Below are 276,430 nucleotides of genomic sequence, written 5' to 3'. Positions count from 1 at the left end.
GTGTGTGTGTGTGTGTGTGTGTGTGTGTGTGTGTGTGTGTGTGTGTGTGTGTGTGTGTGTCTAATGCCGATTTTATAGTGCTAGCCACTGATCATGAGATACCATGCCGCCTTCTAACGTGAATACCCCCACTCAGACACAGTATACTGACCCCGAGCCGACCAGTCCTTGTTTAAGCCCCTTAATGCCGATCACATTAACACATTAACAACAAGTACAATTGTGTCACGTAGAAAAGGTCATATTACAGAGGTTGTACTAACCAGACCCGTATCACATCCCCTGTCGTTTTAAGAATTGTAAGTGTTACGTCCCTAAATGCGTGGCCTACTCGCCTGGTTGGTTAGCTTTCCCGTGATAATGTCTTCCAAACAAAATTAAAATATAATGCGTTCCTTTGCACATAGATACATGTTTTCAATTTGATGTTATGGTAGATGATAAGAAAGGTTACTACATATCAACCCTTGACCCTCGGTCTGATGTTGGGTCTCGGGTTGCTTTAGGGAAAGATATGAAAACTGCCATATAATAACCTTTAACTCCTCCAGAAAAAACCCTGTTCTGTTGCAAAAAAAACACGGAACGTTTATTACAAGTCAAAATATGGACGAGTATCGGACATCATTTCGGTCATTCATGTGTCAAATTTGGAAATGTCCTCTACCATGAAACCTTTGAACAGTTTACTACGGCTTTGAATATTGTAACCCTGATCAAACAACGTTTGAGCAAGAATCATATAACGCTATGTGAAATCCTAGCATACTCGATTGAATCTAACTCTCTAAAGTTGTGAATTGTAGACACCAAAGGCTGAAGCTGCTGGAATAATGATCGACATAACGTGAAAGTTGACTGTTGGAGAGTTGAGACCACCTCCCTTATCATACAGTCATGTGGATAGGTTTTTGTCACCCTGGCGTTTTAATCATAGATGTATAACTATGAAACAGATAAGGCGGTTTCACTGGCCTCTTTGATCACTAGTTCAGGTGGGTAGCTCAATCGAAGAGAATTACCTATTTGACCATTATTGACATAAATCAGAACAAAATATACCTGAGGATTCGTTTAAACTACCCGTTAAGGTCAAATTCCTTTGTGTTATTTTGAACTGGAACGACGTTATCAATTGGGAATCTCATAAATATTATTTGGTTGACAGTTTGTGTGTCTGCACCAGACAATCCAGGGACTGATATCCACGCAATTGGGATACGATAACATGCATCAACCAAGTCAATGACCCCGACCACCTGATCCCATTGTTGACAGATATCAGGTCAAAATATACCCGAGGTTTACGTTAAACTTCTTGGCCAAATACCTTTCTTTTAATTTGAACTGAAACGACGTTTTCAAATGGAATTTCATAAATATTTTCTCATTGTCAAAACTAACCAGTGTGGGACCTTCTGAGGGCCTGTCGTAATTCTGCCTAATTAAACCACCTCGTGTGCCCAACTAGTGCAGCTTTACATGGGCGATGACCCAACTCACTCGTAACATACTATGTGCGCTCATCTTCTCATGATATTTGATGCATCCTCGCTTCACAGTGAAATCTAGCCTGCTACGCGGCTTGCATATAGTGATTCATTATACATGCACAAGACCGTATGTGCAAGATATTTGATACACTCTTGTTTCTCATTAAAGCTGCCTGTCAACAGTCTAGCAAGTTGTAATAAATGATTCATTATGCAAGCAGAAGAGCGTATCCGATCGAGCTTGGGGAGATATTTGATACGTCCTCGTTTCTCAACCTCGGCGTGACAATGCCCCAGTGACATCAAGCAGGTCCCGTGGCTAGCAAACAGTAATACAACGCTTTTTGGTCCACATGTGTTACGCTTTGCTGCAGGCAATTATAGCGAGATCTGTAACATTTTTTTGATAATAGTGTCTAAAGACACCTTATGCTTCCCAGCAATATAATTCAAGGTGTCTAGCGCCTCTCGTACGGTCAACTAAGTATATGCATCATTTGCTGTATACATATGTATATGTATACATCTCTGATTATCTTTGAGCGTAAACGTAATCCTTATAAGTGTATATGAAATTGCATTGTACATAAGCAGATAATACATATTTCAGATATGCTTTATATATATTTATATATAATAATTTATGTATTTCAATTATGTTGTGCAAAAAGTATCTTGAACACTAATCAACCAACATTTACTACAATATTCATGATTGAAGGCAGTAAAATTTCGACGACAAATGGAGGTCGCCTTGTTGTCTCACGTCGTATTCGTGTGTATTCGCACATGTTTGGCTTTTTCTGAATGCAATTTTATATAATTAGTTTTAAGGTGAACAACATTGCAATCAAGATCGCCAGTATTAGTGTTTACCATTCAAAAATATTGATTAAAGAACCAATAAATGGTCTTTAAAAAATGTCAGAAAAAGCAACTGCTCAATTAAGATGAGGAACAAATTATAGTCTTAAGTTTGATAAATGACATTATCATAAACACTGTAATATTCGTCACATGCAAATGCATTAGCTAAATTAATATCAATAGCACATTCGTTGCCTTAGCATGTGCACTTTCATTTGGACAAGAAGTAGGTATACACATAGCACCAAGTTTGGTCCCCTTCTTCCTGATGTTTCTTTATGCATATGAATCAGATTTTCTGCTCGGATTGGCAAAGTCAAAACAAGGTAATTTGGCCAAGAAGTTTAACTTAGGCTTCAAGTATATAGATGACCTGATGTCGTTTAATATACATCGAATTAGCAACCCCTTCCACTGATTTACCCACCTGAACAAAGGAGACCAGTGAGACCTCATCATTTGTCTCATATTTTGATCTATGCATAAAGATTCGGAGGGGCAAAACACTCTCAACAAGACTGTATGACAGGTGGGATGACTTCAATTTCCCATTTATGTCGAGCAAGATTTCCCATTTATGTCGGCTGCAGCTCCAGCCTTTGGTGACTATTACTAATGTATATTCCTACTCAAGATGCTGACGGTGCTTAATTTATGTACAGTGTTGTGAGACATATAATGAGAAATAGAAAAAACTGACACCAGAGACTTGATTTGGTATGCGGGGGGCACGGGTGGCCGAGTCGTCTAAGGCGCCGCGATTGACTGTGCAAAGTTGCGTCCCTTGGGCACGACAGAAACCTATGATTGTGGGTTCGAGTCCCGGTTCGCCCCGATTATGTTTCTAGGTTTGTCAGCACCATACCCGTGCTCGTGGGTTTCACCGAAGTGGTAAACGTCTAATACCTGCATCACTTCGGGCTGTCCTCCCACATTAAGCTGACACGCCGCGATATTACTGGAATACTGTTAAAAGTGGCGTTAAACCCAACTCACTCACTCACTCACTCATTTGGTATGCCACCAGTCGAACCTCGCTTATCTGGACACTTGTGTTTTTCAAATATTGTCCGGATAAATGTTTAATTAGGCTCTACTACACGAAATCAGAACCAGTGGTGACTGTGACGTTTTCGTTTTCTTCAGTGTAAATCGAGATATATCTGCAGGGTGTGATTGTATGATATTGTGTAAGATGTTTATGTCTTTTAAATGTACATCTTCTCAGTAATTAAAACTGACCATATTTATCAATATTTGGCGCTGACCTTTTTAACAAGATGACCGAATGTGAGCACAGCTGTTTTCAGTGAGTGAGTGAGTGAGTGAGTGAGTATTTATAGTCACATCGGCAATATTTCAGCCATATCGTGACTAAAGCAATTTATACGTTAAGAAAACATCAGTTTAGACTATATTAAAACCTGTCATCAAAGGACAGTATAATTACTAGACCTATCACAGATATCATTTTTTTAAAACTAGTACATGGTCATAAAATGTTATTATAAAACAGAACAATACATTGTAAAAATGGGCTATAGATCGCCAACAAGTAAAGGTAGATCACCATACTAGGGACCATTGGGACTTATAGTACCTTTGCTACCTGCATTGACTCCAGCAGGATTTACATCCTACCTTCAGCCACTGGCGATTATATGCAAGTTTAGCCGTCAATTAAATCTAACGAAAATACTACGATTAAAATCGTGGTAGGCTTAAATTTACTTTGAACGATGTGGATCTTATGTATCCTCTCGGGGGGACAATAATTTGACAGTACTTTAACCCCCTTCAAGGATACTACCACAAACAATCTCAGTTGCTAATTTAATCTACCAATTTTAAAACATTCATATTTTAATACACATATCAATCAAATTTTCTCAATCAACTCTATTTCCTTTAAAAAAACAATAATTAAACGAGAATCAATACTATTAAAAAGATCCTTTATGGATGATACTTTGAAATATTTATCCCTTGTGATGGAAAAATCAATACAGTCAAGCAGGACATGCTTGACTGTGATTCCTTCATCACAAGGGATACAGAATGGAGGATCCTCACCTTTCAATATATATTCATTTGTATATCTAGAATGGCCAATACGACATCGTCGCATAATGACCTCATCAAATCTGGACTGACAACCCAAGTAGGTATAACCGATATGTGGTTTAATTTCATGTAATTTATTGATACCTACTTGGGTGTCCCACTTCTTTTGCATCAGATTTTGGATGTAACATCTGATCACTGGTTTATAATCACTGTATGAAATTTGAAGTAGTGTCACAGATTTGTTGAGTGCTGCTTTAGCAGCAGCATCGGCCATCGTGTTACCAGTTATGCCAACATGACTGGGTAACCAACAGAAAACGATGTCGTATTGGCCAGTAGCAAGATCATTATATAATTCGACAATTTCAAATAAAAGTGGATGATGACATGCATTATTTTGAATGGCCTGAAGACATAAAAAGGGAATCAAAAAATATGACAAATTGTTTATATTGGGATTGTTGATTTATGTATGCAAGAGCTGTTAAAATAGCTTTAGATTCTGCTGTAAAAATGGAACAAACATCTGGTAATCTTGACGAGATTGTTTTCAATCCAATGTCTGTGGCACAAGCCACTGAACCACCATCCTTGGATCCATCAGTAAATATTGATTGATAAGTATTGTAGGTATGACGTAACTGATTATATTCCTATTGATACTGTAATTGATTAGTTTCTGATTTCTTTAGTTTTGTTATTCAAGATCTACCTGTGGCTTTACCAGTTGCCACGGGGTTGGAGATATGTTAGAAAGTTCAATTGCTGCAGCAGAAACGTCAGGCTTTATCCTTTTGCCAAGAGGTGGAATAATGGATTGTTTCTTGAGATAGAGATCCTCATACAGTGGATTAAATACGCAGTGATAAGCTGGATTAGATGGATTAGAGAACAGTTTAGTAACGTATTGTAAGGATAGTTTTAAGCGACGGTGTTTGAGGGATGGTTCATCAGCCTCAACATACAAGCTATTCATAGGAGAGGTTCTGAAAGCACCAAGACAGAGTCTCAGACCTTGATGGTGGATGGTATCCAATATTTTTAAATTACTTTTACAGGCCCCCAGCTGTTTTCAAGCAGGTGACATTTGGTGCGAAACTGTGTTGGTGTGTTCAGCCTCCTGTACTCGGAAAAGGAGCTGGCTTACCTAGCCAAAATTCGTGTTTTTATTGCAGCCTTTTTAAGTCTATGGGAAAACAGTTGGTTGTGAGTAACCCGAAGAGCCATACTTTTTTTTGAAAAAACAAAAAACATTTCATGAATTGGACAAGGTCTGTACAAACCTGGTGTTTGAAACTGTGTTTGCCAGTTTTTGATACACACGTATTCGGCCTTTTCAAATTCAGTTTCAAACGCCGTATTAGTGTGACACAAACTCTCTTGTTTAAATCCAATGAAAAGCCATATGAACAGGAGCACATTTACGAGACACAATATCACCACCTGTTACACAATAGCGGAAGCAGGTCAAATTACGACCACGGCCCTTTCTAGGCTTTCTAACAGCTTAAACATAGACACCAGATTATATCTAGACTGACGAGTTGGGCCGGGTCTAGGAGCTTGGAGGTATTTACACGCTAAAGGTACGTTGTCTGAAGCATGTAATCTCTCTCTCGTTCATTATTGTTGTTTTTGTTTAACGCCGCACTCAGCAATATTCCAGCAAAGTTCCCCACTTTTACTATGAGTAAAAATTAGACAATTAAAATAAACTTGTGGTAATTTCTTTTGGTTGAGTAACATGGATACTTAGTCCTGTTGTTTGCTTGTATTTAATTACTCATCTGTGTATATGTGCGTCTGGTTAAGCGATTTTTGCTGATTTTTCTGCTTTCGTAAGTTTTAAATGTAGTTGGAATTTTAGTGTTTAAGGATGTGTCTGTGTCAGGTGGAGGTTTGTCTCGTATGTATTTGTCTGGTAGTGGTGTTTGTGGTATATGTTTTATGTATGAGTTTAAGCAAATGTTTTAGGTAAGAGGCTTGTGTGGTGTTTACCTTTAGTTTTTCTGCGTATTGTTTTAGGTTTTTTTTGTATGGTCATATTTTGTTATGATTGTTGGATATATATATATATATATATATATATATATATATATATATATATATATATATATGATGTTGTGCCCCAGCCAAGTTCTTGAGGCTAATCTGTTGTCTTCGGGGGAGTATTGATGTAGTGCCAGATAATAAGAGAAATGTAAATATGGAGATACCAGGTCCGGTTCCCATGGCTATTTTTATGGCTTTGTATTGTATGGAGTTTGGTATATTATAATTAGTAATATGGAGTTTCTAATTTTCAACTTTCCCTTTATGTCGAGCAATATTCCATCAGCTTAAAACCTTAGAGATACAACCTTTCCACTAAGATTTCAAAGAGCGTCATACGACTCTTGCTCAGAAGTTGTTAGATCAAGGATACGACATTCAAGGCCCCAGTAGAACTTTCAAAATGTCTTATGGTAAGCATGTGGAGGTCATTTCCAATTTTGACTTGTACCATATGATCCCGTGGTTTGTTTTCAGGTGAATAATTTACTTGCCTTTGCATGTGTTTGTGACAGGAGCCACCACTGGGCCAGGAAACGCTCGACTTTTCGCGAACACTTGGCATCACCACCATTTGATAGTGATTCATGAAACACACTTTTGAATATGGAAAGGGTCTTATCGCTTTTAGTTTTGGTTGGTTGGTGGAGCTACTGGTCTTCGAAAAATGGGCAGTTGGCTTTATTCGTTGATTCAAAATATTTCGTGAGACAGTTGTTTTAGAATTCCCCTTGATTCTTTCCACAAGATTCTAGTATTTTAGGGTAATACACAAAGTTTTTGAATGTTTTTCATTTGCTGCCCTAATAATTTCTTTATTTTTATTTCTTAAGTGTTTGGCCAATTGTAATTTTGAATGGTCTCTCTCTGATTTTTTGAGAGACTTTTTTCTTAAGTTTGCTTTTCGAGCATTCTTAATTTCTGTGCTCCATCATTGAAGTGGGTGGTGTGCATGGCATGCCCTGGCATAGACGGCATGGCATGATATAGTCGGAATCGTAAAATAGAGATGTTATAAGTTTTTTCGAAAGAGTTTTGTCGCTTATATGTAGATGTTGGGATACATTTGGAGGCTATTTAATGTATTATGTTGGTAAAGCTTGCATTACAGGTATCCGTGTCAATATTTTGTATGGTTGTCATGTCAATGTTGTGAGATAGTTTTGTTAAAGTTCTTCCAATTTTTTTTGAAGTTGTATTTTATTAGCTGGATGTTTAGGTCCAATGATGAGTCTAAAGCCGGAGATGGTATGATTACTGTATTAAAAGAAATTGTGATGGGACAATGGTCATTTGTCTTAGGTGTCATTATGAACGTCCAAGCACAATTTTTGGGGTAATTAAGGAAAGATCCACTGTTATTGGATTTTGCAATTCACTATAGGGAAACCGAGTGGATTGGTTGTCATTAAGACAAATTAAATTATTGCTATCTATCCAGTCTATTAGCATTTTACCGTATTTATCTGTGTACTTTTTTTTTGCCCTACAGTGGGTGGTGAACACTGGGGTCTCTTATAAAAAGATTCACTGGGTTTCGTGCTTGGAGAGGATATCCAAGTCAGCTATTGTAAATGATTGGTATAAGTATGGTATATATTTATTATTGTTAATCTTGGTTTTTAGATAGTATCATCATTATATAAGTTCTCATAGTTTTCTCTCCAACAATTCTATAGAAATCGAAAGTTGAACCTGGCCATATTATCACTGAAGTAACAAAGGACTCAAAGTTATGCCAAAATTCGTGTTTTTATTGCAGCCTTTTTAAGTCTATGGGAAAACAGTTGGTTGTGAGTAACCCGAAGAGCCATACTTTTTTTTAAAAAAACAAAAAACATTTCATGAATTGGACAAGGTCTGTACAAACCTGGTGTTTGAAACTGTGTTTGCCAGTTTTTGATACACACGTATTCGGCCTTTTCAAATTCAGTTTCAAACGCCGTATTAGTGTGACACAAACTCTCTTGTTTAAATCCAATGAAAAGCCATATGAACAGGAGCACATTTACGAGACACAATATCACCACCTGTTACACAATAGCGGAAGCAGGTCAAATTACGACCACGGCCCTTTCTAGGCTTTCTAACAGCTTAAACATAGACACCAGATTATATCTAGACTGACGAGTTGGGCCGGGTCTAGGAGCTTGGAGGTATTTACACGCTAAAGGTACGTTGTCTGAAGCATGTAATCTCTCTCTCGTTAAACCTGGCCATATTATCACTGAAGTAACAAAGGACTCAAAGTTATGTATAACTTGTTATCCAAGGCTAGAAATCTAAATCTACCTCCAGATTGAGCTTTTATTGCTTTTGATAATATGGTTGTCCCGATTCTCCGGTCCCGATAATCCTATACTACTGTGAAGTCTTGGGTTTTACTGATCATGATTTCTCTATCCTTGAAACTGTTCATAAGGTGTTCTTAAAATTGTGTCTTAAATTACGTAAGAGTTTGCCGACTTATATGCTGTATGATGAAACGGTTGATATCATTGTCAAGAAACGGATGTTGGGCTCTTTTGCTATATCCTAACATTGCCACAAAACGTTGATACACTTTCAGTGATTATTGACAGTCAAATTTTCATTTATGGGTGGAGTATCATATCATCCAATTCCGATAGGAATTGGAGCACCCCTTCACACAAACATAGCCAGTATACATGGTTTAACACATTCAATATAAGGTTCTACTCCTCACAACTCCAGTGTGGTTGGAGTTTGTTATCGCCTGTTACGTATTGCCTGTGTACAAATTGCTCCGCCACAATGAAGACATAAGATATAATGACGCAGACAGTGGCATATGATGATCAAACGTTAACATAAAATATTTAAGTTGCATGACAACAGGACAAAGTATAGACAATTTACAACAATACAGTGCATATATGATTTACTCAGAGGACTTACATGTTTGCTTCTAAGTTTTGTCTACTATTACAACTACTACCACAGTGACTCCGACAACATACGACTACTACAACAACGACAACATCTACAACACAACAAACTAATCACCGACAACCACTACAACTGTTACCACTACCACTACTACTACTACTACTACTACTACTACTACTACTACTACTACTACAAAAATGCAACTGGTTAATGTCTTGAACTACGACTACTATTGCTACAACTACTATAACTGGTAATAATATAATAATAATAATACTGTTAAAAGAGATCAACTTGGCACGTCTGTATGGTTTTACGCAATATCGTGCACAGCACGTCAAAGGACAGCCAGTATTCGTATATTCCGACAATTTCTGGTCATATTCAAATATAATCATAAAGGAAAAAACGTGGAGACATGTCGATCTCACTCAAGTATCAGCACGCACGCACGCACACAGCGTACAGAAAGGTATGTTTTCATGGGAGATGTAGGGTTGGTTGGTGTTGTCACAGCACATGTAAACAGAGAGAGTTCGAAACAAATAATCAATAGATTAAATAACATAGTCAAGGTTCCACGTTAAGCCGGTATTCTTTATCATTGTTAACATGCTATTTTTTTATATTAAAGAGTGAACATTCTAAGAAATTCCATATTCGTCAACTCAAATAATGCTTGTGTCACCGCCGGGCGTGTGACACGAATTGACTGAATAATAAATTAGCTCAGCGTTTCAAAAGGTAGCGTGTTAATGACTGAAATAGGAATTTTATATGACTCGTTTCAATTCCACCTGAAATGGTTCGTCCTGTGTGAAAAGCTCCTCAATTTTATTGTATACTTTTTATCCACCTAACAGTAAGAACGCACATCGAAATACCTGAACACTGCGAGTACACAGAATCACATGTGTATTGACATTTAAATTCACCCAGAGAGTTTCTCCCATGATAAGCTAAATACATACAGCTTGCCGGTTTGAGTGCGTATTAGTATATAGATATTGGAATAAAAAATAATAAAAATATAGTATGATGTTCATCAATGTATACGCTGTATATGTAGGCTATGTAATATCGCATCTAATTATTTACCATTTGCTTTGGAGACGACCCCCTCTTAATCTGGTTTCGAGAACAATTCGCACAACATCACAGTTGGGGATAAGTGTGATAATCAGTTGGTCACCGACCTGTGAATAAACCGAGGGGCATTTTCAATAGGAGATAATAGGACATGAGTAGTTATAACTGCTCTATCATAATAGTACCATCTAAAGCACACATTTGGCGAACGAACATCGTTATGTTTGCAATCACCTGGAATGACTCAAAACACAGCTAATAATTTTGTGTAAATAAATAAATAAAAAATTTAGCCTCCATCTGCTTGATTAAAATAACTACTCCCCATAAATACCCTCTAATCAAGACAGAGTACTTAGTGAGCAAAGCCGTAATCTTTGACACCATTATACTAAATAATCATTTCAAATCTTCCATTTCAAGAAGTCATATCATGCAAGTGACTGTGTTGTAGCCTTGGACAAGGTTATGGACTCTGCTTGTCTCACTGTGATATGACTGAAACAGTTGTTGACTGTGATGTGAAATGACCATCAAGCATCATTTACCGTCTGTACATTTATGTTTTAGTGAACAGTGAGAAAATTATATGATTATTTACATAGGATTAATTTCAAATAAGCCATAAAAAATATAAGCCCTTAATATAAGACACTCCCCCCAAAACCCGAGCCCCCTCTGAATATCAAATGGTCCGTCCCTAAGTGGTTTCATTTTATTTAGGGCAATGAGTGCCTTAAGCTCATGACCATTTGAAACAAGACCACTGGAATTCGACTGTAAAATCACCATGATGAGGGTCTGTAAAAGAAGGACCAAGGAAAAAATCATTGTGAAGGGGATTGAATGCCATTTGTGTTGTGTTCATTTTATTTGGATGATTAAGGGTAGTTTTGAAGTGGTCAAATGTGTTTTGGTATAGTCTGGAGATTAGGGCAGGGTTAAGTGGAGTGTTTTCGCACAGGGATGTTTGAACAGAATGGCAGCTGCTACAAATTCTATGAGTTTGTTCATGTTGCTGTATTGTTTTTTTGTGGTGTAATGATAGATGATGATTTTGTTTTGAAGGTTTGTATTTTTTGTACAAGGAAAGTTTTCCTTGATATTGTAGTTTTGTAGGTTGCATGGCGTGGCCAGGTTTACAGGTATTTTGTATTGAAGCGACTGGGTTGGTTGAGCTAATTGGTATTAGAGTGTGAGTATTTGAGGGGATAGGGGTGGGGGGGGGGTCCTTTTGCTTTTGTTGCTGGTTATGCTATTTATTGGTTCAGTTTGACCCTGACAAAGAGACTAGAAGGAACACTGAAACGTTCTTACAAATAAAGAAAAGGAATAAATAAAGAAAAGTTGTTATCCACAACAAGTGTCAAATATTCATGCCCTTCCAACTTTTATACAAAAGTATCAGTATAACAAAAGTTCCTATGACATTGAATAACATTTAATGCAAAGTTATGTATTTTACCAAATCTGAAACAATTTCGGTTTGCAACAGATAAAAGACTCCTGTAAATTTAATTTGCCATACTGACTTCAGAAAATGCGTGATTTCATTAAAAAAACATGAACATGCCAATATGTCAATTTACAAATCAATAGTGTGTGTGTCCACCTCTGGTTGCGATGCAAGCAACACATCTTCGTCTTATGGAATGGACCAGGCGTCGCACAAAGTCCTGTGGGATATCTGTCAATATCTGCTGGAGCATGTTTCGAAGTTCCTGGAGTGTCTGTGGAACACGTGGTTGACGTCGAGGGCGCCGATCCATCTCATCCCACATGTGCTCGATTGGTGAGAGATCGGAGGGGCGAGCCGGCCAGGGGATGACATTTACTTTGTTTTGTTGAAGAGAATCCTGACCAAGTCCAGCAATATGAGGCCGGGCGTTGTCATGTTGAAAGGTTATGCCTGGGCCATGACGACGCAAAAACGATAGAACAACAGGGCCGATGATCTCGTCGCAGTAGCGCTGCCAATTGAGATTTCCCTCTACCACTATCAAACGGGTCCTATGTCTTGCAGTAATCCCACCCCATACCATAACGCTGCTGCCCCAGAACCGATCTTCTCCCATGACACAATGATTGACATAACGTTCACCTCGACGTCGGTACACTCGAATCCGTCCATCGCTGTGGCTGAGGTGAAAACGAGACTCGTCAGTGAATAGAACTTGTCTCCACTGCATGGCCGCCTAGCGTAGTCGCTGTCTGCACCACTGTAGACGTACTTGACGGTGGTTTCCTGTCAAAATGGGACGTCTGGCGGGTCTTCTGGCGACAATCCCTGCACATCTGAGGCGGCGACGTACGGTTTGTGAAGATATTCGTCGAAGGCAAGGGGTGCTTCTTGCTGTCACTGGTGCTAGCTTGAATCGATTTCGTAGGTGTTGTTCGAATCCAGTTGTCTTGTCGATTATTGGTTACGCGTGGCCTGCCACTCCGATGATGGACTGCATTCGTCTGTTGCCAACGTTGCCATAAACACCAAATGGTGTTTCTGTTGACGTTAAATTGTCTTGCAACATCACGTTGACTCGATCCTGCTTCAAGCATACCAATGGCTCGCAGACGCTCATTTTCGGACAGGCGTGGCATTTCGTAATGTTGAATAATTGCGTAATTTTGTTGTTTTTCTGAGTGGTTGTTGTCAGCACGATTGTTAACAATGCTAATGGTATCCCGTTAACGCACATGTATTTATACCCATTCTTGGGTAGTGAAATGCATGGGGCTTGCATAAAAATCAACCTTTGCATGGAATGCATGCTTTTCTGTAGCAGTTGCGTTTTTGTGACTTGATTCCATACATGTACTACAATATTGAAAACCAAACTTTACTTGTCTGAAAAATACACTAAAATAGCGGTGTCACAGGAACTTTTGTTGTTGAGTATATATACCTGTTAAAGGCTTCAATAAGTAAACTAAACTAGATGTGTTACGGTTAGGCTTACATCATCCTTCTTTTTATAGATTTTTTTCATTTTTTTATATTTCAATACCCATACAAATACAGACTCAAACCGGTAGGGTGTATCTATACTTACACGCAAAAGAAACGCAAATCGGGTATGCAGTATACATGTTATTTATTTTCAACAGTAAAGACAAGAAATACTAATAGGGCAAGATTGACAAAAATTTGACCGAAGACAGTTTAATGGATTCAAAGGCGGATGACATAATTGTTTTTTTCAAATGTTAAGGGCTTACACAGTTTCGGGTCAATACCCCAAATGTCAGTCAATACCTGGTGTGACCACCATAAGCATTGATCACTGCCACACATCTCCTGTACATTGAGTTGATCAGACGATTTGTGAAGGCCCTAGGGATCCTTCTGCACACACCCAGAACAGCTGTGCGTAGTGCATCGGCAGTTGTAGGGACTGGGCGCACATTGTGCAGACGCCTTTGAACCTCATCCCACAGGTGTTCGATGGGGTTCAGATCAGGGCTGATCTTGAGGGCTGGCCACGGTAAAACACGGATGTTGTGTTGTTGCAGAAAGGCCATGGTAGCTCTGGCAACATGGGGGCGAGCGTTGTCCTGCTGGAAAATGTGTTGTTGATGTTGTGCAAAAAATGGAACAACGTGGGGTCTGATCACTTGGTCGATATACCGCTGAGCAGTGACGCCGTGTCTCCGACCTTGACCAACATTCAGAAAGCACATGGGTCCGAGTCTCGCATTAAGTCCAATCCCTGCCCATATCATGACGCTAGGTCCACCCCATGGGTCCCTTTCCACAACGTTTCTGTCAGCGAAACGATCACCTCGACGACGCCAAATTCTGACTCTCCGTCTGCATGGGAGACACAAAAGCGACCTTCATCAGAGAAGATGACACGCCTCCACTCACGATGACGCTAATTGCGATGACCCTGTGCCCACTGAAGTCGTGCTTGTCGATGCCGTGGTTTGAGAACAGGACGACGTGCTGGTCGGCGACATCTGAGGTCTGAGACGTCGGATCACAGTGTCCCGGCTAATGTGTCGATTATGTGTTCCTATGGTTCCTAAACCACTTGCGTTTCTTTTGCGTGTGAGTATATTTTGCTAGTCCGAGATGGGAGAAACTTTCTATGTTAATTAAAACGTCTAGTTTGATATGCGTTCTTTCTTTTGGACAGGCACACAACAACATTGAGGGGGGTATTCACATAAGACGAACCATTTCAAGTGTAATTGAAAAGACATTAGTATCAGTCGTATTTATAACCTTTTGAAACGCAGACAGTATTCCGAGCTGAATTGTATTCAGCCTTCGCGTCCCACGCCCGGCGATTGCACCGCCTTTATTTGTGTTGACAAAAGAGAACATAGCGACATTGTTGTGAATTTTCACTCTTTGAAATGTAGCATGTTTACAACTGTACACATGCTTACAAAATTTAACATATTGATAATAGCGGATAAGGGTGTGTCCTTGACTATTTTATTTAAATCTGTTAATAAATTGTTTCGAAAGCTCACCATGTACATGCTGTGCTGTGCCAACACTTACTAATTCAAGTAGTCGTATATATCACACAATGACAGACATTACTGTTCATCTGTGTTTGTGCGTGCTGATACTTGTGAGAGAACGAAAACCCTACACGGTTTTCCTTTCGTGAGTGAGTTAAAATTTAACGTCGCATCGGCATTACTTTAGCCATATAGCGACGAGACCATGTTAATATATTTACAATTTAGTCATGCAAAGTTATATTTAAAAACAAGTTGTGAAACATATTTGAGCATACTATATTTAAAAACAATTTATGAAACACATTTGAGCATAACAATATGATGTATACAGTTTTAAAACACAGGCTATAGGCCACCAGTAACCACAGCTAGGCTAGGGGAACATAGGGACTTACATTACCTCTGCCTCCTGCATGATACCCCAGCAGGATTTACGTCATCACTTTAGCTACTAGTGGTAGTGCACAATACTAGCCAATATTAAAAAATTATGATAGTAATTTAGGGTTACATTTACATATGACAAGAATTATCTTCTGAAGAACCCTGGCTGGCTTCTTTTTCGTGTTGTGCATGACTAGGATATTGCGTGAAGCTAATATACTCACTCTCCCATTGACGCCCTGACTGACTTGACAACTGAACTCTCTATATGAAGTAGTAATTTTGTAAAATCGGCAGTAGTAGTAGTAGTAGCAACAGTAGTCGAAGTTCTAGACTAATATCAATGTTTGCTGTTGTTGTGGTTGTCATTATTGTTGATAATTAGTTTGTCGTCGAGTAGATGTTGTCGTTGTTGTAGTTGCAATTATTTTAGTACCTGTTGAGATTTAGGCGCATCAGTAATTCAAACGGTCCATACGACAATTTGACAATAATTGATATTAGTAACATAACCACTAACACTGCTTACTTGATGTGATTTCGTACATATGCTTTTATTTCATACATTGCTTGCTTTCTCATTATTGATATTATATGCAGTACACGAACTATAAGTTATAATTTATACATAGATATCACAATCACGATGAGCTTACAAAAGATCAGAGTCACATAAAGTAGGACACAACATCTGTATACACGATCGGGTCTTAACTCCAATGAATGTCTTTTCTCCTTGTCCAGTTGGTTATCTAGGGTGTTATATTTTTTCTATCTTGGTGACTGTCTTTGTCTAGCTTTTAACTGGAACATTAGAATTTCACTGTGACTTCGTTCCTGAATTGCTTGATAGGCATTACTTAGAAGTTGAAGAATGACAAAGTAGACACAATTTATGAAAACAGACGCATAACAACGGTTTTAGGATCTAAACCGAAAAGTCGCCTTTACAGTAAATAAAAAGGTTGTTATCCATAAATTGTGTTACTTTTACTTCGTCCCTTATTCACGATGTCAATAAATTTGCAGAGGTTGGGGTACGAGTGTCCAATCCGTTCATGTATGAATGCCATCCGCCTACGTGGTTTCTGGTACGGGACCCCTGGGTATGGACATGGATCCTGATGCCTCTTACAGGATTTTCGACCCATTATAAATATGTACCTGTTAGGTCTTCTTCGTGGATTGAACAGATGGATCCGCTGTCATTCTTCGCCTTGTCCCTGAGACTGGCCTGGTTTCGGCTGATGGTTTGTGTCTCTCTGTGGACATGGACATGTAGGAAACACAGTTCACAACTTTTGGGATATAATCGTGCATGCTTTCTCAGCTAAGATTTCAAACAGCATAATTGACTCGCAGTCAAAACCTATTTGATCAAGGTTACAACATTCAAGGACTCGGTAAAGCTTTCCATAGGTTTTATGGTAGACATGAAGAGGACATTTCCAAATTTAAGGCATCAGTGACAAAAATGATGTTCGATGCAATATCCCTATTTTGACATGTACGCGTGTTTTCTAAGGTGAACAATTGACTTGCCTTTGAATGTGTTTGTGACGGGTGCCACCGGTGGGGCAGGATACGCTCACCTTTTCGCGAACGTAATTTTTTGGTGGTGATTCATAAACACATGCTCATAATATAGTTGGAATCATACTATCGACTCTGCTTTTATGATTTCTTATGAATATGGAAAGGGTTTTGTCGCTTTTATTAACTAAATATACGCATGATCTATAACACGACTCGGGTTGGAATCTCACTACATTACCTCATAACCTGTGCCATGTTCCAGATTGTTGGAGCGCCCCCTTGTGTGTTATTGCTTATGTAATTTATGTGAATTTCCCTCGGGTTCTTTGTTAAATTTTCGGCTGTAACCACTTACATGCTGCACATTTTGGTCAGTCCTCGGGTTTCGCGACGAAGCTGCGCCTTCAGCCAACTGATTAGCACATTATAAAACTATTAGTTGATTTATGATTGTTAATGAGCCTAAATGCAATCGGTCTGTCTATTTATTTACTTTTTATTCACGTGCGTTATCTAAAACCTTTTTACAATGACGAGTGTGCTCCTCCCTGGGTGAGTCGTTACTCTAGCTTTGACGGCGGAATGGTTAGTTAAGCATCGTGACAATCCCCAAAATCTAAGCATCTTTACCTTTCGCGAACACCTGGTATCATCACTATTTGATAGTGATTCAAAATACATAATCACGATACAGTGAGAATCGTACAATTTAGCAGCGATTTCTTGTGTTTATTGAAAAGGGTTTTGCCACTTTTATTAACCGTAAACATGTTCACAGGACTTGGAATACAGTTAATAGTGGCATTCCCGAGTTACTTAATTACCGTCCCTTTCGCGAATCAATAAGATGAATATACGTGTCCAGCAGACCTACAGTTGTAACAATAGCTTTACCAAAACTGCAAAGAGTCTTTTATCGTAGGGCAATGAAATCATGTATTATTCAAAAGACATATGTCGGTTTTTATGTGATACCACATCAGGTAAACCTCTCAGACAAAACTGACAATTTCAAACATGTTACTCAATATATATATATATATATAAAAGAATGTTTAGAATCTGACACGTTTGCATTCTAAGCAATTGGTTAAAATTAAGGATTAAACACTTTTTTCAGCATAGTGACCGATTGGGCGTCTTCTAGTGGGGAGCGAGTACCAAAAACTGTTGAGAGGGATCTTATAAGATGACTAATTTTGAGATGAGCTAACAATAAAGCTCAGGTTACCTGTATTGATAACAGATGATGTCAAACATTGCCTGTTGACAAATACCCAAAGAACCTTTTTTTGCTTCATGTTGTATTGAATTGCTACAATATATCCTAAGGACGGCTTTTGTGCCGTTTAAAAATGTTTATTGTGTTAACTCACTCACCCTTGTCTTTAGTTGGCTGAAAATTATGCCAATCTGACCTTATAAGTTTTGTAATCAAGGAATCTTTTTTTGTCAACATTTTCTTTCTATCAAACGCCACAGGTCATGGATCATGTACACAAAGACGAAACAACATCATTTATTAATGAAATCTCTGGTGATTATGTGAAACCTACACCAGAAGACGAGACAGAATATAAACACGAACGAGGCCAGTGGGACCGGAAGTTGGACTTCATCTTGTCCCTCATTGGATATTCAGTGGGAGTGTCTAATCTATGGCGGTTTCCCTATCTTTGCCTGCGCAATGGAGGAGGTAATGTCTTGTTGATGACCTATTTTGTCCTACTGTTTCATGTGTAAAGGACTGTCAGACATTAATTACGTTACGTACTGTATTTCCCCTAAACAAAAGCATATGCACCACACCGATTGTTCCTGCTTTGCCTCAATAGTGAAGTTCAATATTACTAAACGAACAGTATTCACAAAATGAAGATCTACATAACTGAAGGATATTTTTTCATTAATTGTAGGGGCTTTCCTCATCCCTTTTTTCTTCTTCCTGCTTGCAATTGGAATTCCAATGTTTTACTTGGAGGTCTGTTTGGGTCAGTTCTCGGGAACAAGTCCGCTGTTTGTCTGGAAACTTTGCCCTCTCTTCAAAGGTTGGTCACATGTTTGATGTCGCTATTTTATATACATTTTAGCAATAGTACTTTCATTATATACATGACCACTCTTACCTAGATATCCAAAATATTACACCAGCCATGTAAAATGTTCACCTGAATCAATAAGAATTGAATAGAACAGGTTTTGGTCAATGATGTGTCAAATTTGGAAATGTGTTCTACGTGTATACAAACATTTTTTTAACAAGTCTCTTTGCTTCTCTTCATAGAAACAGCATTCTCCATTGTACCTCAAAAGTTGTAATTATGTAGACACCAAAGTCTGTAGCTGCTAGAATTTTGTTCGACATAAAAGAAAAGTTGACTGTTGGAAAGTTGAAGTCATCCCTCTTGTATAACAGCCTTGTGAACAGTTATTGTCACTCTTAATCTTTATGTAAACATCAAAGTATGAAACAGTTCATGTGGGTAAATAAGTGAAGGGGAACTGACTATTTGACCAACACTGAACCATATCATATCATAGATATAACTGAAGCTTAAGTTAAACGTCTTTGCCCAATTCCCTTGTGTTGACATTACGATTCATATGCATAAAGAAACAGATCAACAAAGAGGGGATGACAACTTCTTGCCTAAATCTCTTACCTCTAAGTGTCTTATGTTATCTATAAGGAAGTCAAGCATATATTGTTTGCTAAGTAAAGTTCGGATGAAATATGCTTTCATTTTCTCATAAATTGTCCTGAACAATCCCAAGGAATATATGTAAGCGCACACATATGTCTTGAATTTAAAATGAAAAGCCATACTAAGTTGGATGTCTTTTGATGGTATCAACAATAAATAGTACATTCTCACGACCCCGCCCCTAAACCCAACTAAACACAGACTGGAGCATTCAAGTAAAGCCCTGGCTTTTCCGATTCTATCATTCAGAAACATGATCATACGAATGATTATATGTATGCTGTTTGTGTGTGACGCTCCAAAGGATTTTATTCTAACTAACACAGTTCAACTTTTATGATTACAGACATTATAACACTCACTCGCAACCGGCGTAAAACCATTTTCATTCACTCAATACAAGAATATATAAGAGATAACATACATCAATACATGGTATGAGTGTGCCATTTAATCGCAAGAGAATGAAATAGTCGGGCCATTAATTCCCTAACACAGAATGTAATGCCACTGAACAACAACGACGACCGCTGAGCAGTGTCTGAAATAAAGCCTGAGAGTAGAGAGGTCAGATGACCGGGGCATTAGCAGATTCGTGACACCTAGCCATACGAAAGGTCAAGTTTATGGATTTGATTCTCTTCAAAAGTGATCTGATGACATGGATCTTTAGTCACAGATTGTGAAACAAATGTGGCAAGTATAATATTTTTATAAACATGTTATCCATCTATGGTCAACCCCGACTGGTAACTAAACTAATTATTTCACCAAAACATTTTTAGTTAACTTTAAACATTTCAGGGATAGGATGGGGATGTTGTATTGTCTCTGGGATCACAAGTATCTACTACGTGGCCGTACTAGCCTGGGTCATGTTCTACTTCATCAACTCCTTCTATCCAACACTACCCTGGTTCACGTGCGACAACTGGTGGAACACGGACACATGTATCGGCCCTGTGCATGATAATGGCACTGAGCTGAACTCAACAGTTCCAGTATCAACCTCCGACGTTGGTTATAACTACGATAATGCAACGGTCTTTCTGAGGTCTTCCATGGGCAACATAACTCTTAGAAATGTATCCAGGACTGGATTTGGTGACAAAACAGCAGCCGAGGAATTTTGGCAGTACGTACACTATTTGTTAACTTCCTTTTGATAAGGGTACACATCTGAAAACCACTATGGCATTTGCGTTTTCAAGATATTGTAATGTTCTCTGTTGCGATCGAATGGAAGCTTTGTCAGCAACTAGAGGTTGGAAATGAAAATCAGTCTTTTGCATATATCACCGGTAAGAGCCATAGCTAGTTAAAAGTTAGTTATCTTTTAGAATTATAGTTTATCACTATATCAGTGAGATGAACATCACCTAAAAAGACATGCTAACAGAAGCATTGTGGTAAATGGAGAAATAATGTTTGTTTTCATTCTTATCCCTGACTGCCTTGCAACTACTGAATATTTAGAATCACTGATTTCGAATGGCAGCTTATCTAGTTTATCCAAACATGGAACGGAATGATTTCCTGGTACATATTTGTTTTTAAATGAATGGCACACACCAACTTACACACTTAATTTGTGGGTGACGAAATTATAAAATTAACTCGTGTTGCTTATACACACATATCATAGGTACTACGTGTTACGGAAGTCTGATGGTTTGGACGACATGGGAACCTTACAACCTCATCTCGTGGGATGTCTCTTTGTGTCCTGGCTGTTCATTTTCCTGTGCCTAATCAAGGGTATCAAATCTCTCGGCAAGGTACTGTCATCATCTAGAGTACGGTCAAGTGTGACAATCGGGATCAGTCCTTCCAAAAGGAACTGCAAAGAAACCCAAACGCTGCAATTCAACAATTGCCTGCAAGCTTATGTTCCAATACATGTTGCAGGTGGTGTATGTCACAGCACTGCTTCCATACATCCTGCTGACGATTCTGCTGATCCGAGGCTTGCTTCTACCAGGTGCTGCAGATGGCATCAAGTTTTACATATACCCAGACTTTTCAAAGCTTGCAAATTATTCTGTAAGTCATATCTGTAGTTATGAAGTTTAAAAACCTTTTCATGTGTACCCCTTCATGTATGTTATGTTAGCACGGAAATTGATTTGAATAGCTTATCAAATATGGCACCTAGAATTTTTAGCAATAGAAAGAGACTTGACAAAAGACGTTGGGAGCAATGATTTTAAAATACCACACAAAAAATGATGATATCATATGAAGAAACACACATGCCGAAGTTCAGCTTCCTCAGTCTGGTAATTTCAGAGGAAAATATTTTCATAGAGGCAAAAATGAGAGAAACGAAGAGAACGATCAAAACATGAAAACATGTGTTTAGTTCCACTGCTAACTAAACGTATACCAAATTACATTACAGTTTGCCATGACAACTGCGAAGGCAGTTATAATCATGCAAAACCTCAAAGAATCTCCATTTACATATCGGTTGCCCTAATAAACATAAAACGACAATGCCAGAGAATAACCAGTCCCGATTATCCGCCGCAAAAGACGGAATTATTGTTTATGTAAAAAAGCAAAACAGCTATGAAAATTATATGAATGGGTCACTAAAAATAAGTGAAGACACCAGGTGTTCGCGAAAATCAATTTCGAGTAAAAGGCAAAATAGCGGTTACAATGTTCTGAATGGATCATTGAAAATCAGTGATGACACCAGGTGTTTGCGAAAAAGATAAGCATGTCCTGCCCTACCGGTAGCACTTGCCACTCGCACAATTTGCATACAAAATTACGTGTTTGTTTCTTGCCTGACACCGCACAGACAGCAGGCTCTGTCTGTTCATAATGAATAACTTGAACAGCTGAAACTTCAGTTTCTTTGCATCCGATGTTTATAGTGCAACCACATGCATTTTGTGAGAGATCAGCAAGAAGTCAAGTTCAAAACATACAATACACAAAAATCGAAAAACAGGACATATCCACAACTAACCAATCATATACCAAATTATATTACAGTGTTAACAAAAATGGCTAAGCAATGGCCATAAATATAGTAACAAATTTTGCAATTGCTTGCCAAAACAGAAGGAGACCCAGAAAACCACCATGCGTTGTTTGGTGAAATGCATACCTACTGTCACAAGATTAAAGTATCTAGCCTCTTCCACAGAATTGGCTATTCAATTTAATTGTTTCAGTTCCGTGTTGGTAAAACACAAGTGTAATGCGAAACTTAATACACAGAAAGCCTCATTTCCCTAGTACACATCTTGGAGAAGTTTAATGAATTATGTGAATAAAAAATAACTCCAGCTTGACCTTGAACGCACTTCATGTGATTAGCGACCTCATCACCCCGTGAGTAAAAAAAACATAGGAATCACCCATACAATTGAAATGTAATAAAAATAAATGTTAACATGCAACGCATGCACAATGATCATGTCCGCCTTACTTGATGTATCTTGCAGGTGTGGATTGAGGCAGCCCTGCAGGTATTCTTCTCCCTTGGAGCAGCCTGGGGGTCAGTCATCACCATGGCCAGCTACAATAAATTCCACAACAACTGCTTCAGGTGGTTCGAGTGTTATTATTGTCATTATTACAAACCACTTTTGCACACTTCATGAAATGACAAAAAGCATGAAATATTATATTTACAATATTCATTTTGATACTAAAATGCCCCATTTTCCAAGCCTACCTATGAAAACCAGCACAGAGCAAACAAAATATAGAATATGTACATTCTTTATATACAACTGGCCAAGTTACATTCTCAGTCACTACACTAATCGACAGCGTGTGCACAAAATAGTTTCTCATTACAACTTAACAAACAAAATAATTAATATAAATAAAGCGACAAAACCCTTTCCGTATCAAATACACCAAAGGCTAGAGCTGCTGGAATATTGCTCGACATGAAGGGAAAGTTGAAGTCTGAATCTTTATGCATAGATCTAAATATGAAACAAATGATGTGTTCTCCCTGGTCCCCTTTCTTTCTAGTTTGGATGGGTAAATCAGTGGAAGGGAATTGGCTATTTGATTGTTATTGAACGATATCAGATCATCAATATACCTAAATCATAAGTTAAACTTCTTGGCCAAATTATCTTGTTTGACTTTGCCTATCCGAGCTGAAATTCCGATTTTTATGCATAAAGAAACAGAACCGCGGGAAGGGGGCCACAATTGGTGCCCATGGGGATGCCTACTTCCTGCCTAAATGTCTTATCCCCAAATTTTACGTACATGTTATCAATGAGGAAGTCAAGCATTTCACATATTACTTTCTCAGTAGACTTCAGATGGCATTTGCTTTCATTTTTCACGAATTGTCCTGAACCTCTGAATATAGATACGTACATTGTCACCAAAAGCCTCATGAATCAAGGAATGAATGTTTCCTTAAGTTTGCCACATGATCATATTGTGGTCGGAATCGTACAATCGACTCGAGAATTCTATTGGATATGGAAAGGGTTTTGTCGCTTTATTTTCATATAACGATTTCATTTTATTTGAGGCCTTGTCAGTGGGATACAAACTTTTCATGTAGGGTAACCAGACAGCTGACAGCTGGCTTGAACAGAATGAGTTTATTCAAATTCCGTTTCCTATTTTCAAGTTTGTGCATTCTACCAATGGCAACATCACGCATCCACTCTGAAAGACACTCACAGGCTCCTCTTCTCTTTTGGCCCAATATTTTGGCATTTTCTTCGACAACATTCATAATGATTGTAATGCTGAAATCCAAATTGGTATGACGTTTCTCGCGGTATTCTGGTCCATATTCTAATAACTGACGAAGGTTCTCATTGTCAACAATAGATAAGTCCTGATAATATGGCCGAGGGTTGATAGCATTATGATGAGTCTTGGCATACACAAGTAGTGGAATTTACATCATGAGCAAGTCCAGGTTCTGCGGCACATTCCTACAAGTGAACATCCTGGATGAAATAGTGTTCGTATAGGAACATGAAATTGTTGGTGTTCCTGAAATTTGAAATATTGTTGGACATTTTGAGAATTTAAGGCACCAATTCCCTTGTTTGCAAAATTTAAATTAAAGAACGCGATTCTTTTCATCCAATTATTTTCTCTAAATATACAATAAGGTCGACTGCATGTTACAGTATTATAATTAGGGCTATATTTGAATTCAGGATCACTTATCAAAATAGGATGCGATTGGCTTTTTTTGTGCAACATGAAGAAATACTGCATGGGGATGGGTTCGAAAGAAAAATGTCCTCCAACTTCAATGGACATATTTTAATGTTATCTGTAAATTAATCTTCGTTTTTGAAATAGAAGTTGCCTTCATGTTGAACATATGTCGATTTCATACCAATACTTAGATAGGAAGGGCCAACCGAGGACTGCAATCAAAACCATATTATGCAGCTATCCCGTCTGCAGCACTGTGTGTGTGTGTGTGTGTGTGTGTGTGTGTGTGTGTGTGTGTGTGTGTGTGAGAGAGAGAGAGAGAGAGAGAGAGAGAATCGGCTTTGTTCATGTCAATAAAGCTTCAAAACACTTTCCATATCCAGTAGAAATCGATAGTACGATTCAGACTATATAATAAGTGTTTATGAATACATACATAATTCTGTGGGTTTTTTTATCATTTTCTATATTTATTGTCAATTCTCCATATTTGGAAAAACATGAATCCTTTAAAAATTATATTCAGATGTTTTGTGACGCACAAGTGGGAAAGTGCATTAATACATATATAAAATGAAGCGACAATCATGGAAAAGATAAGTGGTCCGCCTCATCGCAAGTTTGGGTACTCAAGTCAAACAAGAACACATCGGACAGCATGGTGTTACTCTTCTGTAATTAAGTAGTCAGTATCACAAGGTGAAACGTTGTTACTCATCTTGTTTTGTTTCGGTTTTACGCCAGCAGACGATCCAAGGGAGTCAACTTTCAAGGGCGGTAACAGTGCATGAAACTTGCTTCGTCATCCCAGGCAATGAAAATACTGGTTTTTATTTTAATGACTGTGAAATATGACCTTTAATGAAATATGACTCATATTTTTTTTATATTACTACAAATGACACACTCATGTATACAATAAAAGACAATATATAATATCTGAATATTAAATAAAACAAAAAAATATACTGGGATGGGTGTGAGTTAATTATCATTTATCTTTATGCCGTAGTCATCAGTAATCCGATAGGGGCAGGCATACCAGTGTTTGATGTTGTCAATGCCTAACTCCAAGCTCTACTTTAATTCGGCTATTATAAGGCGATAGACTGCTGTCATGACACTTTGTTAGGGCGTAGATCCTGTTTTGTTATAACTGTGACATGTTCATATTTTTCACGGTCTCCTTCCCTGGTACAACTTGGAAACAAGTAGTTTGGGAAATCAATTAATAAATATGTCATTATATCAGTTCTCAGTCAGTTGCCCCGGGCAAAAGATACAGTCAAACTGACTGACCATAATGACGTTTAAATAATAACCAATTGAACTAAATAAAGTGCACACAAATGTGATACTTCCATGGAAATAGTAACACAATACCCTTCCGTATGCTGATTATGTGCAATAGAGCTAGCTAGATCTGGCTTTTGTATACGTTTCTTGATTGTGGAATATGTTTATTTTATGACCAAAAAAAAACAGTCATGGTGCAGGACTATGGAAATAGTAACACAAATAATTAGTAAAATATTAACGTGTCATCTAAAAGTCATCAGGTGAGAGGTTTTAAGAAGTAAACAACAATTGTAAAATACAAGATATCAAAATGAGTATAAATTGTACGAAAGAAATATATAAATCAAATCATTTGTTTACATTATATATTAATATATGTATTAATGATCAAGTAAACGTTACCACACACAGTATATTGTAGATGCAAATATAAATCTTCCCAGGGACGCCATCATAGTTACTCTTGCTGACGGTCTGACCAGTTTCTACAGTGGCTTCGTCATCTTCTCCGTGGTTGGATTTATGGCCAAAGAGGCCAACCTCAGCATCACTGAGGTGGCTACAGAAGGTTAGTAAATAACCATTTGTCAGTTACATCAAAAATTCTAATGTTACGAGTGAGTGTGAGTGAGTTGGGTTTAACGCCGCCTTTAACAGTATTCCAGTTATATCACGGCGTGACAGCTTAACTGTGGGAGGAAAGCCCGAAGAGATGGAGGTCTTAGACGTTTACCACTTCGGTGAAACCCACGAGCACGGGTATGGTGCTGACAAACCTAGAAACATAATCGGGGCGAACCGGGATTCGAACCCACAATCATAGGTTTCTGTCGTGCCCAAGGGACGCAACTCTGCACAGCGAATCGCGACTGGGCCACCCGTGCCCTCCTAATGTTACGAAGATGGGACACATCTGATGCTATTTCAATGGGTAAAAATGTTAATACCCGGGGGTAGTGATTTTGTAACAGTGTGACACTTACACCTTTTATTATTTGTTTTGTATACTGTAATAAGGATCATGTCACCGATAATCTAACATGTGCCTCCTTCTTAAGCAGTGCATTGTTTCCCCAACCTTTACTTTTTAGTATCTAAAGTCAATAAAGTCCCCTCCTCATCGTTTGTTGTGCTTAATCAGCATCTAATATATTTTAAATCCTCAACAGAGCAATTACAATATTTATATCTAGATGTAACTGTTTAGAATGGCCTTTCGTCTGCAAGGGTACAAACGGCCCCGAGCAGGGTGTTTCGCACGAAGGAACGCAGCTCACCTCATCTATGCCTGAGCTGAACACTACGCTCATTGTTGTGTTTATTATCTCAAGCATGCATTCTGCTCATAGTATATTTGTTGTTTGTTTTGTTTATATGTTGTGTATTAAATGTGCCCCTTCAATAAAATGATAATATATGACCAAATTGCAAATATGTATATTGGGGGTATTATTGGACGTAATTAATATTCAGTGAATACCCAACTGATTATTGAGACAACACATTAAAGTATTGCCCGAAATGCTAGAAAAATGCTTTTATATGATAATAGTTACGAATTCTATGAAAATAGCATATATCAAAATAACGCAAATCATCATGTGATTAGTCTGAAAAGGTACTTTTACAGGTAAGATGATGATAAACTTAGAAAATATTCGTGTATGGTCATGCATGTGTGAAACGTCCTATAACCTAACACCTGTCCCTAGGTTTTGACCTCACACCGGCCGTGCATTTTCACAGGTGCAAATGTCACCTGATTTGGGGGTGGTCTCAAAATATTTGCTGTTATTGTACTTTACTGAGGTATACGTTGATGGGGTAGCAATTTATAATATGTACTGCATTATATTTGCTTGTAAAAATGATAGCTGTGCAACGGGATGAGTATTGGAAGGTTGTGGTGTTTTGAATCAAGAAGTATATGATGTTCTAAAAGATGATTTCTTCAGGTATAGCATCTGACTCCACTGGTGATGAATATAAATCTGCACTATCACCCAAAGGTATGATAACTGGTTCAACAAAGCTGATATCTAGCAAAGACTACGTTGACCCTCCCTTTGACATGCGCGAGTTTGAATGTTGTGTTATGTCTTGCCACGAACCTTTAATAATTAGCCAAGACAGGCTCTTTAGGGTTGAGCTCACAACGTCTGACTGGCGTAGGTAAGACATCGTGACCGTATTGTGCCACCAGGACATATGTCCTGTACTTTACTGGTTTTTTATTCAGGCGAATTTTCTCCATGAGTTGAACTTGCGTTTCAGATGGTCTGAAGTCGACATTGCAAGATGTTATATAGTCGCCTTCTGACTACTCATGGTTGGCGCGACAGAGTCTGGTTCCCAACGTTATATGAACTGTTTGTTTGTTGCTTAACGCCGTATATTCCAGCGATATGACGGCGGTCTGTATATAATCGAGTCTTGACCAGACAAGCCAGTGACTGACAACATGAGCATCGATCCCCGCAATTGGGATCGATGACATGCATCAGCCAAGTCAGCGAGCCTGACCACCTCATCCCGTTAGTAGCCTCATACGACAAACATATATAGTCGCCTTTTACGACAAGCATTGGTTGCTGAAGATCTATTCTACCCGAGATCTTCACGGGCCGTTATATTAACTGACGTTATCCAGTGACAGTGACACTGGGGTTGTTAAGATTTAGCGGTAACTGATGTTTACATCATGAACACATCATCTCCAAACAAGTCCTTGTGATACTCACCAGTTTTCTTTTTCGCCTCGAAAACTAGCTCATATCCATCAAAAAGCCAAAAATCAAAAGGTTCCAGCGTGGAAAACAATGAGACGATTACCTTTTATCTGATGGCTCCATGGTGTTTTTCGTCCATCTGACGGTAGCCACATGTAGTTAGTGGAACAATTCTTATTCACTCAGGTTCCATCTAGGCCAATGACCTGGAAGCCCTGACTGCGATAGTTATGAATGGTGAGGAGATAATGTGACCTCAGACAGGATGGAATATTTTCCCCTGAAAACTGCTCGGTCATCGCCATACTCAGTGTATCGAAAATCTCGTGGAGAACAATATTTAATGCAGTCCGGGAAACATTAATTGTTTTCAATTTCCTCCCAAATTTTACTACAAGTCGGAGGTACCTTCTGCTCAGAAAGCTTGAAAACTATACGCCTAATCACTCTGTATCAAAGCTGTCTAATATCCTTTCACATCCCGGTTTTATTTTTGAGACCACCCATATACGTTCTCTGTTTTGTTAATCATACCGTAGACTTGTTGGTATGAATTGAAATCCCCACAGCTTGGGCAGTTCGGTAATACACCCTATCTAAACTAATAATTGTTTCCCTCTATCTCTCTAAACTTTTCTAGTACAGATGCAATGTCGAGGACCATGGCTATGGCTGTGCAAATGTAATGTAACATGCATAATGGGAGCAGTGTTGACAAAACAAATGCAGCATCATTTTGTTATTTTAGAAGACGCACATCTAGAATTTTCTCCAATGATATTTTTTGGTGCGGGTTAGATGTTTTATGTGGACTACTTTATTATCATTATAACGGAGTCACGTGCGCATTTTGCTATAGTCCGTTTTGGACAACTTTCATTCTTTCATCTGCTTTCGTTCGGATTTTTCTCCTGTAAAATTGTCGATAGGACTCCTTGTGACAGAAATACTTCAAATCACAGGTAGGTCGATCGATATTTCAATAGCAACAGTCTGTGAAAGAGTCTATCCTTTTACAACGGGCAAAAAGCATTTTTCTAGATTTCCGACAGTACTTTAGTGTTATGAACATTCCATAAGGACAGCTAACATAAACATCATCTAGTCATCTAGTCATATACATGTAGCAATAGTACTTTGAAGTAATTATTGGTTTTAACAGGTGTATGCGGTTTGCCAACGAGAATAATTTCGAGTGAAAGACACATTAGCTTTCTAAAAATTATGTTTCAATGTTTCAGGCCCGGGTCTAGCATTAGTAGCCTACCCAGAAGCCATCACCAAGATGCCTCTTCCCCAGCTATGGGCCGTGCTCTTTTTCCTCATGCTCTTCACGCTTGGCCTGGACAGTCAGGTAACAGATTTTGTTCACATTATGTCAAACAATAAGAAAGTGCCAATCATATATTCAATGTTAATGCCTACCTTTTTAATCACTTATTCTTCCACTGATGAATTACGAATTATCTCTGTATTGTTACAATAAAATGTATGTCAAATAATAGCAATACCTACAAATGTCGTATCCTTCTGCAATGAGATAAAATGACTGGCATTGCATGCTGTACTGCTGGCAGCAGGTACACGTTCCTTTGTAAATATATTAATGATAATACGAACGACATAACAATTTCATAATCATAAGACATGTCACCTGAAGAGCACGTGGTTCAATTGTGACAATATCATAAACATGCGTCTACGAATCACTATCAATTAGTGATGGTTCAAGGTGTTCAACGTAATGTCTTAATTCTGTAATTCCAGTTTGGGATGTTTGAAAACCTTGTGGCAGGAATTATCGACGCCTTCCCACACAAGTTACAGCGTTACAGGACCTTCGTAACTGGAGGAATGGCCATTCTCTTCTTCCTGGTTTCGCTGCCATTAACGCTAAATGTATGTCCCCAATATGAAATATTACGCATTACAAAGATCAGAAATGATTATTGAATGCATCCTTATAACCACGTTTCAGCTTGGCTTAACCAAAAACACATACACATTTCCACACAATAGTAACAAACAAAAGTGTTGTGTGTAAAAGTTATTGTTCAATATCAAAATAAACTTACCAATACATTGAAACGCTGTTCGATTATAACCGATTACCATGGAACAGAATGAAAAAGTATCACATGGAAAGAGTATTACTCGGTTGCGTAATGAAACAAAAAGCGACAAAATATAAACACTTCCATAATTGTAAGAAATTTGGACATCAACCAATGTACCTAAAAAAATTGAAATGCAGACACCAAAGGCTGGAGCTACTGGATAATTGCTCGACGTTAATGGAAAGTTGAAACTATTTGAAAGTTGAGGTCATCACTTTTGTCGTACAGTCTTGTGGATAGCTTTTGTCACTCTGAATTTTTATGCATAGATCTAAATATGAAATAGATCAGGCGGTTTCACTGGTCTCTTTTATTTCTAATTCAGGTGGTGTAAATTAATACCATTAATCATGAACACAACAAAAGCAATGTAAACTGTTGCCGCACTCAGAAAAGAAATGCCACTGCTCTGAGTAGTGAGTGTGCCTCCGTTAGCAGTCACAACCTCTCTGCTACGACTGGGCATGTTTCTGACCAAATATAATGCTGCAAGTATAGATCCACACACAAACTTGTTACATGCAAAAGGGTACTGTTTCTCTTAGCATTTGAATCTCAACAAACCTTCCAGTTTCACATTACTCACATAGTTGTATTAAAACAAAATGCATTCCAGGGAGGTATCTACATCTTCCAGTTAATGGATTGGTTTACTTCCGCCTTTTGTTTGGTCATCACCGGGCTTCTCGAATCTGTCATCATTGGTTGGATATATGGTAAGGTTCATGAACCGCGAACTGATTTCAACTAAGAGGATATTGTGTCCTGTAAATACTGTTATTCTACGTATTCTTTGGCGCCGCACACTAAGAACAGAACCAATACAATGACCTATCAGAAATATATCTCAGTTACACCATGTAAACATGTCTTTAAATCATTAATCCCAAACGTCAAATGAAGAAATTGTCTCGTAGGATTTGTTTCATGTATGCTTTTTTCTAAAAGTTGATTTGTGCCTTTACATGACAAGCTATAGAAACTCAAGTTACATGTACATGTGCATGACTGGATATTTTGCGTGAACATGGTAGCTGACATTGAGTTTGTTTCCCAGGCGTACATCGTTTTGGCCGTGACATAGAGCTGATGCTGGGAAGACGACCGGGTGTCATTATGCGTTTCTGCTGGTGTATCTCTAACCCTATCATCCTGTTGGTAAGACTTTAAGATGGTATTCCTCCCTCATAAGGGAAAACAGATTACCACAATTATGGATATCAGTAAACTAATCTTGTTTTCTAATCCACAGATGGTATTTTTTGTGACTGTGACTGGTTACCAGATGCCCACATACGACGGGTACACGTACCCTACTGCAGCGCGGGGCATGGGGTTCCTGTTCTCCATGCTACCTATCTTCCCTATACCTATAGTTATGGTATGGGAGCTCAGCAGGGCCAAAGGGACATTATGGCAGGTCAGTTAATATTGTACCATTACTTGTGCCGCACAATCTAATAAACTGTTATTAGAATGCGATCCTACCTACAATCGACCTTGCTCATAGTTAAGAATGAAAATATTTATGATTAAAATATGTGTTGAATACCATGCATTTGTAGTTGGAGGAAAATAACTGTACTTCATTTGTCAAGCATCATGTAGTTTGACAGTTGGCTTGGATTAAAAACTTCTTACATCATGTTCAGAACTAGTGACTATAAAATGTTGAACTTTAGCTAGTGCAAAGTACAAGTATGACTATTTTTTTAAAGTGTTATATTGCTCTCTGCAGATACATCGTTTTTGTTTCTTTGATTGCAGAGGTTCTACCAGACACTACGGCCTTCAAAGGATTGGAAACCTGCTCTGAAAGATTACCAGCCCGATTACCAGACGGACAATCACGAGTTTGTGTTGCCGTTGACGTCTCTCATGCCTTGTAGGGAGACCAAATAGAATCCTGTCAGTTATCGAAGCTTGACTTATTTTTGCATGATACATCTTTGTAGTAACCATGTTGTATCCTAATGTTTTGTTAGTAAACATGGGCGGTAATGTTAGTACAAGCATGTGAAGGAACGTTCATTGTTTCATGTTATGCTGGCCGTCATATTGGTCAACCACATGTACCTGGTTATCAAGGCAAAGTAGCTCATATTCCAGGCCGTCACTTAACTTGGGTCTCTGAAAATATAATAACACAAGACATCTCTTTTAAATATGATAGAAGCAAGGAATTTGAATGACTTAACTGTAGACATCTGGATTTGCTAAACTAATAAAGACTTGCACATAGGTTCTTTTCCTAATTTTGTTTCAAGGTCTGTATAACAGACTAGTCAGGTTGGGTTACCGGGTAGTGCTATTTGTGACCATAAGGTTATTGAAATAAAGAGCATAGATGATTATTGAACAATACCTGTGTAAAAGTGAGCTTTATTACCTGCAAAATCCGTGATTGAAATTGAATATATAGATATGTTTGTATTAACATTCAAATAAAGTATATTTATATCACCAACATTGTTTACTTTGTACCGGTGAGTTAGTGTTAGCGTTTCTAAATATATCAGATTCTGCAAGAAAATGTGTCTTTGACGTTATCACGATACAGTTGCTTGATAACAGCTTTGTGCTTGGGTGTTTTTACAGTGTAAACTGCGCCTCTTGACATTATTGATTCAAATTTGACACATGTACAACGACAATATACAGGTCATATACATTTATGATTTTAAAAACGGTAACAGGCATAATATAGACCCAAGACGACATAAATAGAACAATGAGCCGAAAATGCATATCTTATATGTAAGGGAAACATTTAAGAATTAAATTCAACAATTCTCCATTTGCGGCATTGTTGCTGACTTGACACAAAATGTAAGGACACAACGGTGCGGAATCCAAAGGCAAATACTGCTATGCCTATTTGGCATACAAATAGCATTAAAAGGTGATACTGAAAAAGTGCGTGATTCAGTTTGTTCAAAATCAGGTATCTAATTCCATTTCATACCTCAAAACTAACATGCCTTTGCACACAAAAATTAAAACATCGGTCTATCGGGAGCCTAATCATCGCAACCCGTGTGACACACTCATTTCAGAGGGAACAAACTTTTGACGAAATAAGGACCCAGGTAAAGCTGAAATTCGAGGTATTTACAAGGAGAGCAACTTTTGATATCCTGACAAAAATAATATAACACAATTAGGTATGTACTTGCAAACGTCTCGTTTTTAGACGTGATTTAGTAGGAGAATTTGAGTTTTGTTGTGATCAATTAGATCCATCTTATTTATACGACCATTGGCTTCTAAATGATCTTTTGGGGTGGTTTTAAGAGAATACATGATCCTAGAAAATGTTATTGTCATTGAAACATTTGTGTGATTTGACATTAAACGTCTGTAGTATGACTTCCAGTGATAATATTTATGAGGTTTGTTTATATTGGACCTTAATTACTTTATGGTGGTTGGTCTCTTTGTCTCAGCTCGGTAGCAAAGACGCTGAGAAAGAGTAGAATTTACTTAACGAGAGTAGGTTATGTCATGGAGGATACATGGTAACCCGATGCACGTGAGTTCCATGCAAATGGAAATGCACATGCGTTCCCCTATTTCTTGCCCTATAAAAATCCACCCAGATCTGGTAACATTCATTCGTTATAGAATTGCTACCACATGCCAAGATTGACAAGAAATCAGCGACACCAGGCCCTTGGACGATTGCAAGCTGGACAAACCACCCGGCAAGTAGCCAATGCATTTCAAGCCCACGTAAGGACCATATACAGGACCACCAACACTACAGATGGCCGACCATGTTGTGGAAGACCAAGGGTCACCACCCGACGCCAGGATCGTAGGATTGTGCGACAGTATTTTCAAGATCGCTTTGTTACTGCTGCGGAAACTGCTCGATAGACCATGGAGACACACCAGCGACACATTAGTGCGGACACCGTGCGACGACGATTGACGAGCAGACACTGTCACAGGCCACACCCAGGACCTATTCTGACACCACGGGACCGTCTTCAGTAGGCAACACAGCACCAGCATTGGCGCCACCAGCAGTTGAGAAGACTCCTCTTCTCAGACAAGAGCCGTTACTGTATCTCAACAGCAGATTGGAAGAGAGAGAGTCTGGCGCCGCCGTGGGGCACATTATTCGGATGCTTGTAGTGTTGAGAGAGACTCGTTGGGTGGTCCGAGCATCATGGTGTGGGGTGGAATTGGTCTTGCACAGAGGGTCGGCCCTGTGGTCTTACAGAACATCGGTCCTGGGAGAGGTTATGGTGTCAAAGCCGCTCGGGACATTGATCAAGTCTTGAGACCACACGCCGTACCTCATTTGGCACGTCGTCGCAACCACGAGTTTCGGCATGATAACGCTCGTGCCCACACTGCGAGAGCAACAAGAGACTTCCTCCAGCAGAATGGCATCAGAACCATGCAGTGGCCTGCCCTCAGTCCCGATTTAAATACAATGGATGAGCATCTATCACTGCAAAAAAAATCCATATATACAAGCTTGTATATCCTTTGGAAAGATGATATTTCCAAAGGATATACAAGATTGGAAAGATGATATATACAAAATATACAAGTTTGTATATATGACATATACAAAATATACAAATTTGTATATATGGTGTATCCAAATTTGTTTTGTTTGTATATATTGGTAAAGGGAGATAATTATTATGTATTTGTGTATAATTATGATATATGTGCAAATTGAAGTGTTTTAAGTTGAGCACTGTGTTTCTTTGTATATGTTGGTAAAGGAGGATAATTGCTATGTATTGCTCTATAAATGTTTTGTATGTGCAAAATAGTATCAGCAAGTTACAAAAAACTGATTTAGTGGCGGGTAACATTACTGGAAGGTTTAATTAGTACTCCACACTGTTAGCGGGAGTACATACTGTCCTTGCAATGATATTGACGGGTGGGCGGTTGAGGCGTCTGGTACTTTTCCTGGCGCGGTGCTTGGTTTGTGAGTAGACTTTATGGTCAAATGCACAGAGGGGATTAGCTGTCGGGGGCGATTGCTTTGGCGGTAACTTCTGTATTGAAAGTGTTTGAGCTTGGATTTGTTTTACGGGGAGGCCGCGATGTGTTTTGTAACATGCTCTCGTGCACATATGCCAACAGAGTGGATTGCACAGAGGATGAAAACTATTTTATCACTACTTAAAAGTGTTGAATTTGGTTTGTTCTGAGCTGTCGGTTTCATTGTAGATATACATTGTTATAATGTGAAATCTCGGCGGAAACGCGGAAAATCGCGTTTTGTAAAACGGTAGTCCTTGGGGAAAATTGTATTATGAGCAACCGGATGCGTAAATAACGTGTGTAATATATTCCCGTATTATATTTTATAATACTTGTTCTTTAAATATTGTTATCAATGCGAGAACGAAGATTACCTTGAAAAAACACAACACCATGCATATGTTCTAGCAAAAGGAAACTTGATATATATTCATTTGGCTTAATTTCTACTTTGGAAAACTTAGTTGGCGCTCTAAAAGCTTGACGCTGTATAATTTGGCACGCGCATGGTTGGGTGCAAACCATATGTACATCAATAATAATAGTAAAAATAATAATAATGATACATCATGATGGCAGTTTCAATGTAAAGATTAAGTATTTTTAAAGATATGGAAAATAAATCTTGATAACTGCTTTAATCTTTGATCTTTGGGAAAATAATAATGGAATTGGTTGAGTGACTAACGTATTCTACTTTAAAAGTGACAGGAACGTGATTTACATAATTAAAATATAGAATAATATACAAATTATAAGAGAGGGTTTGTGATTTATTTTGGGATGAAGTCAGTATTTAACTTGCGCTTTCCGACATTATGCGTATTTCGCACACGGTTAAGAAAGAAAATGCAATTCATTTATTTATAAAAAGTACGAATGCATCAATCCTACATCACAGGACCATGTACATAATTTGTTGAATGTTATTTCGTGAATACACAAATTGCATAACACATTCCCTGAGGACAAACCCAAATTACCCGTCCCTTTGTGACAGGTGTTAATTAGAGAATGTATTGCCACCATATTATGTCCCGGCACTTTTATGACATGTAATGAACCTAGTCAATCCCTGGGTCTGTAACAACAACATGGGTCTAATAAAATCAAAGTAACATAAATGTTACGTCATTCGAATTAAAAAAGAGACTGAAAAAATGTAACATGAATATAATTGCCCTTTTGAGGGTAATATAATTTTGGGAAAATATACGTTTTCTTGTATTTATGGACGACTTCACACAAGCTGAAAAGTTAAACATATGTTTATATAGCTATATTTACATACATGGCATTAACATGTAATAATAATATTGATCATGTTTGTTAATTTGTACATTTCGTTGTTATTGGTATCCTGAGTATGTTGTAATAATGCATGTGTTCTGATCTTATTTGACGTAGATTACATGAACTAGTAGAGTGACTTTCTTTCATCAGCGTGGAAGGATTACCCACACATATACCCTTAATCCTTTGTCAAACAGAAAGAAGTCATATAGATATCATATCTAACTGGTACTAAAAGTTCACTATCAATCTCCTCTGATAACAAACTTACATTTAATATCCCCCAGCTACAATACCAAGCATGCTCATGGAGTAATTATGAGAAACCCGAATGATATCCTGTCTACGTGGTCATACCCGGTGATTGTTAAGACATTCAGACAATATGGCAGTCTGTATTCATTTCTTATATCCCAAAAGTCCCCACCAAGCTTCCTTTTATTAACATTGGGATGAGGGGAGATATACATATTGTATTAAATAATACATCAATACATCAAAACAGAACAAAAAAGATAGGTCAACAGTGCGGTTGATGGAAAGGGGTTTCCTAAGAAAAGTTATTTAACTCTTTAATACTTAATACGTGTCTCAAAGTATGTATTAAGTCTTACTACTAGTTATTATATATGTGCAAATCCACCCGAACGTCGGATGTACATGGCCGATTTCAAAATAGCTAAATTAGGCACTGTTCAAATTGTTTCCAATAAACCACTGATTAGAAACTCACTTAACCTTTAGAATAGAATCGTTTCTAAATATATTGTAGTTGGGGCATGTGTAAAAATTAATGCAGTGTACCATTGTGACAGCCACAAGAGCATGCATGATGTGTTATCTGAGATGTGTTTTTTAAGCCGATGGAAGTTTAAAGTGACAAAATCTGGTATCATGGCTTAACTGAATATAACATTGTCTAAGTTTAATAATCCTCTTTTTCCGGTGACTATTCCAATTATTAATGGTATCAGGTAGGAATGACTTGCATTCAGTTCTACAACGTATAGCCTGTGAATTGGTTAGATTTCTTTATATGTAATCACTAACAGCAAAGATGTTTTCCATCTTGTAAAAAGGTGTAATGGCTACGTTGGTCTCACTCTACATTTTCACGTGGCTTGTACCTCTTATTGGCCCACAAATAGTCCGTAATCAGTGAGTGGGCGAGGTAAAAATTAACGTCTCATCGGCATTATTTCAGCGTCCGTAATGAATTAATGTGTAGACATTCTAGGATTAATTCTTTTTCTTTGGTACAATTATCCAAAACATGGGAGCAAAATATTGGCAATATATATATGCTTGTTCATGACTTATGTAAAAGGGGTTATTTATTTGAGTGATTGAGTATGGTTCACGGCGGTGGACACCAGAAAGGTATTTAAGACAATTAATCATAGGGCTTACCTCGTTAACTCGCCAATATCATAATCTGACTGAAATATTAATACCAAAGTCCTTTCATTAGGTTTAGGTTTTGCACTTGGGCACACTTTGACGTGATATTGAACAGTTTTCTTTTTCCCTGGATTAAGTTTTACTTGCATTCATTCATTTGGTAATTTTCTCCAAATTGGCATTAATATTTTATGCAGTAGTATTTGGAACTGTCCATTTTGGGAATAGGGTTGACCCCACCGCAAGCACAGTAAACAGAAATTCCAAGGTGAATAATATGTACTATAGTTTGTTGGCTCGACATGCAAGACTCCATAATTTTAGCTTTAAATTCATAGTAATATTAATTTTTTTTTTTTTTATAAAGAATTCATTGATGTATTTGACATGAGACGTAGCGACACTCATGTATTTTATAATAATGTACAATTTCAATGCCTTAAATCTGTTGCATTAAACAAATTCTTTGATTTGATGTTGTCATATTGTGACTCAATTTGTGTCTAGTCTTCCAAATGTTCTATTGCGAATACATATAGTGTCAGCGCTCATGATCGCCATATCTATGAATGGATGAAAATATCATCATTAATAAACTTACCTGAGCTCAATATGTGTTCTGAAGACAAATCGCTGTAAAGCATCTTGCACGGCTTCGTTCACGTTCACCCTCAAATGTACGAAAGGAAAATCTGCAACTGTGCGTGTTCAATGTTCGTTTGCATTTTTGTGACAGGCGGTCGTTATTTTCATTAAGATTCCACAAATTCATAAATCACAACTGATGTAGCTGCCTTGGTTAACTGGAGTCAGGATATAACTAATTACAAACTCTGTTCTAATTATGCTAATCGAGGAAGTGCATTATACTGGATGACAAACTTAGTAATCCTTTCACACTAATCCTTGTTTACAATGAACGCATGTCAAATGACTAAATAAACATCCTTTTTTATTTTCTTAAGTAGAAGTATCACAATGGGCGGTGAACACAACTGTTTGTAGAATGATAGTTTCAGAAAGGAATACAAATACAAATATACAGAAAGGGGTTTAAAATGGTTTCTTTCTTTGCATCCACGCATTGTTGTTGTGGATGCGGTTATTTGCTGTCGGAATTGTTTTTGCAATTCAATTAGTTAATTACATGTCACATGACAACTGCATGTCACGGGGGCCTGGACATAAATCATGTGGTGCACTATTAGGCCTATAATAACCCCCAACCTTGATTCTGCATCAATTCAAAAACTCCTGAATCCACATCGACTCCTGAACACTTAGATTTTGACGTTGTCATCTTGATCATCAGAACCATCAAAGGCGGCAAAATACAGTAAGCAACTTTTCTCCCACTTTTCAATTCAGATGTAGACAAGTACAACACGTTTAGTAATGATTTAAAAAATTGTACGAGTTTCATAGTGTCAATAATTAGTAGAACAGACATACGAATGGACACGTTATAGACAACAATCCTATATATTTTAGTAACAATGATTAGTTGGAGTGACCAGTGTATATTTGCAAAAAATAGATTTATAAAAGTTCAGCTTATTAAGTACAATACACCCATCAAATAGAGCTGCATGTGTCAGGGACCCAATCTAGATAGCGCCAACATCTAGAACCGCTGCGCCGGAAGTAGGTAACGTTTCTAGCTCTTACGTCGAGTAAAATCAGAAATGATTCGCGTGATACATATATGATGTACATATATGTGAACAGCCTCTCGTTATTAATGCCCTTTAATTGTAGTCATCTTACTATTTGATCGTTTGTGCCACACAAAGCTATAAGTTCCGTAATAAAAATACGGAAAAATGAACAGATTAATCTCATGGACATATATTCAAAAATGGTAGCATAACGAATGAAGTAATGTTTTAATTTCCGTTCCCATAATACTGTTTAGATGAAACACCGTTAGCAACTTGAATGGGAATAAACAGTGGTAGCTGTCACTAGCCAAAGGATACTAGACTATACAAGAACAGTTTTAGCATCTCACACCGTCCCGACAGGCGCCAACCTCTCAAATATTGCACAACATATATTGATGGCGTAGTATGATATTAATATTACATTGTTTCTTGAATACTGTGCGAAGAATATTTTGTACGATGGCAAGATTCAAAACAAGTATCATTATCTTCTTTGCGAGGAATTTAGAAGTTGGAGTATTGAGAGAGGATAAGATCTGTGGATGAACAACATCACTTGCTTGATAATGGTGTTACAACATACACCTAAGCGTCGCTCCTAACTGTAATAAAGACGTTGTTCATCAATATATCTTATCTCTACTCAGTTTTCATTATCGCTAAAATTAGACAAAACTGTAAAAATGGTTTAACATGTGTGGTAGCACAGCTAGTCCCTGTAAAATTTTCATTTTAAAAAATAAATAAAAAATCACAGCGCACAGGGAAATTGAGCGAGGCTCAATTCGAACGGTATTCCCATGTTATGTTATGTTTTTCTGAAAATGTACATGAAGCGGATTGGTCAAGAAGTTTATACGAAGACCACTCCGGAATACAATGATTCAAAAATGCATACATGATATTGTAAATATATCTAGATTTTTAGACAGGATAATGCATAGATAATATTCCAACAGTCAGATTAACCAGATTAAACAGATTCCTCTACGCTGGGCAAACACTGGTCTATGTAGAATCATATCGTTATCTGGGACTACGGGTTGACGAGCATCTAGATATGTGAAACTGTGAAAGAGTTGTACAATTCTGCCAGCCATGCTTTGTCTTATTCTGTTGGGTGTATGTCTTATGATGTTTCTATGAAACTGTATGAAAGTCTTGTTGAGCCGGTAATGATCTATGGCTCTGGTATATGAGGATAAAACATTAATCTAATCCAAAATAGAGCCTGTAAATTATTTCTTGGTGTTAGTAACGGTACCTCCATGTATAGCCACTTAGGGAGACATGGGTCTCTCCTCCCCGTTTGTTACATTACATGCTAATGTTTTTAGACTCCCCCAAGATTTAATAACAGTACTTGTAACGCTTTGATGAAGAAAATGGTTACTATGTAAAAGTTCATGGAGTACTAAAGTTGTTAAAATTGCCTGTAATCTTAATATTTATGATGTTATGAATATTATGACTGCTCCAATGTCCCGAAAGAAGAAAATTGCCCATATTAGAAACGTTCTCGTAAACAAAGATGAACTGAGCTGGAGAACAGAGCTTTGGAACGATAAACATAACGTTAAGGGCAATACATTAAGAACTTTCATGATCGTAACGTTGTTGCTCCTTATGTTTTAAATACAGGGACCACCGTCGCATTTTAGCTAGTTTTAGATCTGGATCGAAACAGGACGATTTACAACCCCCCAAACCTTTTAGAAAATAGAATTTGCCCGCACTGTTTTAAAATTGTTCATTAAAGTTTGTCGAAAATGAATTTCACTTTATTAAATGTTATGTCCTTTATGATCTTAGAAGTATTTTACTTAGATAATGGTCATCTCTTTTGAAACACGTGACGCATTCATAAAATAACTTCCTCTGTAAGGTTCACACCCAATTGTCAGACATCCCATTTGGCAGGTGACCGAATCATCAGACAGACCAGTCAAGTGTGACCAGTGTATTCGCCTGGTCTAAACTACTAATTACTGTGCTGCTCTCGACTGTGGGCAGAGTAAGCTATTCACCACTCGTTAAGTGATACAGATTAACCAGATTCCTCTTCGCTGGGCAAACACTGGTCTATGTAGAATCATATCGTTATCTGGGACTACGGGTTGACGAGCATCTAGATATGTGAAACTGTGAAAGAGTTGTACAATTCTGCCAGCCATGCTTTGTCTTATTCTGTTGGGTGTATGTCTTATGATGTTTTTTATGAAACTGTATGAAAGTCTTGTTGAGCCGGTAATGTTCTATGGCTCTGGTATATGAGGATAAAACGTTAATCTAATCCAAAATAGAGCCGGTAAATTATTTCTTGGTGTTAGTAACGGTACCTCCATGTATAGCCACTAATGGAGACATGGGTCTCTCCTCCCCGTTTGTTACATTACATGCTAATGTTTTTAGACTACCCCAAGATTTAATAACAGTACTTGTAACGCTTTGATGAAGAAAATGGTTACTATGTAAAAGTTCATGGAGTACTAAAGTTGTTAAAATTGCCTGTAATCTTAATATTTATGATGTTATGAATATTATGACTGCTCCAATGTCCCGAAAGAAGAAAATTGCCCATATCAAAAACGTTCTCGTAAACAAAGATGAACTGAGCTGGAGAACAGAGCTTTGGAACGATAAACATCAATGTTTAAAACTACTTTCAACTACTTGTTGCCGGCGTACGCATTTTATATTGATCAAACTGTTATTAAGATCTGTAAAACATAACGAAATACAAATTATTTCATAACATCATATAGTTGTCATAATGAAAATAGTATTAAAGCATTATTGTCACATGCAATAATTATACTGTTCGGTATCATAAGTAAACTTTGCAACCACATATTATGTGAAACATTCTATAAGAGGTGAGGAAATTGAATGAAGCAGTGGTAAAATCTAACCATATATACAAAATTGTATATTTTGGAAATACCAACTATACAAAATTGTATATTTTGGAAATATCAAATATACAAAATTGTATATTTTGTATATATGGGTATTTTTTCTTGTGTATGGGACGAGATTCAAAGACACCCGAATGACGTCCGACCAAGGCCGACAACTGCAGCTGAACCGCGTCAGGCGTTCCTCACACTGCAAACACGAAAACGTCGTTTTTTTCCGTATATGGTCATTCGACGGAAAAACGACGTTATTTGGACGTTTTCAAACCATCGTTTTTCCGTCCAAATAACGTCGTTATTTGACATCGGAATTTACTGGGAGAGAACGATAGCGTTAAGCTCCTCCCTTTCTTGATTGACATTGTCAATCAAGCAACAGCGTCTACCGGTATTTCTACTTCTCAGATTTCATTGGTCAGTCCCCGCGTGTTAGATTACAGGCCCGCGTTTGACGCTGCACTCGAAGCGCTTAGCGGAAGTACTGAAATCAATCGTTCTGCGCATGCGGATTACTTAATGCCTTGACCAAATTTTTCGTTCTGTGCATGCGCGATTTCGCGTATTGTTTCCTAGATTTAATGTCACCACTATTTGACAATGGTTCATAAACACAGTCACGTGAAGGTTCGGATTCGTAACGAGTAACTCCATTTAAATTGAAGAGGATCCCCAGTGATATGTAAGATTCCAAGATGAAACTATTCTATGGCTATCTATGCTGCCACCCAAACCGATCTAAACGGGACCCGATAGCTTATTGTATGCTATATAGTCATATGGAAGTGGACAAGAACTATACATTGTATTCCGGCCGATTGTTCTTGTATTTACTTATTAGTCAGGAAAATGGACTTAAAAGGGGAGTTGTTGAATGTACACACACACACACACAACTGACCTAAATAACCTGGACAGGAAATACTGCTGATAGCCTCTGGTCAACTCATCCGCGCCACTGCAGAATGTTCGTCCAACTCTGCAGGGGGCATTCTCAGTGGCTTCAAACGCGCTGAAATGTTTTCGCCTTGCATCCAAGATGGTGGACAAGTGAAATCGTATGAAATTTGGCTATTTTAGGTCCTATCTCTTTTTTGATTACCCAATAAAGTCAGTTCATAGTTACACGGTTGTGAAGAAGCTTACAACTTTATGAGACTTATTCATCTCATTCCAAAAAAGCTACTCGCGCTCACATAAAGTTGTAGTTATTATGTCACTTTTTTATTTCTTTAAAAATATATTACATGTTCAACAATAACAATTAAGATGAACATTCAGTTTCCGATATAAGTAAATGAATAAGTGTGTTTTACGCCACAATCAGTCAAAGACCAACGTTGTCCGGTCTGATGACACACAATCTACCAGGTAGCACATTGTGTACACCCTATCCTCATTGAAGTCTCCACTGTGGGTATTCCTGGGGACGAAAAGGCCCCATGTACCTAGGAATTTCATCAATACATTCATGCGCGGCATTCTCTGCCTAAAGAAGATCATATAGTTAACATGCTAATCCAACTCGAACTACCATCCCGCTCAAGATGAATGTTTTATGTAACATCCAACAGGCCCACATTTACGCACGCACGCACGCGCACACACATATTTGGATTTACCAATCCCTGACTTGAGAAGACGTGCGTTACGAAGCTCATCCAAGTCATCATCAATATCCGTAGATATCTGTGATATCATTACCCATCCAAAGCCGAATATACATTTATTGTGTTTTCTTGACAACAAATGTTATAATTGGGATAACACTTTCTGAGTAAAGTACAGATTCTCGTACTTTCTTGGGTTGAGTCCCGTCCGGGATTTGAACCCACACTGTGAGTGAGGCACCCAATCGCCAGAACACAAATTTGGCGATCTAACCCAGCCACTGAACCAAAAATGTTAGTCCAGATGACGTATACTTTGTGTACTCCTCTGACAAGAGAAAAATGGCACGGCTTCTATGACCGAAAGCTTTGAACCAACAATGCCTTTAAGAAAGTGGTCAACAGTAACACACATTATATTTGGATACCACTTTCTCAGTAAACTACATATTTTTAGGATGGAGATAATAGACGTTGATGGTTGATTATCAATGGACAAATTAAAGCCAAAACTTAACTTATGAATGATTGGTAATGGGAAATGGACAATGGGCAAACGGGAGGCGGGGTAATCAGCGCCATGCCAGTTATCTGTTGGCTTCCCTTGTTGCGTTCCCTTCTTTGCTATCTTTTTGCTTTTGTTGTTCTTACAGGTACAAATATATGTTCTCTGCCTCATAGCATTTAATAATATGCACCTGATGAAGGAGAAAGTATATATTCCGAAACGCAGTGTTCCTCCGTTGACATCCATAAATATTTTTCCTTGTGTATATCAGTTCTTAATGCCCTTCAAAGACTCAATCTAGCTTTGTTTTTAAATGTGGTGATATTTGCGTAGACTATAACATGGTCATGCCTATATACATTTGGGTCTTTGTCTACATAAGCATTTAGACATACAATTTAGAGCTAAGGACATTGCTAATTCTGCAGGCATGAAGTACACGTCATAGCAAGCTGTGATCTTTATTCATACTTTAGATATTCGTAATGGAGATCTGTAACTGAAGTTTACCGTAATCTTCCGCAACTCTCACCTCCTGACCAGTTGAACGTCTTAGTGCATTCAGATGCCATTGTAAAATTCCAGGCTGCCCCTCTTTCTGTGATGTTTTGACGGATGAAATCTATTGCGTTATAATAATCTCTGTTTGCTGATATATAATATGTACATGTTGTAAAATATTTACGATATTTTAAATATGTGTGTGTGTGTGTGTGTGTGTGTGTGTGTGTGTGTGTGTGTGTGTGTGTGTGTGTGTGCGTGCGTGCGTGCTTGCGTGCATGCGTGCATGCGTTGTGATACGAGGGTTGGCGAACATGTTGTCAGATGATTGTGTGAGTAAGTTAAGTGGTTGAGGATGTGGCAGGTATGAGTATTGGTACATGAAGACTTAGGGTTCGGGGACTGGGTGTGCCTGTACTGAGGTCTTTTGTTTCACTCACTTATAGTGTTTTCTTTCACTCAAATACTGTTTTACGCATTTTAATGACTGAAACTGTAGTGACTCAAAGGTCATACTGGCCGGGCATTCAACATATCTACCCCAACTACATACGTAGCCACTTTTATGGTGTACAATTCTTCTTCTACCTCACACACACACGCACGCACGCACGCACGCACGCACGCACGCGCGCGCATTAATTGTTTTATTAAATGTATCTTCGAGAGTCAGTAATAAACTAGAAATAACTGCCTTTGTTCTGTAAACCTCACCAAGTTTCAGCTTTCGCCTCTTCCTTTGTGGACTGAGGTTTCACATTTGTAAAATGATCTCTCTTATCTGTCTGTACCATCAACTTAACTGCCCTCACCCCGGCCCCTGCAGTTTTCCCGTCCCATATTGCCAAGCAGGTGACCCACAAGGAGGAATACCGCCCTCCCTCAGTCCAGTGATACTGGGCCTAGCACAATATGTTGGGGATACGTAGCCTTGCTGTGGGCAAACATTTTGTAACAATTTGGCAAACTTTGATATGTAAACAGCAAATATTATTCAGTTTTATTTCAACAAAAACGGAAAAAATCGGATCCTACTTATTTTGTGGATACCATAACAATAAATCAAGCCAATAGATCGTTTGAGCTGGCATGAATATAAAAAATAATTAGCAAGTCGATAGTCATAATTCCCTCTGTTGGTCCCACGTGAAATGTTCTTCATGAATAGAATAGATGGCTGATAGACGTTCGACCGAATAATATCATTTGCTAACTTCAACTGTTCATCTAATTTCCATGAATGTATGTTACATAGTTCATATGTTCATGGGCTTCTTCACTAAATGTATAGTGTGGAGGACTACTTCACTTGAGGATAAGTAACATAAATACTGATAATAATTATGATAATATTGCCATTATTATTCCTTCAGATTATTAAAAAAAGTTATTATGTTTTGATAGAGAGAAAGAGTTATGGAGATTGTGAGATTATTTTTAGCATCGGAATTGTTAACATAATTCTTAAAGATATTATGTTTTGTTTGTTTGTTGTTAAATGCTGCACTCAGCAACGTAAGGATATTAAAACATTACATTAAGGTTCAGTTGTATTTTTATATTTGTATCATTTTGCAAATGTTACAGAGACCTGATAAGGGATATATAATAATGTATAGTCGCTATTCTTAAAGTAAGAATATGTTAGATTTATCAACCAGAAATATTGCACACAAGAGGATAATTGTATTTCATGACACTATTCAACGTCGAAGTCAACGATATTTGTGTATGTTATTGCTACATGACACGGATACGTCATGATAAAGCAATTAGAAATTGGCATTTGATGATATAAGATAGCTACGCGATAAATCACAAAGAACAAAGAAGGAAGCGATATTTATTTCACGATAAAACATTGTTCTATCATGACGTCATTTATTGAGATTTGAACATGCACTCGCAACTTGAAAAGTAAAATTTGTAAATGTGACCTTATTTTTGAGAGGTATGTGTCTAGTGAGTTGTTCCCAATAAATGTTGCTGGGGAATCCGAAAGTGAGAGTGATATGACAATCGGTATTGGGAGAAAAGGTACAGATGATTGACGAGAAAATTGTGAGAATATGCGGGACCAAACTCAAATCCTAAAATGGATTTATCTAGCATGGCCGCTGTCGGATTCTATTCAAGGAATCATCATTATTTAAGTACGGGTAAATATTGTAAAGCGTGTATTTTTTCCTAATTTAACACCCTAAAAGAGGCTGTACGTAATGTTGATATCTCATATAGAAATAAACGAGTCTCGGTCGTTCTTTATCGTACAATAAACAACTCCCACTCGTCATTTGTTTCTCAATTATATGACCATATACCATATACACTAACATTATACCTTTTCATGTTTATCGGTCAACAAAAGCGACATAAGCATTTCCATTATCATGAGAAACCCTTGCCAAAAGTAGCGCCAAATGCACCATTGCGACAACATCAGGAGCATGTTTCATGATTCATCATAATAAATGATGACATTGGATGCTCGCAAAAACGCGAGCTCATTCCGATCCACTAGTGGCACCCGCCACAAACACATCCAAAGGCAAGCCAATTGTTCACCCGAAAAGGCAGAGAAGTGCCTCTGACATCATTTTTGTCATTGATACGTCAAACCTGGAAATGCCGTCTACACGTCCAACACAAAGCCCAAGCCAGGACCCAAATCCTTCAAACCCGGCCAAAGTTCTGTTAATTACATACATTTCCCCCTAACCTTAAATAATCTATACTAGTTCTGAAGTATATCGTATTTACCCGTATGAATCGTCTGATGTTATTTATTGCCGATAAACAGCATATGCACACTTTCTGAAAGTACTGTGTGATAAGTCACGCACCAAACCTATACTCTCGATATACACGTACATGCTGCTCTTACTTAAAAAAGAATATTGGGTTAACAAGATACGTTTATTAAAGTACCATGCTTTCCCGATGTGCTCTCATTCTAATTTGAAGTAATGGCATAAATAGTTACCACTCGTCTTTCAATATTTTTCAAGGTTGGGTTAATCACGAACATATTTGAATATGTACAACATCTATACTTACTTATCTTTATACTTAAAGGCATCAGGTTTGTCTGTCATAAGACCCCGAAACAAATCTGTCCAACACATCCCAATATTTGGCTCTTGGCTCCTTGTTCTTATGTTTTATAAGTATTGTTTAAACAACTGTTGTTTTTTTCTGCAAAATATGTTCATTTCAGAAATGAGATGTTATTCTAGCATTAGGTCTGTGGTACGTTTACTGCATCAGCATTACATTCAAACGATATTACATTATATAAATCCATACAGAGGAAATGCTTAACATTTATCTTTTAAGGAAGAGTGCAGGACGACTTGCTTTATACATATAAATGTGGACATATATGTATGGACATTTGGATGATACAGATATACCTCCTTAAAGATAGTGTTCGTAGATGACTGTAGAAAATGGAATAATTATGTGAGTAATCGGGTTAATACCACGTTCAGCAATATTTAGCCATATTGCGATATTGGTTTCCAACATACAAGACGGACCATGAAATTATGACTTGAATTTGGACCTGGCTTTCTGGTGTGATGTAACACCCCAGAATCTCCGGCAGAAAAAGGGCTCAAAGCACGAATTAAGATCACGAGATGATACTGATGTATGCATCTGGACATATATTTGCGTAGTATTACTACCTTAATTCATCAGTATATATGTATTTTGCATAAAAGGATATTATAGGATCGACGCTGACATGCGCATATAACCTATTCACCAGTGCTGTAATATTTCATTTCTTCAGACACATATCGACACGAGAAATTATATTTAAATTTAAAAAGAGCCCAAGTGGGATAGAAATTTGAGTCTGAACCTGTTGAACAAGACTTGTTTCATTTTGGGCTATAGCATTGCCGCAAGGCCTGGGCGGAAGGGAACACCTGTTTGCACCCATCAGATACCAATCACAACTTCTCTCTCCAAACGAAAACAAAATACGAAAAATGTCGGAAGTGTATCCTTCTAATTTTCTATTTAGATACATGTTTTAACTTTAAAGTAATTATATGTATCTCATGTATTATTGGTATCTGTGATGCTGGTACCGTTTTGTTGCCATTGTGTAGCTTTTGTGGAGTTATTATGAATATCAAATACATGCCTTGAAATATGGACTTGTGAAAGAACTCATCATTGAATCATTTGCATTTAAATTAATGCATATACCATTTACTTGGCGTGTATGGACATATTATCCATCTACTTATACACACTTATTATGGACATATACAGAACTTCATTGCACCTTATTATTTAAAAAAATACCCGTGAAGATCCGGGTTAGAATAGGCATTCAACAACCCATGCTTGTACGAAGGCGACTTGGCTCGCTGACTTGGTTGATGCATGTCATCGTATCCCAAATGCGTAGATCGGTGCTCTTGATGATAATGACTAAATTGTTTGGTCCAGACTGGATTATTTACGAACCACCGTCATATAGCTGGTATATTGCTGAGTGCGGCGTCAAACAACAAACAATCAAACAAAATCTATATAATTATAAACACCTTCCAACAATGAGAAATTAAACTTATATTTTCTAAATATTCTGTTATATATATAACATAATTTGATTCATAATTTAATTATTGCGTTGCTTTCTTCCCTGTCATTCAATGTGCATGTTCAAACCCCTAAACTTTTAATATTTCATTTTTCATAAATGGCTACGTTAGTGCGTTGCCTAGATCTCTCGTTACCTATTCACAAGAATAGATTAAAATAATTTGTTTTACTATCATATTTCTGTTTATCTAATTCATAATACGAAATTGATAATTCATTTATAATAGTATAGATCATATTCGTGTATATCACTATCTGATGCTAAGGTTTTATTTCAGAAAATATAATTAATTCAAAATGTAGAAAGATATACAATTTGCCATTATTTGACTTTTAAACTGTACAAAGTATGATATAATGATCAGAATGCCTGTAACGGGTAGTATTTGAGAAAGAAATATTTGTCGAGAAGTCCCATTTTTCAGATATGCCCTTCAGTAGTATTATTGCATATCTCCAGAGAGAGGTTTACATTGTAGTTCTCATTATTCGTGGATAATTCAAAAAGCAACATAGAAAATATATATGCTACCATGACGAAATACAGAGTATACATAACTCGCAATTCTATATATTCAGCAAACAGCCCAAAACCGAAACTCCACAACATATCCGATTACACTCATTAAGGCTGTCCCAGTTCTCAATGCGATACTGACGCCCGTTCGTCTCCCAGACCATACAGAATAGATTTAAAAGGAATCCAGCTCAAGTCTAGAACGATTTGGCAAGCCTAGATTGCGTTAATTCTATCCATGAAAGTAAGCATTAATATAAAAATATTGTTCTTGTCTGCTTCAGATTATATTTTGTAGATACTTATTTTAACTAGGAAAATTGTACTGACACCGGCGCTGTCCCTATTGAAGCTATCCATAAGAATTTCGAATTGCCGTCCATTGTTCGATGTCAATACATCGATGACAAGTGAGGATATCATAAAGTAATCGTTGATGCCGCGCTACACTTTGATAAAAATTATAATCAAGTTGACTGGTGTGTACATTACTACAGTGAACATGTACATGATCATGCCCTAATAATCAAATGCCGTAATGTCAAATACTAATTTATTATTGTGTGATGAATTTAACTGGATCAGTGGTAACATGTGATATTAATATTCCATCAATTTCTTTCCTGGTTGGTCCATCCATGTCTACACAATTAAAATGAAGCATAGAACAATTCTTAATTTCAGGCTAGAGCTGTGGAAATCTAGACTTTCCCAATCATTATAGACTTGAGTTGGTCTCATGTTTTACATTATTCTCTTGGGTCAACGTCACAGCTCATACCATACACTAACAAGACCAGCTTGCCCCCAGCCGGAGCTCCCGGATTTTGGTTATATCATCTAACATGGCCAACTCTGCTCTTAAGTAAACAAGAACCTAATCAGCGAGGGGTCCTTTATCATCCCTATGTGGCTGCTTATAAAAATCTGATATCTTTTCCCAAAGACCTGGTTAATAATATATTTTCTGCTGAATATTCGAAACAAATAGAGTGAGTTGGTACTACATGTACATATGTATACGGTTCTATTTTAAATGACTGCAGCGCTCCATTATGAAAACAATTTGTTTTAACGCCGCTCTCAGCAGTATTCCAGTGATATATGACGGCGGTCTGTTGTATATGAAATATCGGATTTTTATCCCACATCAGTCTGATACACCATGATATAACTGAAATACTGAAATACTGTACAGTTGAAAATGATGTTTAATGCGATTACCGTAGTGTGTTACTGCAACTGTTAATATTTTGCGCAGTGATGTTATGTAATATGTAAAAGAAAGCATATTCAATTATCCAATTGATTTGAATAGAATATACTTGCGTCAGCGTATTTTATTAACTCCCCCAAATCGTAATTTAAACACATAAAATAACAGATCACGCATGGTGCCTTGACTTACTACTAGATTTAATTGGCCACCCCGGAATAAAATAGTTCCCCCCAAAGCGAGGAACATATGTTTTAGTATGTTTACAAGAAATATATTCCAAACAATATCCTCATTAGATAAGAAGATCTTTTACAGAATTACCTCAGTAAGTCAATTACAATGACAGAGCGTCGTAATACATTTACATCAAGTACAATACGTCAAAATGGCCGACACGATAAACGTGACGGGAGATATTTTCGAAGTTGTTAATTAACCTGTGGCTATTTCAAGCCTTTGGCATCACTGATCAATTGGCCGATCATTGAAAGGTGATTGTGAAGATGTGTCAAATAGATACTAAGGTAAATTCATAGATTTCTGTAAATTGTCACTGCGACAGTTTGGATTTTTTTTCGTGTTTTTCTCTCTTGGAGTGGTTGTAGCGAGGGTATACTTAAATGGGCTTGCAACCACGCTTCTGTATGAATTCGTACCAGGGAATTCCAAGGGTTTTCCCCAGGAATGTGGAAGTAGTCAGTGTTTACGCCTTTTCAAGAATACAGTCACGTGAAGAACGTCATGTGACCGATCTCGCGTCCAAGTCGTAAATCTTGTAAACTTCACATTAAAAAATTAGTTATTGTTATAACCAAATGAAACACAACCCATTATCCGATAGGGGTAACTGTACATAGCCGTTACCACAATAAACTTAGTAACATTGTTTGGTTTGACTTCTTGGCGCGTGTCTGAATTCCATTAACATGTAACATATCCTAAAACTAGCTTATCAGCAAATCTCGCTGCACTGCGCGCGACAGATACTAGAGCAAGGCATGCCATAAATACGAAACCTAAAGCTTCCGAAAGGAAGCCTTGGACATCACGTGCGTCGGGGGACCAGCGCCATCTGATTGGCCGTTAACAGTTGTACAAGGCGGAGCAAAAAGCATCGTTTTTCCGTCCATTTTACGCTTGAAAAACTCGACCCTTTTCTGGACACTTTCTAGACGCTGACCAATTAATCAATTTTAATGAATTTTTAGTCGTTTTTCCGTCCAATGACCATATACGGAAAAAAACGACGTTTTCGTGTTTGCAGTGTCAGAGTGTGAGCTCATGTGCCTATGGCCTTCATCAACCGCCTCATCCATTCCATGTATCGACGTTGCACGGCAGTCATCAATGCACATGGCGGACACATGTACACGAGATACTGACTTGTGATGACATTTTCACAGAGACTAGTGTTGTGTTTAACTTTAAGAACATTTGACACTTTAATTTCAACCTTGATGATCAGTTTTGCCAAGTTTCATCTTTTTAATATGTCTCAAAGTATGTTTACAGTGTTTGGACAAATAAGGTTTCTTATAAAAAATCCATGGTGTCGTTTCTTTTGCGGTTCAGTATATATTCTTTTCAACGTACATTAATAGTTTACAATCATGTGTTTCAGAGAATTTGTCAGATGTGTTGAGCTTACAGACAGTAATTGTAATTTATGGTGACATAAATGTCTCATGTAAAGCATATAGTAAGATGGTGAAGAATAATATTCAAATCACATTAAAATACTATGATACATCTGTAATCCTAAAGCTGATGTTCCACATGCCCAGAATAGCCAGGAGGAAAATTGATTAAATTCGAGAAGTTTTCCATTACATACATGCAGAGACATCACCTGAATATGACTATATATATAAATGTTATGATACCTATCTACATGAACAATTCAAAAATGGAGACAAATGCTAAAGACCGTCAGGAACAATTCATGTGGCCAGTACTGCTTCATTTTATCGATGAGGGTCCCCTGAAAACACTAAACATTGAGTAATTAACATGGGAAAACAGGAAAACTTGTAGAAATTGTTCCATTTTATAAATACTTAGCTGTGTCTTTTACAAGTAGATTAACTTGGTCAAATATTGCACATAACATTGCTTTGCAAGCCAAGAATACCTGTGGAGTCATATTAAAAAGTCTTAGAGTTTTGGACAATATTACATTTAACGTTTACTTTAAAATATTTCATACAAAAAGCATCCCGATTTTATTGTAAGGATCGGAAATTAAGGGCCTAGAACATTTGGATGTTATTGAAAAGAGACATTTATATGCATGTTAAAAGTTCTTGGGTGTAAAATCTAGCACAGAAAACGCAAGAATATATGCTGAATGCGGAATGAATATCTATAGTTATTAAAACATTATGAAATACTGGGTCAAGGTATTAAATATTCAATCTTCAAGATACCCTAGAAAATGTTATAATATGATGCCATGGTAAAAAAACAATTGGGCATCAAAGTTAAAAACATGATATCCGAATGTGGTCACATGGTTATATTTTCTTTCAGCCATTTGTCACAGGCCTTAAAAGATATGAACATCCCCAAATGGCATGGTTCCTAGTCCAGTTCTACAAAAGCAAATTACGACACTACATTTAAGACTACTATAATGCTAGAACCTTATCTATTAAGTGTAAAGTTTAGAACAGCTCTTTCTCGATCTTGATGTAGCTGACATGATCTCTCGAAACAGGCAGATATCGGTATTTCAAGGGAACATAGACTTAGTAGGATTTGTAAAACTGATTGTATTAACTATTCTACCACAACCCAAATGGAAAGAAATTTTGTAAATCAATGACATGTGATTTTTCAGAAACTATGAGAAATTTATCTGTGATCATTTATCATGCTGTGAACTAAGAAATGTATGAATTTGTAACACGCCCCAGGCAATGTACTATAGTCCTTTGGCCTCATCAGTACCATGAATAAAGATTGATTGGGTAACAAAAATGCACCCAGTTGAGTAGGAGACGTGCAAATAATTGTGTGTCTATCGATACGTTGGAACCCATTGACAAAACACTCAAGCAGATATAATTCTCACAATTTGTTATATCAAAAACTACTTTTGATTTTTCAAATATCACAAATTTGATTGTTTATATGATAAAATACATTATTTGATATTATAAATTCTTTTACTGATATCTTAAATATTTCATGACATCATAAAATCAAAATCAAATTCATTCTTTGGAATCAATAAATGAATTACTGATATAATAAAATAAGGAATGAATAGCTAAATCGGCGCCTTATATATTGTCCCTTTTGGGTTGTATAAAGTAACGCGATTGCATCACGGTTTTCATGTTCATTGCTAGGTTCTGCACCAATATTTCTTTCATCTTATGAACAAATGTTAAAAAAATATCAACTTATAATTAACTATTAACTGTAACCAAGGAAGTAAATTATAATACTAACCCAACCTGCGTTTTGTATCTCTCTGTCGTTACCATAGTTACCACCTGTCAATTCTAAGGGTATATACTTATACTGGAACATCGTAAGGAATACTAAAGGCAAAGTGCCTGAAGGCTCTCGACTTGCTAAAAGTCGTTTCAAATTCCGAGTGGGGCGGAGATCACAAAAGCCTCCTTCACTTTAACAGAACGGTAATGCGCTCTAAACTAGACTATGGTTCCATTGTCTATGGTAGAGCCTGCAAAAGCAATTTTGCAAAATTAGACACAACAGACCACGAAGGCCTAAGGCTCTGTCTTTGAGGGTTTAGGACATCTCATGTGGACAGTTTGTATGTGGAAGCTGATGAACCTTCCCTCGAACAATGCTGCATTAATTTATCACTGCAATACATCACTAAATTGCATTCCAGTCGGTCAAACCCGGCGAGCAATTGTGTTTTCAACCCTCTGTATGAAAACCAGTTTCGAAATGTGTCTAACCTGATACCACCACATGGAATCAGACCTCACTCTCACCCACCCTAAAGAGTCTGAAGCAAATTCTTTGGTTTATCAACAAGCATATAACGAATTACGAACAAAAAATAATTCTCACAGATCCATTTTTACAGACTTGTCCAAGGATGGTGGAAAAGTGCCACCATCACTTGATCCAGAGCTCTCTCCTCACGAATCTCTGATAATAGTTCGATCTTTACTGCTGAGGTCAAATCTATCTTAACAGCTTCGACCAATATTAAACAACAAAACAAATCTTTAAAAAATCCTCATCGTTTCAGATTCATTGTCTTGCCTTTAGGCACTTAAAAGTATCTCCTCAATTCATCCCATAATCCTTAACATTTTAGAACATTTAAATGATCTCTACTGGCCAATGTGAGATCGTCTTTTGTTGGTTCTAAGTCATGTAGACATAGCAGGTAACTCAAAAGCCAATGCTGTAGCTGAAGCAGCTCTTGACAAACCGTCAAAAATAGGTTGGACACCCAGGTAGGAGTCAATAAACTTCATGAATTCAAACCAACAATCGGTCATGCCTACTTGGGTTGTCAATCAAGACATAATGAGGTCGTTTTAAGACGATGTATTGGCCACAGTCGGTTTACCCGCGAATATCTGCTTTAAACAGATGAGGACAAACCCCCTAAGTGTATCCCTTGTGATGAATGGTTAACCGTTAAGTCCATATTAATTGACTGTGTTGACTTTAAAATCATTGCCTATTTGCTAGTCTATGAAATGAACAAAGCAATATATTTTTAATTCAATGCCTTTGTCATTCAGAATGAATGAAGGGTCGGTCCCTCCCCACACTTACCTACCAATGGGTGTTAGTTTCCCAAACCCATCAATATTTTTTTGAATGAATATTTATTTATTGTATGGATTACATACAGTTTTCACATCATTTTGCGTGCATGGAGGATGGAATCAAGAATGTTCTGCTAACCGTTTCTAATAACTAGTGGAGGATATTGGAAATGGTAGAACATGGAGAAAGCATCAAATTTGTGATAGATGTGACAGCTCAACAGCTAAACAGGCTCATTACCTTCTCAACATTTTCGAAGAACTGACAACATTGGAAATGAATTAAATTGGAAAGTGAGAAAAGAAATTAGTAGTCGATGTTTTTTTCTCATGAAAACCTCTCCATTAAATAAACAACAGTTGTTATTTTGGTACTTATCAAGGGGATTCCTATTTCCCAGACCTTCTCTTACTTTGTTACAGTATATACTGTAAAAATGGAAACAAAACCAAAACGTGCAACACAGCATTATCCATGGACTTATTAATAAGCCTATTCTTGATATAAATGTGTTGAAGTTAAACAAAAAATGGATGAATTATATATCATGTGTTCACTTGTTCTTTTGTAACATACACTAGAATGAGAAAAGCCTCCGCAGAAACTACATGTGAACGCAGCAGAGAGTTTGTAACGTTTCAAGTTTCATTCATTACTATATCTACTATAACTTGCTTCCCTGTGTGAATGCGAGTAATATTTATCTCCTCAGTTCTCAGCTTTATAATGTTTTACACAGGTAGTATATTTACAATTGTTGTACGTATATATGAAGGCATACGCATAGGATGAAAATATTTGTTATTCGTCAGTCAACAACTCAAATAAGTCAAACAACTTGGTAGTGTCTATGCAATTTCATATTTTGGGACACTGCATGTGCACTGGAAAGCTGTAGAGTACAATCAGTACTGATTAAAAGCTAATTCAATTTGTGTCATCATTCAATCTGTAAGGTATTTAGGCATTATAATGTTGCTTATTTACCTAATTTCTCTAATTCGCCAAATGTCAGTATCAAACCGCATGTTTTGGTGTAACCCAGCCAGTGTCCCCACTCCTCGTGTATCATAAGACACTTTAATGTTTCGCCCTCAAGATCCAACGTTATAACATTTCAGTGCACAACCATCATCTATTTATGAGATATTTCCTAGGTATATTATATTTCGGTTCCAGTACCTTATACTGTCTTATACATGTTTCTAATACATATTTCCACAAACAGTGCCGCTTAGCCTACATAAGGAACGCAGCAGTCAGTGTATCTTCTAGCTACCTAACTTACTGTCGGTAATATCAGCAAATAACAGGACTGTTAATAACAGAAATGTACGATATACAACAAAATTGTCCCCATCTATAAAAAAAACATTCGACACAAACGCTGCGGTAGGCTTGACACAGTTATTTGCGCACCGCTTAGTTTACTCTTACCGACATAGCGGGGTGGTGGTTCAAAGCGAAATGGAGGTCACTGTCGTTTGCCTAATAAATGCTAGGCGGCGTCTTTGATCTAGCCTCCAAGCATGCATGCAGTAGAAGTAAACGATGATCAGGATGGCCTGGAAATAAACAAGATTCTTTCTTGTTGCATATCAAGGCACCAATTCATCTGTCATGAGATGTTTATGTATGTGTGCACAATTAACTAGAATGTTTCATATTGTTACACGTCGATTCCCAAATTGAAACAATATGTTAACCCAGAAATCCGCAAGGCGCCGCAATTCGCTGTGCAGAGTTATATCTAATTTTATGTTATTTCGGAGTATCCCCTACTTTGTTTTAATGGTATATATCACATTATCATAATCACATGATATAATAATACTCTCTCTCACTCCTTTTGTGATCATGATCGTAACCGGATGTCGTCTGAAAACAGTGTGACTTTTGAAAGTGGTTTAAAACCTGACACCAGAGGATATATGTTTAATACAACATTCATCCCCCACTCCACTGTCACTGCTATCATTTTGCAGGCATTGTCCATTCCCTTTTCAGCTCTAAATTTAAGGGCCTTGAGGGTTCTTTTATATACTTTTTCTAACTTCATTATATACAGAACCATATACAGAACCTTATTTCAGGGACTGTATGTTAGTCTAAGCGACGAGATAAGCAAACTGCTTAATTGTGTATTTTGCTAACAGCTGCCATGACACATATGTGCCGACGGGTTTGTAACGCACCAGCATAGGACAATCTATTTCCTCAGTATCGAGTGATTGAGTTGGGCTTAACTGTGGGAACTTTGGTGCTGACAAACCTAGAAACATAATCGGGGCGAACCGGGATTCATAGGTGTTTGGTGTGACCAAGGGACGCAGCAAAATGTGGTGCCTTAGACGACTGGGCCACCCGTACCCTCTATTTTCTCATTGAATGCTCATGGAAATATGTCTTAATTCTTGCAATTCAAACACGACACAGATCAACAGAGGTAAACACGCGAGTGTGTTTTCGGAAGGTAATGAGGAATAAACATTGTATTAACGAGCCGACTGGCAAGGGCGACGCCATGTTTGTTTGTAAACACTGAAAGTAGTACCTACCTGACCTTTTATACTTGCATCTTTATCCGTACATGACCCAAACGGATAACGTTTATTTCCGTTGGCTTTATCCTGTCTGGAAACTTACCCATAATATGAGAAATTATTTTAACTTTATACATACCCGTGGTATTTCTTTTTTTATAAACCGGGCGGTCGGGTAGCCTAGTGGTTAAAGCGTTCGCTCGTCACGCCGAAGACCCGGGTTCGATTCCCGACATTGGTACAATGTGTGAAGCCGAATTTCTGGTGTCCCCCGCCGTGATATTGATAGAATATTGCTAAAAGCGGCGTAAAACCATGTTCACTCACTCACTTACTCTTTTAATAAACAGAACTAATGCTTTTTATATCCAAATCCTTCACAATAAGGATACGTGACAGGGATAACATGTATACCAGAAACACGTAGTTAGTAGATCCCACGTGGATTCCGAATCCGGAATACGACAGGGACGTGCCCTCCCTGTAGCATGAGCTGACAGAAAAACCACGTGAATGTAATCAGCAGTGTGCGAGCTACATCACGGGGAACTGCACAAATTTTAGGCTACCACACACACTATCAGGGTACTTGAGCATGCTCGGTCAGTCCTAAAACCGAGATTGATCGCCTCATTATGATTTCCACCGGTCTGTGGACAAGCGTTAGGAACTAGGGACCTTTTCGTTAACTGATTTGATAACGGTCAGGCCACCTTGAGACAGCTTACTCCTGATTGCGTCTTCACGAGGCCAAGCTATCCTCTAGCCTATGCCCAAGTTTAGTTTTCACCCTTGCCATTTGAAGCCTACGTTTCTGAGAAATGCTATGAGAGGACTGGTCGCCTGTCGAATTTGCGCTAAAAATATTCGAAAATTTTAGCAAAGACAATATTTTCGAAGTCGTTCAAAGTCTTCAATCAACTCGCCCAAGTGTTTTTTTTATATATTGGAGAGCAAACTTCGTTATTTTCTGTTAACACAAACAACAGGAACGCTTACCACAGTGTCTGAGAAGAAGTGCTAGTTTAACACTATCCCTGCTGAACGTTTCCTGTCATTGCAATAGCAGTGCCTCAATTATTGTAAGAGCGAAATACGACAGTAAGAAGTTTCTTCACCGAGCAGTCTTGTTTTGTTTGTCTGTCAGGGTTGAGATCTCAAACCGTTTCTTTATTTGCTCGACCAGGTCCTATGCTCTGCTAGTCTTTGTGAAGCCATTCCAAAGAAGGATATCGATCTGATTAGATGTCGAGTTTCCATCACACAGCTTGAGCCAAGAAAATTAGCCTCGAAATGGCAAGGGTGGATACTTGGATTTGATATGGGCTAGTGTACACTCTTGCCTCGAGAGGATGTGCTGATTGTGGCGTAAATAAAAGCGACAACCGCATGTCCCTAATCATATAAATTCTCTGGAAATAACCTCTATCGCTGACCTAATGGTATGGAAAAATGAAATGTCATCTAAGTTTTTATTGTTGTTTTTGGCAAACATGTTATCAAGGAATCAAAACAGTGATTGGGGTGAGATAAATTACAGCTTGATATGGGGAATTCTATTTGTGTACTATTCAAGTTGTAGTTGAACTAATTTCGATGTGATAAGTATTACCAATGTTCACCAAAGAACCAAGGACGGTATATTTTTTGTTGCTATATTGCATGAGCAGGTTACCTTTCCAACATTTTATTTGAAAGCTATTTACCCATTCCCATTAAATCAACTTTAATGTCATGGAGTGACATAGTCGCAAACGCATATCAAAACAAGTCGACCGTGTGCACGTGGTTATTGAATTGTAATATACAGGTGTGCTTGACTTTATTATTAACATTCCAATCGATAGCATTTGTATCTGCGATCTGTCAGCGTTAACGTTTACTGATTGTGCAGTTAACTGTTATTCTGAAGCGTGGTTTTGTGAAAGAAATGCCATCCATTTCAAAGTACATGGCAACAAATATATAGTGTGGTATAATACATTTACATTCAAGGCAGTTGGCATGAAAAATCTAATGGCGGAGGGCTTGTTTACAACATTTGAAGTAGACAGTAGACAGTCCTGAGACTAAGACAGAAACAAAATATTCTATGAATGCTTCGCTAGTTTTGTGCAGAGGTGGAAGTCAGTTGCTTGGGTTTCTTGTGATAACAATGGACTCTGTTGATTTGTGGGCAATATGTTTTTCAATTTGACAAACTTTACTCAATATTTTAATGAATACATCGCGGGCAAAAAAGTTATATGCCACCTGGGCATCAGAGGCATGTCTGTAAACATGATGTAATAGCTTTGGCGCACAACCCACCACTGGCCATTTCGTCAGTTCATCGAGATACTGTCTCGGGGGTATTTTGAAGCGTGAAACTAGTTCAAATGCATTAGTGATTGTTGGTTCTTCTATAGCCACATACAGTTTAGCTTCTGTGTGCACGTGTAACACGTGCTGTTCATGCATGATGTGAAATTCCATTGTGATTAGATGTTGCATTCAAATGCAACGCCACGGTATTATGTAAACCTCAACGATAGCTACATGTACATTCGAATCAGTACATGTAGTTCCTTTTTTTGTTGGTATTATATACTCATAAAGCTGTAGCTATTGGAATAGTGATATTCTCATACCAAAATCTCCTTTGTCTAGTACCATGAGAGTCCAGTATCCCTTTGTGTATTGACGGCTTTAGATTCTTTATCCATTGTATTTTAAATTTTAATTTTTGTTGACCAATATTCAGTCAATATGTAAGTAGATATAAAAAAACGCAACAAAGTCACATTCAACTAAACGACTTTAATTAATAGATTTACATAATTCACCTGTCGCAGGCAACAGATGAAAGCCATTAATGTATCAAATTACAAGCATATTCCAAATAGTGATAGTGAATTCCTCATTAAAGATATGCGCATCAATGGAATGCTCACTTTTGGCGAACTTGTTTTCGACGTGGTAATAGAGACGTCAGTGGCAGAACAAATTCATGACCTTCAGTTTTATAACCATGCTGGTACTCCTTCTTTGATGGTTTTCAGTCAGAAGCAGGTCGCAATGTGAAGAGGAATATCTGAAATGACAGAAAATTAGAAATATAGTTGGTAAAACAGAAGAAGTTCGAGAAACTGAAGAATTCAATGATTGCAGTGGCAAAACAATGATCAGATAGAATTTAGCATCTTAGAAGAAATATGACTTTACCCAGCGTCGAGAGTAAGTGCATTTTTATATTTCACAAAAGTTATCAATTATTCTCAATTATTCTAATTAATATTTTAATTTGTGTAATCAATGCGATTAATCAAAATTGGACACTGTTGACGAACACTTATTTCTGATGTCAGAGTTTTATGTCAATCAGAAAGGTGAAGAAACTTTAGGCCAGTACAATTCAACCAGGCACCACATTTCATACCCTCAATATATACTTTGCTATGATTGATGCTGATTTTCTTGAAAATATTTGTTTTTTAAGAAATGATCTGGAATATGTTAACGTTCTAAAGGTATTTTTACTGTGAAATATTTGTGCAGGCTCTCCTATTTTGGCACCTGGTAACAACTATTTGTGTGCATGCAAGCATAATTAATCAACAGTATTTAGTATTTTACTGCGAATATTACAGATATGCAAGGAAGTCCTTGGTGACCGATTATCAGAAGGTCTCAGAAGGTGATTGAAAAAACGTCCTTCATACTGTTGAACATACTGTACAAATGATCTGAAACAATAATGATATTGTTGCAAGGTGTTTTTATTTGATGTTTTTGCATTTTTTGCATTTTTGTCTCCCCCTGGTACCTGGTGCTCCGCATTAAGGGGAGTCAGTATACAGTGTATGTGTGGGATATTCATGGTAATATATAAACTGCAGCATGGTACCTCAGTGGGCTAGCAATATAAAGTCGGCATTAGTCTGGAATAGTACATGCAGCCAAACACACACACACACACACACACACACACACACACACACACACACACACACACACACACACACACACACACACACACACACATACGCACACACTATATAAGTTTAACCCCATTTGACCTCATCTCATCCCACATAAGTTACAATTCTAATATAAAGTCATGCGTCTGTAAGGCGGTCTTTGTAGGAGCAAGACAAACGATCAGAACAAGATACATCAGGTTACAGCCAGGCCAAGTTGCAAATCTGGCTGGCTTTGGGAAGCTCACCTCCCACAACGTGCCCTTGGCTTTGCTCAGCTCCAGCACCATGATGAAAGGCAAAGGGATGATAGGCAGCATAGCGAATACAAAGCCGATGGCACGAGCTATCACTGGATATGTGTACCCATCGTAGGTTGGCATCTGATAGGCACTCAACGTGACGATAAAGATGGTCTGCAACATGCATAACATGATAGACATTAAGTCAAGATAGACGCCTACGTTGACGACAGAAATATCAAACACACTGTCATTGTCGTGTTGCAAAGGATACTTAATATGGCAATAGATAAAGTTTTTCTTTTCTTTTTATAAATATAGTCTAAACATGAACTACTGTCACATCAGGCAACACACTCAAGGTCACGATATTGCCAATCCTTCTATGATCTTGACAGAGATGCTTCCAACTACCACATCGCAGGACTGCACAAGTAAAGGTACGGCAGTAATTAGTAATGAATGCTTTTCACAAAAACGTTAACCTTGACATGCCTTCTGTATGTGAAGGAGCAGGATTTGTTATGTTCCATGAAAGTTGCAAGCCTGTAGAAGAAAACATGACTCTGACATTGGCTGTATTGATATGAACAAAACATACTGGTCATAAAATTCGTTGCGAGAGTTTATTAAAAGATGAACTTCAGAAAAAACACATGCAGATGAGTGAAGCATTGTTCTGTTTGTATGGGACTGTAATGCACACATGGCGACTGATATAACAAATAATCCTTGGAAGTGAGTTTGTATTCAAAAACTTCCCCTAAATCCAGCCAATTACAATATATTCCAGGAAGGAGCAGACAAACAAACAGAATGCTGTCGTGAACCAGTCCATCAACTGGAAGATGTAGATTCCTCCCTGGAAATACAGGTCTCAAATATGGTGAAGAGACTCAAATTATATAGAATAAGGATTATTCCGAGTGAAAGTTCAAACAAATGTACCCTTAATTTTGATATTCTACGACAACATTTTGCCGGATTTTCAATCATACAGGACAGGTAAACTCCATTATTTCTGAGAGTGATTATCCAAGGGCGATAATCTAGGGATCAGTTTCCCGAACTGTAGTCACACTATTAAATTTATGGGGTATTTTGAGATGGAAACATCTCATCGACAAACATAATTGTGTTTCTTTCTAAAGTTTGCCTCTAAAAAACATCCTCATGTCAATAACTGTTCCGACACGGGTCAAAAACTCTACTCTCATAGTCGTTCATGTTATCCTTCCTAATCAGTCACACTGACTTGACTAATCTGAATTACATTTAAATTGGACTGTCAGAAACTATCCTTAACTTGCCCAGATCCGTCAAGATCACTTATGAATCGATCGCCGATCAAGATCATGTTTGTATGTAAACACTGAAAGGTACATATCTGACCTTAAACTTGCATCTATATCCGTACATTTCCTCAACGACTTCTGTATTCCTCCATTGGCTTTATCATACCCAGAATGTGATAATTAGAGATCTAGAATAATGTACTATTGTCTCGCTTTGGAGTAAGTTTCCAAGTTGTTAATCACGCCCTTCAGTTGACTCACATTCATTGTGATCGGAAGGCCAAGTAGGAAAAGGTCCTAGACACGCCTGCCGTGACTAAAGTCCTGTATTTGCTAAGGCGTCGTGGGAAGGCGTCTATGATGCCGGCTACAAGATTCTCAACCATCCCAAACTGCAAACACAAAGACCATATTTCTTGTTCATTATGTAACAAACAATAGCGGTTTCCCCCTGCCACTGAACATACGTCACAATCGTATGTGGTGGTGTCAGGAGATGATAAACGTTATGTGTTTTTCAGATAAGCGAGTGCTATTGAACGATTTAGGACCGGAAGTTTCATTTGTAATCAAAAGACGGACCTTTCCTGTGTAGAAGACAACGGCGTGTGCCACTACATACATGATTAATTTTGACGAAAAGAGCAATTTGGATTGTATCAATGTTATATGTTTGAGTTTTGAATTTGGGGTTTTGTTATATTCATGGAGTAGTGGTCGCATGTCATGCACATAACATACTTGTACCATGTTATATCCAGGGAATGCAGGCACTGCTAGATGGAACCCATAGGGATTCCTGGTCCGAATGTATGTCCCCAACAAACTATTCTTGTCGCAAGGGACGACTAAACGGATCAGTTTCGGTGACTAGGTTGATTGCTAATTTCCTAACTGAATGGGCCTATTCTCATGATGTCATTCACTGGATTGTCTGGTCCAGACTGATTATTTACAGACCATCGCCATGACATTTAAAAAATATCTATCAACCTCATCTATTTAAATTTCTATTTTCATGAAGAGAAAATAATACATAGCGACTCACATTCATACACTTTGTCAATATTTGATTATGTAAACATGAAACGCAAGTAGACACCGATATGATCCAACGAATCTTGGTTCTAAAGCCCCGTGTGTTTACTGACCCTAATCTGTATGATGAGTTATTCATTTGACTCGAATGAGATACAAGAGTAATTATGCGCATAACCCAAAAGCAGGATGAAAATGTGTGCTGCGTGGATCGGTGAAAGAATGTTGTGAATACGTTGCACAATACCTATATACACATGACTGCAACGCAGCTTTATTTATTAATACTGATAAGCAACTGATGTTTCAGCTGTGACTGTTCGAAGCAAGCAAGCGAAAGCGGTCTGTAAATATTCCAGTCTGTACCAAACAATCCAATGACATTGAGAGCTACGATCCATGCTGTGTATGCGGAGTATGATGACACACTTTCAAACAAGTAGTCGAGTCTGACCACCCAATCCATTAAGCCTCTTACGGCCAGCACAGGTTTGATCTGGAGACCCTTTCTTACCTGGAATTTCCACGTGGTCTTTTATGCCCTATAAGTAATGATCTCTGGATATGACAGTATTGTGTAGATAGATGCAGACATGCAGTATTCCCTTACTCGTATACAGGTGTGTATACCTGCACGACAACATGACACCTACCTGAAGCAGTTGTTGTTGAAGTCATTGAAACTAGACATAGTCATTAGCGATCCCCATGCTGGACCAAGGGAGTAAAACACTTGAATAGCTGCCTCGATCCACACCTGTAAAAATGCATTTTATTTGACTTTACTTTTGACCTCCACGAATGAAATCCGAATACTATGTCAGTCATTAAAGACAAATAAAGTTGCTGGTCTTGACGCGCTTCAATATGAACATTTAAAGCACGGTGGAAACCAGTTATACTTTTACCTATCGATTCTGTTTAACAGAATCTTAAAATCTGGATACATGCCGAAGTCATGGAAAAGTGGGACTGTTATTCCAATTTATAAAGGTACCGGAAAACCAAAAACGTCACCAGACTCCTATCGAGGAGTTACTCTATTGCCTGTTATCTTTAAGTTATTTGAAACTGTAGTTAGCAAAAGACTACCTGATATTTATAACTCTAAGTCATTTCCAGACTCACAGCAGTGCGGATTTCAAAAGGGCCTTTCATCCTCCCACGCTTCTTTTCTAATCCAGGAAACTGTACACCATTATCTAGAAAGAAAAGATAATATCAAAGTGGTCTTTTTAGACAGTGCTAAGGCCTTTGACACGGTGTGGCACTCTGGACTTCTCTGGAAACTACATCATCTTGGCATAAACAAAGCATTATGGAAACTGTTTAACAACATGTACAGTGGAATGACGAGTTGTGTCTCCGTAAACAACACCAAATCTTACTGGTTCAAATTGGACAGAGGTGTCAGACAAGGCAGTGTTTTGTCTGCCAAACTGTATTTGGTCTATATCAACGCTCTCCTTAGTGAACTGTCATCATCTCACAAAGGAGCTATGGTCATGGATTTGCATGTTGCCTCACGGGATTGCCTAAAAGTCGGGCCAAGAAAAGTCGGGCCGGGCCGGGCCAGCGGGTAATACTAAAAATGGATTGCAGAATAATAAAACGAAACGCGCATATCTAGGCAGATCTCAAATGTCCACAAACGTATAGTTTTGCTCATTTAATTGAGTTTGAATAAAAATGCACCTTCAACAATGTATTTAACTGATGATTATGACTACATACCGTGAGTCTCGTAGAAAAGTCAGCGTTTTGACTGTGTGTATTCTTTGATTAGAATGCTTCTCACCGACCTTAGCGTGTAGGGGTGTGATGTCCTGGGCAGGAAACCACAGTGTTTTGACTACTATTCTTTCATTAATTAACGTGTTAAGGTAATTAACCTTTACTAATTCGTGTAAAACCAACACAGGATGTTTTCTGGAAGTGGATATTCGCGAATGTCAAAAGACTGACACGACACGTGTTAATAACTGTCCAAGCACTTCTAAAGTTCCTAACATTATTTATATCTAAAGACTAGTATTGTATCTAATTATTTACCACTTTATTGTCTCATATTTCAGTAGTTAAACAAAACACAGAGCTCAAAGTGAAGCCTTTTTCACTCTACATTCTCAACATAGTCTCTATCAGAAGTGTTTGGCTTGTGTTGGGTCCGACTTGGTCCGGGCGGTCAAAATAACTTTAAACGCACAGATGTATCTTGAAATGTGATTAAATCTATAGACCAGTGTTATATCTACCTATACACCAATTTATAATGTCACAGATCGCAGTATTTCTAGAAAACAAGGGGCTCAAGTGAAGCCCTTTTCCCGCTACATTCTCAACATAGTCTCTATCAGAAGTGTTTGGCTTGTGTTGGGTCCGACTTGGCCCGGGCGGTCAAAATCAACTTTAAACGCACAGATGTATCTTCAAATGTGATTAAATCTATAGATTAGTGTTATATCTACCTATACACCAATTTATAATGTCCAGGTGTATCGCATTTAAAGAAATCTGCGCCGTTAAATTGAAGCATTGAGTCGGTAAGTATTAGGATTTTTTGGTGTTCTTTGGATTCTTGATTATGGAGGGCTGAGGCCATGCCCATTAGTTCTGCCGTGAATATTGATTGGTTGTTTGGGAGTCGGAAGGATTGTGTGGTTTTAGTTGGTTGTGTGGTATGGACTCCGAAACCTGTGTGTTTGGAGGTCGGATCTGAGGATCCGTCCGTGTAAATGTGACACCAATTTGGCCAATGTACTGTACTTGGGTTTACCTCCTTTTGCATCCTGCGTATCATTCTACCCGTCGGATCGACTTGACCCGGGTGGTTAATCATCTTAAACATCACGACTGTAAAAACAAAGTTCCTAGATATATATAGAACTTGAATTTACGGCGTCTTTTAACCATCACGACCATAATACTGAGTGGTCCAAGTCAGGTTCAGGAGAAGTGTGTTTTCACAGTGCGAGCTTTGTCGGAAATGGCTGCTCGGAGATGCAGCATGTATTCTCGCGGTATGGCAGATTACAACTGTCTCAGATAATCCTGTTTTCCTAAACACACAGCTAATAGAAGCATTAAGCAGGGTTGAGGGAGAGGTTTATCCTGAAATCCAAAGTGTCTCACCTTACCATCTCCAAGTGTTACCCTATATAAGTGACGATGTAGCGCACTGACATCCTATTCCAAATATCACGATCAGAAATGACTGCCATACTCATTGGCGACTCTTTGGTCAAATATCTTGGACGGTACACTGAGAGAGAAGACATAGTTACGAGATCTCTGTCAGGAGCCAAGGTGGCTGACGTCCCCGATCTCCTCTGGGACATTGAGAGGTTTAAGGTAGGAGACGTCTTCATATCATATCTTTTAGCAGTTAAAGGAAGTAACATTTTGCACATTATGAGGACTGTTCCACGCACGTACTAATGAATAATCAGTCATCATAAACTCACCCCAATGATAATTGAAACCGGTATAGATGTTAATCCATTTGATGATACATCTGTGTGTTTAAAGTTGATTTTGACCGCCCGGGCCAAGTCGGACCCAACACAAGCCAAACACTTCTGATAGAGACTATGTTGAGAATGTAGAGGGAAAAGGGCTTCACTTGAGCCCCTTGTTTTCTAGAAATACTGCGATCTGTGACATTATAAATTGGTGTATAGGTAGATATAACACTGGTCTATAGATTTAATCACATTTGAAGATACATCTGTGAGGTTTAAGTTGATTTTAACAGCCCGGGCCAGGTCGGACCGAACATTTCTGACTTGGATTTTTTAAAGAAAATACAGTAAAAATGCTATACTTTAACGGCGCAGATTTCTTTAAATGCGATACACCTGGACATTATAAATTGGTGTATAGGTAGATATAACACTGGTCTATAGATTTAATCACATTTGAAGATACATCTGTGAGGTTTAAGTTGATTTTAACAGCCCGGGCCAGGTCGGACCGAACATTTCTGACTTGGATTTTTTTAAGAAAATACAGTAAAAATGCTTCACTTTAACGGCGCAGATTTCTTTAAATGCGATACACCTGGACATTATAAATTGGTGTATAGGTAGATATAACACTAATCTATAGATTTAATCACATTTGAAGATACATCTGTGCGTTTAAAGTTGATTTTGACCGCCCGGGCCAAGTCGGACCCAACACAAACCAAACACTTCTGATAGAGACTATGTTGAGAATGTAGAGGGGAAAGGGCTTCACTTGAGCCCCTTGTTTTCTAGAAATACTGCGATCTGTGACATTATAAATTGGTGTATAGGTAGATATAACACTGGTCTATAGATTTAATCACATTTGAAGATACATCTGTGAGGTTTAAGTTGATTTTAACAGCCCGGGCCAGGTCGGACCGAACATTTCTGACTTGGATTTTTTTAAGAAAATACAGTAAAAATGCTTCACTTTAACGGCGCAGATTTCTTTAAATGCGATACACCTGGACATTATAAATTGGTGTATAGGTAGATATAACACTAATCTATAGATTTAATCACATTTGAAGATACATCTGTGCGTTTAAAGTTGATTTTGACCGCCCGGGCCAAGTCGGACCCAACACAAGCCAAACACTTCTGATAGAGACTATGTTGAGAATGTAGCGGGAAAAGGGCTTCACTTGAGCCCCTTGTTTTCTAGAAATACTGCGATCTGTGACATTATAAATTGGTGTATAGGTAGATATAACACTGGTCTATAGATTTAATCACATTTGAAGATACATCTGTGAGGTTTAAGTTGATTTTAACAGCCCGGGCCAGGTCGGACCGAACATTTCTGACTTGGATTCTTAAAGAAAATACAGTAAAAATGCTTCACTTTAACGGCGCAGATTTCTTTAAATGCGATACACCTGGACATTATAAATTGGTGTATAGGTAGATATAACACTAATCTATAGATTTAATCACATTTGAAGATACATCTGTGAGGTTTAAGTTGATTTTAACAGCCCGGGCCAGGTCGGACCGAACATTTCTGACTTGGATTTTTTAAAGAAAATACAGTAAAAATGCTTCACTTTAACGGCGCAGATTTCTTTAAATGCGATACCTTGGACATTATAAATTGGTGTATAGGTAGATATAACACTGGTCTATAGATTTAATCACATTTCAAGATACATCTGTGAGGTTTAAGTTGATTTTAACAGCCCGGGCCAGGTCGGACCGAACATTTCTGACTTGGATTTTTTTAAGAAAATACAGTAAAAATGCTTCACTTTAACGGCGCAGATTTCTTTAAATGCGATACACCTGGACATTATAAATTGGTGTATAGGTAGATATAACACTAATCTATAGATTTAATCACATTTCAAGATACATCTGTGCGTTTAAAGATGATTTTGACCGCCCGGGCCAAGTCGGACCCAACACAAACCAAACACTTCTGATAGAGACTATGTTGAGAATGTAGAGGGGAAAAGGGCTTCACTTGAGCCCCTTGTTTTCTAGAAATACTGCGATATGTGACATTATAAATTGGTGTATAGGTAGATATAACACTGGTCTATAGATTTAATCACATTTGAAGATACATCTGTCTGTTTAAAGTTGATTTTGACAGCCCGGGCCAAGTCGGAGCGAACTGTGTGACTGTCGAGAGTATAGGGAGAAGAGGTCTACTTTAACCAACGTGTCTGCTTTAAATACGATGAACATTGACGTTATAAAGTGGTATTTACTTAGATATAGTACGTTCCTATAATATAAACGCTATGCCGACAGATGGAAATTCGTATCACGAAAGCTAGAAGTATTTGATACGTGTCAAATCCTATTTCGTTTAACGATTGCTCTTTTACATGTTACCTAGATCAGCGACGCTAACACATAGCTCCACTTTCTAGTTTTTAAGTGATTTAGTCCGAATTACTGAATTATGCTGCACGTTTTGGATTGGTGATTGTTCAGTAGTGTCATGTGTGTATGTTGCATCAATAATATGTAGATATGATCGCCGATAATGAAGTAATTAGCCAATAACACTTTGGCCCGTCTTGGCCCGGCCCGGCCCGACTTTTAGGCAATCCCTTGCCTCACCAACTCAGGCTGACGATATTACTCTCATTAGTCCCATCACATCATACCTACAAGAAATGATCAAGATATGTGAAACATATAGTGCAGAATGGCGATTTTCATTCTCAGCAGCCAAAAGTAGTGTAATGACATTCTCAAGTTCTAAATCAATGAGCCCTTGTCATCGTTCACTATACGGCAAAGATATACCCGAGGTACCTTGTGCCAAACATGTTGGAATAGAACTGGATCACAATATGAATTCTTGGGACAGAACCATAAATGCCTGTTCCAAATTGAAAGCAAGCACCATGGCCCTTCAGCGAGTAGGTTGTGACTGTAAAGGCCTCAATCCGCTGACAAGTTCGAAATTGTTAAAAATGGTGTCCTTACCCAAATCTATGTTTGGATGCGAGCTCTGGTCAGATTTAAATAAAACGGAATTAATTGCTCTAGAACGTGCTCAGAGATTCTCTGTAAAACTTGTTCAAGGCCTACCTAAAACAACGCGAACAGATATCTGTAACGCTCTGATAGGATTCTATCCAATTGAATCTTACATCGATGCTAAAAAGTTGCTGTTTCTGGGACAACTGTGTAATAACCCAACACACTACCTCAGCAGAACATTGTTCACCACACGCTTATTCCTGCTAAGAAATGGATGTTCCAAAAGGTCTCGTGGCTTTGTACCAAACATTGTTCAGATCCTACAGAAGTACAACATGTTTGAGCATCTAACAGCATTCATGGACACAGGGCAGTTTTGCAAACCATCACTCTGGAAGAAAAAGGTCAAGAAGCAAATCGAAGAACATCATGACTCGGAGTGGCAACAGCGTCTACAAACAGACCCGGACCTACACCATTTTTCAAAAATACACAACAAAATTAAACCTCACAAAGCATGGAAAGTTGCTAAGCATTGGCCCTTACTAAAAGACTCCTGCAAATTTGTTGTGGACATGTGCGCACTCTGGCGGCCAGGCAAAGTACATGGTCACTGCGAACGTTGTGACAAAGGTTATATTGATCTTCTGGTTCATATGATATGCCACTGCAGAGCATCTGAATTCATCAGGGATCGTATGTGGTGTGAAATTGTCAACTGTTGTCCAGTTGAATTGAGTGTTACCTTACACTCCATGTGTGACGTTGACCTAGTGTGCAGTCTGTTGTCATGCACACCTCCTGTACAAGCGAGTGAAGAAGACAATGAGCTGTTTGCAAGAACTGTGATCCAGAACATACACCAACTGTGTTTGACACTATATCCTGACCCTTAACCTAATCTTGTTATTTCTCTTGTTAATATCTCTATAACCGTAATGAATTGCATGTAACTCTCCTATGGAGGAATAAAGATGATAATAATATGAAGAAACACATGCATCCATATTGTCAGGGGAGACAGTGTGTACATGGCTACTCAGATAGTAAGCAAATCAGACAAATGACACCATCACACTATTGTTAAAACGAAACGAGATTTGGGATTTCTTACACACCTCTGGGTGAGAAACCCATTTGAGATAACTGGTATCAAACACATGTGTGAGATCGAATTCCAGGCACGTGATTGGCTACTCCATGGTGATGACCTGAGGTCAGATTATGACGGACTACATGTACTTTACTGATTGGAAGACATTGATAAGTTTCTCGTGCTTCAGTCGAGTGTTCACCTACTCTGTGTTGATTCACTGTTGATCATTGTGGTTTTGTAGAGTGTAAACCCCCTGCATGCCACAGCGACATATATGTCCCTCCTCTTCAACCCTCACTTCGAAGTTAAAAAAAATTCAAAATACATCACGCACACTAATACACTTCACTGTTTTCAATTCCCTCTTCGGCGATATCATCCACTGTCATTTTAGGCAAAGTACAATTTCTGAAAGTGACCTCTGAAAAAAAAAGACATCGTAAATCTCGCTAAATCACCATTCACGGCGTCATTGTACGCCGTCGTATATGTTTGGCAATATTGGACTGTGTTTACAAAATCACGTTTCACGTATGTCGGTTATGAGACGCCTATTAGATCACGTATATTTCAAACTCAGCTGCGATACACGTATCCTTTAATTCCTCATACATTTTAGAATTAAAGGACAAATGGTCTTTGTCACCGATGCAAATTATTAACTCGGCATCAAGCGTGTTCTTTTATCTGATATAGTTTGCATTATCATCTTCGCCTTGGTGATCCACAGATATGGCGGAAACTATTTGAGTTGCATCACAATATTTATGAGGAGTAAGCCGTTCATCGCATGACAGCACTCATGACCGTGGTGTTTATGTAATACTGCGCGCCACTGTGATCATGAGAATAGATGAAATGCATCGATTCGATGCTTCAAAGGTGCGATTTTAGTGTGTGTAAGAAACAGATCACCGCACTCGTGCCTGTCAGATACACTGCAAACACGAAAACGTCGTTTTTTTCCGTATATGGTCATTGGACGGAAAAACGACTAAAAATTCATTAAAATTGATTAATTGGTCAGCGTCTAGAAAGTGTCCAGAAAAGGGTCGAGTTTTTCAAGCGTAAAATGGACGGAAAAACGATGCTTTTTGCTCCGCCTTGTACAACTGTTAACGGCCAATCAGATGGCGCTGGTCCCCCGACGCACGAGATGTCCAAGGCTTCCTTTCGGAAGCTTTAGGTTTCGTATTTCTGGCATGCCTTGCTCTAGTATCTGTCGCGCGCAGTGCAGCGAGATTTGCTGATAAGCTAGTTTTAGGATATGTTACATGTTAATGGAATTCAGACACGCGCCAAGAAGTCAAACCAAACAATGTTACTAAATTTATTGTGGTAACGGCTATGTACAGTTACCCCTATCGGACAATGGGTTGCGTTTCATTTGGTTATAACAATAACTAAGTTTTTAATGTGAAGTTTACAAGATATACGACTTGGACGCGAGGTCGGTCACATGACGTTCTTCACGTGACTGTATTCTTGAAAAGGCGTAAACACTGACTACTTCCACATTCCTGGGGAAAACCCTTGGAATTCCCTGGTACGAATTCATACAGAAGCGTGGTTGCAAGCCCATTTAAGTATACCCTCGCTACAACCCATCCCAGAGAGAAAAAAACACGAAAAAAAATCCAAACTGTCGCAGTGACAATTTACAGAAATCTATGAATTGACCTTAGTATCTATTTGACACATCTTCACAATCACCTTTCAATGATCGGCCAATTGATCAGTGATGCCAAAGGCTTGAAATAGCCACAGGTTAATTAACAACTTCGAAAATATCTCCCGTCACGTTTATCGTGTCGGCCATTTTGACGTATTGTACTTGATGTAAATGTATTACGACGCTCTGTCATTGTAATTGACTCACTGAGGTAATTCTGTAAAAGATCTTCTCATCTAATGAGGATATTGTTTGGAATATATTTCTTGTAAACATACTAAAACATATGTTTCCTCGCTTTGGGGGGAACTATTTTATTCCGGGGTGGCCTATTTAATCTAGTAGTAAGTCAAGTCACCATGCGTGATCTGTTATTTTATGTGTTTAAATTACGATTTGAGGCGTTAATAAAATACACTGACGCAAGTATATTCTATTCAAATGAATTGGATAATTGAATATGCTTTCTTTTACATATTACATAACATCACTGCACAAAATATGAACAGTTGCAGTAACACACTACGGTAATCGCATTAAACATCATTTTCAACTGTACAGTATTTCAGTATTTCAGTTATATCATGGTGTATCAAACTGATGTGGGATAAAAATCCGAAGTGGTTCAGGTCATCCAATGGGTGTTCGGGAAAAGGTGAGCGTATCCTGCCACACAAGTGGCACCTGTCACAAACACATGCAAGGACAAGTCAATTGTTCACCTGAACAAAGCACGGAAACACACAATGATGCCCGTCCTCAGTTTTACCGAGCATGTAAATTATTTTGTCCGTCAAAAACATGGACGAGTATAAACAATATGTTCATTCACGTAATACATGTCATACATTTGACAAAATGTATTGACTCGGAGCATTATTGTTAATCACAGCGTATGCAGTTGAACTCATCACCCATCCCATTATTGATAACCCTTCTTGAAGATCTATGAAATCAGAAGCTGCAACACTCTATCTTTTAACTGGCATGTCAGACTTCTATTTCATTACTCAGTTTCATTTGCACGGATTACTATGGAAGGGACATTGTCTCGTTGTCGCATTGTCGCATTGACGCCTTTACAAAAACAAGCAAAACGTGTCAAAATTAACAAAAGCGCGACAATTGGCCATTTGTCGCATTGTCGCGTGTTCGCATTGTCGCTCTTTGATAATCCTTTTCTTTATTTTACAAAAGGGCGACGATGCCGTAACGCGACATTTTCAAGGTCAAAATATGTCTCGTTGTCGCATTGTCGCCCCATCACAAATGTGTATAAAAGGCGTAAAGTTCAGTTATTGTTACAGTTAGGAAGTTCAACCTGATAAATGTACGTCTTGAAATGAAAACACAAGTCCGTCCGCGAGTCCATAACGTTTTATTGTGAGCTCTTCTCCAAAGGTGCTTAGTGTTCAACTCCCAGTTCCAAACACGTAGTACCTCCTCAATAATCCACATACCTCCAGTGCAGTGGTCTTCCGGAAGATCTTACTCTTTACCGTATTAGACAACTGACGAGTGCACGCCTGACCTATGACCTCGTTGCAACCCTCGTGATGTGTTTGCCGAAGGGAGAGGTGTAGGAAATGTGTGCTCCAGCCCAGCGCAGAGCTCGCGACACACTGTATACTGATGTATACAGTGTATTGCAGTTGATATACTGTATACTGCATGTGATATTTATTTGCGGAAATGTTACAACTTTCAAGATTCAAGATTCAATTTGCATATATTTCATATACAACAGACCGCCGTCATATATCACTGGAATACTGCTGAGAGCGGCGTTAAAACAAATTGTTTTCATAATGGAGCGCTGCAGTCATTTAAAATAGAACCGTATACATATGTACAGAAAATATATTATTAACCAGGTCTTTGGGAAAAGATATCAGATTTTTATAAGCAGCCACATAGGGATGATAAAGGACCCCTCGCTGATTAGGTTCTTGTTTACTTAAGAGCAGAGTTGGCCATGTTAGATAATATAACCAAAATCCGGGAGCTCCGGCGGGGGGCAAGCTGGTCTTGTTAGTGTATGGTATGAGCTGTGACGTTGACCCAAGAGAATAATGTAAAACATGAGACCAACTCAAGTCTATAATGATTGGGAAAGTCTAGATTTCCACAGCTCTAGCCTGAAATTAAGAATTGTTCTATGCTCCATTTTAATTGTATTATTTTCATTTTGTAGACATGGATGGACCAACCAGGAAAGAAATTGATGGAATATTAATATCACATGTTACCACTGATCCAGTTAAATTCATCACACAATAATAAATTAGTATTTGACATTACGGCATTTCATTATTAGGGCATGATCATGTACATGTTCACTGTAGTAATGTACACACCAGTCAACTTGATTATAATTTTTATCAAAGTGTAGCGCGGCATCAACGATTACTTTATGATATCCTCACTTGTCATCGATGTATTGACATCGAACAATGGACGGCAATTCGAAATTCTTATGGATAGCTTCAATAGGGACAGCGCCGGTGTCAGTACAATTTTCCTAGTTAAAATAAGTATCTACAACATATAATCAGAAGCAGACAAGAACAATATTTTTTTCTTAATGCTTACTTTCATGGATAGAATTAAGGCAATCTAGGCTTGTCAAGTCGTTCTAGACTTGAGCTGGATTCCTTTTAAATTTATTCTGTATGGTCTGGGAGACGAACGGGCGTCAGTATCGCATGGAGAACTGGGACAGCCTTAATCAGTGTAATCGGATATGTTGTGGAGTTTCGGTTTTGGGCTGTTTGCTGAATATATAGAATTGCGAGTTATGTATACTCTGTATTCTTTCGTCATGGTAGCATATATATTTTCTATGTTGCTTTTTGAATTATCCACAAATAATGAGAACTACAATGTAAACCTCTCTCTGGAGATATGCAATACTACTACTGAAGGGCATATCTGAAAAATGGGACTTCTCGACAAATATTTCTTTCTTAAATACTACCCGTTACAGGCATTCTGATCATTATATCATACTTTGTACAGTTTAAAAGTCAAATAATGGCAAATTGTGTATCTTTCTACATTTTGAATTAATTATATTTTCTGAAATAAAACCTTAGCATCAGATAGTGATATACACGAATATGATCTATACTATTATAAATGAATTATCAATTTCGTATTATGAATTAGATAAACAGAAATATGATAGTAAAACAAATTATTTTAATCTATTCTTGTGAATAGGTAACGAGAGATCTAGGCAACGCACTAACGTAGCCATTTATGAAAAATGAAATATTAAAAGTTTAGGGGTTTGAACATGCACATTGAATGACAGGGAAGAAAGCAACGCAATAATTAAATTATGTAAATGGTATATGCATTAATTTAAATGCAAATGATTCAATGATGAGTTCTTTCACAAGTCCATATTTCAAGGCATGTATTTGATATTCATAATAACTCCACAAAAGCTACACAATGGCAACAAAACGGTACCAGCATCACAGATACCAATAATACATGAGATACATGAGATACATAAAATTTAAAGTTAAAACATGTATCTAAATAGAAAATTAGAAGGATACACTTCCGACATTTTTCGTATTTTGTTTTCGTTTGGAGAGAGAAGTTGTGATTGGTATCTGATGGGTGCAAACAGGTGTTCCCTTCCGCCAAGGCCTTGCGGCAATGCTATAGCCCAAAATGAAACAAGCCTTGTTCAACAGGTTCAGACTCAAATTTCTATCCCACTTGGGCTCCTTTTAAATTTAAATATAATTTCTCGTGTCGATATGTGTCAGAAGAAATGAAATATTACAGCACTGGTGAATAGGTTATGCGCATGTCAGCGTCGATCCTATAATATCCTTTTATGCAAAATACATATATACTGATGAATTAAGGTAGTAATACTACGCAAATATATGTCCAGATGCATACATCAGTATCATCTCGTGATCTTAATTCGTGCTTTGAGCCCATTTTCTACCGGATATTCTGGGGTGTTACATCACACCAGAAAGCCAGGTCCAAATTCAAGTCATAATTTCATGGTCCGTCTTGTATGTTGGAAATCAATATCGCAATATGGATAAACATTCCTGAACGTGGTATTAACCCGATTACTCACATAATTATTCCATTTTCTACAGTCATCTACGAACACTGTACTATCTTTAAGGAGGTATATCTGTATCATCCAAATGTCCATACATATATGTCCACATTTATATGTATAAAGCAAGTCGTCCTGCACTCTTCCTTAAAAGATAAATGTTAAGCATTTCCTCTGTGTGGATTTATATAATGTAATATCTTTTTAATGTAATGCTGATGCAGTAAACGTACCACAGACCTGATGCTAGAATAACATCTAATTTCTGAAATGAACATATTTCACAGAAAAAAACAGTTGTTTAAACAATACTTATAAAATATAAGAACAAGGAGCCAAGAGCCAAATATTGGGCTGTGTTGGACATATTTGTTTCGGGGTCTTATGACAGACAAACCTGATGCTTTTAAGTATAAAGATAAGTAAGTATAGATGTTGTACATATTCAAATATGTTCGTCATTAACCCAACCTTGAAAAATATTGAAAGATGAGTGGTAACTATTTATGCCATTATTTCAAATTAGAATGAGAGCACATCAGGAAAGCATGGTACTTTAATATACGTATCTTGTTAACCCAATATACTTTTTTAAGTAAGAGCAGCATGTATATCGAGAGTATAGGTTTGGTGCGTGACTTATCACACAGTACTTTCAGAAAGTGTGCATATTCTGTTTATCGACAATAAATAACATAAGACGATTCATACGGGTAAATACGATTTACTTCAGAACTAGTATAGATTATTTAAGGTTAGGGGGAAATGTATGTAATTAACAGAACTTTGGCCGGGTTTGAAGGATTTGGGTCCTGGCTTGGGCTTTGTGTTGGGCGTGTAGACGGCATTTCCAGGTTTGACGTGTCAGTGACAAAAATGATGTCAGATGCAATTCTCTGCCTTTTCGGGTGAACAATTGGCTTGCCTTTGGATGTGTTTGTAGCGGGTGCCACTAGTGGATCGGAATGAGCTCGCGTTTTTGCGAGCATCCAATGTCATCATTTATTATGATGAATCATGAAACATGCTCCTGATGTTGTCGCAATGGTGCAGTTGGCGCTACTTTTGGCAAGGGTTTCTCATGATAATGGAAATGCTTATGTCGCTTTTGTTGACCGATAAACATGAAAAGATATAATGTTAGTGTATATGGTCATATGGTAATTAAGAAACAAACGACGAGTGGGAGTTGTTTATTGTACGATAAACAACGACCGAGACTCGTTTATTTCTATATGAGATATCAACATTACGTACAGCCTCTTTTAAATTCGGAAAAAATACACGCTTTACAATATTTACCCGTACTTAAATAATGATGATTCCTTGAATAGAATCCGACAGCGGCCATGCTAGATAAATCCATTTTAGGATTTGAGTTTGGTCCCGCATATTCTCACAATTTTCTCGTCAATCATCTGTACCTTTTCTCCCAATACCGATTGTCATATCACTCTCACTTTCGGATTCTCCAGCAACATTTATTGGGAACAACTCACTAGACACATACTTCTCAAAAATAAGGTCAAATTTACAAATTTTACTTTTCAAGTTGCGAGTGCATGTTCGAATCTCAATAAATGACGTCATGATAGAACAATTTTTATCGTGAAATAAATATCGCTTCCTTCTTTGTTCTTTGTTATTTATCGCGTAGCTATCTTATATCATCAAATGCCAATTTCTAATTGCTTTATCATGACGTATCGTGTCATGTAGCAATAACATACACAAATATCGTTGCCTTCGACGTTGAATAGTGTCATGAAATATGATTATCCTCTTGTGTGAAATATTTCTGGTTGATAAATCTAACATATTCTTACTTTAAGAATAGCGACTATACATTATTATATATCCCTTATCAGGTCTCTGTAACATTTGCAAAATGATACAAATATAAAAATACAACTGAACCTAAATGTAATGTTTTAATATCCTTACGTTGCTGAGTGCAGCATTTAACAACAAACAAACAAAACATAATATCTTTAAGAATTATGTTAACAATTCCGATGCTAAAAATAGTCTCACAATCTCCATACCTCTTTCTCTCTATGAAAACATAATAACTTTTTTTTTAATAATCTGAAGGAATAATAATGGCAATACTATCATAATTATCATCATTATTTATGTTACTTATCCTCAAGTGAAGTAGTCCTCCACATTATACATTCAGTGAAGAAGCCCATGAACATATGAACTATGTAACATACATTCATGGAAATTAGATGAACAGTTGAAGTTAGCAAATGATATTATTCGGTCGAACGTCTATCAGCCATCTATTCTATTCGTGAAGAACATTTCACGTGGGACCAACAGAGGGAATTATGACTATCGACTACGTATGTAGTTGGGGTAGTTGGGGTAGATATGTTGAATGCCCGGCCAGTATGAACTTTGAGTCAGTACAGTTTCAGTCATTAAAATGCGTAAAACAGTATTTGAGTGAAAGAAAACACTATCAGTGAGTGAAACAAAAGACCTCAGTACAGGCACACCCAGTCTCCCAACCCCAAGTCTGCATGTACCAATACTCATACCTGCCACATCCTCAACCACTTAAATTACTCACACATGTACAATCATCTGACAACATGTTCGCCAACCCTCGTATCACAACGCATGCGCGCATGCACGCACGCACACACACACACACACACACACACACACACACACACACACACACACACACACACACACACACACACACACACACACACACACACACACACACACATCATTATTCTTTCCCCACCATTATGTCTACGTCAGCCATCATGGATCCATGCGCATGCTTTCATACATAATCCATCCTCCCACCATTCCCCAACATCCATCGAACTATAACTATATCCGCCCTCATGTATCGGTATTCGTGCTTTCATACATACATACACCCCCCTACCATTCCCCTACATCCATCGCAGTATAACTATGACTGTAACCGCCTTCGTGCATCCGCACTTATGTTCACATTGCATTGCATATGCATCGAATTACACGTTTAAAATATCGTAAATATTTTACAACATGTACATATTATATATCAGCAAACAGAGATTATTATAACGCAATAGATTTCATCCGTCAAAACATCACAGAAAGAGGGGCAGCCTGGAATTTTACAATGGCATCTGAATGCACTAAGACGTTCAACTGGCCAGGAGGTGAGAGTTGCGGAAGATTACGGTAAACTTCAGTTACAGATCTCCATTACGAATATCTAAAGTATGAATAAAGATCACAGCTTGCTATGACGTGTACTTCATGCCTGCAGAATTAGCAATGTCCTTAGCTTTAAATTGTATGTCTAAATGCTTATGTAGACAAAGACCCAAATGTATATAGGCATGACCATATTATATTCTACGCAAATATCACCACATTTAAAAACAAAGCTAGATTGAGTCTTTGAAGGGCATTAAGAACTGATACACACAAGGAAAAATATTTATGGATGTCAACGGAGGAACACTGCGTTTCGGAATATATACTTTCTCCTTCATCAGGTGCATATTATTAAATGCTATGAGGCAGAGAACATATATTTGTACCTGTAAGAACAACAAAAGTAAAAAGATAGCAAAGATGGGAACGCAACAAGGGAAGCCAACAGATAATTGGCATGGCGCTGATTACCCCGCCTCCCGTTTGCCCATTGTCCATTTCCCATTACCAATCATTCATAAGTTAAGTTTTGGCTTTAATTTGTCCATTGATAATCAACCATCAACGTCATTTATCTCCACCCTAAAAATATGTAGTTTACTCAGAAAGTGGTATCCAAATATAATGTGTGTTACTGTTGACCACTTTCTTAAAGGCATTGTTGGTTCAAAGCTTTCAGTCATAGAAGCCGTGCCATTTTTCTCTTGTCAGAGGAGTACACAAAGTATACGTCATCTGGACTAACATTTTTGGTTCGGTGGCTGGGTTAGATCGCCAACAGTGTGGGTTCAAATCCCGGACGGGACTCAACTCAAGAAAGTACGAGAATCTGTACTTTACTCAGAAAGTGTTATCCCAATTATAACATTTGTTGTCAAGAAAACACAATAAATGTATATTCGGCTTTGGATGGGTAATGATATCACAGACATATACGGATATTGATGATGACTTGGAGGAGCTTCGTAACGCACGTCTTCTCATTTCAGGGATTGGTAAATCCAAATATGTGTGTGCGCGTGCGTGCGTGCGTGAGTGCGTGCGTGCGTGCGTGCGTGCGTGCGTAAATGTGGGCCTGTTGGATGTTACATAAAATAATTCATCTTGAGCGGGATGGTAGTTCGAGTTGGATTAGCATGTTAACTATATGATCTTCTTTAGGCAGAGAATGCCGCGCATGAATGTATTGATGAAATTCCTAGGTACATGGGACCTTTTCGTCCCCAGGAATACCCACAGTGGAGACTTCAATAGGGATAGGGTGTACACAATGTGCTACCTGGTAGATTGTGTGTCATCAGACCGGACAACGTTGGTCTTTGACTGATTGTGGCGTAAAACACACTTATTCATTTACTTATATCGGAAATTGAATGTTCATCTTAATTGTTATTGTTGAACATGTAATATATTTTTAAAGAAATAAAACAGTGACATAATAACTACAACTTTATGTGAGCGCGAGTAGCTTTTTTGGAATGAGATGAATAAGTCTTATAAAGTTGTAAGCTTCACAACCGTGTAAGTATGAATTGACTTCATTGGGTAATCAAAAAAGAGATAGGACCTAAAATAGCCAAATTTCATACGATTTCACTTGTCCATCATCGTGGATGCAAGGCGAAAACATTTCAGCGCGTTTGAAGCCACTGAGAATGCCCCCTGCAGAGTTGGACGGACATTCTGCGGTGGCGCGGCTGAGTTGACCAGAGGCTATCAGCAGTATTTCCTGTCCAGGTTATTTAGGTCAGTTGTGTGTGTGTGTGTGTGTGTGTGTGTGTGTGTGTGTGTGTGTGTGTGTGTGTGTGTGTGTGTGTGTGTGTGTGTGTGTGTGTGTGTGTGTGTGTGTGTGTGTGTGTGTGTGTGCGATTTAGCAACAATAATTAAGGTCATCTTGAGTGGGAGGGTATTCGCCGATGGATTAGCATATGAACTATGATTCTCTTTAGGCAGAAAATGAGGATCCACGATGCTCGACCTGGTAGAAGTTTGTTATCAAACCTCACAGCATTGGTTTTTTTGACTGACTGTAGCGTCAAAACAAACTCATTCATTTACTTGAACTGAATGTTCATCTTAATTGTTATGGATAGTCACGGAGCCATGATCCAGAGTACAGGGTGTCATTAGATAGACATAAACTAAGTAATAATAGGATTACCAGAAAAACGGGGTTTTACACACAAGCCAATAAACATCGCTCATTAACACCAGAGTAAGTCAGTACAAGAATGAAAACTGCCCCATAATTATGTATGACATGCTTGTCGGGTATTGCTACATATATATGTGAAAACAAAGTTATTAAAATGAAGAGCAAAAGTGATGAAAGCTAACAATAAACGTGTATACGTGTTATATCGTCACTGCAAAAATAATGATTGTTTGTCTTTAGTATTAACATTCAAATACGTTATATCTGTATTAGCGATATTGTCTTTGTTCCAACGGTGAGTCAGCGTTAGCCGTACTATCTCGTAGTATAATTGTATTTCTGAAGACATCAAGATACAGTTTTTTACGATGCATCACGTCTGCACTAGCGCTTGATAACAGCCTTAACTTGTGTTTGGGTGTTTCAGTGGTTTAAATCGCTGCTCTTGATATTGTTGATTAAACTTTGATACTATGAACAATATAATGTTATGTGAGAGGATGACTTTATAACGGAAACATACTAATAGTATATAGGATGACATAAACAGAACAATGAGAAGTTCGTCCAGATTAGTGTATAGGCAACATTTAATAATTAAAATAATTACATTCAACAACTCCCCTTTTAAGTCCATTTTCCTGACTTATAAGTAAATGCAAGAACAATCGGCCGGAATACAATGTATAGTTCTTGTCCACTTCCATATGACTATATAGCATACAATAAGCTATCGGGTCCCGTTTAGATCAGTTTGGGTGGCAACCTAGATAGCCATGGAATAGCTTCATCTTGGAATCTCCCATATCACTGGGGATACTCTTCAATTTAAATGGAGTTACTCATTACGATTCCGAACCTTCACGTGACTGTGTTTATGAACCATTGTCAAATAGTGGTGACATTAAATCTAGGAAATAATACGCGCATGCACAGAACGGAAAATTTGGTCAAGGCATTAAGTAATCCGCATGCGCAGAACGATTGATTTCAGTACTTCCGCTAAGCGCTTCGAGTGCAGCGTCAAACGCGGGCCTGTAATCTAACACGCGGGGACTGACCAATGAAAACTGAGAAGTAGAAATACCGGTAGACGCTGTTGCTTGATTGACAATGTCAATCAAGAAAGGGAGGAGCTTAACGCTATCGTTCTCTCCCAGTAAATTCCGATGTCAAATAACGACGTTATTTGGACGGAAAAACGATGGTTTGAAAACGTCCAAATAACGTCGTTTTTCCGTCCAATGACCATATACGGAAAAAAACGACGTTTTCGTGTTTGCAGTGATACCTTTCGCTCGTTAGATACGTTTTGAATCAACTCGTTGTAAGATAAATGGTATCTGACAGACACTCGTGTAGTAATCTCTATATATGGGCATAGCATTCAGTGGTATCAAATGGCAGAGATGGCCCATTCATCACATCCTACGACTGTCTGTCCGAATCAAGGATTCGTCCTGATTATGATCCTTGTTCATGGGTTTCACCAATGTGGGAAAAGTCTTAGACCTAAACCACTTTCGGTTTTCTCCCATAGTTATATGACGCGACATGACTATTGTTCAAATACACACATCCACTCGACAATATTATTTTGGTGTCATATTTAAACTCACACTGAAGTTTGCTAGTCTGGAAATTTCAGGGTAGACATAGAACTTGATTCCATCCACAGCCCCGGGTAGCAATAGCCTTCTGATCAGAAGAATGGTCAGGAGGAGATACGGGAAGAGCGACGTCACATAAACCACCTACAATCATATATCACATGTACTTTACAACATCTTAAATCATATATCATGGTATGTACCATACATCATTTTTAATTTTACATCATGGCGTGTACTATACACAACTTTCATATGAAAATAAAAGTGATAAAACCCATTTCATAAACATAAAAATATCTCCATTGTACGATTAGGGCTATTTCATAAACATGCGTTTGTGATTCACTTACAAAACAGTGATGATACCAGGGGTTCAAGAAAACGCGACCAAATCTTGCGTCAGCAGTGGCACCCTGAACCTGTTGCTGGAAAATTTCTTGACATAAAGGGAGAGTTGAGTATTAGAAAGTTGAATACAGATGAGGAGGTTTCATGGTCTCTTATTCCCAGTTCAGGTGGGTAAAATAGTGGACAGGAATTGGCTATTTGACCATTATTTAATGGTATCAGATCATCGATATTGCTTATGTGGATGGTCTTTGCTAAATTCCTGTAGTTTGATTTTGCCAATCCTAGCAATGATTCAGATTCATGTGCAGAACAACAGTTGTTTCTTCTTTTGCTTCTTGATCCATCCTACGAAGAAAAATAGAATGGATACATTTCACGTGTGTGTAACATCACAAACAAACTAGCGCACTTGTTTAATGATGCCCGCTGCTGATCTAAGACAGCATTGAGCAAGTGTGTTGGTTTTGACTTCTTCTGTACCTTTGCCTTTTCTACCAACTCGACATAGGGATAGTGGACTGCTTGGAAGAAGGTATGTAGTGTATTGTCAACTGTATTGCATGGTGTATTGACCACACCATGCGCAAAATATATCACTCCAAACAGATTATCGCCGGTAACAGATTTGTGGTTTGGAATAGTATACTTCTTATTCGAGATAAGGCGCATAAATTAAATCTACTTGTAGAGAGCGCCAGCTGGTGGTATGGTAAGCTCTAGTAACATTGTAAGAAATAGAGTCTTGTAGCATCATTTAGCTCTCAACTATACATAAACTATAATTCTAAGATGCTTTGCTGAAAGATCAAAGGTGCGATTAAGTACTTCCTTTTAGTTACGTCACGGCGTTGTACAAATTCCACCTCCCGTTATATAACGTATCCTTGGTCACATCTTTCTTTCATTACTGTTGAGCACGATGGTACATCCACGTCAACTTTAGTGGAATAGCCTCTTGAAACTCGTCAAAGTTAAATGTTATAACCTGGTAAGAAATCTGGCCAGATGATGTCAACCATCTGTCATGGGCAGGCTTATCCGAAACATTCAAACCACTGTGTCCGTGCCACAACAGTCACAGAATTGTTCGAGGCGGGACTTGTTGCCCAGGAAGTTATGTCTGTCTCTAGAAAAAAGGAATGAGCAATGTTGCACAGCCACACGTACACCTGTTGCTCAGCGTACGGGATTTAGCAAAAATGGCCACTGCTCCTACTCCGCCATGTTCGCCCACGGCGACGCCGTGTCACGTTACAGGCTGTTGATTCACGTCGGTTACACCTTATGGTATTATCAGTGTAGCGCAACCACCTAGCTATTAGCATACTGTTTCACAACTTGCATTTGCCGCAGTCTGCTTACATTAGTGGAGGAAACAAAGTTGCCACTTGTTCGACAGGAACCATCTCAACTCACAATAACCGAACTTTGGGTAAATTTAGATGTGTTAGCTCGCCCCACAATGCACTTGTAGAATGTGTCGAGTCACCTGATTAAATTGAAGCAAAGGATTTTTTTTTAAATAACTAGTTCTACTTATTGCTTAATGGGATTATGAATAACCTCACACTGAACGGATTCCGAAATGTGGCCTATATTAATAAAAAGCTACCCATTTCAGTGGTGTTGTTTATGTTTAAAACGTAAATATGTGTCTTAACGTAAGGATGTAGGCAAGTACGTGGAGGAGTCTATCCGTTAGCCCTATTCGAGGATTTTCAAATCGTCATAGGTCATAACAGATTTGAGTTGATACCCATCTCCAATAAAACACAGGGTTAATCTTACATTCGGCATCTTACATTTGTTGTACCCCAATGTGTAGTGTAATAAAGTATAGTTTTGCACTTAAGTATTATTACGTCCTCGTGCTTTAACTATGATAATTTAGATCAAAACAATACTTTATTGCACTACACACGTTGATAAAGCAAACTATATTCCTTAAAGTCCCACCCTAACTATAAATAGCCCGCAAGTGAACAGTGACTGACAATGGAAACACAAACGAGTGCCGGGAGAAGCTTTTTGAAAACCGTACGCAAACAAGATCACCATTGACCGTCAAACTTCGTATCAGCTTGAATGACATACCCTGGATACTACAAATGGCTTCGAATCAATCGTGTTTGGCGTCTGCATCAATCACAGTGGGCGGAGATTATTTACGGTTGCGCTATAACTAGCAATCATGAGTACATATGACACATTATGTTGTTTATTTTTACGGCAGAACAGCAGCAGAACATCATTTTCGGTTTATGTAACAGTAACGGTACATAAATACGAAATTGACTAGATTCTTTAAGTTCAATCAGAAAATTACAGATATTTGTGTAGTTTTGGTCATTTACATTCTACAGTTAGATCTATACCACACAATAATCAGATTATATTTATGAAACTTAAATTATTACACATATGTTTCAACAAGAGTGTGGGAAGGGGCCTTATTTGAAGCACCAGAAGTTGCGCCAATATTTCTCAGTTCGACTACAATATATGATTATGTCACGTGTATCAAAATAACAACGCACATAAGCAACTGGTTAAATAAGTAAAGAAAAATACTGGATGATTTGACCTACGTTAGGCGTATCAAGATAATATTGTACTTACGATAAACGAAAACTCCAATACACATATTCCAAGACAACTTTAATTATGGATTTCCGTTTCTTTCACAGAATTTTCACACACAAAACAGAGTTTGATCATTAGATCCAAACTTATCCCATGTATTTTGTGTTCGGGGGATTTTAATACACTTCGCGCACAAGTTTAAAAATACAATGTGGGATCCCTTTCCCGTTTTGTCTTCTCCAATCCTTCACTGCTGCAACGTTTAATATCCGTTTCTTCAAGTCCGAGTATCTACGATCTCTCCAAACACTTCGTTTATTTAGCTCGGTCCAGACGCACTGTGTTCGAATCGATGAATTTATGCAACATGGTGGCCGCACCATTCCCTAACTGCGATTGCCTGTGCCGTGTCACGCATGGATGACAAAAGAAGTATGAACAAACATATTCGGCTTCATCTGGTTCCACAATGAAATATCGCTGTGACACTGATTCACTAATCCCAAGAATCGGCACTGAATTTGTCAAAGTTTCTGTTGCACTTGCAAGGGCGGGGGAATGATGTCATCTTGAATTGGAACTTTCTCCACGACAAAGTCACGAATGTCATCATCGAAATGACCAAAGGCTCCCCGATCATCTCCATCAACTCTCCGTCAAACTAAGCGTGACATGAAAATATTTTGTTACTCATATTAAAGACAAACGAACTTGCGAAGTTCTTGACAGTTGTAAGCAGCAATCCGCTCATGGGACCTGGCTGCTAGGAGATCGCGTGGTCAGAAAGGGGGAAAACAAAACGTTTTAGAAAGTAATAAAAGAAATCCAAACCAAAAATATCATGTTCAGGTTGTTTTTTAATAATACTATTCACGAAAACATTTCTTTTCTAAAAATGCAAATTAATTTATTAATTCATCTCAAGGTCGTAACCCTGATCACGTGGGTTGGTATTTGGAAAGAATCTTGTAATGGCGTGAACGAGGCTGCGTGTATAACATTGTTGAAATCAACTGACCAGGAAGATTGTCGAGGCAATGACATTATGACAGATGCTCGTCATGGATGGAGAAATAATGCGTCTGAGAGAAACATTGTTGCTTTGAGCGTTGAGACCAAACATGTGTTCATGCCGAAGTAGTTTACAAGAGAGGATGATCTGTGTAGCCCGCGACCTGAATAAGCTTAATGAAAATGATGTTGAAATCCATGTTCACGCATATGACAGAATTAATGTGAACAAATATTTATCTGAACATCGTTTCGATAGGAGGTACCAAACCTAAGGCACCGAGAACAATGGGGAGTCGGACAACTTGCTACTTGGGATGGAAGCGTGTCATTTCGAAAGCGAGATCTACATATTTGCCATGTTTTTCCTGAATCTTGTCAATCACATTAATGTCAAATAGGACAGAAAATTCAACAATATACATGAATTCATTGGATTTATCCAAAAGAGCAAGATCAGGTTTGATGGCCTGGATAGGTCTGAGGCTGTATACGGACCTATTCCTAAGGATTTATCATTTTAAGTGCATTGAAGCGTCAGCCACGGTAATGGTTTAGCGAGACAGTGGTAGTGCTATAGCGCAGAAATTGAACTGCAGGTAGTGGGCTGCACCAAATAAACTACCTCCTTATCTATGCAGTGCATTACCGCCAAAATACTATTTTTTTCAACTGTCACTGAGAATAGGGTAAAGAGAGGATAAATAAGGGACGTTCTTGGCTACAGCTGTTGATACGGACAATGCATGCCCCGATTGCCAAGGGTACCAACTGCCCAAACCATGAAATGATGCCTGGTTCAGCAACAGTGCAGCGTGACACAAAATATTGCAGAACGGCTTCAAGCGGATCTGTGCTGACTACGAACTTCTGTAGCAACGCACTTATATGAACAGCTTAATTGTGACTAAACATCTACCAAATTAAAATAGACAAAATATCTACATTGACAGGTAAAAGTAACAGTGTTGTATTGTTGCCAAAGTCTGCTTTTAAGTATTTTTGGGAGACTCCTACTAACCTACTAACCTCGTTGCAGTATAATGACAGAATGTAACATTCTGAAATTGTGTGTCAGGATACAGGAAGCCGTTTACAGCATCTAAGGGGTCCAGAAGTAAACAGAAGGCTGTAGTCCCTGACATCACCAGGAAGAAGCAATTGTAACTCTGACGGGAGGAAAATTTAATACTACCGAGATATCCCCAGCTCCGATGGAAACTTGAGGAAACACAACGCAGATGTCCCTGCCCGGAGTAGAATCGGCCATGAACCATGGTCGTGGAAACATTTAATGCAAATCTACTTCTGCTGATGTTGTAAGTTAACAAAAAAATCAATAAAATCAACATCTGTTGTGTTATTTGAATCATACTTTATCGAGATGCCCCTTCCACTCCCGCCCCGTCCAGACAGGATTTAAACTTTGTTAACTCTGACCTTAATATCCTCCATACCATGCAAGGAACAAAAAGTCAATGAAATATCAACTGCAGATACTTAATAAAATCAAATATAAATAACATTCTGAGAAACTAACATGTAGCTAAAATAAAATAAAAGACATTGACCCATAACGACCTCATTCACAAATGTTAACATTTTATGACTGAGTCTGAACAGTGTTGACGTGGATGGGTTGTTATCGTTGTGGCATGTATTCATATTTTTGGTGACTGAGATTTACTATTCATATGACATGTAATGTACTCAATAGCGCATTCAAATCATACGATCTCAACGGAACGTTCACTGAACGTTGAACTGCAACTCGACTTTTATCTGGTGTCAATGCTTTAGATAAACACAAACTTTATTTTCTGTTGGGACTGAAACTTTTCCAGGACTAAAGACATCACTGTTTCCAGAGATCAAAGTGTCTTCAAGCAAATGTGGTTGCTTTTGTTGAATGAATTGCCGTCTCAAAGCACACCTAACTTTTCGTCTCCGCTCAATATAAATTGTTAATAGTAATCCCACTGACGGAACAGCTCCTTTATAACTTGAGGCTTTTATCCAGTCATAGTACACATGGACGAGAATAATTATTTACATGCTCAAAAGTGCAGTTCGTTGGAACTGAATGGCTTCCCACTGGTGGCACTCCGATTAATTGAAATAATCGAATATTGATCGGAAGATCCAAACGATCAATCAAACCAAGCTATACTCGAACAAAATAAATTTTGTCCCCTCTCTCAAGTTCTTAACTGTTCTAATATTTAATTGGGGTTTATTCACTAATAACTATTTCGTACTTGAAAGAATTGAGAAAAGTGAAATCGATGTCTTGTTTGAAAAATAAAATACTGACGTAGGTATTTCTATTTGTTTGATCGACTAAATTTGCTTCATTAAAAAAAACCAGCAAAAATGGCGAAATCCAATTGATGTTAATGACTGAACTTTAACAGGTCCTAAAAACAAAATCTTGACGGTGTAGTTTCATGTAGCTACTCTCACTGCCGCTAGTTGACAAAACAGTGCACTTTGCACATGAATGTCTGTTAAGTTCATTATTCATGGAAGAAAAGGGGTCGACAACAAAACATGGTGAAGTAGCATTCTCAAGAATAAAAAAATAATAAATTATTTATGATTTATGCACTAGTCACTTTTCCGATCCGTCTCCTCCAGATATTTAATACTCTACCGCCTGGAGGGTCCGGACTTTACGCATTTTGTAGTTTAATTAAGGACATAAAGTTCGTGAATTAAGAATTGCAATATCCTTATTCATAATACTTTGTACAATTTATGGATAATCAGTATCATGTCATCTTTCTTTGTCAAGAAAAGAAGCTGAAATTCTACACATAAAAGCGACAAAACCCTTTCAATATTCATAAGAAATCTCGGCTATAAGCAGAGTCGATTGTACGAGCATCTGAATCATGAGCATAACTGTAAAAAAGTGATGATACAAGGTATTCGCGAAAAAGGGAGCGTATCCTCCCCCACCGGTGGCACCCGTCACAAACACATGCAAAGGCAAATCGGTTGCTAGCCATCCCTGGCCCCGTTTTTATAATGTCTTGTTATTTATCGTGATATCTTTTTACGGTTCCATACTAGTCTTAAACTATACATCTGTGATACGCTAGTTATTTTACTGTTCTTTGACGACAGGTTATATAATCAAATAGTATGTATTATTACTGTCTAACTTGATTTAGTCACGATACGGCTGAAATATTGACGATGTGACTTTAAATATCCACTCACTCACTCACACACTCACTCACTCACTCACTCACTCACTCACTCACTCACTCACAAAGGATCACTTGCGTAATAAGCGATTTCCTCAGCACTGGGGCTTGATATCAGGTTACAATTAACATAAATACTGCAGATAATACTGACGTATATCCAATATATTTCAAACGTCTGCAACTCTTGAGATATGGTGTGTGACAGACAAGCATTCTCAATACCATTTCAACACGTTTTTAACACATGTAAATAAACATTTGCATCACCTTCAAACCCTATGGAAACAGATGAGGCTTGGTATTTTGTATTTCCATTAATTTCATGAAAATGTCATTCCAAGCACTGCATTAAAACAATAGAAAAGAGCTTACGAGTAAACTTACCTTACCGTCAATAATGAAAGTGAACAATACTAATGGATCCGAGCGATTTGACAACCTTTCCCTGAAGTGTCAAAGTCAGGAATGACCTACCCCACACCCACACCGACGTTTACGGAGGAAACACACGTTCAAACACAAAAAAAGTGGATACCATGGGTATATATACCATATAGCTTCATTGTCGTGTTTATTACAAGTGTATCACTGAATTATAACAATATAGACACAGATCTGCAGATAATGGCTGTATTTCAGTCATCGCGCACAGGCTGTGGTGATCACAGATGGTGACTCTCAGTTTTAAAAATACAGTGGTTAGCCTGTCAATAAATTTGATCTTGTCGCTTACATGAATTAACAGTTCAGTTATAACGGATAAATACCATTCATATCAGAGTGCAATATTTAGAGAAAAAGTGTATATGTATTCAATAATTAGATTCCTCCCAACTGGCAATGAATCCACACTTACGTAAGATTATGATAATCCGTTCATCCTTTGAGTATAACATGCATGTATGGCGTATCATAAAAGAACAATTTGTGAAATAATTATTTTCTTACGTAAATAAGTAATTAATATTGGGAGTTGGTCTTCAGTGTTCACATCGTTTTCCCAAACCAAAGGTAATTTTGTATCAATGCAGTATAATTGTGATAATGAATCAGTACCAGATATGCATTGTTAATTATATTGAGCTCACATCTGCACGACAAAGGAGAGCACCAAGTCGAAACTAGGCTACAGGGCTCGTCATGTATAGTTCACACGTAAATGAATCATGTATGTTTATCAAAGCTGCTAACATTTTCTTTGATTAGCAGGGGGGCACGGGTGGCCCAGTCGTCTAAGGCGCCGTGATTCGCTGTGCAGAGTTGCGTCCCTTGGGCACGCCAGAAACCTATGATTGTGGGTTCGAATCCCGGTTCGCCCCAATTATGTTTCTAGGTTTGTCAGCACCATACCCGTGCTCATACCTGCATCACTTCGGGCTTTCCCCCCACATTAAGCTGACACGCCGTGATATAACTGGAATAATGTTAAATCGGCGCTAAAACCAACTCACTAACTCACTCACTTTGATTAGCAGTATTATTTCATGAAGCGAACTCATGCACACTGTTCATAATGTTTTGAAATATCTGTACAAAAACATGCGCAGTTCATTTGAATGAATTTGGTATGAAGTTTATATATGTTGTTTCCTGTCTCGATCATGAAACATCTTTGTAAACATAATTGATATGTAAGTGAGACCAGGTGAGGTGAAGTGGGGCTTTAACGTCATGTGCAAGATTATTGCAGTGATATAACGACGTTGTGTGTGTGTGTGTGTGTGTGTGTGTGTGTGTGTGTGTGTGTGTGTGTGTGTGTGTGTGTGTGTGTGTGTGTGTGTGTCTAATGCCGATTTTATAGTGCTAGCCACTGATCATGAGATACCATGCCGCCTTCTAACGTGAATACCCCCACTCAGACACAGTATACTGACCCCGAGCCGACCAGTCCTTGTTAAAGCCCCTTAATGCCGATCACATTAACACATTAACAACAAGTACAATTGTGTCACGTAGAAAAGGTCATATTACAGAGGTTGTACTAACCAGACCCGTATCACATCCCCTGTCGTTTTAAGAATTGTAAGTGTTACGTCCCTAAATGCGTGGCCTACTCGCCTGGTTGGTTAGCTTTCCCGTGATAATGTCTTCCAAACAAAATTAAAATATAATGCGTTCCTTTGCACATAGATACATGTTTTCAATTTGATGTTATGGTAGATGATAAGAAAGGTTACTACATATCAACCCTTGACCCTCGGTCTGATGTTGGGTCTCGGGTTGCTTTAGGGAAAGATATGAAAACTGCCATATAATAACCTTTAACTCCTCCAGAAAAAACCCTGTTCTGTTGCAAAAAAAACACGGAACGTTTATTACAAGTCAAAATATGGAAGAGTATCGGACATCATTTCGGTCATTCATGTGTCAAATTTGGAAATGTCCTCTACCATGAAACCTTTGAACAGTTTACTACGGCTTTGAATATTGTAACCCTGATCAAACAACGTTTGAGCAAGAATCATATAACGCTATGTGAAATCCTAGCATACTCGATTGAATCTAACTCTCTAAAGTTGTGAATTGTAGACACCAAAGGCTGAAGCTGCTGGAATAATGATCGACATAACGTGAAAGTTGACTGTTGGAGAGTTGAGACCACCTCCCTTATCATACAGTCATGTGGATAGGTTTTTGTCACCCTGGCGTTTTAATCATAGATGTATAACTATGAAACAGATAAGGCGGTTTCACTGGCCTCTTTGATCACTAGTTCAGGTGGGTAGCTCAATCGAAGAGAATTACCTATTTGACCATTATTGACATAAATCAGAACAAAATATACCTGAGGATTAGTTTAAACTACCCGTTAAGGTCAAATTCCTTTGTGTTATTTTGAACTGGAACGACGTTATCAATTGGGAATCTCATAAATATTATTTGGTTGACAGTTTGTTTGTCTGCACCAGACAATCCAGGGACTGATATCCACGCAATTGGGATACGATAACATGCATCAACCAAGTCAATGACCCCGACCACCTGATCCCATTGTTGACAGATATCAGGTCAAAATATACCCGAGGTTTACGTTAAACTTCTTGGCCAAATACCTTTCTTTTAATTTGAACTGAAACGACGTTTTCAAATGGAATTTCATAAATATTTTCTCATTGTCAAAACTAACCAGTGTGGGACCTTCTGAGGGCCTGTCGTAATTCTGCCTAATTAAACCACCTCGTGTGCCCAACTAGTGCAGCTTTACATGGGCGATGACCCAACTCACTCGTAACATACTATGTGCGCTCATCTTCTCATGATATTTGATGCATCCTCGCTTCACAGTGAAATCTAGCCTGCTACGCGGCTTGCATATAGTGATTCATTATACATGCACAAGACCGTATGTGCAAGATATTTGATACACTCTTGTTTCTCATTAAAGCTGCCTGTCAACAGTCTAGCAAGTTGTAATAAATGATTCATTATGCAAGCAGAAGAGCGTATCCGATCGAGCTTGGGGAGATATTTGATACGTCCTCGTTTCTCAACCTCGGCGTGACAATGCCCCAGTGACATCAAGCAGGTCCCGTGGCTAGCAAACAGTAATACAACGCTTTTTGGTCCACATGTGTTACGCTTTGCTGCAGGCAATTATAGCGAGATCTGTAACATTTTTTTGATAATAGTGTCTAAAGACACCTTATGCTTCCCAGCAATATAATTCAAGGTGTCTAGCGCCTCTCGTACGGTCAACTAAGTATATGCATCATTTGCTGTATACATATGTATATGTATACATCTCTGATTATCTTTGAGCGTAAACGTAATCCTTATAAGTGTATATGAAATTGCATTGTACATAAGCAGATAATACATATTTCAGATATGCTTTATATATATTTATATATAATAATTTATGTATTTCAATTATGTTGTGCAAAAAGTAGCTTGAACACTAATCAACCAACATTTACTACAATATTCATGATTGAAGGCAGTAAAATTTCGACGACAAATGGAGGTCGCCTTGTTGTCTCACGTCGTATTCGTGTGTATTCGCACATGTTTGGCTTTTTCTGAATGCAATTTTATATAATTAGTTTTAAGGTGAACAACATTGCAATCAAGATCGCCAGTATTAGTGTTTACCATTCAAAAATATTGATTAAAGAACCAATAAATGGTCTTTAAAAAATGTCAGAAAAAGCAACTGCTCATTTAAGATGAGGAACAAATTATAGTCTTAAGTTTGATAAATGACATTATCATAAACACTGTAATATTCGTCACATGCAAATGCATTAGCTAAATTAATATCAATAGCACATTCGTTGCCTTAGCATGTGCACTTTCATTTGGACAAGAAGTAGGTATACACATAGCACCAAGTTTGGTCCCCTTCTTCCTGATGTTTCTTTATGCATATGAATCAGATTTTCTGCTCGGATTGGCAAAGTCAAAACAAGGTAATTTGGCCAAGAAGTTTAACTTAGGCTTCAAGTATATAGATGACCTGATGTCGTTTAATATACATCGAATTAGCAACCCCTTCCACTGATTTACCCACCTGAACAAAGGAGACCAGTGAGACCTCATCATTTGTCTCATATTTTGATCTATGCATAAAGATTCGGAGGGGCAAAACACTCTCAACAAGACTGTATGACAGGTGGGATGACTTCAATTTCCCATTTATGTCGAGCAAGATTTCCCATTTATGTCGGCTGCAGCTCCAGCCTTTGGTGACTATTACTAATGTATATTCCTACTCAAGATGCTGACGGTGCTTAATTTATGTACAGTGTTGTGAGACATATAATGAGAAATAGAAAAAACTGACACCAGAGACTTGATTTGGTATGCGGGGGGCACGGGTGGCCGAGTCGTCTAAGGCGCCGCGATTGACTGTGCAAAGTTGCGTCCCTTGGGCACGACAGAAACCTATGATTGTGGGTTCGAGTCCCGGTTCGCCCCGATTATGTTTCTAGGTTTGTCAGCACCATACCCGTGCTCGTGGGTTTCACCGAAGTGGTAAACGTCTAATACCTGCATCACTTCGGGCTGTCCTCCCACATTAAGCTGACACGCCGCGATATTACTGGAATACTGTTAAAAGTGGCGTTAAACCCAACTCACTCACTCACTCACTCATTTGGTATGCCACCAGTCGAACCTCGCTTATCTGGACACTTGTGTTTTTCAAATATTGTCCGGATAAATGTTTAATTAGGCTCTACTACACGAAATCAGAACCAGTGGTGACTGTGACGTTTTCGTTTTCTTCAGTGTAAATCGAGATATATCTGCAGGGTGTGATTGTATGATATTGTGTAAGATGTTTATGTCTTTTAAATGTACATCTTCTCAGTAATTAAAACTGACCATATTTATCAATATTTGGCGCTGACCTTTTTAACAAGATGACCGAATGTGAGCACAGCTGTTTTCAGTGAGTGAGTGAGTGAGTGAGTGAGTGAGTATTTATAGTCACATCGGCAATATTTCAGCCATATCGTGACTAAAGCAATTTATACGTTAAGAAAACATCAGTTTAGACTATATTAAAACCTGTCATCAAAGGACAGTATAATTACTAGACCTATCACAGATATCATTTTTTTAAAACTAGTACATGGTCATAAAATGTTATTATAAAACAGAACAATACATTGTAAAAATGGGCTATAGATCGCCAACAAGTAAAGGTAGATCCCCATACTAGGGACCATTGGGACTTATAGTACCTTTGCTACCTGCATTGACTCCAGCAGGATTTACATCCTACCTTCAGCCACTGGCGATTATATGCAAGTTTAGCCGTCAATTAAATCTAACGAAAATACTACGATTAAAATCGTGGTAGGCTTAAATTTACTTTGAACGATGTGGATCTTATGTATCCTCTCGGGGGGACAATAATTTGACAGTACTTTAACCCCCTTCAAGGATACTACCACAAACAATCTCAGTTGCTAATTTAATCTACCAATTTTAAAACATTCATATTTTAATACACATATCAATCAAATTTTCTCAATCAACTCTATTTCCTTTAAAAAAACAATAATTAAACGAGAATCAATACTATTAAAAAGATCCTTTATGGATGATACTTTGAAATATTTATCCCTTGTGATGGAAAAATCAATACAGTCAAGCAGGACATGCTTGACTGTGATTCCTTCATCACAAGGGATACAGAATGGAGGATCCTCACCTTTCAATATATATTCATTTGTATATCTAGAATGGCCAATACGACATCGTCGCATAATGACCTCATCAAATCTGGACTGACAACCCAAGTAGGTATAACCGATATGTGGTTTAATTTCATGTAATTTATTGATACCTACTTGGGTGTCCCACTTCTTTTGCATCAGATTTTGGATGTAACATCTGATCACTGGTTTATAATCACTGTATGAAATTTGAAGTAGTGTCACAGATTTGTTGAGTGCTGCTTTAGCAGCAGCATCGGCCATCGTGTTACCAGTTATGCCAACATGACTGGGTAACCAACAGAAAACGATGTCGTATTGGCCAGTAGCAAGATCATTATATAATTCGACAATTTCAAATAAAAGTGGATGATGACATGCATTATTTTGAATGGCCTGAAGACATAAAAAGGGAATAAAAAAATATGACAAATTGTTTATATTGGGATTGTTGATTTATGTATGCAAGAGCTGTTAAAATAGCTTTAGATTCTGCTGTAAAAATGGAACAAACATCTGGTAATCTTGACGAGATTGTTTTCAATCCAATGTCTGTGGCACAAGCCACTGAACCACCATCCTTGGATCCATCAGTAAATATTGATTGATAAGTATTGTAGGTATGACGTAACTGATTATATTCCTGCTGATACTGTAATTGATTAGTTTCTGATTTCTTTAGTTTTGTTATTCAAGATCTACCTGTGGCTTTACCAGTTGCCACGGGGTTGGAGATATGTTAGAAAGTTCAATTGCTGCAGCAGAAACGTCAGGCTTTATCCTTTTGCCAAGAGGTGGAATAATGGATTGTTTCTTGAGATAGAGATCCTCATACAGTGGATTAAATACGCAGTGATAAGCTGGATTAGATGGATTAGAGAACAGTTTAGTAACGTATTGTAAGGATAGTTTTAAGCGACGGTGTTTGAGGGATGGTTCATCAGCCTCAACATACAAGCTATTCATAGGAGAGGTTCTGAAAGCACCAAGACAGAGTCTCAGACCTTGATGGTGGATGGTATCCAATATTTTTAAATTACTTTTACAGGCCCCCAGCTGTTTTCAAGCAGGTGACATTTGGTGCGAAACTGTGTTGGTGTGTTCAGCCTCCTGTACTCGGAAAAGGAGCTGGCTTACCTAGCCAAAATTCGTGTTTTTATTGCAGCCTTTTTAAGTCTATGGGAAAACAGTTGGTTGTGAGTAACCCGAAGAGCCATACTTTTTTTTGAAAAAACAAAAAACATTTCATGAATTGGACAAGGTCTGTACAAACCTGGTGTTTGAAACTGTGTTTGCCAGTTTTTGATACACACGTATTCGGCCTTTTCAAATTCAGTTTCAAACGCCGTATTAGTGTGACACAAACTCTCTTGTTTAAATCCAATGAAAAGCCATATGAACAGGAGCACATTTACGAGACACAATATCACCACCTGTTACACAATAGCGGAAGCAGGTCAAATTACGACCACGGCCCTTTCTAGGCTTTCTAACAGCTTAAACATAGACACCAGATTATATCTAGACTGACGAGTTGGGCCGGGTCTAGGAGCTTGGAGGTATTTACACGCTAAAGGTACGTTGTCTGAAGCATGTAATCTCTCTCTCGTTCATTATTGTTGTTTTTGTTTAACGCCGCACTCAGCAATATTCCAGCAAAGTTCCCCACTTTTACTATGAGTAAAAATTAGACAATTAAAATAAACTTGTGGTAATTTCTTTTGGTTGAGTAACATGGATACTTAGTCCTGTTGTTTGCTTGTATTTAATTACTCATCTGTGTATATGTGCGTCTGGTTAAGCGATTTTTGCTGATTTTTCTGCTTTCGTAAGTTTTAAATGTAGTTGGAATTTTAGTGTTTAAGGATGTGTCTGTGTCAGGTGGAGGTTTGTCTCGTATGTATTTGTCTGGTAGTGGTGTTTGTGGTATATGTTTTATGTATGAGTTTAAGCAAATGTTTTAGGTAAGAGGCTTGTGTGGTGTTTACCTTTAGTTTTTCTGCGTATTGTTTTAGGTTTTTTTTGTATGGTCATATTTTGTTATGATTGTTGGATATATATATATATATATATATATATATATATATATATATATATATATATATATATGATGTTGTGCCCCAGCCAAGTTCTTGAGGCTAATCTGTTGTCTTCGGGGGAGTATTGATGTAGTGCCAGATAATAAGAGAAATGTAAACATGGAGATACCAGGTCCGGTTCCCATGGCTATTTTTATGGCTTTGTATTGTATGGAGTTTGGTATATTATAATTAGTAATATGGAGTTTCTAATTTTCAACTTTCCCTTTATGTCGAGCAATATTCCATCAGCTTAAAACCTTAGAGATACAACCTTTCCACTAAGATTTCAAAGAGCGTCATACGACTCTTGCTCAGAAGTTGTTAGATCAAGGATACGACATTCAAGGCCCCAGTAGAACTTTCAAAATGTCTTATGGTAAGCATGTGGAGGTCATTTCCAATTTTGACTTGTACCATATGATCCCGTGGTTTGTTTTCAGGTGAATAATTTACTTGCCTTTGCATGTGTTTGTGACAGGAGCCACCACTGGGCCAGGAAACGCTCGACTTTTCGCGAACACTTGGCATCACCACCATTTGATAGTGATTCATGAAACACACTTTTGAATATGGAAAGGGTCTTATCGCTTTTAGTTTTGGTTGGTTGGTGGAGCTACTGGTCTTCGAAAAATGGGCAGTTGGCTTTATTCGTTGATTCAAAATATTTCGTGAGACAGTTGTTTTAGAATTCCCCTTGATTCTTTCCACAAGATTCTAGTATTTTAGGGTAATACACAAAGTTTTTGAATGTTTTTCATTTGCTGCCCTAATAATTTCTTTATTTTTATTTCTTAAGTGTTTGGCCAATTGTAATTTTGAATGGTCTCTCTCTGATTTTTTGAGAGACTTTTTTCTTAAGTTTGCTTTTCGAGCATTCTTAATTTCTGTGCTCCATCATTGAAGTGGGTGGTGTGCATGGCATGCCCTGGCATAGACGGCATGGCATGATATAGTCGGAATCGTAAAATAGAGATGTTATAAGTTTTTTCGAAAGAGTTTTGTCGCTTATATGTAGATGCTGGGATACATTTGGAGGCTATTTAATGTATTATGTTGGTAAAGCTTGCATTACAGGTATCCGTGTCAATATTTTGTATGGTTGTCATGTCAATGTTGTGAGATAGTTTTGTTAAAGTTCTTCCAATTTTTTTTGAAGTTGTATTTTATTAGCTGGATGTTTAGGTCCAATGATGAGTCTAAAGCCGGAGATGGTATGATTACTGTATTAAAAGAAATTGTGATGGGACAATGGTCATTTGTCTTAGGTGTCATTATGAACGTCCAAGCACAATTTTTGGGGTAATTAAGGAAAGATCCACTGTTATTGGATTTTGCAATTCACTATAGGGAAACCGAGTGGATTGGTTGTCATTAAGACAAATTAAATTATTGCTATCTATCCAGTCTATTAGCATTTTACCGTATTTATCTGTGTACTTTTTTTTTGCCCTACAGTGGGTGGTGAACACTGGGGTCTCTTATAAAAAGATTCACTGGGTTTCGTGCTTGGAGAGGATATCCAAGTCAGCTATTGTAAATGATTGGTATAAGTATGGTATATATTTATTATTGTTAATCTTGGTTTTTAGATAGTATCATCATTATATAAGTTCTCATAGTTTTCTCTCCAACAATTCTATAGAAATCGAAAATTGAACCTGGCCATATTATCACTGAAGTAACAAAGGACTCAAAGTTATGCCAAAATTCGTGTTTTTATTGCAGCCTTTTTAAGTCTATGGGAAAACAGTTGGTTGTGAGTAACCCGAAGAGCCATACTTTTTTTTAAAAAAACAAAAAACATTTCATGAATTGGACAAGGTCTGTACAAACCTGGTGTTTGAAACTGTGTTTGCCAGTTTTTGATACACACGTATTCGGCCTTTTCAAATTCAGTTTCAAACGCCGTATTAGTGTGACACAAACTCTCTTGTTTAAATCCAATGAAAAGCCATATGAACAGGAGCACATTTACGAGACACAATATCACCACCTGTTACACAATAGCGGAAGCAGGTCAAATTACGACCACGGCCCTTTCTAGGCTTTCTAACAGCTTAAACATAGACACCAGATTATATCTAGACTGACGAGTTGGGCCGGGTCTAGGAGCTTGGAGGTATTTACACGCTAAAGGTACGTTGTCTGAAGCATGTAATCTCTCTCTCGTTAAACCTGGCCATATTATCACTGAAGTAACAAAGGACTCAAAGTTATGTATAACTTGTTATCCAAGGCTAGAAATCTAAATCTACCTCCAGATTGAGCTTTTATTGCTTTTGATAATATGGTTGTCCCGATTCTCCGGTCCCGATAATCCTATACTACTGTGAAGTCTTGGGTTTTACTGATCATGATTTCTCTATCCTTGAAACTGTTCATAAGGTGTTCTTAAAATTGTGTCTTAAATTACGTAAGAGTTTGCCCACTTATATGCTGTATGATGAAACGGTTGATATCATTGTCAAGAAACGGATGTTGGGCTCTTTTGCTATATCCTAACATTGCCACAAAACGTTGATACACTTTCAGTGATTATTGACAGTCAAATTTTCATTTATGGGTGGAGTATCATATCATCCAATTCCGATAGGAATTGGAGCACCCCTTCACACAAACATAGCCAGTATACATGGTTTAACACATTCAATATAAGGTTCTACTCCTCACAACTCCAGTGTGGTTGGAGTTTGTTATCGCCTGTTACGTATTGCCTGTGTACAAATTGCTCCGCCACAATGAAGACATAAGATATAATGACGCAGACAGTGGCATATGATGATCAAACGTTAACATAAAATATTTAAGTTGCATGACAACAGGACAAAGTATAGACAATTTACAACAATACAGTGCATATATGATTTACTCAGAGGACTTACATGTTTGCTTCTAAGTTTTGTCTACTATTACAACTACTACCACAGTGACTCCGACAACATACGACTACTACAACAACGACAACATCTACAACACAACAAACTAATCACCGACAACCACTACAACTGTTACCACTACTACTACTACTACTACTACTACTACTACTACTACTACTACTACTACAAAAATGCAACTGGTTAATGTCTTGAACTACGACTACTATTGCTACAACTACTATAACTGGTAATAATATAATAATAATAATACTGTTAAAAGAGATCAACTTGGCACGTCTGTATGGTTTTACGCAATATCGTGCACAGCACGTCAAAGGACAGCCAGTATTCGTATATTCCGACAATTTCTGGTCATATTCAAATATAATCATAAAGGAAAAAACGTGGAGACATGTCGATCTCACTCAAGTATCAGCACGCACGCACGCACACAGCGTACAGAAAGGTATGTTTTCATGGGAGATGTAGGGTTGGTTGGTGTTGTCACAGCACATGTAAACAGAGAGAGTTCGAAACAAATAATCAATAGATTAAATAACATAGTCAAGGTTCCACGTTAAGCCGGTATTCTTTATCATTGTTAACATGCTATTTTTTTATATTAAAGAGTGAACATTCTAAGAAATTCCATATTCGTCAACTCAAATAATGCTTGTGTCATCGCCGGGCGTGTGACACGAATTGACTGAATAATAAATTAGCTCAGCGTTTCAAAAGGTAGCGTGTTAATGACTGAAATAGGAATTTTATATGACTCGTTTCAATTCCACCTGAAATGGTTCGTCCTGTGTGAAAAGCTCCTCAATTTTATTGTATACTTTTTATCCACCTAACATTAAGAACGCACATCGAAATACCTGAACACTGCGAGTACACAGAATCACATGTGTATTGACATTTAAATTCACCCAGAGAGTTTCTCCCATGATAAGCTAAATACATACAGCTTGCCGGTTTGAGTGCGTATTAGTATATAGATATTGGAATAAAAAATAATAAAAATATAGTATGATGTTCATCAATGTATACGCTGTATATGTAGGCTATGTAATATCGCATCTAATTATTTACCATTTGCTTTGGAGACGACCCCCTCTTAATCTGGTTTCGAGAACAATTCGCACAACATCACAGTTGGGGATAAGTGTGATAATCAGTTGGTCACCGACCTGTGAATAAACCGAGGGGCATTTTCAATAGGAGATAATAGGACATGAGTAGTTATAACTGCTCTATCATAATAGTACCATCTAAAGCACACATTTGGCGAACGAACATCGTTATGTTTGCAATCACCTGGAATGACTCAAAACACAGCTAATAATTTTGTGTAAATAAATAAATAAAAAATTTAGCCTCCATCTGCTTGATTAAAATAACTACTCCCCATAAATACCCTCTAATCAAGACAGAGTACTTAGTGAGCAAAGCCGTAATCTTTGACACCATTATACTAAATAATCATTTCAAATCTTCCATTTCAAGAAGTCATATCATGCAAGTGACTGTGTTGTAGCCTTGGACAAGGTTATGGACTCTGCTTGTCTCACTGTGATATGACTGAAACAGTTGTTGACTGTGATGTGAAATGACCATCAAGCATCATTTACCGTCTGTACATTTATGTTTTAGTGAACAGTGAGAAAATTATATGATTATTTACATAGGATTAATTTCAAATAAGCCATAAAAAATATAAGCCCTTAATATAAGACACTCCCCCCAAAACCCGAGCCCCCTCTGAATATCAAATGGTCCGTCCCTAAGTGGTTTCATTTTATTTAGGGCAATGAGTGCCTTAAGCTCATGACCATTTGAAACAAGACCACTGGAATTCGACTGTAAAATCACCATGATGAGGGTCTGTAAAAGAAGGACCAAGGAAAAAATCATTGTGAAGGGGATTGAATGCCATTTGTGTTGTGTTCATTTTATTTGGATGATTAAGGGTAGTTTTGAAGTGGTCAAATGTGTTTTGGTATAGTCTGGAGATTAGGGCAGGGTTAAGTGGAGTGTTTTCGCACAGGGATGTTTGAACAGAATGGCAGCTGCTACAAATTCTATGAGTTTGTTCATGTTGCTGTATTGTTTTTTTGTGGTGTAATGATAGATGATGATTTTGTTTTGAAGGTTTGTATTTTTTGTACAAGGAAAGTTTTCCTTGATATTGTAGTTTTGTAGGTTGCATGGCGTGGCCAGGTTTACAGGTATTTTGTATTGAAGCGACTGGGTTGGTTGAGCTAATTGGTATTAGAGTGTGAGTATTTGAGGGGATAGGGGTGGGGGGGGGGTCCTTTTGCTTTTGTTGCTGGTTATGCTATTTATTGGTTCAGTTTGACCCTGACAAAGAGACTAGAAGGAACACTGAAACGTTCTTACAAATAAAGAAAAGGAATAAATAAAGAAAAGTTGTTATCCACAACAAGTGTCAAATATTCATGCCCTTCCAACTTTTATACAAAAGTATCAGTATAACAAAAGTTCCTATGACATTGAATAACATTTAATGCAAAGTTATGTATTTTACCAAATCTGAAACAATTTCGGTTTGCAACAGATAAAAGACTCCTGTAAATTTAATTTGCCATACTGACTTCAGAAAATGCGTGATTTCATTAAAAAAACATGAACATGCCAATATGTCAATTTACAAATCAATAGTGTGTGTGTCCACCTCTGGTTGCGATGCAAGCAACACATCTTCGTCTTATGGAATGGACCAGGCGTCGCACAAAGTCCTGTGGGATATCTGTCAATATCTGCTGGAGCATGTTTCGAAGTTCCTGGAGTGTCTGTGGAACACGTGGTTGACGTCGAGGGCGCCGATCCATCTCATCCCACATGTGCTCGATTGGTGAGAGATCGGAGGGGCGAGCCGGCCAGGGGATGACATTTACTTTGTTTTGTTGAAGAGAATCCTGACCAAGTCCAGCAATATGAGGCCGGGCGTTGTCATGTTGAAAGGTTATGCCTGGGCCATGACGACGCAAAAACGATAGAACAACAGGGCCGATGATCTCGTCGCAGTAGCGCTGCCAATTGAGATTTCCCTCTACCACTATCAAACGGGTCCTATGTCTTGCAGTAATCCCACCCCATACCATAACGCTGCTGCCCCAGAACCGATCTTCTCCCATGACACAATGATTGACATAACGTTCACCTCGACGTCGGTACACTCGAATCCGTCCATCGCTGTGGCTGAGGTGAAAACGAGACTCGTCAGTGAATAGAACTTGTCTCCACTGCATGGCCGCCTAGCGTAGTCGCTGTCTGCACCACTGTAGACGTACTTGACGGTGGTTTCCTGTCAAAATGGGACGTCTGGCGGGTCTTCTGGCGACAATCCCTGCACATCTGAGGCGGCGACGTACGGTTTGTGAAGATATTCGTCGAAGGCAAGGGGTGCTTCTTGCTGTCACTGGTGCTAGCTTGAATCGATTTCGTAGGTGTTGTTCGAATCCAGTTGTCTTGTCGATTATTGGTTACGCGTGGCCTGCCACTCCGATGATGGACTGCATTCGTCTGTTGCCAACGTTGCCATAAACACCAAATGGTGTTTCTGTTGACGTTAAATTGTCTTGCAACATCACGTTGACTCGATCCTGCTTCAAGCATACCAATGGCTCGCAGACGCTCATTTTCGGACAGGCGTGGCATTTCGTAATGTTGAATAATTGCGTAATTTTGTTGTTTTTCTGAGTGGTTGTTGTCAGCACGATTGTTAACAATGCTAATGGTATCCCGTTAACGCACATGTATTTATACCCATTCTTGGGTAGTGAAATGCATGGGGCTTGCATAAAAATCAACCTTTGCATGGAATGCATGCTTTTCTGTAGCAGTTGCGTTTTTGTGACTTGATTCCATACATGTACTACAATATTGAAAACCAAACTTTACTTGTCTGAAAAATACACTAAAATAGCGGTGTCACAGGAACTTTTGTTGTTGAGTATATATACCTGTTAAAGGCTTCAATAAGTAAACTAAACTAGATGTGTTACGGTTAGGCTTACATCATCCTTCTTTTTATAGATTTTTTTCATTTTTTGATATTTCAATACCCATACAAATACAGACTCAAACCGGTAGGGTGTATCTATACTTACACGCAAAAGAAACGCAAATCGGGTATGCAGTATACATGTTATTTATTTTCAACAGTAAAGACAAGAAATACTAATAGGGCAAGATTGACAAAAATTTGACCGAAGACAGTTTAATGGATTCAAAGGCGGATGACATAATTGTTTTTTTCAAATGTTAAGGGCTTACACAGTTTCGGGTCAATACCCCAAATGTCAGTCAATACCTGGTGTGACCACCATAAGCATTGATCACTGCCACACATCTCCTGTACATTGAGTTGATCAGACGATTTGTGAAGGCCCTAGGGATCCTTCTGCACACACCCAGAACAGCTGTGCGTAGTGCATCGGCAGTTGTAGGGACTGGGCGCACATTGTGCAGACGCCTTTGAACCTCATCCCACAGGTGTTCGATGGGGTTCAGATCAGGGCTGATCTTGAGGGCTGGCCACGGTAAAACACGGATGTTGTGTTGTTGCAGAAAGGCCATGGTAGCTCTGGCAACATGGGGGCGAGCGTTGTCCTGCTGGAAAATGTGTTGTTGATGTTGTGCAAAAAATGGAACAACGTGGGGTCTGATCACTTGGTCGATATACCGCTGAGCAGTGACGCCGTGTCTCCGACCTTGACCAACATTCAGAAAGCACATGGGTCCGAGTCTCGCATTAAGTCCAATCCCTGCCCATATCATGACGCTAGGTCCACCCCATGGGTCCCTTTCCACAACGTTTCTGTCAGCGAAACGATCACCTCGACGACGCCAAATTCTGACTCTCCGTCTGCATGGGAGACACAAAAGCGACCTTCATCAGAGAAGATGACACGCCTCCACTCACGATGACGCTAATTGCGATGACCCTGTGCCCACTGAAGTCGTGCTTGTCGATGCCGTGGTTTGAGAACAGGACGACGTGCTGGTCGGCGACATCTGAGGTCTGAGACGTCGGATCACAGTGTCCCGGCTAATGTGTCGATTATGTGTTCCTATGGTTCCTAAACCACTTGCGTTTCTTTTGCGTGTGAGTATATTTTGCTAGTCCGAGATGGGAGAAACTTTCTATGTTAATTAAAACGTCTAGTTTGATATGCGTTCTTTCTTTTGGACAGGCACACAACAACATTGAGGGGGGTATTCACATAAGACGAACCATTTCAAGTGTAATTGAAAAGACATTAGTATCAGTCGTATTTATAACCTTTTGAAACGCAGACAGTATTCCGAGCTGAATTGTATTCAGCCTTCGCGTCCCACGCCCGGCGATTGCACCGCCTTTATTTGTGTTGACAAAAGAGAACATAGCGACATTGTTGTGAATTTTCACTCTTTGAAATGTAGCATGTTTACAACTGTACACATGCTTACAAAATTTAACATATTGATAATAGCGGATAAGGGTGTGTCCTTGACTATTTTATTTAAATCTGTTAATAAATTGTTTCGAAAGCTCACCATGTACATGCTGTGCTGTGCCAACACTTACTAATTCAAGTAGTCGTATATATCACACAATGACAGACATTACTGTTCATCTGTGTTTGTGCGTGCTGATACTTGTGAGAGAACGAAAACCCTACACGGTTTTCCTTTCGTGAGTGAGTTAAAATTTAACGTCGCATCGGCATTACTTTAGCCATATAGCGACGAGACCATGTTAATATATTTACAATTTAGTCATGCAAAGTTATATTTAAAAACAAGTTGTGAAACATATTTGAGCATACTATATTTAAAAACAATTTATGAAACACATTTGAGCATAACAATATGATGTATACAGTTTTAAAACACAGGCTATAGGCCACCAGTAACCACAGCTAGGCTAGGGGAACATAGGGACTTACATTACCTCTGCCTCCTGCATGATACCCCAGCAGGATTTACGTCATCACTTTAGCTACTAGTGGTAGTGCACAATACTAGCCAATATTAAAAAATTATGATAGTAATTTAGGGTTACATTTACATATGACAAGAATTATCTTCTGAAGAACCCTGGCTGGCTTCTTTTTCGTGTTGTGCATGACTAGGATATTGCGTGAAGCTAATATACTCACTCTCCCATTGACGCCCTGACTGACTTGACAACTGAACTCTCTATATGAAGTAGTAATTTTGTAAAATCGGCAGTAGTAGTAGTAGTAGCAACAGTAGTCGAAGTTCTAGACTAATATCAATGTTTGCTGTTGTTGTGGTTGTCATTATTGTTGATAATTAGTTTGTCGTCGAGTAGATGTTGTCGTTGTTGTAGTTGCAATTATTTTAGTACCTGTTGAGATTTAGGCGCATCAGTAATTCAAACGGTCCATACGACAATTTGACAATAATTGATATTAGTAACATAACCACTAACACTGCTTACTTGATGTGATTTCGTACATATGCTTTTATTTCATACATTGCTTGCTTTCTCATTATTGATATTATATGCAGTACACGAACTATAAGTTATAATTTATACATAGATATCACAATCACGATGAGCTTACAAAAGATCAGAGTCACATAAAGTAGGACACAACATCTGTATACACGATCGGGTCTTAACTCCAATGAATGTCTTTTCTCCTTGTCCAGTTGGTTATCTAGGGTGTTATATTTTTTCTATCTTGGTGACTGTCTTTGTCTAGCTTTTAACTGGAACATTAGAATTTCACTGTGACTTCGTTCCTGAATTGCTTGATAGGCATTACTTAGAAGTTGAAGAATGACAAAGTAGACACAATTTATGAAAACAGACGCATAACAACGGTTTTAGGATCTAAACCGAAAAGTCGCCTTTACAGTAAATAAAAAGGTTGTTATCCATATATTGTGTTACTTTTACTTCGTCCCTTATTCACGATGTCAATAAATTTGAAGAGGTTGGGGTACGAGTGTCCAATCCGTTCATGTATGAATGCCATCCGCCTACGTGGTTTCTGGTACGGGACCCCTGGGTATGGACATGGATCCTGATGCCTCTTACAGGATTTTCGACCCATTATAAATATGTACCTGTTAGGTCTTCTTCGTGGATTGAAGAGATGGATCCGCTGTCATTCTTCGCCTTGTCCCTGAGACTGGCCTGGTTTCGGCTGATGGTTTGTGTCTCTCTGTGGACATGGACATGTAGGAAACACAGTTCACAACTTTTGGGATATAATCGTGCATGCTTTCTCAGCTAAGATTTCAAACAGCATAATTGACTCGCAGTCAAAACCTATTTGATCAAGGTTACAACATTCAAGGACTCGGTAAAGCTTTCCATAGGTTTTATGGTAGACATGAAGAGGACATTTCCAAATTTGAGGCATCAGTGACAAAAATGATGTTCGATGCAATATCCCTATTTTGACATGTACGCGTGTTTTCTAAGGTGAACAATTGACTTGCCTTTGAATGTGTTTGTGACGGGTGCCACCGGTGGGGCAGGATACGCTCACCTTTTCGCGAACGTAATTTTTTGGTGTTGATTCATAAACACATGCTCATAATATAGTTGGAATCATACTATCGACTCTGCTTTTATGATTTCTTATGAATATGGAAAGGGTTTTGTCGCTTTTATTAACTAAACATACGCATGATCTATAACACGACTCGGGTTGGAATCTCACTACATAACCTCATAACCTGCGCCATGTTCCAGATTGTTGGAGCGCCCCCTTGTGTGTTATTGCTTATGTATTTTATGTGAATTTCCCTCGGGTTCTTTGTTAAATTTTCGGCTGTAACCACTTACATGCTGCACATTTTGGTCAGTCCTCGGGTTTCGCGACGAAGCTGCGCCTTCAGCCAACTGATTAGCACATTATAAAACTATTAGTTGATTTATGATTGTTAATGAGCCTTAATGCAATCGGTCTGTCTATTTATTTACTTTTCATTCACGTGCGTTATCCCAAACCTTTTTACAATTACGAGTGTGCTCCTCCCTGGGTGAGTCGTTACTCTAGCTTTGACGGCGGAATGGTTAGTTAAGCATCGTGACAATCCCCAAAATCTAAGCATCTTTACCTTTCGCGAACACCTGGTATCATCACTATTTGATAGTGATTCAAAATACATAATCACGATACAGTGAGAATCGTACAATTTAGCAGCGATTTCTTGTGTTTATTGAAAAGGGTTTTGCCACTTTTATTAACCGTAAACATGTTCACAGGACTTGGAAAACAAGTTAATAGTGGCATTCCCGAGTTACTTAATTACCGTCCCTTTCGCGAATCAATAAGATGAATATACGTGTCCAGCAGACCTACAGTTGTAACAATAGCTTTACCAAAACTGCAAAGAGTCTTTTATCGTAGGGCAATGAAATCATGTATTATTCAAAAGACATATGTCGGTTTTTGTGTGATACCACATCAGGTAAACCTCTCAGACAAAACTGACAATTTCAAACATGTTACTCAATATATATATATATATATATATAATAGAATGTTTAGAATCTGACACGTTTGCATTCTAAGCAATTGGTTAAAATTAAGGATTAAACACTTTTTTCAGCATAGTGACCGATTGGGCGTCTTCTAGTGGGGAGCGAGTACCAAAAACTGTTGAGAGGGATCTTATAAGATGACTAATTTTGAGATGAGCTAACAATAAAGCTCAGGTTACCTGTATTGATAACAGATGATGTCAAACATTGCCTGTTGACAAATACCCAAAGAACCTTTTTTTGCTTCATGTTGTATTGATTTGCTACAATATATCCTAAGGACGGCTTTTGTGCCGTTTAAAAATGCTTATTGTGTTAACTCACTCACCCTTGTCTTTAGTTGGCTGAAAATTATGCCAATCTGACCTTATAAGTTTTGTAATCAAGGAATCTTTTTTTGTCAACATCTTTCTATCAAACGCCACAGGTCATGGATCATGTACACAGAGACGAAACAACATCATTTATTAATGAAATCTCTGGTGATTATGTGAAACCTACACCAGAAGACGAGACAGAATATAAACACGAACGAGGCCAGTGGGACCGGAAGTTGGACTTCATCTTGTCCCTCATTGGATATTCAGTGGGAGTGTCTAATCTATGGCGGTTTCCCTATCTTTGCCTGCGCAATGGAGGAGGTAATGTCTTGTTGATGACCTATTTTGTCCTACTGTTTCATGTGTAAAGGACTGTCAGACATTAATTACGTTACGTACTGTATTTCCCCTAAACAAAAGCATATGCACCACACCGATTGTTCCTGCTTTGCCTCAATAGTGAAGTTCAATATTACTAAACGAACAGTATTCACAAAATGAAGATCTACATAACTGAAGGATATTTTTTCATTAATTGTAGGGGCTTTCCTCATCCCTTTTTTCTTCTTCCTGCTTGCAATTGGAATTCCAATGTTTTACTTGGAGGTCTGTTTGGGTCAGTTCTCGGGAACAAGTCCGCTGTTTGTCTGGAAACTTTGCCCTCTCTTCAAAGGTTGGTCACATGTTTGATGTCGCTATTTTATATACATTTTAGCAATAGTACTTTCATTATATACATGACCACTCTTACTTAGATATCCAAAATATTACACCAGCCATGTAAAATGTTCACCTGAATCAATAAGAATTGAATAGAACAGGTTTTGGTCGATGATGTGTCAAATTTGGAAATGTGTTCTACCTGTATACAAACATTTTTTTAACAAGTCTCTTTGCTTCTCTTCATAGAAACAGCATTCTCCATTGTACCTCATTGTACCTCAAAAGTTGTAATTATGTAGACACCAAAGTCTGTAGCTGCTAGAATTTTGTTCGACATAAAAGAAAAGTTGACTGTTGGAAAGTTGAAGTCATCCCTCTTGTATAACAGCCTTGTGAACAGTTATTGTCACTCTTAATCTTTATGTAAACATCAAAGTATGAAACAGTTCATGTGGGTAAATAAGTGAAGGGGAACTGACTATTTGACCAACACTGAACCATATCATATCATAGATATAACTGAAGCTTAAGTTAAACGTCTTTGCCCAATTCCCTTGTGTTGACATTACGATTCATATGCATAAAGAAACAGATCAACAAATAGGGGATGACAACTTCTTGCCTAAATCTCCTACCTCTAAGTGCCTTATGTTATTTATAAGGAAGTCAAGCATATATTGTTTGCTAAGTAAAGAAATATGCTTTCATTTTCTCATAAATTGTCCTGAACAATCCCAAGGAATATATGTAAGCGCACACATATGTCTTGAATTTAAAATGAAAAGCCATACTAAGTTGGATGTCTTTTGATGGTATCAACAATAAATAGTACATTCTCACGACCCCGCCCCTAAACCCAACTAAACACAGACTGGAGCATTCAAGTAAAGCCCTGGCTTTTCCGATTCTATCATTCAGAAACATGATCATACGAATGATTATATGTATGCTGTTTGTGTGTGACGCTCCAAAGGATTTTATTCTAACTAACACAGTTCAACTTTTATGATTACAGACATTATAACACTCACTCGCAACCGGCGTAAAACCATTTTCATTCACTCAATACAAGGATATATAAGAGATAACATACATCAATACATGGTATGAGTGTGCCATTTAATCGCAAGAGAATGAAATAGTCGGGCCATTAATTCCCTAACACAGAATGTAATGACACTGAACAACAACGACGACCGCCGAGCAGTGTCTGAAATAAAGCCTGAGAGTAGAGAGGTCAGATGACCGGGGCATTAGCAGATTCGTGACACCTAGCCATACGAAAGGTCAAGTTTATGGATTTGATTCTCTTCAAAAGTGATCTGATGACATGGATCTTTAGTCACAGATTGTGAAACAAATGTGGCAAGTATAATATTTTTATAAACATGTTATCCATCTATGGTCAACCCCGACTGGTAACTAAACTAATTATTTCACCAAAACATTTTTAGTTAACTTTAAACATTTCAGGGATAGGATGGGGATGTTGTATTGTCTCTGGGATCACAAGTATCTACTACGTGGCCGTACTAGCCTGGGTCATGTTCTACTTCATCAACTCCTTCTATCCAACACTACCCTGGTTCACGTGCGACAACTGGTGGAACACGGACACATGTATCGGCCCTGTGCATGATAATGGCACTGAGCTGAACTCAACAGTTCCAGTATCAACCTCCGACGTTGGTTATAACTACGATAATGCAACGGTCTTTCTGAGGTCTTCCATGGGCAACATAACTCTTAGAAATGTATCCAGGACTGGATTTGGTGACAAAACAGCAGCCGAGGAATTTTGGCAGTACGTACACTATTTGTTAACTTCCTTTTGATAAGGGTACACATCTGAAAACCACTATGGCATTTGCGTTTTCAAGATATTGTAATGTTCTCTGTTGCGATCGAATGGAAGCTTTGTCAGCAACTAGAGGTTGGAAATGAAAATCAGTCTTTTGCATATATCACCGGTAAGAGCCATAGCTAGTTAAAAGTTAGTTATCTTTTAGAATTATAGTTTATCACTATATCAGTGAGATGAACATCACCTAAAAAGACATGCTAACAGAAGCATTGTGGTAAATGGAGAAATAATGTTTGTTTTCATTCTTATCCCTGACTGCCTTGCAACTACTGAATATTTAGAATCACTGATTTCGAATGGCAGCTTATCTAGTTTATCCAAACATGGAACGGAATGATTTCCTGGTACATATTTGTTTTTAAATGAATGGCACACACCAACTTACACACTTAATTTGTGGGTGACGAAATTATAAAATTAACTCGTGTTGCTTATACACACATATCATAGGTACTACGTGTTACGGAAGTCTGATGGTTTGGACGACATGGGAACCTTACAACCTCATCTCGTGGGATGTCTCTTTGTGTCCTGGCTGTTCATTTTCCTGTGCCTAATCAAGGGTATCAAATCTCTCGGCAAGGTACTGTCATCTTCTAGAGTACGGTCAAGTGTGACAATCGGGATCAGTCCTTCCAAAAGGAACTGCAAAGAAACCCAAACGCTGCAATTCAACAATTGCCTGCAAGCTTATGTTCCAATACATGTTGCAGGTGGTGTATGTCACAGCACTGCTTCCATACATCCTGCTGACGATTCTGCTGATCCGAGGCTTGCTTCTACCAGGTGCTGCAGATGGCATCAAGTTTTACATATACCCAGACTTTTCAAAGCTTGCAAATTATTCTGTAAGTCATATCTGTAGTTATGAAGTTTAAAAACCTTTTCATGTGTACCCCTTCATGTATGTTATGTTAGCACGGAAATCGATTTGAATAGCTTATCAAATATGGCACCTAGATTTGTCAGCAATAGAAAGAGACTTGACAAAAGACGTTGGGAGCAATGATTTTAAAATACCACACAAAAAATGATGATATCATATGAAGAAACACACATGCCGAAGTTCAGCTTCCTCAGTCTGGTAATTTCAGAGGAAAATATTTTCATAGAGGCAAAAATGAGAGAAACGAAGAGAACGATCAAAACATGAAAACATGTGTTTAGTTCCACTGCTAACTAAACGTATACCAAATTACATTACAGTTTGCCATGACAACTGCGAAGGCAGTTATAATCATGCAAAACCTCAAAGAATCTCCATTTACATATCGGTTGCCCTAATAAACATAAAACGACAATGCCAGAGAATAACCAGTCCCGATTATCCGCCGCAAAAGACGGAATTATTGTTTATGTAAAAAAGCAAAACAGCTATGAAAATTATATGAATGGGTCACTAAAAATAAGTGAAGACACCAGGTGTTCGCGAAAATCAATTTCGAGTAAAAGGCAAAATAGCGGTTACAATGTTCTGAATGGATCATTGAAAATCAGTGATGACACCAGGTGTTTGCGAAAAAGATAAGCATGTCCTGACCTACCGGTAGCACTTGCCACTCACACAATTTGCATACAAAATTACGTGTTTGTTTCTTGCCTGACACCGCACAGACAGCAGGCTCTGTCTGTTCATGATGAACAACTTGAACAGCTGAAACTTCAGTTTCTTTGCATCCGATGTTTATAGTGCAACCACATGCATTTTGTGAGAGATCAGCAAGAAGTCAAGTTCAAAACATACAATACACAAAAATCGAAAAACAGGACATATCCACAACTAACCAATCATATACCAAATTATATTACAGTGTTATCAAAAATTGCTAAGCAATGGCCATAAATATAGTAACAAATTTTGCAATTGCTTGCCAAAACAGAAGGAGACCCAGAAAACCACCATGCGTTGTTTGGTGAAATGCATACCTACTGTCACAAGATTAAAGTATCTAGCCTCTTCCACAGAATTGGCTATTCAATTTAATTGTTTCAGTTCCGTGTCGGTAAAACACAAGTATAATGCGAAACTTAATACACAGAAAGCCTCATTTCCCTAGTACACATCTTGGAGAAGTTTAATGAATTATGTGAATAAAAAATAACTCCAGCTTGACCTTGAACGCACTTCATGTGATTAGCGACCTCATCACCCCGTGAGTAAAAAAAACATAGGAATCACCCATACAATTGAAATGTAATAAAAATAAATGTTAACATGCAACGCATGCACAATGATCATGTCCGCCTTACTTGATGTATCTTGCAGGTGTGGATTGAGGCAGCCCTGCAGGTATTCTTCTCCCTTGGAGCAGCCTGGGGGTCAGTCATCACCATGGCCAGCTACAATAAATTCCACAACAACTGCTTCAGGTGGTTCGAGTGTTATTATTGTCATTATTTCTGTAAAGTATGCCTAAAAACTAGCTGCATTCCGATACAGTTGCACCTTTCAAATGAAATAGGCGAATTTATGTGACGTGTGTTATGAAATTTATAGAGACCGACTCTCGTTCATTTTTGTCAAATACGATGTATATCTCATCGAGTGAAGTTTACAAACCACTTTTGCACACTTCATGAAAAGACAAAAAGCATGAAATATTATATTTACAATATTCATTTTGATACTAAAATGCCCCATTTTCCAAGCCTACCTATGAAAACCAGCAGAGAGCAAACAAAATATAGAATATGTACATTCTTTATATACAGCTGGCCAAGTTACATTCTCAGTCACTACACTAATCGACAGCGTGTGCACAAAATAGTTTCTCATTACAACTTAACAAACAAAATAATTAATATAAATAAAGCGACAAAACCCTTTCCGTATCAAATACACCAAATGCTAGAGCTGCTGGAATATTGCTCAACATGAAGGGAAAGTTGAAGTCTGAATCTTCATGCATAGATCTAAATATGAAACAAATGATGTGTTCTCCCTGGTCCCCTTTCTTTCTAGTTTGGATGGGTAAATCAGTGGAAGGGAATTGGCTGTTTGATTGTTATTGAACGATATCAGATCATCAATATACCTAAATCATAAGTTAAACTTCTTGGCCAAATTATCTTGTTTGACTTTGCCTATCCGAGCTGAAATTCCGATTTTTATGCATAAAGAAACAGAACCGCGGGAAGGGGGCCACAATTGGTGCCCATGGGGATGCCTACTTCCTGCCTAAATGTCTTATCCCCAAATTTTACGTACATGTTATCAATGAGGAAGTCAAGCATTTCACATATTACTTTCTCAGTAGACTTCAGATGGCATTTGCTTTCATTTTTCACGAATTGTCCTGAACCTCTGAATATAGATACGTACATTGTCACCAAAAGCCTCATGAATCAAGGAATGAATGTTTCCTTAAGTTTGCCACATGCTCATATTGTGGTCGGAATCGTACAATCGACTCGAGAATTCTATTGGATATGGAAAGGGTTTTGTCGCTTTATTTTCATATAACGATTTCATTTTATTTGAGGCCTTGTCAGTGGGATACAAACTTTTCATGTAGGGTAACCAGACAGCTGACAGCTGGCTTGAACAGAATGAGTTTATTCAAATTCCGTTTCCTATTTTCAAGTTTGTGCATTCTACCAATGGCAACATCACAGGCTCCTCTTCTCTTTTGGCCCAATATTTTGGCATTTTCTTCGACAACATTCATAATGATTGTAATGCTGAAATCCAAATTGGTATGACGTTTCTCGCGGTATTTTGGTCCATATTCTAATAACTGACGAAGGTTCTCATTGTCAACAATAGATAAGTCCTGATAATATGGCCGAGGGTTGATAGCATTATGATGAGTCTTGGCATACACAAGTAGTGGAATTTACATCATGAGCAAGTCCAGGTTCTGCGGCACATTCCTACAAGTGAACATCCTGGATGAAATAGTGTTCGTATAGGAACATGAAATTGTTGGTGTTCCTGAAATTTGAAATATTGTGGGACATTTTGAGAATATAAGGCACCAATTCCCTTGTTTGCAAAATTTAAATTAAAGAACGCGATTCTTTTCATCCAATTATTTTCTCTAAATATACGATAAGGTCGACTGCATGTTACAGTATTATAATTAGGGCTATATTTGAATTCAGGATCACTTATCAAAATAGGAAGCGTTTGGCTTTTTTTGTGCAACATGAAGAAATACTGCATGGGGATGGGTTCGAAAGAAAAATGTCCTCCAACTTCAATGGACATATTTTAATGTTATCTGTAAATTAATCTTCGTTTTTGAAATAGAAGTTGCCTTCATGTTGAACATATGTCGATTTCATACCAATACTTAGATAGGAAGGGCCAACCGAGGACTGCAATCAAAACCATATTATGCAGCTATCCCGTCTGCAGCACTGTGTGTGTGTGTGTGTGTGTGTGTGTGTGTGTGTGTGTGTGTGTGAGAGAGAGAGAGAGAGAGAGAGAGAGAGAGAGAGAGAGAATCGGCTTTGTTCATGTCAATAAAGCTTCAAAACACTTTCCATATCCAGTAGAAATCGATAGTACGATTCAGACTATATAATAAGTGTTTATGAATACATACATAATTCTGTGGGTTTTTTTATCATTTTCTATATTTATTGTCAATTCTCCATATTTGGAAAAACATGAATCCTTTAAAAATTATATTCAGATGTTTTGTGACGCACAAGTGGGAAAGCGCATTAATACATATATAAAATGAAGCGACAATCATGGCAAAGATAAGTGGTCCGCCTCATCGCAAGTTTGGGTACTCAAGTCAAACAAGAACACATCGGACAGCATGGTGTTACTCTTCTGTAATTAAGTAGTCAGTATCACAAGGTGAAACGTTGTTACTCATCTTGTTTTGTTTCGGTTTTACGCCAGCAGACGACCCAAGGGAGTCAACTTTCAAGGGCGGTAACAGTGCATGAAACTTGCTTCGTCATCCCAGGCAATGAAAATACTGGTTTTTATTTTAATGACTGTGAAATATGACCTTTAATGAAATATGACTCATATTTTTTTTATATTACTACAAATGACACACTCATGTATACAATAAAAGACAATATATAATATCTGAATATTAAATAAAACAAAAAAAATATACTGGGATGGGTGTGAGTTAATTATCTTTTATCTTTATGCCGTAGTCATCAGTAATCCGATAGGGGCAGGCATACCAGTGTTTGATGTTGTCAATGCCTAACTCCAAGCTCTACTTTAATTCGGCTATTATAAGGCGATAGACTGCTGTCATGACACTTTGTTAGGGCGTAGATCCTGTTTTGTTATAACTGTGACATGTTCATATTTTTCACGGTCTCCTTCCCTGGTACAACTTGGAAACAAGTAGTTTGGGAAATCAATTAATAAATATGTCATTATATCAGTTCTCAGTCAGTTGCCCCGGGCAAAAGATACAGTCAAACTGACTGACCATAATGACGTTTAAATAATAACCAATTGAACTAAATAAAGTGCACACAAATGTGATACTTCCATGGAAATAGTAACACAATACCCTTCCGTATGCTGATTATGTGCAATAGAGCTAGCTAGATCTGGCTTTTGTATACGTTTCTTGATTGTGGAATATGTTTATTTTATGACCAAAAAAAAACAGTCATGGTGCAGGACTATGGAAATAGTAACACAAATAATTAGTAAAATATTAACGTGTCATCTAAAAGTCATCAGGTGAGAGGTTTTAAGAAGTAAACAACAATTGTAAAATACAAGATATCAAAATGAGTATAAATTGTACGAAAGAAATATATAAATCAAATCATTTGTTTACATTATATATTAATATATGTATTAATGATCAAGTAAACGTTACCACACACAGTATATTGTAGATGCAAATATAAATCTTCCCAGGGACGCCATCATAGTTACTCTTGCTGACGGTCTGACCAGTTTCTACAGTGGCTTCGTCATCTTCTCCGTGGTTGGATTTATGGCCAAAGAGGCCAACCTCAGCATCACTGAGGTGGCTACAGAAGGTTAGTAAATAACCATTTGTCAGTTACATCAAAAATCCTAATGTTACGAGTGAGTGTGAGTGAGTTGGGTTTAACGCCGCCTTTAACAGTATTCCAGTTATATCACGGCGTGACAGCTTAACTGTGGGAGGAAAGCCCGAAGAGATGGAGGTCTTAGACGTTTACCACTTCGGTGAAACCCACGAGCACGGGTATGGTGCTGACAAACCTAGAAACATAATCGGGGCGAACCGGGATTCGAACCCACAATCATAGGTTTCTGTCGTGCCCAAGGGACGCAACTCTGCACAGCGAATCGCGACTGGGCCACCCGTGCCCTCCTAATGTTACGAAGATGGGACACATCTGATGCTATTTCAATGGGTAAAAATGTTAATACCCGGGGGTAGTGATTTTGTAACAGTGTGACACTTACACCTTTTATTATTTGTTTTGTATACTGTAATAAGGATCATGTCACCGATAATCTAACATGTGCCTCCTTCTTAAGCAGTGCATTGTTTCCCCAACCTTTACTTTTTAGTATCTAAAGTCAATAAAGTCCCCTCCTCATCGTTTGTTGTGCTTAATCAGCATCTAATATATTTTAAATCCTCAACAGAGCAATTACAATCTTTATATCTAAATGTAACTGTTTAGAATGGCCTTTCGTCTGCAAGGGTACAAACAGCCCCGAGCAGGGTGTTTCGCACGAAGGAACGCAGCTCACCTCATCTATGCCTGAGCTGAACACTACGCTCATTGTTGTGTTTATTATCTCAAGCATGCATTCTGCTCATAGTATATTTGTTGTTTGTTTTGTTTATATGTTGTGTATTAAATGTGCCCCTTCAATAAAATGATAATATATGACCAAATTGCAAATATGTATATTTGGGGTATTAGACACATTAAAGTATTGCCCGAAATGCTAGAAAAATGCTTTTATATGATAATAGTTACTAATTCTATGAAAATAGCATATATCAAAATAACGCAAATCATCATGTGATTAGTCTGAAAAGGTACTTTTACAGGTAAGATGATGATAAACTTAGAAAATATTCGTGTATGGTCATGCATGTGTGAAACGTCCTATAACCTAACACCTGTCCCTAGGTTTTGACCTCACACCGGCCGTGCATTTTCACAGGTGCAAATGTCACCTGATTTGGGGGTGGTCTCAAAATATTTGCTGTTATTGTACTTTACTGAGGTATGCGTTGATGGGGTAGCAATTTATAATATGTACTGCATGATATTTGCTTGTAAAAATGATAGCTGTGCAACGGGATGAGTATTGGAAGATTGTGGTGTTTTGAATCAAGAAGTATATGATGTTCTAAAAGATGATTTCTTCAGGTATAGCATCTGACTCCACTGGTGATGAATATAAATCTGCACTATCACCCACAGGTATGATAACTGGTTCAACAAAGCTGATATCTAGCAAAGACTACGTTGACCCTCCCTTTGACATGCGCGAGTTTGAATGTTGTGTTATGTCTTGCCACGAACCTTTAATAATTAGCCAAGACAGGCTCTTTAGGGTTGAGCTCACAACGTCTGACTGGCGTAGGTAAGACATCGTGACCGTATTGTGCCACCAGGACATATGTCCTGTACTTTACTGTTTTTTTATTCAGGCGAATTTTCTCCATGAGTTGAACTTGCGTTTCAGATGGTCTGAAGTCGACATTGCAAGATTTTATATAGTCGCCTTCTGACTACTCAGGGTTCGCGCGACAGTCTGGTTCCCAACGTTATATGAACTGTTTGTTTGTTGCTTAACGCCGTATATTCCAGCGATATGACGGCGGTCTGTATATAATCGAGTCTTGACCAGACAAGCCAGTGACTGACAACATGAGCATCGATCCCCGCAATTGGGATCGATGACATGCATCAGCCAAGTCAGCGAGCCTGACCACCTCATCCCGTTAGTAGCCTCATACGACAAACATATATAGTCGCCTTTTACGACAAGCATGGGTTGCTGAAGATCTATTCTACCCGAGATCTTCACGGGCCGTTATATTAACTGACGTTATCCAGTGACAGTGACACTGGGGTTGTTAAGATTTAGCGGTAACAGATGTTTACATCATGAACACATCATCTCCAAACAAGTCCTTGTGATACTCACCAGTTTTCTTTTTCGCCTCGAAAACTAGCTCATATTCATCAAAAAGCCAAAAATCAAAAGGTTCCAGCGTGGAAAACAATGAGACGATTACCTTTTATCTGATGGCTCCATGGTGCTTTTCGTCCATCTGACGGTAGCCACATGTAGTTAGTGGAACAATTCTTATTCACTCAGGTTCCATCTAGGCCAATGACCTGGAAGCCCTGACTGCGATAGTTATGAATGGTGAGGAGATAATGTGACCTCAGACAGGATGGAATATTTTCCCCTGAAAACTGCTCGGTCATCGCCATACTCAGTGTATCGAAAATCTCGTGGAGAACAATATTTAATGCAGTCCGGGAAACATTAATTGTTTTCAATTTCCTCCCAAATTTTACTACAAGTCGGAGGTACCTTCTGCTCAGAAAGCTTGAAAACTATACGCCTAATCACTCTGTATCAAAGCTGTCTAATATCCTTTCACATCCCGGTTTTATTTTTGAGACCACCCATATACGTTCTCTGTTTTGTTAATCATACCGTAGACTTGTTGGTATGAATTGAAATCCCCACAGCTTGGGCAGTTCGGTAATACACCCTATCTAAACTAATAATTGTTTCCCTCTATCTCTCTAAACTTTTCTAGTACAGATGCAATGTCGAGGACCATGGCTATGGCTGTGCAAATGTAATGTAACATGCATAATGGGAGCAGTGTTGACAAAACAAATGCAGCATCATTTTGTTATTTTAGAAGACGCACATCTAGAATTTTCTCCAATGATATTTTTTGGTGCGGGTTAGATGTTTTATGTGGACTACTTTATTATCATTATAACGGAGTCACGTGCGCATATTGCTATAGTCCGTTTTGGACAACTTTCATTCTTTCATCTGTTTTCGTTCGGATTTTTCTCCTGTAAAATTGTCGATAGGACTCCTTGTGACAGAAATACTTCAAATCACAGGTAGGTCGATCGATATTTCAATAGCAACAGTCTGTGAAAGAGTCTATCCTTTTACAACGGGCAAAAAGCATTTTTCTAGATTTCCGACAGTACTTTTGTGTTATGAACATTCCATAAGGACAGCTAACATAAACATCATCTAGTCATCTAGTCATATACATGTAGCAATAGTACTTTGAAGTAATTATTGGTTTTAACAGGTGTATGCGGTTTGCCAACGAGAATAATTTCGAGTGAAAGACACATTAGCTTTCTAAAAATTATGTTTCAATGTTTCAGGCCCGGGTCTAGCATTAGTAGCCTACCCAGAAGCCATCACCAAGATGCCTCTTCCCCAGCTATGGGCCGTGCTCTTTTTCCTCATGCTCTTCACGCTTGGCCTGGACAGTCAGGTAACAGATTTTGTTCACATTATGTCAAACAATAAGAAAGTGCCAATCATATATTCAATGTTAATGCCTACCTTTTTAATCACTTATTCTTCCACTGATGAATTACGAATTTGCCCTGTATTGTTACAATAAAATGTATGTCAAATAATAGCAATACCTACAAATGTCGTATCCTTCTGCAATGAGATAAAATGACTGGCATTGCATGCTGTACTGCTGGCAGCAGGTACACGTTCCTTTGTAAATATATTAATGACAATACGAACGACATAACAATTTCCATAATCATAAGACATGTCACCTGAAGAGCACGTGGTTCAATTGTGACAATATCATAAACATGTGTCTACGAATCACTATCAATTAGTGATGGTTCAAGGTGTTCAACGTAATGTCTTAATTCTGTAATTCCAGTTTGGGATGTTTGAAAACCTTGTGGCAGGAATTATCGACGCCTTCCCACACAAGTTACAGCGTTACAGGACCTTCGTAACTGGAGGAATGGCCATTCTCTTCTTCCTGGTTTCGCTGCCATTAACGCTAAATGTATGTCCCCAATATGAAATATTACGCATTACAAAGATCAGAAATGATTATTGAATGCATCCTTATAACCACGTTTCAGCTTGGCTTAACCAAAAACACATACACATTTCCACACAATAGTAACAAACAAAAGTGTTGTGTGTAAAAGTTATTGTTCAATATCAAAATAAACTTACCAATACATTGAAACGCTGTTCGATTATAGCCGATTACCATGGAACAGAATGAAAAAGTATCACATGGAAAGAGTATTACTCGGTTGCGTAATGAAACAAAAAGCGACAAAATATAAACACTTTCATAATTGTAAGAAATTTGGACATCATCCAATGTACCTAAAAAAATTGAAATGCAGACACCAAAGGCTGGAGCTACTGGATAATTGCTCGACGTTAATGGAAAGTTGAAACTATTTGAAAGTTGAGGTCATCACTTTTGTCGTACAGTCTTGTGGATAGCTTTTGTCACTCTGAATTTTTATGCATAGATCTAAATATGAAATAGATCAGGCGGTTTCACTGGTCTCTTTTATTTCTAATTCAGGTGGTGTAAATTAATACCATTAATCATGAACACAACAAAAGCAATGTAAACTGTTGCCGCACTCAGAAAAGAAATGCCACTGCTCTGAGTAGTGAGTGTGCCTCCGTTAGCAGTCACAACCTCTCTGCTACGACTGGGCATGTTTCTGACCAAATATAATGCTGCAAGTATAGATCCACATACAAACTTGTTACATGCAAAAGGGTACTGTTTCTCTTAGCATTTGAGTCTCAACAAACCTTCCAGTTTCACATTACTCACATAGTTGTATTAAAACAAAATGCATTCCAGGGAGGTATCTACATCTTCCAGTTAATGGATTGGTTTACTTCCGCCTTTTGTTTGGTCATCACCGGGCTTATGGAATCTGTCATCATTGGTTGGATATATGGTAAGGTTCATGAACCGCGAACTGATTTCAACTAAGAGGATATTGTGTCCTGTAAATACTGTTATTCTACGTATTCTTTGGCGCCGCACACTAAGAACAGAACCAATACAATGACCTATCAGAAATATATCTCAGTTACACCATGTAAACATGTCTTTAAATCATTAATCCCAAACGTCAAATGAAGAAATTGTCTCGTAGGATTTGTTTCATGTATGCTTTTTTCTAAAAGTTGATTTGTGCCTTTACATGACAAGCTATAGAAACTCAAGTTACATGTACATGTGCATGACTGGATATTTTGCGTGAACATGGTAGCTGATATTGAGTTTGTTTCCCAGGCGTACATCGTTTTGGCCGTGACATAGAGCTGATGCTGGGAAGACGACCGGGTGTCATTATGCGTTTCTGCTGGTGTATCTCTAACCCTATCATCCTGTTGGTAAGACTTAAAGATGGTATTCCTCCCTCATAAGGGAAAACAGATTACCACAATTATGGATATCAGTAAACTAATCTTGTTTTCTAATCCACAGATGGTATTTTTTGTGACTGTGACTGGTTACCAGATGCCCACATACGACGGGTACAAGTACCCTACTGCAGCGCGGGGCATGGGGTTCCTGTTCTCCATGCTACCTATCTTCCCTATACCTATAGTTATGGTATGGGAGCTCAGCAGGGCCAAAGGGACATTATGGCAGGTCAGTTAATATGGTACCATTACTTGTGCCGCACAATCTAATAAACTGTTATTAGAATGCGATCCTACCTACAATCGACCTTGCTCATAGTTAAGAATGAAAATATTTATGATTAAAATATGTGTTGAATACCATGCATTTGTAGTTGGAGGAAAATAACTGTACTTCATTTGTCAAGCATCATGTAGTTTGACAGTTGGCTTGGATTAAAAACTTCTTACATCATGTTCAGAACTAGTGACTATAAAATGTTGAACTTTTGCTAGTGCAAAGTACAAGTATGACTATTTTTTTAAGTGTTATATTGCTCTCTGCAGATACATCGTTTTTGTTTCTTTGATTGCAGAGGTTCTACCAGACACTACGACCTTCAAAGGATTGGAAACCTGCTCTGAAAGATTACCAGCCCGATTACCAGACGGACAATCACGAGTTTGTGTTGCCGTTGACGTCTCTCATGCCTTGTAGGGAGACCAAATAGAATCCTGTCGGTTATCGAAGCTTGACTTATGTTTGCATGATATGTCTTTGTAGTAACCATGTTGTATCCTAATGTTTTGTTAGTAAACATGGGCGGTCATGTTAGTACAAGCATTTGAAGGAACGTTCATTGTTTCATGTTATGCTGGCCGTCATATTGGTCAACCACATGTACCTGGTTATCAAGGCAAAGTAGCCTTGTTCTACTAACTGCCGTAACGCAGGAAGACGCGAGTGCGGGATTGTGTATAAGACGGCAGTTGCATATTGGCCGCCAGGATAGGTAAAAGTTGAGCTTGGACCGCGTCAGTTAAAAGCGATGAAATAGTGCTGTCTTCACATGTAGGTAGAATAAACTCTATGCGCTTTTGTCAGTATCTCTTGATACATCATTTTGGCATTTACAATATATACTGAATCGCAAAAGAAACGTAACCCCAAGTAACATTGCATGAAAAGTTGTCATTTAAATATCTGGGTAATATTTGTAAAAACATTAACATTACCTTGTCCGGAAAAAATGAAATTTGATGATAAAAAAACAAAGCAGAAGACAATAAAATCGATCGCCCAAACGCATCACGGCAACGGCCATGGTAACCCGATGCACGTGAGTTCCATGCAAATGGAAATGCACATGCGTTCCCCTATTTCTAGCCCTATAAAAATCCACCCAGATCTGGTAACATTCATTCGTTATTGAATTGCTACCACATGCCAAGATTGACAAGAAATCAGCGACACCAGGCCCTTGGACGATTGCAAGGTGGACAAACCACCCGGCAAGTAGCCAATGCATTTCAAGCCCACGTAAGGACCATATACAGGACCACCAACACTACAGAAGGCCGACCATGTAGTGGAAGACCAAGGGTCACTACCCGACGCCAGGATCGTAAGATTGTGCGACAGCATTTTCAAGATCGCTTTGTTACTGCTGCGAAAACTGCTCGACATACCAGCGACACATTAGTGCGGACACCGTGCGTCGACGATTGGCGAGCAGACACCTCCACTGTCACAGGCCACACCCAGGACCTATTCTGACACCACGGGACCGTCTTCAGTAGGAAACACAGCACCAGCATTGGCGCCACCAGCAGTTGAGAAGAGTCCTCTTCTCAGACAAGAGCCGTTACTGTATCTCAACAGCAGATTGGAAGAGAGAGAGTCTGGCGCCTCCGTGGGGCACATTATTCGGATGCTTGTAGTGTTGAGAGAGACTCGTTGGGTGGTCCGAGCATCATGGTGTGGGGTGGAATAGGTCTTGCACAGAGGGTCGGCCCTGTGGTCTTACAGAACATCGGTCCTAGGAGCGGTTATGGTGTCAAAGCAGCTCGGTACATTGATCAAGTCTTGAGACCACACGCCGTACCTCATTTGGCACGTCGTCGCAACCACGAGTTTCGGCATGATAACGCTCGTGCCCACACTGCGAGAGCAACAAGAGACTTCCTCCAGCAGAAGGGCATCAGAACCATGCAGTGGCCTGCCTTCAGTCCCGATTTAAATCCCATTGATGAGCCACTGTGGGACGAGATTCAAAGACACCTGAATGACGTCCGACTAAGGCCGACAACTGCAGCTGAAACGCGTCAGGCGTTCCTCAGAGTGTGGGCTCATGTGCCTATGGCCTTCATCAACCGCCTCATCCATTCTATGTATCGACGTTGCACGGCAGTCATCAACGCACATGGCGGACAATTGAGATACTGACTTGTGATGACATTTTCTCAGAGACTAGTGTTGTGTTTCACTTTAAGAACATTTGACACTTTAATTTCAACCTTGATGATCAGTTTTGCCAAGTTTCATCTGTTTAATATGTCTCAAAGTATGTTTACAGTGTTTGGACAAATAAGGTTTCTTATTAAAAATCCATGGTGACGTTTCTTTTGCGGTTCAGTATATATTCTTTTCCACGTACATTAATAGTTTACAATCATGTGTTTTAGAGAATTTGTCAGTTGTGTTGAGCTTACAGACAGTAATTGTAATTTATGGTGACATCAATGTCTCATGTAAAGCATATAGTAAGATGGTGAAGAATAATAATATTCAAAACACATTAAAATACTATGATAAATCTGTAATCCTAAAGCTGATGTTCCACATGCCCAGAACAGCCGGGAGGAAAATTGATTAAATTCGAGAAGTTTTCCATTACATACATGCAGACATCATAAATACTTAGCTGTGTCATTTACAAGTACATTAACTTGGTCAAATAATGCACATAACATTGCTTTGCAAGCCAAGACAACCTGTGGAGGCATATTAAAAAGTCTTAGTGTTTTGGACAATATTACATTTAACGTTTACTTTAAAATATTTCATACCAAAAGCATCCCGATTTTATTGTAAGGATCGGACATTTAGGGCCTAGAACATTTGGATGTTATTGAAAAGAGACATTTATATGCATGTTAAAAGTTCTTGGGTGTAAAATCTAGCACAGAAAACGCAAGAATATATGCTGAATGCGGAATGAATATCTATAGTTATTAAAACATTATGAAATACTGGGTCAAGGTATTAAATATGCAATCTTCAAAATACCCTAGAAAATGTTGCCATGGTAAAAAACAATTGGGCATCAAAAGTTAAAAACATGATATCCGAATGTGGTTACATGGTTATATTTTCTTTCAGCCATTTGTCACAGGCCTTAAAAGATATGAACATCCCCAAATGGCATGGTTCCTAGTCCAGTTCTACAAAAGCAAATTACGACACTACATTTAAGACTACTATAATGCTAGAACCTTATCTATTACGTGTAAAGTTTAGAACAACTCTTTCTCGATCTTGATGTAGCTGACATGATCTCTCGAAACAGGCAGATATCGGTATTTCAAGAGAACATAGACTTAGTAGGATTTGTAAAACTGATTGTATTAACTATTCTACCACAACCCAAATGGAAAGAAATTTTGAAAATCAATGACATGTGATTTTTCAGAAACTAATAGAAATTTATCCGTGATCATTCATCATGCTGTGAAACTAAGAAATGTATTAATTTGTAACACGCCCCAGGCAATGTACTATAGTCCTTTGGCCTCATCAGTACCATGAATAAAGATTGATTGGGTAACAAAAATGCACCCAGTTGAGTAGGAGACGTGCAAATAATTGTGTGTCTATCGATACGTTGGAACCCATAGACAAAACACTCTCACAATTTGTTATATCAAAAACTACTTTTGGTTTTTCAAATATCACAAATTTGATTGTTTATATGATAAAATACATTATTTGATATTATAAATTCTTTTACTGATATCTTAAATATTTCATGACATCATAAAATCAAATTTGTGAAAAAATTCATACTTTGGAATCAATAAATGAATTACTGATATCATAAAATAAGGAATGAATAGGTAAATCGGCGCCTTATATATTGTCCCTTTTGGGTTGTATAAAGTAACGCGATTGCATCACGGTTTTCATGTTCATTGCTAGGTTCTGCACCAATATTTCTTTCATCTTATGAACAAATGTTAAAAAAATGTCAACTTATAATTAACTATTAACTGTAACCAAGGAAGTAAATTATAATACTAACCCAACCTGCGTTTTTTATCTCCCTGTCACTACCATAGTTACCACCTGTCAATTCTAAGGGTATATACTTATACTGGAACATCGTATGGAATACTAAAGGCAAAGTGCCTGAAGGCTCTCGACTTGCTAAAAGTCGTTTCAAATTCCGAGTGGGGCGGAGATCACAAAAGCCTCCTTCACTTTAACAGAACGGTAATGCGCTCTAAACTAGACTATGGTTCCATTGTCTATGGTAGAGCCTGCAAAAGCAATTTTGCAAAATTAGACACAACAGACCACGAAGGCCTAAGGCAGCTGAAGCAGCTCTTGACAAACCGTTATCTCCACTCCTTATCCTGCACAGCGATTTCAAACAGGTCTGTCAAAAGTTATATGCAGATCGTATGCAAAAAAAGGTTGGACACCCAGGTAGGAGTCAATAAACTTCATGAATTCAAACCAACAATCGGTCATGCCTACTTGGGTTGTCAATCAAGACATAATGAGGTCGTTTTAAGACGATGTATTTGCCACAGCCGCTTTACCCACGAATATCTGCTTTGAACAGATGAGGACAAACCCCCTAAGTGTATCCCTTGTGATGAATGGTTAACCGTTAAGTCCATATTAATTGACTGTGTTGACTTTAAAATCATTGCCTATTTGCTAGTCTATGAAATGAACAAAGCAATATATTTTTAATTCAATGCCTTTGTCATTCAGAATGAATGAAGGGTCGGTCCCTCCCCACACTTACCTACCAATAGGTGTTAGTTTCCCAAACCCATCAATATTCTTTTGAATGAATATTTATTTATTGTATGGATTACATACAGTTTTCACATCATTTTGCGTGCATGGAGGATGGAATCAAGAATGTTTTGCTAACCGTTTCTAATAACTAGTGGAGGATATTGGAAATGGTAGAACATGGAGAAAGCATCAAATTTGTGATAGATGTGACAGCTCAACAGCTAAACAGGCTCATTACCTTCTTAACATTTTCGAAGAACTGACAACATTGGACATGAATTAAATTGGAAAGTGAGAAAAGAAATTAGTAGTCGATGTTTTTTTTCTCATGAAAACCTCTCCATTAAATAAACAACAGTTGTTATTTTGGTACTTATCAAGGGGATTCCTATTTCCCAGACCTTCTCTTACTTTGTTCCAGTATATACTGTAAAAATGGAAACAAAACCAAAACGTGCAACACAGCATTATCCATGGACTTATTAATAAGCCTATTCTTGATATAAATGTGTTGAAGTTAAACAAAAAATGGATGAATTATATATCATGTGTTCACTTGTTCTTTTGTAACATACACTAGAATGAGAAAAGCCTCCGCAGAAACTACATGTGAACGCAGTAGAGAGTTTGTAACGTTTCAAGTTTCATTCATTACTATATCTACTATAACTTGCTTCCGTGTGTGAATGCGAGTAATATTTATCTCCTCAGTTCTCAGCTTTATAATGTTTTACACAGGTAGTATATTTACAATTGTTGTACGTATATATGAAGGCATACGCATAGGATGAAAATATTTGTTATTCGTCAGTCAACAACTCAAATAAGTCAAACAACTTTGTGGTGTCTATGCAATTTCATATTCTGGGACACTGCATGTGCACTGGAAAGCTGTAGAGTACAATCAGTACTGATTAAAAGCTAATTCAATTTGTGTCATCATTACATTCTATAAGTTATTTATGCATTATAATGTTGCTTATTTACCTAATTTCTCTAATTCGCCAAATGTCAGTATCAAACCGCATGTTTTGGTGTAACCCAGCCAGTGTCCCAAAACCTCGTGTATCATAAGACACTTTAATGTTTCGCCCTCGAGATCCAACGTTATAACATTTCAGTGCACAACCATCATCTAGTTATGAGATATTTCCTAGGTATATTATATTTCGGTTCCAGTACCTTTTACTGTCTTATACATGTTTCTAATACATATTTCCGCAAACAGTGCCGCTTAGCCTACGTAAGGAACGCAGCAGTCTGTGGATCTTCTAGCTACCTAACTTACTGTCGGTAATATAAGCAAATAACAGGACTGTTAATAACAGAAATGTACGATATACAACAAAATTGTCCCCATCTATATAAAAAACATTCGACACTAACGCTGCGGTAGGCTTGACACAGTTATTTGCGCACCGCTTAGTTAACTCTTACCGACAGGGCGGGGTGGTGGTTCAAAGCGAAATGGAGGTCACTGTCGTTTGCCTAATAAATGCTAGGCGGCGTCTTTGATCTAGCCTCCAAGCATGCATGTAGTAGAAGTAGACGATGATCAGGATGGCCTGGAAATAAACAAGATTCTTTCTTGTTGCATATCAAGGCACCAATTCATCTGTCATGAGATGTTTATGTATGTGTGCACAATTAACTAGAATGTTTCATATTGTTACACGTCGATTCCCAAATTGAAACAATATGTTAACCCAGAAATCCGCAAGGCGCCGGAATTCGCTGTGCAGAGTTATATCTAATTTTAAGTTATTTCGGAGTATCCCCTACTTTGTTTTAATGGTATATATCACATTATCATAATCACATGATATAATAATACTCTCTCTCACTCACTCCTTTTGTGATCATGATCGTAACCGGATGTCGTCTGAAAACAGTGTGACTTTTGAAAGTGGTTTCAAACCTGACACCAGAGGATATATGTTTAATACAACATTGATCCCCCACTCCACTGTCACTGCTATCATTTTGCAGGCATTGCCCATTCCCTTTTCAGCTCTAAATTTAAGGGCCTTGCATTGAGGATTTTTTATATACTTTTTCTAACTTCATTTTATACAGAACCATATACAGAACCTTATTTCAGGGACTGTATATTAGTCTAAGCGACGAGATAAGCAAACTGCTTAATTGTGTATTCCCAACAGCTGCCATGACACATATGTGTCGACGGGTTTGTAACGCACCAGCATAGGACAATCTATTTCCTCAGTATCGAGTGATTGAGTTGGGCTTAACTGTTGGAACTTTGGTGCTGACAAACCTAGAAACATAATCGGGGCGAACCGGGATTCATAGTGTTTGGTGTGGCCAAGGGACGCAGCAAAATGTGGTGCCTTAGACGACTGGGCTACCCGTACCCTCTATTTCCTCATTAAATGCTCATGGAAATATGTCTTAATTCTTGCAATTCAAACACAACACAGATCAACAGAGGTAAACACGCGAGTGTGTTTTCGGAAGGTAATTAGGAATAAACATAGTATTAACGAGCCGACTGGCAAGGGCGACGCCATGTTTGTTTGTAAACACTGAAAGTAGTACCTACCTGACCTTTTATACTTGCATCTTTATCCGTACATGACCCAAACGGATAACGTTTATTTCCGTTGGTTTTATCCTGTCTGGAAACTTACCCAAAATATGAGAAATTATTTTAACTTTATACATACCCGTGGTATTTCTTTTAAAAAACCGGGCGGTCAGGTAGCCTAGTGGTTAAAGCGTTCGCTCGTCACGCCGAAGACCCGGGTTCGATTCCCGACATTGGTACAATGTGTGAAGCCGAATTTCTGGTGTCCCCCGCCGTGATATTGCTGGAATATTGCTAAAAGCGGCGTAAAACCATGTTCACTCACTCACTCACTCTTTTAATAAACAGAACTACTGCTATTTATATCCAAATCCTCCACAATAAGGATGCGTGACAGGAATAACATGTATACCAGAAACACACAGTTAGTAGATCCAACGTGGATTCCGAACCTGGAATACGACAGGGACGTGCCCTCCCTGTAGCATGAGCTGACAGAAAAACCACGTGAATGTAATCAGCAGTGTGCGAGCTACATCACGGGGAACTGCACAAATTTTAGGCTACCAAACACACTATCGGGGTACATGAGCATGCACGGTCAGTCCTAAAACCGAGATTGATCGCCTCATTATCCCCCGCCGCGCGAAAGCGGGAAGCGGGGGATATAGTATTCACGACCGTCCGTACGTCCGTCCGTACGTCCGTCCGTACGTCCCACCTGTTTGTTGCCGCGATATCTCAAGAACTAAACACTGGATTGTCTTCATGTTTGGAACTAGGGTGTATATACAGACACCGCAGACACCAGTCGGTTTTGGTGACCTTGACCCCATTTTCAAGGTCACAGCAGGCAAATCTGCTTTTTGAGTTTGAAAACGGTGTTGCCGCGATATCTCAAGAACTAAACACTGGATTGTTTTCATATTTGGAACTATGGTGTATATACAGACTCCGCAGACACCAGTCGGTTTTGGTGACCTTGACCCCATTTTCAAGGTCACAGCAGGTAAATCTGCTTTTGGAGTTGGAAAACGGTGTTGCCGCGATATCTCAAGAAGTAATCGCTGGATTGTCTTCATATTTGGAACTATGGTGTATATACAGACACCGCAGACACCAGTCGGTTTTGGTGACCTTGACCCCATTTTCAAGGTCACAGCAGGCAAATCTGCTTTTTGAGTTTGAAAACGGTGTTGCCGCGATATCTCAAGAACTAAACACTGGATTGTTTTCATATTTGGAACTATGGTGTATATACAGACTCCGCAGACACCAGTCGGTTTTGGTGACCTTGACCCCATTTTCAAGGTCACAGCAGGTAAATCTGCTTTTGGAGTTGGAAAACGGTGTTGCCGCGATATCTCAAGAAGTAATCGCTGGATTGTCTTCATATTATGGTGTATATACAGGCGGGGGACATTTCGTCACTTCTGTGACAAATACTTGTTATGATTTCCACCGGTCTGTGGACAAGCGTTAGGTACTAGGGACCTTTTCGTTTACTGATTTGATAACGGTCAGACTTCCTTGAGACAGCTTACTCCTGATTGCATCTTCCCGAGGTCAAGGCATCCTCTAGCCTATGCCCAAGATTAGTTTTACCCTTGCCATTTGAAGCCTACGTTTCTGAGAAATGATATGAGAGGACTGGTCGCCTGTCGAATTTGCGCTAAAAATATTCGAAAAATTTAGCAAAGACAATATTTTCGAAGTCGTTCAAAGTCTTCAATCACACTCGCCCAAGTGTTTTTTTTCATATATTGGAGAGCAAACTTCGTTATTTTCTGTTTACACAAACAACAGGAACGCTTATCAAAGTGCCTGAGAAGAAGTGCTAGTTTAACACTATCCCTGCTGAACGTTTCCTGTCACTGCAATGCGCAGTGCCTCAATATTGTAAGAGCGAAATACGACAGTAATCTTTACCGAGCAGTCTTGTTTTGTTTGTCTGTCAGGGTTGAGATCTCAAATCGTTTCGTTATTTGCTCGACCAGGTCCTATGCTCTGCTAGTCATCTTTGTGAAGCCATTCCAAATAAGGATATCGATCTGATTGGATGTCGAGTTTCCATCACAAGGGACACAGCTTGAGCCAAGAAAATTACCCTCGAAATGGAAAGGGTGGATACTTGGATTTGATATGGGCTAGTGTACACTCTTGCCTCGAGAGGATGTGCTGATTGTGGCGTAAATAAAAGCGACAACCGCATGTCCCTAATCATATAAAATCTCTTGAAATAACCACTGGCTGACCTAATTGTATGGAAAAATGAAATGTCATCTAAGTTTTTATTGTTGTTATTGGCAAACATATTATCAAGGAATCAAAACAGTGATTGGGGTGAGATAAATTACAGCTTGATATGGGGAATTCTATTTGTGTACTATTCAAGTTGTAGATGAACTAATTTCGATGTGATAAGTATTACCAATGTTCACCAAAGAACCAAGGACGGTATATTTTTGTTGCTATATTGCATGAGCATGTTACCTTTCCAACATTTTATTTGAAAGCTATTTACCCATTCCCATTAAATCAACTTTAATGTCATGGAGTGACATAGTCGCAAACGCAAACATGTCGATCGTGTGGTTATTGAATTGTAATATACAGGTGTGCTTGACTTTAGTATTAACATTCCAATCGATAGCATTTATATCTGCGATCTGTCAGCGTTAACGTTTACTGATTGTGCAGTTAACTGTAATTCTGAAGTGTGGTTTTGTGAAAGAAATGCCTTCCATTTCAAAGTACATGGCAACAAATATATAGTGTGGTATAATACATTTACATTCAAGGCGGTTGACATGAAAAATCTAATGGTGGAGGGCTTGTTTACAACATTTAAAGTAGACAGTTAACAGTCCTGAGACTAAGACAGAAACAAACTATTCTATGAATGCTTCGCCTGTTTTTTGCAGAGGTGGAAGTCAGTTGCTTGGATTTTGAAGAGTGAAATTAGTTCAAATGCATTGGTGATTGTTGGTTCATCTATAGCCACATCCTGTTTAGCTTCTGTGTGCACGTGCAACACGTGCTGTTCATGCATGATGTGAAATTCCATTATGATTAGATGTTGCATTCAAATCCAACGCAACGGTATTATGTAAACCTCAACGATAGCTACATTCGAATCAGTACATGTAGTTCCTTTTTTGTTGGTATTATATACTCATAAAGCTGTAGCTATTGGAATAGTGATATTCTCATACCAAAATCTTCTTTGTCTAGTACCATGAGAATCCAGTATCACTTTGTGTATTGACGGCTTTAGATTCTTTATCCATTGTATTTTTAATTTTTCTTTTTTATGACCAATATTCAGGCAATATGTAAGTAGATATAAAAAAAAACGCAACAAAGTCACATTTAACTAAACGACTTTAATTAATAGTTTTACATAATTCACCTGTCGCAGGCAACAGATGAAAGCCATTAATGTATCAAATTACAAGCATATTCCAAAACAGTTTCTGACGTGTAATGATAGTGAATTCCTCATTAAAGATATGCGCATCAATGAAATGCTCACTTTTGGCGAACATGTGTTCGGCGTGGTAATAGAGACTTCAGTGGCAGAATAAATTCATGACCTTCAGTTTTATAACCATGCTGGTACTCCTTCTTTGATGGTTTCCAGTCAGAAGCAGGTCGCAATGTGAAGAGGAATCTCTGAAATGACAGAAAATTAAAAATATAGTTGGTAAAACAGAAGAAGTTCGAGAAACTGAAGAATTCAATGATTACAGTGGCAAAACAATGATCAAATAGTATTTAGCATCTTGGAATAAATAAGACTTTACCCAGCGTCCAGAGTAAGTGCATATTTCCCAAAAGTTAATAAATTATTCTCAATTATTTGTGAACACATAATTAATATTTTAATTTGTATAATCAATGCGATTAATCAAAATTGGACACTGTTGACGAACACTTATTTCTGATGTCAGAATTTTATGTCAATCAGAAAGGTGAAGAAACTTTAGGCCAGTACAATTCAACCAGGCACCACATTTCATACCCTCAATATATACTTTGCTATGACTGATGCTGATTTTCTTGAAAATATTTGTTTTTTAAGAAATGATCTGGAATATGTTAACGTTCTAAAGGTATTTTTACTGTGAAATATTTGTGCAGGCTCTCCTATTTTGGCACCTGGTAACAACTATTTGTGTGCATGCAAGCATAATTAATCAACAGTATTTCGTATTTTACTGCGAATATTACAGATATGAACATACAAATGACCTGAAACAACAAAAATTTTGTTGCAATGTGTTTTTATTTGATGTTTTTGCATTTTTGTCTCCCCCTGGTACCTGGTGCCTGGTGCTCCGCATTAAGGGGAGTCAGTATACAGTATATGTGTGGGATAGTCATGGTAATATATAAACTTCAGCATGGTACCTCAGTGGGCTAGCAATATAAAGTCGGTATTAGTCTGGAATAGTACAAGCAGCCAAACACAAACACACACACACACACACACACACACACACACACACACACACACACACACACACACACACACACACACACACACACACACACACACACCGCGTGCATGCACGTCGCTATATAAGTGCCACATTCTTGAACGCGACGTTTAACCCCATTTGACCTCATCTCACCCCACACAAGTTACAATTCTAATATAAAGTCATGCGTCTGTAAGGCGGTCTTTGTAGGAGCAAGACAAACGATCAGAACAAGATACATCAGGTTACAGCCAGACCAAGTTGTATATCTGGCTGGTCTCGGGTAGCTCACCTCCCACAACGTGCCCTTGGCTTTGCTCAGCTCCAGCACCATGAAGAAAGGCAAAGGAATTATAGGCAGCATAGCGAATACAAAGCCGATGGCACGAGCTATCACTGGATATGTGTACCCATCGTAGGTTGGCATCTGATAGGCACTCAACGTGACGATAAAGATGGTCTGCAACATGCATAATATGATAAACATTAAGTCAAGATAGGCGCTCACGTTGACGACAGAAATATCAAACACACTGTCATTGTCGTGTTACAAAAGAAAATTAGGAAATACAAACTTTCTTTCTTTTCTTTTCTTACCAACATGATGAGCGGGGTAGAGATGCACCAGCAGAACTTCATTAAGATCCCAGGACGTCTCCCCAACATCAGTTCTATGTCTCGGCCAAACCTGTCCACACCTGGCAATTTTTGTTAGGTAAACGTTTCATTCTGACAAATGAACTTCATGTACATCAACAACTGCATGCGTGAATCAAATGAAACAATACTGTACAACATAATCTGTTGTTATAAATAAAGTCTACACATAAACTACAACAACACAGCAACACACTCAAGGTTACTGTTATACCCATCCTTCTGTTATCTTGACAGGGGTGCTACCAACTACCACATCTCAGGACTGCGCAAGTAGAGGTACGACAGTAACAAGCAATGGCTGCTTTTCACAAAAATACGTTAACCTTCACATGTTATCTGTATTTGAAGGAGTGGAGGAGGATTTGTCATGATCCACGCAAGTTGCATGCCTGTAGAATAAACCACGACTCTGAAATTGGCTGTATCATGATATGTACAAAATGGGTTACTCAATTGCATTTGGTAGAATTTGATACAAAAATACTATTTGGAAAAGTCAAAATTACTGGTCATTACATTCGTTGCGAGGGGTTATTACAAGATGAACTTCATAAAAAACACATGCAGATGAGTGAAGCATTGTTCTGTTTGTAATGGACTGTAATGCACACATGGTGACTGATATAACGAATAATCCCTGTAAGTGAGTTTGTATTCAAATATTTACCATAAATCCAACCAATTACGATACATTCCAGGAAGGAGCAGACAAACAAACAGAATGCTGTCGTGAACCAGTCCATCAACTGGAAGATGTAGATTCCTCCCTGGAAATACAGGTGTCAAATATGGTCAAGAGACTCAAATCATTTAGAATAAGAACTGCTTCAGAGTGAACATTCAAATTAATATTGCCAACGTGTCGGATTTTGGTATTCTACAACTTATTGAAATTCAATCACACAACACAGGACAGGTAAACTCCATTATTTCTGGGAGTGATTACAAAGGAGCGATAACCTGGGGGCCATTACCCCGAACTGCAGTCGCATAATAAAATTTATAGGGTATTTTTAAATTTTGCCGCAAATAGAACCCTCATGTTAACTGACACGGGTCAAAAACTCTACTGTAATAGTCGTTCATATTATCCTTCATAATCAGTCACATTGACCTGACTAATCTGAATTACATTTAAATTGGACTGTGAGAAACTATCCCAGTAACTTGTCCAGATCCTCTATGGTCAATCATGACTCGATCGTCGACTAGATTAAGGCGAGGTCTGTTTGTATGTTAATACTGAAAGATAAATATCTGACCTTAAATTTGCATCTATATCCGTACATTTCCTCAACGGATTCTGTTTTCTTCCATTGGCGTTTTCATACCCAGTATGTGATAATTAGATATCTAGAATAATGTACTATTGTCTCGCTTTGAAGTAAGTTTTCAAATTGTTAATCAGGCCCTTCAGTTGACTCACATTCATTGTGATCGGAAGGCCAAGCAGGAAGAAGGTCATAGACACGCCTGCGGTGACTAAAGTCCTGTATTTGCTCAGGCGTCGTGGGAAGGCGTCCATGATGCCGACTACAAGGTTCTCAACCATCCCAAACTGCAAACACAAACACTGTATGTCAGTGGTGGTGTCAGGAGATAAACTGTATGAGACAACAGTGTGTGTCACTACAGATGGTATCAACGTTATATGTTTGAGTTTTGAATTTGGGGTTTTGTTATATTCGTGGGGTAGTAGTCTTATGTCATGCACATACCATGCTTGTGCCATGTTATATCCAGGGAATGCAGGCACTGCTAGATGGAACCCATGGAGATTCCTGGTCCGAATGTATGTCCCCAGCAAACTATTCTTGTCGTAAGGGACGACTAAATGGATCAGGTTCGGTGACAAGGTTGATTGCATGTCATGATATCCAAACTGAGTTGGCCTATTCTCATTATGTCAATCACTGGATTGTCTATTCCAGACTGATTATTTACAGACCACCGACATGTCGTTTAAAGAGTATCTCTCAACATTATCTACTATCTATTTAAATTCTATATTTCATGATGACAAAATAATACGTAGCGAACCCCATTTTTCGCCCTATCAATATTTGATTATGTGATCATGAAACGCAAGAAGTCACTGACATGATCCAACGAATAAGCCCCGTGTGTTTACTGAACCTTACCTGAATGATGAGTTATTCATTTGACTTGAATGAGATACAAAAGTCATCGTGCGCATAACATAAAGCATTATGTAAATGTGTGCTGCGTGGATCAGTGAAATGATGTCGTGAATACGTTAAAAATAACTCTTTACACATGACTTCAATGCAGCTTTACTTATTTATATTGATAAGCAATTGATGTTTCAGCTGTGACTGTTCGAAGCAAGCAGGCGAGTTGTTTTTCTCCTGAGGAAGTGTTGTGACTAAATGTTCTCCTTGATATCTGTAGCATTCATATGCTACCCCAGCTTGACGATATTGAAGCATGCACTGTTCTTGGTCTTGTGTATCTATTATTAAAATGTACCTGTGCTTCATATAAGAAAACAAATTGAAATAAATAATGCATTTCTCATAACATGTTCATGAAGACTTCCCCTTGACTTCAAGAGCGTAATTCACAATGTACAAGTGCTTGTATAAGCACTTTCGTTTACTACCGTCATGTCACGACTTGTTGAAAGCAACGACCTAAAGGGATTGGTATGATGCAAACAGGAATGGTGCAAAACGAAATTGCCACACATTTTAATGTTCATCGAAAAACAATATCATCGCTTTAGATACGTTATCTACAGCAGGGCAACACTCATAACTTGCAACGGGCCGGTCGTCCACGTGTGAGGTCACAACAACAAGACAGCCAAGGTTCAAGACAAGGTTGGTGCATCTTCGGAATCGATACCAAACTGGCACATTAATAGCTCGGACAATTCCTGGAATGAGTCAAACTAGTGACAGAACCGTAGGCAACAGGTTGACGACATACGGTCCCGACATCCACCCATACGCCCTAATTTCCTAATGTAAGACACTACCGGAGGGTCTATTTTGTTCAGTTTGTTTGCCTGTGTTTCTATGTTAGACACTGCTGGAGTGTCTATTCGGTATTATTGTGTGCCTATTTTCCCAAGGAGCACAACATACGGTCCCGACATCCCCCGATACGCCCTAATTTCCTAATGTAAGACACTACCGGAGGGTCTATTTTGTTCAGTTCGTTTGCCTGTGTTTCTATGTTAGACACTGCAGGAGTGTCTATTCGGTATTATTGTGTGCCTATTTTCCTATGTTAGACACTGCTTGAGTCTCTATTTGGTATATTATGTTTGCCTATTTTCCTATGTTAGACACTGCTGGAGTGACTATTTTGATATTTTGATTGCCTATTTTCCTATGTAAGACACTGCTGGAGTCTCTATTTGGTATATTTTGTTTGCCTATTTTTTCTATGTAAGACACTGCTGGAGTGTCTATTTTGTATATTTTATTTCCCTATATTCCTATCTAAGCCACAAGTGGAGTGTCTATTTGGTACATTGTTTTGCCTATTTTCCCATGAAAGACACTTACGGAGTGTCAATTATGTATATTTTGTTTGCCTATTTTCCTATGTAAGACACTAGCGGGGTGTTTATTTGAAATGTTATGTTTGATCAGTTGGTTTAGTTTGTTTGATGATATATTTATGTTAGTCGAATAATAACTCTTTGTTTCATCAAATACTAGTGTTAGTGTTGGACCCCACCTGAGTGTCGAGGCCCAGCATGATCAACATGAGGAAGAAGAACACGGCCCACAGCTGGGGTAGAGGCAATTTGCCGATCGCTTCAGGGTAGGCTACTAATGCTAGACCAGGGCCTGAAACAATTCCATAGAACAATATTTCATTACCAATATACAGCTGGTGCCTCAACGGACTTAAAAAACACTGAATGTTGTTTCTCAGCTGGGTCAAACTGATATTTCTACATTCATTACGTCAGCATTTATGATCTTTACAAGGATGTGTTGTGACTTGGAATGTCATACATATGCCAAAGCGACCTACCTTGTGTAGCTATATCTGTGACGCTAACGTTGGCCTCTTTGGCCATGAATCCAACCACGGAGAAGACGACAAAGCCACTGTAGAAGCTGGTCAGACCATCAGCAAGACTAACTATGATGGAGTCCCTGGGTTGAATAACGTGTACACATGTATGCATCTTCACTGGCACACAACATTCAACTTAGTTAAAAACCTTCACGATTATATTATTGTGCGTGAAGGAGTCATCCGCGTATCCTATGTCTAGACCTTTTGCGTTGTTGTTCTTTAACACCACATTTAGCAATAATCCAGCAATATGAAAGCGGTCTGTAAATATTCCAGTCTGTACCAAACAATCCAATGACATTGAGAGCTACGATCCATGCTGTGTATGCGGAGTATGATGACACACTATCAAACAAGTCGTCGAGTCTGACCACCCAATCCATTAAGCCTCTTACGGCCAGCACAGGTTTGATCTGGAGACCCTTTCTTACCCGGAATCTCCACGTGGTCTTTTGTGTCCTATTAGTAATGATCTCTGGATATGACAGTATTGTGTGGATAGATGCAGACATGCAGTATTCCCTTACTCGTATACAGGTGTGTATACCTGCACGACAACATGAACCTACCTGAAGCAGTTGTTGTTGAAGTCATTGAAACTAGACATAGTCATTATCGATCCCCATGCTGGACCAAGGGAGAAAAACACCTGTATAGCTGCCTCGATCCACACCTGTACAAATGCATTTGATCACAATTATATTTGTTTTTAATCAAATTCAACATTGATATTTCTAACATGTACCGGTGTGCCCTGGTAATGAATATATATATGTCGATTTCCTGTACACATATAATCTATACTAATATGAAGAAACACATGCATTCATATTGTCAGGTGAGACAGTGTGTACATGTCTGCTCAGAGAGTACGTAAATCAAACAAATTACACCATATATGTCCCTCCTCTTCAACCCTGACTTTGTGGTTGAATAAAATTCAAAATACATCACGCACATAAACAGTTTTCAATTTCCTCTTCTGTGATATCATCCACTGTCATTTTAGGCAAAGTAAAATTACTGAAAGTGACCTCTGAAAATTAGGTACATCGTAAATCACGCTAAATCACCATTCGGGGCGTTATTTTTTGTGTGTCTAGAAATCTATATGTCGGATATTTTCTCGAAGAATTTAATTCTAAATACAGCATATTAATGATCTCGGGTATCTGCTTTCCGTCAAATCACTAATGATAATTCTGAAACTTCGACGACAAGCCTAGAATCGTTTAGAATGTTTTGAAAAATACGCAAACACGAACGCCGACATATACGTTTCACCATATTGGATTGTGTTGGAACGATTTCACAAAATCACGTGTCACGAATGCCGGTTATAAGACGCCTATTAGATCACGTATATTTCAAACTCAGTTGCCATAGATGCATCCTTTAATATCCCATATATTTTAGAATTAAATGACAAATGGTCTTTGTCACCAATGCAAAGTATCTGGGTGAAATCAAGCGAAATTAATTTGGTGTGGAAACGAACAGAGTGCTCGGAAAACTGGACGAAGCAAAACTCAGATTTTACACAATTTCTCATATTGTGAGAGATCCATTCGTCTGATTGTTGCATACATTTGCTCACGCGTTTGGGAATATTTATTGGAAAATTATCGGAGCACGAATTATGGAATTACAAATATATACATTACAATGATCAGGTAAATTCAACAGAAATCGTAAAAGTTTCCGTCCTCTGTAAGGCCATGACACGCAAAATCACGCACAACGTCGACTTTAGTTATCTACATTTCTGACTAATTCTCTTCGTCGCACTGGAAAATATAAAACAAATAACAGTATGCAGATGGACTGATTGTTTCTAATTACGTACATGACACATTTATGTAAAATCCCTTAATCAACGAAAATTCTCCTTTGAAAATCCCGTCTCTGTTGTCAGTGAACACGCCATTTTGTAAAAGTCGGGCACCGGTAGTGATGCCATACGGAAGTAAACATTGTTGTACATTTTCGTTCATTTCTTTGAGGTGAAAATATTTAACTCGGCATCAAGCGTGTTCCTTTATCTGATATATATAGTTTGCATTATCATCTTCGCCTTGATAATCAACAAATGTGGCGGAAACCATTTTGAGTTGCGTCACAATATTTATGAGAAGCAGCACATCGGATTACAGCACTCATGCCCGTGGGGTATGTATAACTGCGCGCCACTGTGATCAAAAGAATAGATAAACTGCATCGATTCGATGCTTCAAAGGTGCGATTTTAGGAACAGATTACTGCACTCGTGCCCGTCAAATACCTTTCGCTCGTTAGATACGTTTTGAATCAACTCGTTGGAAGATAAATGGCAGACACTCGTGTAGTAATCGCCATATATGGGCACAGCATTCAGGGGTATTAAATTGCAGAGATGGCCCATTCATCACATCCTACGACTGTGTGTCCGAATCAAGGATTCGTCCTGATTATGATCCTTGTTCATGGGGGAATCCTTGTTCACGAATGTTGGAAAAGTCTAAGACCTTAAACACTTTCGGGTTTTCTCCAATAGTAATCTGACGCGCCAGGGCTGTTGTTCAAATACATGCACCCACTCGAAAAAATTATTTTGGAGTCCTATTTAAACTCACACTGAAAGTTGCAAGTCTGGAGAATTCAGGGTAGACATAGAACTTGATTCCATCCACAGCCCCGGGTAGCAATACCCCTCTGATCAGCAGAATAGTCAGGAGGAGATACGGAAAGAGCGCCGTCACATAAACCACCTACAATCATATATCACATGTACCATACACCATTTTTAATTATATAATGCTGTGTATCACACTCCATCTTCAATCATATATCACATTGTGTACACCACATACCACCTTCAATCATATGAAAATAAAAGCGACAAAGCCAATTTCATAACCTTAAGAAATATCTCATAAAGTCCATTGTACGATTCCGGCTATTTCGTAAACATGTGTTTATGAATCACTAACATCACTGATACCTGGGGCTCAAGAAAACGCGACCAAATCGTGCGTCAGCAGTGGCACCCTGAACCTGTTGCTGGAAAATTTCTTGACATAAAGGGAGAGTTGAGTATTAGAAAGTTGAAAGCAGATGAGGAGGTTTCATGGTCTTTTATTCCCAGTTCAGGTGGGTAAAATAGTGGACAGGAATTGGCTATTTGACCATTATTTAATGGTATCAGATCATCGATATACCTTATATGGAACGTCTGGGCAAATTCCCGTAGTTTAATTTTGACAATCCTCGCAACGATTCAGATTCATTTGCAGAACAGATCAGCAATGAGTGGAGCATAATTGTTAAGTGCCCATCTGGATACCTACCTAACCCCAAATTTCACATGGACGTAGTCAACGAAGAAGCCCAGCATTTCATGCTGTCTCCTTATTGTAAACTTAAGATGACATTCGTTTCAATTTTTCACAATAACCGTGGATACACTTGTCTATAATGTTTGATCGTGGCAAATACAGTTGAAAAGTCATGTGTGTCTTGACAGAAATGAAGTTGGTTTGTTTCTGAGATTTCAAGAGTGCACGTTGTATTTATTCTGTGAACAACGGCGTTCAACAGGTTGATCTTCTGGCATATGCTTCAACAGCACCAATACAAAATGGTGTTAATTTAGGAAAGTGAAACTGTTGTTGGTTCCTGCAATTTCAAATATTGTGGGACATTTAGGGAAACTGATTTTCATCATTTATTGTAACTGTTTATTTCAAATTCAGGAACATGTGGTCACTTTTCTGATTTGGTGATACGATGGGTGAATAATGTTTGGAGGTCCATCTGTCAGCAAACATTTGATTTTTTTTCAGTCACACATTGAGGATCCTAACCAGATACGATTTTTTTCTGATGAATGATCGTACATTGCCTGTAAAACTACCCTCCAAACATCGACAAATCCACATGTTATGAATAAGAAATTTGGGTCTAACGCCTCTTTGAACAGTATTCCAGTTACATCATGGCGTCAGCTTGATATGGGAAGAAAGTCCGAAGTGAAGCACGTCACAGACGTTGGCCACTTTGGTTAAACCAATGAGCACGGGTATTGTGCTGACATCCTGGAAACAAATCGGGGCGAACCGGGATTCGATCATAGGTTTCTAAGGTGCCAAGTGACGCAACCCTGCAAGCGAATGTCGGCGCCTTAGACGATTGGGCCAACCGTCTCCCCTTTTTGTTTAGAAAAACTGCCCGAGTCTTGTACATATATTTTGTCATTGCTTCCATATGGTATTGCTATGGTGTTCTCTTCCTTCAGATAAGTCACAAATGATATGTGAACAGAAATGAACACACAGAGATACCGAAGTGATCAACAAATGAAAGAAGCTTCTGCACAGTACCACATTCCCGGTTTTGCGCCGTAACAAAAGACACATTCAACGTGCAGAAGTTGTTTGATCAAGTTTACAACATTCAAGGCCTCGGTAAAGCGTTCAAAAGGTTTTATGGTAGACATGTGGAGGACATTTCTAAATTTGACGCATCAGTGTTAAAAATGATGACCCATGCAATTCCCTATTTTGACTTAAACCATATGTTCCCATATGGTTTTTTTAGGTGAACAATTGACTTGCCGTTGCATGTGATTGTGCCGGGTGCCACCGGTGGGGCAGGATACGCTCTCATTTTCGCGAACATATGGTATCATTATTGTTTGATAGTGATTCATAAACACATGACCATGATGTAGTCGGAATTGTACAATCGATTCTGCTTTACGTAGAGATTTCTATTGGATAAGGTTAGAACACGTCCCATTTTAATTCTGGAAACCCAAAAGTCCAGAAACTCTACGCTCTTTGCCCAGTCTCGGTTAAAGGTATTTACAAAATTAAACATGCCGTTTTCATGGGAACATACCAAGGAAGAAAAAATGAAAAAAAAATTGTTTAAAAACTCAATATTTAGACTATGTCGCCCATGGGCCTGCCCATGGGCGAAGTGTGGCCCATGGGCGAGAATATGTTCCTTGACTTAAAACTCATGTTTTTGTTTCGCAAATACATTTAATGTATTCATTCAAGTATCATGACACAAAATTTAACTCATTTTAACTTAATTCAACGATTTTATAGCGATATTGAAATATTTCGCCCATGGGCGAGAAAAAGGTTTGGCCCATGGGCGAGAATATGTTCCTGTACTTAAAACTCATGATTTTGTTTCGCAAATGCATTAAATGTATTGAAAGAAGTATCATGACACAAAATTTAACTCATTTTAACTTAATTCAACTATTTTATAGCGATATTGAAATATTTCGCCCATGGGCGAGAAAAAGGTTTGGCCCATGGGCGAGAATATGTTCCTGTACTTAAAACTCATGATTTTGTTTCGCAAATGCATTAAATGTATTGAAAGAAGTATCATGACACAAAATTTAACTCATTTTAACTTAATTCAACTATTTTATAGCGATATTGAAATATTTCGCCCATGGGCGAGAAAAAAGGTTTGGCCCATGGGCGAGAATATGCTCCTTTACTTAAAACTCATGATTTTGTTTCGCAAATACATTAAATGTATTCATTGAAGTATCATGATACAAAATTTAATGAAAAAATGAAAAAAAAATGTTCAAAAACTCAATATTTAGACTATGTCGTCCATGGGCCCGCCCGTGGGCGAAATGTGGCCCATGGGCCTGCCCATGGGCGAAGTCTGGCCCATGGGTAGGCCCATGGGCGAGAATATGTTCCTTTACTCAAAACTCATGTTTTTGTTTCGCAAATACATTAAATGTATTTATTTAAGTATCATGACACAAAATTTAACTCATTTTTAACTTAATTCAACGATTTTATAGGGATATTGAAATATTTCGCCCATGGGCGAGAAAAGGGTTTGGCCCATGGGCGGGAATATTTTCCTTTACTTAAAACTTATGTTTTTGTTTCGCAAATACATGCAGGTGTTCTTACTATTTTCATGGCACATAATGTAACTCAATTTTACTCAATTCAGCTATTTTACAGATTTATTGAAATATTTCGCCCATGAGCGAGAAAAGGTTTTGCCTTCGAAATCCTTGATTATTATATCATGCCAGAGTTCTGAAATTCAATGACAATGTTGCTGAACAGTAGAATCTGATAGACGTATTGTGCAGAACCTGTTTGACACTATGGGTTCCAGGACCACTAACACTCTGAGCTGAAAAAGTTTGGTCCTAACCGCACCCAACATCTTTAATGAACCCGGCCTTATCTCTCAAAACCTTTTGGCAGTTTATCATACGAATTCATGTGCGTGTACAACATTAAATTTTGGTTAGTTTCTATTTCATTTCCCATTTTATGACCCGTTGATACATCCCACTGTGCAATTACGTGACAGGTACGCGTGCGCGTATTTTAATGGAAAGAAACTATTCGTCTTTTATTGCATAACGTTTGGCTGAATATCTTACATTCTAACGAAATCTCGAAATAATTATTTAATTACAAGCAGTGTCGAACTGACCAGTAGGAATTATGTTTCAATGCGATTGAGGAAAACGTGAGTGAATATTGTGACACTAAAGCAACTTTTAACTGCATTGTCACTTTTGGTATGAAAATGGTAATAGTTAAGAAAAACGTAACAGCCTTCTTATGATAATTCTCATATTCTCATTAGTACGTTGTGTCTAATTACAGTGTCGGCCTTATTTACAGGTGATTCTACAATACTTGTTGTCGGTCAATTACAATCTACCACACCACGCGTGAATAAACAGTTATGCAGGTGTTGCTGTGGGCAAATACCTAGCCTGTACATGTATATTTTTGTGGATACATGTATTACATATTTTCGTTGATATGTGGATATATTAAGCACCAAGGCACAAAAAGTTTATGAAAGATGAATTTGTGCCTTGATATATATATTCAACGCGAACGAAGCTTGTATTTTCTCCGCGATCCTGATGTGTATCATCGTTTAATTGGTCATTCATTAAAAGTATGTTGTGAGGCGATATCAAAGGAGCCGCTCAATATACACAGTGTCGTCCGTTTCGCGTGAACTACCACCCTACCCTGTCAGTAAGAGTTATGTAATCGGTACACAAATATATTTGGTGCGATGTCAGTGTGGAAGGAGTTTGAATTACGTCCGCCAGTGGCCACAGAAAGTATAGTACCACAATCAACAAGGCCAATGCCGTACTAATAACCTAGTGACTCTCGTAACAACGGCTGTCAATATGTCTGCTACATCTACCATACCATCATCCCTGTCACAACTGGCGTATTAACGGTTTATTCAAAAAGGTATTGTAGAAATGTCGTTACCAGACTAACGTACGTCGTATTCAGTCCTCAACTGGATGTCACATTCCTTATATCAGTTAACAGCCCTGTTTGGGAAAATATTTACTAGACATAAGATTTAAAGACTAATAAAATCAATTGTAAGACCGCATAGACCATAAAACCGAATAAAATATGTCTTGGTATCATCTCTTGTGTATTAGATGATGGCAATGACCGGAAATGTTATAACGTTAGATTAAGAAGGAGAAACATTAAAGTGTTTTACAATACTTGGAAACATGAGCAATAAGATGTAGCAACATAAACATGCATGGAATAGGGGAAAAGGATGAAAACAAATTGAAAAGGATTTTAATACAAAATTATCGAACTAAATATCTTGCCTGAACAGAAGGGGTACCCAAACTTGTTTGACAGTTATTCGTGTGTTGTAGACTGTCGAATGGGACTCATGTGTGTACGTAGGGTACGCATATCTATTGCAAGTTTTAGTACTCATACACTTTCTCTTTTTGTGTTTTGTTTGTTTGTTAGTTGTATAACGCCACACTTAGCAACATTTCAGCTGTATGACGGCGGTCTGTAAATAATCGAGTCTGGACCAGACAATCCAGTGATTGACATCATGTGCATCGATCCACGCAATTGGGATACGATGACATGCATCGACCAAGTCAGCGAGCCTGACCACCCGATCCCGGTAGTCGCTTCTTACGACAAGCGCTGTCGCCCTTTTACGCCAAGAATGGTCTGTTGAAGATCTTCACGGGTCTATTGAATGCAGGGATTTGTGTAAAGTCATCAGACAGCATACAATGCAACTAAAAAATTATACTCAGTGTCTCCGCAAAGTAATATAGTACGGTACTTAGAGTACATGTGAGATTATACTCAGGTTAGGGAGATGTTTAATCCATATAACGTGTTATTATTCTACCTTAAAATGTATTTAATGAAATGAATGCAAAACAAACTCAACGGCTAAAAGGTTTCATTGAAAAAACTACCCCTAGTCTTGACTAATAAAACAACTGCAACCCGACACAGATTAAACGCAACTTACAAACACAATCATAATCTGGTAAGTCTGTATCACTCAACGAGGCCGCTTACTCTGCCCACAGTATGACAGTATTGGGCAGTTCAGTAATTAGGAGCCAAAACCAGGCAGGTACGCTGGTCACACTTGACTGGTCTGACTGATGATTAGGTCGTCTGACAATTGGGAGTGAACCATAGCAAGAAGTATCTGCGAAACTATTTGCTCCTTTTATGGGACCGATTAGTTTTATGACCATGGGCCTCGGCACAAGCGTGGTGTTGGAAGGTATACATGTACATCCGATATGGTGACTGTTTTTCGCTATTCATATTCTAAATACATTCATAATAACACAACATTTTAGTACTCCTTGAAACTTTACAATCACTTCAATATGTACAATAGATTGAACGAGAACACTTGATATATTGCAGATTATTAAATCATTGTCTCTATTATCAGCCGCTACTTTTGTATCGTTTGCATTGTACAAAGAAATATTTTATCTGTCCTTTTGCAGATTTAGCCTCAGAATGTGCTCATTCGAATTAGGAACGAAAATAATTGCTTATCATGAGTATATATGATACAGTTAAAAGTTACTTGTACACTGTAGACGTATTCACTTTAAAGTCGCATACGACCTTCGCGAGCGAGTTGAATGATCCAGGTTAATTCGAACGAAGTCTAGAAAGGGTTATAAAGTTTTGTATTTGGTAATGTGTAGGTTTGTTAAATATAATTTTTTAAATTCCTTTTATTTCAATATGTAAAAACATAACTATGCGCTTAAAAACAGAGCTGACTTGATGGGAGATAGCCACCTCAGATTGTCTGTTGGACACGGTTTAACCTTACTGTGTCCTCACCCTGGTTGTTGTTACCGTTGTTATAAGGGATTAAGAGCTACAGCTCATTGCATTTTTGGTTACAGTCTGTATCACTAAAGTGGACATGTGCAGGTGAACTCTGTTCAATTAGTAAATGAAATGCCCCAAAATGTGAACTCCAGACAATAATAACCTGAGGGTAAATCCACGTGCGTCTGCCTTTCCCCTCGTTCACCTTCGAAATCTTTGATTATTATATCATGCCAGAGTTCTGAAATTCAGTGACAATGTTGCTGAACAGTAGAATCTGATGGACGTTTTGTGCAGAACCTGTTTGACACTATGGGTTCCAGGACCACTAACACTCTGAGCTGAAAAAGTTTGGTCCTAACCGCACCCAACATCTACAAGTTTGTAAGCTTGTAGACATCATTAAGAAGTAATGAACAGTCCCATGCTGAGACCTTTCTCAAAATTCAGACCGGTGGCAGGCTGCCAACAAAGAGAAGAAAATATCGCAACCCCGACACGAGTGTGCTCAGTCAAACAATGAACTAACGACCGGCAGAAAACAACTCCAGTTGAGTATGCCGATGCTGTATCTCAGCCGTGTTGGCCTGAAAATTTAAACATGCTAATTAAATCCAAAATCGTATAATTATTTTTAATAGAAACCGTATCTTAATTTGTTCTTGCACTGCATCATATCGTGTATTTCATCTGTATATGTGTAATGTGTATATGTATCAATGACTACACTTATACCGCATATTCTGCAACAGACTATAATTAATCACCTTATTATTGCACTAATACCCTTTTTAACAGTGGACACCGATATCAGTATACATGTAGGCTTTTTGTTCAAAAAGGAATATGCAGGAAATTATATGTAACAATTCACTGTGTACTAATTACATGTTTGAATGTTATCAGTTTTACGTTCTGAGATACAGTGATGTAAGCATCTTCTAAAATCTTCTAAAAACATAATAAAATACAAAACTCTCTGCCGTAATTTTTTGTGGAAATCATTCGATCAAGTAAAAATGACTGCGTGACAAGACGAATCAACTATTTATACCCGATAAAAGAAACTGCCGTATTTTAGGAACAGTGCTATAACAAGACATTTGAAATTTCTAACAAGCAGATACATTAGAGACAGTGACTAGACTTCAGGTACGTAATCCGTATCAATCAAAGGTGTAAAAAAACTGAAAATCATATCTGTCGGAGACCTACCAAATTACCAAGTTTTATCATTACTATATTTATTACAATGCAAATACTTTAGTGATAGATTTTGTAGAGGAGAGGGCATACACACAAGTATATTGCTTCCGTGTGTGAATGCAGGTTGTACTTGGTATCTCAGTTCTCAGTTTCATACCGGTTGTATAACTGAATTTGTATATGGAACCATGCGTACAGCATGACAATTACTTGCTATTCGTCAGTTTACAACACACATAACACGGTCAAACATTTTTAGGCACCGCTTTTGCGAGTTATTTAGTACAATAATGTTTTATTAAAATCTATTTCAATTTGTTTTCACCATTTTCCCTATTGACAGTCGTTGTTACGTACGTCACTAGGTAATTAGTACGGATTGACCTTGTTTATTGTTTCTATACTTTGAGGATTTCTGTGGCAAGTGGCGGACGTAATTCAAACTCCTTCCGCACTGACACCGCATCAAATATATTTGTGTACCGATTACATAACTCTAATGGACAGGGTGGGGTGGTAGTTCACCGGACGACACTGTGTATATTGGGCGGCTCCTTTGATACCTCCTCCAAACATACGTTTATTGAATGACCCCATTAAACGATGATACACATCTCGATGAATATATCAAGGCACTAATTCATCTTTCATAAACATTTTTTTGTCTTTGTGCTTAATATATCCACATATCAACGAACATTTGTAAAACATGTATCCTAAAAAAAATAAACATTTTCAGGCTAGGTATTTGCCCACAGCAACACCTGCATAACTGTTTATTCACGCGTGGTGTGGTAGATCGTAATTGACCGAGAGCAGGTATTGTAGAATCACCTGTAAATAAGGCCGACACTGTAATTAGATACAACGTACTAATGAGAATTATCATAAGAAGGCTGTTGTTTTTTTCTGAACTGTTACCATTTTCATACCATGCAGTTAAAAGTTGCTTTAGTGTCACAATATTCACTCACGTTTTCCTCAATCGCATTGAAACATAATTCCCACTGGTCAGTTCGAAACCGCATGTAATTAAATCACTATTTCGAGATTTCGTTAGAATGTAAGATATTCAGCCAAACGTTATGCAATAAAAGACGAATAGTTTTTTTCATTAAAATACGCGCACGCGTACCTGTCACGTAATTGCACAGTGGGATGTATCAACGGGTCATAAAATGGGAAATGAAATAGAAAATAACTAAAATTTAATGTTGTACACGCACATGAATTCGTATGATAAACTGCCAAAACGTTTTGAGAGATAAGGCCGGGTTCATTAAAGATTGCTACAATATGTAAAACAGGTGAAATTTGTAGAACTAAAGGAAACATCCAACCAAATGCCCTCTTTAAATAGTAATGTAATGATATAATATAAAGTATATACTCGCCCATGGGCCAAACCTTTTTCTCGCCCATGGGCGAAATATTTCAATATCGCTATAAAATAGTTGAATTAAGTTAAAATGAGTTAAATTTTGTGTCATGATACTTCAATAAATACATTTAATGTATTTGCGAAACAAAATCATGAGTTTTAAGTAAAGGAACATGTTCTCGCCCATGGGCCTACCCATGGGCCAGACTTCGCCCATGGGCCACACTTCGCCCATGAGCAGGCCCATGGGCGACATAGTCTAAATATTGAGTTTTTAAACAATTTTCTTTTCATTTTTTCTTCCTTGGTATGTTCCCATGAATACGGCATGTTTAATTTTGTAAATACCTTTAACCGAGACTGGGCAAAGAACGTAGAGTTTCTGGACTTTTGGGTTTCCAGAATTAATAGGGACGTGTTTTAGGGTTTTGTCGCTTTATTACCGAAGACTTGATTACTATGAAAAGCGCACTTGATTACTATGAAAAGCCCACTTGATTACACTATGGTTTAAAAATATTTCTAAAAGTATGGATGTACCTTGCCCAGCGACTTGACACCTTTAATGAGACACAGGAAGACTAACAGCCAGGAAACAAAGAGACATCCCACCAGGTGAGGCTGGAGGCTCCCCATTTCTTCCACACCGTCAGACTTGCGTAACACGTAGTACCTTAAATAGACGAGAAGGTACTACTTCATCAACACTGCATTAGACGTTCTTATTTTAATCCTGGTAAATCATGCTAAAAACTGCGTTTTGATGTAAACGTCATGTAGAAGAAAGGAGGTCATAGATACAAGTTTTATTATCAAATGTGTCAAATCAACATGCCACCATGTAGAAGTTGATGCGAAGTGGAACTTTCATGCCAAAAAACTTGGAATTTTATGCCGGATTCAGCAAAAGGTCTGGTGGAGCAAAGCTGAATTTGACATACTGCCAGAATTCTTCGGTGGCTGTTTTGGCCTCTTCTCCAGCTACAGATACATTCATCATGGAAGTGTTCCTTGAGAGGGCACTGCTTTCATTGATGACTTCCAGCAGTGAAGATGGTGTACTATTGAGCAGAGCCACAGCCATGCTGGTGTTCAGGGTAATGGCATTACCATGTACAGGACCAATACACGAGCCAGTGTTCCACCAGTTGTCACAAGTAGACCAGGGCAGTGTTGGATAAAAGGCATTTATCAGGTAAAACATATTCCATGCTATTACAGCGACATAGTAGATAGATGTTATTCCTGACACAATGCATGCTCCCCATCCTATACCTGAAATAATGGATACGAAAACGAAGTATTATATGATTCTTAAAATTGAATGTGCAGGAACTTCATGTGTAATCTAATGGACGGAGTGAGTATGGTTTTACGACGCTTTTAGGAATATTCCAGGAATATTATGGCGGTTACTCCAGAAATCGGCACCACACACTGTACCCATCTGGGGTATCGAACCTGGGACTTTGGCGTGACGAGAGCACGCTTTTGATTCTAGGATAACCCATTGCCTTTATTAATGAGGAGGAGGAGGACACGTGCACTCAAAATAATGAATCAACATGGTACACATCTTAATGAAACAGGTGATTCGTTGTAGGCTTACAAAACAAGTTATTTACAATGATCCTACCTTTGAAAAGAGGACACAACTTCCAAACGAATAGTGGACTTGTTGCGGAAAACTGCCCCAAACAGACCTCCATGTAAAACAACGGAATTCCCGTCACAAGCAGGAAGAAGAAGAATGGGATGAGAAAAGCACCTTCAAAACAATATATTTTTTAGTATTGGATGAATAACAAAAGCTTGTCATGAGTTAAACTAAGAGAGAATGCAAACTACCAGATTAGACCTGTCTCGTGGACAATGAGAGTTCAATGAGAGTTGTGGACGGATTGGATTAAAAATGCTTTTACAGTGCCTTGAATTCGTTTATATCTTTGACACTTTTGATGTTGAAGGGTTTTGTTCCAAAGCGTTGGACCAGCCTTTGCAAGACATCGGTCATCAAGTGAAATAGTTCTATTCTGGAGCACAAACACGAGCTGGCTGTTACCAGACCAGGATGATCTTACTGGTTGCTATTGATGTATGAATTCACTGAAGTAAGGTGGACCGATGTCATGAAGCGTTTAGTATACACAAGTCTTTTTTAATTTGATGCGCTTTCCGATCGGGTTACCACTCTGGCAGCTACGTTTTGAATACGTTGAATATTTGCGAGCTGGTATTTTGGTAACCCATACAGAAGGGCATTGCAATAATCAAGACGAAAGCCTAAATGAGAGATGTAGCAACGTATGGTACGGGCTGTGAGAGTTGCTGTCTGAAACCTGTGCTGAAGATGGTTGGTACGAAATCTTTGCAATACGTGGACGGTATCTGACGTGATTATTCTGTTCGATAGGCATTACTTAGAAGTTGATGGATGACAAAGTAGACACAATGTATGGATAACAACTTTTTAAATTTCTGTAAAGGCGACGTTTCGGTTTAGATCCGTATACTGTTGTCAAGTAAGACTGAATGATGAACTTGGTACAGAATACATGCAATTGTTGTTACTGTTAATCGTCCACCTACTATATATATTCTGCAGGATCTATATCGAAACGTCGCCTTTGCAGTAATTAAAGAAGTTGCTATCCATAAATTGTGTCTACTTGGTGATTCATAAAATAGTTGGCGTCCTCGAAATCCAAAACTACATGTAAAGGTTTGTCAGTGAAACATTCCACATCACAATCACTTTTGTCTTTGATCATGACTATACTGCATACTAAATGATTCTCCATATAGTATTTTAACACAGTAACCACCAGTATTCACCTGGAAAATGTTAGGCATCACTTACTATATAATTCCTTATGAACTAGCCTTGTTTGTAAACGCTGTCATGTATTAATTTTCTGACAAAACACATTGTTTTGGTTTATTTTGGGATTTTTTTATATCCTCAAATTGACATAAAAAAATGAACACGATTATCTAATCTCATTTCAGTGTCAGAAAGGATGGTTGTTGTTTTTTAACGCCGCACTAAGCAATACCCCATAAACTGCCTGGCCCAGACTCGATTATTTACAGACCGCTGTCAAACAATGTCAAACAGCTGGAGAAGTGCTGAGTCCCGTGTTAAACAACAACATAATCAGTGTCTTATACATTACAAATAACACTTACCACCGCCATTTCGTAAACATAAATAGGGGAATCTCCACAGATTGGACACACCCACTGAGTACCCAACTAGGGACAAGATGAAGTCCAACTTCCGGTCCCACTTGGCCCTTTTTGGGGTTGATCTGTCTGGGTCGGTTGTTTCACCTCCATTTATGTTTTCCTTATTAATGAAAACAGTTGTTTCTTCGTTTGATTCTTGATCCATCCTGCGAAGGGAAATAGAATAAATACCCTGACATGTCACGTCTGTGTAATATCACAAAAATACTCACACACTTGTGTAATGATACCCCCGCTGCTGATCTAAGACAGCATGAAGCTTGCGTGTCTAGTTGGTGTCGACTTCTTCTGTACCTTTGCCTTTTCTGCCAACTCGACACAGGAGTAGTGGACTGCTTAGAAGAAGGTGTGTAGTGTATTGTCAACTTACTGACAAAACCAGTAATTAAACCAGAGCGCCAGCTGGTGGTATGGGGACAAGACGCACTTCAAGCGAGCTCCAGTATAATTTTAAAACATATTTTAGCTCTAAACTATACATAAACTATAATTATAAGATGCTAAAAGATGAAAGGTACTTTATCCTGCGATAAAGTTCTAAAGTCATGGCGTTGTTCAAATTACAATCCCCGTGATATAAGGTATCCTTGGTAACATCGTTCTTTTATTACTGTCAAGCACGATGGTACATTCACATCAATTTTCTTTGAAATAGTTTCTTGAAACTTGTCAAATATTTAAAGGTTTTAACCTTTGGAAGAAATATGGCAAGATGATATCAACCATCTCTCATGCCGCATTCAAACCACTATGTCAGTGCCAAAACACACACATAATTATCCCAGGCGGGACTAGGAATTATGTCTGTCTCTGGACAAAGGAATGAGCAATGTTGCATAGCCACATGTACACCTGTTGCTCATCGCATGGCATTTGACAAAAGCCAGCAGTCTTGAGATATGACAAACTCCAAATTGATAACGATTACTACAAACTTGTAAAATGCATCCACTATATAGTAATATATATTTACCTAGTTTTTACCTTTTTCTCGTCAAAGGTTCAACTAATTGCTTTAAATATGAACATTGCTTTCATTAATCTGCTGTGAAACAACATTAAATACATAATAGCTTTAAAGTATCATGCAAACTGTTTAATAGTTATATTTCACACTATATCGTCATATGTCGCCATAGCTGTGGTCAACTATTAGACGTCCTCAAATCATATGATGCGGGTTCGAACCCTTCCGGCGGCACATGTTTTCCAAAAAAACTTGAAATATTTCAATTGTCAAAGTAAAAAAATAGTTCCATGCAAATTAATTGAAATGTTGCTGGAGATAAACAAACAATTCTCCATTCCTGAAATTAATGGACAATAGAATGGTGTCACAGATTGTTTCAATGCTTGTTCTCTTGCAATGACAATTTATATTTACCTAGAACCTCAAAGGTTTATTTAACACCAGAACTTTAGCACTACTTGACGTGACTTACAATATGTAATGGGAGGGTTCTTGCACATGCCTGGATTGGATTTTGGTTTGGTTTGTTGTTTAACGCCGCACTCAGCAATATTCCAGCTATAGGACGGCGGTCTGTAAATAATCGAGTCTGGACCAGACAGTCCAGTGATTAATATCATGAGCATCGATCCACGCAATTGGGATCGATGACATGCATCAACCAAGTCAGCGAGCCTGACCACCCGATCCCGTTAGTCGCCTTTTACCTGGATTGGAAGTTTCACAGGCTTGGCAAATGAAGACCAGAGCGTGGTTGATTAAGTCCCAGCAATGCAAAATTCACTTCCACATTTCTCATAATTTAATATTGTTGATCAAGTACAGTCAAGCAACCTTCAAGTGACATTCTCTTTTTAATGTGTATTTAATAAACCTAAGAAAGAATCATATGTTAAATCACCCTAAAACTCGATTCAGTTGGCACGAGGATAAATTAGACGTTATGCAGAACTGGCTTTAGCAGAAATTCTTAGCCAGTTATGACCGTGACACTGCATTTGGGTCGTTTGCAAACGTGATGCAAACCGGTGCTAAACCCTGTGAGAAAAAACGATGCATGTGATCATCGTTTTCCAAAGGGAGGTAACTGGTATGGTCAAGACAGTTTTGAGGCCAGTCATATCCCTTGAGCACAGTTGCGTGCTTTAAATTCTTCCAATAGTTCAGGAGACCGTCAGCAATATACAACTGCAAAGAAATACTACAAAGACCTGTGTGTCAACAAGTTAAACTACACGTTGTTTGTAATTAAGAAATAAAAGACGAGTGGTAATATTCGAACGAAAAGGTAACTTAAAGGATTCTTAAAAAGGTTTTTCCACATGCTTTATATTCACTATTAATGAATACATAGGTATATATGTTACACACTCAAGGCAGTTTGAAACAGTAACACTTCGTTAAATAGCTTGAATTTGCAATCTAAAACGGACGATCATCGAAAGCATTTGGCGATTACGTAAGATAATGAGGTAGCCAGTCACGTGATTGTGTGACGTCATACCGGACAGTTGTAGCATCAAAACACACAAGTTGCGCAACGGTGCCGCGCCGAATCGCTCTCGGAAATCTACTTTTATCTTCACCAATAATTCGACCCACAAGGTCAAAAATGGATTTGGAAGGTCTACCCCATACAGATACTGACATAGAAGTACAACCTTTTCAATTTGAACCTATTTCTGGCAGCAAGAACGACCAGAATACTGACGCCGATTCCAGCAGTTCACAAGAAAACAGTGACGATCCCGATCTCGACGGTGTATTGAATAGGCCTCACACAGACTGGTTTAAGCTAGTAATTAGCGTGCCATATATTCAGGAAAACAGATTAAATATGGAATCAATCTTTCAGCTGTCACGGTAAAATGTGTAGTCACAATTACCGCAATGTTAGACCAATAATAATATGCGAAGCCACGCCTATATATGTGGCAGTAAATGCTCAAATCGCGAGTTACAAGTAAATCGTTTCAATATAATATGTCAGACGTTTCACCTTAATTATTAAATATGTTATAAAACTTCATCTGGCTAAATATACCCAACAGAAGGATCATTCAAAATATAGCGCTTAGCGTCACTTTTCAGTCAATAGCCGAGCGTTAACACGAACGAACAACACATAGCGGACTATCTGGTATGACGTCACAGCCACAGGAGGCTGACCGCTAAAAAAAAACTATGCATACGAGTGGGCGGAGCCAAAGTGTTCTAGGTTTTGGAGCATAATTATAATAATTACGAATTATTTTCAAAAATCAACTATGCAGATTTGGTATAAATTCATGTTTGAATGGTATTCTGTAAGAAAAATGCTGTGTCCGTAGCCTTTTTAATAATCCTTTAATATTACAACATATTTAATAAGGGAAACTTTATATCAATGCAAACCCTGAGTCTTGACAACTATTCGCGGGATTTATAGTCTTAAGGTTTTGGAGAATTTCCATACACAGACTCATGGACTTTGCATGCATGTTGGAGGCAGACCCCTTCACGTTTGAGCTCTTATTGCTGTACATTGCATGAACCAAACGTTCAAAAGTTCAGGACAATTCGTCTACATTGAAATCAATAAATAAACAGTGTGTGAAATGCTGGCCTTCCTCATCAAAACTATCAATGTGAAATTTTGGGTCAGGAAATTTAGGCAAGAAGTAAGCATCCCCTTGGGCTCCAATTTTGCCCCCTTCCTTGCTGGCCTGTTTCTTTATGCATATGAATCTTAATGTTTGTTTGGAAGGGCAAAATCAAATCAAAGGGTAAATTGGCAAAGAAGTTCAACTTTACCTTCAGGTATGTCATTGCTCGTTCAATTCCAAATTGCCAATTCCTTTCTACTAATTTACGCCCCTGAACTAGAAATAGAGATCAGTGAAACCGCCTGGACTGTTTCATATAATTAGACCTATGCATACAGATTCAGAGTGACAAAACATTTCCACAGGGCTGTATGACAAGGGTGATAATTTCAACTTCCCAGTAGTCAACTTTCCCTTTCTGTGGATCAATATTCCAACAACTCTATGGTACAACCGGTTGGGTAGGACACGATCACCTTTTCGTGAAAATCAATATCATCACTATTTGATAGTGATTCATAAACACATAACCACGATGTGGACGGAATCATAGAGGCCCGGGTTCGCTTCCCCACATGGGTACAATGTGTGAAGCCTATTTATGCTGTCCCCGCCGATATTTTACCAAAATATGACTAAACACCGAGGACATAAAAGCGACCAAACCCTTTCCATATCCAAAATAGTACAGTGTACATGCTTATGAAACACTACAAAAGGGAATGACTTAGTATGGTGAGTGGGTATCGATTGTTGTAGGCTGCTTTCATCGATATTCGATAAATATCAAGGCACACGGGACCAGAAATGTGCGTCACACATTGTATCCACGTGGGGGATTAAACCCAGAGGTTTGGCGTGATGAGAGAACGCTTAATCATATGGCTACCCCAACCACTCAACGATATATTGATAGACGTAAGCATTCGCTGAACGCGGCGTAAAATCCGAAACCATAGAAGTGACACAGTTACATAATACAACAGTTTTGGTTTTTTCAATCAAGGCATATGCAAATTGATACTGAGGATCCATGTCGATAACCAGGTTACAGGTTGCAGGACGAAAGGAAGAACCATCACACCATCAAAGGAAACAAGTCTGTATGTGGGAGGAATCGTGCACACCAATAGGCAACATATCATTTTAAATTGCACAATTTCTGTGTACATTGCAAGCACGCTTCCAAGTGGACCACTTACACAAAGAAGTGGGATGTGCGTTTAATCATGCTTTGTGAGACATCATGACATGGAATTTGTAATTACATACGTTTCTTTTTCTATTATCATAAACTGAAAAATACAATCGCGTATGAATGATTTCATCAAAATGCTAATTGTCTTCTATACAGATGAATGACACAGCTGTGGGCCCTAATTAAGCGCAAATCGAGGTCACGTCCACATTGGGTAACATATTTTGTCCATTTATTCTGACATATACTGAACAACAAAAGTTCCTGTGACATTGAATAAGATTTAATGCAAAGTTATGTTTTTTACCAAATCTGAAACAAATTCGGTTTGCAACAGATAAAAGACTCCTGTAAGTGTCCAAATGGTTTCATTTGCAATTCTGACTTCAGAAAATGGCTGATTTCATAAAAAAAAACATGAATATGCTAAAATGTCAATTAACAAATCAATAGCGTGTGTGTCCACCTCTGGTTGCGATGCAAGCAACACATCTTCGTCTCATGGAATGGACCAGGCGTCGCACAAAGTCCTGTGGGATATCTGTTCATATCTGCTGGAGCATGTTTCGAAGTTCCTGGAGTGTCTGTGGAACACGTGGTTGACGTCGAAGGCGCCGATCCATCTCATCCCACATGTGCTCGATTAGTGAGAGATCAGGGGAGCGAGCCGGCCATGACATTCACGTTGTTTTGTTGAAGAGAATCCTGAACAAGTCGTGCAATATGAGGCCGGGCGTTGTCATGTTGAAAGGTAATGCCTGGGCCACGACGACGCAAAAACGGTAGAACAACAGGGCCGATGATCTCGTCGCGGTAGCGCTGTCCATTGAGATTTCCCTCTGCCACTATCAAACGGGTCCTCTGTCTTGCTGTTATCCCACCCCATACCATAACGCTGCTGCCCCCGAACCGATCTTCTTCCATGACACAATGATTGACGTAACGTTCACCTCGACGTTGGTACACTCGAATCCGTCCATCGCTGTGGCTGAGGTGAAAACGAGACTCGTCAGTGAATAGAACTTGTCCCCGCTGCATGGCCGTCCAGCGTAGACGCTGTCTGCACCACTGTAGACGTGCTTGACGGTGGTTTCTTGTCAAAATGGGACGTCTGTCGGGTCTTCTGACGACAATCCCTGCACATCTGAGGCGACGACGTACGGTTTGTGAAGATATTCGTCGAAGGCCAGGGATGCTTCTTGCAGTCACTGTTGCTGGCTGGAATCGATTTCGTAGGCGTGTTGTTCGAACCCAGTTGTCTTGTCGATTATTGGTTACGCGTGGCCTGCCACTCCGAGGATGGTCTCTGACTTCATTCGTCTGTTGCCAAATGTTTTTTTGTGGACGTTAAATTGTCTTGCAACATCATGTTGACTCGATCCTGCTTCAAGCATACCAATGGCTCGCAGACGCTCATTTTCGGGCAGGCGTGGCATTTCGTAATGTTGAATAATTGCGTAATTTTTTTGTTTTTCTGAGTGGTTGTTGTCATCATGATGCTAAACAATGCATATGGAATCCCGATAACGCACATGTTTTTAAACTCATCCTTGAGTACTGAAATGCATGGGCTTGCATAAAAGTCAACTTTTGCATGGAATGCATGCTTTTCTGTAGCAGTTGCGTTTTTGTGACATGATTCCATACATGTACTACAATATTGAAAACCAAACTTTACTTGTTTTAAAATATACACTAAAATATTGGTGTCACAGGAACTTTTGTTGTTGAGTATATTTCATCGTTATTAGTCAGTACCTTAACTAGACAAGTATATAAAAGCGACAAAACCCTCGGAGTCCACTGTACGAGTCCGACTATATCATGAGCAGGTGTTTATGAATTACTATCGACTATTTATGATACCAGGTGTTTGTGAAAAGGTGAGCATATACTCCCTCGGCGGTGGCACCTGTCACAAACACATCCAAATACAAGTCGCCTTTTCACCTGAATAAAAAGCATAGCAACAAATTTGGAAATGTCCTCTACATGTCTACCATAAAACCTTTTGAAAGAGCATGCTCGATTGTATCTAACTCTGAAAAGTTGTGAGTTGTAGTCACCAAAGTCTGAAGCTGGTGGGATATTGCTCGACACAACGTAAAAATTGACTTTTGGAAAGTAGAGACCATCTCTCTTGTGATACAGTCTTGTGAATAGTATTTTTTGCCACAGATATCTAACTTTAAAAGAGATGAGGCGGTTCTACTGGTCTCATGTATTTCTGGTTCAAGTGGGTAAATCAATGGAAGGAATTGCCCATTTGACCATTAATATTGTTGATACTCGATATCAGATCAAAATATAGTTAAGTTTAACTTCATGGCCAAATTCCCTGGTTATAATTGTTGAGCTTGCCGAGATTTTATTCGTCCTCGTTTTTCGATCTAATAATAACAGGCTATTTATATTGCGCATATTTCCACACCACTCAGGGGCCTGCTCAAAGCGCTATTATTACCCCAGGAACTAGATCAATGTGCACTCAAGACTCATTCTCAGCTCCCTGAGGAGTATACAACCCAAGCTGACTGTTAGGCGCTAGAAGGTTAACAACCATTGTCATCTCATCCTACAGGGTACCCATTCACTGCTGGGTGAAAAGTGGCGCATATCTGAACACAGTCACCAGCCCAAGGAGACACCACATGTGTTACGTGTGCTTCTGTCTGGGACAGAACCGAAGCTGACGAAACGCAGTAACTCATCCCAAGGACCATCCCAAGTATGATGTAATATACATCTCTGAAAAGCTTGTGCGTAAACCTAATACTTGTAAATGTATATTAAAATCCACTTTACACAAGCAGATAATATTCTCCCAACACATCAGATATGCTTTTTGTAATCATGCTGCGCGAAATCTTTAACATAAATCAACCAACATTCACTAACATATTCATGATTGAAGGCAATAGGATGTCTACGACAAATTGAGGTCGCCTTGTGACGTCGTATTCACGGGGGATATGCACATGTTTGACTTTTTTCTGTATGCAAGAGAAATGATTTTTAAGGATGAATAATATTGCAATAACGATATTAGTGTTATCATTCAAAAATATTGATAAAGGAACCCCTAAATAGTCTTTAAAAAATATCAGAAAAATCAACTGTTCATTTAAGATAAAGAACAAATTATAGTCTTAATTTTGCGAAATAATAAACACCGTAATCTTCGTCAAAATACATGTAAAAGCTAAAAATATATCAGTAGCACATTTGATGCCTAATCATGTGCGCTTTCATTTAGACAAGAAGAAGGCATGTACATAGCACCAAGTACACCCACCAGTCCCCATCTACCTGATCTGTGTCTCTATGCATATGAATCGGAAGAGTGATCATTTTTAAGGAGACGACATTGCAATCAAGATCGTCGGTATTAGTGTTGCCATGCAATAACATTGATTTAATTACACGAAACAGAACCACTAAATAGTGTTGGTTTTTTTAATGTTAGAAAAAAAAAATTCCCATATAAGATGAGGAACAGATTGCAGTCCTTAATTTTGAGGAATGACATTATCATCAACACTTTAATATGCGTCACATGTACGTTAATATCTGTAGCAACTGCCCATATAAGATGAGGAACAGATTGTAGTCCTTAATTTGGAGGAATGACATTATCAAAAACTCTTTAATATGCGTCACATGTACGTTAATATCTGTAGCAACTGACCATATAAGATGAGGAATAGATTGTAGTCCTTAATTAGTGTCAAAAACACTTTAATATGCGTCACAATATCACAATATGCGTTAATATCATCAGCACGTTTGTAGCCCAAGCATATGCAAGAAGTAGGCATACCCATTGCATCGGTCGGATTGGCAAAGTCAAAACAAGGTTATTGGGCCAAGAAGTTTAACTAAAGGTATATCGATAATCTGATATTGTTCCATTTCCATCAAATTGACAATTCCATTCCACTGATTTACCCACCTGAACTACTCATAAAGAAGACCGGTGAGACCGCCTTATCTATCTCATATTTAGATCTTTGCATAAAGATTCAGAGTGACAAAACACACTCCATAAGACTGTATGACAGGAGGGATGACTTCAACTTCCCAATTGTCAACATTCCGTGTATCTCGAACAACATTCCTGCAGCTCCAGCCTTTGGTGTACAGTCGAGAATCTCGCTTATCCGGACACTTGTGTTTCTCAAATATTGTCCGTATAACTAAGTTTCCGGATAGCTGAATGACCAGAATTTGCCTCCCGAATCCAAATTTCTACCGAGGAAATATATGGCAGAAGTATAATTTGTGAAGAATCGACAGATAAATTAATACAATGCATTGTTTTGTACAGACCTACAGGACGGGGCTATGACAAGGCCGTTTATCATTGAAACCGCCAAGTCCTGAGAAAGGCATGTTTAGCCTAGTTGAGATAATACACTTGTTTTGCATACATTTGTGACGGAGAGATTGGGGCAACTTGTCACACATAAATATTATAACACGTCCCATTTTAATTCTGGAAACCCAAAAGTCCAGAAACTCTACGCTCTTTGCCCAGTCTCGGTTAAAGGTATTTACAAAATTAAACATGCCGTTTTCATGGGAACATACCAAGGAAGAAAAAATGAAAAAAAAATTGTTTAAAAACTCAATATTTAGACTATGTCGCCCATGGGCCTGCCCATGGGCGAAGTGTGGCCCATGGGCCTGCCCATGGGCGAAGTCTGGCCCATGGGTAGGCCCATGGGCAGGCCCATGGGCGAGAATATGTTCCTTTACTTAAAACTCATGTTTTTGTTTCGCAAATACATTTAATGTATTCATTGAAGTATCATGACACAAAATTTAACTCATTTTAACTTAATTCAACTATTTTATAGCGATATTGAAATATTTCCCCCATGGGCGAGAAAAAGGTTTGGCCCATGGGCGAGAATATGTTCCTTTACTTAAAACTCATGATTTTGTTTCGCAAATACATTAAATGTATTTATTGAAGTATCATGACACAAAATTTAACTCATTTTAACTTAATTCAACTATTTTATAGCGATATTGAAATATTTCGCCCATGGGCGAGAAAAAGGTTTGGCCCATGGGTAGGCCCATGGGCAGGCCCATGGGCGAGAATATGTTCGTTTACTTAAAACTCATGTGTTTGTTTCGCAAATACATTTAATGTATTCATTCAAGTACCATGACACCAAATTTAACTCATTTTAACTTAATTCAACGATTTTATAGCGATATTGAAATATTTCGCCCATGGGCGAGAAAAGGTTTGGCCCATGGGCAGGCCCATGGGCGAGAACATGTTCCTTTACTTAAAACTCATGTTTTTGTTTCGCAAATACATTTAATGTATTCATTGAAGTATCATGACACAAAATTTAACTCATTTTAACTTAATTCAACTATTTTATAGCGATATCTAAATATTTCGCCCATGGGCGAGAAAAAGGTTTGGCCCATGGGTAGGCCCATGGGCAGGCCCATGGGCGAGAATATGTTCCTTTACTTAAAACTCATGTTTTTGTTTCGCAAATACATTTAATGTATTCATTCAAGTACCATGACACCAAATTTAACTCATTTTAACTTAATTCAACGATTTTATAGCGATATTGAAATATTTCGCCCATGGGCGAGAAAAGGTTTGGCCCATGGGCAGGCCCATGGGCGAGAACATGTTCCTTTACTTAAAAATCATGTTTTGGTTTCGCAAATACATTAAATATATTTATTCAAGTATCATGACACAATATTTAACTAATTTTTACTTAATTCAACTATTTTACGGCGTTATTAAAATATTTCGCCCATGTTTTCGTCAGTCCCTTTCAAGCATCAACTAACTGTTTGCAAAGTATATTGTATCATGTGAAATATTCTTTATATTATATCATTACATTACTATTTAAAAAGGGCATTTGGTTGGATGTTTCCTTTAGTTCTACAAATTTCACCTGTTTTACATATTGTAGCAATCTTTAATGAACCCGGCCTTACCTCTCAAAACGTTTTGACAGTTTATCATACGAATTCATGTGCGTGTACTCCAATTCATTGGAGTTGTTTTCCACAACATTAAATTTTAGTTAGTTTATATTTCATTTCCCGTTTTATGTCCCGTTGATACATCACACTGGGCAATTACGTGACACTAGGTATGCAATATACAGGTACGCGTGCGCGTATTTTAATGAAAAAAACTATTCGTCTTTTATTGCATAACGTTTGGCTGAATATCTTACATTCTAACGAAATCTCGAAATAATTATTTAATTACATGCGGTTCCGAACTGACCAGTGGGAATTATGTTTTAATGCGATTGAGGAAAACGTGAGTGAATATTGTGACACTAAAGCAACTTTTAACTGCATTGTCACTTTTGGTATGAAAATGGTAACAGTTCAGAAAAAACAACAGCCTTCTTATGATAATTCTCATTAGTACGTTGTATCTAATTACAGTGTCGGCCTTATTTACAGGTGATTCTACAATACCTGCTCTCGGTCAATTACGATCTACCACACCACGCGTGAATAAACAGTTCTGCAGGTGTTGCTGTGGGCAAATACCTAGCCTGAAAATGTTTATTTTTTTAGGATACATGTTTTACAAATGTTCGTTGATATGTGGATATATTAAGCACAAAGACAAAAAAATGTTTATGAAAGATGAATTAGTGCCTTGATATATTCATCGAGATGTGTATCATCGTTTAATGGGGTCATTCAATAAACGTATGTTTGGAGGAGATATCAAAGGAGCCGCCCAATATACACAGTGTCGTCCGGTGAACTACCAACCCACCCTGTCCATTAGAGATATGTAATCGGTACACAAATATATTTGATGCGGTGTCAGTGCGGAAGGAGTTTGAATTACGTCCGCCACTTGCCACAGAAATCCTCAAAGTATAGAAACAATAAACAAGGTCAATCCGTACTAATTACCTAGTGACGCACGTAACAACGACTGTCAATAGGGAAAATGGTGAAAACAAATTGAAATAGATTTTAATAAAACATTATTGTACTAAATAACTCGCAAAAGCGGTGCCTAAAATTGTTTGACCGTGTTATGTGTGTTGTAAACTGACGAATAGCAAGTAATTGTCATGCTGTACGCATGGTTCCATATGCAAATTCAGTTATACAACCGGTATGAAACTGAGAACTGAGATACCAAGTACAACCTGCATTCACACACGGAAGCAATATACTTGTGTGTATGCCCTCTCCTCTACAAAATCTATCACTAAAGTATCTGCATTGTAATAAATATAGTAATGATAAAACTTGGTAATTTGGTAGGTCTCCTACAGATATGATTTTCATGTTTTTTACACCTTTGATTGATACGGATTACGTACCTGTAGTCTAGTCACTGTCTCTAATGTATCTGCTTGTTAGAAATTTCAAATGTCTTGTTGTAGCACTGTTCCTAAAATACGGCAGTTTCTTTTATCGGGTATAAATAGTTGATTCGTCTTGTCACGCAGTCATTTTTACTTGATCGAATGATTTCCACAAAAAAATTACGGCAGAGAGTTTTGTATTTTATTATATTTTTAGAAGATTTTAGAAGATGCTTACATCACTGTATCTCAGAACGTAAAACTGATAACATTCAAACATGTAATTAGTACACAGTTAATTGTTACATATAATTTCCTGCATATTCCTTTTTGAACAAAAAGCCTACATGTATACTGATATCGGTGTCCACTGTTAAAAGGGTATTAGTGCAGTCAGCCATGGTAAATAGAGAGACAATAATAAGGTGATTAATTATAGTCTGTTGCAGAATATGCGGTATAAGTGTAGTCATTGATACATATACACATTACACATATACAGATGAAATACACGATATGATGCAGTGCAAGAACAAATTAAGATACGGTTTCTATTAAAAATGATTATACGATTTTGGATTTAATTAGCATGTTTAAATTTTCAGGCCAACACGGCTGAGATACAGCATCGGCATACTCAACTGGAGTTGTGTTCTGCCGGTCGTAAGTTCATTGTTTGACTGAGCACACTCGTGTCGGGGTTGCGCTATTTTCTTCTCTTTGTTGGCAGCCTGCCACCGGTCTGAATTTTGAGAAAGGTCTCAGCATGGGACTGTTAATTACTTCTTAATGATGTCTATAAGTTTACAAACTTGTAGATGTTGGGTGCGGTTAGGACCAAACTTTTTCAGCTCAGAGTGTTAGTGGTCCTGGAACCCATAGTGTCAAACAGGTTCTGCACAAAACGTCCATCAGATTCTACTGTTCAGCAACATTGTCACTGAATTTCAGAACTCTGGCATGATATAATAATCAAGGATTTCGAAGGTGAACGAGGGGAAAGGCAGACGCACGTGGATTTACCCTCAGGTTATTATTGTCTGGAGTTCACATTTTGGGGCATTTCATATACTAATTGAACAGAGTTCACCTGCACATGTCCACTTTAGTGATACAGACTGTAACCAAAAATGCAATGAGCCGTAGCTCTTAATCCCTTATAACAACGGTAACAACAACCAGGGTGAGGACACAGTAAGGTTAAACCGTGTCCAACAGACAAACTGAGGTGGCTATCTCCCATCAAGTCAGCTCTGTTTTTAAGCGCATAGTTATGTTTTTACAAATTGAAATAAAAGGAATTTAAAAAATCATATTTAACAAACCTACACATTACCAAATACAAAACTTTATAACCCTTTCTAGACTTCGTTCCAATTAACCTGGATCATTCAACTCGCTCGCGAAGGTCGTATGCGACTTTAAAGTGAATACGTCTACAGTGTACAAGTAACTTTTAACTGTATCATATGTACTCACGACAAGCAATTATTTTCGTTCCTAATTCGAATGAGCACATTCTGAGGCTAAATCTGCAAAAGGACAGATAAAATATTTCTTTGTACAATGCAAACGATCGGACGTAGCGGCTGATAATAGAGACAATGATTTAATAATCTGCAATATATCAAGTGTTCTCGTTCAATCTATTGTACATATTGAAGTGATTGTAAAGTTTCAAGGAGTACTAAAATGTTGTGGTATTATGAATGTATTTAGAATATGAATAGCGAAAAACAGTCACCATATCGGATGTACATGTATAACTTGTCTTCCAACACCACGCTTGTGCCGAGGCCCATGGTCATAAAACTAATCGGTCCCATAAAAGGAGCAAATAGTTTCGCAAATACTTCTTGCTATGGTTCACTCCCAATTGTCAGACGACCTAATCATCAGTCAGACCAGTCAAGTGTGACCAGCGTACCTGTCTGGTTTTGGCTCCTAATTACTGAACTGCCCAATACTGTCATACTGTGGGCAGAGTAAGCGGCCTCGTTGAGTGATACAGACTAACCAGATTATGATTGTGTTTGTAAGTTGCGTTTAATCTGTGTCGGGTTGCAGTTGTTTTATTAGTCAAGACTAGGGGTAGTTTTTTCAATGAAACCTTTTAGCCGTTGAGTTTGTTTTGCATTCATTTCATTAAATACATTGTTAGGTAGAATAATAACACGTTATATGGATTAAACATCTCCCTAATCTGAGTATAATCTCACATGTACTCTAAGTACCGTACTATATTACTTTGCGGAGACACTGAGTATAATTTTTAGGTGGCATTGTATGCTGTCTGATGACTTTATACAAATCCCTGCATTCAATAGACCCGTGAAGATCTTCAACAAACCATTCTTGGCGTAAAAGGGCGACAGCGCTTGTCGTAAGAAGCGACTACCGGGATCGGGTGGTCAGGCTCGCTGACTTGGTTGATGCATGTCATCGTATCCCAATTGCGTGGATCGATGCACATGATGTCAATCACTGGATTGTCTGGTCCAGACTCGATTATTTACAGACCGCCGTCATACAGCTGAAATATTGCTAAGTGTGGCGTTATACAACTAACAAACAAACAAAACACAAAAAGAGAAAGTGTATGAGTACTAAAACTTGCAATACGCGTACGCTACGTACACACATGAGTCCCATTCGACAGTCTACAACACACGAATAACTGTCAAACAAGTTTGGGTACCCCTTCTGTTCAGGCAAGTTATTTAGTTCGATTAATTTTGTATTAAAATCCTTTTCAATTTGTTTTCATCCTTTGTCCCTATTCCATGCATGTTTATGTTGCTACATCTTATTGCTCATGTTTCCAAGTATTGTAAAACACTTTAATGTTTCTCCTTCTTAATCTAACGTTATAACATTTCCGGTCATTGCCATCATCTAATACACAAGAGATGATACCAAGACATATTTTGTTCGGTTTTATGGTCTATGCGGTCTTACAATTGATTTTATTAGTCTTTAAATCTTATGTCTAGTAAATATTTTCACAAACAGGGCTGTTAACTGATATAAGGAATGTGACATCCAGTTGAGGACTGAATACGACGTACGTTAGTCTGGTAACGACATTTCTACAATAATTTGTTGAATAAACCGTTAATACGCCAGTTGTGACAGGGATGATGGTATGGTAGATGTAGCAGACATATTGACAGCCGTTGTTACGAGAGTCACTAGGTTATTAGTACGGCATTGGCCTTGTTGATTGGTACTATACTTTCTGTGGCCACTGGCGGACGTAATTCAAACTCCTTCCACACTGACATCGCACCAAATATATTTGTGTACCGATTACATAACTCTTACTGACAGGGTAGGGTGGTAGTTCACGCGAAACGGACGACACTGTGTATATTGAGCGGCTCCTTTGATATCGCCTCACAACTTACTTTTAATGAAAGACCAATTAAACGATGATACACATCAGGATCGCGGAGAAAATACAAGCATCGTTCGCGTTGAATATATATATCAAGGCACAAATTCATCTTTCATAAACTTTTTGTGTCTTGGTGCTTAATATATCCACATATCAACGAAAATATGTAATACATGTATCCACAAAAATATACATGTACAGGCTAGGTATTTGCCCACAGCAACACCTGCATAACTGTTTATTCACGCGTGGTGTGGCAGATTGTAATTGACTGACAACAAGTATTGTAGAATCACCTGTAAATAAGGCCGACACTGTAATTAGACACAACGTACTAATGAGAATATGAGAATTATCATAAGAAGGCTGTTACGTTTTTCTTAACTATTACCATTTTCATACCAAAAGTGACAATGCAGTTAAAAGTTGCTTTAGTGTCACAATATTCATTCACGTTTTCCTCAATCGCATTGAAACATAATTCCTACTGGTCAGTTCGACACTGCTTGTAATTAAATAATTATTTCGAGATTTCGTTAGAATGTAAGATATTCAGCCAAACGTTATGCAATAAAAGACGAATAGTTTTTTTCATTAAAATACGCGCACGCGTACCTGTATATTGCATACCTAGTGTCACGTAATTGCCCAGTGTGATGTATCAACGGGACATAAAAAACGGGAAATGAAATAGAAACTAACTAAAATTTAATGTTGTGGAAAATAACTCCAATGAATTGGAGTACACGCACATGAATTCGTATGATAAACTGTCAAAACGTTTTGAGAGGTAAGGCCGGGTTCATTAAAGATCGCTACAAAAACATGAGTTTTGAGTAAAGGAACATGTTCTCGCCCATGGGCCTGCCCATGGGCCAACCTTTTTCTCGCCCATGGGCGAAATATTTCAATATCGCTATAAAATAGTTGAATTAAGTTAAAATGAGTTAAATTTTGTGTCATGATACTTCAATAAATACATTTAATGTATTTGCGAAACAAAATCATGAGTTTTAAGTAAAGGAACATATTCTCGCCCATGGGCCAAACCTTTTCTCGCCCATGGGCGAAATATTTCAATATCGCTATAAAATCGTTGAATTAAGTTAAAATGAGTTAAATTTTGTGTCATGATACTTCAATAAATACATTAAATGTATTTGCGAAACAAAATCATGAGTTTTAAGTAAAGGAACATATTCTCGCCCATGGGCCTGCCCATGGGCCTACCCATGGGCCAAACCTTTTTCTCGCCCATGGGCGAAATATTTCAATATCGCTATAAAATAGTTGAATTAAGTTAAAATGAGTTAAATTTTGTGTCATGATACTTCAATAAATACATTAAATGTATTTGCGAAACAAAAACATGAGTTTTAAGTAAAGGAACATATTCTCGCCCATGGGCCAAACCTTTTTCTCGCCCATGGGCGAAATATTTCAATATCGCTATAAAATCGTTGAATTAAGTTAAAATGAGTTAAATTTTGTGTCATGATACTTCAATAAATACATTAAATGTATTTGCGAAACAAAATCATGAGTTTTAAGTAAAGGAACATATTCTCGCCCATGGGCCTGCCCATGGGCCTACCCATGGGCCAAACCTTTTTCTCGCCCATGGGCGAAATATTTCAATATCGCTATAAAATAGTTGAATTAAGTTAAAATGAGTTAAATTTTGTGTGGCCCATGGGCGACATAATCTAAATATTGAGTTTTTAAACAATTTTTTTTTCATTTTTTCTTCCTTGGTATGTTCCCATGAAAACGGCATGTTTAATTTTGTAAATACCTTTAACCGAGACTGGGGAAAGAGCGTAGAGTTTCTGGACTTTTGGGTTTCCAGAATTAAAATGGGACGTGTTTTATTTATAGCCATGTCCACGAGATGACACTCATTAAAATCATCAAGAACTTATATAACCTCTCCGTTGTCAATACAAATATGTCATCGCAGGGCAAATTAGCTCGGAATACCGTTTCATAAGGTTGCGTTTGAATGATTATGCAAAATGATCTACTACAGGTGCAGGCAGTTAATGTGAGGTGCATATTGCATATTTCACTGAACATATGTGTGTGGTCGTTTACTTAAAATGGAGCCGTAAATAATTTATGAAGGTTACAGTACAACAAAAGTTTCACATACATGTCATCGATGAATATATTTGAGTTGTTCGTACAAGTAAGCACTTAAAGGCTCGTGTTTACTTGCATTTAAGGAGCAACGTTTCTGTCGTTATATTTCTTGGTCAAATGCTTCATCGTATCCATGGACACATGCAATTAAATATCCTTCGCTAACGTTCTGCGCATCCTTTGTCATACTTAGCGAGCTATGACTTTGTGTTCATCCTCCGCAGGGAAGACGAGCTCATGCAGAAATAGAATTAGTTGTATGTTGATTAGTATTTGCTATGTATTTAGTGAGGTTGGATTGAACATTGATGCCTATATATGGTCATGAAAGGAAATAAAATGGCACACAACTCGTTGATTCGGCTTGAATTTATCTAAGTATTTCAAACCTATAGGTGACAATCTTATTTCACAGACGACATAACACACCTGGCAGGAAAATGGAAGAGCATGGACACTGATGCAAATGTGTGCATTTCTAAAATCGTTTCCGTACATTCCCACGCAAGGCCTTCATGTAAATACAACGAAATGATTTGGAATGTCTGGAAACGCGTGCATTTACATTAATATCAACACTATTCAAAACGTCAGGAAATGGGCTTTTTCGTGTTGTGTATTCGCCAGCACCTGACCACAAGAGTTCAATTTTCTGACCAGACGATACGAAATCGTCTGCATGCTCGGCGACCACGTGTTGTACCACCGTTTACAAATCGATACATTTAGCCAAAAGCGTAGAACCTGGGTTCGCCGATGGTCTCATGTAATATTTTCAGATGCGTCCAAATATGTTCTGGACTTTCTGGACAGGCGTGAACATGCTGGGGGCGTCTTAACGAACGTCAACGTAAGGTAACATTCAGACTTTGGGTTGGGACTTTAATGATATGGCGAGAGATCGTTATGACTGCCAGAATGCCATTTCATATTGTCCAAGGAATGGGTCACTGGACAGTGCTACAGCGGCAACATTCTGGCCCTAAAAGTTGTTAGCCGTTTCTGCGCCATGCTGGTCAACGTTTTGTCTCCCAAGACGATAATGCTCGTGTTCACCGTGAACGTCACGCAACTGACGACCTCAGGCAGCAAAACACCACCAGATTGCAGAGTCCTCACCTTTTCCCCCATAGAACACGTCGGGAACATGATCTGAAGACGTGTACATCGACGTCAAAGGGCACCCGCTACGTTAGCCGAACTGGGCCAGGGGCTGCGAGATGAGTAGACGAGACTCCCTCAAATTCTGTCATGTCACACCGTATAAACGAATGTTTGACCAGTCTTGCAGGTATGACTTATTAATGATCATTTTTTAATACACATCCCTGTCGTCTTTCTCGGTTGTTTGCACCCCAACAATACATCGCCATATGTTCTGTTGAGTGTCAGGAATACATTTCCAGAGTAGGATCACTTCGTATATCTTTATACGTTCCAGCTATTTGTTAAACCATAACTACATTTTGTGGATGTTAAACCTACCTTGATCTGTAGACACACGTTGTTAATATTTGTCACCGGAAACACAGTATTTGTCTGTCAGTTTTTCTGTCAGTGGAAATTTCCTGTGCCTTTCTTTACACCTTTAAAAAGAGTTTCAAGTGTATTACATTGCCCACTCGCCAGCAGACTGACGAGACTGCACCGATGCACATAGTATACTCACTGTTGTCAATCATGCAGGTAAATGAATTAATTGCCTTTCTCAAATGACAGTCGACATCTCCACGGTCGTATGTGACCTGCTACTGAGACGGTAGCGAGTATTAGACGATCCAGTTATGTATGTCCATGTTAAATTATTTCGGATACGGTGACGGATTAACTTATGTCCAATGCCAATGATACAACAATTCGTGCAAGGTTGACATCCGCATAATGCTATGTTAAATCCACCTTCATGTCGATTTGTGCTAGCCTATGAATATGTATAACGTAGGTTTCACTATCAGCAGTAACTTGAAACCCCGATGGACGACATGTGTATGCAACATGTTTGTAGTCGTGCAATGCATTTGTTTAAGACATGTTCCACATCTTCCCGCTATTGGTCACGGTTGTTGATGTAGGTGTACGTGCACTACTTACAATAAACAATTACAATTCACGAGAACGAATTCATGATTCATATGCCGAACATGAATTAGCATACAGCTATGACGTCACTCTGTTGTTTCAAATGTCGATAATCTGTCTCGAATTGATAGTTTACTGACCTACTTTGTGCAATTTATGTTTAAGATCGTGCATTAATTGTAAGCGCCAGCATTACCAATGTACTGGCTACCACGGTCAAATTGCACAAAATACACATACAGTGGCTCATACGCTGGCTAGTACATTATTTGCAGTGAAAGTCCAGTTGAGGGTGCGTTATCCTTAACAGAATATGTTATCCTCATTGCTATGTCTAATTGTAACACAAACATTCAGTAATCTTAATTAAATATCAATATAATTCGAAAGTATTTTACACTTATCTCACTGACAGTAACTTTGCTTAATTATTACCTCATTGATCAATCGTCAAAAACTATAATGTAATTCCCCTGCATTTTTAAAAGTCATCGCATATGGTTTGGGTTTTTTGGTTTGGTTTGTTGTTTAACGCCGCACTCAGCAATTTTACAGCTATATGACGGTGGTCTGTAAATAATCGATTCTGGACCAGACAATCCAGTGATTAATATCATGAGCATCGATCCACGCAATTGGGATCGATGACATGAATCAACAAAGTCAGCGATCCTGACCACCCGATCCCGTTAGTCGCCTTTTACAGCAATCATGGGTTGCTGAAGACCTATTCTACCCCGGAATCTTCACGGGTCCCATCGCATATGATGTTCTCTATGAGCGAAATAGGATATGGAGATTTTATTCGGCAATGAAATCTTTCGTGATAGTGATTCATAAACACATGCTGATGTGTATCTTTATACATACATGTATTAATCTTACAGTAAAAAGATAATACATATTAATCCTATGCTTGTCGTAAGAGGCGACTAACGGGATCGGGTGGTCAGACTCGCTTGGTTGATGCATGTCATCGTATCACAATTGCGTGGATCGATGCTCATGATGTCAATCAGTGGATTGTCTGGTCTAGACTCGATTATTTACAGACCGCCGCCATATAGCTGGAATATTGGTGAGTGCGGCGTTAAACTACAAACAAACAAATAAACAAGGCAACAGAATCGTTGCGGCGTTAAGCAAGAAACAAATTACACATATTTATCGGAATATCTTCTCAGATTGGTAACTTTTAAACACGGGAATTTGTCCATTACAACCACTTGTGTTTTACTGACTCCTCAGAGCGAAACAACATGCTCAACTGATCAAGTGTCTTGTGCATATCCCCTATGACATTATATAATCTCAACAACAAAATAAACAATTCCTACTATGTGAGGCTGAGAACCTATCAATAAACCGTCGAATATATTATGTAATATTCACAGATAATCTTAGGCACATTCCAATAACAGCGACAAAAGCAATTCCATATTCATAAGAAATTGCCTTGAAAAGTACAAATAACTACCTAGATGAGATGAAAAACAATCTTACCGTGCGGTATAAATGTAAATGGTAAATACCATTTCATTGGTATTACACTCAGAAATGAATAGTTATACATTAAGATGATCTATGACTAATCACGGAGCCCTTCATGTGGAAATAATGGGTGTGTCTTAATCTGACCATGTGATTAGCATGGAATATGATGGACTCAAGCCCACGAAGTTTGTCAACGAATGCTGAATAATTTTGCAATGAGAGGCATCGGGTAACGGACATTAGAACCATAACATGGAGACGGTTAGGTCACATGTCTGATTTAATAGTGATTAACTTATCCATGTCAAGAAACGCGGTCATGGCTTCAGTTGCCGGCCATTGCATGAAATCTAATGTCATGTAATATGATTTTGTTGGGAAAATACATGACAGCAGAGACACATTTGTCCAGTGTCGGTTGAGGGTGTTTACAAAATCCAACACACTGCTTCTATGGGTATATAACTGACTAAGCATATATCATATTCCAATACATTTGCCTGCATTATAATAAGCGAATTAGGATATGCGTACTTTATTCGGCAATGGCATCTTTGTGATAATGGTTCATAGACACATGTTGATCTTTATACATATTTATCCGAATACCTTCACAAACTGGTGACTTTTAAACACGGGACTGTGTCCATTACAATCACTCGTGTTTTACTGACTCCTCAGAGCGAAACAATTTGAGGGTTACATTGTTGGGTATGGCTATCAGATGATCAGTTTTGAACAGGGGATGAATGCCGTTTCACGCCATGGTATACAAATGTGTCTGAAGCAAATAATATCTATTTCACAAGAAATAGTTCTACAAGCCAACAAGCCGACTGTTTACCTTCAGATGGTGTAATGGGATCGTCCTAAGATCGGGGATTAAACCCTGGAGGGACGTGTAACACGTTACAATGTAGGAGGTTTCGTAAAGATCAATTTGTATGTCACTTTAAGCACACACGGGTATGATATGTAACACAAGCATGTGTTCTAATACTGTGTATTTATTACATAGAATAGAACCTAAAGGGACACTATGTGATACGATTGTCTTTCATGCTTCTGAAGATATGTCTTACTGACTTTTAATTTCAAGCCTTATCCTACATAGCAGAGAGTTCACGTCAGTGTTAGTGTTTTTGTATTCTTACGAACGTACTGAATGTTTCGAATGATTATTGTTGAAAGAGTTGTTAATTCTAGATTTCAAAACATACATATACAATAACCCCAAGAACCCCAGATTAAAAAATATTTATAACTTACCTGTTATTGTACTGGTATATTATATCACAAAATAGAGAATACTTCAAAACACAAAAAGTAATTTGGTTTCCTTTCGACTTGATCGCATGATATTAATTTTATTTTTAACTGCAAAGTATACGAGGGACAAAAGTACTTTAAAATTTGGGACGGTTTAATAATTGCATTCGTTTCAATCAGAAATATCCTCCTCGATTAAGTTTTTTAATACATTCCTGCGGGTGTATAGATCCAAAAAGAAGACGAATATTTGTCTTCCCCCTCCCCCACATCCGAGGTGATTCCGGGATGGAACAGGCCCCCTACACTGCAAACACGAAAACGTCGTTTTTTTCCGTATATGGTCATTGGACGGAAAAACGACTAAAAATTCATTAAAATTGATTAATTGGTGAGTGTCTAGAAAGTGTGCAGAAAAGGGTCGAGTTTTTCAAGCGTAAAATGGACGGAAAAACGATGCTTTTTGCTCCGCCTTGTACAACTGTAAACGGCCAATCAGATGGCGCTGGTCCCCCGACGAACGTGATGCCCAAGGGTCCCTTTCGGAAGCATTAGGTTTCGTATTTCTGGCATGCCTTGCTCTAGTATCTGTCGCGCGCAGTGCAGCGAGATTTGCTGATAAGCCAGTTTTAGGATATGTAACATGTTAATGGAATTCAGGCACGCGCCAAGAAGTCAAACCAAACAATGTTACCAAGTTTATTGTGGTAACATATCCCTCGGCTATGAACAGTTACCCCTATCGAATAATGGGTTGTGTTTCATTTGGTTATAATAATAACTAATTTTTTAATGTGAAGTTTACAAGATATACGGCTAGGACGAGAGGTCGGTCACATGACGTTCTTCACGAGACTGTATTCTTGAAATGGCGTAAACACTGACTACTTCCACATTCCTGGGGAAAACGCTTGGAATTCCCTGGTTCGAATTCATACAGAAGCGTGGTTGCATGCCCGTTTAAGGATACCCTCGCTACAGCCCATCCCAGAGAAAAAACAAACGAAAAAAACAAAAAAAACATCCAAACTATCGTAGTGACAATCTACAGCAATCTATGAATTTACCTTAGTATCTATTTGACACATCTTTACAATCACCTTTCAACGATCGGCCAATTGATCAGTGATGACAAAGGCTTGAAATAGCCACAGGTTAATTAATAATGAGGATATTGTTTGGAATATATTTCTTCATACTAAAACATGGGGGGGAACTATTTTATTCCGGGATGGCCTATTAAAGTTAGCAGTAAGTCAAGGCACCATGCGTGTATATGATCTGTTTAAACACCATTTTCAACTGTACAGTATTTCAGTATTTCAGTTATATCACGGTGTACAGACTGATGTGGGATGAAAATCCGAATTGGTTCAGGCCATTCAACGGGTGTTCGGGAAAAGGTGAGCGTATCCTGCCACACAAGTGGCACCCGTCACAAACACATGCAAGGACAAGTCAATTGTTCACCTGAACAAAGCACGGAAACACACAGTGATGCCCGTCCTCACTTTTACCGAGCATGTAAATTATATTGTCCGTCAAAAACATGGACGAGTATAAACAATAATATGTTCATTCACGTAATACATGTCATACATTTTGACAAAATGTTTTGACTCGGAGCATTATTGTTTATCAAAGCGTATAGGCTCGGCATGCAGTTGAACTCATCACCCATCCCATTATTGATAATCCTTCTTGAAGATCTATAAAATCAGAAGCTGCAACACTTTATCTTTTAATTGCCATGTCAGACTTCTATTTCATAACTCAGTTTTATTTGGACGGATCACGGAAGGGACATTGTCGCGTTGTCGCATTGTCGCATTGACACCCTTACAAAAACAAGCAAAACGTGTCAAAATTAACAAAAGCGCGACAATTGGCCATTTGTCGCATTGTCGCGTGTTTGCATTGTCGCTCTTTGAATAATCCTTTTCTTTATTTTACAAAATGCTGAGAGCGGCGTTAAAACAATTTGTTTTCATAATGGAGCGCTGCAGTCATTTAAAATAGAACCGAAAACATATGTAGTACCAACTCACTCACTCTGTTTCGAATAATCAGCAGAAAATATATTATTAACCAGGTCTTTGGGATGATAAAGGACCCCTCGCTGATTAGGTTCTTGTTTACTTCAGAACAGAGTTGGCCATGTTAGATGATATAACCAAAATCCAGGAGCTCCGGTGGGGGGCAATCTGGTCTTGTTAGTGTATGGTATGAGCTGTGGCGTTGACCCAAGAGAATAATGTAAAAAATGAGACCAACTCAAATCTATAACGATTGGGAAAGTCTAGATTTCCACAGCCCCAGCCTGAAATTAAGAATTGGTCTAGGCTCCATTTTAATTGTATTATGTTCATTTTGTAGACATGGATGGACCAACCAGGAGAGAAATTGATGGAATATTAATATCACATGTTATCACTGATCCAGTTAAATTCATCACACAATAATATATTAGTATTTGACATTACGGCATTTGATTATTAGGGCATGATCATGTACATGTTCACTGTAGTTATGTACACACCAGTCAACTTGATTATATAATTTTTATTATAGTGTAGCGCAGCATCAACGATTACTTTATGATATCCTCACTTGTCATCGATGTATTGACATCGAACAATGGACGACAATTCGAAATTCTTATAAATAGCTTCAATAGGGACAGCGCCGGTGTCAGTACAATTTTCCTAGTTAAAAATATGTCTCTACAAAATATAATCTGAAGCAGTCAAGAACAATATTTTTTTATTAATGCTTACTTTCATGGGTAGAATTGAGGCAATCTAGGCTTGCCAAATCGTTCTAGACTTGAGCTGGATTACTTTTAAATTAATTCTCTATGGTCTGGGAGACGAACGGGCGTCAGTATCGCATGGAGAACTGGGACAGCCTATATCAGTGTAAACGGATATGTTGTGGAGTTTCGGTTTGGGGCTGTTTGCTGAATAGAACAAGGGCTCACGAACAAGGGCACAATGTAGAGATTAAATCATTACCAGCTCTCTTTATATCAGATATGTTATTGTGATTTGAAATCTCTTTTGGATAATTGCGAGTTATGTATACTCTGTATTCTTTCGTCATGGTAGCATATATATTTTCTATGTTGCTTTTTGAATTATCCACAAATAATGATAACTACAATGTAAACCTCTCTTTGGAGATATAAAATACTACTACTGAAGGGCATATATGAAAAATGGGACTTAGCGACAAATAATTCTTTCTTAAATACAGGCATTCTGATCATTATATTATACTTTGTACCGTTTAAAAGTCAAATAATGGCAAACTGTGTATCTTTCTACATTTTGAATTAATTATAATTTCTGCAATAAAACCTTAGCATCAGATTGTGATATAAACGAATATGATCTATACTGTGATAAATGAATTATCAATTTCGTATTATGAATTAGATAAAAAGAAATATGATAGTAAATCAATTATTTTAATCTGTTCGTGTGAGTAGGTAACGAGAGATCTAGGCAACTCATTAACGTAGCCATTTGTGAAAAATGAAATATTAAAATATTAGGGGGTTGAACATGTACATTGAATGACAGGGAAGAAAGCAACGCAATAATTAAATTATGAATCAAATTATGTTATAAATATAACAGAATATATAGAAATATAAGTTTAATTTCTCATTGTTGGAAGGTGTTTAATAATAGATTTTGTTTGTTTGTTGTTTAACGCCGCACTCAGCAATGTACCAGCTACATGGTTCGTAAATAATGCAGTCTGGACCAGACAATCCAGTTATCATCACCAAGAGCACCGATCTACGCAATTGGGATACGATGACATGCATCAACCAAGTCAGCGAGCCTGACCACCAGATCATGTTAGTCGCCTTCGAACAAGCATGGGTTGTTGAAGGCCTATTCTAACCCGGATCTTCACGGGTATTTTTTCAATAATAAGGTACAATGAAATTCTGTATATGTCCATAATAAGTGTGTATAAGTAAATGGATAATATATCCATACACGCCAATTAAATGGCTGCATATGGTTCTTTGATTAACTCTTTTACAAGTCTGTATTTCAATATATTCATAATAAATCCACAAAAGCTACACAATGGCGACAAAACGGTACCAGCATCACAGATACCAATAATACATGAGATCCATATAATTACTTTAAAGTTAAAACATGTATCTAAATAGAAAATTGGAAGGATACACTTCCGACATTTTTCGTATTTTGTTTTCGTTTGGAGAGAGAAGTTGTGATTGGTATCTGATGGGTGCAAACAGGTGTTCCCTCCCGCCCAGGCCTTACGGCAATGCTATAGCTCAAAATGAAACAAGCCTAGATGTTCAACAGGTTTAGGCTGAAATTTCCATCTCACTTGGGCTCCTTTTAAATTTAAATATAGTTTCTCGTTTTATCCAAAGTAATGTATTTTCAGAGACTAAGCGTTTGTCTAACCGTGAAGTACAACTATCCAAAAGATCCCATGCATGTCTATATTTCTTCAGAGAGCCTCTCCATGTTCCTCTCTATCTTTATCAAAAGACAAATGATTTAAATATTACAGCACTGGTTAATAGGTTATATGCGCATGTAAGCGTCGATCTACAATATCCTTTGCGCAAAATACATATATACTGATGAATTAACGTAGTAATACTACGCAAATATATGCCCAGATGTATACATAAGTTTCATCTCGTGATCTTTATTCGTGCTTTTAGCTCTTTTTTCTACATTAGATTATGGGGTGTTACATCACACCAGAAAGCCAGGTCCAAATTCAAGTCACAATTTCATGGTCCGTCTTGTATGTTGGAAACCAATATCGCAACATGGCTGAATATTGCTAAACGTGGTATTTACCCGATTACTCACATAATTATTCCATTTTCTTCGTGCACGTTCTACAATCATCTACGATCACTATCTACAAGGAGGTTTATCTATATTCATCCAAATGTACATACATATATGTCCACATACATAAGTATTAAGCAAGTCCCACATTCTTCCTTAAAAGATAAATGCTAAGCATTTCCTCTGTATGTATTTATATATGTAAAAATCGTTTTTATGACTACAGTGATTTTTGCAAGGCTACTCTCATAAATTTCATGACGCATTTGAGGCCATGGTTCTTCTATACTCGCATTAATGTGCTGACTTATTATTGCGTTAATTTCATGATTTACAGTATTCATGAAGAACATTTCACGTGGGACCAACAGAGGGAAATATGACTATCGACTATTTTTTTTATATTTAGCTAGCTCAAACGATCTATTGGTTTGATTTATTGTTATGGTATCCACAAAATAAGTAGGATCCGTTTTTGTTGTTCTTTGTGTAACGCCGCACATAGCAATATTCCAGTTATATGACGGTTGTCTGTAAATAATCGAGCCTGACCATCCGATCCCTTTAGTCGCCTCTTACGACAAGCATAGTCGCCTATAACAGCAAGCATGGGTTGCTGTAAATCTATTCTTAACCGGATCTGCAAAGGTCAAGTTGGATTCAACTGATATGTTAAGATGAAATAAAACTGAATTATATGTGCTGTTTACATATCAAAGTTTGCCAAATTGTTACAAAATGTTTGGCCACAGCAAGGCTACGTATTCACAACTTATTGTGGTAGGCACAGTATAACTCATGAGTCTGGACTGACGGAGGGCCGTGTTCCTCCTTGTGGGTCACCTGCTTGGCAATATGAAACGGGAAAACTGTAGGGGGTGAGGGCAGTTAAGTTGATGGTACAGACAGATAACAGAGATAATTTTACAAATGTGAAACCTCATTCCACAAAGGAAGAGGCGAAAGCTGAAACTTGGTGAGATTTGCAGAACAAAGGCAGTTATTTCTAGTTTCTTACTGACTCTCGAGGATACATTTAATAAAAATTCGTGTGTGCGACACGGCCACCAGTCACTAAATTTGGGTCACAATCTTTCTGTCTTCTTTCATTTGTCATCTGAAATACCATCCCTTCGTGCACTTGTGCTTCCTGCTCAAGTTACCAAACACATCCTGTTTACGTACACCTGCAAGATATATATTACGCCGAGGAGAATTTACGATTATACGTTGATACGACTAACTGCTGGCCTGGTATGCAATGTCATATTTCTTATCGCCATGGGATCACAGGTGTGATACCAGTCTCCCTCAAGGAGACGTCTGATTAAACTCTTTGCTTCGTCAATGCTTCGTCTAGCCCAAACCGGTAACTGGTACCACTAGCAACGATACAATGGCGTACAAAGACTTACAATAAGTCAAGCATTCGTCACTCGATTTCCATTTTGATTGATTGTTTGATTGATAGATTGATACATTGTGAGTGAGTGAGTGAGTGAGTGAGTGAGTGAGTGAGTTAGTGAGTGTTTCACTGGTATGTCCGGATCTGGGTACGGGTCACCGGCTTAGCGTCACCGATCTAGATATATCTATGCAGGAATAGGTCATCCATACGGATAGTGTAATCTCGATTAATGTATTCAGGAACCTTTCGTGAACAACATTTATTGAAAATGCTACCGAAGAATCAAACAACTTTAAGATTTGGCTTCTGTGGTGGAATCATTCTAATATTTCACATAACCGTTAACGTACTTCTTGAATGTTGTCACGCCATTCATTCAGACAGATCTCGAAGATATGTTAATATCTATGCGAGGACAGCGGATTAGATATCGCGAGGCCGGTTCACAATCCGTAAAAGCCTGTGATATGCCATGAATAGCCCATTGCATCTCCTGTACAAAGACTTTCTTTTGTACGTGTTGTCACAGAGCCACAAACTTAGGTCAATGGATCAGATAAAAGCAGGACTGCTTGAATCAGTTGAGGTGAACTTCCCATGACATAAACTCCTACTTGACAACCGCTTTAAGAAAGTGCCGCCATTCATGTACACAGCCCTGTGGATGAATGAACGACCTAGCGAAGCCCGTAGCGCCACCTAGTGAGATATAATGGAAGAAGACCAACCGAGAGTTGAATCTTGACATACTCCACTGCCATTTGCAGAACCTTGGTTAGCAATGGCACAGTGATTTATGAGAGTTTAAGTGAGTCGGATTTTACGCCGCCTTAGCAATATTACAGCAATATCACGGCGGGGGATTCCCACATTGTGCCTATGATATGCAGAGAATCGAACCTGGACTTTCGGCACGAGGAGCGAACGCTTTTACCACTAGGCAACGCCAGCGGCCTTGATCATATGATCAACCTAATGTGTTTTCATTTTTCAAATGTTAAAGTTTGCAATCACAGATAATATTTATCACCACTGTAAAATGCAAGGATATCAGCATATCATCACCATCACCATCACCATCACCATCACCACCATCATCACCATCATCATCGCCGTCACCATCATTATCATCACCACCACCATCAGCATCAGCATCGCCACCGGTATCGTTATCACAGGTATATACGGTACTCCACAGAGAGATTAACGAAGGGCATCTATTTGATCAGGGGTTAGTTAAATATCTATAGCAGCTGTGTGTCAGTACATCCAGTTTCTGTCAGTGCAGAAAAATACCAAGTCGGTCAGCTGTGAACACGGTTCTTCAGCATCGGACATCAGCTGTCCTTGACACGCACATTTCAGCGCATTTGAATGGATTTAACAACAAGTAAGGTCATCTTGAGCGGGACGGTTTTCGTAGGCAATAGATGGATTAGCATATGAACTATGATTCTCTTTAGGTAGAAAAAGATCCACGATGTTCGACCTGGTAGAAGTGTGTAATCAAACCGCACAGCATTGGTCTTTGATTTACTGTGGCGTCAAAACAAACTCATTCATGTACTTGATCTGAATGTTCATCTTAATTGTTATGGATAGTCACGGAGCCGTGATCCAGAGAACAGGGTGTCATTAGATACAAATAAAGTAATAATAGGATTACCAGAAAAACGGGGTATAACACCCAAGCCAATAATCTCCCCTCAGGAACACCAGAGTAAGTCAGTACAAGATTGAAAACTGCCCCATAAGTATGTATGACAGGCTAGTCGGGTATTGCTACTTGTATATGTGAAAACAAAGTTATTAAAATTAATAGCAAAACTGATGAAAGTCACCAATAAACGTGTATAACTGTTATATCGTCACTGCAAAAATAATGAGTGTTGTCTTTAGTATTAACATTCAAATACGTGATATCTGTATTAGCGATATTATCTACGTTCCACCGGTGAGTAAGCGTTAGCCTTACTATCTCGTAGTATAAATGTTGCAAGAAATTGTATTTCTGAAGACATCACCATACTTTTTTTTACGATGCATCACGTCTGCACCAGCGCTTGATAACAGCCTTGTGTTTGGGTGTTTCAGTAGTTTAAATTGCTGTTATTGATGTTGTTGAATAAACTTTGATACTATGAACAATATAAGGTTATATGAGAGTATGACTTTAGAATGGTAACATGCGTTAATGTATATCAGATATAAATATATATATATATATATATATATATATATATATATATATATATATATATATATAATAGGATGACATAAATAGAACAATGAGTAGTACGTCCAGATTAGTGTATAGGCAACATTTAAAAGTAGATAAAAGAACACAATCGTCCGGAATACAATGTATAATTCTGGTGCACTTCCATGTGACGATATAGCATACAATAAGCTTTCGGTTCCCGTTTGGGTCGGTTTGGGTGGCAGCTTAGATATCCATAGAGTAGGTTCATCTCGGAATCTCCCATATAACTGGGGCTCCTCTTCAATTTAAATGGAGTTACTTGTTTCTTTCAAAACTATACAGTTTTAGAGACTAAGCATTAGTCTGAATAGATATCACCAGTTTGGAATTTGAAACTAATCTGTTTACAGTAACAGAACACTGTTTAAGTGCCATGTACAAATGAGAAAGTGGAATCCCGTCATTTAGGCGGACGAACCTTAAAAATATTAATAAACATTAAAATAAGCAATATCGGGAAAATGTATATGCATATACTATCTGGCAATAAACACCAAGATCACCTTCTACAAAAATAAGTTTTAAAAGCCGGTTGATATTCTTTTGCGTATTTGACGAGTATATAACTTTCGAAAGTATAAATCCTTTTCCTATACTCAGACGTTCCTGAGCCTTGCGCTTTCCTAATTATTTTGACTAAAATTATTACCGTTATCATTGTATTTGTTAATGGGAAATACGCGCCGATCAAGTACGTGCCATAAATTAAAGCGACATTGTTCGATTCCGAACTCATCACGAGACTGTATTTATGAATCACTGTCAAATAGTGGTGACATATAGTGGAAACAATACGCGAATTCGCGCATGCACAGAACGGAAAATTTGGACAAGGCAGTAAGCAATCCGCATGCGCACAACGATTGATTTCAGTACTTCCGCTAAGCGCTTCGAGTACAGCGTCAAACTCGGGCCTGTAATCTAACACGCGAGAACTGATCAATGAAATATGTGAAGTAGGAATACCGGTAGACGCTGTTGCTTGATTGACAATGCCAATCAAGAAAGGGAGGAGCTTGATGATATCGTCCTCTCCCAGTAAATTCCGATGTCAAATAACGACGTTATTTGGACGGAAAAACGATGGTTTGAAAGCGTCCAAATAACGTCGTTTTTCCGTCCAATGACCATATACGGAAAAAACGTTTTCGTGTTTGCAGTGCTAGTCGGACGAGGCGACTTAGAGAATCGGCTGGTCAAGGTCGTGGGCTATGTTGATTGGGTGTCATCGTACCTCGTGGTCGTGGATCGTTCTTCCTAATATCACACTCTGGAGTCTCTGGAGCAGATTCCACAAGCCGACGTCACTTAGCTGGAATGTTGCTGAGTGCATCGTTAAACAAAATATCCCCACAGACATACCAAGAATCTCTGTTGATCATGCATCACATTTCGAAAAGTGGTAACCCTTTTGTGACTGGACCAACCGATAACCAGTAATAAATTATTCAAGTCATTTATTTAATAAAAAATAATCGATTTTTTTTTAAAAATTTAAATGATATTTTTTAATGTAAATAATCGAGTCTGGACCAGACAATACAGTGATTGATATCATGAGCATCGATCCACGCAATTGGGATACGATGACATGCTTCAACCAAGTCAGCGAGCCTGACCACCCGATCCCGTTAGTCGCCTCTTACAACAAGCATAGTCGCCTTTTACGGTTAGCATGGGTTGCTGAAAACCTATTCTACCCCGGATCTTTTAATATAACTGGTGTGTTTGAGACCTATATATGCAATGGGAAGAGTGAGTGAGTATTGTTTTACGCCGCTTTTAGCAATATTCCAGCAACATCACGGCGGGGGACACCAGAAATGGGCTTCACACATTGTACCCATTTCGGGAATCGAACCCGGGTCTTCGGCGTGACGAGCGAACGCTTTACCCACTAGGCTACCCGACCGCCCCTGCAATGGGAAGAAAGTTCAGTCAATTTGATGTTGACGATCAGTTTGTGTGTGTAAAGTGTTTGGCATAGGATTGATGCAGCGTATCTGACATCTTTCTACATCAAACCTGACCTTCTCAAAGTGAATGTCATTGTTCACCGTCTCAAAAATGATTATTGGGGAAACTCGGAAAATTATTCATTGTCTTCATGTTTCCGACTAATTTTAAGCGACACAACTCTTTCCATAATAATACGAAATCTCTGCTAACAGCAGAGTCATTTTAAAACAAGAATCAATGATACTCCTTTAAGATCAATACTACACGTCTACATGGGGCGGTCGGGTAGCCTAGTGGTTAAAGCGTTCGCTCGTCACGCCGAAGACCCGGTACAATGTGTGAAGCCCATTTCTTGTGTCCCCCGCCGTGATATTGCTGGAATATTGCTAAAAGCGGCGTAAAACCATACTCACTCACTCACTCACTCACACGTCTACATGGTGTTTACGGTTATGAAAAGGTCGTGGTGCCCCTTGACTGGATTTTCAAAATGAAAACGTAAGCCATTGCTATCGAAGAAGGTGGCATGATGTGGAACAGGTATGTATTGAATTCACTGAATGAATATCATGCCTATCCAAACAATATTTAGAAATGTTTTTGAAGACTTTTTTCTTCCTTTATATTTTTCGTGGTTAATATATCCTTTACGAATCATTTCGTACGATAACGATCCTGTTACGATAACTTAATGTCCAAAGTGTATGCGTGTAGCGTTGAACGAAATGGCATTTTGTTTCTGAAAGGTTTCCCTCAAAATGCTTGCATAGATTTCTGAAAGTTAAACATCTCAGCAACCGAAGATGGGAATGAGTACAGCGGCTGAGTGAGTGAGTGAGTGAGTGAGTGAGTGAATGAGTGAGTGAGTGAGTGAGTGAGTGAGTGAGTGAGTGAGTGAGTGAGTGAGTGAGTGAGTGAGTGAGTGAGTGAGTGAGTGAGTGAGTATGATATATTCCAGCACTAACAGGGCGGGGGACACAAGAAATGGGCTTGGAATTGCGCCGTGGCAAGCGAACGCTTTGACCACGAGGCTAAACGACCGCTGATGATGTGTGGCGTAGTGACACGAGTGTGAAATACTCGGCAATCGACGATAGTAATGAGTGCAACGGTTGGTGATGTGTGGCGTGGTGACACGAGTGTGAAATACTCGGCAATCGACGATAGTAATGAGTGCAACGGTTGGTGATGTGTGGCGTGGTGACACGAGTGTGAAATACTCGGCAATCGACGATAGTAATGAGTGCAACGGGTGGTGATGTGTGGCGTGGTGACACGAGTGTGAAATACTCAGCAACCGAACATGGTAATGAGTGCAACGGTTGGTGATGTGTGGCGTGGTGACACGAGTGTGAAATACTCAGCAACCGAACATGGTAATGAGTGCAACGGTTGGTGATGTGTGGCGTGGTGACACGAGTGTGAATTACTCAGCAACCGAACATGGTAATGAGTACAACGGGTGGTGATGTGTGGCGTGGTGACACGAGTGTGAATTACTCAGCAACCGAACATGGTAATGAGTGCAACGGTTGGTGATGTGTGGCGTGGTGACACGAGTGTGAATTACTCAGCAACCGAACATGGTAATGAGTGCAACGGTTGGTGATGTGTGGCGTGGTGACACGAGTGTGAAATACTCAGCAACCGAACATGGTAATGAGTGCAACGGTTGGTGATGTGTGGCGTGGTGACACGAGTGTGAAATACTCGGCAATCGACGATAGTAATTATTACAACGGTTGGTGGTGTGTGGCGTGGTGACACGAGTGTGAAATACTCAGCAACCGAACATGGTAATGAGTGCAACGGTTGGTGATGTGTGGCGTGGTGACACGAGTGTGAAATACTCAGCAATCGACGATAGTAATGAGTACAACGGTTGGTGATGTGTGGCGTGGTGACACGAGTGTGAATTACTCAGCAACCGAACATGGTAATGAGTGCAACGGTTGGTGATGTGTGGCGTGGTGACACGAGTGTGAAATACTCAGCAACCGAACATGGTAATGAGTGCAACGGTTGGTGATGTGTGGCGAAGTGACACGAGTGTGAAATACTCGGGCACCATCTGATACATGCATAGCTTTGTTGTGCAGTCATGCAGACCGCTTTTATACTAATATACGTCGGGTGTTTTGTATGCAAACTATTAGCACCGTCACATGTACAAAGAATTCCCTTGCGGATACTAAAGAATCGGCATAACGTGCGTGGCTACAAAATGAAAAGGCTGTTTAATGTTGGATCCATTTTGACAGTTTTCTCACTGTAAGATATTCCATTCCCTTATTCAGCCATGTGTTTATAGTCCTGGAATATCCAGCATTGAAACATAGGAAAGACACTGGTGATCATGAACATACCTAAATTAGAAATCTGCGCCAAATCTTAACGGTGTTAGTTAAGCGATAAAAGGTCTCATTTACCCGTCGGTCGTCGTGGAAATCTTCCCATTTGTGATGTACTACGTTCCACTTCAAATTCGTTCAGTCAAAGAGAATATATTTTGTCTTGTTTGATTTGTTTTTAAGTTGAGAAAGTAACATGGGGATGAGTAATATTTGGAAAGATGTAAACAAACTTTGAAGAGAAACTTCATCTTTGTCTTACACTTGGATAATGATATGAGTACATACGGAATGCATAAATCATTGTGAAAATATTTCATAAAACAGTCCTAACTATAAATTATTACACAAAACACGTTTGTGTTGGTCAGGCACAATGATCAATTCAAATGGAGAGGGTCCAGTCCTCGACTGGTTTGCCTGCCCTAGAGCAAATGCGTTTCTCGTGTGCAGCCGCTTGGAGGCAAGGGCAGGGGCCATTCAAGCTCTGTTCGACCTATTTCCCTACACAACATTTCGCTACGGTGAATAGTTGACCCCTTACCGTGGAGCGAGACCTGCCTGTCGAAAAGGAAGGGGACAGGTCCACAGCATATCTCTATGAGGGAAATACGTTGACCCAGTTCCCGAGTAGCGAGGTATAAGTACCTTTGGACAGAGTGAATAACTTACGTGTCAGGCAATGGGACTGAGCATTAGGGAAGTATCGTTCATGGTTATATAAAAATACGAACTCTCAACTTTGTGGGTTTCAATGTTAACAATATCTGCATGTCTCCACCTTTCTCGTTGGTTATAAAATAATATTACAACAATCTATTACTTTGAAAAGATTAATTATGGAAAAATATCAATAACTTTACCACTGTAGACAGTATCACGTATACCACTATATATGATTATGCTGTCATGATACATGCATCAAGAGGTAATTATGCTACAAACTGTCTTCGCGCCGTGTTCAATGTTATCTTCATCCACGTCACAACACGCGCGATCAAACCACGCGCACCATTCCAGACGAGAAATTCACAGCGGCGGAAATCACCGACCATCTGTTAGCATACAAAAATATATACAAAGAAAAACAAAGAAACGCAAAAGTGATTTAGATGTACAGATATTAGATGCCATTGACCCAGGTTCCACATGGCACACATGGAACAGGATATTTTCAAGATGAAGGTCATCTGTTCTCAATATCTTGTATGGCCACCTTTAGAGTCCAAACCTGACTGGCATCGTCGTCCCTTAGAAACAATCAGATCTCGAATTGTGCCTCGGGAATGTTAACCCACTCTGTCTGCAGTGCTTGTGCCAACTATCGGAGGTTCTGTGATTGTTGCTGACATATCCCATGTAATGATGTTCGATTAGGGGTAAATCTGGAGACCTGGGGGTCCGTGGCAGGACCTGAATGTTGTGATTCCTGAAAAAGGCTGTTGTCAGTCATGCTGTGTGAGGTCGGGCTTTGTCTTGTTGGTGAGTGAGTGGGTTTGATTTTACGCCGATTCAATTTCTATATTTCCGTACTGATGGAGGCCACAGGCCTATAGTACATTTATGAGTTGTACATTCAGAGTAGTAGAGTCTATAACATAATATTTTTTCTGTGTCTCATTGCATGATAAATATACATAGATACATTTTGTAAAAGTAAGTACTTAGAGTTGTTTAACAAAGATGTTAATTTAAGGAAATTTGGATTGACATGGTAATATTCAGGTATATACTAAGCCATGAAGGTTGCATAAAATGGAAGGAAGTATAAAAAGGAAGTGGTATTCATCTTCAATGTCATTTAGGGCGCACAAGTGACAAATGCGTTATTCTCTTTTAATACCCGTGTAACGTCCAGTTTCAATAAATAAATCGTGTGAACAACATCGAAATCTTGCTAGGGAAACTCAGATTTTTTTTATATTCAAACAAGATAAATACTGCTCGGGAGATAAATAATTTTTTACCATTTTGTAATAAATACATTTGTTTGATTCAGATACAGATTGAGACCAATTTTGTAAATATATATCTTTTAGTCTTTGTGTTAATGATCTAATGAAATAAGAATGACATTGTTTATTTTGTTCACACCATACTTAGCCATAACCAACAGAAAACAGCAAGTCTTTTACGTCTGTTACCCAATTTTGTTTTCCATTTTTATCAAAGAGTACCATCATATCACAACATTTTTTCGGGAACCTATAAGATGGCATATTCAATAATCTTAACCAATATTTGATAACCTTTAGATATGAATATATAGAGATTGGAAATGATTCACATATACCATAACACTTGGTGTATTAACTTTAGTACCAAGGGATTTCTTGCAGGCATATAAATGAACTTTTTCTATTTGTTCAAGCTTACTGAGTCCCCATATCTCTGCTCCATATAGTAATATCGGACTTATCTTTAAATCAAATATCTTGAAGAACGACTTGTAAGTAATATTTCCAAGAGTAAAGATGTGTCTTAACACACAAATTAATACCCTCTGAGCTTGCATTGATGTTTGCTTTGCATGCATAGACAAACTAAGATGATTTGTAAAGTATACACCTTAATACTTGTAGAAAGAGGTAGTTTCTAGGCGTTCCCCTTTGTAAAACCATTTTTCCTTTTGAGCAAGTTTCCCACCATTTTTAAAAACAACGATCTTCACAGTACTTTTCTAATTCGTTAATTTGTGTCTGTAAGCCGCTGTCACGAAATATATTCGCCCCCAGAATAAAATCTCCCCCCTCGGCGAATCTATACCGGTACAGTTCCGCCCCTCTCGAAATAAACTCTCCCCCACCCTACGAAATAAAATCTCACCCCTGAATATTTCCTTCCCCGGTCGTTTTATAAATACATGTACTTGCCATGCAGTTCAATTGTTGAGGCCAAGACGGGCCAAAGTGTTATTAGCTAATTACTTCATTATCGGCGATCATACCTACATATTATTGATGCAACATACACACATGACATAATTGAACAATCACCAACCAAAAACGAGCACCATAATTAAGTAATTCGGACTATAACACTTCTGATAGAGACGATGTTGAGAATGTGGAGTGAAAAGGTCTTCACTTTGAGCACTGTGTTTTCTTTAACTAACGCAATATGAGACAATAAAGTGGTATATAGTTAGATATAATACTAGTCGTTAGATATAAAGAATGTTTGGTAACTTTTGAAGTTCTAGGACAGTTATTAACACGTGTCGTGTCAGCCCTATGCCATTCGCGATTGTCCACTTCCAGAAAACATCCTGTATTGGTTTAACATGAATTAGTAAAGGTTAATTAGGGATGCCCAACGCGTTAAGTAATGAAAGACGAGTAGTCAAAACACTGTCATTTCCTGCCCAGGACATCATACCCCTACACGCTGAGGTCGGTGAGAAACATTCTCATCAAAGAAGTCATTTCATTCAAATTTGTTTGGTATGATTATGTCTTATAATTATTTTAGGATTGAAGGTACAGTTACCAGATAAAATATGCTGAAATATCAATTCATTATGACCATATTTCATAATCTATTTTTTAAAGTAACTCTCCTTACATTAAAGGTAACTATTTAAAGAATATAGTTCTTAAAGACATTGCAACAAACCGAATAATCAGGGGGGAGACTTTATACTGAGTGGGGCGCGAAATATATCCGCCCGGGGGAGATTTTATTTCAGAACAGATTTCCCGGGGGAGAGTTTATAGCGGGACACCGCCAATACTACTTGAGAATAATATAATATCGTCCGCAAACAATAGTAAAAATAATTGTGTCATGTCAGGATGTAGTTGAATTCCATCTTTACACTTATCTTGAATTTGTGTTGCTAATTCATTTATAAAAAATGAGAACAAAAAAGGACTTGGAATGCAGCCTTGTCTCACTCCAAGTTCACTATCAAACATTTCCGTCAGTTCTCGGTTATTTCTGACACATACTTTTACATTTTCATAAATATTACATAGAAGTTTGCTCATTTTACAACTAAGACCATGGGAATACAGAAAGGACCATAACTTATGTCGTTGTACAGAGTCAAATGCCTTTGCAAAGTCAACGAATAGAGCATAGAACTTTCCGCCTTTTGTACTTAGATACTTTTGTACGATTGTTTGTAGTATAAACATATTATCAATAGTTGTTAAACCTTTTCTTCATCCAGCTTGGGCTTCACTTATTTTATCCATAGCATTATCCCAGAACACTGATCTCTTGTTAATGATATATGTAAACATCTTACTGAATATGCTTAAAACGGTAATACCTCTGTAATTATTTACGTTATTTATATCACCCTGTTTATGGATTAGGACGATAATACCAATCGACCATGAATTTGGAAAATGTCCATTTTCGAATATCAAATTAAATATTAATTCTAAGTATGGAAGTAGTAAATCTGAAGAATGTTTAAATACCAGCTGCCTTGTTACTTTTAAGATTATATATGCTGTCTAAAATCTCATCCCTCTTTATTGGAGAATCAAGAATATCCTCGGTAACATTTTTGTTTGTCTCATATCGAGCGGATCTATCTGGTACTGTAGGCTCTGCGTCAGACTGGTCTTCAATGGTGGGGGGTGACAAAAGATTTGTAAAGTGTTGGTACCAATCATCGGTGGTAATATTATTTCTAAATGCGTGCTTTTTATTTACACTTTTGAGGCCGCTTCTACGATATATTCTACGCTGCTATCAATATTGTTAAACGCTATTTCGACAGATTTATTGAGTAATTTTTGGAGACTATTTGTTAAAAAGTTTCATCGAAAGAGCTCTTGTTTGTCGTAATCCCATACAAACTTAAACGACCTATCACATTTACTTTAATCGGATAATTGTCGGCCCACGTGAGGCGAGCGTAATTTCAACGTGAGCGGAAGATGTGCCGATTCAGTACGTGACGGTATCGTAGAATCACTCCTGTACTCAAAAAGCGATGATGAGGCAATAACATAATCAATAATCAAGTATCGCTTTTAGCAATACGCCAGCAATATCAAGGCGGGAGACACCAGAAATGGGTTTCCCACATTGTACCCATGTCGGGTCCTATTTTCCACCCGGGTCTTCACGGATCCAAACAGGAAAGTAATCCTAACGACAATAACTGCCACAGCTATCACATTTAAATGGTAGTTACACCACCCATTGTACACATGTACACACTTTTGATATTGATGTTTTGAAGCCAAACATGTGTAAATGTAATTATTGCTGTCAATGTCTTGATATTCCAGTAAGGAGAGGATCACGTAATTGGGTCACTTTTGTCCAATCCCATTGTGTTATGTCAATACTTTTAACTGAACAGTATGGAAAAGAAAAGAATGAAGAGGCTGTCACAGGTGGGGCAGGATTAGCTCACCATATCGCGACCAACTGATATCATTACTATTTGCCATTGATAGTCTATAATTCAGTCGGAATCATACAAGGTGATTATGGAAATGGTTTTGTCGCTTTTACTGAAATAAGAATAGGAACTGTCAGTAGATAGATTAATAGACTCAAAATAATGAAAGATGTCGCTTACCTTTTCTGGCGTTGATAGTGATATGAATCTGTTGTAACTAAGAATCATCAACAGTTCTCGACATTTATTGTTCTGACTGCCCACATGAATACACAGATCAATTATGTAACGTACATCCGATAGGACGCCTATCATCTGACTTCTATGAAAGTACGCAAACGAATGTCACACAAGCTGTTGCATAGTGTTTTCGGATATTCTTAAGCTTGAATTGCCTTTTCAGATACTTTAATTAATAATCTACTAATAACACAGTTGTGTCGAGTGAGTGAGTGAGTGAGTATGGTTTTACGCCGCTTTTAGCAATATTCCAGCAATATCACGGCGGGGGTCACCAGAAATGGGCTTCATACATTGTACCCATGGCGGGAATCGAACCCGGGTCTTCGGCGTGACGAGCCAACGCTTTAACCAGTAGGCTACCTGACCGCCCCCAGTTGTGTTGAACCTATCGAACTTCCAGCGTACTTTGAACTCCAACAAGTTGACTGATATTATTATTCTTTGACAATGACTCAACGGTTGGTTGCGAGATGGCTTCGTTGTTCACTGCAAGGATTCCTCTCTATGTTACACGGGGGGTAGTCTTGTGGTTAAAGCGTTCGCTCATCACGCCGAAGACCCGGGTTCGATTCCCGACATGGGTACAATGCGTGAAGCCCATTTCTGGTGTGCCCCGCCGTGATATTGCTGGAATATTGCTAAAAGCGGCGTAAAACCATACTCACTCACTCACTCTATGTTACACAGCAATGCATGGCGGGTGCAGTTGCAGACAGTAGACACGACACCCAAGCAGCATCACACGTGTTACATTTGAATTGAAAAAGTAAAATAAATCCAAAGCTATGCACATTCCTATCCGTATCATGTTCGTATAGTAAATTTAATGTTCGGTGAGCGTATCCTGTCCCACCGGTGGCACCCGTCACAAACACATGTAAAGGACAGGCAAATGTTCACCTGAAAAAAAACATTGGAACATATGGTACAAGTATAGGGAATTGGATCGGACTCCACTCTTGTCACTGATGCGTCAAATTTGGAAATGACCTCCACATGTCTACCATAAAACCGTTTGAAAGCTTAACTGAGGTCTTGAATGTTGTAGCCTTGAATGTGTTAAGCCTAATCAAACAGCTTCTTGGCTCGTGAAGATCCGGGTTAGAATTGGTCTTCAGCAACCCATGCTTGCCGTGAAAGGCGACTATGCTTGTTGTAAGAAGCGACTAACGGGGTCGGGTGGTCAGACTCGCTGACTTGGTTGATTCATGTCATCGATCCAAATTGCGTGGATCGATGTTCATGTTGTCAATGACTGGATTGTCTGGTCCAGACTCGATTTCTTTCAGACAGCCGTCATATAGCTCGAATATTTGTGAGTGCGGCGTTAAAGAACAAACAAACAGCTCCTGAGCAATTCGTATAACAGTTTTTGAAATCATTGTAGAAATACCCCATTGTTGAAGTCCCCACACAACCACGAACCCGATGATATGATGGCCTTCAGAACTCACAGCACTATCCGAGAACGTGCTCGAGCAGAGACAACATCCATCCATGCCATCTTTGCGCCAGTCTTTGCAGCCAGACTACAGCTCCTGCTTTCCTCCCCTTCCACAGAAAGAGGAGCGGCCTCTACCATCAAGGAATGAAGACAACCCCAGCGCTCTCAAAGCTCCTAGGTACAGTCTCCTGTACAGACTGGCCATTCCAGATACACGCACGACTATTTATGGAAAGTTGAGGATCCTCCGTCCTGCATCCTTTGTGATGAGAGAATCACAGTCAAGGACTCAATTAATCAATTAATCTCAATTAAGGACTCAACGCTACCCCTTACCAATGGTGATGCTGTGACAGATATGTATCATATATAAATACATTTGATCTTATATTCAATGTTGTTTTCATTATTTAAAATTATTTCATTGAACTGTAGCCATTAATAAACAATATTAGATTGGCTATTCACTATGAGAGGGTTGAATGGCATTAAGTGACAACATAAAAGAAATCAATGAAATAATATTTATGTGTACTCGTATTTAAGACTGTAGGAATAACTTGATATTGCCTGTCAAATTGACATCAATGACGACTTGACGGGTCCTATGGTGTGCAGTAATGCCTCCCCTAACCGTACGCTCCCACCACCAAATCTGATAAACACTCTGACGGCCATACTTCTATCAAGATAAAACCTTGACTATCCTCCAGTCCTCTAACCTGACCCTCAGGTGTCGTATTGACCATGCAGTCCGATGACGTGGCATGCTGGACGTCATGGTCACTAGGGTTCATGCTGACTGTCAAAGTTGCAGTCTGAAACTGATGTCGCAGGTTAACCAAACGGATATGATTATCTTGCGGACGTTACGTTATTTTGGGCCGTTTTGAACGTAGTCGATCCTTGGTGTTTCCTGTCTGTTGCTTCCGACCCTTGAGGGACTGTATGGTGTAACGTCGTTAGCTGAGCTGGAATGGACACTATTGAACATACTCGTTAGAATGTGGAATTCCTAAACACCTCATACCAAAGGTGATGTTCTTCTAAACTCTTCCCGTTTTCAAACAAAAACGGGCAATGCATAACATATTGCATTCGAGTTAAAATATTCTCTAAAGTTATTTAAATGGGGATTAGAACATATTCGCACTCAAACATTGCCAGCGTGTGTGGTTTCATTGAAGCCTTCACAAAACTGCATTGTAGTTGGAGATTTTTTTATCTAAAACAAAAGCTATGACTAAATATGTACATAGTAATGATGTTTATTTCCGCTCGAAATAATAGAGAAAAATATCTCATTTCAACACTAATTAAAAACAAAAGACAGTGATCATTTATGTGCGTTGGAACGCAACCAGTTTGATAGCATATGAAGTTCCACAGACTTTCACCAAATAACCCAACGTTCTTGCCTGAAAAAAATAATTATATGCTTCAGACTGTTGAAAACAGTTGTAGCAAGGTGTGTTATTTTTATAAATATACTATTTAGGATCATAGTTTTAATTAGAACATATCTGGTTGTCCAGACGAAGCAAACAAACATCTAGTCTCCCAAAAAATCCAAAAGAGTTGTGCTTGAATGATTATGATTCATTATTACAATATTGATATTCTACATAATCAAATTATTCATAAATGTATGTGGTGTATGCTCGCACTGGAAGCGGCATAACATAAGTACATACTTAGATACTTAATAATTGAAGAGAAAAAACCCTAAAATATACTTTGGAAGCAAATTTGTCCTTGTTCAGGGCTCTATATCTCCTCGTACCTCCTTTGTGCATGTAGTAAAAGCGCACAAGCGATTAATAAAAACTCGTTTTGGACCTCTTGAAATAGCATAGAACCTTGTATCGCGCATTGTAAACATCATATAAACTGTATAAACTTTTATTTCCTCTAATACACGCTGGGTCTCTAATACCAGCCAGGCCTCTAATACACGCCGAGTCAAGGGCTCTCGCGAAATTAATAGAGGGCGTAGCCTCAAATAGAGGAAATACGGTAGTTTGATATCGGTTCAAAATTAAAATAAAGAGGTATCTACTCTACAGTGGGACTACATCAAATTTCAAAACACAGTAGGTTTATCTCCTAATTAACAACTCTTTAAAAAATTCCGCAATCCTGTTTGGAAACCCTTTGGATAATATTTGATGAAATCTGGACATCGGGAGAATTTTCTTCTTTGTGGTGTGATATCGATGCTATAAGTGTTCCTATACTCGTACTTAGACGTGATCATTCCGATAGTACACCTTATCGACCTATTTCATTGACCAGCTGTGTTTGCAAAACCATGAAAAGCATGGTCAATAATAGATTAACATTATACTTAGAGCCATATGATCTCATAACAAATATTCAAAGCAGTTTTTGTAAAAGGCGGAGAACCATTGACCATTTAGTTTGATTGGAGTCATTCGTTAAGAATGCCATTAACATGCAGTGTAGGACACTACATGGAAGAATAAAAGGCGACCATGCTTGTCGTAAAAGGCCACTAACGGGATCGGGTGGTCAGGCTCGCTGACTTGGTTGGGGCATGTCATCGATCCCAATTGCGTGGATCGATGCTCATGATGTCAATCACTGGATTGTCTGGTCCAGACTCGATTATTGACAGACCGCCGTCATATAGTTGGAATATTAGTGAGTGCGGCGGTAAACAAACAAACAAACAAAACATGGAAGCACGATATTTTAAAAGACGTACATGAATCTGGATTGCGAGGCCGTTTGTCTCAACTGATGTCCCAGTTTTAACTGACAGGCAAGTCCGTGTGGATTCTACCCTGTCTGATTATTGTAACCAGGGTCAGGGTGTCCAACAATGCAGTATTTTGAACAGTTTATCAAAATATTTAAATGATTTAATTGATTGGGCCCTTTTTATGGATGATTTTAATATTTCCTGTCGTGCAAAAATATGCATATTATTTAAAGGTAATAACAGCTATGTTTAAATACAAGTCATAAATGGTCTTTTAGAAAATGTATTTAAATTTTCAAAACCCTAAAACAAAGTGTATTCAGTTTTGCAGAAAATGATCTTTTTATTTATGTTAATTTTCATTTAATATTGTACTTTTCAAAAGAAATATAATTAATTCCTCTGTGTTTATGTACAAAGTGTGTTATCTAATAAATTGGTAGTGTAAATTAATAACTTGGATTGTTAGTGGCTGTACCCTCGACGGAGGTTGAAGTAGCGTAAAAGTATTGTTCCTTTAGAGGGTATGTAAGTTCGACGTTTCAAAGGATTTTTATACATGCCAGAATTTTAAAAGTAGTACACGTGTACATGTTTTTGTCATTTTACTTTGATGGCTAAACTTGCATTCAGTCACCAGCAGCTGAAGTGATGGTGTCAATCCTGCTGGGGACCTGTTCAGAGAGCTAAGTATTGTAAGTCCACGGTCCCTAGTATGGTGGCCTTACTGTGTTTGCTGGCGATCTATAGCCCATTTTTATATTGTGTTGTTAAAAATAATTTCTTCTTTTAAATGTTCTCAACTAGATTTAAAATCGAAACTGTGATACTCAAGTTATTAAACTGTCCACCGATGACGGGTTTGTATACTATATAAATATATTTATTACAAATGTCTAAGTTCTCATCACGATATAGCTGAATTATTGCCCATGTGACGTTGAATAATAACTTACTCACTCACTCTCTCCACTTCCTCTTTTTGCCATCAATTTACTTTTTACGCCTAGATAATGCAAAGGTTGTCACGTTTATTTTCGCAATGAATGCCACCATTTGTTGATTATACTTAATTGTTGATTATATGTTTTGTTTAATATGTCAGTTAACATGTTATTAAGTATAATCATATATGTCTGTTCAGGATCAAGTTCTAGTCACCTAAAATAATTACTCCCTGAATATTCATTCAAAAACAAGTGTCATTCGCGCATGACAAGAAGATGTGGAAGAAATAAAGCATTTTGGATGTCAAGGGTATGTATTTTAATAGTTTGTGTATGCTCATATTACCTATACTAGTGAGTGAGTGGGTTGGGTTTTACGCCGCTTTTAACAGTATTACAGTTATATCACGGCGTGTCAGCCTAATGTGGGAGGAAAGCCCGAAGTGATGCAGGTCTCAGACGTTTACAACTTCGGTGAAACCAACGAGCACGGGTATGGTGCTGACAAACCGAGAAACATCATCGGGGCGAAACGGGATTCGAACCCACAATCATAGGTTTCTGGCGTGCCCAAGAGACGCAACTCTGCACAGCGAATTGGGGCGCCTTAGACGACTGGGCCACCCGTGCTCCCTTACCTATACTAAAACAAGATCATTATCATATACGTTTCCATCATATGACATATTGTGTCAACATTGCCTTATTTTCCAATAAACTGATACGTATATATCCATGAACTGCCCTTGCAAACAAAAACTAGCACTAAAGAATATATTGTCATCCTACAATTAGAATGCATAAAACTTCGTTTACTTTTGGAAATATATTTGTTCATATCACAACTGTTTAGTAATTTGATCAACAAACCATACACATACAAATATACGTCGATTGTTGTTGAAGTGATAAGTAAACGATAATGATGTCAATCTTGAAGATGAGGAGGTTACCTATTTTGGATTGTTCAATATGTTCCCGTGTTTTTTTCCGGTGAAAAATTGACTTGCCTTTGCATGTGTTTGTGACGGTGTCACCGGTGGGGCAGGATACGCTCACCTTACTGCGAACTCCTGGTACCATCACTATTTGATAGTTTATCATAAACACATTAAATAGTGGTTAATATATACTGAACCACAAAAGAAACGTCACCATGGATAGATATATGAGAAAAATTATTTGTCCAAACACTGTAAACATAATTTGAGACATATAAAAAAAATGAAACTTGGCAAAACTGACCACCACGGTTGAAATTAAAGTGTCAAATGTTCTTAAAGTGAAACACAACACTAGTCTCTAAGAAAATGGCATCACAAGTCAGTATCTAGTGTGTCCGCCATGTGCATTTATGACTGCCGGGCAACGTTGATACATGGAAGGGATGAGGCGGTTGACGAAGGCCACAGGCACTTGAGCCCACCTTCTGAGGAACGCCTGATGCAGTTCAGCTGCAGTTGTCGGCCTTGGTCGGACGTCAGGTCCCTCGGGTGCTCAGTGGGATTTAAATCGGAACTGAGGGTAGGTCACTGCATGGTTCTGATGCCATTTTGCTGGAGGAAGTCTCTTGTCGCTCTCGCAGTGTGGGCACGAGCGTTATCATGCTGAAACTCGTGGTTGTGGCGACGTGCCAAATGAGTTATGGCGTGTGGTCTCAAGATTTGATCAATGTACCGAGCTGCTGTGACACCATTGTCCTCCCAGGACCGATGTTCTGGAAGACCACAGGGCCGACCCTCTGTGCAAGACCAATTCCACCCCCACACCATGATGCCTGGACCAACCCACGAGTCTCTCTCAACAACACAAGTATCCGAATAACGTTACCCGCGGCGTCGCCAGACGCTCTCTTCCATCTGTTGTTGAGATACAGTAACGGCTATCGTCTGAGAAGAGGAGTCTTCTCCACTGCTGGTGGCGCCAATGCTGGTGCTGTGTTGCCCAGTAAAAAGGTGGTCCCGGCGATGACGTGGTGTCAGAATGGGTCCTCGGTGTGGCCTGTGACAGTGGAGGTGTCTGCTTGTCAATCGTCGACGCACGATGTGTCGCTGGTGTGCCCCCATGGTCTGGCGAGCAGTTTCTGCAGCAGTAACAAAGCGATCTTGGAGATGCTGTCGCACAATCTGACGATCCTGATGTCGGGTGGTGACCCTTGGTCTTCCACTACCTGGTCGGTCATCTGTGGTGGAGGTGGTCTGGTACCGTTGCTGGAGCCTGTGCATGGCCCTTATGTGGACTTGAAATGCATTGGCTACTTGCCGGGCGGTTTGTCCAGCTTGCAATCGTTGAAGGGCTTGGTGTCGCTGATTTCTTGTCAATCTTGGCATGTGATAGCAATTCAATAACGAAGGAATGTTATCCGATCTGGGTGGATATTTATAGGGCACGAAATGGGGGAACGCATGTGCATTTCAATTTGCACGGCACTCACGTGCATCGGGTTACCATGGCCGTTGCCGTGATGCGTTTGAGCGTTCGCTGTTATTGTCATCTGCTTTGGTTTTTTATTTCATTTTTCCGGACAAGGTAATAAATGTTAAATTTTGGAAACTTTGACAAAAACTTTTCATGCAATGTTACTTGGGGTGACGTTTCTTTTGCGGTCCAGTATAGGTCATTTAACACATGATTATGAAACAGTTGGAAACGTAAAATGAGCTCTGCTTTTGGGATAAATGTCTTATGACAATGGAAATAGTTTCATCGATATACCTGAAACGACTTCCCGAGGAAAAATTCTGATTTATATGCCTGATTAAACAGATCAGCAAGAAGTGGAGCGCAATTGGTGCCCATGTGGATACCTAGTTCTTGCATAAATGTGTTAACCCCCAATTTTACATAGATGTTATCAGTGAGGAAATCCAGCATTTCAGAAATTGTTTTCTCAGTAAATTTCAAATAACATTTGCTTTCATATTTGACAAATTGACCTAAACCTCTATACCTATGGCCACCACGTCTTGTAACAAAACACCCATGGATGAAGGAATGAAGTTTTCCTTAAGTTTGCCATGCGGGTTTGTGGTGTACAAAGTGAAACACTGATGGTGAAACATCAAATGCTTTGTCAGAATTGAACCTGGTTCTTTTCTGAGGTTTTAAAACGTCCAGAAAATCCTCTGAGTTTTGGGGAATCCACATGGTATTAATTCCACTTCTCTCAAATACCTTTTTTTCTGTGCGTATCACGAAAGTCATACCTTTATTGTATTAAGGATTATGGTTAATTTTGATTCAGGGATTTGGTGGTACATTTGCTGGACCCAGCAATATATCTCTCTTTGCACGTTCAGATCAACTCTACTGAAAAATTGCAACAAGGTCTGTTTTGTTGATGCTTCTGACCCAATTCAGTTATTCTCTGACAAACTGAAACATATACCTGATGAAGCTATTCCTAAGTCCTCTGTGAACCCACATATTCGTAAGCCATGGTTTACTGACAACTGAAAACAGGCAAGGAAGTCTAGGAAGAAGACAGAGAAATACTTCCGAAGCCATCCTACTGTTCATTATTTGCGTAATGTAAAAATCAATTGTGCCAAGGCTCGACGAACTTTTAAACAAAATAAACGTCAGATATGGAAAAATATATGTTTATAAATAAAATAATTCACGCACGCCTTTGTCAAAGATACTGAACATGATCCAAAAATATCAATGGCAAAGGTTCCAAATGTAGTATTCATCATCTCAAAGATGACAAGGAGTTACTGGCTGAAAAATCTGATATTGCAAAAAAGTTGGGTGAAACTCTAGCTAAACATTCTTCTTCGTCTAATTATATATCGAAAGTTTCAGAAGTATCAGCAAGAGAAGAAAAAGTTAATTTTAATTCTGACAGTGGTGATAATCATAATGAGGTATTTCCTCTACATGAGCTGCACGTGCTGCAGCACAAGCTCATGATATTGCAACTGGTGCTGATGATTAGGAGATAAACATTATGTGTTTTCAATGTAGAGCTAGGTTACCTGTAGATTTAACCGCGCTAAATTGAATTTCGAACCGAACGCGCAGCGTGAGGTTTTAAATGTTACATTTGCGCGGTTAAATCTACAGGTAACCTAGTTCTACATTGAAAACACAGTATGTTTATCTCCATTCTACCATGACTTAATAAAACGCGAACTCTTTGGTGTTGGAAAATTTACTGAGTGAAGCGGCATTGGTTGAGTCCAGTTTTTTGAGTGGGTTATCTATCTGAATTACGGAATAACCGAGCAAAATATGGCGCTGTATATACTCAAGCAGTTTGTTTACACCGTAATACTTCACTCGAACATATGACAGGCATTGAAAGCATATAGGCACGGCAACTTGGTAAGCTAACATGAGGTGGGCATCCATAAAGAAAACAAAGCAAGCTTTGCAAGGCTTTCCCTCTACATCGCACGTCACCATTAAGACGTCATATCGCTCATTGTGACGCAAAGGATATGACGTCACAGTCGTAAATAGAAAAGCGCTAAAATTCAAAGCTCTCTGTTGTCTCCAAAACGTAAATACATTCCTTTGTAGATTTATATCGTGTTTTCTGCACGAAATGTATTGCCACACATCCTTTGCATATTGTAGTAACCGAATCTGTGCATTTTGTAACCTGTATCATAGATATAGTTATTTTAATATGCCTACTGACAATGCCTGAAAAGAGTACTATTCTATGAATATTAGCTTCCGCCGGCCGTGATGCGCCCGTCAAACCAGCTGTTTTTATCAGAGGGGGTTTATTGTTATTTAATAGCCTCTGATTGACCAATCAGAATCGAGTAAATTCCAAATTCATTGAAGAATGTCCATTATCAACTCTTAACATTTGCTTGAACCTTGCCTCGAAACTCTACTGAATATTTTTAGGACATTTGATGCTATTTAAACAACAGGACATGATCCTCCTTCGTAGAGAAATGTCATAGTTGTACCCATACCAAAGCTTGGCAGTAATCATACAGATCCATCAAATTATCGACCTATTAGCGCACGGTTAATAATCGATTGGTTTGGTTTTAAGAAACCAACAATCTGATCAGTGATTTCCGTAAAAGCCGAAGTACAATTGAACATTTGGTTAGTTTAGAATCAATTATAAAAACGCTATTGTCAATCAACCACATGCTGCATCTATCTTTTTCAATAAACGTGTAAACGTGTAATTGGAGTTCGATCCTCCACCCCAAATGGTATTGTAATTGGGGAATGTGGCAGATATCCATTGCATATATTTTCGCTTAAGCGCTGTATAAATTATTGATTAAAACTAACGACTCTTCCATCCACGCGATACCCAGTAAAAGCCTATAAGATGCTGTTCTATCTCGACCAAAATGCCAGTAATTCACGTTATAAAAATAATTGGGCAACAAATATCAAAATCACCCTTTACAGTTTAAACCTTGGATACGCATGGGTGGATCAGGGTGTTGGAAATGTCAAGATGTATTTGTCATTATTACTCCAGAGCTGAAGATTGTTTTCAGCAAATGTGGATAAAATAGAACTAAGAAATAGCAAATGTACATATACCTATTCTCTCTTCAAACAACAATTTATACTGGAAGAATATCTAATATATGTTACAATAAAAAAAATTCGTGTGTAAACTCTTGTGTGTAAACTCTATCTTCAATAAAGAAACAAGTGAATTCCAGAGAAGTTTACATCTTATCCAAATATCAATTTGTTTTGCATACTCATGTCAACCTCAAATATTACTTTATTACAAAATATTGCATTGTACATACATCATGCATTGTTAGTTACAAGAAACACGCATACCTTGTAATTGCGTTGAACTGTGGGCCTATGGCCTTTCAGTTTGCAATGAATAAACAATTTGATATACAAATTGTCACATCAATATATCACAACATGACATTCCAATCCTTCCACGCCTTCTTATGGCTCTTTTTAATCCCCTCTTTCAAAAAATATTTCAGAGGAAACCCAAGTTGGTTCCACCACTTGGAATTCGGATCAAATCACATACTATTTCTGCTAATCTAGACATATATTATCTCTCCATATCGGCTTTGTCTACTCATCCCTGGCAGTTGGTGAGACCAGAAGTAGACGGTTCCTTGACACGTTTAATAAAATCTGACAATAACCAACTAGTGTATCAACAGGAATATGTACCATTAAGACATAAATACGACACTCACCGTTCAATCTTTAGTGTTGGATCCAAGGACGGTGGCAAAGCAGCAAGTGCCACTGTCGTTGGATCAAAACTTATATCATCTAGATTACCAGAAATTAACTCATTTGCAATCCTTACACCCTTGGTATTCATTCAACGACAGTCTGCATGTGAACAGTTTATCTTTTTTTTTGTTCCTCATGTCTTCAGACTCATAAAAATGTCTCTTCGATTCATCCAATTATTGTAGAACTTTACAATGCTTATACGACACCGTTGGATGCCCTGTCATATGGCATAAAATGTAACACAATGGCTGATGCTAGTGCAAAGGCAGCCCTCAACAAGTCTGTGACACCACTTCTTGTCCCATACAGTGACTACAAACCTATGATTAGATGTTACATCCGAGATCTAATGCAAAAGAAGTTGGACACCAAAGTAAGCATGAATAAGTTGCATCAAATCAAACCAATTACTAGTATCGGTTACACCTTCTTCGGTTGACAGACCATATTTGAAGAGGTCATTTTACCACGATGTCGTATTGGCTATAGTAGATATACTTATGAATATTAATTTTATTGAAAGGCGAGGATCCTCCATTTTGTATCCCTTGTGATGAACGAATCACATTCAAGCATGTCCTGCTGGACAGTGTTGATTTTCCATCTCAAGGTATTTATATTTCAAAGTTTCATCCATAAAGGATATTTTAAATCAGATAATTGAATTAATTGATAAATTTTGATATAGAAAGTTATGTATTTGTAAAGTTATGTACAATTATTGCCCCCCTGAGAGGGTATGTAAGCCCAGGTCTTTCAAAGTATCTTAATGTATAACAGTGTTTTAATCGAAGAATATTTGTTTGTTTTAATTTCTGGCTGAAACGTAGTCCATAATCACCTTAGACTAATTAAAGAGATGGTGTAAAACCTGCTGGGGTTCCATGTAAGAAGCAAAGGTACTGTAAGTCCAATGGTCCCTAGTTTGGTGGCTTACCTTTGGTTGCTGGTGATCTTTAGCCCGTTTTTATATTGTATTGTTTTGTACAATGAAATCGTTTTATTATTATTTGCTAGTTTTAATATAATTCTGTGATATTCTAATTGTTTGACTGTCCTTTCTTGGTGTCTTTTACTGGGTCTGAATTTATTTCCAGTTCATGTAGAAATTGTTCTCGTCATTATATGGCCGAAATATTGCCGAAGTGACGTGGACTGTTAACTCACTCACTCACACTCTTTGTACGGGTTTTTATGGAGCTTTGGAATCCAGTACAAAAGAGGAATGGACATGTCTTCAGGTTTTAGAGTCAAGTCAAAAGTCGATAGTACTAATGCATGGTTTTGGCAGATTTCTTCTTCAGATGGATGGTTTGTAATTTAACGCCGCACCCAGCAATATTCCTGCTACATGACGGCGGTCTTTAATCGAGTCAAACCAGTTATTGGCATCATGAGCATCGATCCCCGCAATTGGCATAAAAGACATGCATCAACCAAGTCATCGAGTCTGACCCCCCCCCCCCCCCCATCCGATCCCGTAAGTCGCCTCTTACGACAAGCACAGTCGCCTCTTAAAGCAAGGATGGGTTGCTGAAGACCTTTTCTAGATCTCAAAGTACTGAGTACGAGTATATAAACCTAATTGAAGATGACACAGTCCTGTTGTTACCATTCCAGAGCCAGTTATATCAGGTAACGTTCATTGCACAATTTACAAACATATTATACATGGATATATGTATCAATATAAGTTTCTCGTACTTGCCTTGACATGTGGTTGTGACAGGCGCCTTCGGTTGGGCAGGATACGCTCATCCTTAGACTTTCGCGAGCACCTGGTCAGAATACGCTTAGGTTTTCGCGAGCACCTGGCGACAAATACCGTTCCAACTCAGCAATTCCGATATTTCATTCTAAACACGTAGATCAAGGGCTCGTTATTTTTCTGAACGTGCTTGGATTTTACACAACAATCTAAATGTGTTTTGGATATGAAAATATTTAGGTATCAAAGGTGAAACGGCCCGGAAAATGAAACTACACACCCATATTTGATGGTGGCTAAAAATGAAACAAACGGGAAATGGGTATTCGATGGTGATGTATCATAGTTGTGTTTTGGACTTTTGAACTTAAGTTTTCAGCTCAGTTACGTTTTGATAATGTTTGTAATTTTGGGGTTCAATCCCATTTTCAAGGGTATACTTCCTTTTGCCCGGCAGTTGATGTTTCAACACATGCTATGCATGCAATGAAGAAGTAGTGAGGTGAAGTGAAATTGGTCTTACCCTGTATGTTTGTGTTTTTGTTGGTGTTTGTACCCGTCCGGACGAATACCAGTTGTATAGTGCTGGCTTACTGCGATACAGTATATTGACACAGTACACTGACTCCGAGCTGACAATCGTTGTTTAATCGTCTTAATGACGAGCGGCAGATTGGAAAACAAGAAGTACCATCTATTAACGTGTTTTGCTATGCCGCGGACGTGGATCGAACCACCGACCTCCCGCTCTCCATGCAGACACTCTATCCATTAGACCATGGAGGCAGTTACAATGGAGAATGAGAACAAATGATAGTTTGTGTATGATGAGTGAAGCAGGAAGATTAGATCTGACAATCTGCATGAAACATGAACTTGAGATGTAAGTTCCTTAAATAAAAGCAACAAAAACATTTCCGTAATCATAAGAAATATCCACTGAGTCGATTGGACGATTCGGATTATATAAAAGCATGTGTTATGAATAACAATCCAAAAGTGATGTTACCAGGGCAGGTGGTCGCGAAACGTTGAGCGTATTCTGCTACCATTACAAACACATCGTTAAAAACCCGGGAACATATTGTGAAAGTAAAAAAAAAATGCATGTTTGTAACTGATGCATCAAATTTGGAAATGTCCTCAGCATGTCTACCAAAAATACTTTTGCTGAGGCCTTCAATGTCATGTTAAAATAAAAGCTCGGGTATTAATGCTGGATTTAGTCATCTGAACTAAATACATTTCCACTCAGCGTTGTGAATACAGCCAAAAAGTGTACAGACCTCAGTTTGTGAGTGAATCAGGAAAGATAATTGCATGCTGGTAAATGCGACCCACAATGTAGGATCAACTAATATACCTATGGCACAGGTTACTAATTTGCTTGTTCTGGCGTATAAGTATTCAACTAAATGCAGGGCCTGGCGTGTAACATTTCACATGTATATATTCTAGTCTCGATCACCATTATGTCCCAGCAGATTGTGTATGACTATGAATTGCCTTTGTTAACAGATAATGACTAAAGGAACTAGTTGTTACCTACAATTGGAAATGATAAACCTTCGTCTACTTAATAAAACAAATTTGTTCATATCTCAATCGTGTTGTGACAGTATTATCCCCTTGTTGTCAACACCTTACCTATGTTATCCCACTCATATATGCAATTGTTGTTACTGTTAATCCGCCACCTACTATATATATTTTGTACTAAGTCCCTCATTCAGTCTTGCTTGACAACGGTATAAGGATCTATACCGAAACGTCGCTTTTTACAGTATAAAAGAACCTGTTATCCATAAACTTGTGTCTACCGTGTCATATCTCAAACGGGTGTCTAGCCGGGAGAGCCACATTTCAGAAATGGCTATTGCCAGTAGAGCCACATTTTCAGCTGAGAGCATTTCACCTATTCTAGCGGGTAATTAATTAATCCGATTACCGATACCTTTAAATGCGTGTCCCACATTAAAAATACATCCTCATCTTCACTACAGACAAGAACATTGAACATTTCCTGGGACATTAGTTAGAGGGTGTTTCTTTCACTTCACCCAATGTATCTGGAGGAGGGTGCAGAAAGAAGGTCTGGTGATGGACTATATGGAAGATGAGGAGGTGAAGAAGCTGGTGAGAAGAGCTGCTGCCCTCCCTCTAGTACCTCGTGACAAAGTGGATGATGTGTGGCTTGATGCCATTGCTGACTCTCCTGCTTGCCCTAAAGTGACTGCCTTCATGGACTACGTGACAACCAGTTGGGTTCAAGGAGGGGCCTTCATGCCAGAGATTTGGAACCATTTCGAAAACCAAGGCCACCGTACCAATAATCACCTGGAAGGGTGGCACAACAAGATAAAGAAACTTGCCAAGAAGTGCCACCCGAACATCTACGAGGTAGTGAAGCTATTTCAGCGAGAGCAGTCACTCAAAGAAGTTGCAGTCCTGAGACTCTCTCACCAGTGGTCAGAACCTTCAAGAAGAAAGAAGTACAAGGCAATCGATGCACGTATTGCGTCCCTCAAGATCCAGCTCCTAAACCAACACCTGAGTGAGATGGAATATGCTGACCACGTGGGCGACCTCCTTCATCAGCAGTAATGACATTAAATCCATCATGATATTCATATGCTATTCATATTCAACAATGTAAAGTTTTGATGAATATGTTATCCTTGTTGAATAAAAAATGAGAAAACAAGACTTGTTTTGTTATATACGGTAACCTGTTAGAATCACAAAGCATGTGTTGACAGCATAGCCGCGAGAGCCACATTATACACTCACGCAACCATAACCATTGCCGCGAGAGCCACATCAATTTGGGCTATCTATTTTCGAAATGTGGCTTTGCCGGCCTGTAACCCTCAAACGTTTAGTCATTTAACAAAATAACGCATCCCCAATTCACATGAACATGTCGGGGAAAGATTCCCATCATGTGCAAACGCTTTGCATTATTCTCTATCTGAGCCACTCTTAAAACTGAGAGCAGTAAAATGTAGTGCTTCGATGAAGTGTTGGTTATATAACGCAGCGTACACTGAAAACACAACGGCATGTGGTATTTGAACATGGTTATTAATTCTTTCCCTTCGTGACTGACATGCTTGCTACAGGCTAACGAGTGAGTTAGTGAGTTTTGGTTTAACGCCGCTTTTAACAGTATTCCAGTTATATCGCGGCGTGTCAGCTTAATGTGGGAGGAAAGCCCGAAGTGATGCAGGTCTCAGACGTTTACCACTTCGGTGAAACCCACGAGCACGGGTATGGTGCTGACAAACCTGGAAACATAATCGGGGCGAACCGGGATTCGAACCCACAATCATAGGTTTCAGTCCATCACCAGACCTTCTTTCTGCACCCTCCTCCAGATACATTGGGTGAAGTGAAAGAAACACCCTCTGGCATATCGCGGCGCCTTAGACGACTGGGCCACCCGTTCCCCCTACAGGCTAACGAATCCACTCAAGTAATATAAGATAGTTATATACTAACGGATACTATGCTTAAGGTAACTATGCTTCATATAGAGTGGTGTAAATGTTACGATCTTGAAAATAACAATATTGATATTGGTCACTAGTCCGATCAATATTTTAAGATAAAAAAATTATTGATAAAAACCCATACCTACGTCCTTGGTTTTCCACAATCGTAGAACAGAACATGATTTCGAACAATGTCGTCCCGATAGCGTACGCCATTCAAAGTGTCATTAACAATGACGAAATCTTTGATAGGCATTTAGAAGTTGGGAGAACATGAACGCATGACACTTTTTTATGGATAGTAACTTCTTTTATTGTTTGTACGATGTTTCAGAGCTACGTCTTGCTCCTTCATCAGGTGAATGCTTAGTAAGTGCACAGAGTAATATATATATATATGTAATCCCTCAAAGGATGCCACAGTTCGCTTTGGTGAGACTTGCTGTGTTGTTTTAAAAGTCGAAAGGTCGCTGTCGCCCAATCTCATCAAAACCTCGAAAGGATCTGCAACAAAAGAACTAATTAAGGAGACAGTACCTGTTATAGTTAGTACAATATCAATGGGGGCGTAGGTGGAGCGCAGGTGGCTGAGATGACTTCACAAGCATCGCAATCCCACGTGATACTGGTTCTCCAGTCGTTTAGTTTCCCGTAAATGCATTCCAGAGCTTATTAAAAAAGGATGTCGGAACCATCGTTGGACACATATGCTCTCATAAGATGTAACGTACCGACATTCTTCCGCAGCCATTTGCTATATAGTTGATCATTTTAATCTCATTTATACTTACATGAACGAAATATACAAGTTATCCTAACTTTCTGTACATCACATTGAATCACAAGTAGCTGTAAGGTATAATATATTTAGCATCAGGCGGTATTGTGGTGTCATTGTTGTCATGTTCTTTATGTAGTGACATGCTTAGCTAGGGGCGGTCGGGTAGCCTAGTGGTTAAAGTGTTCGCTCGTCACGCCGAAGACCCTGGTTCGATTCCCGACATGGGTACAATGTGTGAAGCCCATTTCTGGTGTCCCCCGCCGTGATATTGCTGGAATATTGCTAAAAGCGGCGTAAAACCATATTCACTCACTCACTCACTCACATGCTTAGCTTTTTTGGATTTATTTACAAACAGGTGGTGACCTCAATATAATTCAGTACAGTTCCTTTGATTAGACGTCATAGATTTCCTTCATTTCGATGAATTATTTCCTCCCAATGGCATGTTGCAAGTTGTGCTGTTGTTCTCTCTCTAACATCCAAAACTGGCTCCCACAGGAGATATCGCTTGGATGAGATCAAGCGATATCTACACTGTAGATATCGCTGCAATGAAATTACATCACAATGCTTTGCAGACCATTGTGACGTCACTATTACATGAGACCACGGAGGCGATTTATCACATCAGCGAAAGGTTTCTTCCTAACACCTAAGTAGGTCCTAAGGTGTCTGTTTATGTTAATCACCCAATCAGATTTCCGTCTTCTCAAAATTTGAAGAGAGTGACATGTCTAACAGAAACTCGCACCTATCAGCAACAACATGTAACACCCCCGTTGGTAACTGAATGACACATGACAGAGTTACTGGTTAGTATTCAGTTGTTTCCAGCATGTTTAAATTTGGGGCATAATGAAAACTCTGCAATATATGTTGTGTCAGTCAGTTTTTGTGTTGTTGTGTTCAAATGTGGATTCTATTGTCAACCTATCCTGAAATTCAGTGTAGACTTGTCTCCTTGTGTGTGTACATAGTAGTCGAAATAAAATAAAAGCAAAGTTTATCATCTATTATTATGTCAATGGCTGGGAGCTATCTTGCTGAACATACGTAATAGAGACTGGGTTATTGAAAACCATATCGTGGACAGGTGACTTTACTTTTTTAATCCAAATGGTTCCTCCACAGAGAAATGCACGTTACAAGAAAACGCAGTTTATTCTCAAACCATACTTCTGTACAACTTTACATTGTTGAGTTTGGATTCAAAATCTTCAAAAAATGTCCTCTTGCCTTGACAATTTATGGCGCTATCGCTGCCAACAGAAACTTTATCATCAGAACATTTTATTGTAATTCCACTGAAAAGATAATCCGTCCACCTTTGTTGATACAAATATTGTTGACAAGACGTTCGTCTGCAAATACGACGAAATCCTCCTTGCAGATGTATTTAAGAAATTGTCTTACAAAGATACCCAAGCGCAACATACGGAAATGATCAATCTGCTTATTCCAAATACTTAGCAAAGGATACATTCATTATTTACCAGATTTATTTTATGCCAACCATTTTTACACAGCCACATTGAACCAAGTTAAAGAGTAAGGGTTAGAATAGGTCCTCAGGAACCTATGCTTGTCGCACTAGGCGACTCAATTGATGCGATGTTCGGGCTCCATGAATTTGTTGGATTGTCGGCTTCGATGGTGCTCTTGATGTCGATCACTGGTTTCTCTGTTATTCACAATTGATGAGGGCGGTGTTAACCATCACAAACAGATGTACAGTTAATTTTTTTAACAAACACAAACAACACACTCTGCGATAACATGTTCATGATTTTATTTACTCTTGTTTACTGTATGTTATTGCGCCTCACAAACATCCCGTCACGATTTATCTCCCATAGACCGCTCAGTTACCAAGTGCATGTAATTAGGAAAGCAACGCGAAGGCTATCGGTTCTGTTAGTCATAACACGCCACAGTTTACGAAAGTTAGCAAAGCAATTACTGTATCTAATGTTTATGTGTACAATATTAGTTTCATGAAATATTGCGGAACACCGAGTCTTGTAGTTTACTTAATTTCGTGCCTTGACATCTACACATGTCATACAAGGTGATCGGTTGGTCTTACTTAGTCTGGTTTGGCGGTTCTCGTTCCCAATGTGACATGATCCGCCAATCGAACACTGCATCTCCTGGGCCCCTGTGCAGGTCACCGTGACACAACCGTGCAACGTTCTCCCAGATCGATATGATCGGAATAATGTACATACCTCCGTAACAAATACTGCCCTCTGATTATCCATCGCACACAAAAAACATCTCACAACATGCTGTCTTTATGACGGAGTACGAATATCTCCAAAATACACTTAATCTAGCATAGTTATTACAAACATATCATTACATTACCAATGGACTATTCTAAATTCATTCCATACATTTTTTTATCAATTGCAGTTTGATTCGAAATTACTACGATCAAAATATATAACATCAATATTCTATACAATATTAACCATATGTACTAATAAACAGATTATATATGAATAAATAGCGCTGCATGTACAGTTGTGTCCGGCTTCTAACATTACATGTAAAATGTGTGTCATGAACATTCACAAAATAAAGCTTGGCTGGCGTGTCCGAGAGACTAAACACTTGTAAATATATCTACCAAATACAGTGCCATTTCCTTGAAGGCACATCCTCACACAGGACGTCTACCTAACCCAGCTGTAGATCGCCCAGTGCTCTGCTCAGCTGGTCCGTGTCCTGTCTGAACAAGACCCTGGGTATTCTTCCCTTCTCCTTCAGATCTGCGTCTCCGACAGCCTCCACATCACCGGCCCCACATCCCTGGTAATTCTCATACACATCCATGTCACATTCAGATTGTAGAGTTCTCCAATGTGTTTGTCAGACATCTCTTTCAGTTCAGCCTCTGTACAAAACGTGCATATCATGATGGTTCCGTTAACTTCTGGGAGAAAAAAGAGAAAGCTTTTGTGAACGAATATCAGCAACTGTTGAACTACTCATACAGCACAATAACAATGTCGTGACATAAGCACTGATACAGCAACCATTAAACTACTCATATAGCACAATAACAATGTCGTGGTATAAGCATTGAGACAGCAACCGTTGAACTACTCACACAGCACAATAACAATGCCGCGACATTAGCATTGAGACAGCAACTGTTGAACTACTCATACATCACAATAACAATGCCGCGACATTAGCACTGATACAGCAACTGTTGAACTACTCACATAGCACAATAACAATGTCGTGGTATAAGCATTGAGACAGCAACCGTTGAACTACTCACACATCACAATAACAATGCCGCGACATTAGCACTGATACAGCAACTGTTGAACTTCTTACATAGCACAATAACAATGTCGTGACATTAGCACTGATACAGCAACCGTTGAACTACTCACACAGCACAATAATAATGTCGTGGTATAAGCATTGAGACAGCAACTGTTGAACTTCTTACATAGCACAATAACAATGTCGTGACATGAGCACTGATACAGCAACCGTTGAACTACTCACACAGCACAATAACAATGTCGTGGTATTAGCATTGAGACAGCAACTGTTGAGCTTCTTACATAGCACAATAACAATGTCGTGACATGAGCATTGAGACAGCAACCGTTGAACTACTCACACATCACAATAACAATGCCGCGACATTAGCACTGATACAGCAACTGTTGAACTTCTTACATAGCACAATAACAATGTCGTGACATTAGCACTTATACAGCAACCGTTGAACTACTCACATAACAAAATAACAATGTCGTGGTATTAGCATTGAGACAGCAACCGTTGAACTACTCACATAGCACAATAGCAATGTCGTGGTATTAGCATTGAGACAGCAACTGTTGAACTACTCACACAGCACAATAACAATGTCGTGGTATTAGCATTGATACAGCAACTGTTGAACTACTCACATAGCACAATAACAATGTCGTGACATTAGCATTGAGACAGCAACCGTTGAACTACTCACACATCACAATAACAATGCCGCGACATTAGCACTGATACAGCAACTGTTGAACTTCTTACATAGCACAATAACAATGTCGTGACATTAGCACTTATACAGCAACCGTTGAACTACTCACATAACAAAATAACAATGTCGTGGTATTAGCATTGAGACAGCAACCGTTGAACTACTCACATAGCACAATAACAATGTCGTGGTATTAGCATTGAGACAGCAACTGTTGAACTACTCACACAGCACAATAACAATGTCGTGGTATTAGCATTGATACAGCAACTGTTGAACTACTCACATAGCACAATAACAATGTCGTGACATTAGCATTGAGACAACAACTGTTGAATTACTCACATAGCACAATAACAATGCCGCGACATTAGCATTGAGACAGCAACTGTTGAACTACTCACATAGCACAATAACAATGCCGCGACATTAGCATTGAGACAGCAACTGTTGAACTACTCACACAGCACAATAAGAATGCCGTAGTATTAGCATTGAGACAGCAACTGTTGAACTACTCACATAGCACAATAACAACGTCGTGGTATTAGCATTGATACAGCAACCGTTGAATTACTCACATAGCACAATAACAATGCCGCGACATTAGCATTGAGACAACAACTGTTGAACTACTCACACAGCACAATAACAATGCCGCGACATTAGCATTGAGATAGCAACTGTTGAACTACTCACACAGCACAATAACAATGCCGTGGTATTAGCATTGAGACAGCAACTGCTGAATTACTCACATTGCACAATAACACAAAGTTCGTGACATTAGCACCGATACAGCAACCGTTGAACTACTCACACAACACAATAACAATGCCGCGACATTAGCATTGATACAGCAACTGTTGAACTTCTTACATAGCACAATAACAATGTCGTGACATTAGCACTGATACAGCAACCGTTGAACTACTCACACAACACAATAACAATGCCGCGACATTAGCATTGATACAGCAACTGTTGAACTTCTTACATAGCACAATAACAATGTCGTGACATTAGCACTGATACAGCAACCGTTGAACTACTCACACAGCACAATAACAATGTCCTGACATTAGCATGTTTACAGCAACCGTTGAACTACTCACATATAGCACAATTACAAAATGTCCTGACATTAGCATTCATACAACAACCGTTGAACCCCTCATATAGCACAATAACAATCTGACCTAAGCATTGGGTTATATGGCAGTGTGTTTTATTGTTGAAAAAAATTTGAATTGTGTTACTTTGTTTCTGATAAGATTCGGTAGACGCCCATTGCATTGTGTTTGGGATTTGATTAGTGGTCAGGAATGTAGTAATATTTAATGTAAGCAGTCGTCGGGATGTTCCTATATTTAATTGCTGGTGTGATATGTAAATTTCCTTAAGGTCGTGGACTCATGCAGAATATTCTGTAACGTTCTAGTGTCGCTCAAGGGGACAAGATGTGTAAGGGGACAAGAACGTTTTTAAGTATCTCTCACACATTTACTCACATCAAGACCAGCTTTCGTGTGTGGATCACTCACATCCCTGCCTGAGCCCGTCTCAGAAGCTGGTCACTGTCGCCGCTGGGTGAATATATATTATTATCACTGACGTTTGCTATCACTGCCAGAGACATTTTATTGTCTGATATTGCGTGACGTCAACAATCACTATGAAGAGGTGTTTGTTAGCCAGCCTTCGACGGAAAAGGTCTCTGTGCTTAAAAAGTCTGAACTGGTCGAATTAGCGGAACATTACATACTCGACATCAAATCGGGTATGCTTTAGGCTGATGTAAAAAAATGTGATACCTTTCCTGGTTGAGGAAGATATTTTGGAGAAAAAAATTGGCTATGGAAAAAGAAATTCGGCTTAAAGAAGAGCGGGAATTTCGGATTCATCAAATGGAAGTTGATAAAGTATTTAGGCTGAAATAACTTGAGAGAATGATCTCTCTCCCAAACCTCAACAGGTGATGAATTGTTTGATCTGTCCAAGTAGAATAGACTTGTTCAGCCATTCTCTGAACGTGATGTTGGCATGTGTTTCCTACATTCTGAAAACACATTCTGTGGCTTACAGTTTGAAATGGCCGCAAGATCAGTGGACCATGTTGTTCCAAAATGTGTTCAAGGGAAAAGTTCAGAAAGATTATTCTTCATTACCTATTGATAGGAGTAAGGCTTATGAATAGGTTCCTGAAGCTTACAGGTAACTGTTTGATATGTGGTGTGCTTCAAAGGAGGCCAAGTGTGACTTTTATAGTTTGAGACAGTCGGTTTAGATGGAGTATTTCAGGCAATGTGTGTCCGGACATATCGGTAAGTGGATCAGTTTTACAAGCCTGCTTCTTTGGCTGATTATTATTCGCTTACTCACAGGTTTAGTTTTAAGCAGTCAGTATTTACAGACAGGGAAGGATAGTTTATCCCCTCCTAGATTTAGTTCTTACAAATCTGGTTCTGAGTTTGTTGACAAAATGTAAAGATATTTAACTGATCCCGGTGTTTGTCTTGAGCCTAGCTCTTCGAAAAGTGCTAAACATCTTGAAAGGAAATTCCAGGTATCTTTCCTTTGTGTGTTGTTACTCGTGCTATGGCTAAGCAAAGTTTTATCTGAGAATGATTCCAGTTATGATTTGTCTGACATTTTAGTGGTTCATTCTATTGACCTGTCTATATTTCGAGGGAGAGCAATAAGGAACCAGTTCTGGGTAGGGAGCAGTTAGTTAAGTTACAGGGGAAGGACGCAGAATTCAAAGAAGCTGACAGGTTCCAGTTTGCTATTATTACAAATTAAAGATACCGTTTTGATGAGAAACTTGAGGCCGCCAGATGTACCTGCTGATAATGAATGGAAGGTTGTTCTTCAAAACTCATATCGAAACCATGACTTGAGTTTGGCACATGAAAAGCCTTTGGCAGGCACATTTGGGTGTGAAGAAAACATGTGATAAATTCTGTCCAATCACTTTTGGCCTAATTTCCGGAATGATGTGGTAAAATTTTGCAAAGGTTGCCATTTGTGTCAAATGGTTAGCAATTGTTGTGTACACATGTTAGCACATGAGTATATCACAGTGCGGTATGTATTTTAGCAGTATGTTTGGTGTAATGAGGCATGAGAGTTATGCCCCTTGAGGAATGGAAGCGAGAAAATAAAATTAAGCATGGTCCACGCTACTATGTCTTCAAACGTTTATCATCCAGTGTGACACAGCCGGTCGGCTGCTTAAAACATTACACTGATCAGAAATTCCCAGCGGCAAATTTGAAACCCATTCCAGCTTTTGAAGAAACTTTTAGCAGGTCCATCATTGATCGTGTTGGTCCTTTGCATAAAACTAATTCAGGAAATCAGTTTATGCTTACTATCATGTGTGCTTCAACAAGGTTTCCAGAGGCTATTCCTTTATGGAAAATTACAGCTCAGGTTATTAGCAAGGCATCCGTACAGTTCTTCACCATGGTTGGTTTGCCTAAGACTGTACAGTCGGATCAGGGCTCTAATTTCTTGTCCGGTGTTTTCCAACAGGCTATTCACCACTTAGGCATAACTCAGATTAAATCTGGCCCATATCATCCTGAATCACAAGAAGCTTTGGAGAGATTTCCTTGGACTCTAAAGTATATGAGAAGGAGACTGTTCTGAGACTGAGAAGGATTGGGATGAAGGCATTCATTTGTTGTTTGCTTTGAGGGAGTCAGTTCAGGAGTCCTTAGGTTTTAGTGCTTTTGACCTTTTCTTTGACCACACTGTTCGTGGACCTTTAAGGGTATTAAAAGAACATTGGCTGAATGATAGGTCTGACATGAATTTGTTGGAGTATTTCTCATCATTTCGGACTAGGCTTGCAAAAGCTTGTGAGGCTACAAGGGATAACTTAAAGAAATCCCATGAAATTACATTATTACAAAAGGTTTCAAGAGAGAAATGTCAGTCCCGGCGATGAAGTCTTAGTATTTTTGCTGATCCCTGGTCAACCATTACATGCTAGGTACCACGATACCATATTTACGATATATACAAATCTATACTCACACTCAAAAGAAACGCAAATGGTTTTAAGCAAATAGGTAACAAACACGGAACCATAAATTGATACGAGTTTTAGCATGTAGTGAAGCCTGATGGTTTTATCAATATTTTTGGTTGCATTTTGGCAGCCCTGAGTAAAAACGCAACATAAAAAACGAATCGCCAAAACGCACCATTTCAATAAATATGTGGCTATCATGCACCCATTTCTCGCGAAATCGTAAATGCACCAACTGTACTGGGTATAAAACAGTGGCCGATTCTTGGACCTACCACTCCTTGGTCAACAATGCCCCGCCTCACTCAAATTCAGAGAAACGAGGCTATCGGACGTTTTGAAGCTGGAGAGTCTGTCCAAGATGTTGCCCGTCATTTCAACGTTAACATAACCACAATTTACCGTCTCCTGCATCGATACAATGCTACACAGACCACAGATGACCTTCCTCGGAGCGGTCGTCTTAGGGTCACCACACCTCGACAAGATCGGCAGATTACCCGTCATTCGTTCCTAACTGCAAGTGAAAGTGCTCGACAGACCATATGAACACATAATCGACACATTAGCTGGGACATTGTGATCCGATGTCTCTGTTCCAACAACCTCAGATGTCGCCGACCAGCACGCCGCCCTGTTCTCCAACCACGGCATCGACAAGCACGACTTCAGTGGGCACAGGGTCATCACAATTGGCGTCATCGTGGGTGGAGGCGTGTCATCTTCTCTGATGAAATTCGCTTTTGTGTCTACCATGCAGACGGAAGAGTCCGAATTTGGCGGCGTCGAGGTGATCGTTTCGCTGACAGAAACGTTGTTGAAAGGGATCCATGGGGTGGACCTAGCGTCATGATATGGGCAGGGATTGGACTTAATGCGAGACTTGGACCCATGTGCTTTCTGAATGTTGGTCAAGGTCGGGGTCACGGCGTCACTGCTCAGCGGTATATCGACCAAGTTATCAGAGACCACGTTGTTCCATTTTTTGCACAAAATCAACAACACATTTTCCAGCAGGACAACGCTCGTCCCCATGTTGCCAGAGCTACTATGGCCTGTTTACAACAACACAACATCCGTGTTCTACGTACCGTGGCCAGCCCTCAGCCCTGATCTGAACCCCATCGAACACTTGTGGGATGAGGTTCAAAGGCGTGTGCACAATGTGCGCCCAGTCCCTACAACTGCCGATGAACTACAGCTGCTCTTGATGTGTGCAGGAGGATCCCTAGGGCCTTCACAAATCGTCTGATCCACTCAATGTACAGGAGATGTGTGGCAGTGATCAATGCTAATGGTGGTCACACCAGGTATTGACTGACATTTTGGGTATTGACCCGAAATTGTGTAAGCCCTTAACATTTGAAAAAAACAATTATGTCATCTGCCTTTAAATCCATTAAACTGTCTTCAGTCAAATTTTTGTCAGCCTTGCCCTATTAGTATTTCTTGTCTTTACTGTTGAAAATAAATAACATGTATACTGCATACTCGACTTGCGTTTCTTTTACGTGTGAGTATAGTTACAAAAATATAAACAGTTCATTAGTTGTTGTTTTCTGATTCCCTTTCTTGTCTTCAAGCCATTGAGAATTTTTCCTGTCAACAAATACTTTTACATGCCATTATAGAACCACATAATGATTTTGCTACTGGCCAGTACGACATAGTTGTTGGTTACCCGATGCTGCAGCCAAAGCAGGACTCAACACAATCTGTGACACCACTTCAATTTCCATACAGCGTGTATAAACCTGAGATCACATGTCACATCAGAGCTCTGATGCAAAAGAAGTGGGACACCCAAGTAGGTATTAATATATTACATGAAATTAAACCAAATATTGGTTACACCTACTTCGGTTGTCATTACAAATTTGAAGAGGTCATTATTCGACGAGGTGGTATTGGCCACAGCAGATATACCAATGAATATTTATTGAAAGGTGAGGATGATTCGTTTTGCATCCCTTGTGCTGCCAGAATCAAGGTCAGGCATGTCCTGCTTCACTGTATTGATTTTTCCATTACAAGGGATAAAAATTGCAGTGTAAACGTTAATTCCAGTTCAGCTTTACCCAGAGAACTAATTCACACATTTGGATGTGATAAGTTATGTATTTTATACATCGGTGGTGCATGATTATAGCTGAGATTGTTCGTGACTATGCCTTCTACAGGGGTTGAAATAGCATAAAATTATTGTAAGACCACCTCATTCAAAGTATATTAATATCTACCTATATTTATATTTATTTTAACTGCAGGGTATTTCTGGCTTAACTTGCAAAATCGCCTGTAACAAAGGGAAGGTGTATATCCTGCTGGGGAACCATGCAGGAAGCAAGGGGTACCGTAAGTCCCCTTGGTCCCTAGTTTGTTGATCTTACCTTTGTTGCTCGGGATCTATAATCCTATTTTATTTCGTGCCGTTGCTCCAATAATCAGATATTTCTACAACTAGTTTTAAGTCAAACAGTGATATATTGCTAGCTGTTATACTGTCCTACGTTTTCTTTTTGAAAAAAATTGTATAACTTGCCAACGTGACTTAAAATTTACCTCACTCACTAGTTTGCTCAAGGAAAGATATTTGTTCATATCACAGCTGTTTATTAATTTAATCAACAATCCATGTCCCCAATCACATCAACAGCCTTTATATAATTCTCACTCTAAGCCATTCTTAAAACAACATTAAGATGTATTGCGTCGATAAAGCGCGCGTTAACAATTACTCAGCGTACACAGGTATGTGATAATGGTCCACGAACAGCCATGGATTATTAATTACTTCATTGCGAGTGCTTGCTACTTACTAATGTTTTCACTCAGGCAATGTCACCCAGTTTAATTAAGTAAGTAGGATATGCTAACCCTTTTCGTGGTCGCCTGGTGTCATCGCCATTTCATAGTGATTCATCAACACATGTTCATGATCCAGTCGGAATCGTACATGTACAAGTACTCCGCTTTTACCAATGTGGAAAAGTGCAGTACACTGGAATTCCTTCACACAAGCTGACATGCAATGAAATATCTAATATGCTTCTCAAACATATCAGTGGCGGTGGGGTAGCCTTGTGGTTAAAGCGTTTGCTCGTCATGCCGAAGACCCGGGTTCGATATCCCAAGTAGGTAAAATGTGAGAAGCCCATCTCTGGTGTCCCCCGCAGTGATATTGCTGGATTATCGCTAAAAGTGGTGTTAAACCATGCTCAATCAATCAATCAATCAATCAATCAATCAATCAAATCTCCCTAAAAAAAGGTGGAGATGAGGGCGGCCGTCTAAGGCGCAACGATTCGATATGCAGAGTTGTGTCCCTCAATCGGAAACGGATACTATGATTAGATTCCTGATCATGATTCTTAGTTTGGGAGTACCAACCCGTGCTTGTGGGCTTTAGGCTTCCATCTTCAGGGACCCGTGAAGATCCGGGGTGGAGTAGGTCTTCAGCAACCCATGCTTGCCGTAAAAGTCGGCTATGCTTGTCGTAAAAGGCGACTAACGGGATCGGGTGGTCAGGCTCTCTGACTTGGTTGATGCATGGCATCGATCCCAATTGCGTGGATCGATGCTCATGATATTAATCACTGGATTGTCTGGTCCAGACCCGTCATATAGCTGGAAAATTGCTGAGTGCGGCGTTAAACAACAAACTTACCAACCAACCCATCTTCAGATTTCCTTCAACAACACCACATTTTTCCCAAAATGGCGTTTCACACACCAACGTTATTTGCCAAATATTACAAATGTAGAGTATGAATTAATGAATGAACGGATTGATGTTTTTATTCCCTTCAGATACATCAGTAGATTACATCAACACAGGTTATGCTGACATACTTGAAACAAAATATAGAAATAGAAATGTTTCAGTTTTTCATGTCCCGCCCCGCCCCTCCCCCCTCACATCTTTTTTTTCCGCCGTGTCATTTTTTTTCACCAAGGGCTGGAGCTGCAGGAATATTGCTCGACATAAAGGGAACGCTGACTATTGGAAAGTAGATGCCACCCCTCTTGTCATACAGTCTTGTGGAGAGTGTTTCGTCACTCTGAATCTGTATGCACAGATCTAAATATCCTTATCCTTATCCTACGGTATCCTTATAGTAAAGTGAAAGAGGAAGACAGACAGTTGTATATAAACGTGACAGCAATTGTGCTCTCCTTCTGGTACAGCTTGCAGTTCCCAGTAAAGGAAATGCAAACAAAATATATTGACAAAGCTCGCAAAACGTGTTCGTACCGGAAGTGTCCAGCTCTTTAGCGGGTGTACCATAGCTATCGCTTCACATTTCTACTGACACCCTTGCAAGTGTATTGTTGCATGTGCTTTTGTAAGCTGCATATAGTTTTACTGCATAATGCTTCATTTGAGAAATAAGTGAAGTTTGAAGTGGTCTGCCCGTTGATTTTCCGGACAACGTAAAGATTACATCCGGTACTGATCCCTCGTCATGTGCAAGTGTAATTATCGTCCGATCATAAACAGGAAGTTGTCCTTCAAAGATCTGTTTTCTAGTTTGTCCTCCACTCCATGTCGCTTTCTGTGTCTTTGCCATGTAGGCGTGGGCGTCATGGCTGCTCTCACACGCTGAAACATGACAGATTGTACAACCAAAGGTAACAGAACAGATCACATATAGGACATGCACCTACAACTTCACATGCAAAGACAAATGGGTTCAGTTTGTACTCTATCATCAGAGAAAAATAAGCCAGAGCGTTCAACCTCCATTACGTTACAATTGTAGGACATACTGATATGGCATACCAACCTGAGACAAGGACCCTTCCATCTTCAGTATTTGTATCACCATGGTAACTGGGATAGGAACAACGGACACGAGGGCAATAAACCAGCCGAAGATGACGGCAGACCCAGGGTAGTGGTACTCGCCATATGTTGGCGGCTTGTAAAAAGCCAGAGTAAAAACCAAAGCAACCTGAAAAGATATGTGTAAGTTACCACCTACAGTGCACGTCCTACACAATAGATTCGCCTTTCAGTGTGGCATCACTTGGTAGTGCCAGGATTCGATTATCGTGGGTTCAAATGTCAGATTCGCCCTGATTAAGGTTGAATGTATTTGTATTTTGTATTTGTATTCGGTCCACGGTGTTATAAAAGTGATTAAGGTCTCATCGTAACATCACTTAGTGCTTTCCTCCCACCATCCACACACCATCATATAACTAACATATATATTCTTATCAAAGTAGTGTACCACTCACCCATTCACACACTCAGTCACTCACTCACTCACTCACTCCTGTGGTCTACATCTTTAAGAAAAGAAAGTGTCCTATTTTAGCTTCTTTAATGATATAAATAAAGCGACAAAACTATTTCAATATCCCATAGAAATCTCTGCAAAAAGCAGATTCGATAGTACGATGTTTGGTATCATCACTATTCGAGGTGTTGGCGAATAGGTGAGTGTATCCTGCCCTATGGTCGGCACCCGTCACAAAGACATGCAAAGGCAAGTTAATTGTTCACCTAAATAACACGGGAACATATGGAACAACTGGAACAAGTGACAAAGATCGGACAGATCTGGAGCTACAGGAATATTGCTCGACATGAAGGGAAAGCTAACTATTGGAAAGTTGAAGTCATACCTCTCCTCATACAGTTTTGTCGAGAGTGTTTTGTCCCTCTAAATCCTTATGCATAGATCTAAATATGAAACAGATGAGGCGGTCTCACTGGTCTCCTTTATTTCTAGTTCCGGTGGTTACAGCAGTGGAAGGGAATTGGCTATTTGATGTTATTGAACGATATCAGATCATCGATATAGCTGAAGCTTAAGTTAAACTTATAGGCCAAATTACTTTGTTTTGTCTTTGCCAATCCGAGCGGAAATGATGATTCACATGCATAAAGAAACAGATCCGTAAGAAGGGGAGCACAGTTGGTGCTAACAGGCAAGCTTCTTCTTGCCTAAATGTCTAAACCCCAAATTTTATGTACATGTTATTAATAAGAGAATCAAGCTATTCACATATTTGTTTTCTCAGACAAATTGTCCCAAACCTCTGAATATAGATACGTAACTGTGCAGCCAGACTTTAGATGACAGCTGGCTTGGACAGCATGGGTTTATTCCAATTCCGTTTCCTCTTTTTAAGTTTGTGCATTCTATCAATGACATCATGCACTGAAACCCACTCTGAAGGACATTCAACAGGTTCCTATCCTCTTTTGGCCTATTTTTTGGTATATTCTTCGACAGCATGCATAATGATTTTAAAGTTGTGATCCCAATTGGTAGAAGGCTGCTCACGGTATTTTGCTCACGAAAAACTTGTCCCTTCCGGACAAGTCACCTCGGCAAAAGGATAGTATGCACAAATTGCAGGACAACTATAAAAAAGAAGGTCGCATGTCCTCTGGCAACCTGAATCAAGTTGTTATACGCATGTCTGGTTTCATTGCCATGACTATGTGCTGCTAGAAAATTTCAAGTTGCACCCATATCTGGTGTAAAAAATGTACAATCTCCATAGCATTTGTATTATGGATATATGTATTATGCTTTGCCAGAATAATAACGTCAAGAAGTTTTTCAGTGTGACTTTGGTTTTGTCTTTTGAACTTGACGCCATCAGAAAGTGTTTATGATGTAATGTTATTAATTTCGTTTTCATGAGAGGGTAATTCTAATCTATACTTAATCATGAATCCAAAGACTCAAGAATTGTGGATGCAAGCTGTGACCTTAACATTCGCCAAAAAGATGCGAGAACATGTCTAGTTACAAAATTGCATTCAGTAGGCAATAAATCTTGCCTGTTCGAAAACAGGTTGTTTCTGACGAATATACCTGGGTACTAGTCATGGTTCAGAATGTGATCTCTTGTGATCCAGATCTCCAAAAGAGGCCAGACGCCGACGGAGAGATAAAATATATAAAGTGTCATAACACAATCAACCATAAGCATTCCAGCCAGTGTGTAAAGATGTTGTTTTGACTCCTAATATACATGGCGTGATTCTTGACTAAGTCTCCAATCACATATACACATTCTAACAACGGTTTCTAATCACATTTCTATCTAAAAACCTGGGTGGTGTTACAAATATGAAGTCTCCATACCACAATATGAATAAGCTGCAATTTGACAAAAGTAACAATGACCTTTGACACAACTATGACATATGACAGGAATTTATATCGATATTTATGCTTTGATTTCCCATAAAGAATGTTTCTGGAGATTTGAGCCCTGTTTCGTAATGAGATCTCTGACTGCGTTCAGTAAGGTCGACATGAGAAATGAGACATGCAGGTGATGACATATCAGCCAACGACATGGCCTCACATGTTACTATCTACGACGGAAGGTCGGTGCTTCGATCCCCTGGCCGCATCATACCAACGGGAATTGAAATATGGTACTTGCTATTAGGAAAGGACTAGTTGGCACGGTATAACAATGTATAATGTGTCTGAGTGTTATCCTTGTTACGATGTGTTAGTGGGTCATACCTAGATCAATAAAACTGGCATAAGTACAAGCGGACACACGCTCATGTGCATGCACGTTTTGAAGGAAACGTTAAAACTCATTCACCCCACCTCACCTCACATCACATCAGAATACTTACAAATAAGAGGACGTTCATGCACGTTTTGAAAGCGACGTTAAAACTCATTCACCTCACCTTACCTCACCTCACCTCACCTCACCTCACTTCAGAATACTTACAAACAAGAGGATGGGGAGAAGGATGAAGCACACTAATTTGTAGATTACAGGGAGGCGTTTTCCAACCATGCTCTCAACATCAGCAGAGAAACGCCCAGCGCCTGACAAATGCAAACATAAAAAGAATCAAGGTAAATAGAGTCAGGTGCTTATACAGAAATAGTAAAAACAAACCTTTATACGGAAATGGTATAAGAAGCCATATAAAAATAATAGAAATTACATGTACAGAATACAGAATCATATGCATCCCGTCAGCAGTTATATACCTGTTAACAGAAATATTGACATTTACTTTACAGAAGTAGTGTCACGGTTCATATATACACATATAGAGTTTAAATCATAAGTATTTCCAATACAACATGTGTACATATCACAAACTTTTTTGCAATCGAGCATGCTCTTTCTACCAAGATTAAAAGAGCGTCATACATCTCTTGCTCAAAAGTTGCTTGATCAAGGTTACACCATTTAAGGCCTCTGTATAGCTTTTGAACAGTTCTATGGTAGACATGTGGAGGACATTTTCAAATTTGACGCATCAGGGACAAACATAATGTTAGATGCAAATCCCTTTCCATTTTTCCATATGTTCCCATGTTTTTTTAGGCGAACAATTGAATTGTCCTTGCATGACTATTTTTGTGTCTGTGACGGTGGCCGCCGGTTGGGCAGGATACGATCACCTTTTCGCAAACACCTGGTGTCATCACTATTTGATAGTGATTCATAGACATGCTCATGATACAGTCGGAATCGTACAGTCGAGATTTCTCATGAATATTGAAAACGTTTTGTTGCTTTTATTTACCGTAGAACCAACCAACACCCACACATTCCAGTATGGCGATGACGAAACAGGCTACTGCACCCATGTACCAGTCGACCAACTGGAACACGTAGACTCCACCCTGGAATGTAGTCATCCATCCAAATATCCATCAACGTTTTCACTCGAAAGAGAAATTCTTGGACTATTTCGAAGTAAGATTCTTCTCATTATGAGTTTTATTTATTGTGATAGAACAAAGATATTTTTTAAAAACACAGGAATCTGCACGGTCAAATTGGATCTCCCTGTGGTCAAGCTCAGTAGTGTCGCTGATTGTCTGAGAGATTATCCCAATGGCGTGGGACTTGGCTCACATTATTAACCACTGGTTTGTCTGAATCAAACTCGATTATGAGTGAGTGAGTGAGTGAGTTTGGTTTAACGCCGCTTTTAACAGTATTCCAGTTATATCGCGGCGTGTCAGCTTAATGTGTGAGGAAAGCCCGAAGTGATGCAGGTCTCAGACGTTTACCACTTCGGTGAAACCCACGAGCACGGGTATAGTGCTGACAAACCTAGAAACATAATCGGAGCGAACCGGGATTCGAACCCACAATCATAGGTTTCTGGCGTGCCTATGGGACGCAACTCTGCACAGCGAGTCGCGGCGCCTTAGACGACTTGGCCACCCGTGCCCCCCAAACTCGATTATGACAGGCCGCCGTAATATAAAGCTCGACTAATACTGACTACGGCATAAAACTACAACTAAATACATCGATAAATCACATGGCTAGAAACATTTCTTGCCATCTGTTTAGGCACATGCGTTAATTTTAACGCAGATATTCGTATTACCATGACTTGTTTAATGAAGATATAAAACTGGTTATTAAATTACGTTCAAAACATAGATGAAAATAATATACAAATTAGTGGAAATATACTTACACAGTATATCCTGATAAATGATAATATGTATGTTGTCTCCCAAATATGGTTAATGTTACGAATATTCCTTTTAGCTTGGAAAGTGCTGATACCTCAAAAACATTTAGCTCACAAATGTTTCTTGTATTTAATTTATTAATAAGACTTGATATGTACCACATGGTGAACGTACCACAGGACAAATTGAAATGAATAAGTAAAGGATCTTTTGGCTAAGTTTTATAACAATCAACAAAACTTACATGCGTGGTGAAAACAAGGCCAGCAATGAACACAGCTCCCATAAACACAGCAGCCATGATTGTCTGGAGATGCCGTGTGTGAAACCGCCGTGGCAGGAGATCATCCATGCAACCAAGAGCTGTCTCCACATATCCAAACTGTCCATAAATAATGCAAAAGGAAAATACTTAAATATTATGTCTCTTGAAACAAAATAGGGTATTAAATGGTTAGTCCCTTAAAGGCGTGTTGACTCATTTTTTCTTAACGCAATTAGATGTCGACGTAAAAACATTAATTCGACCTGAACCCAATGCAAGCATTTGCTGAAAGGGTCGTCTGTGTTTTTAATATTGATAACGAAATAGGATAGTTGCATTTAAAGACGTTGTCATCGTTACCATTGAGTCGACAACCATCATCAGCATCGTTATGAAGAAGAAGATAGACCACAGCTGAGGAAGCGGAAGTAGCGCAACTGCTTCTGGGTAGACGATGAAACCTATGCCAGGACCTGCAACCAACCAGATGTGAAAACCTTAAAACGAAACAAGTGTATTGAGTGCAGTCCTGGTGTGTTTCAATATGCCCATTTCCACAAATTTAAACTCCTATACTAAGTCGAGTTTCATGATCTGGATCAGTCTTGATTACGTATTCAATGCCACATTACAATTGCTTAAGAACTCAAATTATCTTTGTGTGAAATCATTCGATTCTTAATATTCGGATAGGGTAGGCAAAATTGTTGCGCTAAAAAGGAAATTTGACGTACGACCTCAAAATATAATCAACAGTCATATATAGTCACATCTAATTGGAAAGTTGTATTTTGTGTGAACAACACATTTTTAAAATGTTTTTAATTGTTCACTCGCCTGAAGTTACGACGTCAGCTACAGGTTTCTGTAAATCGTGAGCCAGGAAGCCCACTGTTGCGAAAACCACGAAGCCAGCAAATACACTCGTCAACTCGCCAATCACCGTCACGATGATGGAGTCCCTGTATATATAATTGTCCACGGTATTTATTGATATATTGTTTGGGACATACACATGTCACTTAATGCTACTGATACATGAATATCACGTGGAGTTAACAAGCAGTACAGGAGGTTAGATTCTATTACCAGAGGTACATTATTGAAATTATCTCGAAATTATTAGTCTTTGGTTCGATGTATCTAATCGTAAGAGTATCGGCTATTTAAGTTACCCGTTTTTACCTGCATAAACATATTTTTTTTAATTATTTATTTTGATGTCTGTTAGTTTAACAGGTACTGGAGTCAAATGGAGTCCAATGAAATCGGAAAAGCAATTCACATGAGCTGAGATTCTGATGCCATTCCGTTGACTACAAGCATACACATACCGTATAAGATTTGAATGAAAAGAATTGTGGCTTGCCATGACAATAAGGGTACCCCACGCCGTACCAACAGAGAAGAATACTTGAACAAGAGCATCTAACCACACCTACACAAACAGAGACACAAGTATTCAAAATGGTGTACATGCATGAGGTACAAGGTGGTTATATACAGTCATTAAGTAAGGACACCATCAACCAGCATGTATCAAAACATATGACCACATAAGGAATACTTATTTGAATAAGGGTATGAGATAATTTTCAAAATTTAATAGAGATGCCAGCTACATTTGAAACATTCACAGGATTAGAATCTAAAATTAACCATATAATTAACCATGATCGTTTAGGTGCGACTACACACCTGAGGGTGCTGTAGGTGGCTGAAATCTGGGGTCAGGTAGAAGAGAATCCCATCCACGGCACCAGGCATCATGCACGACCTCACCAACAGCACCAACAGTAGGGCGTATGGCATCAACGCTGTCACATACACAACCTGTTCACAGATACAGACACAACCTCAGCACAGTACTCTTGGCAAAGACAATACTTTTTTTATAGATGATTGTAACGGGGATTGATATTTTACGCCGCAGTCACCACGGCCACTATATGCAACCAAGATTGTTACAGTTCCATTGGTTCGTACCATAACTAACACTTCACGACGTCCTGGAACAATGGGACATAATCAGCAAGGTTCAACATTGCAACCACATAATATTCTGTTTGCATTTTTTCCAAGAAACGGACCTACGAGGATTGGACTGTATGGATTATGGATGCCATGGAAGACAGAGACATGATTAAATGTCTCAAAAAGAGGAGGTTTAAAATGCCATTGCGCCAAATGAATGTTACCTTTCCCAAGGATTTGATTCCTTTCATGATGCAAAGAAAGACGGCAACACACGTGATGAACCAGCAGATGACGAGATGTGGTTGCATAAAGCCCAGGTCATCTATCCCGGACGAAACACCTAAAACTTTGTACCTGAGGATGTATGGTGCTTAATAGAGCATAGAGGATGATGCGAATGATCCGAGATGATATGAGAACTGTATCTACAGGTCACCTTAAAGCCTCTCTTCACCATTATCATACGGGTTATACCAGATAATGATTCATGGTTTGTCAATACAAATATTTCACAACAGAATAAAGATTACAATCCTTATTATCGTTCTGGGTGCCGTTGTACAAAGGGATCTTAGCGCTAAGGTGATCGTAACTCCCATACCTTCACATAGACTTGCGACAGTCGTAGCGCTAAGGTTGCTTTGTACAACGGTACCCTTATAAGATAATACTTTGGACAACGTGTCTAACCTAAAAGGTTGGATGCTTTATGCAAATATTTTTTGCCATCTCAATGATGCATGCTGACTATGCTTAAACAAAAGGGTAAATTACACACACAGTAGTTTTATATTTGGATAATCCCCTGTAAAACTTGATCGTAACCTTAGCTTTGCTGTAATTATTTATTGTTATGTAAACGCATGTCATTTCAAAAGAACACTCACTGCCAAAACTCCTCTGTTGATGTATGTCCCAGAACACTGGTAGTTTCTTGTGTTCGGTTAATGTGTTCATATCCGGTGTTTTCATTTGGATAATGTGAAATGGTGATAGCCTCTATGGGTGTGGTGTTAGTTAATATAGAAGTGTTTATTCTCTTTTCTCCTACAGCAATACAAGGCGGTGTGTTCCATGAGTTGTCACAAGTGGTCCAGGGCAGGACGGTAGAGAAGGAGCTGTACAGGTAGTAGAGGGCCCAGGCAAACACCATGCTGTAGTACGGGACGATGATGCAACTGATAGACAGTATGCAAAAACCAACACCTAGAAATGTTCAAATAATCATATAATGTATATATCCATATAATCACATGATTGTTCGCAACCCGACGTTTGTAATTGAGATGGAATACCACAATAATGTGTGCCCGAAATAGATGTACCCACAACAACGATGATACATATAATTATTCCCGTAACTATCGCTAATAAAGTAACTACACTACTGTACACTTGAATATATTTGAAAAACTAAATTTCTGCTATACCTACACATACTAAAAGTAATTTGTCTCGATTGTATGTTCACTGGTACCATGGGTAGGCATAACATCAAGTAATTGGGACTCACAGACTTCATGCTCACAGTACAGATAATCAGTGATTACTCGTATATCGTAGGCTATGTTGGTGAGTGAGTGAGTGAGTGAGTTGGGTTTGACGCCGCTTTTAACAGTATTCCAGTTATATCACGGCGTGTCAGCTTAATGTGGGAGGAAAGCCCGAAGTGATGCAGGTCTCAGACGTTTACCACTTCGGTGAAACCCACGAGCACGGGTATGGTGCTGACAAACCTAGAAACATAATCGGGGCGAACCGGGATTCGAACCCACAATCATAGGTTTCTGGCGTGCCCAAGGGACGCAACTCTGCGCAGCGAATCGCGGCGCCTTAGACGACTGGGCCACCCGTGCCCCCGCTATGTTGGTAGTGTTAGAGGATATTCAGAATAAACTATATACTGGTTTAAAATTTTCAAAAGCATAAGTGTGCCATCCACACTTTAGTCAATGAATTATGTATAGATAGACATTTATGTCCTTACCTTTCAGGATTGGACACATCGCCCAAACCTTAATTGGTCCCTTAGCAGAAAACTGACCGACAGCAACTTCCAGAATGAAGAGAGGGATTGCTAACACAGTTGTAGAGATGAAGTATGGTATCAGAAACGCCCCTGTGAAGACACAGATGGTTAGCGAAAAGGTTAAGTATACCATTGATCATAGGGTGAAGCCTGTATTAAATAACTGCTCCCACCTCCCGAGGTCTTGGTTTTGAAATAAATAGACATTAAAATAAATATACCACTGACAACAAATAAGGGAACTAATGATCTGAATGTAGCTACCGTTGAGGTGTACATTTACAATACCGTTCGTCAATATCCAAAGTATATCAGCAAATCAAAGAGTGTAATTTCTCGACTGTGGAACAAATAATATTACATGGTTGGAGTTGAGCGTGAGCGTGGCAGGTCTAAAAACGACACCAAGACAAGGTGCTCTCATTTCATTAATTGCACTATGCAATCGAGGCAAATCTGCGACTGTTATTAATAGAGACTTTCGTACAAAATAACAGGAAGGCGATTTCAACATCTACCGTTAAAACCGGCTCTGTGCAGCCAGCCCAAAAGCAAGGCGTCCTAAGAAGGGAGTACCCGAGATAACCATAGGCGGCAAAGATTGGGGTGTGCTAGGCAACACCAGCAACGAGCTGTGCGCCAATGGCCTTACAGAGACGAATCAGGCTTTTGATGTCAGAAATCGTTGTGTTGTGGCGTAGCGGCAACAATTCGTGACCATAATCGGTATGGGGGCGATCGTATCATGGTTGTCTCTATTACGCAAGTCAGTGGACGCACGAATGTCTAGTATTTGTCACAGTCGAATGATTTGAATGGTACATGTGCTCCGTTCTTGAGTCCAAGAAACAGTGTTGGATGCAGGCAATAAGTCGGTGGTTCCCGATAGGCAACCCGCCCGCACTGAGCAATCAGATCTAGTCGTAGAGGGCGTCCAACTTTATAACACCCTCTTATTGCTTGTATATAAGAACAGCCAGCCTTCTAGAAACTGTTACCCCGTGAAACATCTCGAACCAGATAGTCCTTCCATATCAACAACAACTCAGGTAGGTAACCCCAATTTCTTGTTGAAGCCTACCACAAATAATCTAATCACATTAGCTAATGATGATGATGATTATGATTGATGACGAGGATAAAATATATGATGATGAGGATGATAATATAAACTTAAACGGAATATGACTGCAAATGACACAACAAATTGATAAAATAACTAAATACATACCACCTCCATTCTTTTGACAGACGTAAGGGAACCTCCACAGGTTACCAAGTCCCACTGAGAATCCAAGAACAGCAATGATACCTTGAAACTTGTTGGACCATTGTGGTTTCCTTACATTCACTGGTTTTTCAATTCTACGTGAATTATGTACCTGAAAAGAGGGTTTGTCATATGATTTACTTTACTGACGTTTTAGTGGTGGTTGACAAAGGCAACATTTATTTCATTGAGTCGCGTGATTAGAACAGATATTCAACTAATCATTGATACAATTATTTGTATTCCCCCTTTATATTTCATACAAAATGAAGACAGCTGAGTGTATTAGAGGTTAACATTGTCTTACCTTCCCTTTGGTGCCAAGCTCGGACAAACAAGTTTCTTTCTCCTCATCCGCCATAGCTCTGTTGAAGAATTTATCTGAATTACTCACTATTATTTGAACGAATAAACATAATACTTTCAGGATATGAACTTGTATATGGCATACACAATACCACAACTAGCCATGCATATATTTAAATAGCTAACTGTACGAAATGCTTGACTGACCACACCTGGATGCATGACCATGGACCGATGACCAACATTCCTCATGGAATGTAGAAACGGAACAGCGAGAAAAGGGAATTCATATTCTCACGCAAACAATGCTTCATTCGTGCGATAACTACGAGGAATATGTCACATCACAATCAGTAAACCAAGGTTCGTTTCCAAAAGAACACTCACAGTGTTGTGGATACTTTTTTGTCACTCTGAATCTGTGTGCATAGTGAGTGAGTGAGTAAGTTGGGTTTTACGCCGCTTTTAACAGTATTCCAGTTATATCACGGCGTGTCAGCTTAATGTGGGAGGAAAGCCCGAAGTGATGCAGGTCTCAGATGTTTACCACTTCGGTGAAACCCACGAGCACGGGTATGGTGCTGACAAACCTAGAAACATAATTGGGGCGAACCGGGATTCGAACCCACAATCATAGGTTTCTGGCGTGCCCAAGGGACGCAACTCTGCACAGCGAATCGCGGCGCCTTAGACGACTGGGCCACCCGTGCCCCCCTGTGTGCATAGATCTTAATACGAAACACGTGAGGCGGTTTCACTGGTGTCTTTTTCTCTAGTTCAGGTGGGTAAATCAGTGGAAGGTAATTGGCTATTGGACAATTATTAAACGATATCAGATCAACGGTATACCTTAAGCTTATGATACACTTCTTTTTCCCCCTAACAGTGTAGCAAGAAGAGGAGTACAATTGGTGTCATTGGAGATGACCATTTCTTTCCCCAACATTTTACATAGATGTTACCAATGAGAAAAACACCATTTCACATATTGTTTTCTCAGTAAACCTAATTTTGAACAATTTATGCTGAACCTCTGAATACAGATAACTATATCTACGGTGACCACATTTAGTAGCAAATATCCAATGGATGAAGTTTCTCACTTAAGGAATGCTATACTTTAACGAATAGGATATAAGGAATGCTATACTTTAACGAATAGGATACAATATGTAAGCTATTAACAATCAAAGGTATTTTCAAAAGGATTTTGTCCAATACTCTGAGTCAGCCTACTTTCGGTTTTACTAGTTTCATGGTGGCGATCACTCGTACATTCATAAGAGTCATAAAACAAAATTATTAAATTGGTGAGATTGTGTCATCATTCAATTGATTTACGAGTGTGAAAACGTTGTATATATGTGCAGCCTACTGGTTTTTTGGGGGTGCTGCGCTGTAAAGTTCATAAATGGCAGGAAGTGGGTGCGTTGTCTTTGAAAACTTCTTTTAACAGAGATGTCCAAACACTGGAAATATATGTTATATTTGTGGTGAGTGAGTTAATGTTTTACGTCACATAGGCAATATTTCAGCCATATCGTGACGAGAAGTTATACATTATTAATACATATATTTTGACTAAATAAAAACCTGTCATCGATTGATAGTAAAATAACTAGAATATCACAGATTAATATTTAAAACTAGCATACATAAAAAGATACCACTAAATGTAACAACACAATATAAAAGGGCTATAGATCGCCAGCAACTGAACGTAGATCACCATACTGGGGATCATGGGGACTTACAGTACCTTTGCTACCTGTATGGACCCAAGCAGGATTTACACCATACCTTCAGTGGCTGGCGATTGTACGCGTTTTAGCCATCAGTTAAAATAAACAAATATACTACGTAAAAATATTGTGCTTGAATAAACGTACTTTCGCTTACATATCCTCTCAGGGGGACAATATTTGTATGCTACTTCAACCCCCTTTGAGGATACAGCCACTAACCATATAAGTTACAGATTAAAAATCCTATAATCAAATGAGAACTAATACTAATAAAATATCCCTAAGAGATGATGATTTGAAATAGGTATGGTAAAATCAATACAATCAAGCAGGACATGCTTAAACCGTGATTCTTTCATCACAAGGGATGCAAAACGGAGGATCCTCACCTTTCATTAATATTCATGAGTGTATCGGGAATGGCCAATACGACTTCGTCTTAAAATGACCTCTTCAAATCTGGACTGACATCCAAAGTAGGTGTAACCTATATTTGGTTTTATTGCATGTAATTTAATTATACCTACCTGGGTGTCTTGCTTCTTTTGTATTACGTCTTTGATGAAATATCTAATATCTGTATGGGATAAGAAGTGGTGTCACAGATTTGTTGAAAGCTGCTTCACCTGCAGCATCAGCCAAAGTGTTACCAATGCTCCCAACATGGCTGGGCAACCAACAAAAGACGATGTCGTATTGGTCAGTAGCACGTTTATTATGTATACTAGCCACATAAAGAAACTGTGCACGGAGAAAATATATTCTGGATTGAAATACAACACAGCAAGAACAAAATGATGCAGACGCTGTAGCAGCTGAATGATCGGACCATTAGAAAATGTCAACGGGACCTGAACAACATCTGTTACGATGACGTCAGAAGATCAAAATGGAGTAGGGGGTCAAACGGCAAAGTCACAAAGTCAATAACGGGTATGACCACCCTGTGCGTGAATCACAGCAGTGCATCGGCGACGCATGGAGTCCACCAAATGGGCATGGAAGGCCTGGGGAATGGCCTGCCTTATCCTCCTCAAATCCTGTGCCAAGTCACGGACGTTATCTGGAGGATGTGGAAGACGACGCAGACGGCGCTCCATGTCATCCCACACATGCTCTATTAGGGAGAGATCTGGAGAAACTGCAGGCCATGGCAGTTACATGACATTGTTATGGTGAAGGAAATCCATTGCGACCCTAGTCGTGTGAGGACGAGCGTTGTCCTCTTGAAATGTCAATCCCGGGCCATGACGTTGCAGGAAAGGAATGACCACAGGCCTCAGAATCTGATCTCTGTAGCCAACACCGGTGAGATTGCCCTGAACAACCACCAAAGGGTTTCGGTGCCGTGCTGTTATCCCACCCCAAATCATCACAGAGCCACCTCCAAAACGATTCCTCTCCACAATACAGGTGCGTGCATAACGTTCTCCCAAACGCCGGTAGACAAGTTGGCGCCCGTCACTGTGGGAAATGTTGAACCTCGATTCATCTGTAAAAACAAGTGACCAACACGTCCCATTTTAATTCTGGAAACCCAAAAGTCCAGAAACTCTACGCTCTTTGCCCAGTCTCGGTTAAAGGTATTTACAAAATTAAACATGCCGTTTTTAATGGGAACATACCAAGGAAGAAAAAATGAAAAAAAAATTGTTTAAAAACTCAATATTTAGACTATGTCGGCCCATGGGCCTGCCCATGGGCGAAGTCTGGCCCATGAGTAGGCCCATGGGCGAGAATATGTTCCTTTACTTAAAACTCATGTTTTTGTTTCGCAAATACATTTAATGTATTCATTCAAGTATCATGACACAAAATTTAACTCATTTTAACTCAATTCAACGATTTTATAGCGATATTGAAATATTTCGCCCATGGGCGAGAAAAAGGTTTGGCCCATGGGCGAGAATATGTTCCTTTACTTAAAACTCATGATTTTGTTTCGCAAATACATTAAATGTATTCATTGAAGCATCATGACACAAAATTTAATGAAAAAATGAAAAAAAAAATGTTCAAAAACGCAATATTTAGACTATGTCGCCCATGGGCGAAATGTGGCCCATGGGCCTGCCCATGGGCGAAGTCTGGCCCATGGGTAGGCCCATGGGCGAGAATATGTTCCTTTACTTAAAACTCATGTTTTTGTTTCGCGAATACATTAAATGTATTTATTTAAGTATCATGACACAAAATTTAACTCATTTTAACTTAATTCAACGATTTTATAGCGATATTGAAATATTTCGCCCATGGGCGAGAAAAGGGTTTGGCCCATGGGCGAGAATATTTTCCTTTACTTAAAACTACATGCAAATACATGCAGGTGTTCTTACTATTTTCATGGCACATAATGTAACTCAATTTTACTCAATTCAGCTATTTTACAGATTTATTGAAATATTTCGCCCATGGGCGAGAAAAGGTTTTGCCTTCGAAATCCTTGATTATTATATCATGCCAGAGTTCTGAAATTCAGTGACAATGTTGCTGAACAGTAGAATCAGATGGACGTATTGTGCAGAACCTGTTTGACACTATGGGTTCCAGGACCACTAACACTCTTGGCTGAAAAAGTTTGGTCCTAACCGCACCCAATATCTTTAATGAACCCGGCCTTATCTCTCAAAACGTTTTGGCAGTTTATCATACGAATTCATGTGCGTGTACAACATTAAATTTTAGTTAGTTTCTATTTCATTTCCCATTTTATGACCCGTTGATACATCACACTGTGCAATTACGTGACAGGTACGCGTGCGCGTATTTTAATGGAAAGAAACTATTCGTCTTTTATTGCATAACGTTTGGCTGAATATCTTACATTCTAACGAAATCTCGAAATAATTATTTAATTACAAGCAGTGTCGAACTGACCAGTAGGAATTATGTTTCAATGCGATTGAGGAAAACGTGAGTGAATATTGTGACACTAAAGCAACTTTTAACTGCATTGTCACTTTTGGTATGAAAATGGTAATAGTTAAGAAAAACGTAACAGCCTTCTTATGATAATTCTCATATTCTCATTAGTACGTTGTGTCTAATTACAGTGTCGGCCTTATTTACAGGTGATTCTACAATACTTGTTGTCGGTCAATTACAATCTGCCACACCACGCGTGAATAAACAGTTATGCAGGTGTTGCTGTGGGCAAATACCTAGCCTGTACATGTATATTTTTGTGGATACATGTATTACATATTTTCGTTGATATGTGGATATTTTAAGCACCAAGACACAAAAAGTTTATGAAAGATGAATTTGTGCCTTGATATATATATTCAACGCGAACGAAGCTTGTATTTTCTCCGCGATCCTGATGTGTATCATCGTTTAATTGGTCATTCATTAAAAGTATGTTATGAGGCGATATCAAAGGAGCCGCTCAATATACACAGTGTCGTCCGTTTCGCGTGAACTACCACCCTACCCTGTCAGTAAGAGTTATGTAATCGGTACACAAATATATTTGGTGCGATGTCAGTGTGGAAGGAGTTTGAATTACGTCCGCCAGTGGCCACAGAAAGTATAGTACCAATCAACAAGGCCAATGCCGTACTAATAACCTAGTGACTCGCGTAACAACGGCTGTCAATATGTCTGCTACATCTACCATACCATCATCCCTGTCACAACTGGCGTATTAACGGCTTATTCAAAATATTAATTGTAGAAATGTCGTTACCAGACTAACGTACGTCGTATTCAGTCCTCAACTGGATGTTACATTCCTTATATCAGTTAACAGCCCTGTTTGTGAAAATATTTACTAGACATAAGATTTAAAGACTAATAAAATCAATTGTAAGACCGCATAGACCATAAAACCGAATAAAATATGTCTTGGTATCATCTCTTGTGTATTAGATGATGGCAATGACCGGAAATGTTATAGCGTTAGATTAAGAAGGAGAAACATTAAAGTGTTTTACAATACTTGGAAACATGAGCAATAAGATGTAGCAACATAAACATGCATGGAATAGGGAAAAAGGATGAAAACAATTGAAAAGGATTTTAATACAAAATTATCGAACTAAATAACTTGCCTGAACAGAAGGGGTACCCAAACTTGATTGACAGTTATTCGTGTGTTGTAGACTGTCGAATGGGACTCATGTGTGTACGTAGGGTACGCATATCTATTGCAAGTTTTAGTACTCATACACTTTCCCTTTTTGTGTTTTGTTTGTTTGTTAGTTGTATAACGCCACACTTAGCAATATTTCAGCTGTATGACGGCGGTCTGTGAATAATCGAGTCTGGACCAGACAATCCAGTGATTGACATCATGTGCATCGATCCACGCAATTGGGATACGATGACATGCATCAACCAAGTCAGCGAGCCTGACCACCCGATCCCGGTAGTCGCCGGGCTACCGTACGGTACTTAGAGTGCATGTGAGATTATACTCAGATTAGGGAGATGTTTAATCCATATAACGTGTTATTATTCTACCTAACAATGTATTTAATGAAATGAATGCAAAACAAACTCAACGGCTAAAAGGTTACATTGAAAAAACTACCCCTAGTCTTGACTAATAAAACAACTGCAACCCGACACAGATTAAACGCAACTTACAAACACAATCATAATCTGGTTAGTCTGTATCACTCAACGAGGCCGCTTACTCTGCCCACAGTATGACAGTATTGGGCAGTTCAGTAATTAGGAGCCAAAACCAGGCAGGTACTCTGGTCACACTTGACTGGTCTGACTGATGATTAGGTCGTCTGACAATTGTGAGTGAACCATAGCAAGAAGTATCTGCGAAACTATTTGCTCCTTTTATGGGACCGATTAGTTTTATGACCATGGGCCTCGGCATAAGCGTGGTGTTGGAAGACAAGTTATACATGTACATCCGATATGGTGACTGTTTTTCGCTATTCATATTCTAAATACATTCATAATACCACAACATTTTAGTACTCCTTGAAACTTTACAATCACTTCAATATGTACAATAGATTGAACGAGAACACTTGATGTATTGCAGATTATTAAATCATTGTCTCTATTATCAGCCGCTACGTTTGTATCGTTTGCATTGTACAAAGAAATATTTTATCTGTCCTTTTGCAGATTTAGCCTCAGAATGTGCTCATTCGAATTAGGAACGAAAATAATTGCTTATCATGAGTATATATGATTCAGTTAAAAGTTACTTGTACACTGTAGACGTATTCACTTTAAAGTCGCATACGACCTTCGCGAGCGAGTTGAATGATCCAGGTTAATTGGAACGAAGTCTAGAGAGGGTTATAAAGTTTTGTATTTGGTAATGTGTAGGTTTGTTAAATATAATTTTTTAAATTCCTTTTATTTCAATGTAAAAACATAACTATGCGCTTAAAAACAGAGCTGACTTGATTGGAGATAGCCACCTCAGATTGTCTGTTTGGACACGGTTTAACCTTACTGTATCCTCACCTTGGTTGTTGTTACCGTTGTTAGAAGGGATTAAGAGCTACGGCTCATTGCATTTTTGGTTACAGTCTGTATCACTAAAGTGGACATGTGCAGGTGAACTCTGTTCAATTAGTATATGAAATGCCCTAAAATGTGAACTCCAGACAATAATAACCTGAGGGTAAATCCACGTGCGTCTACCTTTCCCCTCGTTCACCTTCGAAATCCTTGATTATTATATCATGCCAGAGTTCTGAAATTCAGTGACAATGTTGCTGAACAGTAGAATCTGATGGACGTTTTGTGCAGAACCTGTTTGACACTATGGGTTCCAGGACCACTAACACTCTGAGCTGGAAAAGTTTGGTCCTAACCGCACCCAACATCTACAAGTTTGTAAGCTTGTAGACATCATTAAGAAGTAATTAACAGTCCCATGCTGAGACCTTTCTCAAAATTCAGACCGGTGGCAGGCTGCCAACAAAGAGAAGAAAATATCGCAACCCCGACACGAGTGTGCTCAGTCAAACAATGAACTTACGACCGGCAGAAAACAACTCAAGTTGAGTATGCCGATACTGTATCTCAGCCGTGTTTGGCCTGAAAATTTAAACATGCTAATTAAATCCAAAATCGTATAATTATTTTTAATAGAAACCGTATCTTAATTTGTTCTTGCACTGCATCATATCGTGTATTTCATCTGTATATGTGTAATGTGTATATGTATCAATGACTACACTTATACCGCATATTCTGCAACAGATTATAATTAATCACCTTATTATTGTCTCTCCATTTACCATGGCTGACTGCACTAATACCCTTTTAACAGTGGACACCGATATCAGTATACATGTAGGCTTTTTGTTCAAAAAGGAATATGCAGGAAATTATATGTAACAATTCACTGTGTACTAATTACATGTTTGAATGTTATCAGTTTTACGTTCTGAGATACAGTGATGTAAGCATCTTCTAAAATCTTCTAAAAACATAATAAAATACAAAACTCTCTGCCGTAATTTTTTGTGGAAATCATTCGATCAAGTAAAAATGACTGCGTGACAAGACGAATCAACTATTTATACCCGATAAAAGAAACTGCCGTATTTTAGGAACAGTGCTATAACAAGACATTTGAAATTTCTAACAAGCAGATACATTAGAGACAGTGACTAGACTTCAGGTACGTAATCCGTATCAATCAAAGGTGTAAAAAAACTGAAAATCATATCTGTCGGAGACCTACCAAATTACCAAGTTTTATCATTACTATATTTATTACAATGCAAATACTTTAGTGATACATTTTTTAGAGGAGAGGGCATACACACAAGTATATTGCTTCCGTGTGTGAATGCAGGTTGTACTTGGTATCTCAGTTCTCAGTTTCATACCGGTTGTATAACTGAATTTGTATATGGAACCATGCGTACAGCATGACAATTACTTGCTATTCGTCAGTTTACAACACACATAACACGGTCAAACAATTTTAGGCACCGCTTTTGCGAGTTATTTAGTACAATAATGTTTTATTAAAATCTATTTCAATTTGTTTTCACCATTTTCCCTATTGACAGTCGTTGTTACGTGCGTCACTAGGTAATTAGTACGGATTGACCTTGTTTATTCTTCCCCGCCCTTAAGGCGGGGAAGTATACGGGAGAGGTTAATTTTGGAGCATGTAAGTCGACATGTTGGTTTCTTAGAAATTTCAAGCCACACAGTTACCGAAACGAAACATACAAATCATGTGAAATGTGCGTGAAATTTTGACGTTTATCTTTTCCAGCAATAAGAGATACTTCAAAATCGTCTTGCTATTCTGAGACTTAGTCACTTTTCGTAATGCTGATAACCCATGAAATTTGTTCATTTTGTTTTTAAAAGAGCTAAAAATGATCCCATTTCGCTAAAGTTAACCGGTCTATATTTTGTAAGAATAAACTATTGCGCATTGAGCGATTATCTCCATTAGCTATAGGCGTAGTATAGAAGTGATAAATTCACGCACTGACCTTGCATTGCTGTACATCGTATCTTATTCAAGCTGTATCACTGAGAGTGAGTGATTATCTCCCTTACCCGAACAGGTTAATTGCGCACTACCTTTGCAATGTATCGTATGTTATTCAGGCAGCCATCGAGAAACGTTCCAGGAAGGAATTTAGGCCAAGCCTGTCACGCGCACTCAATTTTCACACTGCTATTGCAACATATTGTTCAAAACGATTAAATAACAGGCTTCTATAAAGTATGACTTTCTTCAATAAACAACACATGTAAAACAACGGGTTTGATATGAGAAATGTTTTATTAGTTGTCTTCATAATCACATGTATGGCGCTTGCTGTGCATAGTTGAGCACAGCATTGTTTTAAATACTTCACTGTATGTAATGTATGGTACATACCGTTTCATGCGGCGGTTTACGTTTCTGCATGGTTTATTGCTTTGACAAAAAAAATTAACTTCCAGCAGAGATCATACACCCGTATATGTTCTTTGCTTCTGGATACATAGGAAATCAACAGGTTGGTCTGTAGTTTGCAATTATTTTCCAAAAAGATAATACGGTTGCATGCTATCTTCACGATGTTTGGGTGGAACATAGTAACATTCTTCTAAACAAATTTCAAATCTAAGCCGGAAGAAATCACAACGTTAACACAAACCCAGTTAACCAAACGGAACCATACACAAGAGTGAGTGAGGTAGTTGGGTTTAACGCCGTCTTGAATAGTATTCCGTGTCAGCTTGAAGTGGGATGAAAGTCTGAAGTGATGCAGGTCTTAGACGTTCACCACTTTGGTGAAACCAACGAGCAAGGGTTTTGTGCTGAAAACAAAATCGGAGCGAACCGAGATTCAAACACACTGTCATAGGTTTCTGGCGTTCCCAAGGGACACAACTCTAGATCTGCATAGCGAATTGCAGCGCCTTCGGTGACTGGGCCAACCATGCCCCCGTAAACAACTGTAAGAAACTATTATACAACAAAGATGTTTTAGATGAGATATGTATTGCAGAACATTCCATGAAGAAACAGTGGCAATATTGCACAATCACAAACTACAAAATACATGCACAATAAACGACAATTAAAAAACACAGGAACATTCAACATTCAAAAGAGGTAGAATTTAATTTCTAAAACAAGTGTTTTATAATGATATGGAAACAATATGAGAATTGAGCAAAACTATAGTAATGTAGAACATACATGTACAAGGAATTTGATTGTAATTGTTGATATGTTAACAGATCTTGGAAGTTGTTTCTGGATAACTGTTGGTAAACTTATTAAGAATCTGCTCCTTTTAACAGAGTGTAGCAAATTCTTTATAATGATTGGGGATTATTTGTGATTCTCTTTCTTGGTTGTATTATCAAAGACAGTGCGTAATGTTGTTCATGAGACATCACATGTTTCACAGAGACGTTGTACAAATGGGGTTGGTGTTTTTGTATATCTACAATTTTTTCAATTTGTAGTTTGTGATTACTTAAACGAAGTTTTGAGAAAAGTGACCTATGGCCTTTGTTTTTACAATATGTAAGATAATTCTTAATATTTATAGATAACGTGACCAAACTGTATGTTCCTAACTTGCTGCTAGATAAATGGGAATCCATTAATGATTGCGTGAATTTTTACATTTGAACTGAAGTATATTTAGAGTGTATTCATTACATTTTTTGTGTTTACTATTTTAAAAGTTTGCTTTATTTTAACCAACCAACATTTTGACCAGAAATATTGATATTTACTGCAAAAGCATGCTTTAGAGTGACATTTGTTGTGTTATCTACATAGGATTATTTTTATTGGTACTAATAGTGGGTATACATCAAGTTTTGCCTGACAGGCCCAGTTTTCTTGCCTGGGTTTTCTTTGTGCTGACCAATTAAAGACACTGTTTCTTTTATTGTGCTTTCCAAAGATAAGTACATTAATAACAACCAATTTGTACTTAACACAAATTCTCTCCTCCCATAGCTTACACTTCCTTCCTCTGCACATAACATTATATGGCGGGGAGCTATTGATGCTCTGCAGCAATCTCTACTTGTTGTTTCTATACTTTGAGGATTTCTGTGGCAACTGGCGGACGTAATTCAAACTCCTTCCGCACTGACACCGCATCAAATATATTTGTGTACCGATTACATAACTCTAATGGACAGGGTGGGGTGGTAGTTCACCGGACGACACTGTGTATATTGGGCGGCTCCTTTGATATCTCCTCCAAACATACGTTTATTGAATGACCCCATTAAACGATGATACACATCTCGATGAATATATCAAGGCACTAATTCATCTTTCATAAACATTTTTTTGTCTTTGTGCTTAATATATCCACATATCAACGAACATTTGTAAAACATGTATCCTAAAAAAAATAAACATTTTCAGGCTAGGTATTTGCCCACAGCAACACCTGCATAACTGTTTATTCACGCGTGGTGTGGTAAATCGTAATTGACCGAGAGCAGGTATTGTAGAATCACCTGTAAATAAGGCCGACACTGTAATTAGATACAACGTACTAATGAGAATTATCATAAGAAGGCTGTTGTTTTTTCTGAACTGTTACCATTTTCATACCAAAAGTGACAATGCAGTTAAAAGTTGCTTTAGTGTCACAATATTCACTCACGTTTTCCTCAATCGCATTGAAACATAATTCCCACTGGTCAGTTCGAAACCGCATGTAATTAAATAATTATTTCGAGATTTCGTTAGAATATAAGATATTCAGCCAAACGTTATGCAATAAAAGACGAATAGTTTTTTTCATTAAAATACGCGCACGCGTACCTGTATATTGCATACCTAGTGTCACGTAATTGCCCAGTGTGATGTATCAACGGGACATTAAATGGGAAATGAAATAGAAACTAACTAAAATTTAATGTTGTGGAAAATAACTCCAATGAATTGGAGTACACGCACATGAATTCGTATGATAAACTGTCAAAACGTTTTGAGAGGTAAGGCCGGGTTCATTAAAGATCGCTACAATATGTAAAACAGATGAAATTTGTAGAACTAAAGGAAACATCCAACCAAATGCCCTTTTTAAATAGTAATGTAATGATATAATATAAAGTATATTTCACATGATACAATATACTTTGCAAACAGTTAGTTGATGCTTGAAAGGGACTGACGAAAACATGGGCGAAATATTTTAATAACGCCGTAAAATAGTTGAATTAAGTAAAAATTAGTTAAATTTTGTGTAATGATACTTGAATAAATACATTTAATGTATTTGCGAAACAAAAACATGAGTTTTGAGTAAAGGAACATGTTCTCGCCCATGGGCCAAACCTTTTTCTCGCCCATGGGCGAAATATTTCAATATCGCTATAAAATAGTTGAATTAAGTTAAAATGAGTTAAATTTTGTGTCATGATACTTCAATGAATACATTTAATGTATTTGCGGAAACAAAATCATGAGTTTTAAGTAAAGGAACATATTCTCGCCCATGGGCCAAACCTTTTTCTCGCCCATGGGCGAAATATTTCAATATCGCTATAAAATCGTTGAATTAAGTTAAAATGAATTAAATTTTGTGTCATGATACTTGAATGAATACATTAAATGTATTTGCGAAACAAAAACATGAGTTTTAAGTAAAGGAACATATTCTCGCCCATGGGCCTACCCATGGGCCACACTTCGCCCATGGGCAGGCCCATGGGCGACATAGTCTAAATATTGAGTTTTTAAACAATTTTTTTTTCATTTTTTCTTCCTTGGTATGTTCCCATGAAAACGGCATGTTTAATTTTGTAAATACCTTTAACCGAGACTGGGCAAAGAGCGTAGAGTTTCTGGACTTTTGGGTTTCCAGAATTAAAATGGGACGTGTGAACCTTTATCCACCATATTCGAGGTTGGCGAACATGATTTCGACACCATCTTAGACGGTTGACTCGATGACGGTGTGTCAGGATGGGACGTATGGCAGGGCGTCGTGGTCGAATCCCGTACTGACGTAAACGATTCCTGACAGTGTTGGGATGGATACGGCGCAGTCCAGGAATTGTCTGGGACGTCGTTACTGCCGTTTGGAACCTGTGTCGGAGATGTGTAACTCGAATCCATCTGTCCTGTCTTGGCGTCGTTACTCGGGGATGTCCTGAACGTGGGTGGTCGGCAACGTCATTTGTGTTCTGATAACGCCTCACCAATGCCGATATCGTGTTACGATGGTATTGGAAATGTGTTGCCACCTGTTGTTGCCTCATTCCCGCTCGGATCATTCCAATGGCTTCATGACGCTGTGCAGCTGTCAATCTTGGCATGATTAGCTTGTGATATGCTTGTGTCTGCGCCTGAGAAGTTTTGAATTTTTGAATGACCACAGATCATGCTTTCCAAAGCGACAGCGAATTTTGAGTTGCACATGCTGTGTACAGCTGCACAGGATGCACGTGCAGTAACACATTGCACGTCCATAGGCCCCATCAATGACGTCATATCGCATGGCACGTGCATGAGCGTTTGAATGTCTCCAATAATTGCTGTGTTTAAACCTATATTTCATATATGGACGGTGTGCACTTATATCTATATTTTCTCCGTGCACAGTTTCTTTATGTGGGTAGTATAGTTTAATTATGTCACGTAAACTGGATGCGGACACGAACTGTTTTTATAGCCTGAAGACATGACGTCGACAGCGAGTCTAAATATATAATCAATTCCTTGCGTTTAGATTGTTTATTTATATATTCTAGAGCAGTTAACATGACCTTTGATTCAGCTGTGAAAATGGATGAGTTATATGGTAATCTAGCTGATACCGAATGATCCCTTTGCTGAATTTGAGTGATTTATGTGCATAACTTTTGATCCTGATATCTGTCAGTTTAGTGGATTCAAGAAAGATAGCAGCCTGCTTACGAGTTTTGCATTCCACAAGAAGAGCGCCAAACTTCAGTTCACATCAGAGACTTCCGCAACTTTACCAGTGGAAAGGTTGAGTAAAATGTTAATTTGCTTACTTCAGTGGCCTCAAGCACAATGAACTTGGGCCAAGTGTCTCACTCTACAAATTAAAACTAGGACACCTTCTCCTTCGGAACTTACTGTACCTAACTCGTTTGGTCCTTTGGACTTGGAGGTTACTCCATCAGCACAGGACAGATGAAGGGGCATTTCTTCTTCACGTTCCCGCGGAAGGTCTCAAATTGAGCCACCATAACTCAATATTGCAATCTCTGATACAGTGCTATATCATCAAAAAAGGGGGGAGGAGTTTTATGGATTATTTGTTGACTTCTCTAAAACATTTGATCCTATACACAGGTCTAAACTATGGAGATTATTTACTGCACGTGGACTTAGTTCCAAAATGTTGAAGCTACAATGTGGTATATATGAAAATTTTAAAACGTGTTTACGAGACAAGGGTTTAATGTCTGATATGTTTGAATGCAAATTTGGCGTCCGTCAAGGATGTAAATTGAGTCCGTTTTTATTTTCCTTTTTCATAAATGAATTAGTATCGGAAATCCATAACAATTGTACAAACGGCACTCAATTACATCCAGATATCGTTCAACCCTTTCTTTTATTATTTGCAGATGATATTAGCATGTTCTCAAGCACATCATGTGGCTTGCAAAAGCAAATTGATTTCTTAGAACATAACTGTGACCAATGGAAACTCACTGTAAAATTGAGTCAAAACTAAAATTATTGTATTCAAAAATGTTTGGAAACCTGCCAAAAATGAACATTGGTCCTCTAAAGGCGAATGTTTGAATGAAACTATACACTTTAAATATTTAAATTGGTCTATTCATATAAGAGAAGCATCAGTTCAGGCCAGTTCAGGTGATATAAGTCATTCTTTAAGATATTTGATGTTAAAATTAACCCAGTTTTACTTTACGGTGCTGAAATATGGGGATTAAAAAGATTTAAAGATATCGAAAAGGTTCACTTATTTGCATGTAAAAAGACTCTTGGTGTAAAACCCAACATATCAAGCGCAATGGTTTATGAAGAATGTGAAAGATTTCCTCTAGTTATATACTGAACCGCAAAAGAAACGTCATCATGGATAGATATATGAGAAACCTTATTTGTCCAAACACTGTAAACATACTTTGAGACATATTAAAAAGATGAAACTTGGCAAAACTGATCATCAAGGAAATTAAAGAGTCGAATGTTCTTAAAGTGAAACACAACACTAGTCTCTGAGAAAAGGGCATTACAAGACAGTATTTCGTGTGTCCGTCATGTGCATTGATGACTGCCGTGCAACGTCGATACATGGAATGGATGAGGCGGTTGATGAAGGCCATAGGCACTTGAGCCCACACTCTGAGGAACGCCTGACGCGGTTCAGCTGCAGTTGTCGGCCTTGGTCGGACGTCATTCAGCCGTCTTTGACTCTCAGGTGCACAATGGGATTTAAATCGGGACTGAGGGCAGGTCACTGCATGGTTCTGATGCCATTCTGCTGGAGGAAGTCTCTTGTTGGTCTCGCAGTGTGGGCACGGGCGTTATCATGCTGAAACTCGTGGTTGCATCGACGTGCCAAATGAGATATTTCGTGTGGTCTCAAGACTTGATCAATGTACCGAGCTACTGTGACACCATTGCCTCTCCCTGGACCGATGTTCTGGAAGACCACAGGGCCGACCCTTTGTGCAAGGCCAATTCCACCCAAAACAATGATGCTCGGACCAGGCCACGAGTCTCTCTCAACAACACAAGTATCTGAATAACGTTTCCCATGGCGTCGCTGAAGAGAGCTGGTGGCGCCAATGACGGTGCTGTGTTGCCCACTGAAAACGGTCCCGGCAATGACGTGGTGCCAGAATGGGTCCTTGGTGTGCCCTGTGACAGTGGAGGTGTGTGCTCGTCAATGTCCGCACAGTGTCCGCACTAATGTGTCGCTGGTCTGTCCCCATGATCTGTCGAGCAGTTTCCGCAGCAGTAATAAAGCGACCCTGAAGATGCTGTCGCACAATTTGACGATCCTCACGTCGAGTGGTGACCCTTGGTCTTCCACTACGTGGTCGGTCATCTGTAGTGTTGGTGGTCTGGTACCGTTGCTGGGGCCTGTATGTGGTCCTTACGTGGACTTGAAATGCATTGGCTACTTGCCGGGCGGTTTGTCCAGCTTGCAATCGTTCAAGGGCTTGGTGTCGCTGATTTCTTGTCAATCTTGGCGTTATGTTATCCGATCTGGGTGGATTTTTTATAGGGCAAGGAGTGGGGGAACGCATGTGCATTTCAATTTGCACGGAACTCACGTGCATCGGGTTACCATGGCCGTTGCCGTGATGCGTTTGGGCGATCGGTTTGATTGTCATCTGCTCTGGGGTTTTTATCATCAAATTTCATTTTTCCGGACAAGGTAATGTTAATTGTCAGAAACTTTGACAAAAATTACCCCGATATTTAAATGACAACTTTTCATGCAATGTTACTTGAGGTGACGTTTTTATTGCGGTTAAGTATATATTCACAGCTGAAAGTCATAAAGTACTGGCTGAAACTCCTTAAAATGAATTCATCGAGATACCCTTAGAAATGTTATAATATGATGATGTTATGTGATAATTGGTTAACTGATGTGACAAAAGTGTTATACAATAGTGGTTTTGGAAATGTTTGGTACGATGAATTTGTAAAATCTGAAACTGTATTTTCCAATTCTTTTCTACAGAGGCTTAAAGATATTTAACTGCAATCGTGGTCATTTTCGTTGACATAATCCAATACATTTTATATTATAGAAAGTTGAAAACTCATACATACACTGAACAGTATCTGTTTCATATAAGTATATAGAAATACCGAAATTCATTGGCAAGATTTCGATATTCATCCAATGTTTTATGCATCGAGATGGGAGATACACAAAAACTCGAAAGTCAGAACGATTATGTAAAATGTGTTATAGCCAAGATATAGAGGATGAATATCACTTTTTGCTTGTATGTCCATTGTACTTGAGAAAAATATATTCCTGTTTACTACTTTAATTATCCAAATATTTTGAAATACCGATAACAGTCTAGATAAATTAATAATACAAAACTTAGCCATATATATATTCCACGCATGATTATATTGCACTAAATTTGTAAATTATGGTTAAAATTGTATGCAACATCTGTCACATGTATTATAGACCTGGGGCCTCTTAAGTGCTTGAATAAAAATTTATTAATTGGCTAAATATGGACGGCGGAGGATTTTCCTCCTTCATGGCATAATGGCATTGTAGTCCCCATACCAAAATCTGGCCGGGATCATACAGATCGCGCAAATTACCGACCCAAATCTTTAACCCAAAACTATGGAACCAATGATAAACAATAGATGAGTTTGGTATTTCGATACCAATAATCTAAATACAAATGTGCAATGTGGTTTCCGCAAAAATCGAAGTACTTTAGACCATTTAGAACGACTAGAATCCTTTGTCAAAATTGCAATTGTAAACAAACAAGACAGTATTTTTTCTGTCACTTTATTTAGTATAAACATAAATGTCTTTCAAAGGTTTTAAGTGATGCAGTAGATGGATCACTTTTCGTGGATGATTTTAAGATATCTCGTCGTGGTGAAATATGCACACAATAGCGAAGCAGTTACAAATCTGTCTCAATAACATTCATAAATGGTCCCTTGAAAATGGGTTTAAATTTTCTATATAAAAACCTTATTGTATACTTTTCTGCAAAATAATATAAGCTGCATAAGAACCCTGAACTATATTTGAATGAACCATCCAATAATCAATGTCTTTCAAAGTATGTTATTCCTACCTTAGTTCTATTAACAGCATAATTGTTATTTTAATTGATGGCTAAGATTGCAAATAATCGCCAGCAGCCGAAGGGATAGTGTGAATCCTGCTGGGGAACCCTGCAGGTAGCAGAAGTATCGTAAGTCCCCACTATCCCTAGCCTGGTGGCCTAACTTTGGTTGCTGGCAATCTGTAGCCCTTATTTATTTTGTGTTGTTTAATGATAGTTTATTCTTTTACATGTTCTCAAACTAGTTTTACCTTAAACCTGTGATAGTCTAGTTATTGTACTATCCTTCGGAGACAGAGATATAAATATATTTGTTGTCAATGTTTAACTTTATCTCGTCACGAAATATAACGTCAAATCTTCACTCACTCACTCAGTGTAAATAATCGAATCTAGACAATCCCGTAACATCATGAGCATCGATCCACACTATTGGCATACGAAGACATGCCTCAACAAAGTCAATGAGCCTCACCATCCGATCCTTTAGTCGCCTCTAACGACAATCACTGCCACAGCTATCACATTTCTAATACAGTTAAACTGTTCATTGTACACATGTACACACATTTGATATTGATGTTATAAAGCCAAACATGTGTAAATGTAATTGATGTCAATGTCTTGATATTCCATTTAGGTGAGGATATCATAATTGGATGACTTTTGTCGAATCCTATTGTGTTTTGTCAATAATTTTAAGCAGTATCGAAAAGAAAAGAATGAAAGGGTGTCACAGCTGGGGCAAGATTCGCTCACCTTTTCGCGACCAACTGGTATCATTACTATTTGCAGTAGATAGTCTATAATACGGTCGGAATTGTACAAGGTGATTATGGAAAAAGTTTTGTTGCTTTTACTGTGATAGAAATAGGAAGTGTCGGAAAACTCAGGAAGTCGATAGATTAATAGACTCAAAATATTGTAAGACGTCGCTTACCTTTTCTGGCGTTGATAGTGATATGAATCTGATGTGCTGATGTGACAAAGTAAGAATCATCAACAGTTCTCAACAATTAGCGGACTGACTGCCCAGAAGCATACGTGTGTATCAAGAATGTTGCGTACATCCAATAGAACGCCTATCACCTGACTTTCATGAAAGTACGCAGACGAATCCACATTAATGTCACACAAGCTGTCACATAGTGTTTTTCAGATATACTTAAGCTTGGATGTGCATTTCTGATACTTTCATTAATAATCTGTTGCTGGGATAACACAGTTGTATTGAAACTATCGAACTTTCAGCTTAATTTCAACTATTCAAAGTTGACTGATATTTATTTGTTTGACAATGGCTCAACAGAAGACACGAAGTCCAAGCTGCATCACACTGAAAAAGTAAATTGAAATGCACTTTTCTATCCGTATTATGTTCCTTTAGTAAATGTAAACAATGGATGTTGAAATCATATTGGACATATACAATACTTCTGTTTGTCCACTGTTTGTGTAGCAATCTTTAACCAGCCACCATTTCATTATAACTTTACTCGTCTTCATACAACTGTATAAGTGGGTAATACCGCATGAGTGAGTGAGTGAGTTGGGTTTAACACCGCTTTTAACATTAGTCCAGTTATATCACGGCGTGTAAGCGTAACGTGGGAGGAAAGCCCGAAGTGATGCAGGTCTCAGACGTTTACCACTTCGGTGAAACCCACGAGCACGGGTATGGTGCTGACTAACCTAGAAACATAATCGGGCCACGTATTCGAACCCACAATCATAGGTTTCTGCACAGCGAATCGCGGCACCTTAGACGTGCCACCCGTGCCCCCAATTCCGCATCAACTGAAACAATATTACACTAACTGTAACAATACCCTGTGTTACAATGCCATGCACAGCACATAAAATAAAAGCGACAAAAACCTTTCCATTACAGAAAATATGATTCCGACCATATCATGAGCATGTGCTTATGAACCACTATTGAATAGTGATGATAATGTACCAAGTGTTCGCGAAAAGGTGAGGGTACCCACCAATAGCACCTGTCACAAACACATGCAAAGGCAAGTGAAATGTTCACCTGAAAAACACGAGAACATATGGTACTAGTCAAAATAGAGAATTGCATAGGACATCATTCTTGTCACTGATGCGTTACAGAATGACCTCCACATGTCGACCATAAAACGTTTGGAAAACTTTACTGAGACCTTGAATGTTGTAAGTTTGATCAAACAGCTTCTGAGCAAGGGTCGTATGACGGGTTTTTTCAATCTTCGTAGAAACACCGAGGGTCGGCGTAAGAGAAAAAAATCTTTTACTGAGAAAACGCTAATAAATGCTTGGCGACGTCCTGGATCCAATGTGATGGAATGAAAACATATGGACTGCTGAGAAATTTCCCTTCATTTTGCATTATAATTAGAAGACACCAATTCATCACTCATGAACATTCTGTATTTGTGCCTAGCATAACCACAATTAACACGAAGGTGTCATATCTACACAATATACACAAGTTTGGGGGTGTTTTGATGAATGTTGAAGGTACTGACGTGTATCGAACACGGAGGAGTCCACTAATGCCTACAGTGACAAATGCCTAAAGTCTAAAACAAACATTTATATGCTTCAGTTGTTTTACATGTGATACCCTACTACCTCTCCGCAGAGTTGAACTGGCCCATTTTAGTGTACTATTGCTTACAGTGACAAATGACAAACACTAGCAATTGATATTTAGTGGTTTTTCTTTATTCATACATTTCATCTGATATTTCATACATCATACATCATCCATAGTTTCATTTATCATATTTCATGTACATTATGATTCAAACATCACATTCACACTCCCATTTTATCACACGTCTTACATTATCCATATATACATTTCATTCAGTTTCATTTATTATATTTTATGTACATTATATAAATATCAGACTTACATTCATCATATATCATCTCAAACATCCTCCATATGTATCATTCATTTTCATTTATCATATTTCATGTGTCACGGAGTTGCACAAACTAGTTGCTTTGTTAGCCCAGTTTTACAACACATCCAGCTACATCAAGGAACTGGGGGAGACTTGATACCCAGTCGAAGCTGCTCCTGTAGCCTTTCTAGTCTCTGGTTGATCTCTAGGTAGATTCTCATGCGGGGTGGTGGACGGGCGCCATGGAGATACTGAGCAAGCTTGTTTCTTTCCGTCTTCTCTAGTCTCTGGATCACTTTGATGAAGGCAAAATGTTCGGATGGGCTCTCTGGACGACCTTGTTAAGATGACAATGCCAATAAAATCGGCTGGCCCAAAAATCTGTAAACAAGGAGTGGGTAAAGATAGAAGGAAAAATAGTAAAGGGGGTTGAATGGGATAAGAGCGCTTAGTGGAAGTTAGGAACTGTATAGAAACCTAAGCTAAATGAGAGAAAATAGGGAATAGGATTAATAATAAATATAACATTAGTTAGGCTGATGTATTAAATATAATATTATATTAATTTAAAGAAGAAAAAACAGGGGGGTGAATCGGAAATCTACTCTAATAAACGTTGGGCTTATGCGGCGGGGGTAGGTGAGGTGCGTGGCAGGGGTGAATGGACGTCGTCTGCTAGGGAGCTGGGCTTTGGTGAGTGATTGGTTAAACGAACATGATATTTAGTAGGCTGAATATGGGTGACTTTTTCGCGCGGACGTCGAAGAAGGCAATCTGCGCTAGGAATTTGGGTCCCGATCCGAAAGTGGAAAAATGTGTTTTTTGTGGGTAGAAGTTATAGCTGATGTTTTGTTGGGACTGGTCTAAAGTTTGTTTATAAGATTGGTTGTTTAAAGGAATTTAGCTAGGTGAGAGTATTTGGAGAGGTCGTTTGGGAGTTTTAGTAATAAGGTAATGTTGTTTTTGAACTGGGAGGGTGGGGGGGAGAGGGTCGTATAGTTCTGTTTGTTGTCGTTTGCATTGTGAGCAGTGATTGAATATGTGTTCTAGGTTTTCTGGGAGATGGCATTGGGTACAATTGGGGTGTGGGTGTCCGGTTTTTTTTATATAGTGCTTCGTTTAAATTAAGTTGGCCGCTTAACATTCTGTTTATAATTTTATCCGCGAGAATAGACTTTGTGAAGTTTCGGCATTTGGTAACAGGTTTACTGAAAAGAGATTTTTTCCATGTGGATTTACAATTTTGAATATTAATTTGGAAATTTTGATTTAAGATGTTTTTTTCTAATGAGTGTTTTGGTTTCGGCTTTGCTGGTGGTGAAGTTTATGCATGGAGATGGTTGTGTAGTGGCTATTTTGGCAACTGTGTCTGCAAGCTGGTTTCCCTGTATGCCAGTGTGTGCAGGTGCCCATAGTAGTGTTATTGTTTTGTTTGTTGCTGTGATGTTAGTGTGTATATCTATAATATTGTTAATGATGTCCTGGCGCGATTTGCATTTTTTGCTATGAATTTGGGATATTGAGCCTAGAGAGTCAGAGATAATTAAGAAGTCGGTGTCATTGGATAGTTTTATACAGTGATAAGCACATTGGATGGCTAATAGTTCAGCTGTAGTGGTATGTGTGAAGTTTGAATAGTGGAAATCAGTGGTGATTGGTGTAGGTTGTGTGATCTGGATGCCTATTCCTGTTATATTATTATTTGTTTGGGAGGCATCGGTATAGATGTGTGTGTGTGTGATTTGGCCAGTTTTGTTGAATATAGTTGTTGGTTATTGATGTTTTGTCTAAGTTTTTGATACCGAGTTGTAGTGTGAATATTTTGTGTAAAGTAAGGTCTGTTTTGGGTGGGGGTTTAGCATTAATGTATATGTGTGATGGGGAAGGGGGGGGGGGGGGGTCGGTGTCTGGTGTTCTGAAGTTTGTGGGTTTTGATGAGTTTGTGTAAATGTGTTAAATAAGGGACTAGATTGTGGTTGTTTTTAAAAAAAAATTCAGTGAAGCAGGTCTAAGGTTTTTGTATTTGGCTGTAATTTGTTTGAATAAGGGGTTGTGTTGGGCCCCAGCCCAGTAATTTAAGATGGTTTGGTTGCGTCTTAGCTGTATTGAGGTAGTGCCGGATATGAGTTGAAGTGTGTTTAATGAGGTACCGGATCTAGTCCCCAACAGTTACAAACACACAATATTGAGATAATTGGGGGATAGAAAACATGCAATTTGAGGAGGAAGGGATAAAGTGAGAGATACTTAACAGTACTTTAAAGAATATGACGAGTCGTGGTGAGCAGTCGAGAGTGGTGGCTAGGCGGTGGTGGTTCCCTTGCCAGGAGGCCAGGTAGCCGTGAGGCGATCGCGGGCGTTCGCTGGTGAGGTTGTGCGGTGCTTCAGTGTTCGAAATCCGAAGTCAGTGATTCTTCGTAATCCAAGGATAGGTTTGGTTAGATTATGTGGGTTGTAACAAGACAAGATGGCGTCCGAACATGCCGGAAGTAAACAAACGATGACGACTGAGGAACATGCCAATCTTCGATAACTATATTTTATACTGGAAAATTTCCTTCTCAAAGTTTATCATCAATTACTTTAAAACATTATTCTTCTACTCTCATTTTTCAGAAAATCCATATTCCCTGTTCCGGTTATCAAAGTGCAATACCATCTAAGAAAATAAATTTATACAAAGGTCAAATATTTTCACAATCCCAGTAATATTTCTATGGCATTAATTAGTCTGTGTTTACAGTGTAGGTATTAGTGAACACTAAGTAGAGTAGACCACTTGAGTGCAGGGGTGCGTGAAACAGTGTGTACACTAAAACAACAACTTTGGTAGGCATTTGTCACTGTAGGCATTAGTAGACCTAACCTCGAACACCCACCCACACTGACCAGCTGTACCTTCACCACTCATCAAATCATCCCCCACAAGTCAAGCGAGGTATAATCGGCCACCCTAGCCTGACGAGTAAAAGAACATCTGCTTCACGCCAGAACACATTGAAGCTGAACTACAAAACCTACGACATGTCTTCAAAAATCACAACAACGACATTCCCAGACTAGTAGACCAGAACGACAACGACACTCCCACCCTAGGCCAACAAACAGCTCCATTCGTCATGTAGGTTCAGCCAGCCATCAAATCCGACGGCTTCTTAACCACCAAGTCAACCTCAACGTGGTGTTCCAGAGAGGAAAAGCCACCCAGAACATTATTAAAGGCAATGGCACCCACTGGTGCAGTTTATCACATATTTGACACAATTTTATACACAGGGCTTGGCATGACCAGCTCCAGTGCCCTCAACCACCAGACTCTCACGGCAAACGGGTTGCCCAATTCGGTTGCCTTTTACTACCAGCAATGGGGTGCTGAGGACACTTTCTCGTCTACCCCGGGTCCCCACGGGGGTCTAATGTTGCAGATACATGATCAAGGCTTTCCCAAAAAGAGTTCAGGAACATCAAACCTCAGTGCAGAAGAAAGACTCCAATTCTCTGACCATACCCAGCCCAACAGTCATTGGAATTAACGTACTTACCAGACAAAATGCCAACAGGAAACTCCTTGAAGCCATCTGCATCATTAGACTCCAATCAGCCATCAACAGAGGTTATTACATCCAAATGGCGCCTAGCATGAGCTCATCACTATATATATATATATATATATATACTCTTCAAAATAACAGAAACGCGCAAGTAGTATGACCTGACTACACAAAAAATCTGGTATGTAAATTGGATATATGTTATTGGAAAATGTTGATGGCCTGATATTCGACAAACGGTGCGTCAAAAACGCAGCCATTGTCGATTTGCAATGTCTTAAACGGCATTGTTTTCACACTTGTTCAAAAAATCAGCCCCAAGAACTTGGCCTCCTCAACTACTTTGATGGGTGTGCCAGATAGATATAGTTCTGGGTCTTTGTGCTGTCTATGTTTTCTGCAGAAGTGTATACAATTAGTTTTAGTTTAAGAAAATTTGAAGCCGTTAACAAGCGACCATTTGTGGATTTTTTTAGATACAATCGCAGTTGTCTCTCAATTGTATGCATGTTTTTTTACCGCGACAAGAAATGTTAAAATCGTCCACAAATAACGATCCATCAACTGAATCATTTAAAACTTTTGAAAGACTGTTAATCTTGATACTAAATGAAGTAACAGAAAAGCTACTGCCTTGTGGAACACCCTGATCCTGTTTATAATGGTCAGACAGGGTTGCACCCACTCGGACTTGAAATTGTCTGTCTGTTAAAAATTGGGGTATAAAATTATGTAAACAACCCCTCAAACCAAAATCATGTAAATCCTGTAAAATACCATGCTTCAAAGTAGTGTCATGGACTTTCTCAAGATCGAAAAAGACTGACACTAAATGTTGTTTGCTTACAATAGCATTTTTAACAAAGGATTCTAAACGTACTAAATGGTCAATAGTACTTTAATTTTTGCGAAAACCACTTTGGATATTTGTAATTAAATTATTGGTTTCCAAATACCACTCTAATCTGTTATTAACCACCCACTCCATGTAATGGCTATAAAGACACAGCTGGTTAAAGATAGAGGGCGGTAATTAGATGGATCTTTATGATCCCGACCAGGTTTTGGTATAGGGACCACAATGGCATCATGCCACGAAGGAGAAGAATTCCCTGAAGTGCATATTTGATCAAAAATTTCTAAAAGCGTTTCGAGACATGGTTAAGGCAAATGCTTAAGGAGCTGATAGTGAATATCATCAGCACCCGCTGCTGTATCTTGAGCTTGCCCAAGGGCAGTATGTAGCTCATGTAATGAAAATACTTCGTTATAGTCTTCCCCATTATCAGAATTAAAATTAATATTTTTCCTCTCCTGTTGTTTCTGATATTTTATCAATTCGGGGACATAATTAGACGATGACGAATGTTTTGCCAATCTTTCGCCAAGTTTATTGGCAATGTCTGATTTTTCAGTTAATAACTTCCTTAAAATGGTGAACAGAAGACTTTGATCCTTTGCCTTTGATTTTTTGTATCATGTTCCATACCTTGGACATGGGAGTACGGGAATTTATTTTGGAGACATAATTTCTCCAAGATTGACGGTTACTTTGTTTAAAAGCACGCCGTGATTTTGCATTTGTAATTTTTACATGATCTACGTTATGAACTGTAGGATGTCCGCAGAAATATTTTTCCGCTTTCTTCGTACATTTCCATGCCTGTTTGCAATCGTTAGTAAACCATTGTTTACGAATATATGCATTTGCAGAGGTCTTACGAATTGTTTAATCAGCTATTTCATTGAGCTGGTCGGAAAACAATTTAATCGGATCTTCAATATCTTTGAAGTGTTCTGGGGTTAATTGTGCAGTAAATAATACTTCATACAATGACCAATTTGCATTTTTAAAATTCGATCGAGATGAAGATGGATCAGCAGTCGGGTTAATAGTTTTAAGAATGGTGGAAAGTGATCACTTCCACAGAGGTCATCATGAGCCGACCATTCGAGTTCATTAAATAGGTTTGAATCTGTGAATGATAAATCCAGTGCTGAATACGTTCCAGTTGCAGGATGTTAATAGGTGGTTGAATCATTATTGTAAATATACTGAACAACAATAGTTCCTGCGACACTGAATAAGATTTATTGCAAAGTTATGTTTTTTACCAAATCTGAAACAATTTCGGTTTGCAACAGATGAACGACTCCTGTAAGTGTTCAACTCTGAGACTCGTCAGTGAATAGAACTTTTCCCCACTGCATGGCCGTCCAGCGTAGACGCTGTCTGCACGACTGTAGACGTGCTTGACGGTGGTTTCCTGTCAAAATGGGACGTCTGGTGGGTCTTCTGGCGACAATCCCTGCACATCTGAGGCGACGACGTACGGTTTGTGAAGATATTCGTCAAAGGCCAGGGATGCTTCTTGCAGTCACTGTTGCTGGCTGGAATCGATTTCGTAGGTGTGTTGTTCGAATCCAGTTGTCTTGTCCATTATTGGTTACGCGTGACCTGTCACTCCGAGGATGGTCCCTGACGGCATTCGTCTGTTGCCAACGTTGCCATAAACACCAAATGGTGTTTCTGTGGACGTTAAATTGTCTTGCAACATCAAGTATACCACTGGCTCGCAGACGCTCATTTTCGGACAGGCGTGGCATTTCGTAATGTTAAATAATAGCGTAATTTTGTTGTTCTTTAGAGTGGTTGTTGTCAGTACGATGCTAAACAATGCATATGGAATCCCGTTAACGCACATGTTTTTATACCCATTCTTGGGTTGTGAAATCCATGGGGCTTGCATAAAAATCAACTTTTGCATGGAATTCATGCTTTTCTGTAGGAGTTGCGGTTTTGGTGACTTGATTCCATACGTGTACTACAATATTGAAAACCAAACTTTACTTGTTTGAAAAATACACTAAAATATTGGTGTCACGGGACTTTTGTTGTTGTGTACATATTGAAAGGGGAGAATCCTCCACTCTGTGTCCCTACCGTTTTAACCGTAGTATACTTCTTTGTTTTAATTTTGGCTAAACTTGATGATAATCGCCAACAGCTAAGGGATGGTGTAAATCCTGCTGAGGAACCGTGCAGGTAGCAGAAGTATCATGAGGTGAGGTGAGGTGAAATGGGGTTTAACGTCGCGTCCAAGATTATTGCACTTATATAGCGACGTGCATGTACGTGTGTGTGTTTGTGTGGCTGCTTGTACTAGTCCGGACTGATGCCGATGTATAGTGCTAGCTCACTGAGATACCATGCCGCAGTTTAACATGAATACCCCACTCAGACACAGTATACTGACTCCAAGCCGACCAGTCCTTGTTTTGGCCCCTTAATGCCGAGCGCCAGACAGGGTAACAACAAGTACTATCTTTTAACGTCCTTTGGTATGACGCGGTCGGGGATCGAACCCCGGACCTTCCGCTCTCCTGGCGGACGCTCTACCACTTGACCACAGAGGCGATCTAGAAGTATCATAAGTCCCAACGGTTCCTAGTATGGTGGCCTATCTTAGTTGCTGTTGATCCCTAGCCCCGTTTTTATAATGTATTGTTATTTATCGTGACATCTTTTTCAAAACTAGTTTTAAAATATACATCTGTGATGATCTAGTTACAGTCAAGTCTCGTTAATCCGACACTGGTTAATCCGACACTCGGCTTTATCCGACACAAATGATGGGAACCGATTGATTCAGCGCTATTTAGTCCCGTTAATCCGACATTCTCGCACTCCGACTCCGACACACCTAATTTGCAACGAATTACCGAAATCACTCATTAATCAGTCTCGTTAATCCGACACAGTGGTCAGCGTACTCCGTGGTCATCTACCCGCGAGTACACAACCCCGTGTTTTGACACGCACCGGCTGCAGAGATTAACTTTAACAATTAACACTAGATGCCGGGATCATAAAGAATTTCAAGCTTTATTAATGCTGAAGAACCACCAGCCCTAGACGTCAAGCGAACAGGGGACTTTGAGAAATGTGCCTTCAAAATGTGAGAAACAGAAAACACTGACAGACTATTTTAAGTAGATGAAGCAAGTTGTTAAGACAGTAGCACTTGCATTTACACGAGGAAACACACGGTTATTATCTATCGTGAAGATGTCCGATTTTCGATCACAAATCACTTAATTTCGTTAATCCGACATACTCGTTAATCCGACACAATCATGTGCAACCAACGATGTCGGATTAACGAGACTTGACTGTATTTTCCTGTCCTTTGACGACAGGTTTTATAATCAAATTGTATGTAGTATTACTGTCTAACTTGATTTAGTCACGATATGGCTGAAATATTGCCGATGCGACTGTAAATATTCACTCACTCACTCACTCACTCCGTTTATATGTTCTTGATGTCCTCACAATCCTTGCACATATGGGTCGTAAGCTAGGGATACTGCGGTTTGTCAAAGTTGCAGTCTGAAATTGATTTCGCAGGTTAACCAAACGGATATGCTTATTTTGCTGACGCTACGTTACTCGTGGCCGTTTTGAACGTAGTCGATCCCTGGTGTTTCCTGTCTTTTGCTCCCGACCCCTGAGGGAATGTATGCTGTTATAATGAACACCGCTAGTGTAGCTGGATTGGACATTATAGAACATAATCGTAAGAATAATTATGGAATTCTTTAAAATCTCCAACAAAGTCGTTGTTCTTCGAAAGTGTTCCCGATTTCAAACAAAAAGGGTCCATGCATAACATATTGCACTCGACTCATAATATTCTCTGAAGTTTTTATTCCTGGGCTGAGTATCATATCACCGATTTTCAATGGGGATTGGAACATACCCGCACCTAAACATGACCAGCGTGCAAGGTATAATACCTTCAATGGAAGTTTCTACATTTGAAACCTTCTCAAAACTGCATTGTAGTTGGAGTTTGTTATCGACTGTGTTGTTTTTTAACAACAACAATTATTCCACAAAATATACATACAATAACCAACGCTTTTTCTCTGATACAAGAATAACTAAATATTTTCACAGTAATGATGTTTTGTTTATGTCTGCGTGACCGAAATAATAGAGAAATATGTCTAGGTGCAGATTATCTCTATGGAGACGCGATTGGGCGCATGTCTACCGATTTGCACGACCCATCAACGTCAGTGAACAGTGAACGGCGCATCAGGAAAATGCTTGAAAAAATTAATTTTAACTGAATAAATTTATTATTTACATAAATTATATATTTACATAAATATAGACTACAAAAATCTGTCGACAAAGGACAGTAAAAGAATTAGAATATCACAGCTATAGATATAAAACTTTGACTATTCAGAACAATACATCATAAAAATTGGCTAGAGATCACCGGCAACCAAAGTTACGCAACCATACAAGGGACAACGGGGACTTGCGGTACATCAGCTTCCTGCGTGGTACCTCAGCAGGATTTATACCATCCCTCTGGCAATGGGTGATTGTTAGAAAGTTTAAGCCAAAGCATTTAAAACCCAACAAGTATTATGCGATTAAAACCATGGAAAACAAAAAGTACTTTGAATGAAATGGGACTTACCTACCCTCTCAGAGGGAGGATCTTCACCTTTTGAGTATAATGGCCAATACGACATCGTCGCATAATGGTAAAATCATTGTCCCCCTGAAAGTGGCACGTGAGTCCATCTATGTTGAAGTGTATAATATCCACTGGTGTTTTAATGTATTGATAATGCTTCTATTTTTTAATATTGGTTAGCATTACATACAACCACTGATGACCAAAGTGATGGCATAAATCCTGCCGGGAACCATGCAAGAAGCAAAAGCACTGTAAGTCACCATGATCTCCATTTAGGTGGTCTTACTTTGGTTGCTAGTGGTCTATAGCCTGGTTTTAATTTATAAGAACTAATCTACTGAAAATGTCTTTGTTTTATTATTGCTTAGGTTTGTTTTATATCTAAACTGTGATATTTACCTTACTTGTTACTGTCCTTCGTCGACAGGTCTTTATTTGTAGTAACTACCTTGTTCTCATCGCGATATGGCTGCAATATTGCCGATGCGATGTAAAATTTTAATTCACTCACTCTCTCGTCGCATAATGACCTCTTCAAATCTGGTCTGACAACCCTAGTAGGTGTTACAAGTAGTTGGTTGTATTGCTTGTAATTTATTAGTGCCTACTTGGGTGTCCCACTTCTTTTGCATTAGGTCTTTGATGTAGCATCTTATCACAGGTTTATAGTCACTGTATGGTATAAGAAGTGGTGTTGAGGGCTGGTTTTGCTGCAGCATCAGCCATAGTGTTACCCGTGATTCCAACATGACTTGACAACAAGCATAAGACGATGTCGTTTTGGCCAGAAGCAAGGTCATTGTATCGTTCTAAAATATCTAAAATGAATGGATGCCTTGAATAGCTCGATTTTATGCCCTGTAGACACGATAATGAATCTGAAAAGATGATGAATCGTTTACAGCTTGGCTGTTTGTGGATATATTCCAAAGCAGTTAATATTGCTTTGGCTTCAGCGGTGAAAATTGAGCTATGGTCTGGTAATCGGGATGATACGGTTTTGGATCCAATGACAGCAGCACCGGAGACTTTGCTACCGTCCTTGGATCCATCTGTAAAAATGGAACGGTGGGATTCATATTTATTTCTGACTTGTGTATATTCTTGTTGATATATTAATTGATTTGTGTCGGATTTTTTTAAATGTGCGAGAGTAAAGTCTACTTCCAGTCTGATAAGTTGCCAAGGAGGAGAAGACAAAAGCATGTAAGAAGAAATATCATCTAAATCAATATTGGCAGCTGTAATGTGGGGTTTAATCCGAATGCCTTGTGGTAGGACCAGCTTAGGCTTACTGTGAAAATATTCTTCATAAAGGGGTTGAAAAACACAGTTGTATGCAGGGTTTAATGGGTTAGAATGTAATTTAGTGTGTGAGTGAGTTAAATTTAACGTCACATCGGCAATGTTTCAGCCATATTGTGACGAGAATAATTTGACGTTAATAACATATACTAATATTAAAATTGTATAACATTTTGTCGCCGAAGGACAGTATAACAACTAGAAAATCACAGATTTACGTAAAACTAGTTTGAGAGCATGTAGAAATAAATTACCATTCAACAACACAATATAAAAACGGACTATAGATCGCCACCAACTGAAGGTAGATCACCACGCAAGGGACCAAGGGGACTCACAGTACGCATGTAACCTGCATGGACCCCAGCTGGATTTACATCATCCCTTCAGTTATTGGCGATGGCTGACAAATTTAGCAAAACATTAAAATAACACATGTGCCTTATGAATCTTGTTCAAGCGTTGTTTATGTCACAACAGTCAAGGCCGTCGGTTTCAACACGTTTTATGGTATAAATGTGGAGGATATTTGCAAATTTGATGCATCAGTCACGAAAATGTGGTCAGCTTGGGTGAATTGTAGACCCCCGCTCCTTCCACACACGGAGTCTAGTGCTATGTTAATAGACATGTATGACGTCAGAGATAAAAAAAAAAAAAAAAGGTTTAGGACGCGACATTTGTTTTTACGCAATGAAACGACCGTAGCTGTAGCACTGTATTATGAAGGGGGGTTATCAATGTTGACCCCCTACGAGACAATAGCCTTGAACTGTGCTTTACATCGAATTGTTGCATCAACTTGATACATCCCAATTATTTCAAATCTTTTGTATCAGTACTAGAAAAGAAATACTGAGTGCAATTAAAGGCAACAGTACCATGATGCATTGAAGTACAGATTGATCGTGCCACCCCTATTTTGACACTGGTGCTGCTTTATGCATTGTATTTCACAAAACCAAAATGTCATTAAATGCCTGTTACTAATATCCCCTATTCAAAGCACCAGAGCTAACCTGGCATCTGTGGCCTCTATTCGTGGCGATGGTTAATCGACCTTAGGTACGACCCGAAAAGACCCACTGGTGAACGGATAGCTGGTCTTCTGTTCATACTCGTGAACCTGATATCCCCCCATACCTACAAGGGAATTGTTAGCAGGGTGGACTACACTGATGCCATGTCTTTATACAACATGGGTTATGTAGTAATATTCTTTAACAGTTAGGTTGAAAAGTAAGCTATGCTTCATATAAAGAAGTGTAAATGTTATGTTATTGAAAATAACAAAATAATATTTGGCCATTCCTCTGATCAATGATTTATGATACCAAATTCGTTAACAAAACCCATACCTGGTAACAGGAGACAGAACGACACACCCTAAAAGAGGAGTGCTGTACGAACCCAATTAACAGTGTCAATATCGGGTGTGACCACTATTTACGTTGATACAGACGAGGCTGCGGTGGTGCATCGAAGGAATATAATTAACGTCATTGATGATGACGCAGTCCTGTTGTAATCATTCCAGAGCCAGTTTACCAGGCAACGTTTTTGGCACAATTTACAAAACATGTTAAACATGGATATAAGTATAAAAATACGTTTCTTTCACTTGCCTTGACATGTCGTTGTGACAGATGCTACCGGAGGGGCAGGATACGCTTAGACTTTCGCGAGCACCTGGTCAGGATACGCTTGGACTTTCGCGAGCACCTGGTCAGGATACGCTTGGACTTTCGCGAGCACCTGGTCAGGATACGCTTAGACTTTCGCGAGCACCTGGTCAGGATACGCTAAGACTTTCGCGAGCAGCTGGTCAGGATACGCTTAGAACAATCCTATTCCAAATGTACGAATCCGATATTTTATTCTAAACACGTAGATCAAGAGCGTGTTTAGAATCAAACCGTGTTTGGATTGTAAACATAATTCTAAGGTAAATAGTCCAGAAATTGAAGTACACACCCATATTTGGTGGTGGCTTAAAAAGATGCAAACATGAAATGGTTATAGTTGTGTTTTGGACCTGAAGTTCTCAGTGTTTCGGCTACTGTTTTCAGCTCAGTGAGAGCAGTGAAATGTAATGCTTCGATAAAGTGTTGGTTATATTAACGTGCCTACACTGAAAACACAGCGGTGTGTGGTATTGGACCATGGTTATTAATTACTTACCTTCGTGACCGGCATGCTTGCTACACACTAACGATTCCTGGTGACTCAATTAACAATGTCAGTGTCGAATGTGAACAGGATGAATGAAAACTACCTGATGGATATTGTTCCAAATGTCAACCAAAGATTGGTGCAAATGAGCAGGCGTTACCGGTTCTGGTCCTGTCGTAGGCGTCCAACCATCTCATCCCAGACATGTTCTATTGGGGAGAGGTCTTGAGCCCGTCATGGCAGGACAACAGCCGGTCATTGCAGGACAACAGCCGGTCATGATCATGGCTGGACAGCAATGGTGTGCTGCCTCAAAAAGTCTGTTACCGCACGTGCAACTTAGCGGGCATAATCCTGCTACAACGTGACGTAACGTCCTTGCATTTGCACAAAGAGTAGAACATAATTTCGAACGATGTCGTCCCGATAGCGTACGCCATTCAAATTGCCATAAAGAATGATGAGTTGGGTTCTGCCATTAATTGTGATGCCACCATTACACTTCCACCCCAAAACTGACGACGTTGAGTAACGCAAGCGTCGTCAAACCGTTCTCATTGACGCCTGTAGGCCCTTGCACGACCATCCGCCTGTCCAGATGGAACCTGTACTTACCTGTGAATGTAGGGTGCTACGAGTAGGGCAGGCCATGGTTACCCTTTTAGCGAATCCTGGTGTCATCACTGATTTTCAGTGATCCATTCAAGTACTTTTCACCGCTATTTTGCCTTTTACACTCAAATGAATCTGTTTCGTCGGATAATTGGTCATTCCCTGGCGTAGACGTTATATATCATATATTGATTGAACATTCAGCAGTAAATACAATGGTGTTATAAATATTTATTGGATGTACTTGAAAATACATCGTATTAACTTACTGATGATGTTTTATGTTTTGTTTTGCTGGAGTGAGTGAGTGAGTTAGGTTTTAAGGCCGCTTTTAACAGTATAACAGTTATATTGCGGCGTGTCAGCTTAATGTGGGAGGAAATCCCGAAGTGATGCAGGTCTCAGACGTTTACCACTTCGGTGAAACCCACGAGCACGGGTATGGTGCTGACAAACCTAGAAACATAATCGGGGCGAACCGGGATTCGAACCCACAATCATAGGTTTCTGGCGTGCCCAAGGTACGCAACCCTACACAGCGAATCGCGACTAGGCCACCCGTGCCCCCTTGTTTTGCTGGAAGGCATGTGTTGACACCAGAGAATACCAAGCGTATATCAGAATGATACAAAGTGTTCTATCGCGAAAGTCGCATGTACTCTGCATATCAAATATTATCTGAGATCTGTACAAAAGAAACTATACCTTCCTGGATGCAATAATACCCCTCAAGCAGTATCGTTGTTTTGGCTTTGTTGAATACGTCTTGAGGTTATAATGTGAGATAAACGTTTATTGTGTATACTTACTCCTTGTCCAATACATCCGTTTCTTGCCATAGAGGTCAATGTTGTATTCAAAGCTGTTATATAACATACTACTCTGTGTGAAGTGCATGTCAGATACCAGCACCGTGTGCTGCATTGTGGATTGGATGTTTTATATGTGTGTCCTGGTGCATTGTGTGTCATCGTATTTGAACTCCCAGCATCGTAGCTCATGTCCGTAACGCTGGTTTGTTCAGTACAGAACTGATTATATACTACAGTCATACAATATCGAGAGGCACTTCTTTCGAACACAATTGACTTCATGTACATGTCGGTTAGGTCCATGTGGGTTCAAAACAAGGTTTATGGAGGGCTACTTGTTTGAAACAGACTAAAACGACGTCAGCAGCGTAGAGTCATTTCATTAACGTCATGGGTTAATTTGGCTTTACTAGGGCAAAAAGTCGGATTTAGTGTTTCTTATGATGGCGCCAAGACCAAGTCTATACATTATCCATAAAATGCTTACATTGCATATGTTCATGCCAATCCATGAACCACTTGGCTACCAGATAACCAAAAGATGTATCACCATAGTTGTATCAGATTTATGTCAGTGAAGAACTTTGAGACTCAGTCAATAAAAACGCGAATGTTTAATGAGTATGATATTTGTATCTCTGTTATTTGAAATATACGTTATTTTACTGAAATCCTCGACGTAATACATGTGACATCATGTTATACTCAGACAGAACCATGGGATGACATAACACCAAAGTGCATGCATAACAGTTTTTGATATGACTTGGGGGCGGTCGGGTAGCCTAATGGTTAAAGCGTTCGCTCATCACGCCGAAGACCCGGGTTCGATTCAAGACATGGGTACAATGTGTGAAGCCCATTTCTGATGTCCCCCGCCGTCA

The 276,430-nt window shown here is 38.7% G+C and overlaps 5 protein-coding genes and 1 long non-coding RNA gene across 13 annotated transcripts; 3 read left to right on the top strand and 3 right to left on the bottom strand.

The window, feature by feature from the left end:
* The first annotated feature begins 5,967 nt into the window (after nt 1–5,967).
* On the top strand, nt 5,968–33,363 carry LOC125381173 (sodium- and chloride-dependent glycine transporter 1-like). Of its 4 annotated transcripts, none has more exons than XM_048397660.1 (14): nt 5,968–6,013; nt 18,357–18,570; nt 18,791–18,922; nt 20,384–20,714; nt 21,225–21,357; nt 21,488–21,622; nt 23,041–23,144; nt 26,494–26,618; nt 30,021–30,133; nt 30,547–30,678; nt 31,513–31,612; nt 31,954–32,054; nt 32,149–32,316; nt 32,664–33,363. In XM_048397660.1, the coding sequence occupies exons 2-14, from the start codon at nt 18,360–18,362 to the stop codon at nt 32,796–32,798; spliced, it is 1,920 nt and encodes a 639-aa protein (XP_048253617.1). In that variant the 5' UTR covers nt 5,968–6,013; nt 18,357–18,359; the 3' UTR covers nt 32,799–33,363. The 4 variants fall into 4 exon arrangements, with proteins under 4 accessions (XP_048253617.1, XP_048253616.1, XP_048253615.1 ...); XM_048397659.1 differs by lacking the exon at nt 5,968–6,013 and adding an exon at nt 8,577–8,652; XM_048397658.1 differs by lacking the exon at nt 5,968–6,013 and adding an exon at nt 14,473–14,526.
* Nucleotides 33,364–62,289: 28,926 nt separating this feature from the next.
* LOC125381174 lies at nt 62,290–67,508 on the bottom strand. Its single transcript, XR_007221742.1, has 4 exons — nt 67,103–67,508; nt 66,664–66,767; nt 63,684–63,851; nt 62,290–62,549 (listed from the first exon to the last, which is right to left on the bottom strand). It is a non-coding gene; the product is annotated as an uncharacterized LOC125381174 (long non-coding RNA).
* Nucleotides 67,509–101,159: 33,651 nt separating this feature from the next.
* Nucleotides 101,160–128,496, top strand: LOC124137991 (sodium- and chloride-dependent glycine transporter 1-like). 4 transcript variants are annotated; one of them, XM_046504489.2, is made up of 14 exons: nt 101,160–101,171; nt 113,516–113,729; nt 113,950–114,081; nt 115,545–115,875; nt 116,386–116,518; nt 116,649–116,783; nt 118,202–118,305; nt 121,793–121,917; nt 125,272–125,384; nt 125,799–125,930; nt 126,765–126,864; nt 127,206–127,306; nt 127,401–127,568; nt 127,915–128,492. In XM_046504489.2, the coding sequence occupies exons 2-14, from the start codon at nt 113,519–113,521 to the stop codon at nt 128,047–128,049; spliced, it is 1,920 nt and encodes a 639-aa protein (XP_046360445.1). In that variant the 5' UTR covers nt 101,160–101,171; nt 113,516–113,518; the 3' UTR covers nt 128,050–128,492. The 4 variants fall into 4 exon arrangements, with proteins under 4 accessions (XP_046360445.1, XP_046360444.1, XP_046360443.1 ...); XM_046504488.2 differs by lacking the exon at nt 101,160–101,171 and adding an exon at nt 103,739–103,812; XM_046504487.2 differs by lacking the exon at nt 101,160–101,171 and adding an exon at nt 109,651–109,683.
* Nucleotides 128,497–138,267: 9,771 nt separating this feature from the next.
* LOC124137990 (sodium- and chloride-dependent glycine transporter 1-like) lies at nt 138,268–200,086 on the bottom strand. Of its 2 annotated transcripts, XM_048397665.1 has the most exons (14): nt 199,985–200,086; nt 159,057–159,262; nt 157,504–157,635; nt 156,809–157,142; nt 156,408–156,540; nt 146,717–146,851; nt 144,674–144,777; nt 144,057–144,181; nt 143,754–143,866; nt 141,469–141,600; nt 140,710–140,809; nt 139,980–140,080; nt 139,675–139,842; nt 138,268–138,573 (listed from the first exon to the last, which is right to left on the bottom strand). In XM_048397665.1, exons 2-14 carry the CDS (start codon nt 159,259–159,261, stop codon nt 138,430–138,432), a joined length of 1,926 nt encoding a protein of 641 aa, XP_048253622.1. In that variant the 5' UTR covers nt 159,262; nt 199,985–200,086; the 3' UTR covers nt 138,268–138,429. The 2 variants fall into 2 exon arrangements, with proteins under 2 accessions (XP_048253622.1, XP_046360442.1); XM_046504486.2 differs by lacking the exon at nt 199,985–200,086 and having other exon boundaries at nt 159,057–159,444.
* Nucleotides 200,087–215,093: 15,007 nt separating this feature from the next.
* On the top strand, nt 215,094–220,186 carry LOC125381130. The gene is made up of 2 exons (XM_048397360.1): nt 215,094–215,543; nt 220,057–220,186. The coding sequence occupies exons 1-2, from the start codon at nt 215,188–215,190 to the stop codon at nt 220,184–220,186; spliced, it is 486 nt and encodes a 161-aa protein (XP_048253317.1). The 5' UTR covers nt 215,094–215,187.
* A 9,219-nt stretch (nt 220,187–229,405) lies between these two features.
* On the bottom strand, nt 229,406–259,718 carry LOC124138035 (sodium- and chloride-dependent GABA transporter 1-like). Its single transcript, XM_046504546.2, has 15 exons — nt 259,631–259,718; nt 240,711–240,768; nt 240,365–240,515; nt 239,092–239,223; nt 237,992–238,310; nt 237,326–237,458; nt 236,826–236,960; nt 236,462–236,565; nt 235,965–236,089; nt 235,488–235,600; nt 235,107–235,244; nt 233,953–234,052; nt 233,139–233,239; nt 230,201–230,368; nt 229,406–230,016 (listed from the first exon to the last, which is right to left on the bottom strand). Exons 2-15 carry the CDS (start codon nt 240,762–240,764, stop codon nt 229,894–229,896), a joined length of 1,896 nt encoding a protein of 631 aa, XP_046360502.2. The 5' UTR covers nt 240,765–240,768; nt 259,631–259,718; the 3' UTR covers nt 229,406–229,893.
* Between the last annotated feature and the right edge of the window lie 16,712 nt (nt 259,719–276,430).

This window comes from Haliotis rufescens, unplaced genomic scaffold, assembly GCF_023055435.1.
Source record: "Haliotis rufescens isolate VD_foot unplaced genomic scaffold, xgHalRufe1.0.p SCAF_17, whole genome shotgun sequence".
NCBI classification, from domain to species: Eukaryota; Metazoa; Mollusca; class Gastropoda; order Lepetellida; family Haliotidae; genus Haliotis; species Haliotis rufescens.
The sequence above is the reverse complement of the archived record's forward strand: the minus strand, read 5'-3'. Positions and strand labels throughout refer to the sequence as shown.

Bases quoted from the DNA above. Each gene is read 5' to 3' on its own strand.
- LOC125381173 (XM_048397658.1), top strand. From the start codon at position 14,473: ATGTGTCGATTATGTGTTCCTATGGTTCCTAAACCACTTGCGTTTCTT. The intron at 31,613-31,953 runs GTAAGGTTCATG...TTTGTTTCCCAG, and splicing joins CATCATTGGTTGGATATATG to GCGTACATCGTTTTGGCCGT. The intron at 32,055-32,148 runs GTAAGACTTTAA...TCTAATCCACAG, and splicing joins CTAACCCTATCATCCTGTTG to ATGGTATTTTTTGTGACTGT.
- LOC124137991 (XM_046504487.2), top strand. From the start codon at position 109,651: ATGGTTCCTAAACCACTTGCGTTTCTTTTGCGT. The intron at 109,684-113,515 runs GTGAGTATATTT...CAAACGCCACAG, and splicing joins CACTTGCGTTTCTTTTGCGT to GTCATGGATCATGTACACAG. The intron at 114,082-115,544 runs GTTGGTCACATG...TAAACATTTCAG, and splicing joins ACTTTGCCCTCTCTTCAAAG to GGATAGGATGGGGATGTTGT.
- LOC124137990 (XM_048397665.1), bottom strand. From the start codon at position 159,261: ATGGATCAAGAATCAAACGAAGAAACAACTGTTTTCATTAATAAGGAA. The intron at 146,852-156,407 runs GTACATCCATAC...ATATGATTGTAG, and splicing joins GTGTCAAGTCGCTGGGCAAG to GTGGTTTATGTGACGGCGCT. The intron at 143,867-144,056 runs GTAGGTCGCTTT...GAATTGTTTCAG, and splicing joins CACAGATATAGCTACACAAG to GCCCTGGTCTAGCATTAGTA.
- LOC125381130 (XM_048397360.1), top strand. From the start codon at position 215,188: ATGGACTATATGGAAGATGAGGAGGTGAAGAAGCTGGTGAGAAGAGCT. The intron at 215,544-220,056 runs CTCTCACCAGTG...TACCTAACCCAG, and splicing joins GAAGTTGCAGTCCTGAGACT to CTGTAGATCGCCCAGTGCTC.
- LOC124138035 (XM_046504546.2), bottom strand. From the start codon at position 240,764: ATGGCGGATGAGGAGAAAGAAACTTGTTTGTCCGAGCTTGGCACCAAA. The intron at 238,311-239,091 runs GTAAGGACATAA...GAACATTTCTAG, and splicing joins GATGTGTCCAATCCTGAAAG to GTGTTGGTTTTTGCATACTG. The intron at 235,601-235,964 runs GCGAGTGAACAA...GGTTGGTTGCAG, and splicing joins AGCTGACGTCGTAACTTCAG to GTCCTGGCATAGGTTTCATC.